Here is a 288,358-nt window from a genome sequence, read left to right as displayed (position 1 = left end):
ACCAGATGGCCCACCCGCTGCAGGAAACCTAGAGAAGAACCTCCCACTCTACAACCAGACTTACACTGGGAAGGAGAAAAAGCCCCCAGGAAAAAGCAGAAGATGACAGCTCTGAAGAGGAGCACAAGGGTCAGGCTGAACCTCTGGAGGCTTCATAGCTCAGTAGGCGGGAAGCCAGTCATGGGACATGAGGAAGGACACAAGTGGCAAGAATTCAGTCCTGAGCTGTAGGTAAGGAGCCATGAGTGCTGGTCGCGACTCTGTTCCTACCTCTGTGGGCAAGTCTCATCTCTCTAGGTCTGTTGTGATCAGTAAAGTAGGAGTTGGCTTCTTTACTAAGGAATTAGCCAGAGCAGTGGAGTACTATCATGGGGTGTGTGGGAATTGTCAGCCTTGGGTGCAGGAAATGACAGATGCATTGTCATTAGAGAACTTTAAAACAATAATAATACTGACCCAATCATTCTGCTTTTTATTATCATCATGCAAAGGCAATTGGAAGCCATGTCTGTACTAAAATGATCCTCCTTGCCAGCGTGTTTTACCACACACATACACACACACACACACCCTGTAGGCTGTGAGGCCAGAGAGCCCTTAGTTGACAGGAAGTCCATTGAAGATCTTTCCAGTGACACTCAATAATAACAATTAGTGCTATACTAACACTGAAATGCAATACTGCTGAAAGATTCAGACAGGTAGCGTAGTAGGCTGACCAGGGGCCCCAAAGATTCCAGGTCCTGATTCCTAGAACTGTTAATGTTACTTTACTTGGCAAGAACTTTGCACATGTGATTGTGTTAAGGATCTTGAGATGGGGAGATTATCCTGGATTATCTCAGTGGGCCCTAAATGCAATCACAAGCATCCTCCTAAGAGAGAGGCAAAGGGAGATTCGACATAGACAGAAAAGAAGGCTTCTAGCCGCCATCAGAAGCTATAAGAGGCAAGTGACAGATTCCCCTCTAAGCCTCTGGAGAGAACGCAGCCCTGCAGACACCCTGGTTGCAGCCCAGTGACACTGATTTCAGACTTCTGGCCCCCAGAGCAGTGGGAGAGTCAATTTCTGTTGTTCTAAGCGACCAAGTTTGTGGTAGTTTGTTACAGCAGCAGTGAGGGAGAGGTAAGTCCAATGAATAGAGAACATCTTCGAGGGGAATTGAGGTCTCTATAGAAAGGACTTCCAGCAGTTCCACGGCTCGTTTAACCTGCATCTTCTCCCTGGAGCCCAACATTCCAGATCATCAGAGGGCAGCAGGAGATACTAGTGATGAAGCCTTGTGAACACAAAGTTAGAAAAACAGCTTTGACAGTGCCAGTCTCCCCCGGTTGACCTCTGGCAAACTCTGCCCCAAAGAAGGTGGTGCTGACCACCACTGTCACTAGTGCCCTTGAGGCACTAAGTGTGAATTTGACACCAGACCAGAATTCCCACAGTCCAGAGATCCAGACATTCATACTCAAGTGACAACCTGGACAAGTCCTGGAAAGCCTTCCCGGGTGGCTGTGCCTCTCACCCTCTGTCTGGACTGTCCCTTTGGCAAATATCCTTTCTGTGCTGTTTGGATGGCAGATCATTTATCCATTGCATGAAGCATTTCATTAGTGACCTACTTTCTCACTCCACACATCACAGAAACCAAAATTCCCTGCCTAAAGTGAAAACAGAATAGAGCCAAGAGTTCGAATAAATGGGTTTTTTTAAGCCCCAATGGGCAGAAGGAAAACAACAGTCTCGCCGGGCTCGACTTCCCCCTGAAAAGAAGGAAACTCAAAAAGCAGTAAAATGCCGTGAGAAATAAGGATTAAAACTGGCTAATAAACTTACTGAAATTGGGAGCTGCCTCTGTAGCTCAGCCCAGTTGTGCTGCACGTTTACAGCAGGCGTGTTGCTGGAAAAAGCCCTATGGGTAGTGAATTTATGTGAATCAAAACACAGCTTAAATACACTGAGGAAGAGTTGCTCACTAAAGAAATCTCCCCGCCAGTCCTTTCATAATGTGAGGACTCCGTTTTTAATTTATTTTTGATGAAAATCTGGATTCTTCCCATCATATTTGCTTAAGGAGAGGCGCAGAATTACAAGTACAAATTCAAGTGAGTTCTGCTCCACTGCCAAGGTTAATTGCCGTCCTTCTTTCAAGGAAAGCTGGGATTCTAAGCCTCAACTGCGCCACTTTTGCAAGTATCAACTTGCCTGGGCCTGGAAGGGTTCCCCTAGCAATTTCCACATCTTATTCCCAGGGTGAGGAATCTTCTGGCCACTGAGTCAGAAGGTCATCGAGGGTCCCACAAGAGTAAAATGCACCTAATTTCAGAAGGAGGGGAAGTTTTTAGTAAGCAAATAACAAAAGGCAATATTGGCATTTTTAAACAAGAAAATGAACTCAAAATATTCTAATTCTGTTATATAATTAGTTAAGGAAATAAAAGAGAGGAGACGGAAAGGGCTTGGGAGAGAAAAATAAAAAGGAAGCAGGGAGGAAAGGAGATCAAAATAAAGGAACTAAGGGGGCTGGCCCCGTGGCCGAGTGGTTGAGTTCGCGCTCTCCACTGCAGGCAGCCCAGTGTTTCGTTGGTTCGAATCCTGGGCGCGGACACGGCACTGCTCATCAAACCACGCTGAGGCAGCGTCCCACATGCCACAACTAGAGGGACCCACAACGAAGAATATACAACTATGTACTGGGGGGCTTTGGGGAGAAAAAGGAAAAAAATAAAATCTTTTAAAAAAATAAAGGAACTAAGAAAGAGTAAGGAGGAAAATTAAATGTTGGGTAGAGAGAAAGAAGGCTGTGAGAAGAAAGAGGTACAGTGGGTTCCAAAAATTTAGAAAATCTCTTTTATCACTGGGCCTGTGAATAAAATGTTCCCCCTGAACTTGACTCCTTACATTTGTACAATGCTTTCCGCTGTCCAACAACCTCCCTTGTGATCCTCACATCATGGTGAGCGCTCCACTTTACATGAGTAGACAGAGGCTGTTTGCTTCCTGCCCAATATTCCACAGCTGATATTCCACAGCTAGAAGCGCAGCGCCCAGGCCTCCTGGTTCCCAGCACAGTATCTTTCCCATTACCCTCCTGAAACACAAGTAGGCACGCAGTGCCCCACAGAATCCTCACGTGCTTCTTGCATTGTGTGTAGGCAGATACCTTGAAATCACCCTCAATCCATTTGCACTAAATTATGTGGATAGCCTGTCTTAGTCTGCTCAGGATGCTATAACAAAATACCACAGATTGGGTGGCTTAACCAACAGATATTTATTTCTCACAGTTCCGGAGGCTGGAAAGGCCAAGATCAAGGAGCCGGTAAATTTGGTGCCTGGTGAGAGCCTACATCCTGGCTCGTGGATGCCGCCTTCTCCATGTGTGCTCACGTGGTCTCTCCTTGGTGCATGCTCCAGGAGAGAGCACTCCTGTCTCTTCCTCTTCTTATAAGGACATTAATCCCATCAGGGGGCTCCACCCTCATGACCTCATTTAAACCTAATTATCTGTCAAACGCCCCACCTCCAAATACCCGAATATCATCATGTTGGGGGTTAGGGTTTCAACATATGAATTTGGGCGGGACACAACCATTTGATCCATAACATAAGCTGAGACACAAATTCCAGGGTCTGTCAGAAGTTTCCCCTAGTAAGTAATGAGGCGTGGTATTGGTAATACCGCTAGGTGTTGGTAGACAGCCATCCTACGCTGACATAGGGAGGGTGAAGGAGGGGAGAGAAAACAAAAGAAAAGAGCTCTGGGAGGCCCCCTCCTCCCTCAACCTGCCCCAGGCAGACTGCAAAGTGTGGGGACTTGATCCTGGATCCTCCCACCCCTCTCCTGGAAGACTCCAATCCTTGGATAGCGTTCCTTCTCCTTCAAGGAAGCCCAGGGTCCCCAGTAGCCTACCCCACCTCTGCCTGCCCCCTGCTATGGACTGAATGTTTGTGTCCTCCCAAAATTCATACATTGAAACCCTAATCCCCAATATGACAATATTTGGGGATGGGGCCTTTGAGAGGTGATTAAGTCAGGATCCGTCATGATGGGATCAGTGCCCTCATAAGAAGAGTTACAGACAGCTTTCTTCCTCTCCTTCTCTCCCCACCACGTGAGGAAACCAGGAAGCTGGCTCTCTCCAGGACCCGACCATGGACTTCCCCACCTCCAGAACTGTGAGAACTAAATGTTTGTTCTTTAAGCCACTCAGTCTGTGGTGTTCTTGTTATAGCAGCCCAAACGGGCTGGGACACTTCCCCAACTGAAAAACAAACATCTTGCTTATCCAGTACACAGGTCCTTATACAACCACTACCCCCAACCCACACACACACACGCACACCAGAGTGGTGCTGGTAAATGTTCATCAATCCACTCTTTGAAAGAAAAAAAGCCCTGATGTGTAGGATTTGCCATTTCAGTGGTGTAAATACTACCACCATGGCTCATATCAAGTGACCAACATGACGTTGCCCAATGGAGCACTGGGAAGATAGCATGATAGCACATCATTATATAACATTATATAGCATTTCCACCAAACAGATACAGTAGACGTAAATAACCTCAAGGCATAGATTATTGTAAAACATAGTGAAATTTTTAGGAAATGATGACTTTTGAGTATTTATTACCTTTATTTCTAATATAACTTATTGAATTATATCTTTATATAATTTAATTCTTAACTAAGGATGCCTGTGTTTAATAACCAGCTCACAACTTTCCAGAAAATTTAACGATCAGCTGCCTCCAGCCTGTAGGGATAGCTGCAGCAAACCACTGCCCCACCCACTCCCCACCCAGGCCTTCCTTCTGGTTTGCTAAAGTGACCGCTAATTGGTGGCATTTATTGTGTGACCCAAAAGAGCAACCACAAAGGTTGAATTCCAGGTAACTTTGCAGGTCAGTGAAGGAGATGTTGCTTGGTCTCCTCTCAAATTATGTGTTTTTCTATAGAGCCTCTACCACCAGATAGATAATGGCCCCATGTGCTGTGCCATTCAGGGCTGCTGCCACCACAGTTCCTGTCAGTGGGAACACATCCCCACAAACTCAACATGGCCCCCAGACATCAGGATAAAAAGTGAAAAATACAGTCAACCACTTGTTTTTGCTAGACGATGACAAAAGACTGGTATAGCTAAAATGTTTTTCTCCTCTGAATTGACTGGGTATTTTGATGTTGTACAGACAAGGCCATATTCCTCAAAACAGCCACGCACGCACGCCTCTCAAGTTCTTTCTGAAGAAGCTCACACGGCCTTGAAACAGAGGGGAAGAAGCAGGATGCCTGCTCTGCTCCAATGCCCTTGACTAGAGGTTTAGCTCCCTCGCTCTTCTTCCCAAGCACACAATATTTGAAAAAAGGACAGCAGAGCCTGCAAATCCTCTCATCAAAGAGGCATTGACTTTTAATTTTACAAATGTGGCTCTTTTCCATAAGGAACAGAGAGAATTCATTAGTAATCCTACTCTGGAGACTTATTCCACCTGCATGTTTCTTTCTTCTGGCTATCGTATAATTACACCCCAGATTTCTGATTACAGAAACTTTTCCCCTTAACCTCTATACAATTGTAGAACCTCTCATTTTCCGGTCTCTCCTTTTCCAGTCAGCCTTAAAAAGGAGAGGAAACAGGAAATTGGCAAAGATAAGTATAGGAGTAGGTATCGTCCTTCCTAGATTAGGCTTCATCTGTAGATAAGAGCAATGGGTGCGATTGCTGTGTTAATGAGACCGTCACTAGAAAATAATTCCAATGTGTGTCCTTCTTGTGAGGGGGCAGAAGCAATCTGAACACTACTCTCGCATACGAATAAAAGGGGCATTGAAAAGACGCTCATTTAAAACATGAGACAATTCACAGACCTGTAAATTGCCACATATACCAGCAGCGTAGATAACTTCACATGTCATAACCTGTCCACGGCATTGTTTTACCATCCGCTGAAATGCACAGAGGAGGAAATTACTCGAATCAGCAGCCTTTACTACTTGCCTCACCTAAATCCTTCCTCTGCTCTCAGAGAAGCAAGGCCATTTCCAGAGCCACTCTCTGTACGAAATTGCCCCCAGCATGTGTGCTCCGGTGAGCGGTTGTACAGTGAGAGGCACGGGTGTGTGAAACACAGAAAGAGTTGGTAATTCAAGAAGGGGGCGGCCTCTGATGGGGCTCCTATTTGCTGTGGCAAAGGCATAGCTCTGCTAGCTGGAAGAACAACAGAACATGTGAGCTGTTGCAAGGTCTCTCCCCTACTCACACACTCACCATTTCTTCTTTTCAAAAAGAAAATTTCTCTTTAGCTTTGTGCTATTAGTCTCCAGTGATGAACAATAGGTTGGAAATTCTGAGAAAATAAACCGCTGAAATTATTATTCACTCCTTGCTCCAGATTGCTCTGTGAGCTACAGAATACATGTTCTGCATTCGGTGACTAAGGCCCCGTCCCATGTGTTTTCCCGGTTCAATCAACTGTGCTAAGAACTGTCACAATAGCCCTTGACGACAAGAAAATAAAATTTAGGGTAGAATGGAAAGCCTGACTTGCATCGTAATTCTTGGTCGCACCTGTTTCTCCTCCTCTTGCTTCGTTTTCCCCCCTTGTTGACAATGTTTACGAACCTTTTCATCCACCTTAATGACAAAGGAAAAGGAATGGGTTATTTTTCCAGTTTGGATAATTACTTCTGAAATGTTGTCACAATCTTCCAAATGACTATATTTCTTTCATGTCAGACCACTGTGATTTCCACGTCGCACAGGTTGTGGTTTTGTTAGGGTTCTGGCCTGCCAAGAGCCTTGGGAGTTTTGTTTTTTTGTTTTTTGTTTTTAAGAAAAAGACAAAGCAAAAACCAAATAAGTCAGCACGATAACTTATGACAGAAAAATCAACATCTGAATCGAATGATAATCGCAGGAGCCAGGCAGCCGGGAGAGGACGTGTCTTGTGCCAGAAAAAGAAAGGCACGGAAAGTTATTTAAAACTGATCGAAACCCACTAGGAGTCACAATCCCATCATGGTTTCCCTTTGGAAAAGCAGTTTTCAGAAGCCCCAATTAACCTTAATTGAATTCTGCCTTCGTAATATCTGGAATTTTAATTGACTGGGAAGGTGATCATAAATCTCCCTTCATAATGTGGCTTAGCCATTAGTAAATGCCCGGATGGCACACAGCCTTGTCATGTAGGGGACTTACTATTCTGCCGGGGAGGCTGGTTTTTAGATCATAAAACAAATATTCAAAAGAGAAAGCCCCTCACAGACAGAGCCCACAAGAAAGTGGCTTCAGTACAGAGGTTCAGAGAAGGGAAGGATTCCAGTGAACCAAAGGTTCACATTTGGGCTCTCAGGTCCATGGTTTCCTAAAACACGACTGAAGCCAGCCCCTGAAGCCCCAAGAAAGAAATTACCCTTCCAATCATTTAGGATAAGCATAGTATTGTTCATATTTTCTCTTTCAGAAAATCAACCATCACTTCACTCCTTTTTTATGAAAGCCATTGAGACCTGGGAACTATCTTAGACCTTTCAAATTGCCTGAGTGTGGCTATTTAACTCAAAGTCTCTCAATGAGTGTTGGGAGGCCTGTCAGAATGACGTCGGTGCCTTTTCAGAACCCCCAAAGCAAACTGACAGGAGAAGCTTGAGCATGCGTAGCTTGAAGAAAAAAGAAATATACCTGGTGGATTCTGATTTGGAGTTCCTTACTACCCTCCAAACTCACCTCAGGTTGAAAAACCATTGTTGTTAGTGCCATTGAGCCAATTCCGAGTCCTAGCGACCCTGTGCACAGCAGAGCTGAATCCTGCCCAGTCTTTTTGCACCATCCTCTCACCTCCCAGCACTATGTCAGACAATGCTCTGCTGCCCTTCACAGGGTTTTCAAGGCCAATTTTTTTGGAAGTAGGTGGCCAGGTCCTTCTTCCTAGTCTGTCTTAGTCTGGAAGCTCCGCTGAAACTTGTCCACCATTGGTGACTCTACTGGTATTTGAAATACCAGCGACATAGCTTTCAGTGCCACAGCAGCACGCAGCCAACACAGTGTGACAATGGACAGATGGGTGGTGTGGCTCCAAGGGCACCAGGTTATGGTGGTGAGAGCATCAAATCTTAACCAGTAGACGACCACTAGAAAAATCATGGCTGTGGTCAAATTGACAGAGCGCTCAATCAAACAATCAGATGGATTGATTTCTGTTTCACTAAATTGAAAGGATGATGAATTAACTAAGATCACCAGTTATTTGGAAATCGTCTAGAAGTAGTCTGAATATGATTTGACATTGTAGGAGAACCCATGGCTCCAATAGTTAAGTTACTCTCTTGCTCCTCTCTGTGTTCACTGACATATTTTGATCCCTCTACCATAGTCAAAGAAAAACCAGGGTGTTTCCCCTATGTAATGTATTCCTTACTTTTGTGTTTTTCATCCAAAACCTCTCTAACACTCCCAACAGAGGCCATTAAAACCTTAAAAAATCATCAGTGGAAGGAAAGAAAGTTCTATATTCTAGCTAGGTGGGGAAACAAGTGAAAAGGTGAATTTAAAGAGTCCTGGTTGAACATGAAGAAAATTAGTCACCCTTCTAAAACTTCCCAATTCTCTTCTCACTTCAACTACCACTATCCATTTCTTTCAAGGTCTATCCAGTTGTCCAGTAGTGAAAGTGGTCAGAAATGAACCATGGAAACTGACACTATGCAAATTCAGGCAAAGGACAGGATCATTTCTTCAAGTTCTAATTCACTTTCAAACTCATGAAGAATCCTGGAAGTAAAATGAACTAGATTGAAACAGCTAACTTCTTCTCCCTACCCTGCACGCATTTTCCTGAAACTTGAAAACTTGAAAGGAAAGGAAGTAATAGTTGTAAACATTACCCTTTAATAATTTTACAAATCCTCTTCTATCTTTCTCTTACCTTCTCTTTCTCTTACCTCCTACCTTTCTCTTACCTAGCTCTCTCTTTTACCTAGCTCTGTCTTCTATACACATTGTGAAGTCTTCTCATCCAAACCACACTTCTTAGGAATGACATTGAGAAAAAGGGAGACAGGAAAGTGTAGGGGAGGAAGACATATCCTCTACCCTCTCTGGGTTCGTCTGGCCAGAAAACAAATTAAATTCACATGAGACAGAATAGCGGGAGAAAATTAAACAAAGCTTTATAACATGTATACATGGGAGAGGTCAGGCGAGCTGACCAACTCACCAAAATGGCTGAAGCCCCCCCCCCCCCACCTTAAATATCATATCCAGCTAAAGCCAAAGGAAGATGTTGGGGGTGGGGGGAGTCAGTTACAGGAGGTTACCAGAAACAGGAATAAGATTATTATGCAGATTTAAGTCCTTGCCTTCCCCATTGATTAAGAGTTTCTAGAGATAAGGTCATCCCCTCTTCTTCCTGGTAGAGAGGGAGATAACTTTACAGATGGAGATTTCCTTTACAATGTAAATGTCTCTTACAAAGGGTAAGTAAATTCTACTTTTCAGTTGCTTTCCTGTCTGCAAAGTAATCAGCCACAAATAATCATCATGCCAAAGAGACATATCTTGGGGTGGCCAATTCCAGGCCCCTACAAGAGGAAGTTAAGCAAATCTAGACACCAATTAATTTTGCCCCCTGCTTGCTGTGTAACTTCTCAAGCCTCCTTGGTAAGTGGGAATAAGAATGTCAATGATTGATGAAAGTTAAAGAAGATGCTTGCAGAACTGGACCCCCGTTATATTAATTTCCCCAATATACCTCATTTAGAATAAAAAATATCAAAGAGAACAGAGCAAATTACATGAGTAAATCTGGCATCTATATGGCATAAGTATGGCAGATTGGCATTCTCGGCATACTGTTATTTGTTTACCAGTTGGTCTACTTCAGGAAATATTTTCAACTACCTATAATTAAGGGAAAATCACAGTGCAAGGCCAGAGAGGAGACATAGACTATTTCAGAGTCAATCTTTAATGTTTAGGCCAATATTTCCAAAGTGTGATCAGTGAAGTACCTGCATCATAACTATCCTGGGTCCTTATTTTCAATATAGATGCCCCAGCCCCACCGCAGAAGTACTGAATCACATTGCTGAGCATGAGGCCCAAGAATAAACATTTCACAAGCTCTTCAGGTTATACCTATGCTCATTAAAGATTGGAAATCACTAATGTAGACAACAATAATGATCATTTATGGGGAATTTTCATATCTAAATAAGTCAAGGTGGTCTAGCTGTTTAAAAATTGGACACAGGAGAAATTTTTTCCCAGGCCTAGCATTGAGCTGACAAAGTCAGACTTCTTATTTTGTTCTGTTTTTAAATTATGAAGAAAAGAACTTAAACCCTTGAGGATTGGCAGGTCTAGTGTTTGCAGTGGGGTGATACAATAACTCATCAAGTCCTTTGGGTCTATATAAGGCTGGGAAAGCCACAATTGATGATATTGGCCAGGGGCCCATCAAGACATGGTGAATCAGTTAGCATTTGCTACACAAGAAGTCAGTCTGAAATTTAGTATCTTGAAATAACAATCATTTATTTGCTCACAATTCTGAAGTTGAGTTGGGTGGTTTTTTGGTTTTGACCTGACTCAGGTGGAGCTAAGTGGTGTAGGATGGCCTCACTCACCCGTCTGGAGACTCAGCTGGCACTGGCTCATCTCTAGTCCCCGGGGTCTCCCTCAGCAGGTTAGCCTGGGCTTCCTTATATGGTGGCTACACCAGAGAGTGAAAGTGGAAGTGTGCCACACCTCTCAAGGAGCAGGCTTAGAACTCGCGCAACATCACCCTAACCAAATTAACTGTGGTCAAGGTTATCCCAAATTCAAAGGACCGGGAAATAGACTCTACCTCTTTATGGAAGGAAGGGCAAAGGATTTGTGACCATTTGCAACTACACTTCACAGGGTATAGAGGCAGAAACAAGGTAGAGTCTGGGGCATCGGTGGTGCTGAAAATAAGATCAAAGTGGATGCTGCATTTGTGCCCCTCGCACACTCAGCAAAGTTCTGGCAGCATGGCCGCCCTTCACCTAATAGCTCTCATTCTCCTCACATCCTTTTCAGCTGCTTCTCTCTCTCCTTCTTTGTTTCCACTCTCCTTTTCACAAACAATGAAGCCTCTTTATGATGCTAACATTATCAGGCCTGGTAAATGTGGTAATGGTAACAGTTTACCCCAAGCTGTCCAGCCTCAAAACTTGCGAGTCAACTTTGACTGGCCCCTCTCCCTTCCCCCTCACAATGGTCATTGCCTAGCCCTGTGGATGCTGTCTCTGCAGTACTCCTCTGTCCCCAGATCACGTACCCTGCTGAGGACTCATGCTGCCAGCCCCTTCTTCAGGCTCTCACTGCTTCTCCACCATTTCCTAGTTGTGAGAGCTTGGGCAACTTCCTTTAGGCTTCTATGCCTCTGTATCCTCATCTGTGAAATGGGAACAATAATGTACTTATCTGTCAGAGTTGTTAGGAGGATTAAATGAGATATTTCAAATGAGGCGTTTAGCTCAGAGCCCAGCATAGTTGCAAATGTTCATTGAACATAACTTGTTATACTCATCTTAGCACAGCTCATCCTTCTTATTTACCAGACTGTTTCTCCACTGCAAAACACACCAACGAGCCTCCCAAAGCCTTTGAAGATAAATTCCTCAAGCTGGCATTTCATATCTGAAGTTATACCTTTCCATCTTTCTCACTTTTCCCCTCAAAATTCCCCATTCTTTTGATGAAGGCCCTCACCCTTTTCCACCTAAGTCATAATCATCCTTCAAGACACTTACCGACAAACACTTATTGACCTCCTGCCTGCCCAGGCGCTATATTAGTGTCCTCAACGACTCAAACAGCACACAGTCGTGTCCTAGGAAGTTCGCTGTTCCCTCAAAAGACCCCGTCTTCTATTACACTTTTTCTCATTCTCCATTCTACAACCCTTGCCTCAAATGATCCTTTCTTCCTTTGAGCATCCAAAATAATGTATCTGTGCTTCTCTCGTGGCACTTGTACTTTTTTTTTTTTAAAGATTGGCACCTGAGCTAACAACTGTTGCCAATCTTCTTTTTTTTTCCCTGCTTTTTCTCCCCAAATCCCCCCAGAACATAGTTGTATATTTTAGTTGTGGGTCCCTCTAGTTGTGGCATGTGGGATGCTGCCTCAGCATGGCCTGATGAGCACTGCCCTGTCCACACCCAAGATCCAAACCAGAGAAACCCTGGGCCGCCAAAGCAGAACATGTGAACTTAACCGCTCAGCCCCAGGGCTGGCCCTTACTTTTCTTTTCTTTTCTTTTCTTTTTTTTTTTGAGGAAGATTGGCCCTGAGCTAACATCCGTGCCCATCTTCCTCTACTTTATATGTGGGACACCTGCTACAGCATGGCTTGATAAGCAGTGCATAGGTCCACACCTGGGATCCAAACCAGTGAACCCCATGCCGCCCAAGCAGAGCACATGAACTTAACTGCTACACCACAGGGCCAGCCCCAGAACTGTACTTCTAACTAATCTTACATGCTGGATTGCAAGCTCTTAGAACCATATCTGCCATCTAACTTTCACAATTATGTTTAATCTGGTGTTATGCACACAATAGAACCTCCATAACCATTTTCTGAATTAAGAGATGAGACTAACCCCAGCCTTATCAACACATTGGACCTATATCAGGCTGTCATTATGGGTTATATTTGAACCCATAATGCTGAGCTGATAGAACACACCGTAACTTTACTATGTTGTGTTGCCCTTGTATCAACCCACAAATGTGCACAATTCACTCCCTATATATTTTTGAAGAATTTGTGGGAGCAGTAGGTTCTCAAAACTCTCACTCGATTTTTTTGCCCCTTTTCATGGCAGCTGTGGGTGAACTATCATCTCTGATTGCATTTTAAATTTATCCAATGGTGTTTAAATTTATCTGATGCGGGCCACCCCATCGCCAAGTAGTCAAGTTCGCACTCGGATTCAGCAGCCCAGGGTTTTGCCTGATCAGATCCTGGGCGTGGACCTAGCACCGCTCATCAGGCCATGTTGAGGTGGCGTCCCACTTAGCAGAGCCAGAAGGACCGACAACTAGAATATACAGCTATGTACTGGGGGGCTTTGGGGAGAAAGAGAAAAAAAAAGATTGGCAACAGATGTTAGCACAGGTGCCAATCTTTAAAAATAAAATTTATCTGATGGCATTTTAAATTGATCTAACTTATTTAATCTAATTTAATTAAACATCATCTCCACCTGATGGTATTTAAATTAACCTGATGGTATTTTAAATTTATCATAGTTCAGTAGTTAATCAGAATCAATAAAATTGGTTTAAGGCAGTGGTTCTCAAAGTGTGGTCCCTGGACCAGCAACAGCATCAAGATCACTTGGGGACTTATTAGAAATGCAGATTCTCAGACCCCAGCTCAGACCTACTGCATCAGGAACTCAGTGGGTGAGTGTGTTCTAACAAACCTCCAGGATTCTGATGCATGCGAATGTTTGAGGAGCACTAGCGAAGAGATAAAGCGAAATAGTTTCTAGGCAAACAAACTGGTAAGGCAGACAGAAGATGGGAAACAAATTTTTTTATGAAAATCAACTATTCCTGGGTTACGGTTTGCATAGATTTTCAGGAGACCAGCAGAGATAGCAGATGAGTGCAGTGGCTGAGACCCAATTTCTGTGACTGGCCAAGGTCCAAGATATGCATCAGTTTACTCTGGAACCAAGGGGAGAGGGATTGTGTCATCATGTGACACTGTCAGCGCCCAGAGTTATTTTTAGAGCTGGGTTTTTGCTTCACACATGGAAGAAGAAAAGTCTGAAAGATTTAGAATGTGCTCCAAAGGATGCAGTATAAAAAATGTTTTAGAATTTGGGTTTTCCCTTCACAACGGGAGGTTCAGATATAAAAGGAAGGAGCAGAGTGATTGATGGCACCGTGCCTCACATGACAGTGGAGCCAGCCAGCCTACCTATTCAAGCATGCAAAGCGGTGGCTGGGTGGCTCGAGAGGCTCACCTGAGCTCCCTGAGATGGTGCTGGAGGTACACATGCTCTCACACACTCTCACCCGTAATAGGATGACCTTGTTAACCTCCACAACACCGGGGGGGGGGGGGGGGGGGGGGGGGGGCCAAGCAAATCAGATCACACTTTGCTGCATCGCTACTCCTTATCTTCGTGAAGTCCAGTGACAGCATTCCCACCAAGAGGAAAATACTCCTTAGCACATACTTGAGGACGCATTGCTAAGTCAAGTCAAGTGAAATCTGTGACTTTCTGAAAAATATATGGTATGGGCACATAAAAGTTTAAAATTCATTCTATATAGATTGCTGGTGGATAAGTTCCTTAATTGAAGGATTTTCTGTGATTTCTTAGAGAATCAAATTGGCTACTATCTATTTTAGAGATGTGCAGGAGAGGTGGAGAGAGAAAGAGTAAAACATAACAAGATGCAAAGAACTTCCATGGAGACAAGAATTTTGCACACGATACCTAAGGTTTTAAAAATCAGGGTGTAGGAGGCAGGCCGGCAGCATAGCAGTTAAGTTTGTGCTCCACTTCAGCCACCCAGGGTTTGCTGGTTTGAATCTTGTGTGCAGACCTGTGCACCGCTTATCAAGCCATGCTGTAGCAGGTGCTGCACATATAAAGTAGAGGGAGATGGGCACGGATGTTAGCTCAGGGCCAGTCTTCCTCAGCAAAAAGAGGAGGATTGGCGGCGGATATAGCTCAGGGCTAATCTTTCTCGAAAAAAAAGAAAAATTAGGGTGTAAGTGCTAAGAGCTAATAGAATACAGTTGGAAGGCACCATGGACCTAAAATCAAAGTAGCTACATAAAATCATGATTATAAAGCATTATAGAGAAAATAAATTACATTCTACATCCAGTGCAGGTTCTATCTGACTATTTAATGGCACCAGTCACTAGAGACAGTGACATTCATTGACAAACAGCTTGACATAACTTTGGGTCCTACAGTCCCAGTAATTTTTTTCAGCTTTATTGAGGTGTAATTGACAGATAAAATTGTAATATGTTGAAAATGTACAACGTGATGGTTAATACATGTATACAGCCCCAGTCACTTTAGAAGGAATTGACTTTATAACGTCCTCTCCTCTCCTCCTTCCCAGTCCCACCTCCATCAAAACCTAAAACGCAAGAATTTACTAATAAATACATTTCAAGGGGCCGGGCCGGTGGCGCAGCGGTTAAGTTTGCACGTTCCGCTTCAGCTGCCCAGGGTTCACCAGTTCGGATCCCAGGTGTGGACATGGCACCGTTTGGCAAGCCGTGCTGTGGCAGGCATCCCACGTATAGAGGAAGATGGGCACGGATGTTAGCTCAGGGCCAGTCTTCCTCAGCAAAAAGAGGAGGATTGGCAGCAGATGTTAGCTCAGGGCTGATCTTCCTCAAAAAAAAAAAAAATACATTTGAAGAAGGAGAAGAATCTCTTATCTTTTGACAAAGCTGCAGAAGAACTACCAGTACAGTTAGGAACAGTATGAAATTCTTCCTGAGATTCTCTGCCATCCCTTCTCGCCCTTCAGATTCAACGCCATTTATTCAGTACACAAATATTCATGGAGCTCCTAATAAATTCCAGTTGCTGTGATATAAACTGGGAATAAATTCAAGGAATTTGCAATCAAATGCAGCAGACTAAATTTTCATCGGCATCACCTGAGGTGCTTGCTAAAACACCGATTCCCAGGCTCTGCCCGAAACCTTAATCAGAATCTCTGAGGAGGGGCCGGCCCAGTGGCACAGCAGTTAAGTTCACACAATCCGCTTCAGCGGCCCAGGGTTTGCCGGTTCGGATCCAGGGTACGGACATGGCACAGCTTGTCAAGCCATGCTGTGGCAGGTGTCACACGTAAAGTAGAGGAAGATGGGCATGGATGTTAGCTCAGGGCCTGTCTTCCTCAAAAAAAAAAAATGAATCTCTGCAGATGGAAGCTTAGATCTGTGGGCCTCAGAAGCCACACCAAGTATGAAAGCCCACTGGTGTGTGTTAACAGGGAAAGTCTCTTCCTTTCTTGCAGATTAAGGTGGCTTTATGGAAGGAAGGCTGCATGCTTGGTGGCTTCAAGCAAATGTTCCCTCCACTCTGGCCTCACACAAAGACATTCAGATTTTGGCAAAGGCAAATGAGCCACTAGGGAAAGGTCTAGGCCGCTTGGCCTTCAGCTAAGGCTCCTGGACCACGAGGAAGGTCTCAGGAGAAGCGGTGCAGGCTGCTGCAATTGGAACTGCATTGTATTTGGCTTGTCTTCTGGGGTGGGGTGAAGGTTCCAGTGACTCAAGAGAATAAAAAATGGGAGGTGATGATTTTGGGGTGATGATTCTTTAACATAAGAATATTTGACTCAAGGGCAAAAGATACTTTTTTCTAATTTTACATCCTTTGGACTTTAAGATATCTAGACTTGGAATTTCAAGGATTTATATAACTTTGATTTCTCCCTGGGAATTTGATAATAGGAGTGACTATATATCCAACTTTGGAGTATTTCTATGCAGTTTGCATTTTATTATTAGATCTTGGCATCATTTAATCTCCCTATAGATTCTTCAAGATGCTATGCTGAACAACAGGGCTGGAGGGAAAAGGATGCTATTTCTTGGGTCCTCTGTGTCTTCAACAGCCTTATAGTATAATGAGTGTCTCAAAGCAGCAGAAACTTGCTGAGGGTCTGTCAGGTGCTTGTTGTAACTGGGTCCCCTGGAAATTAAATGTCTCTGGCTTAACTAGTGCTGAAAGATATTGAGGGAGGCTGGGAGTAGAAAATTGGTAATGCAGTGCTTCTGTGAAATCAAATAGACTTACACCTGTGTCCTAAATAGCAAGGCCCAGAAGCAACATATCTTGGGGTGGCCAATTCCAGCCCCCTACAGCCCCCTATCTAAATTCTTTTAGGCAGTTAAGGAGGAGGTAAAAAGCTCTTCTTGAGACTGCTGGGCCCCGATTGTCATTGTCTTGAAATAATCCACCTGCCGAAGTCGTACATTCTGGGGTGGCGTATTCTTCTTCCCCTCTGGGGATTCTGCTCCAGTTGGGAGGAGTTCACTCATGACCCCAGCCCCTGACTCCCAGCCTCCCTCTAGGATTCTAGGTGACTCTAAAAGCAGCCTCATTTTAGACTTCAGACATCATGGCTACCTTGTCCTTTGTTTTGAATGAAAGCACCTAGCTAGCCTTAGAGCAACAGGATTTCTGCCTTTTATATTTATTTCATAGTTTTTCTTTTTCTCCTTCTCTCTTTTTAGAGTTTGCAGTATATACTTTGTTAGACTCTGCATGAAAAAAAAAAAAAAATGAGTTGTTAATTGGAATGCCTGGGATCTCTCCATGCCTAGAAATTAAACGATACACTTGGGTCCCAAGAAGAAATGGGTATTGATTCCAGTTTAACTGTCAGGGATGTTCTCCGACTTCCAACACAGCCTCTGTTCCCTTCCCCCACAGCCAGAAAACAGCATATTTTAGATAATGTGGCCTGACTTACCTAATGTGAGGTATGAAGCCTTCGTTTAAAAAGCAAAAGCACTAATCTAACACCTTGAAATGAGGTCATTTCAATGTGTACTTGGAGCAAACTACGAAAAGCTTGGTATTTTCGCTGAACTTTCACCTCCAATGTCAGTTTAATCCACTCTGTGATTTTTATTCATGTATAAACCATTAAGGCCCTGTGGTTACTCTGATAGGCACTCCTCAGATACAAGACCAAAGAAGAGGAATTTTACTACTGAGTTTCCAAATGTAGAAGCATGGAGACTGCAAAGACACAAGATCTAAAAGTAGGGAAGGAAGGAGAGGAGCAAGGGCATGAGCTCTGTGTCTCTGTCAGCGTCCGTCTACCCATCTACATGCCTGAACAGAAGAATATTGCCAGCTCTCACTCATCTATAAGGCTGACGAGATTTTCACATATTGGGGTATAGCGGGTAGCTATTCTGGTTCAAAACTGCTTCGGCTTGAACTAAAAAAGCCTGACTTATGGCCTGTCAAACACACACTGTTCATCTGCTTTAACCAGTAAAGTAAATAACGCATTAAACATCATCTCAAAGAAAAAGAATACACTCTTTGTAGATAAGAATGTATACTTCCCCTCCTACGCCCGCCAGTATCGGTAATGCCCGCCCTATTGGTACTCTTGAAGATAGGTGCCTTTCTCAACATCAGGGTATGTTGACCTGCTAATATGCAACTGAATACCTCTTTGAAATTTTGATGAATATATATCCCGGGCATGTTTAATGTTTGTTCTTTGTCCTGAAAAGGTGTAAAACTGTACTGAAAACCATGTTTCTCTGAAACTCTTTCTTCCTTTGTAGAAACTGCCTTCCTGGATTACAGTCCTCCCCCGGCTCAAGTAAAACTCTCCTTCTCTCTCTTATCTACAGGATGGTTATCGGTTATTTTGCATCAACAGGACTCATGCCCAGGCAAAGTTTGGGATAACTGATAGGACAACAGCTCTCACAGAGGGAAAATCACCAACGTTATCCCACATAATTCCAAGGCATCATCATCTTAAATTATTTAATTTATAAATCCAAACAAGAAAGGTCCATGTTTTACCATCTTTGAGGGTCAGGTACTACCATACCACATACAAGTAGGCCTGGGATGTCACCTGGTTGTTCCCAGCCTCTGAACTGAGCCCCTCTCCTCACTTCTCACTTTGCTGCTCAGCGGAGGTCATCTTCCTGACTGTTCACCTTGATCTCAACTCGCATCTGAGAACCGATGTGCAGCATCCCCACCAGCACGAACACAGTCAAGGAAGAGCACGCAAAAGACTGCTGGAAAAATAGACTTAGAGCTGAAGATCATTTTTGTAAGAAACATAATTTAAATGATTGTATGTAGGGTGTATACATATATATACAGAGAGAGAGAAAGCCAGATATATAGATATATAAGCTTAAATATTAATTGAGTAGTGTTGTTTAGGTAATTTATGTATGCATGTATGATATATTCTTTCTTTCTTTCTTCGTCCTCTTTTTTTTTCTACTGAGGAAGATTGGCCCTGAGCTAACATCCACCACCAATCTTCCTCTTTTTGTATGTGAGCCACCACCACAGCATGGCCACTGACAGACGAGTGGTGTAGGTCTGCACCTGGGAACTGAACCCAGGCCACCAAAGTGGAGTGCACCAAACTTAACCACTAGGCCACTGGGGCTGGCTCTCTTTCTTCTTTCTTTCTTTCATCTATTTCAAGCCTGAATCTCCAGGACAATATCCATATTATCAAGGAGTGCTGTAAACTCCTAAAAAGGCTTGGACTCTGTTCCTATCTAAATTTTCTCAGAATTTTAGGACACCCAGGCTCTAAAACACCTCACAAAGCAGGACTTTTGATTCCAACTACAATCCCAAAAGTAATCTCAAACCTGCCTAAAATCCTGGAATATAGTCTGCAGATCCAAACAAGTCACAGACAGAGGCCCATTTACTGAAAATCCCCTGAGGGGTATTAACTGATGAAGAGAACAACTGGTGTCCTTCATAAATTAACATAATGGAGTTGACCCATTGCTAGTCAGGAAAGTATAGGACTGGCTTTAGAATCAAACAGACTCAAGTTAAACTCTTGGCTCTGTCACGCACCAGCTCTGTGACCTTTGGTTAAATAACCTCTCTTAGCCTCCATTTCCTCACCTGTGAAATGGGGAGAATTCCATCTACCTCATCAGGTTGTCATGAAGATTAATGAGATGAGGTTGCAAAGTGTTCAGCCAGTGTAGTGCCTGGTCATGTAGGTACTAAATCAACAGTACTGATCAATACTGAAGGCTACTGATAAGACCTGGGCTTTGAGCTATTTTTATGGTAAAGCACAACCCAAGCAATTAGCAACCCTCTTACAAAGGCCAGCTTTCTTTGTTGGGCACTAACAAAGATGAGGCTTCAGTTACCTCCTTGCTGAGCTCTCTACTGGGGATGTGGGGCAGGTCACCACTCACTTTGTGGCTGGTCCCTGTCTGGGACTCCTGGACACAGACTTCAGATGGATGCCGATGCTTTCTAAGGGAGCCAGCAGGGAGGGACATAGGCAGGCAGCACTTCCTTTTATTGTGTTGTCTCTTTATTCTCTGCATCACTCAACCTAAGGCCACATAAGGATGTGTATCAGATTTCCCTAAAAGGTTGGGGGAATTAAAGGAAATTACACACTGGAAGAGAATGTAAAACTCTATGTTAAGATGATGTTTCCCATAGCCTAGGGGAAAGGACTCAGACAGATAACTCCTCAATGACGGGCACATCCTACTTCCGACCCCTGCTCTCCCATCCTCAGGTCTGCCCTTCTCTGAAAAACATACCCTTCCTTTAAGCTCTGCAGCGAAGACAATGCTATGTGTTCCCACTCCTGTTTCACTTTCCTCTTCCTGGGCACCCAGGAACACTCCATTCTCAGCCTGCCTTGCAGTTAATGTTAGGGCATATAATTGGGTTCTGGACAATCGGATAGGATTGGAAGTGATGTTTGCCACTTCCAGACCTGATCATAAACTCCCTGCACGAGAATATCCACTCCCTCTCTTCTCCTGCTGTTCCAGATGGCATGACTACAAGATGGGGGAGCTGCCCACGCTCCATGAGACTGAGAGTGTGGTGTGAGCAAGGAGGAAACCCTTACCGTGTAAAGCCACTGAGAATGCAGGGCTTATACATTAATTACCCATACAGCATAGCATTAATTACCCATACAAATGCGCCTTAGACTAAGACTCTCCATCTACCCTCCAAGAAACCCTACCCTCGGGTGTTGTTCTTATTCCAAAATCTACCTCCTTCCTCTCAGCTGTACATTCTACCAAATCTGAATTATTGATCTCAAATTATGCCCCAAAGAAAGAAATGAGACTTCAGTAGAATAGTTGGTGATGACTTTAGCACTTCAAGCTCCAGAGAAGAGTCCAGCAAGATTTTCTCAGACCACAAGTCACAGACTCAAATGTCTAGAGTGGTCACACAGGTAACGCCAATGAGTGAAGTCGACTGGGTACAAAACTTTGGCAAACTAGGTAAGGCACGCCTCGTCCGAAGGAAGCATCTTCCACCCGTCTCCCCAGCTGTTACCACGCAGACTGTGGGCCAGGGTAGCCAGATCGTCCAATTGCTTAAAAGAAGATAGAAATCTGGGTTTCTATATAAAATCTCCAAAGTCTTATAATTTGGCAATTACTTCAAATTAAAAACAAACACTTTGCATGCCAAACAAAACTGAGCTGCCTGCCGCATCTGGCTGTGCTGTGTCACATTACGTTTTGCAGCCTCTCTTCCAAAACGGTATAATTTCATTCTTGCCCCATGGTTTGCAAGGCTGCCTCTCTCATGGTGAAGTTAACATCCTACCTAATTATGCAGAGCAATACCTTTCATCACCACTCCTCCCCCATCCCCAAATTCAAATTGAGTCCCTATGGCCAGCTGGAAATAAAAACCCAACCCATTGATAAGTCAAATATATGTACATATATATGTGAATATATATACATATACATGTCTGGACTAGCTCTCTTACCTACACCTAGGCCTGCCTCAAGCTTTAAAATTATCCTTTGCAAGGACTCCATTAAATTTGTAGCCAGGGACTGCCCTTGTTTCATTCTCTCTGGGGAAAGAGGGAGGAGGACCATTAGTGATTATGGCCTCACACTGACGCACCTCCCTCACCCAAATATTCCTGTGAGCAACCAGCTACAACTGTGAAATAATAGTCAGGAATTAGAACTAGTTTTTTGTCTGCCTGTACTACAATTTTTCTGAGGACAAGGCTAGCTAGCTTTTAGAAGGATCAAATAGAATTTGAAAATCACCCTACTTTATGTGGCAAGAGCTGTAAGAATATCAAATATTTCTTGCCAAAGAAAAGCATTTGCAAGCAAATGGGTCAGAAGATTTTTCCACGATTATCTCTTCCAGAATAGAGCAGTTTGAAACCAGAGAAAATAGGTGTTGCCAGAGTAAAAAAAAAAAAAAAGTGAAAAACAAAAGAAACCACAGCTTTAAGAGTACAAGAAAGCTGGTCCCTGAGAATCTCAAAAATAGAGGTAGGTTCACTTTATCCTACTGCACAAGTGAGCTCCAAGCACAAGAGAGGCTGCATTTCAAGCAGAAAGCTCGTTTCAAAGCACAAATATTGGGAAAACAGACCAAGACACCAGCGCATTCTAAACACAGCTGTGTTTGTCCACACCTACTCCCTGCCAGGCTGTGTTCGATTTGACCTGGCAACCCAGGGGTGAAAGGCTCCCACATCCAATTGTTAGTCTCTGAGACTCCTCTTCTCCCAACTTCATTACGGCGAACGTTGGCAGATATAGTAAATCGACCTCTTATTAAATGTTGCTGCCAACAGAGAAGTTTTAATCATCTTTGGAGTTTCATATTAAATGTGTGTTTAGAGGGCTGTGATTTGTATTCATTCCAGGAAGGAAAAGGTCCCGCCACCTGTTCTGAGTGTCATGGGCTGCTCCTGCTGGCATGAGCTTTACCACCCGGTTCCAGCCCAACATAATGCATCTGAATCACAACCGTCTCCAGGAGAATGTATTTATTTGTATTGGAAAAAAGAAGAGAAAACGGAATGTCGGATTTGCCAATCGGTTGGGCTGGGCAAGTTACAGAATTCTGCAGATGATTTGGAGAGTTCTGTGTCACCTGAGAGTGAGGAGACCACGGAAGTTGTCAGGGAAGTTTAAAGCCCCAGGTTGTCATCAGAATAATGAGCTGGCCTGGCTGTACTGGTTATCTCCAGCCTACATCAGGAGGCCGGAGAGGTTTACAAGAGAGTGCTGAGGATGCAGTGTCAGCATGTCCCTAGTTAGGGCCTGAGGGTACAACCGACTGAGCATCAGCATCCAATAGATAACAACAAAAGCCATTATCTCTCTCCCGGCTGGGCTGCCAAGTGCAGGGGCCAGGATTGCCTGGTGTTTGCAGTTTCCATAGCAGCGCTGTTTTGTTCTAGCTGGCAAAGTCCACAGAAAGGACCAGATAAACATTACAGAAAATGACACGAACAACCTAAGGACTGAGCCTGGGATCTCATAGCAGGCTTTGCCCTTTGTGAGTCAGCGGCCGAGGTGAGGAAGGATGCTTTTCAAGAGATTCCTGGAAACTAACAGCTCCTTCAAGCACAGCGTCTGGCCGAGCACGGCCTTCCAGCAGAGGCTAGAGCTCTGGGCCTCTCTGCTTCATTTCCCAGAGTGTTGGAAAAGCATAGAGGGCACTCAGGATGCTATTAAGGGGTTGAGAAAGCCCCTGCGCAAGCAGAGTGGGGGATGCGAGTGAGGCACTGCTATCCTCTTATGCCCAGAATCCTTTAAAGCCTCAGTTCCTCTCCCACCTCAGTACCCCACCCACTCAGCCATGAGCTCGGCCGCCCACACGGCCACGGAGGCAGGACCGCAAAGAGGCGTCTGAAGTCCTAGTCACTGATTCAGAGCATCGCCCTCCACACCTGTATGTCAGAGGCTGCAAGGGGGCCAACACCTCCACGTCTTGCACTGGATTTCCCTGGGGAGGGTGCAGAGGCACATGATATATTGTTCGGTTCCATTATTTGCTGCTTGTACAGCTACTATTTGCTACAAAGGAAGGAAAGAGGAAAGAAGACCTGGTCCCTGCCTTATGTGGGAACCACACAGTATGTAACAAGGGTAATTCTCTTACATTTCAGTTTTCATCTATCAGACAAAGAGTGAACTAGCTGTCTCAGACAAGGAAGTAGCATTGTCTCCGGCACTAAGGAAATTCAGTAACTTCTTGGTATTACAACATCAATGCAGTCAGCAGTATTTTTAGTGTTAAATAAATTCCTGTAACTTAAAGATTCTTAATTATTTTTGCGCCATCCCCTCACCATCAGCATCGTCTCAATCTGACAAATGGGAAAAATCAGAGGTCCCGTCAAGTTTTATGTTTGTAAAAGGTCACAGATGTCAGATGAAGGGTGAGAGGTCACAAGCTCTGAATCCTAGTCACAAACTCATCTCACTAGCCTGGTGACGTCCTTGTTCCCCACCCCACGTGTACACAGAGGGTTGAAGGGAGATACAAATTGGCTGCCTGCATCCTCCCTATTCTGCTATAATGTGACTTCTCTAATGTTACTTCTCTTGTGCATGGATCCACTAGAGACATCCTTGCGTCACCTAGAGTCCATCCCTGTCTGAATATCTGTGCATTTGGACCCTCGGGAGAATGGTCTTAAATGTTTTTCATTTAGGTGAGCCAGAAAATAGTATAGTCTTGGCTAAATCTAAAAGGTCAAAGTTAAAAGGGACAGGAGGATGGACCCGAGGTGGAAGGAGTCAGGGAAAAGCCACGTATTTAAACCCGCACAGTAAACAGAGGACAACTGTCCTAGGAATTGGGTTTAGCAGTGATCAAAAATCAGATCTCATTTGTCTCTGTTTCTCCGGATCATAACCAGTTGCCAGGCACGTGGTCAGTGGTCATAATTATCTGTTGGACTAATGATCTTCCCCAGGCTCCAGCATCAGCGTGAAAAGAAGCGTCTGTGGAGTCTGTACACGCCCCTGAGGCTCACCTGCTTCACCTCCGACCTGTTCCACCCGAGTCCTGTGGGGAGCGCAGCCCATGGGGGCCCCGAGTGCACGGGTCACTGGCCTCTTGCTCCTGACTGAGGCTGGAAATGAAGTAGGTCATGTCTTGAGGGGGAAAAGAGGCAGCCAGCTCTGCCCTTGTGTTCCAGCACTAGGCAAGGACTTATTCTCCCTAATGAGTTAAAAACAAGAATACTTCCCTCCCTACAATCCCTCAGGAAACAAGCGTGTCACCATCATTGTGTGTTCATGCAATCTCTGTTGGAGTTTGCACAAAGCACTCTCAAGACTGATTTGGTGGGAGAAAATAACAAAACAGGACAACACAAAACAAAAAGCCTCTGACATCCAGGAGCTTTGAGCTTAATATTAACCATCATGGAAGGAGTCGTTAGTAACTGCCATGTGTTGTGCTGAGCGTGTTACTAACATCTGATTTACCATTCACTCATGTAAAATAAAGTGCATCTTCATTTTCCAAGTGAAGGAACAGAGCTCAGAGAGGTGAAGTAGTTTGCCCATGATCACACAGCTAGTGAAAGACAGAGCCAAAATTGGAATCCAGGTTTGACTGATCCCAAATTGCAGGCATGCTCTTTACCATTACATTAAGATGTTCCCTCCTGCCTAGAGGCAGTACATATGCTATATAAATGATAAATGAGTCTACAGAACTATTCTAACCACCGCTCCCCAGACAGGCAAGAAGGAAAAGCATTAGAAATACTCAGAATTCTTTTCAATTTTTTTGAATAGGAAAACATTTACAGGTCTCAGAAATCAAACAGTCTTCAGAGGTACAGACTGAAACATCTTTATTCCCATGCTGTCCTTAGTTGGCTCTCTAAAAAGGTAACCATTTCATTGGATTTCGAGGATATCCTTCAGAGTTCCTTTAAGCAAATGCAAACACATGTGAATAGATATTTTTCCCTCCTTGTTTTTCACAAAAGGTAATGGACTCTGCATCCTGTCCTGCACCTTGTTTGTTGTTGTTGTTGTTGTTTTTTGGTGAGGAAGATTGGCCCTGAGCTAACAGCTGTGCCAATGCTCCTCGATTTTTTGTATGTGGGTCTCCGCCACAGCATGGCTTGATGAGCAGCATATAGATCCATGCCTGGGATCCGAACCTGTGAACCCAGAACCACCAAAGCAGAACACACAAACTTAACCACTATACCACTGTGCCAGCCCCGCACCTTGTTTTGGGGTGTTTTTCCCCCATTTAACCAAAGACTTGTCAGTGTTTCCATACCAATACATAGAGACCTTCCTCTTCTCTTATGCTGCAGTATAGAATTGCTTAGCAATCTGTTGTATTGACACCATAATTAATTGAACCTGTCCCATATTGATGGAAAATTGGGCTGTTTCCAATCTTTTGCCATTAAAAAAAAATGCTACCATGAATAACTTTGAGCATATGCCATTTCATATATGTGCCAGTATATCTGTATGATAAATTCCCAAAAGTGGATTGCTGGATCAAAAGATATATGCATTTGCAATTTAGATAGATATTGGCAACTTGCCCTCCATAGGAGATATACTAATGGGTACTAGCAGTACGTGAGAGGGCCTGTTTCCCCATCAGCCTTGGCAAGAGAGGGTATTGTCAAAGCTTTGAGTTCATCCAATCTGATGGGTGAAAAATACAATATCTCCATGTATCTTTAATTTTCCTTTCTCTTATTATGAGTAAGACTCAAGATCTTTTCACGTATTTAAGGGACTTTTATATTTCCTTTTGGGGAACTCTCTTTTCACATGCTTTGTCCATCTTTTTCTATTATTTCTATTTTCTCCATTTTCCAAATAAGAACACTGAGGCTTAGAGGACACGAAGCCCGTTGCAGGAAAAAGTAAAGAAGCAGTGAGGCCTGAACTTGAACCCAAATCCGTCCAGAACCTGAGAGTTTAACCACCAACCCATACCGTCTCATATTATTTCAAAAAGGAATTATTAATGGAGTCGTTTGTTCAAAAAGGGTACAAAAATGAGATTTCAGTTGTCTCAATGTGTTTTAATAAGTTTGACATAAAAGATCAAAGATGATATTTGAGCTCCATCAGATTCATTTTCATAGTAAAAATTTTAAAGCAATGAGGGGAATAACTGGCAGAAGTTTGTGAGGCTGGTCTGCAAGGCCTCAGTCCAATTAACCTGCATCCGTTGGTTACGATGTTTTAAGGGAGAATATTCTAGTAGCTCTATGTAATCTTTGCTTCCAAAAGTCATGTACTCTAATTAGGAAAGGCCTGCAATCCACACATGAAATATGGGTCAAAATTGGAAACCAACATCCTAACTTTACTCATGAATTGGCTCAAATTAGGAACAATGTTAACTTGCCAAAACCATTCCTTATTCGTTCATTCATTCAATGTTCTTCTTAAATTTTTATTTCCAAGGTAGATAAACAAGCATGGGCTAGTGTAAATAAAGGTTGAGTGGACACCAGCTTCTCTTTGGGAATTCACGTGCTTCCAGGGGAGCCAGTTCCCTCCCAGAGCCGCAGTTGGAGTCCACCAGTCAGCACTCTCCATTCCCCTGATCAAAATGGCAGGCTCAGTGGTGAGCATCGCAGGCTTAGCATGTCCATCAGAGTGATGCTCAGGGCCTTGCTTGGAACTTTAGGTTAAAGGTATTTCTCTGCCTCTGAAAGGTGTGAAACAAAGTCTTTTTTTACCACAAGGAAAGCCAGAGGGAAGCAGAACTTTTAAAAAGTTTTTTAAAGACACAGCTAGTGTCCTGATGATCTTGTGATGATGATGATACCTTTGGATCAGCCCAGTTTACCTACAGACAACTCAGTGACATGAGCCAATGACATTTCTTTATTATTTAAGAGAATTTGAGGAAATGTCTTTGGATTGAAATCAAGTACTTACATGGAAGATATCAGGAGGGTGCTAGTGTTTGATTGAGTCTGAAGGACACCCAGGACTTGGATGGTGTGGTAGGTGGTGAGAATATTCCAGGAAACACGACTGATCTGAGCAAAGGCAGGAGTGCCCCTTAGTGCTTACCCCTCTTTGGTAGAATTTGCCTTCAAGGCGTCACAGTGCTCAGAGAGCGTCCTGCTCCACTACCCATGACTTGGCTTGCTGACTTGCCTACCACTAAGTCATCTCTTTCTCACATTGTCTTACCTAATTGGAACTACCTACCATTTCTCTCTTTTTTCTCCTCCATCTTTATGGGTTCTCATCATTGCTATTCTCTCTCCAGCAAATACTGCACTACTGAATTTCCCTCAGGTATCAATCAAGACTCTCAACTTCAAAATGCGTCAGTCTTAACGTGTAAACTTAACATGAATGTCATACTTGACATGAAGCAAACTCTCAAAAAGAGGCCAAGTCTCCATTCTTCCTATTCTCCACTTTTGCCTGTTCTGTGGGAACCTCTTCCTTCATCTAACCAAATAATCATAATCTAATTTATAACCAGACCCAATCCTAAAACTGATTACGATTAGCTACGTAAGTTCAATTTCATTGCAATTTATTTTCACTTTGCACCTAACTTTTGAATTTATTCTAAATAGGAAGCAAGTCCTATTCCAGAAGTTTTGGCAAATTTTCCTATAAGACCTAAGGTGATATGGATTAAGCAGAAAAATTCGTTCAGCTCACTATAGAAGTAGTTCAGTTTTTGACAGGATGATAGGACAGAGAGGGAAGAAAAAGAGAACATAGTTTCAAGTGTTGTCTAATCCTGTTTAACAATATTACCACAACTTAGTAGCTTTGAAAAACAAAAAGTGTACAATTGTTATCTCACAATTTCTGTGGGTCAGGAGTCTGAGCACAGCTGGGCTGGGTCTTCTGCTTAGGGTCTCACAAGACTACAGTCAAGGTGCTGACTGGGGCTGTGGTCTCTGAGACTCATCTGGGGAAGAATCTGCTTTTCATCTCACTCTGCTTGTTGCAAAGTGCAGCTCCTTGTGGTTGCAGAACTGTGGGCTTTAGTTTTTTTGATGGATTTCAGACGGAGGGGGTCCTCAGCTTCTTCAGGCCATTCTGCATTTCCTTACCACCTGGGGGTCTGCTCCATGGCTTCTTGCTTCTTCAAAGCCAGCAGCGGAGAAAGAGAGACTCCAGCAAGATGGGAGCTGCAATCTTATGTAACAGGATCATGTAATCACGTACATGTAATCTCATACATCCCATCACCTTTGCCATATTCTTTTTTTTTTGAATTTTTTTCTTTAAAGATTGGCACCTGGGCTAACACCTGTTGCCAATCTTCCTTTTTTTTTTTTCGTTCTGCTTTATCTCCCCAAATCCCCCCTGTACACAGCTGTATATCTTAGTTGCACGTCCTTCTAGTTGTGGGATGTGGGACGCTGCCTCAACGTGGCCTGACAAGCAGTACCTTTGCCATATTCTGTTGGTTAGAAACAAATCACAGGTCCTGCCACCCTCAGTGGTAGAGAGTCATAAGGGTGTGAACACTAGGAGGCGGGAGATGTGGGGGCATCACCTTGAAAGTTTGTCTGCCACACAGTGAGAGAAGACTTCATCTAAAATTAAAACAAAAAAGTCCCTTTTACTATTCTAGCTTACTTAGTCTCCTGAACTGAGATATCCACTCTCTCATCAAGCTTCTAGTTGAAATCAATCTAAGAATACCAATGTCAGTTCAATAATGACCCACCGTCACCAGATGCATCCATGTCTACCTCACCACTCCGCCTGCTTCCGTCAACATCTTAGCGCTCAGGACGGGTAGTGGGTAGAGATAGGGGTTGTTGGTAGGCATATGGAGACAGTGTTTGTTTGTTTGTTTTCTGAGCACATTCATAGGTCCGCATTCGTGTGTGTCTGTGTGTGGTACTAAGCTCCGAGGCCTTGTAACAGAGATGACGGATCCCCACTGAAGAAAAATGACAGTCAGAATAGGAAGACGAAGCCAATTTGTCACTTAATGCAAAGCCTGATTGTGCTGTAACAACAGCCTGGCGCTGGGATTGATTACAAACGAGACGACACTTCCCTGTGGGCTGCCTCGCGCGTTATTACAAATAAATACCATTCGTTTCAGTATCTGCATTACTGCACAGGACAGATTACACCTCGGCGCCTTAGGTATACAGTAAATATCCCAGGGAGTACAATGGCCCTCCGCAGCCTACAACAGTTTTGCCTCAAAACACCGTTTCATAAATAAAATAAGGCTGTAGCACAGCGCCATGAGAACAGAAAACGAACACGGAGTTTGACTGATATTAGGGATTCATTTCCATGCAGGGCAGACTTTAAAGTGTGCTAGGTTTTTGTTCCAAACGGCCTGGGGCCCCTCAGCAGCTGTGCGGCATCTCTGATTGCTCACTGGCAGCGAAGCCCAAGAGAACCACTTGATTCCTGAGAGTATTTCCTGAAAATCAGAGCTCGGCTTTCAAGATGGAAATAAATCTGTTGGATTTTTGAAATATCTCCTTGCCCTTGCCCTGACTGTTCCCAATCTGTCATCCTACCGTTTTCAAATAAATACGTTATTTTAACCAAGGAATAGAGAACGACTGGTTTTTTAATTTATTTCCTTATGCCTTGCCTCAGTACAGGGTTGAATTTGATCTACCTGTGAAAAATATCTTTTTCCATTTCCGTGCCTATCCACTTGTTTTCTATTTTCCTCTCTACCTCTTCTCAACACTTTCCTATCTTTTCCATCTTCCTCTCCTTCACAAACACGGAGAGGCACTGGAAGGTTCCAGTCCGGCCGTGTCTTAGATGTAACACGAGCTCCCTCTGCTGTCCAGAATGTGAACAGCTCCGCAGCCAGGCTGCTTCAGAGCAGGCGAGCAGGTTGGAAGAAAACCTGAAGACGGTCTCCCTTCTCTGGGCAAACACTGGAAGTATTGTTAAGATGAATAATTTATTAACCCGCGATTGTTTATTGACTGCCCTTTCTTTATTTACTTCTCAGTTATTAAACACACTCGGCGGAGTGCCTGGGTGTCAGCCCTCAGCCGACTTGCAGCTTCTTTCTGAGCCAATGGATGTTCCCAGCCCCCTCGCTTCTCTCCGCAGGAGACATTTTCGATCTCCTTTGTCAGGTCAGGGTCAAACTACAGCTGTTCTGTGATGACTTTATCAATTCTCAGTTGATAGACTCTAAATGAAAAAATGCCTACTGCTGCCTCGTCGCTGCTTAAGAAGGAGAGTTATTTGTGTAATGTTCTGTCAGCCTGGCAGGGTCTGTGACAGATGCAAGGAGTCGAGTGAAGTAAGGAAAAAGATGTTTTTAACGCCTTGTGTTAGTCTCCCTTCCTTACATCAAGGAGCAGATGACATCCATCCCAGGCTGTCCTTCCAACCCACACAGGCAAGGGAGGAAACGGCCCCCACCCCGTTCAGAAGGTAATAAGCCAGACCTGCGTTAAGTAAGTATACTAATTATCGTCCTTCACCTTGAGGTGATTCAAAGTCAAAAGCGCTGGGCGCAGGTGGGAGAGGGCCCTTTCTCCATGACGAAACTTCTCCAGCTCCAGATTTGAAGGGAAGCATCAGTCTGCACCCAGAGGGACTTCTGCTTTTAGAGGGCAAGGATTTCCACCATCCAGAATTTCAGGAATATATGCTGTAACCCCTAAATAAATGAATGAATGATAAATAAGGCTCAAGGCAAAGAAGCAGCAGAAATTCCCAAAAATGAACAGATTTTATTCCCCAACGTTTAAAAATATTTTATACTGACACTACATACAAGCATAAGAAAGCTTTCACACCGCCTTCTCCCTTTCTCTCCTGACTTCCCCACCACCTGCATCTCTCTCTCTGTCTTCCTGAAATAAGCCAATAGTTTCATTTCCAAATAACTCATTAGGCATTTATGTTTGACTGCAAATGGACCTATTACCAGATATTGCCCCCAAAAATTCTAACAGTAAATAAAATTAGAAATTTCCTCTGACAAATAGAAACGGCAAGAAATAGGATATATTGGAGTATATGAGGAAGCCATTTGGTGTAAACCTAATTCCATCCTATTTTTTTTCCAAAAGGGCCTGACATGGCCGCGGAGCATGCATTGTATATCCGCTCCAAGCATTTGCTATGGCAAGAACAAATGGCCTTAAGATAAAGGTGCAACTTCCCCCTACATTGGCATTTCTTTAAGGGTAAGCATCTTTCCTGAGGTTAGGAACTGATTGCTGTGCTCACCTGAGACCACCCAGCTCGAGATAACAGACCTACCACCCTGCTGTGCCCACCAAGACAGCAGACCTACTACCTGCTGTGTCCATCAATTGCTGTGCTGACAGAGCAGTCTCGTGACTATTGTAAAAGGGACATTTCAATCACATGTGAAACATCCTCTTTGAGGGTGTATAGCCACTCTGTACACCCCACTTCTTTGGTGCCCTTCCTTCCCTGAGGAAGGAAGGCCCCAGGCTATGGTCCTCACATTTTGGCTCAGAATAAACTCACCCAAATTTTCATTTATAGATTGGTTATGGATTATTTGCATCAATACATCAAATTATACCTTTCCTCAAACTAATGGCATTCAAGGAAGACTCACATCTTGATATTTTCTCTCCCAACACTAATATTTGCACACTCAGCATCCTGAAGAGGGGGAAGACACCCAAGGGTAGTGGTGGCAGTGATTGGGGAGGGACCTTACCAGCAGATTTGCATAAACCAAAGCATTGGGACAGTTAGTCTGTAAGATATAGTACATTTTAATGGTTAAGAGCACTAAATTTGAAGTGAATCTGACCTTCTGACCTGGGTTCCAGTGGTGGCTTTGCCAGGTAATCAGCTGTGTGACTTGAATGTATTTCATAAACTCACTAAGCTGCAGTTTCCATGTTTGTACAATGATGCTTCTTCTTTCATGAAATCAACTAGGAGAGTTCATACATGTCATGTCCGTAAAGTACTTAGCGCAATTAGAGGTACAATAAATACACAATATGTATAGGGGACCCTTAGCTTTCTATTTTCTTTCCCTTCTTTCTTGACCATAGTCAAGAAAAGGATTGTCCCTTTTTTTTTTTAAAGATTTATTTTTTCCTTTTTCTCCCCAAAGCCCCCCGGTACATAGCTGTACATTCTTCGCTGTGGGTCCTTCTAGTTGTGGCATGTGGGACTCTGCCTCAGTGTGGTTTGATGAGCAGCGCCATGTCCGCCCAGGATTCAAACCAACGAAACACTGGGCTGCCTGCAGCGGAGCATGCGAACTTAACCACTCGGCCACGGGGCCAGCCCCTGGATTGTCCCATTTTTAATCTTCCTAAATCCTGCCTGTCTTCATTTATTTATCCAGCAAACGTTTATTGAATCCTTCTATGTCCCAGGCTCTAGCTACTCAAATATGAAAAACAGAGTCCTCACCCTCTAGGAAGAGAACACACAAATTAATAATCTATATAATGAAATTTAGTCTCTATTTGTCTCTTTGTTACTGGCACTAAAATAGTTGGTGTCATATATGGCTATGCGGCATGGATGAAATCCACTTTGGGAGAGGGTGTTTAGGGTAGGAAGGAACAATTATTTTTCTTTGCATACAAAGTAATATAGCACATCGTTTCATTCAGTGCAACACAGTATGCTAAAAGTTTAAATTTATAAATCTATGTGTTTTGAATGTTGCCGGAACTTTATGGATGGTAAAGAAGACTCAAAATGTTCATGAATTTTTTTGCAGTTGTCCATTTTAACTTTCTTATTTTTTCCCTAGTGCAGTCACATAAAAAATCATGCCAGGAAAAAAAAACAGCCATCTTGGAGATAAATCTTAGCTCCTCATCAGCAAGAGCTATGAAAACTTGAGAATTTTGAGAGTCCAAAATGTTGAGTCTTTTCCTCCATTGTGTCCCCAATTCCTAATCCAAAATCTGGCATAGAGTAGGTGCCCAGTAGATCTTTTTTGTCAGAAAGAACTAACGACGTGAGGGCTGATCAGCAGAGACAGGCTCTCTCAGGCAGTACCCTCTCAGAGCCACACGGGGCTCCCATTTAGGAGAGGCAAGAGAACCAAGTGAACTTCTGAGCGCCCAGAGATGGGTGGCATCCTCCCAGAAGCTGAAATGCAGTGCGAGGAGACACCCAAGGAGGAACCCAAGGAGTGGTGGAACCTAAAGAGAGATGCCACTGGGAGAAAATACAAATAGAATTTCAAATGCGCCCCAAATTGATTATTCTGAATTTAATATTTGTTCAACACCTGAAATTCATCTCAATCGTCAAGCCCTAAAATAGAAAGGAAAGTGTAAAGAATAGGCTGTTCCAATGATGAAGTCAGGACCAATTCTGATCTTATCGTCCAGAATCAAGAGGACTTAAAAAATAGCAACAGAGCCTAACATAGCACATTTTTAAAGGGTGTAGACAAGAGAAATCAGTAATTAGTCCCAGTGAGTCCCCCAAATTACCCCCATTTGCTTCCCGATGTCTGTAGTGAGCAGGTGGACTCAGATTTGCACTCGCCGATTTTTTATCAAATTGCTTCCCACAGGGGGATCCCCCACCAATATTGATTTCTATGTGTTTCCAGCTAATAGAATGAAAACTGTAGTATAAAAAGAAGCTGTATTACTAAGTTGGAAATTATTTTAAGTCTGAATTAATTATTATAATTTTAGAAAATCACTACAATTGAAATATTTATTTTTAGTCCTTCCGTTAAACTTTGTTTAATAAGGATTAATAATTGCCCTGGTGACACCAGGTAATACAGCCAATTACCAAAAAGAAAAAAAAAATGGCAAGTGCAATGATTGAGCTACGTGCAAGGTATTATAGAAGCAGCAAGGAGACTACTCAACCCGGTTTGAGGAGTGGAGAGAGGCGAAGGGAAAAGGCAGGCTTCCTGGAAGACACAAGTGAGCCTTAAATCTTCCTCTCACCCAACTCCAGCTCCACTCTCCTTTCCACTTGTATCTGGACACAAATATGGATGACCATTTTGAAATGAATGTGAAAATCTGGAGACTGAATATGTCCAAACCCAACAAAGGGAGTTTGGCTTTGAGACCTTCCAAACGCTTCAGAGACTGCTGTGTTGTCACGTCGACGCAAACTGAATGATGGAATAATCAATTTTTAAAATATTTTTATTTATTCAAAGCTAAAACAAGAAAAAAGGAGGAGGAGGGAGAGAAAAGGGAGGGAAAGAAGGAGATTGAACAAGTCCCCCAGAAGAAAGGAGCTGGAAATGTTCCTTTGTGCAGAGAATCTTTCATCCATAAAAGTATCTGTCCACCCTGATCAGAATTTACAGAGCCTATCACCATAAACCCAAGCACTTTTCATTATTTTTATGAGAGAAACGGAGGATGCTTCCACTGGTAAGTGCTTCAAAGTTTCCTGAGCAATGATGCTAAGTGCAAGAAGGTGTTATTACGTCCTCCGCCTTCTTCCCTCATCCATACGGCGCTCTCAGAAGAGTCCTGAATGTTGGGAATGGATTACAATGATGTGAGGTCAAGGAAAATGGTAGCCAAATGTTGGTAAAGAGATCTACAAACGGCACCCGTATCATCCTTTCAAAAATACATTTCACTCAAGCAGCAGGGAAAGAATTTGATGCAGGATGAACTTAGAGAGAGTGAAGTAATATGACTGTCTGACAATAGCCTGAGCTTTCTTCCACACCCTCTGTAGGGATCTATTAAAGAAACAGGAAATGGAAAGAGAAGCTCAGTGTGTGATGAATGTCAGTTACTATTACTTTTTATGAAGCTCTTCTGGAAAGGCCTTGGGTATAGACTGGTATGTAACAAGGTAAATACATAAATAAACAATCACCTGCATTCCAGGGTTACTTGCCTCAGCCCTTTTTGTGAACTTGTTGAGACATGGTGAGGTTACAAGAGAGATTCTAGACAGAGTGTAATAAGAACTTGTCACTGTGCAATATGCTGAACAAAACAAAAAAGATTTGTGGCTTCTGTCTGGGAGAGCTGATGGATTAGGGTATTAGATTCTTCCCTTGTTGGTGGGGGAAAAAAGAATACTCAAATCCCCCTTGCGTCAGTGTTTGCTTCTTAGCACTTTTATGGATGGTTTTGTTCTGATTTGGAAAGTCGGTAAGACTAGGACCCTCAACAGGCAAGTGATGGGAATATGAGGAGCCTTGCTTATAATAAGCCGTGCTGATCTATATGTCTCCGGGGAGAATGTTTGGTAGCAAAACACAGACTTTCAAACAAGTGATAATAGTGCTTTATGGCTGCATGGTGTCTTTTTTCCTGGACGCATCTTCAAGCATTTTACAAACATGTGGAAAGGGTCCCTCACCAGTCATTGGGATGCAGTTGTATCCAGGGCAGAATAAAGACAGCCGCTCTGCCAGAAAGCAAGTATGTTTTCAGGAAGAAAGGTTATTTTGCAAGTGTGCTTATGAAATTCTCTAATATTTCCCTTTTTTCAGGGCATTTCTGTGTGAGAGTGGACATGGGCTAGTGGGTACAGGGTTTAATCCCATAGGATTAAGCTAGGGCACTTGATCTGCTGCCCACACCCTTCACCCTCCCTATGGACAGGGCTCAAATGAGCCAAAATGCATTGAGCTAGACGTCCCAGCCAGTCAGAAGTGTGTGTGCCTGTGTGAGCGAAGAGTTGGTTGCCGAGGGGGCAAGGTTCTTTGAAGGTATGAGACTGTCATGGGTTAAATATAAGGGTCTCAGGTCGTTTTTACCACCAGCCGGCAGAGTCAGAGTCCCTTTCTTCTCCTCAGCAGTCTGGATCCCTAAACCATCCCCAGGCCCAGCCACCAGAGGGAATTAGTATGGGTCCAGAAGGACCAGCTTCACGGACAGAAACCTGTGCGGTCACACAGGGCCTCCCACTCAGAAGAGCCTTGCTCTTGACTTCATGCTCCATTGTAGCCATCTGAAAATTCCTAAGAATGTTATCTTTGAACTTGTGTTTTATAAGCAAAGTCCATTGGGACAATGGAGCATGAGCATGTGCAGAGGAGATATATGTGTGCATACGGGGTTACCCTACTCCACCATTCACCTATACCGTTGCAATGCCCCATGCATAGAATGCCAGGGTTCCCATGATGCATGGGAGTCAAGCATGACTCTGTCACATCATGATTGAATAAGTGGTGCCCTGACAGCTACCCCCAACAAAAGAGGCCACAACTTTCCCTTCAAACCTGTTTGGCCTGAAAGAAGGCAACAAGAACAACCAAGGAACCTTATCATAGCCTTTCCTACGCATGTTACATCCCTGTATTAGCCAAAATGATGACACAGAAGGAAAAGGAAAGACAGGGCCACCCACGGTTCTTTCTCCTTCCTGTCTTTCCTTACTCAGTAAGCAGAAGCGAGTGTTCATAGAGTGTGTCATATCAAGTCAGACTTTTACATGGTGAAAGTTGGTTTGAGTTCCTAATTATATTTTTTTTTTCCAAAGATTTTATTTTTTTTCCTTTTTCTCCCCAAAGCCCCCTGGTACATAGTTGTATATTCTTCATCGTGGGTCCTTCTAGTTGTGGCATGTGGGATGCTGCCTCAGTGTGGTTTGATGAGCAGTGCCATATCTGCACCCAGGATTTGAACCAATGAAACACTGGGCCACCTGCAGCGGAGCACACAAACTTAACCACTCAGCCATGGGGCCAGCCGCTATACGATATTTTTTAAACTTTCGCATGTTTTATTAAGAGCACCCAAAAATATAAAGGCGGTTGACAAACTGATTGAAAAATACTTACAATATATATGACAGAAAAATAACATATTTCCTCAATGTTTTAAAACCAATTACAAAACAAGAGAAAGATAAACATCCCAATAAAAAATGAGATTAGGACACAAGCAAGCACATCACAAAGGAACTTCACGTGACCAAAAGTAAGCATTGTAAAACATCTTAAAATTCACTAACAGAGTCAGCCTTGATGGCCAAATGGTTAAAGTTCAACACACTCCACTTCGGCGGCCCAGGTCCAGTTCCTGGGTGCAGAACCATACCACTCATCTGTCAGTAGCCATGTTATAGCAGTGGCTCACATAGAAGAACTAGAAGCACCTTCAACTAGAATGTACAACTATGTACTGGGGCTTTGGGGAGAAGGAAAAAAAGAGGAAGATTGGCAACATACATTAGCTCAGGGTAAATCTTTCCCAGCAAAAAAAAAAAAAAAGCACTAAAAGAAAAATTCACTAAGACAAGAAATGCAAATGAAAACAAGTAGGGGCCAACCCAGTGGCATAGTGGTTAAATTTGCGTGCTCCACTTTGGCAACCCAGGGTTTGCTGGTTTGGATCCCAGGTGCAGACCTATGCACCACTTATCAAGCCATGCCGTGGCAGGCGTCCCACGTACAAAATAGAGGAAGACGGGCACTGATGTTAGCTCGGGGCCACTCTGCCTCAGAAAAAGGAGGAGGATTGGTGGTGTACGTTAGCTCAGAGCTAGTCTTCCTCAAAAAAACAAACAACAACAATGACATATAAGTTTCCACTCAGAAGGTTAGGAAATATTAAAATAAAAACATCAGCAGCTTGTACAGGCCTGAAATGGAATGTAACTGGAAGACAGTTAACTACAGAGAGCAAAATATTTGAAAAGAATGGCTTTTGATTCAGCAATAACATTGCAAGGAATCTACTAAAGAGATAATAGGACATTTATAAAGAGGAATAAGCAAGATGGCAGCATTGTTTGGAGTATCTAAAAATTAAAATAACCTAAAGATCCATCTATAGGATATAGGTTTAATCACTTATGGTAAATCCGTACTCCATAGGCAGCTGTTAAAAAAGGATTGGGTAATTTTATATGTATCCATCTTGAAAATGTACTCAGTAAATTGTGAAATTTTTTAAAAAGCAAACTACAGAATATAAAATGATAACATTTAGGGGAAACAAATGTGTGTTTAAGAGTTTATCTATTGTTATAAATTTTTCTGGAGGAGATCATATTTTAGGATTACCTTTGGAAGGTGACATTAATTGTAGAATAGAAGAAATATATGACACATCATTTACTTTATTCACTTCTACAATGTTTAGGAAAAAAATTTCAGAATCATATATCTTTCTTATAATTTTTTAAAATTCAAATGTTAAGATAAGTTAAAGTAATTTACACCATTTACTATATATCTCTACCACAGAGTATTAAGTAGCCATTAAAAATGATGCTGTAGGGGCTGGCCCTGTGACCTAGTGGTTAAGTTAGGTGTGCTCCACATCAGAGATCCTGGCCTGGTTCCTGGGCGCACACCTACACCACTTGTTGGTGGCCATGCTGTGGCGGGGACCCACATACAAAATAGAGGAAGACTGGCACAGATGTTAGCCCAGGATGAATCTTCCTCAGCAAAAAAAATGATGCCTCAGATCTATATGTATTGACCTCAAAATATGGTCACAAGATATATTTCTCTAAAAAGAAAAGCAGGGACCAGCCCTGTGGCCAAGTGGTTAAGTTCACACACTCTGCTTCAGCAGCCCAGGGTTCACCAGTTTGGATCCTGGGCACAGAGCTAGCACCGCTCATCAAGCCATGCCAAGGCAGCATCCCACACAGAGGAACTAGAAGAGCCTATAACTAAGGCATACAACTGTGTCTGGGGGGCTTTGCAGGGAGAAAAAAAAGAGGAAGATTGGTATCAGATGTTAGCCCAGGACCAATCTTCCTCAAAAAAAAAAGTAAGTTAAGTTCAAAAAAAATAAAAAGAAAAGCAGGTTGTTGAACAATATATGTAGCACAATCACATATGTATAAAATTGTTTATCTGTTGAGAGAAGAGAGTCAGCTGGCTGAAAAGATGTTCATTAAATATTAAAAGTAGTAATCTTTGGGTAGTGGTACATTTAATGATTTTTACTTTCTTTATGCTTTTCTATGTGTTTTTTAAAATGAGTGTGCATCCTTTTTGTAAATCAGAAAAAAAAAAGACTCTCTCCATTTTGAATTCTAAATTCAAACACTCATTTTAAAAATGAGCTAGGAGGAAGTGGAAGAAAGTTCTACAAAATGAATAAAAAAGGAATTTCTTCCTGATTCACAGTAGTACCCCCAAAGTCAGCACAAATAAAGATTATAACCTAGAACCTGAATATTTTCTGACTTGAATATTTTTGCCCCAATTTTGCCAACTTTGCTAAGAATAGTATGTCAAAGCCCCCCCATACACAAATTCATCCCTAGTCTATCTATTTAGCAATACATTTTCAAATGTAACCACGTACTAAAATTGTTTTTTTCCTAAAGTAACTTATTCTGAACTTTTTCATTTATCCCTTAAGCACTATGTTTAATGTTTAAGATAAAAAAATTTGAAAAGCACTTACTGACCTAATATTAGTGCTACATGAATGCGCAGGCGGATTTTTCCAATTTTGTCCTAATGGCAATAATTGTTTCAGAATCTTGCGAAGTCTCACTTCCTTATCAGTCTTTCCAATAATTCTCACTAGGAAAAATGGCAGTTTTATCCTTCTAGTCAGCAGAGATTTAGAGGCCAAGAACTATACTGAATTCTCACCTGGCGAAGAGTTTATTGCATTTTCAAGATATGCTGCAAGACGTTTATTAGTAGACCATGTAGTATTTATCACCAGTAATTAAAACTAATCTGTTCCTATTGTAATAATCGCACAGAGTCAAAGATGCAATACTGTGACTTTTGTTTATTTGTTCTTGCTTTAATCTACTATAAAATTTCCTTTACTAAAGGCATTCATCTTAAGGCTGATATTAAACAAACCTGTTTGGTTTTTACTAAGAAGACTAGGGAAAAGCATTGGAAGTCACTATAAAAACATTTCTAAGGCAACAGTGCAAAGATCCAGGAATGTTTGTGTACTGCTGACAGAAATAAACATAAATTGACTTTTAAAAGATAAGAAAGGGGGCCAGCCCTGTGTCCCAGTGGTTAAGTTCGCGCGCTTGGCTTCGGCGGCCCAGGGTTTCGCCGGTTCGGATCCTGGGCACAGACTTGGCACTGCTCATCAGGCCATGCTGAGGCAGCATCCCACATGCCACAACTAGAAGGACCCACAACTAAAAATACACAACTATGTACTGGACGGCTTTGAGGAGACAAAGGAAAAATAAAATCTTTAAAAAAAAAGATAAGAAGGTAATCTGCAACATGGAGGAGCCTTAAAACTATACAAGCCCTTGACCTTAAAAATTCCACTGACAGTTTTTATCCTAAAGGATTAATCATGAATGTACATGACGTGATACCTCTGAGACTGTCCAAACACTGGGGCTTGGTTTTAAAAACTGTCCAAATAATAAAACACTTTTATGCTATCAAAAATTATATTGTAGGTAAATATTTAATTCCAAGGAAAAAATGGGGGAGAAGTAGTTTACAAAATAGTATGCACAACATGATCACGATAGATAGATGATAGATAGATAGATAGATAGATAGAAAGCGTTGAGAAAGAGGAAATCCTCTTTCTACCCTTCTTGTCTTATGGCTGGACTAATAATAAAATTAACACAAGACCAGATTAACAGGAGAAAAACCGAGTTTAATATGTACATATTGGAAATCAGAGAGACACGGTGCTTGGAGAATGAACAAAGCAGACAGTATATATATTTCACACAAAGAAACAATAAATTTGTGTGGAACCATAGGACAAAGAAACTAGGTTTGAGGTACGTAATTAGTGAGGAATGTAAGCAGAGTTTAGACTTGCTGTCGTAAATTAGCAAAGTTTGTTTATACGGACTTCTTGGCCCAGAATCCCCTCGATCTGGTGATAAGGACGCAGGGAGAGCATCTTTCACATGGGAGACTTATTTCCTGCTTTCCAGGGACCAGAGCCAGGAGGGTCAGAAAGCCCTTTTTGCTTCTTAAGCAACTTTAATTTAAAATAATCAATATACTGTTGTGGGATATTTCGAGTCAGCCTGCCCTGGACCCCAGCAAGGGATATATGACAGAGAGATAGATAGATAGATAGATAGAGGTCAAAACTGGGACTATATCAACCCAAATACTAATAAATCACCAAAATATGAATGTTGAAATCTCTGGATGGTAGCATTATGGATGAGGTGTATATCCTCCTGTGTGCCTATCTGTATTTTCCAAATTCCTACAATGTACATATACTTCTTCTATAATGAGAAAAGGTTCTCTATTAAAAGATGGTAATTACTCTCTAAATACTTGTGGAATGAATGAATTCAACTTATTTTCTCATGTATTTCTCCTCCTACTTTGAGGATTCTCCATATGTGTAAAGTATAATTGGAGAAAGAGAAGCTTTAGGTGTAATTCAAATCCAGTCTCCTGAACTGAGTTTGAATTACACCTACTTCCTTGAGGCATGAACAATGAATTAAGACCGGAACAAGAGACCAAGAACAAGCACACCATTGAGACCTGAACGAGAACCCCAAGAATTGTCTCAAAACGACATCACACAGAGATATGTACACATGAGAATTGAGCACGTCACATTCTAATATCAGCCAAATGAGGTCAAATTATAGTTGAGGAATAATGGTTTGGGGATAGCCACAATGGGGCCCAGTCTCACCAAAGACTGAGAGCTATATGAGTATTCTGTTAAATTCAAGCACATAAACATCTAAAATTTAATAGGCACAATTTTTTGTAAAATCTCACAATTTTTTGTGTGCATGTGTGTGTGCACACACATGTACAGTGCAAAGCAGGACCTAAAGGTCCTGGCAAAGTGGCAGCATGTCATGCAGACATGCAGCAAATTTTTGCTAGATGAGTGCTGGTTACGGGCACAGCTGGCCCCCAGATTTCTAGAACGTAGAGAGCAAGTCAGTTCACGTGTGAAATTTCAGGCCTATACTTTAAACCATCACCTTTATTTTTATCATTTTGGGGCTATTGTTATTTTAGGAATGCTGAGGATGAGAATTGCATTAATTAATATCTAAAGAGTTTAAATCACTTAAAATGAAAAGCAGGTCTGGAACCCCTGGCCAATTCATATGCCCAGAGTTCACTACAGCTATATAGAGCGGTATCGCCAGCAATCCACCGAGATGCTCCCTATTTCCCTTTAAAGTTTTGAAATTGTAAAGAAGTTTTGCAATTTAAGGGACATCTGTGGTGTAAAAATCATGACAGAATTTAAACAACATAATACCATACTGACTTGCCTTGTTCTCCGGGTCTGAGGCAACTGCTCTTTAGTTAACCTTCTGGAATAAAAGGGGACACAGCAATCATCCATGAAACACTGCTTCTTGTTTCAGCCTAAACAACCTGAAAATAAAGAACTTCCTTCACGCATTGTTAATTGTTTAGGTTCCTTCACATCGGCCATCCAATTAAAAAGTTCACACATACATTTCATGATGGAAAATGCCAGTTAAATCAGGAAAATGAAATTAAGTCAATGATGCTTTCTTCACACGCAGAGGATCCTTTCTGAGGTGGTGTGGAGAGGGCTTGGTATGGGAATTCCCCGCATCTCGAGGAACAGGTTCAAATGCCAACATCCCTCTACAGCTCCGTCCTTTGCTGAGGAAATAATTTCAGAGGCAAGCTCGTATTTCAATCCAGCCACACACCTGTCTAAACCCCCGTGACACAGGGCTGGAGAGAGAAAAGACTGTCATTGACTTTACTCCTCTTTCCTTTAATGAGTTTTGAAGGGTTTCTTTTTACCAAAGAAATAATGAATGCTTCTTGCAAACTGTGGGAGAAAATGTCCTGTTTGAAAGTAATTGAAAATATGTTTTGCAGCCACTTACAAACTCTTTTCCAAATAGCTTTCTTTCCTAATTAAGTCACCACAATGTTTAGCTCTGAAATTCACTGGGTAGAGAGTGACATCTAGTGTGTAATAAAAGAATTTGAAATACATAAATTTGGAGAAGGGCCTAAGACCTAGGTTTATAAGCATGACTTTTACATGCTACCATTCTAATATAATAATAATGGCTAGATGGAAATGCAAGGCTGATATCATAGACGTTTCAAGAAGATTTGAAAATATGAGAATGTTTTCTCTTTAGAAATCTAGAAAATTTTGGATGTTTTAAGGTGCGTTTTGTCTAAAAAAACATGCTGGTCCTAAAAGCAATTTGTATGGGGACAAGGTAAGGTCATAACACCTTAGAGATGAAATATGGCTTTTCCCTGAGGTCAGAAAAGTAATTTTCACTTTAAAGTTAAAGTGGACGGGATCGCTGATGATCAGCGGCCCCTGAACTCTAGCCTCTTGTCATCATGGGAAATTTCCAGGCCATGCAGGTGGACAGTTCAAACCTAATGCAGGAGAAAGCAGTCTGCCAATTTCAGTGACGTGTGCAGATACCTAACGTGGGCAATGTCTGTGCTGCAGCGACGACAGGTGGGGCAAGGCAAGGCGAAGGCCTTAATTGAAACATAAATTAAGTGCTAATGTAGGGACTCAAAAGAGGAGGCAATCCTACAGAAGGAACAGAAACTATTTGGTTGAGATGATCAAATTATGAATAAAATTTCTGACGTGCAAATGGAAAGAAGGGGCATTCCAGGTCAAGGAATGCCCATGAGCAAAATCACAAATCATAAAAAGATCTGAGCGCCACTCTGCTTTGTTGAGCAGCAAGTAGTACACACTAACTCAAATGCAGGGTAGATATGGAGTAGAGACAGAAGATAATGTCGACTGGTATCATCTTGACAGACTCTCACTTGCCAGTGGAGGAATTTCTACAGGGTCCTTGGTGCCTTGCATCGCTGTTCTTCATCAAGGTGGCATGCCTGTGTTCTCTGATCCACAACCCACAAAGGGAGCATGAAGCAAAACCGCAAAGCTGGTGTACAGTCACCTATGGCAATTAAAAGAGGTGAGGCCAGCTCTATTCCTGTCAAGGTCGTTGCAGAGCCCAGGCATCCCCTGTTAACATCCGTCACTGAGAGTGAGCAATATGCAGGGGAGTTTCTCCCCCATGCCCACTCCCCACCTCCAGATTTAAAGAAAAAGATATTAGCTATTCCACAGGAGCAACTTGAGCATTTCTTCAGAGGGGAGATTCCCATCTTTGACCTTACCTGCTCCACCGAGGAGGCAAAAATCTCTCTAAGTAGATACACATCAATAGCCAGACCACTCCTGCTTGCTGAAGTTGAGATTACATCATTAAAAATAGTTTCCTGGGGCTGGCCCCGTGGCCGAGCGGTTAAGTTCGCGCGCTCCGCTGCAGGCGGCCCAGTGTTTCGTTGGTTCGAATCCTGGGCGCGGACATGACACTGCTCATCAAACCACGCTGAGGCAGCGTCCCACATGCCACAACTAGAAGGACCCACATCGAAGAATATACAACTATGTACCGGGGGGCTTTGGGGAGAAAAAGGAAAAAATAAAATCTTTAAAAAAAAAAAAAAAATAGTTTCCTGTTCTGAGTAAGTCATCTCTGGATACAACAAGGGAGCCGAGAATTATTGGCCAACTGAAAAATGGCTGGGCCGCGTCAAATCTACTTGACCTGTATTTTCCAGTTTCAAAGGACAGAAAGTCCTTTCTTCTTTGAGGCAGTGGAATAGGACATTTGAAAGCCAGCATCCAAGCACAAAATAAGGGTATTTGGGAGCATCCTTGGAATTCTTGGAATTTGCTAATCCAATAATTTGTGGTATCGATTACTCTCAAGCAGCTCCAAAGATTCACATTATGTAACACTTCGTCATTTTACTGAGATACAAATTTTAAGTAAGCATAGTGTCACGTCCAACCTTGTGGCTTTCTATATGTCATCATACTCTGGAACCCTAGAAATCTAATTTCTTGTTCTTGGAAGGAAAAAGGCATCAGATAAGAGAAAAAGTATTGGTGAAAGTTGAAAACCAAGTTTTGAAAACATGATGATCCTACAGTTTGGGGTCCTCTATAAGAAAAAGAATTTATGGGGCCGGCCCGGTGGCACAGTGGTTAAGTTCACACATTCTGCTTTGGCGGCCCGGGGTTCGCCAGTTCGGATCCCGGGTGCGGACATGGCACAGCTTGGCAAGCCATGCTGTGGTAGAAGTCCTATATATAAAGTAGAGGAAGATGGGCATGGATGTTAGCTCAAGGCCAGTCTTCCTCAGCAAAAAAAGGAGGATTGGCAGCAGGTGTTAGCTCAGGGCTAATCTTCCTCAAAAAATAAATAAATAAATAATAAAAAAGGTAAAGAAAAAGAATTTTAAAACCAGGTAAATATCTACTTAAAACCTGTTGGGGCCCAGGCCAGGCCACCCCAAAATATCCCATAATAGCACATTGACTATTTTGAATTAAAGTTACTTGAGTAGCAAAAAAGGCTTTCTGACCCTCTGTTTCCTCTGAAAGCAGGAAATAAATCTCCCATGTGAAAAGGGCTCTCCCTGCATCCTCATCACCAGAGCTGGGGAATTCAGGGCCGAGAAGCCTGCATAAACAAACTTTGCTAATTTACAACCTAAAGTCTAAACTTTGCTTAAATTCCTCACTAATTACATACCTCAAATCTAAGTTTCTTTGTCCCATCATTCCTCATGAATTTATAGTTTCTTTGTGTAAAAAATATATATACTTCCTGCTTTGTTCATTCTCCAAGCATCATTTCTTTATGATTTCCAATACATACGTATTAAACTGAGTTTTTCTCCTGTTAAACTGGTCTCTTGTCAGTTTTATTATTAGTCCTGATGAGGATTATTTTAGGCTGGTTACTTTTAAAACTGCAGATGAGAAGGGGGCTCTGAGGACTGGAATTTGCTTGCTCTTTGATAGAGACATTTGTATTTGTGAAGGAAGTCTCCATCTGTGGGGGGTGTCTCCCTCTCTGCACCAGGAGGAAGGCGGGATGGCCCTATCTCTAGAAACTCTTAAGTTGTTTACTGTCTGGCAACCTCATGTAACTGACCCCCCCTCCCCCACCAACATCCTCCTTTGTCTTTAGCTGAAGGTAATATTTAAGCGGTGGCTTCTGCCATTTACTTAATCTGGTTTGATTCTTATCTAAAAGTTATAGGACCACCCAATAACCAGACCCTACCGGCACTGATACCATTTTCACAACTCTTTTTACATATTCTTTCCTTTGTCTTGTAAAGAGATAACTCACATACCTATGCCTTAAATTTAGCCTTACTCTCCACCCATGTTTGCAGCAGCAGCTCCTCCTGCCCTTGGGTCCTGTCCCCACGCAGCAGCTCTGACTGCCCATGGGTCCTGTCCCCACGTTATTCCATACTATTCTCTAAATAAAAGAGCACTACTGCCAGACCTTGAGAGTCCAAGAAATCTTTCTTTCGACTCCTCGGCTCACTGACCCCGCATCAGTCCAGCCATAAGACCACAAGAAGGGTAGAAAGGGGATTTTCCCCCATCCCAACAAACTGAAAAACAAATCTCAACAAATTATAAATTTTTTAAACCTGTCAGACACCATAATCACCAAAATTAGAAAAATAACTTGATATTTTTACTAATTAACTATCTGACACACTTCTGTAATACATTTTTTATTACATTTTTTGGCTGCATATCTTTTGCCTCTTCATATCATGAGACTTTATAAAATCACTTTTTATAGAAAGAATAAAAAGATAATTCAGTCCTTCCTCCACAGGACTGATCAAAATGTGTTTCCATTATTGATAGTTTAGAAAGGCTTTTTTTAGCTTCACAACTCATTATGGAAGCCATGTAACATGTTTAGAATTATTGCCAAATTTGAAAATACCTCTAACAAGTTTCTTTCATACATGAGATGTAAAATTTCAGGGCATTTCAGGTTTTCTCCAGCAATGGCTAATCTTAACTACTAATTGACATTTCGTTAAATAGTTTGTCATCAATATCCTTGATGCAGTGACATATTATGAATTTTATATTGTCTTCATCAATATCAGTATTTTATCAAATAAGCAAGAAATGTAAATCTTTTCCTAACATGTTTACATGATTCAATTATCTTCATCAGTTGTATTATCAAACAATCTAAGACCATATTCATTATTTCTGTTCGAATTTAGTTCTTCCTCTCAATGGATTACCATCTTAAGCATGATCTGAAAAATTTATTACAATTCACTTCTTTTTTTTTTTTTAAGATTTTATTTTTCCTTTTTCTCTCCCCAAAGCTCCCCGGTACATAGTTGCGTATTTTCAGTTGTGAGTCCTTCTAGTTGTGGCATGTGGGACGCCACTTCAACATGGCCTGATGAGCAGTGACATGTCCATGTCCAGGATTACAAACTGGCGGAACTCTGGGCCACCGGAGTAGAGCGCACGAACTTAACCCCTCGGCCACTGGGCCGGCCTCATTCACTTCTTGATATCAGAAAAATTTCTATGACTTTTGTCACTCCTCTTAATCAGTTTTGTTTCACACTTGACAAATAAAAATAGCAAGTAATAGGATATATTGGAGAATATGAGGAAGCCATTTTGTGTAAACCTAATTCGGCCTGACCTTGTCTTTCCAAAAGGGCCTGACCGAGGCCATTGAGCATGCATTGTATATCTGCTTTAGATATTCCCCATGGCAAGAACAAAGGCCCTTGAGATAAAGGTGCAACTTCCCTCCCCCTCCCAACGTTGGCATTTCTTTAAGGATTAAGCATCTTTCCTTAGGCTAGAAACTGATTGCTGCGCTCACCTGTGACCACCCAGCTCAAGACAATAGACTTGCCTCCTGCTACGCCCTCAGAGAGAGCAGACCCACTACCTGCTGTGTCCATCAAGCGCTGTGCTGACAGGGCAATCTTGTGATTATTGTGGCAGGGACATTTCAATCATATGTGAAACACCCTGTTTGGGGGTATATAACCACTCTGTATACCTCACTTCTTTGGTGCCCTTTCTTCCTTCAGGAAGAAAGGCCCTAGGCCATGGTCCTCAGATTTCAGCTCAGAATAAACTCACCCAAATTTTCATTTAGAGATTGGTTATGGATTATTTTCGTCGACACATTCTATTTATTTTTTCTCATATTTTCTCCTTTTTTTAATAAAAATTTTAAAGATGACTAAAGAAGAAATCCTTCATGTAGGTCAAAATCAAGTCTATAATTTCTCAAAAGTATGCAAATGTTGCAAAATCTCTTCCCAAATTCACTTTCTACGGTATCTTACTATTACAAACTTTATGAAAAACAGATGTCCATGTGAACACATTGCTAAGACTCTCCCAGAGCCTTGAAGGGTCCATATGAAAGGCTGTCCCTGAAGCTTTAAGCCTCATTTGTCTCATAGTAAATCCATCTCTGTTGACATGACAATTATTTTGGGGTTTTGAGGATGATGAAAGAGAACCCTCCGATTCTTGTAAAATATGTCATTCAGGAGAAAAGTTGGAGCTTCTTCAAACACGATCATATTAAAAACTTTGGGAATTTTGAAAAGTCCTTAAATGTTTCCTGGAGGAAATCCAGAGTCGACTTAAACTCAAGAAACAACAAGGACTTTAACACCTTGCAGACCAGCCTATATCATTAAGTGTGTCAATGAAAATAATCCATAACCAATCTATAAACAAAAATTTGGGTGAGTTTATTCTGAGCTTAAATCTGAGGATTATAACCTGGGAGAGTCTTTCCACAAAGGAACAGAGCACTCCAAAGAAGTGGGGGTATACAGGGTGGTTATATACCCTCAAAGAGTATGTTTCAAATATGACTGAAATGTCCCTTTTACAATAGTCAAGAGGCTGCTCTGTCAGCACAGAGACTGATGGAAACAGCAGATAGGTCTACTGTCTCAGTGAACGCCATGGGGTGGCAGGTGTGTTGCCTCGGGCTGGGCGGTCACAGATGAGCACTGCAATCAGTTCCCAGCCTAAAGAAAGATGCTTAATCTTTAAGGAGACGCCAACATTGGGAGGGGGAGAGAAGTTGAACTTCTATTTCAAGGGCCTTTGCTCTTGCCATAGGGAATCTCTAAAGCGGATGTACAATGCATGCTCAACGGCCTCGGCCAGGCCCTTTTGGAAAGACAAGGTCAGGCCGAATTGGGTTTACACAAAATGGCTTCCTCATATACTCCAATATATCCTATTACTTGCCATTTTTATTTGTCAAGTGCAACAAACTGTATTAGCCAGAGTTCTCCCAGAGGAAAGAAGAGAGAGGAATGTATTGCTAGAACTTGGCTTACACAGTTGTGGGACTGGCTAGGCAAGTCAGAAATCGTAGAGCAGGCCAGCAGGCTGGCACTCACGACAGTCCTCATGGAAGCTTCAGTTTTGCTCTTTGGGCCTTTCATTTGATTGGATTAGGCCCACCCAGATATCAGAGATATTCTCCTTTACTTAAAGTCAACTGGTGGGAGATGTTAATCACATCTACAAAATACCTTCCCAGCAACACTAGATTACTGTTTGATTGAATAACTGGTACTATAGCCTAGCCAAGTTATCACATAAAACTAACCATCACACATTTATTGACATCTACTAAAACGTTAGACAGTGTGCAAACAAACAGGCTACAAAGACAGAAAACAGCTAGTTTTGACCCAGTTTGGGTTCATGAAAGTACAGAAAAGGAAATTAATTCTGCTGCAGGGGCATGGTCAGGCTTGGGGAAACTTCATGTGATGTATTGGTCAAGAGCTCAACTCTGGAGTCAACCTCCTGGGTTCAAATTCTGGCTCTGACACTCACTTCCTAGGAGGTGTCCTTGTGCCCTAGCTGCTTCAATGGTAAAATGAGGATAACAATAGTACCTATCTCTTATATGCTGTGAAAATTCAAAGAGATAAACCACGTACTTAGAACAGTGCCAGGCATTCAACAGTGCTTAATTATTAGCTGTCATCATTATTATTACTTGTTGTGAGACTTAAAAGATAAATAAGATTAATCCAGGATAGGAAGAGCATTCCAGGCATATGCAACAGTAAGAGTAAATGCACAGAGTCATGAAAATACCTGTCACATGGAAGGAGAGGAATTAATGCAAGGTAGTCAGAGCATGGAGGGTGGAGAAGAAAGATTGGATGAGAAAGGTAGGTTCGACTCAGCTCGAGAGGAGCCTTGATTATGTAAAAGAGTTTGTATTTTATCCTGGAGGCAAGAAGAGACAATGAGGTTTTTCTTATGCAAAAAGACAATAATAATAATAATCAAACCTATGAATACCTGGAATGCCCATGCTAAGATTATATATAAGGCCTAAGATTATATATGAGGCCACATTTGAATAATTACCCCAAATCTTAATACTCTGAGTATTCATCGCTTGAGTAACAGGAAGTACAGTCTTTTCCCAGAGTTCCTCCTCCTATGTATTTCCAAAAGTCTTCCTGAGTTGTTTACATAAGTTTTTCAATCAATCCTGATGGCAACTTACTGCCATCATGACTGGTGGTGCAGGACCCCATGCATATCCCTCAGGGGAGGACTGCACCACTACTGAGAAGGATCTGCTGTAACCACCACCAACTCAGTCCCGGATGCTAGAACCAAGAGGTCTCTGTTAAAGAGAGAGAAAGCTTGATGCAAGATTGTCCCATGTCAAGATTATCTAGATCTCAAAGCACTATAATCATACATATTCACATATACTCAATCTATCAGAGAGTTGCCCCCCAAAAGATTCTTTCTATCTGCCGTAATAATAGAGCTATAGCGGGCATGTAGCCACCTAGCTAGGGATTACATTTCCCAGCCCTCTTTGCAGGTAGATGAGGCCATATGACTTCTCACCAATGGAACACAGACACAAATGATATATGCCACTTCCGGGCCCAGGCCTTAGAATATCACACGTGTATTTCTCCACATACTTTCAGCCGCCCTCAAACTAAAATACTGACTGATTGTGACTCAGTTTCAACCATGTAATTGGAACCTAGGATTTAGGAAATAGTAGAGAAAAGTGAGTAATTGGGCACCCCAATGACTTCATGGAGTGCAGCTCACCTTGGACTGTGACTAACAAAGAAATAAACTTCCGTCTTCTTTAAGCCACTTAATTACTATGAGTGTCTTTATTACAATGGTCTAGTTTTACCCTAAATAATACACTCAGCTCTTTCCCCAAGACTCATACATGTAGCCGGGTAAAACTTGCAGGTAGAACCATCAACTCCATGAAATGCTTAGATCTTGACCTCAGGTTGGCTCATTGTGCCAGACTTCCTATCATGAATTCTAATTCATACTGTGCGTGTGTGTGCATGAGTGTATGCTGTTGATGTAAATAATCCATAACCAACCTATAAATCAAAATTGGGGTGAGTTTATTACGAGCCAGAGTGAGGATTATAACCAGGGAAGGACTTAGAAGTTCTTCTGGAGAAGCATGGGTTTCAGTACAGTCTTACATCTTCTTAGAACAAAGAACATACATTAAACACACCCATAATACATTTACTTCAAAATTTCAGAGAGGTGTTCAGTTGCAAATTAGCAGGTCAACCTGACGGTGATGTCAAGAAAGGGACTGATCCAGGCATTACCAATGGGCGCCACCAATTGGGCATAGGAGGGGAAGAAGACATTCTTACTTTAAGAGAGTGCATTCTCTAATGGTTAAGCAGATGTACAATGCACGTTTGATAGGCCATAAGTCAGGCTTTTTATTTCAAACCGAATCAGTTTCAAACTCGAACAGTTACCCCATATACCTCAATATGTGAAAATCTCTTCAGTGCATGTACATCCTTATCTCTCCTACAATCTGGCTTATGTCAGAACCTCCTGACAAGGCTGAGGTCAAGGCTTTTTTTTTTCTTGTGGGAATTTTTCCCGCCCTTAAGCAATGCAATAAATATAAACGAATACCTGGGTAGGGAAAATGTCTAATACCTCTTCCCAGAAGCACCTGTGTGCTCACTCTGCTCTGCCAAGACTCCCAAGATCCAAGGTTCCTAAGATGCCTAAGAGACCTCTGATCACTATAGAGAGAGTAAGTTGAGAAGGCAAGGACAAGGCTAGACAGAGGGAGAATGTCGCCATTATTCAAATGAGAGACGGCGAGATCCCACCCAGGATAATGCCACTGAGAATGGGAAGAATTAAATTCAAGAGACATGTCAGAAATAGGAACAGTAAGACTTGATGACAGACATTTACCACAGTAATCACTTACACACTTAAATACTTTCGGTGATAATACTGATGCAGATAATGGTGGCGATAATAGTGACATTGTAGAATTACTTGATTTACGTACATCTGCTTGGTCCTGGGCCACACTGTGGGAAAACAGTTAAAACAACAACAACAAAACACACACACAATGCTGCATAACAATGTATCTTGTAAAAGTTTCTTTGATGATTGAAAAAGGGAGGAGGGGAGGAAATTCAGTTATAATAAAGTAGTAGAAGGTGAGCGACAGAGAAATACTTAGGCCATTCTGGAAGTGAACGAGTAATACGGGTTTTTAAGAAATTGTCAGGCATTGCAAAATATTCCATATTCTCTGCTGGAAAGCCCTGATTCATACAACGTTTTTTTTTAGAAAACCAGGTAGAATTTTAAAAAGGAAAAAAGTGACCTAGGACTCAGTTACTTTAATTCCATCCATCTTATCTTAAGTTCCTCTTTTGTTTTCATTCCATATGGTTCGGGGTCTCAGTTGCAAACAATATGATCTACTTTACTTGATTCAAGCAGTGTTATGGACTGAAGGTTTGTGTCCCCTCAAAACTCATATGTTGAAGCCCTAACTCCCTGAATGTGGCTGTATTTGAAGATGGGAGCTCTAAGGAAGTAATTAAGGTTAAATGAGGTCATAAGGGTAGGGCCATGATCCAACAGAAGAGGCACCAGAGAGTGCTCAGCCTCCCTCTCTCTCTCTCTCTCTCTCTCTCTGTTTCTCACACACTCACACACACACATACTCCCTCCCCCTTCCTCTGACTCATTGCTCTCATGGAAGAAAGACCATGTGAGGGCACAGCGAGAAGGCAGCTGTCTGCAAGCCAGGAAGAAAGCTCTCACCAGAAACCAAATTGGCTGAAGCCTTGACCTTGGATTTCCAGCCTCCACAACTGTGAGAAAATAAACTCCTGTTACTTAAGCCGCCCAATCTATGGTATTTTGTTATGGCGGCCCAAGCATACTAAGACAAGTGGTAAGGTGTTTATTACTGTTTTTCTTTAAAGCTAAAATGCCACCATTTGTAAGGCACACCATTGTTTTATAAACCACTGAGAAAGATATAACATTGCTAATTCAACTATAATATGTCATTGATTGTAAGAAGCATCCCAATTTGAAAGATCAAAAAAGTGGGAATGCGTACATTTTAGAATTGATGAAATAGATAAAATGTACCATGAACTTTATAGACTTTGTAGACTTCTCAATAAGACCAGGGAAATAGGTTTACATCCTAAACAGCCAGAAACGAAGCACCCTGGGAAAATGCCCAACCACTCCATGGGGCTAATCCAGCAGAAACAGCATTACCACCACTGTCTGTCACTCAATACCTATAAACGGCCACAACTGCCTGAGAACTAATGCCTCCAACCAGGGACCTCCCCAGCCAATCACCAGCAACAACTTCAAGTCACCTTGATGACCATGAGAGTGAAGGGGGCACTTTTCATAATTGTGCAATGAAAACAGACATAAACTCACTGCCCCAGGAAAACCAGACTATGGTTGTCTTTGGTGGAAACTAGAACCCTAGGTGCAAGGGAGTCTGGGAAATATTTTTAGCTTTCCTGCCTCTGTAGTAAAGGAAGACAGGCTAGAAGGGGGTTGCAGTGAGTGTCGAGCAAATATTAGAGAGTTCATGGATAAATATATTCCAAAAAGATTATCAAACAAGTATTCTAATAATTTTGTTATAAGCAAACAAACAGCCTCTGTGCAAACTGAGGATTGTTTTGAGCTGGCTTCGTTGTCGGTGCTTGTCTGCGTCCATACTATATGGTACCCCCAGCAGGAGAAGAGAACCCTTATGAAGACAACATTTCCTCAAGGGTGATTCTCATCCATTTTCACCACTCTGAGCTTCAGAATTCTGATGTTAAAGTTGCCTTGTCTGGGCAGCTTTATATTACAATACCTGAATGTTTTCTTTAAGTTGGAATTTTACGAGGATGACAAATGGATTTGCTCTATAATGAGAACAGTAAATATACAATGATCTGTAAAGGTTACACAGAAGTTTCTGGACTCAATCTCCAGTTCCTCCTCAGGGAGGGGTTGGTTATACCCTTGAGCTCTATAGCAAGGAGACTCATTCTGCTTCATCCTGTATCTCACTTTTCAGGATTTTACATTCTTCTGGCCCCAAACTCCTGTCCTCTAGGAGATGTCTAGTTCCTGCTCCAGAGCTCTTTTTCAATGATCACAGAGTTCGAGGCCTTTGTTTTATAAGGAGGTAATGTTTTGCAAATGGTCTACCTCTGCACGTAATTTCCCTCTTTAAATTTTACCTTCTAGAAGCCTCCCACTCGCAGGAGACGTCACCAGACCTGGGGCCCCAGAGCAGGAGAGAGGAGGAATTTGGCCTCTTTAGCAAGACTCTGAGCTTAAAAAACAAGGTTAGGCAATCCTGCTGGGGTGCTCAATAGGTCACCACTGGCATTTTAAGTAGGACAATTATCCCCTGTGAGAACTGTCACGGGCATTTCCCCACCTCCCTAAACGCTGCAGTTAAGTGCAATAAAAAAGCTCCCAATCTTTTCCAAATACCCCTGAGGGAACTGGAACTCCCCCAGCTGAGACCTACTGACTGAGCCGAAGAGAAGATTTCCTCCAGGTCTTTAGCACAGCACAAACCCAAGCCCGACTCGACTCCCACCACAGCGTTCCCTCAATGTACTGCGTGTGGAATAGAAGCCCATAGGCTTAAGAAAGCCAGGCCCAGGGTGACCACCTCATCCCAGTCTGCCCGGGACTGTTCTGGTTTTAGCAGCGAACCCCTTAGTCCCCAGCAAACTAGGAACCTTGATCACCCTGACTCAGCCATGGGGCTTATTGTCCTGGTGGAAAGGATGAGACAGAAATGCTCGTTTCTTCCAGGCTGGAGGAACTCTGGGAAAAGGAAAGGGGACAGAAGGGATGGAGAGAAAATAGTTCACCCAGCGTTCTTCCTTTATCTCCTACCACAGACACACTCCAAACCCTTCCTTGGAGCCTAGAAGGCCTAAGAAACATCCAGATTGGTGTGAGGCACCTGTGGGCAGGGTCTTCTACCCCGCTTCCTCATTAGGAAGTAGCCGCCAACCCCAGCCCAGCCCCGGGCAGTCCTGTCTGGCATGCTTACCCTCCTGTAAAATGAGGGAGGTTGGGGAGACTTCCTCTGGGGGCCCTATTGACTCTCACATTAAATATCCCCTAAAGTTCTGTCCATTTAACTTCTCAGAACTTTTTTTCAAACTCTGGGGAACTAACAACTTAAATTTTTCAAATGAAGGGTCACGACCATCAGGATGGTTTAAGTAAAGGAGCCGTAGAGGGTGGACGCTGATTCCGTGATGAGTAGAGCAGCGTCATCCCTCTCCTCTGAGGCTCTCTGCAGAGTGACAGAAAACCCACCGTGTTAGTTTGCTAGGGCTGCCACAATGAGTCTCAGAGGCTGGAGGCTGGAAGTTCAAGATCAGGGTGATACTTTCTCCTGAGGACTCTCTCCTTGGCTTGTGGATGGTCATCTTTCTCCCTGTGTCTTCACTTCCTCTTATCTTGGCACCTGTCTGTGTCTAAATTTCCTCTTCTTATAAGGACACCAGTTATATTAGTTTAGGGCCCACACTAATGACTTCATCTTAATTTAATCATCTCTGTGATCTCCTAAATCACCTAGCTTCCAGATGGGTGAAATGGGTCAAAAGGTACAAACTTCCAGTTATAAAATAAATAAGTTGTGAGGACATAATATACAGCATGGTGACTACAGTTAATAAGGCTGCACTGTATATTTGAAAGTTGCAAAGAGTGTAAATCTTAAAAGTTCTTATCACATGACAAGAAAAAGAAATTTTGTAACTATGTATGGTGATGGATGTTAACTAGACTTATTGTGGTGATCATTTCACATTATATACACATATCTAATCATTATGTTGTACACTGGGAACTAATACAATGTTACATTTCAATTATACTTCAATAAAAACATACATATATATAGGTATTGCCAAAACAAAACCTAGGGAAAAAAAAAAATTCACCTATCTCCCAAATAAGGTCACACTTTGAAGTTCTCAGGGTTAGAACTCAAAATATGCATTTGGCAGGGACTCAATTCAGCCCATGACACCCCCCTCCCTGGACTTGGCATTCTTTCTTCTGCCCTCAGGTCCTTGGGTCCACCTTCCCGGAAGATTACAGAGCCCAAAGACAGTCTTTAGGTAGAACCACTCACAACCCATTGATGCAACAACTATCTCCAGCTGCTGCTCTCAGCTGTTGGGGGGAGTCAGTGTGGTGAAGACAACCTCTCTTTAAGGAAAATCTAGAAGAGCAGTTCTCAAAGTTTTTGGAAAAGTTAAGTAATATGTTAGTATTATTATGAAAATAATTTTGACCTGACCAACTCTCTGAAAGGGTCTCAGGGAATCCTAGGTATCCCTGGGCATACATTAAGAACAATTGCCTTACAAAAAAACCCTTTCTGGATGCCTTCACTTTCAGATTGTTCTTGACTGCTACTCCTCACTGGCCAGTACTGGCCTTCCCCTTGAAGCTGGAGAAACTTCCTGCCCTACTCCAATCTCAACCCAATACAGACACACAGCAAGGCCCACATTTTAAGAGCTGTGCTTGCAGGTAGGTCCAGACGACCCGGGTCCCAGGAGACAGCACAATGCAGGAACAGACATGATATTCAGTAAAGCAAGCCAGGATGTCTCCTGGCTCTATCCCCTGCAATGAGATCACTTTGTCCTAGTTTTCCCACGTAAGTCAACAATTCCCCATATTAGGTAAGTCATAGTGAACAAGCCTGTATCCATTAGGATTAGTTTAGCTGACTATAAGAATAAAAAAAAATTTTTTTTACATTGGCTTAAATAAGATAGAAACATATCGTTCCTTCATAGAAAAGAAATCTGGGGTTAGGCAGCACAAGACCAGTTTGGTGCCTCCACAAAATTCTCAGAGATTGGCCTACTTTCCAGCTCACAGTCAGCTATCTCTAAGTTGTGGTGCTCATCCTTGAGGTCCAAGGTGGCTGCTGAGCTCCAGCCATGGTAATCATATTCCACCCAGGAGAAATGGAAAAACAATACTTCCTAAGAGTTATGTATATTTCTGTTTACTTCTCACTGACCAAAACTAAGTCATATATTTACAAAGGAAATCAGGAATGTTCTCTTTTAGTTGGGCAACAATATGTCTAACCAATAGAATGTACATTGGTTAGAAGGGGAGACTGCGTTTTGGGAGGCACCAAGCAGTGCTGACCACAAACTGTCAATTAGCTGCTCTTCCCCTGTAGAGAACAGCAAAGCCAAGTTGAGATGCAGACAGTGGGCACCACAATGTGACTCACCAACCAGTTGACTCATTCCTACCCACCAGCTTGTCAGCAAAATTGTGTTTCTACCTGCCATGGACCTTCCAGATTGCTAAAAATATTCACAACTCTGAATGTTAAATTCTTGAATGCAAAGAGTCTACAGTTTAGCATATTCTCTAGATTTCCAAATTGCATATTTCTATATAAAAATGACCATATCAAACGTTGAAGGAAAAAACACTTAAACATTGACCTAAAATTATTACAGGACATTTTTCTTTGCTTTTTTTTTCATTCTTTTCTGTAGATAGAAATGTTCTTCCAACGTACATACATTCCTTCTATAGTTAGATAAAACAGTAATTTCTTTCCAAGAGCCCAGACTTCTAGCCCTGTCATTCTCTAGTTGAGGGATTTATTGCTCTACAACCCCCACTAGCTGAGACCAGAAGATAATTTAGAAAACCTGACTCTTGAAGTAGTGCTTTCCCCTGATCCACTCTATTTCATTTCATGCCATGTTTCTTGGGTTAAATATAAAAATTACATCATAACCTTTCTTATTATTTCAAAATAAGAATTTCTCATTATTTATGTCTTACGGTTTAAACAGAATCTAAAAATAAGTGTAACCCACAAACGACATTTTCAAAGAACAGCCATCAAGTTCTGCTCTGCTGTTACGATTAAACCTGAGTCAGAGGAAGGGGAAAGCTGTACAGTTCAGACTTAGTAAGGAAAAAAGAATGCTTTTTTTTCCCCAGAAACTCTTCCGGAGGGATTCCCCTTCCGCATTTTAGACTTGGTCATTTTCCAGAGAACTCTTTGGAACTAAAAGTGATTCCAGCAAATCTGGGAACAGCTGACTCCCAAGGTTGATCTGTGCTGACCGTCACCGTGCCGCGCAGGGGCTGCTGCAAGGATGGTGGGCGGCGCTGGTCCAGGCAGCTGCAGCCCCCACGGAGGCACAGGACAAGTTCTGGGCTTCCAGAGGGAGCCTGTTAATAACCCACACCCGCTCCACTCTGCTTTTTCTCCAAAAAAGGCATTAACTGAAAAACTGAAAGACAATTCTTCTTGGTTTTTCTGTTTGTGCATGTCCCTACCCTAGAGCCAAAAGACTGACGACGATCAACCAATTTAAACACAGCAACCTTGCTGGAAAAACACCCAAAGGCACATGTAGAAAAGCATTAACTTCACCCGCAAAGAATGCCCCAGCTGTATTTGCTGAGATCTTATACAGAGTGTTGGACTACAGAGATAAAACGGGTCTGCACCAGACAGGAGGGCTTGATTACTTGTCTCAGGAAATTAAAGAGGAAGCTGTTTATTGTATTGACTTGAATCTAATCGATACCTAGCCGTTAATGAGCACAGGAAAAGTGGTGGATCCTACAATCCACATTGTACCACGACATACAGTAAAACCTGCCCAGCACAGGCACACCTGCCATATGTGCAGGGCACACAGGAGCATCAGAAAAAACATGAAACTTTTATGATCAGCAGAAGCCGATTCTCCTTCAAGCTAAGGAAGCTTAAGCTTCAGGACCCCTCCCTCACACAGTCCCTTCCCATTCTCATTCTAAGTAAATATCTGCTTTCTTCGCTTATTGTCCCTTTGTAATGTTTTCCTATAAAAGGAGTCCCTAAGTTTTATAAGCTTCAGGCTCCACGAAACCTGGATTTTCTAGAGCAAGTAAAACATTGGGTCAAGCGCTCTTACATTTTTTTATCTTTTTGATTTTTAATGGTGGTAATAAACACATACCATGAAATTTACCAACCTAACCATTTGTCAGTGTCCATTTCAGTGGTACTAAGTGCATTCACATTGTGGTACACCCATCTCCAGAACTTGTTCATCTGGCAAAACTGAACTCTGTAGCTGTTAAACAATTAACTCCGCATCTCTGCCGGCCCCCAGCCCCCAGCAACCACCCTTCTTTCTGTCTCTGCTAATTTGCCTGCTCTAGGTATCTCGTATACGCAGAATCATACTGTATCTGTCCTTTTGGTGAAAAGCTTATTTTACTTTGCACAGTGTCCTCGAGCTTCATCCACACTGTAGCACAAGGCAGGATTCCTTACTTTTTAAGGCTGATTAACTCTTCATTGCATGTAAATACCACATTTTCCTTCTTTATTTATCCATCCATGGACACTTGTGCTTTCTTTATTTTAAGGTAAATATGAGTAACCCTTTGGAAAGCCATGCTCTTGCTTTAGAATTGGTTCGGTCTGTAGAATGTGCAGTGGTGGTCCCTTGTCAGTCACTCCTCTGTGAGGATTCAGTGACTTTCTTTTTCTGATTTCAATGGGGAATCATAAAGGCACAATTGTCTTTTCCTTGCCAACTTGTGAATGACTCCCTAACAAACAATACAGTCTGCGTTTCCCCACCTGGACATCCCACGCTTCTTTCTGTATCTCTTATCTATTCCGGGATTCTTTTTTTTTTTTACCTACCACCTACCATGCTTCTATATTCTAGTATCCTTTAATCAACAGACACATATGTATTGAGAGAGATTATTTCATTTTATTTTCAACTATTATTTAGCATCTTCAATGTTCTGGGTGCAATACTCCACTTTGTAAGGCAAACAGGAAAAAATAAAATAAAGTAAGAGTAAGCCTGAATAAGTTCACATTCCAGAGGAGGGAACAGACCCACAAACTCCAATGAAGTGTAACCAGTTCAGTAATAAAGGCATGTACAAGGTGCTAAGGGAGTACATTAAGGGAAGGATTAGATCAGCGTAAATGAGTCAAGCAAGACTACCCAGAGAGGGTAGTATTTAAGCTGGGCATTGAAAAAGATATTTGCTTGGTGATGAAAGTTGCAAACGGTGTTCCTTGCAGAAGAAACAGAGTAAGCCAGAGGCTTAAAAGTATTTGTTGTTATGTTCTAGGAAAAAGCAAATACTCTGGTGTCTAGAGGGGAGAATGCATTAGTAAGGGTAGCAAGGGAGATTGGGGCTAGACCCTGAGGGTCTCATGAGGTGCTAAGGAATTAGGACTTTCTCTGGTGGGAGCCACTGAAGGTCTCAAAGCTGGGAGAGGTGCCCAGGGGCAGGGAGCATCATGATGAAATCTGTGTTTCGTAAAGACCTTCCTTTCACCACTTCTTGCCTATTGCACCTATCCTGCCTGCCGTGTGCAGGATAGGGTATCATGAAGAGAAACTGGAAGGATGAGAGCAAGGGCAGGAGAAAAGCATGAGGAGGTCTTTAAATTTGAGTAAATATTTAACCAAAAGATAATGTTTTTCCTCCATCAGCAGAAATGAGAGCTGAGGAGCAGGTTGAATTCAATCATGAAAAAAATTACATTTCTGTTCATCTGAGCTTTTAAAACTGCTACATATGTGTATATGGCTGTGTATACAATGTTACACAAGAAAATGCTAATGTTGGCTACCTTCGGGTGGGGAATTAAGAGCAATTTTTATTTTCTTCTCTATGCCCTCCTCAGTTTCCCAAATATTCTATATTCAAATGTATTTCTTTTAACAATAAGACAACAATATTTTTAAAAGACCATTTAGTTTCTTGTCATCCCCAGCTCTTTAATGTATTGGAAGCTATCATTTGACTTGAGGTGGGTTGAGAAGGAATGCGATAGTATCAGGGGTCCTTCAAAACCCAGTTCCACTTATCCCTCATCCCCAAAATAAATGCATGTGAGTAGTGGGGAAGGGGAAAGGAATATACAAGAAAATATGTGACACTTTTATGTTCACACAGACAATGTATATATTGTATAAAGCAAATGAGGCAGACAATGAAGAAGATGGGAGTTGGAGAAAGAAACCCTCGAGATGATTTGGATGCTCATAGAAGATGGTGGGATTTGTCCTAGTTTATCTCTGACGGACAGAAAAGTGAAGGCTAGGAGGATGGTATTCAAGCTGCCAGAATGGTGGGAGCAAATAGGAAAGCATGGGAGGGTCTGGCAGAAGGTGATGAGACCAGGCAACTTGGAACAAATGATTCATGAGAGACATGAGGTTGGAAAGGTGGGTCTGAGACCAAGAATCCTTCAGGTAGTGGGGAATCAGTGATAGTTCTGATGCAAGAAACACAGGACTTTATGAAGATCAGTTGGAGGCGGGGAGGCAGGAGACGTTGCCAGGAAGGAAAGGCAGTTGAGGTGCGGCTTCCCGATTGCCTCACAGATCTAGACATCTGTTGTCAATGCTGTATTTTCACTGGTTCCTCCTAAACCTGCTGTTTCTTTCTTCCAAAATAAAAACTACTTTGTTAGGATATAATTCACGTAATACACAATTTACCCATTTAAAGTACAGACTTAAATTGTTTTTGAGTATATTCACATGGTTGTACAAACACCACTACGATTTAATTTTAGAACATTTTCATAAAAGAAACCTCATACCCCTTCTCCAATCTCCCCTAATCCTCTGGCCTTAATCAACCAGTAAGCTACTTTCTGTCTCTATGGATTTGCCTATTCTGGACATTTCACATAAATGGAATCATATAATATTGACCTTTTGTGTCTGGCTACTTTCACTTAACACAATGTTTCAAGGTTCATTCACGTTGTAGCATGTATCAGTACTTCATTCCTTTTTATTGCTAAATAATATTCCATGCTATGTGTATACCACATTTTGCTTATCCATTCATCAGTTGATGGACATTTGGGTTTTTTTCCACTTTGGGGGTTATTATAAATAATGCTGCCATGAACATCCGTGTACAAAGTTTTTGTGTGGATACAGGTTTTCATTTCTCATGGTCATCTCCTAGGTGTAGAAGTTGCTGGATCATACAGTGACTAGATTCTCTGTTTCTGACCTATTCCTTTGCATGCTCTCTGGTGAATCTTAACTTTGTTCGTTTTTTTTTTTTTAAAGATTGGCACCTGAGCTAACATCTGTTGCCAATCTTCTTTTCTTTTTTCCCTTCTTCTTCTCCTCAAAGCTCCCCAGTACATAGTTGTATATTCTAGTTGTGAGTGCCTCTGGTTGTGCTATGTGGGACGCTGCCTCAGCATGGCCTGCTGAGCGGTGCTGTGTCCCCGCCCAGGATCTGAACCGACAAAACCCTGATACGCCAAAGCAGAGCATGCAAACTCAACCACTCAGCCACAGAGCCAGCCCTCTAACTTCGTTTTTGAAACTGGATTATGTCTCACCCAGTATAACTGAATTCTACCCAACAAGTGAAGTATCTACCTTAACTTAACTCAGCCTCATTTGTGATTTTCCAAGCCAAGAAGGAAATGGATTGTGTGTCAGAATCTTCTGCCTGCTCAAGAAAGCAGATCTGATCACAGAGCAAGTCATAGAGGCCCACATTCAGGGTGCCCTTGTGCCTCCTACACTTTCAAAGTAAAGGAAACCAAATGTCAATCTCTCTTCTCTCTCAAGTCTGGGTAAATCAGAAGCATCCTTACGGAAGCAAGAGATTTCAGCCCAATTTTGGATCTTCTGCTAGAACTGCCTTCCCTCTTGACTAAGATAAGGATTCCGTAAGGAGGAATCTCACGATCTCAAAACTGGTAACAGTCACAGAAAAGTGAGAGCCCAGTGCTTTAGAAATGTGTGTAAAATTAGAAATATCAAGAGGCTTTTGGTTTTCTAGGGTTTTAAGCAAGAATATCTGAGAAATGAATAACAATCAGCATGAAGGAGAAAAAAATATAACACTTTGGAGCCCTAGAAGTCAAGGTGATATCATGTGAAATAGAACAAATTTTTTAAAAATGCAACCACAGGTAAGTTAAGAAAGAATTTTGAATAAGCACCTGTGTCTTCAGATTCCAGAACACCTCCTCCCCTAGGAATCAATGTAACAGTAACCAAAGTCACATACAGTACTAAAACTGCTGTGTTGGCCAAAACCAGCTAATTGACCTGTGATCAATACCAAAAGCCATCAATGTGCGGTTAAGCAATAGCAAATGATTGACCTGTACTGAAGACTTGACAACGGAGGGAGCAAGATTTATACCTCAATATTGCTCTAACAATATTTCAGCATCCCTGCCAGCCCTGTGGGATTATAAATAGATTCTGCTAAGAGTAATAAGCTTACTCCCAGAATCCTCTCTGTATGGGAAATGAGGTGCCAGGGGAGCAGACACACTGAGACAGAGGTGTTATAAAGCTCAAGTTAGGAAAGAGATTAATGTTAGACAGCTATAGAACAAAACATTCCGAGGAACACAAGATGATGGCCTGTCTCCCTGTTATTGGGAGCTTGTAACCTACAAAGAAACATGGGAGGTAACAAGTAATTCAATGTTGGCAAAAGTGAACCACTTGCCTTAAGAAAGTAAAGATTTCGTTCTCGTGGTGCAAAAAGTATTGCATAAACTCACTTGCTAAAAATCAAGAAAGTGTTCTGTTCAATTGGAAGAGACATATCCTCTTTCTCTAGTTTCTGAACTCTCTAACTCTGATTAACCAAAACGTCTTCTGGAGAAATAATTTGAAATGTCTCTTTTGAAATATTCTCAGAAAAGAGTCTTTCTGGGGAATTATACAAGTGTGGGGTTTCTGCAACTCCCCTGGTTTCAGATATCATTTTCCTCAGTCTCCTGTTGCCATGTGCTGGCTCCACTTCCCTGCCCCACTCTGAAGCTTAGCATCTGATCAGCGGGACACTCCCAGTGGGCTCTTCCTTAGCCAGGCATTTTCCCTGTCCCTACTCCCAGATTCTTCCCCTTACCTCCTGGATGGCTTCCTCGAGATTGACTGAGGTTACTGCAGTGCACTTAAAGGTCCTTAGAAAGTCAAGGATATGCAGGACGCTGTGAGACTGGCCTCTGACCTTGTACACGTGGATGTCATTGCGTCACTTCAACTTCCCTGATCTCCTTTTTTCCTGACCTGCCCAAGACCAAAGGAGGAAGCAAGGGAGGGAGGGAGGGAGGAAGGGAGGGAAGGAGGGAAGGAAGGAAGGAAGGAAGGGACAGAAGAAGGAAAAGAAGGAAAGATGGTAGGAAGGAAGGAATCAACCTCCGGTGTTTGAAAGTTCACAATAATGCATCATACTCAACAGACTTCCACCAACTGACAATGCCTTAAAAAGTTTTCCTTTTAATACTAAATTGCCAATAAGAAAAACCTTGCATTTAACTGAGTTCTGCTTATACTCTAATTTCCCTTTCAGCAGCCAGGTTGAAGGCCCAGCAGGCAGCTTTTCCAAGGTAAAAAGTAGAAAATTCTGTTAATTGGCATTTAAAGAAAATAAATATTTTATGAATAAAGTTGATAATGATGATAGTGTTCATGAACAATGAGAACTACCGGCCATAAGAAGCATTACGCAAATCAATGTGCTACCATACAGGTACATAAGGTCATTTCAATCATCTTTGTATTCTCACTAGTGATGTATGAATTGTTTTGAAATATCCTCAACGACCTCTCAACCTGAACTTAGTTCTTGTTTTCACTCAGTAGAATCACATCAAGGTTTTTTTCTGTCAAGTATTCAAATAACATTAACTGATCTATTTGGTTCTGTCAATAATCGATGATGAAACTTCTATATTTCCTGAAAATGTATCTTAATAACTTGTATGAACATACAATTTATGAATCAGATATAATTTTATAGGCCCAATTATTTGTGAAAACTTTTGGTAACATTTCAATAAGTATAAATCAAAAGGAATGATCTCTTATAAAGACCTTTTCTATAAGCCAATTGGAAGTTAAAAGAATGATAACATTAGAATGATATTAAAGAAATGAAATAAGAATATTACATTTTTTAAAAGTAATTTCATTTCCCTGGTACATCCTTAACTTCCTAGTTTTTTAACAAGTGTTAGAATGGTGAGCGGAGTAAAAAGGAAGACTTCTCATCTTTTCAAACCAGTATACACTAGTTTTTCAAAAGCAGACGCTACAGGAAACAGACAATATGCAATGCTGAGCTATGCATTCTTTGAGAAAACAGAATTTGTTGAACAGAATTGTAGAAAAAAATAATTGAGGAATCATTGCTATTATATCCAGGGGACTTGCAATGATTTTGAAATTTTTACTGAATATATACTTTTCAGAACTTTTTAAACTAAGGATAATTTTGTCTAGAAAAGTAAAAAGAATATTTGCTTACAATGCAAAATCAAGTTTCAGCTGGGGAAAAAAAGCCTATTAAAAACAACAGCAGCAAGAACAAAAGAAAAAATTCCAAATACTTCTTCGGCAATTCTAATAAAAGGGTGCATTTGTTTTTTGAAATATTTTTCTGGTGTTTTCTTTCTCTAAAGCGGGAGACAATTAGAAAGACTCAGATATCTGAATGAAGTGTTAGTGGGTTACAAAGAAATTATAATCAGAGACAACAGTAAGAGGAATAAGGATTTCTCTTTTCTACTTCTCTTTTCAAATTACTTTTTTCCATGATTATCTTTTCCAGTTGGCAAGTGATAGACAAGCACTGGCATAGGTAAGTTCAAAATGGCAGATTCCTTTAGTTTCCAAATGATTACCTGCCTTTAAAATACATGCTTTTTTTGTTTTGAATTGGTTCTTCAAAAACTAGGAAAAGTTCATGCTCTTTGAAAAAATTTTTAATACAAGTGCATGTATAGTAAAATGTGAATGTCCTCCTTACCTCCTCGTTCATTTCCATTCCCAGTTCTCAGGGCTTACCCTGTGTAACGGTTTTTGTACGGATCCTTCCAGATCCTTTTCTGAGCAGATGCAAATACGGTTTTTCATATGAATATAAATATATGACTGTTTTACATGTTGTTCTACCACTTTTTTCTTTTATCTTTTTTTTTTTTTGAGGAAGATTAGCCCTAAGCTAACATCTGCTGCCAATCCTCCTCTTTTTGTTGAGGAAGACTGGCCCTGAGCTCACATCCATGCCCATCATCCTCTACTTCATATGTGGGATGCCCGCCACAGCATGTCTTGACAGGCAGTGCCTAGGTCTGCACCCAGGATCCGAACCATTGAACCCGGGGCTGCCAAAGCGGAAGTGAGAACTCACTGCTGCGCCACTGGGCCAGCCCCCCACTTTTTTTTTTTCAATATGCCAAGTTCACACAGTCAGGAAGACCTGAGACTGAGACATGACTCCTGGTCTGTCTGACTGTAAAACTTACTTTGTTTCCAATGCATGATCACCAAAAACACAGCACCAGTTTGGGGAGACTGTCTGGCGATATTGTATAGTTATATGACATCAGTTGACTTCTTGATTCAATCAAGACATTCTTGATCAGAAACTGATAAATATCCAACAAGCATGAAATAAATTGTGGCACATCAACTGGATCATATATCAATTGTGAGAACCATGAAAACTAGGTTCCAACATTGAAAAGTGATTGTGGTGAAATCTTAAAAGAAAAATAGTCTCTTCTGGCGATTTTTCCCAAAAAAGAGAATTTTGCACCAAACCTAAACTGATATTTCACCTCCCATAACAAAACCACCACCTACATTTAATGGGAATTTCTCCCTATACAAAAAAACGTAAAGTCCTGTCTCCCTGGGCAGAGACAATAAAAGCCTAGAAACTCTAAAGTCACTAGACAACTATTGATTATTATTTTCCTACAGATGATGGGAAAATCGTTATGGGTTGAATTGTGTCCTCCAAAAAGATATGTTGACACCCTAACCTTGATGCCTGTCAATGTGACCTTATTTGGAAATAGGGTCTTTGCAGACATAATCAAGTTAAGATGAGGTCATTAGGATGGACCCTAATCCAATATGATGGCTGTCCTTACAAGAAGAGGGAAATTTGGACACAGAATATCATGTGAAGACACAGACACAGAGGGAAGACTGTGATGAGATAGAGTTATGTTGCCACCAGCCAAGGAACATCTGAGGTCACCAGAAGCTGGAAGGAGCGTCCCCTGGAAGCTTCAGAGGGAGCGTGGCCCTGCCAACACCTTGATTTTGGACTCCTGGCCTCCAGAACTGTGAGAATAAATGTCTGTTCTGTTAAGCCACCCAATTTGTGGTACTTTGTTACGGCAGTCCTAGGACACTGACACAGGAATCATTAAGGATTTTTAAGAGGAAGGAAGCAAAGACTAACCATTATTGAGAACCTATGATGTTATTCCAGGCTCCGGGCTAGATGCTTTACCTATTTTATTTCATTCTAACAGCTACGTGAAGAAGGCATTTTACAGAGGAGGAAGTCGTAGCTCAGAAGCTGAGCAATATGCTGAAGTTCACTCAGCTGGAAAGGGCTGAGGCTCAGCCTCTGCTGGCTAAGTCCACAGTGTTTCCAATGCACCCCTGCCAAGGACACAGCGTTCATTTGTCTGAGAAGACTGATTCAGCAGGATTTCGTACACTGGTGTGACCATGTACATCAGTTACCACGCAACCTTTACCCAGGTAAACCAGACCTTCATGGCCTCCCTGGAAGATATGTCAACATCTCTTGACAGCCAAACGTTGTTGCATATAGCACTGAAGCTTCGCAGTCTGCCAACTAGTAGTCAAACCCTGTATTTTTAACCAAAAGTTAACTAAGGCTGAGTTTGTGAATAAACAGATCCATCTATTTACTCACAGACCTTCATATTGAATGGGAGAAGTAAAACATGGTGTGGTGTATGAGGGTGAACCATGCTTTCTCCAGTAAATGCCAAATCACAAGACGATATCCTAGTATCTAACTTAATTTTTGCTTCAACTTTCATAATCTCCCAAGGCTTCAGTGACTGCTGGCTAGTAAATGATAAAGCTGGTTTCCAGGATATGAAAGCCTAGTACACTATTAGTTTACAAAGTCCATACAGTGTGTAGTTAAGAATTCAGACTCTGGAGCCAGAATGGCTGGGTTCTCATGTGCACAAAGGCACATGCTGGGTAGGTGGGCAGTGGGCTGGATTTCAGGCCCCGCTTAGCTAGCATCTTTGTGCAGGGCACAACCTGCCCAACCTTTCATGGGCAACTCTGCAGGTAGGTTTCCACCTCCCCTGACTATGGGTAGTTGTGCTCTCTGTGTCACACTCAACTCCCAAAATACCATCCAAGTAAAAAGGAAGCAAAACCATCTGTGAGTTCAAAACCATTCAGTATATTTGATACTCATGATACTGCTAATGAAATCATCTATCTCCCCCCAGAAAAGAAAAGTAGAAACTGTAGGTATTACTATACCATAGTTTTTCCTGAGTGGGACCACTTTGGGAGAAAAGAAAGGATTGCAGCACTGTGGTATCGGGACTTTGTCAGCATAGCGCCCCCCCTTCCTACCCTCCATATAATTCTGCTCAGCAAGCAGTAGTCAGAACATGACACTCCGGATGTGGTTCGGGATCTGTGTCTCCAGGAGGACTAATTAGCAGCTCATGGAGAAAAAGCCATTCTCTGGTGCCCCATTAATTACAGCGCTCCTGGCAACTCAGGTGGGCCCACACGAATGCCTCCTGCACAAAAAGGTCACATCCTGGTGTTGCTAGTCGGATCTGTGCAAGATCTTATTGTTGTTCATGGTTATTTCCCTGATAATCGCTCCCCAGAGGTCAGTCCGGCTACAACCTAGAATATTTGAGTGCAGTAATTTGCAAGATTTATGGAAAACAATTTTTCAGAAATGTGCTCTCAATTTTCATTGGGCCAATTCCTCTTTCTCTGGTAAGTGCTGGGGCATATGGAGCAGGTAAATGTTTTAATGGACAGCATAAAAGTAACATTTTTCTTCTGAAGTTGAAGATTTGCACTTAGGGCTTCCAATCCCATTTTTTTACTATGGCAAGTGTTCAGCGCAAATTAAAGGGAGAGAGAAAAACTGCCATCTTTCAACCTTGCTATGGCCACAGTTCAGTAATGACGGCAGCATCTCACAGATCCATATCTCCCCACTCTGGGGCTCCCACTCTGGGGAAGAAACTTTCATTGAATTTTTCTACCCCAGGTTTTAGTCTCCTACCTGTCTCTTGTGTTAGATGCGTTGAACTCAACAATCTCTAAGATTTAACACAATAAGATGAAAATGGCCAAGGGCAGTCTTTCCAGTCTCTGGGAGGAAAGATTAATGGTAAAAACAATCACCTAATGAAAAGTTAGGAAAAAAAATGTAGTGCAGGTAAACATTACCCATGTGGATGTGTATAGCACCTGGGTACTCTTTACAAATCACAACAGTTGCAACTATTAAATTTTTTTCATTTATAACATGATAGAGCAATAATGGGGGTTTTGGAAGCAGCCATCCAACCATTTGAAGTTAACAGAACAGCAGCACAATTCCTTCATTTGTTCAGCCACATCCATCTATGAAGCATCCGCTATGTTTTACACACTTATTTTTTTTTCCTTTTCTTTCTCCCTGAAGCCACCCAGTACATAGCTGCATATTCTAGTTGTAGGTCCTTCTAATTCTGCCATATGGGACGCCACCTCAGCATGGCCTGATGAGCAGTACCATGTCTGCGCCCAGGATCCGAACCAGGGAAACCCTGGGCCACCAAAGTGGAGCGCGTGAACGTAACCACTCGGCCAGGGGCCGGCCTCACACACCTATTTTTTTAATATCTCTGAGTGTAACCAACTACATGCATTAGGTGGCCTTCCTCTGTTCTCCTTTAATGCCTCCTATATACCTCTAGCGATGCATTTATCACTTTATCTTGCAATTACCTGATAATATGATTGTCCTCTAAGTTGATAGTGGTGTAGGGGTATTTGGTGGGGGCAATGACACCCCTATTCTCCTTTGAATACTCAGCATCTGGACCAGGTGTTAAGTAATGTATGACAACATGCGTTCAATAAAATAATGAGACTTCACATGATAGCAAAATAAACTCTGCTCTCCTAACGCCTACTCTGAGAGTCAACAGGAAAGATTGGATACTTCTAAGGAATTATGAAGTTAAAAGAACAAGCTTTTTCTCTAAAAGTGAAATATCAGAGGGCTCTTTTAAAAGCTGCTATTAGATTCTTTTTAAGCACCAGAAGGGATTGTAGAGATCATCTGGCCAACTCTACTCCTTTCTCTGCCCTCCTCTACATGTAGAAAAATGGAGGTTATAAAATCTGCTTAAAATCACACAACTTGGGGGCTGGCCCAGTGGTGCAGCAGTTAAGTTCACACATTCGAATTCAGCAGCCCAGGGTTAGTGGGTCGGATCCAGGGTGCAGACCTGTGCACCACTTGTCAAGCCATGCTGTGGCAGGCATCCCACATATAAAGTAGAGGAAGATGGGCATGGATGTTAGCTCAGGGCCAGTCTTCCTCAGCAAAAAGAGGAGGACTGGCAGCAGATGTTAGCTCAGGGCTAATCTTTCACACACACACACACACAAAATTTTTTTTTAATCACGCAACTTGTTAGTGACTGCAGCGTAAGTGCAGTCCAGCTTATTGGAGGCTCCTTGTCCACAAGCTAGAAAAGGCAAAGCTGGCCAATTGCACAAGACAGACCCTTCTGACACTAACTTCTGCTTTCAGGAATGTAACTCTGTTTTAAATGCAAATCAAAGAAGAAACAGCCCATGAATCTTGTTCTGCTGCCCCTCTCACAGTTTGTAATTTATTTAACCTGTTCACATCTGCCTCAGGATCTTTGCACTACCACCCCCACCCCCTACAATGCGAACATCACAACCCCAGGGAAACTTTTCCTTATAATTCTATCACCGGCAGGCCAGATCAGATTCCCCTTTATACACCAGCAGGGCACCTGTACTTCTCCTTCATGGGACTTATCACAGTTTGAAGTTACATGGTCACAAGTCTCTAGGGATAAAAGGCATTCTGAAAGCACATCCTCACCCATCTTTTCTTCGTCATTCCAACCTGGGAGTAGAAAAAGGATCAGTGTAATAGTACCAAAATTATGTCTTTGAATCTACCGCACTTGCTGATGTGAGTTCTTCAAATTCAAGACGCGCCCCCCCCCCCCCCCACACACACACACACACGCCCTCCAGGGTTCTAGGAGTCTGAAGGTATGTCTCTCATGTGCTCACACTTGAGTCCTCTCAGCTCCCCCTGGACATCTCACAGCTTCTCTCTGGTGGGTGCTGGCTCCTTGTGGCAAGGTGCTGCTGAGGCACAAAGCCTCAAACCTGCCTTTGTGTTGTTATACATGATCTGTGGGTCCCAATCACAGAGATTTAGTCAAACCATTCTGTCCATTTTTACTCCCAGTGCCTGCTCCCTAGGGCCCAAGACTGGAGTCCTTCAGGGTTGGCAAAGAAGACAACAGCTCTCCCCTCTGATGTGGAAGTAAAGGCTTAAATCACGCTCATGTGACATGACTCTAAGCTTGGGATAAATTCTTCACCGGAAGCCTCCTTGGCAGCTTATATAAATAGACCCCTGTGTGGCCTACCACAGGGCCTTCCAGTTACCCAGGCCTGTGTGCATTTAAGGGGAACAGAATTAAGTCTCAAGGTTGGACCCTGCCAAATTCAGAGAAAGCAGCAGAATGTCAGTGCTCGTGGAGGAAAGGAACAGCAAGCTGAGCCTTCATCCCAGCTCAGACCGGGGAGAACTTCCCCCTGCACTCACTCATTCAACAGCTGTACTTGGAACAAGGTTTTCCAGGAATGGCCCACGCACAGGCACTGAAAATTCCAGCCGAGGACTTCATGACTTGCAAATCTTGGCGGAGGCCTGAGGAATATGACCGCGCGACTCTTGGAACAGAGGCAGGCATGGACGGGAAGCCATCCGCTGAGGACTCTGACACAGCCAGTTTGAGTCTTGGCGCGGACATCTGCCAGATGTGTGAGCTTGGGCAAGTTTCTTAGCTTCCGTAAACCACAGTTTCGTATCCATACAGCAGAACAATCTCTATCTCTCAGGAATGTTATGAAAATTAAACAAAATCGAGTTGGTAAATCATGCAGCCCAGTGCTTGGGACATAAGAAATACTCAATAAATGGTCATTCTCTTTCCTGTTACTTTTTCATCTATTCTGATTTTTGCAGTCATTCTTGCTCCACTGGCTTTGGTTAAAATTTTTTCCACAAAAATGTTAAAAGTACAGCCAGTCCCAGTGGCCTAGGGGTTAAGTTCGGCACACTCTGCTTCAGCAGCCCAGGTTTGGTTCCTGGGTGTGGACCTGCACCACTCATCTGTCACAGCCATACTGTGGCAGCAGCTCACATAGAAATAAAAGAGGAAGATTGGCAGTGGATGTTAGCTCAGGGCGAATCTTCCTCAGGAAAAAACTAAAAGGTTAAAGGTATCTATTTCATTAGGTACTTGGTAAAAATTCTACTGTGCTCCTAGAGTTTATTATTGCATCATTAAATCCAAGAGACTAACATTCATTATTAATTAGCTATTTCCTGGATTCATTCCTTCTGATGTGGGAGACACTATTTTCCCTCACTTTGAAAATGGCTTCCAGCTCAACAAACCTGTCTTCGGCAAAAGGATGGAAAAGAAATATTTATTTATTATCTACTATGTGCCAAGGGGGAGTAAAGCTTGGCAGCTAATTGCTTGGGCTGTGGAACCACAAGGCCTAGGTTTAAATCCAGACTCTACCCCTTAACTAGCTGTGTAACCTTGAGGAGGTAATATAAATTCTTGGTGCCTAAGTTTGTAATCCGTAAAGTGGTGGCGATTGTACCTACCTCATAGGATGCTTGTGACAATTAAATGAGTCAATTAGAATAATGTATGCCCCACAATAATGCTCAATAAATATTAGCTCTTATTACTTTCCTGTGTTGTATATAGCTTGGTCCTCAGAACAGCCCAGCAAGAGCTGTATTCTCCTCTCTAATCCTCCCTGAACGAGCAGCTGTGACTGGGAAACCCACCCCAGAGCCCATGGCTAGCATACAGCACCCTAACATTCCTGCCCAAAGTTTTATAAGCCCGAAGCCCTGACTTTTCCTATACAGCTTGATGCTTTCCAGGAGGCTGCGACTGTTTCTCTTCAAGCAGTAAAACAATAAACAAAGCATTAATCATGAGACGGATATCACGTGTTCTAAAGCACAGTCGACATAAAACTTGTTCCCCTACATTTGTCTAACCGGGTTAGACAAATGAATTTGAGAGCTACTTTTGTTCCAGATTAAATCATGGCCACATTCATGGTGACTGAGGCCTGCAGCCACCAGGCAGCCAGAAGACAGCATTTCACACCAGAAGCTACACAGCTCCTTCAATAAACAAAAGGGGAAAAGGAACTCGTATTTATTGAGTGCCGATATGTTGTGCTAAGCATTTTACATGTGTTATTTAATTCTCTTGGCAAAGTAGGGACTATTTCCCCCATTTTCTAGATGAGGAAATTAAAGCTCAGACAGGTTATGCGACTTTTTCAAAGGTCAGCCAGCCAGTAAGGGTCAGAGGCAGCATAACAACACAGGTAGACACCTGGCTGCAATGTCTTAGAAATAAGTCATCTCCATAAATATGTGGCATCTCTTCAGGACATCCTCACAAACCCCTTGCTTAAATACTAGCTAAAGCTTGTCAAGCGTTTACCACGCACCAGGCTCTATTCTAAGCACTTACACGCAATATTTCATTTAATTCTTACCACAGTCCTAGGAGTTGGTACTCTTGTTATTCCAGTTCACGAAAGAGGAAACTGGCCTTGAGGAGTTAATAGCTTGTTTCGTGTCACATATCCTGGAGCCAGGTGATTTCGGGGTGTGTGATCTTAAACACTAGGCTAGGCTTTCTCCCACATTAAGAAGTATGAGCATGGAAAGTAGACCCAATATTCTTTCTACAGCAACCTCCTAGAGTAGAAACAGCACTGGACCATAGACAACTGATCTGCGTTCTAGTCCTGACTCTTTCACTTTGCAATGTTGAGCAAGTTAATCATTCCAGGGCTCAGTTTCCTTATCTATAAACTAGAGAGGTTGAACCAGGGTTTACTCCACTGCTACACTTCTGTGATCTACAGCGTATCAATACAAGTGACAGAAGCAAATCTGTAGAGGAATTTCATTTGGCCAAAGATGCTCTTCCTCATCAAAGAGAGCACTTAAGACTCTAAAGCAGTTTATTAACGTTTCCCTGAGCTAGAAATTTGCTTTAAAACTCATATTTTGCTACCCTAGAGAATGCACTGAATACATTAATTTAGAATTAACGTGCCATCCACGTGAAAGTGACAGTTTAGCATATATAACACATAGATTTTAACTGTCTGGGATAGACATACGGATGGTTGGATAGATAGATAGATAGACAGACAGATAGATGAATAGGTAGAGCGAGCATTGGAGGCAAGTAGAGCCGTGTTGTTATGCTGCCTCTGACACTTACTGGCTGGCTGACCTTTGAAGAAGTCACATAACCTGTCTGAGTTTTGATTTCCTCATCTGGAAAATGAGGAAAATGGTACCTACCCTGCTGAGAGAATTAAGTAAAAAATGTAAAATGCTTAGCACAACATATTGGCATTCAATAAGCAAAAGTTCCTTGTCCTCTTTCGCTTCTTATAACAGATAAATAGATAATAATCCTCATTTTTAAAAATTCAAGAACTGGGGCCGGCCCGGTGGTGCAGCCGTTAAGTGCGCATGTTCCGCTTTGGCGGCCTGGGGTTCGCTGGTTCGGATGCCGGGTTGCGGACATGGCACCGCTTGGCAAGCCATGCCGTGGTAGGTGTCCCACATATAAAGTAGAGGAAAATGGGCACGGATATTAGCTCAGGGCCAGTCTTTCTCAGCAAAAAAGAGGAGGATTGGTGGCAGATGTTAGCTCAGGGCTCGATCTTCCTCAAAAAAATAAAATTAAATAAATAAAAATTCAAGAACTGATAGAAATGAGAAAAAGACAAGGACTACAAAGAAATAATCTAAGAGTGAATTGAAAATATGGATTTCTTAAAGGCATCTCTCTAAATTCGAAGGTATCCTCCAGTGGGGGCAGGAGCAAGGAAAAGGATGAAGAAGTCACAACAAGGTTGCCAAATGCTGCAAGTCCACTTAGAGTTGTTTACTGACTTCTTCCCTACTCGCTTCCTCCTAAGCTTGAAGGAACATAACAGAGAGCTCTAAACTCTAATTTTTTTTTTATTGTGGACTCTCCCATGGGAATCCATGTTGTAATTCACTAACATCCGTGTTGCCAACTTTAACCACTTAAAATCACGGAAATCTGCTATGGAAATGTTTGCACTATTTCCCTTACATGCTAAAAATAACAGGCCCCTTTGACATATTTAGAAGAGTCATCAGAAACACTTTCTGATGAACTGACACAATTCCTGGGGCACAGGAAGAGAGTAAGAACAAGGCCTCCCTAACAGGTTAAGGCAAATGCCAAGAAAGGGAGCCAGAGAACAGAGCAAGCAGGTTTTATTCTTCTGTTTTTTTTAATTAAACTTTTTAATTTGAGATAATTTTAAACTAACGTGCAGTTGAAAGAAATAATACAGAGAGATCCTGTGTAGCCTTTACCCAGTTTCCCCCAGAGATAACATCTTGCAAAACTACAGTATAATATCGCAACCAGGATATTGACAATGATACAGTCAAGATACAGAACAACTCCATCATCACGAGGATCCCTCATAGTGGCCTTTTATAGCTACATCTGCTTCCTTCCCTCCTTAACCCCTGGCAACCATTAATCTGTTCTCCATTTCTACAAGTTTGTCACTACAGAATGTTATATAAATGGAATCATACAGTGTATAACCGTTTGGTATTTAATTCTCTAGAGATTCACCCATGTTGCTCTGTGTATCATAATTCTCTCTTTTTATTGCTAAGTAGTACTCTGTGGTATGGATGTATCACTTTTTTGTTTAACCATTTACCTGTTGGAGGACATCCGGGTCATTTCCAGGTTTTGCCTCTTACAAATAAAGCTGCTATCAACATTCATGTACAGGCTTTTGTACAGAAGTCTTCATTTCTCTGGGATAAATACCCAGGAGTGCAATTGCTGGGCTGTATGATAGTTGCACGTTTAGTTTTGTAAGAAACTGCCAAACTATTTTCCAGAGTGGACGTAACATTTTAAATTTCCACCAGCGATATATGAGTGATCCAGTTTCTCCCCATCCTTGCTAACATTTGGCGTTGCCAAATATTTTATATTTTAACCCTTCTGATAGACATGTAATGATATCTCATTGTGATTTTAATTTGCATTTCCCTAACAGCTAGTGTTGTTGGGCATCCTTTCACACGCTTATCTTCTTTTTTTTTTTTTTTTTTTTAAAGATTTTATTTTTTCCTTTTTCTCCCCAAAGCCCCCCGGTACATAGTTGTGTATTCTTCGTTGTGGGTTCCTCTAGTTGTGGCATGTGGGACGCTGCCTCAGCGTGGTCTGACGAGCAGTGCCATGTCCGCGCCCAGGATTCGAACCGACGAAACACTGGGCCGCCTGCAGCGGAGCGCGCGAACTTAACCACTCGGCCACGGGGCCAGCCCCACACACGCTTATCTTCTTTAGTGAAGTGTCTCTTCATATCTTTTGCTTATGTCCTCATGGGATTGTTTGCTTTATAAAAACTACCGAATTTTGAGAGTTCTTTACATATTCTACATACTAGTCCTTTGTAGGAGATATGGTTTGCAAATATTTTCTCGCACTCTGCGCTTGTCTTTTATCCCTAACAGAGTCTTTTGCAGAACGAAAGTTTTAACTTGAATGAAATCCAATTTACCAATTTTTCCTCTCCAAGATTGTGCTTTTAGTGTCAGGTCTAAGAATTCTTTGCCGAGCCCTAGATCCGGAAGAATTTCTCCTATTTTTTTCCAAAAATGTTATAATTGATATTTTACGCTTATGTCTGGGATCTATTTTGAGTTGATTTTTATATAAGGTGTAAGTCTTAAGTCAAGTTTCATTTTTTTCCCCTATGGATATCCATTTCCTCCATCATCATTTGTCGAAAAGGCTACCTTTCCTTCGCTGAGTTGCATTTGCATCTTTGTCAAAAATCAGTTCAGCACATTCATGTGAGTCTTATTTCTGGATCCTTTATTCTGTTACATTAATCCATTGACGTCTTTCCACCAGTACTGCACAGTCGTGATTACTATAGCTACATAATGTCTTAAAATTGGGTAGAATAATTCCTCCTACATTACTTTTTCAAAAATATTTTAGCTATTCTAGTTCCTTTGCCCTTTCTCATAAATTTTAGAATAATCTTGTCTGTATCTACAAAGAATTTCACTGAGATTTTGATAGGAATTTCATTATACCTATATATCAATTTGGGGATATTTGTCACCTTTGCTATGCTGAGTCTTCCATTCATGAGCATGGTATGCCTCTTCATTTATTTCGAAATGGATTATTTACAAATCAAACTTTGATTTGTGATGCTCTGCTTTGATTTCTTTCATCAGCTTTGTGTAGTTGTTAGCGTACAAATCCTGTACATCCTGTTTTGTTAGATTTACACCTAAGTATTTCCGTTTTCTTTTTTTTTTAGCAACTATAAACAGTATTTTGTTTTTTGCTTTTTTTGTGAGGAAGATTGGGCCTGAGCTAACATCTATTGCCAATCTTCCTCTTTTTGCTTAAGGAAGATTGCTGCTGAGCTAACAGCTGTGCCCATCTTCCTCTACTTTATGTGGGATGCCTCTACAGCATGGCTTGACATGTAGTGCCAGATCCACGCCCAGGATCCGAACCTGCAAACCCTGGGGCCACTGAAGTGGAGTGCAGGAACTTAACCACTCTGCCACTGGGCCCACCCCACTATAGTATTTTTAATTTCAGTGTTTACATGTTCATTGCCGATATCCAGAAATACAATTGATTTTTGTATGTTTTTTTGGTCTGTTTATTTTTTTTATCTTGTATCCTGTGACCTTGCTGAGCTCACATATTAGTTCTAGGAGGTATTTTTTGTAGATTCCTCGGAATTTTCTACCAAGAAATCATGTGACCTGTAAATAGGGAAAATTTTATTTCTTCTTTTACATCTATATGCCTTTTACTTCCTTTTCTTGCCTTATTGCCCTGGCTGGAACTTCTAGCACTATAACTGAGTAAGAGTGGTAAAAGTAGGTACCTTCACCTTGTTCCCAGCCTTAGGAGGTATTATAGACTGAAATTGTGTGTCTCCCCCATCCTCAAAATTTATATGTTGAAGTTCTAACCTCCATTACCTCAGAATGTAACTATATTCGGAGGAGGGGTCTTTAAAGATGTAAGTAAGTTAAAGTGAGGTCATGATGGCAGGCCCTAATCCAACGTGACTGGTGTCCTTATGAGAAAAGATTAGAACACAGAATCACAAAGTGAAGACCACGTGATGACTCCAGAAGAAGACAGCCATCTGCAAGCGAAGGAGAGAGGCCTCACAAGAAACCAAACCACCTTTGCCAACACCTGGATCTTGCACTTCCAGCCTCCAGAATCGTGAGAAAATACACTGCTGCTGTTTAAGCCACCAAGTCCGTGATGCTTTGTTATGGCAGTCCTACCCAACTAAGACAGGGGTGTAGCATGCAGTTTTTCACCATTAAGTACAGTAGTTACCCCTTATCCGCAGGGGTCCAAGATCCCCATTGGACGCCTGGAACCGCAGATAGTACTAACCCCTATATATACCACGTTTTTTCCTATGCATACATACTTATCATGAAGTTTAATTTATAAATTAGGGACAGTAAAAGATTAGCAAGAATAACTTCTCCAGCCAGCCCCATAGTGCAGCAGTCAAGTTAGCACGTTCCACTTCTCGACGGCCCGGGGTTCACCCGTTTGGATCCCGGGTGCAGACATGGCACCTCTTAGCAAAAGCCATGCTGTGGTGGGTGTCCCACGTATAAAGTAGAGGAAGATGGGTGTGGATGTTAGCTCAGGGCCAGTCTTCCTCAGCAAAAAGAGGAAGATTGGCAGGAGACGTTAGCTCAGGACTAATCTTCCTCAAAATAAATAAATAAAATAGAAAGTCTTGTCATGAATAAATTGGATAGGAAGAAAAGGGCATGTTAGAGAAACATGAAAAAACTATATCCTCATCCTAAAGACTTTGCTTATATTGCCACAAATTCCCTTCAGAGAAGAAAGTTATTTTACATTTAAGTTCATTTATGTATCAAACTATGTCTGAGAAAATAAAATAATCTACCTAGTCTTCTGGGATGACTGGGCTTTTTAAGTTCCCTTTATGCTTCTTTTCTAGCTCAAAAGGCTTAGAGGGCCTCTTCCTGTTACTTGATTCCTTTTTTTTGTAATTTCATCAGTATTTTGCTCATATTTCATTATTCACTGTCATTTCCATTACCATGAACTAATATTTCTCCAGTTCCGGTTGGAGAGTATATGACTTGGTGACACAGATCCTGTGGCCGCATCATTGAGTCATTAGCCATGCAACTAGAGCTCGCCGCGATGCAGGGGCCCTGAAGCCTGTTTTCCTGTCACTCCTCTGCTCTCTTCACACACACACAGCGCTTTTCCACAGTGCTGGGATCCAGGAGGAAAAGACTCCCATGGTTACGGAGAGTGGGATTGAAGGGGGGAAGTCTCCTGCTCCTGCTGTTTGTCTGGAACCCTCGGTCTTCAGCTAGGAGGTCACTGGGAGACGGCAGAGTCTGATTCCCTTCTTACTACACCGCCTCCAACCCCCTCACCACCCAGCAGCCAAATGTCTTACATTTTATATTTTATGTTTTTAAATGTCCTTTATGTTTAAGAACATAAATCAGATGTTTTTGCTTACCCTCCAATGGCTTTCCATTGCTCTTAGAATAAAGTCCAAACTCTTCAGATGACAGTTGTGATCTGGTTCCTGTCACATTGGCTCCTCCTGTCCCTCAAAGTCTTCAGATAATTTTCCCATCTCAAGGCCAATACCCTGGCAGTTCCCTACCCCAGCCCATCCCACAACAGGGCTCAGTCTCATCCTTCAGTCTCACTTCAAGTGTTACTCACTCTCTATCACGTCCTCCTATTTACTTCCTTCATAGCATTGACCACACTGTAATTATCCTGTTTATTTTCCCAGCTTATTATCTGTGTCTCCTCCCTCAACTAGAATGTAAGATCCACAAGGGTACCTTTGTCTGTCTTGTCCACTGCTGTATGACCAGCACCTAGCACTGTGCCTGGAACATGGTGGGTTCTCAATATAAGTGTTTGTGGAACACACAAATGAATGAGCACTCAAAGATCCTGTGGGGGACAAAGAAATTTTCCTCTACACTTCTAGGTTCTTCTGGCTGATCTAAGCATTAAATTGAGAAAGATTAATAGGAGAAAATCAAATTTAATTAATTTCGTATGTACGGGCACACCACATACATGAGAGGTTCAGAGACAAAAGGGTAACATGAGGTATATATGCCATCTTGAGCTGAGGAATGGGAGAGGGGCCTGAAGCTTCAGGGGGAACAAGGGTAACTCACAGACAGTAAGAGGAGCAGGGCTGACCTGGTGGCCTAGTGGTTAAGTTTGCACTCTCCACTTCAGCAGCCTGGGTTCACAGGTTCAGATGTCATGCACGGACCTACACCACTCATCAGCCATGCTGCGGCAGTGACCCACATATAAAATAGAGGAAGATTGGCACAGATGTTAGCTCAGAGTCACTCTTCCTCAAGCAAAAAGAGGTAGATTGGCAACAAGTGTTAGCTCAGGGCCAATATTCCTCACCAAAAAAATAAAGAGGAGCAGATGATCAGTAATTAGATGTCTGCCCTGCCATATAGATGGGTCACAAAAAGTTATTTCTGGTAATAGCTCTTATTATAGGCAAGGCCCCCAATTTAAATTCTCTAAGGGAGAGGTCAAAGTTTTTCTTGAGCTTGCAGGATCTTGATTGCATTTAGCTCAAAATATTTCACATGCCAAAGTGGCGCATCTTGGGGAGGCCTGTCCTGAACCCCTTCAATCCTTCTACCCTCTGCCCCAAGTCAGAGTTAGTGGCCGTGAATCTGAGCTCCCCAATGCACACCACCTTGTGGGAAAACAAGTATCCTGCAATCCAAGAATCTATAGTCTAAAGTTTGTTCTTAAAGAAAAAAGCAAGAATTCCATGTGATAAGAATCCTCAGAATAGATAAAATCAGGATGAATTTACCATTTGAAAACAGAACATACAATGGCTGGTTCCCCACATTTCAAGTGTTGTGGAAAAGACCAGACGTTTGCTAAATCTCCCTCCGGGGTATATCCTCAGCAAGACAAGACTAGAATGCAGAGATGTTAAGAAACTTAAACCTCCTTTGAGTTGTAGCCAGAGGGCTATGGTTTGAATAGAGCCTAGAAAAATAAGCACCAGAAGGAAGACTCCACCTAGGTTTCTCAAACACTGTATAATCTAGAGGAAAGAATATTTGTTTCTAAATAATCAGGGCTTCTTAAACCTAATGATTCACCCAAAGCAGAAAAGCAACCCTTTGATAGCTAGCAAGCCCAGGGGCAATTGAGAACGAGGCCGTGGCCTCACTGTTCCCCTCTCAGGCTCCCCCTCTGCTTTCTGCTCTGCTGTTCCCGTCACCACAGCTGGAGCTCCTCCCAGGTGCCTCAGGCAGGTCCTGCCAAGGAAACTGTTAGTAATTTACTTGAGGGGGAAGAGGAGCTGAAAGTGAGGCTGCTCTTCTGTGGTTTGAATGATTTAACATCTTAACGTAAGACCGTATTCATGTATTACTTATAAAAAAAAGAAAATAATTTTACTTGAAAAACAAACCTCCAGCTTATCTTCTCAGAATGAGGCCTTCTGTCTTCCTAGGCAACAGTCACTTGAAAAACAATTTGGCAGTTTTTTATGAAAGTACATTTACCATACAATCCAACAATTGCACTCCTAGGCATTTATCCAAGGGAAATGAAAATGAATGTCCATAGCACATGAATGTCCATAGCACTCTATTCTTAAAAGCCAAAGCAGGACACAATCCAAATATCTAACAACAGACAATGGATAAACAAATTTTAGAACAGTAAACCCCCCTTATCCACAGGGGATATATTCCAACACCGTGAGTAGATGCCTGAAACCATGATAGTACTGAACCCTATATATACTATGTTTTCGCTGAACCCAAGTTCATTTTTTTCCTCTCGCCCAGAAAGCCAAATGCAAGACGATGAGATTGCAGCAGAGAGAGAGTTTAAAACTCTTAAATCACAAGGCAGCCAAATGAGGAAGTGAGTGAATGAGTCTCAAATCCGCTTCATCAAAAATAGGGACTCAGGGATATTTATGGGGTAGGGGGGTAGAGGTGGTCTGAAACATGGAGATAGGTGATTGCAGGTGAGGAAAGGTGAGGTAATTGATGATCTGTGAAGCATAGTCAAAATTCATGGTCCTCCATAGGACTCACGTTCACAAAATGGCAGCATTAGTATGATCTGAGAGTGGAGTCTTTAGCCTCTTGACATCAAAAGGTCACTTTTTGGACATCTGTGCGGGACCAGTTGATGGGTTGGTGGTCTCAACTGGCCTGGAGTGGACAAAGGGGTTCTAATTCCTGAAAACAGCTCAAACACCCATTACCATGATGACCCAGGCTCCAGGAAGATATTATCTATAGGAAGCTAGTGTGAGTCAGACAGCATATTGCCTAAACAGCACAGTTAACAATGGGTGGATAAACAGCTAAAAGCTATAATCAGTAATTGCAAAAGGAAAAAAACTTTAGTTCCTAGCTACTTAATCATCAATGGCTGTTTGTCAGTTTCAATTCCTCCTATTCATGGGCCATTCCTCATTCTTGAGGGATTTGGGGTGACAACCAATCCAGCTACTTCCTGCTGAATTGGGGTATAGAGCTGGGTTAGAGGAATGAAACTGTTTAGCATTCCTCTGGAAACATTCTCTTGTTCCTGGCTTCAGGTTGACATTTTGCATTATTAGAATTTTTGTACCTTGCTCAACAGTTTTGGAACAACATCTACAGTCACATTTTATAATCAAATATCTGATAAGAAGGATAAGAAGTATAGATAACCCAAATTTTAACAGTCCCTGAAAAATAGACCTAATCCCAGTGAGGCCTCCATCTGACCTCCATGTGGAGGCAGACATCTGGCCTTAGTTTGATAGTCTTTTGTTTTACTGGCTATGCATCAGAGACCAGAGCCACACCCTATACCCTGATCTTTCAAGTTGTCCTTGATGATGGCTATCAGCATAGATTCTCTGCCTGGGGGTCATCGAATTCCTAAGGAACTCAAAAGAACAAAATTATCAACTTACAGCAACTGGGAGGGGCCATAAAATCTACAGAGCATGTCTGGGTTAGGTAATGAGAGGTCATTCAAAGTTACAATATGGTTTCTTTTCCACAATATGGCTTCCCTTATGTCAACCTTGTGCTGAGCTGGTATCACACATACATATCTATGATAAAGTTTAACTTATAAATTAGGCACAGTAAGACTTAACAACAATAAGTAATAATAAAATAGAACAATTATAACAATACACTGTAATAAACGTGACAAGAGAATTTCACACACTGAGGTATATGGGGTAGCTATTCTGGTTTAAAATTGCTTCAACTTGAACTAAAGAAGTCTAATTTATGGCCTGTCAAACATACATTGTACATCTGCTTTAACCATTAAAGAATGGAAGTATGCATTCTTATTTTAAGAGTAAGAACACATACCTAGATAAGAATGCATGCTAAAGATAAGAAGACACACTTCCCCTCCTACAATGCCATCAATAATGCCCTATCAGTAACACCAATATTAGTATTCTTGAAGATAAATTCCCTTTCCCAACATCAGGGTCACGTAGACCTGCTAACTTGCAACTATCTCTTTGAAACTTTGATGGATATGTTTCCTGGGTGTGTTTAATGTATCTTCCTTGTTCTAAAAAGGTACAAGACTGCACTGAAAATTGTGCTTCTCTGGAATACTTTCTTCTCTTGTGGAGAATGCCTTCCCAAATTATAGTCCTCACCCTGTCTCAACTAAAGCTCACCTTATCTCTCTTATCTAAAGAATGGTTATTGGTTATGTTGCATCAACAAAGGTTACTGTAGGTCTTAGCAACCCCAGCATATAATTTTTTTCCTTTTCTTAGTAAGTTGAGAACTTTCACCTTTTCATTTAAAGGAAGCACTGTACGGCTTCTCTTTCGCATATCCGTATCTCTTTGGCATATCTTTTGGCATTTTCCAGCATCACTACTCTTGCACTTTGGGGCCATTATTAAGTAAAATAAGGGTTACCTGAACACAAGCACGGCAACACAGAGAGAGTTGATCTGATAACCAAAACTGCTACTAAGTAGATAAAAGGCTGGGTAGCGTATACAGTGTAGATATGCTGGACAAAGAGATGATTCACGTTCCAGGCAGGATGGAGTGGGAGACCATGATATTTCATCACACTACTCAGAATGATGTGCAATTTAAAATTTATGAATTGTTCATGTCTAGAATTTTCCATTTAATATTTTCAAATCCCTGTGGGCCACAGGTAACTGAAACCACAAAAAGCTAAACCACAGACAAGGGGGGACCACTGTATATATAGAATACTACCTAGTAATAACATGGAGGGAACTAATGAGACACACAAAAACACAGACGAATCTAAAAAGCATTATGCTGACGTGTACATATTGTATACTCCATTTATATAAAACTCTAGAAAAAACAAATCTAATCTATAACAATAGATAGGAGATCAGTGTTTGCCTGAGGCCAGGATTTGGGGATGAGATTTATTATGTAGGAGCACAAGCGAACTTTTTGGGGGTGTTGGAAATGTTCTCATTGTTATTGTGGCAGTGATTACATGAGTGTGTACATTTATCAAAACTTGTGGAATTGTACACTTACAAGGGAGGCAAATTTTGAAGTCACTGGATTATAAGAGGCTTAAGGAGTCTGGACTAAACTGAAGCCATCAAGAAAATCTAAAAGGAATTTTTAGGTAAATAGAAAGGCAGAGAAACCATTTAGGAAGTACTGAAATGTTCCAAGTATAAGCTGATAGGTGCCTGAACCAGTGAAACACAGTGGAGGAAGGACAGTGCTGTGCGGGTAAATGTTTAACAAACAGCTCTCCAGGAGGGGATGGGAAGCCCTGACTTTGCAGCATCTGCCAATTTCCCTGGTGTAAATGTTCCCACCAAAGTGGGAACCAAGCTACCAAAGTGAGGTTAACTCAACAGGGGTCAAAAAGCGAGACACACAATTGGCTCTCAAGAGCCAGTCAAGCCAGCCCCAGCACACCACAGGGTAGAAGGCATTGTTAGATTTGAGAACAATCATTAAAACGTGTGTATTAGTTAGGGTCAGGCAAACAGCATTAACAAATGGGTTTTAAAACGTAGTGACTTAAAGACAGGTGTCTTTCTTTTTCAAATAACAATTAGAGGCTGGGATTCCGAGACACTGAGGGCTCGGTTCACATAGACATTCAGGGACCCTGGCTGATGAGCCTCCACCATATGTAATACATTGCGTCCCAAGTCACTCTGGCCATCATTGTAAAGGCCAATTCAGCCCATGAGAGGAGGGAAGAAAGAACATAAAGGGAAGCACATGGGATAGTTTAGGGCCCAGGCTTGGAAGTAACACACACCACTCCTGCTCATGTTCCATTAAAGAAATCAGTCAACTGGCTCGACCTCCAATGGAGACTGAGAAATCCTGGGAAGCTGGGAAGCCAAAAGCAGAAAGAAAGAGAGCATTCCGGAGCCCAGGTAGCAGTGTGTGCTACTTCTGGAGATTCTGAGGAGGTAGGGCTGCCAGAAAAGTTAAATCTGAATTTCAGATGAAAAAAATGAACACTTTTGTGATAGGAGTGTTCCTAAATATTACATGAGACATACTTATACTAAAAAATTATTTTTAGTTTATCTGAAATTCAGATTTAACTGAGCACCTGCATTTTTATTTCCTAAATCTGGTAAGGGTAATTAGCAGGTTTCAGACTTGGGTGAAATGGTAATTGGTAACGTTATTATCTGGAGGGAAAGATGACAAGTTCAAAGTAATCAAATACACAAGAGATCCACTTATAAGACAGAATGCCAGTTCATTAATTTAAAATGGGACATGTGGGGCTGGCTCCATGGCCGAGTTGTTAAAGTTCCGTGTTCTGCTTTGGCGGCCTGGGGTCTGCCATGCTGTAGACGCATGCCATGTACAAAGCCAAGGAAGACTGGCACAGATGTCAGCTCAGGGATATTCTTCCTCAAGCAAAAAAAAAACGAGGAGAATTGGCAATGGCTCACAAAATAAATAAATAAATAAAATAAATTCTTCCTCACAAAAAATAAATAAAATAAAGTGGGACATGTACTTGGTTGTATTAAGCAATACTTGCCATCAATATAGGTCACTCTGGGTACTTTTAGAACAGTCCAGTCAAGAAACAATAATTATAGATCAAGAAAGTAGGATGGAAACAACAGCATTAGGACAAAATATGGAAAGACCTCCAAGATACACTAAGTAAAAAAAGCAAGGTGCAGAGTAATGTGTACAATAAGTGTGTGTGTGTGTGTATGCGCGTGTGTGTGTTCACTTGTATATGTATGGTGTATCTGGAGGGAAACACAAGAAACTGGTAATAGAGATCATCTCTAGGGAAGGGAACAGCATACGTGAGGGAGAGAACAATGGAGAGAGAGAGGCTAATTTTTCACTGTATACACTTTCATGATCTTTTTAATTTTTTTGTCATATGAATGTATTAGTCATTCAAAAAATAAATCTTTAAAAATAAATAATACCATTGCCCACTAAAAAGAACCAACCTTCTTAAAGAAATAGCTACTCTTAGGGTTGAGACAGGGAACGTACAAGATGAACCTGGAACATCTTGCTGTGCCAGAAAATAAAGATGAGTCTCCCCCAAAATGGTGGGAACATGTCACAAGGATACAAGACCTAGCTTGAAGGGGCTACCACTGGTCAAATATGCTACAGTTCAATCATGAAAATAAATAATAATAGTAATGGATTTTACCCTATTAAAATAGGAACCCGTGATTCTGCTCTCCTATGTATAAACATATATAGTCACATACATACATTCATAAGTAAAAGAGAAGGGAAAGATCCTCCTTAAATTAAAACATCAGTTAATAAATGTGGACAGAATGATGGAGTCAGAAATTCACTATTTTGTAACAATTATAGTAATAGTTGATTTAGGCCCAAATCATCAAAGGATGCTACTTTCCAGAAGCCATTTATTGAGTTTCAGATCCTGCCCGGACTAGATAATTTATCTCCTTTGATTAATATTTTATATGTAATGTACTAACATTATATATCTGTAATATTTAGATTAATGTCATATAAAATGCATATTACATATATAATATATACATAAATATATATAAAATATCTGTTAGGACTAGGTTCCACTGGATATAAAAGAACTCTTTCTCCCTCTCACTGTGGTCTTTTGAAAAATTGAAGCTTATTTTCTCTCATGTAGAAGATGACCTGACGTGGGCAGTTCTGGGTGGTATGCCAGCTCCATAAACGAGCCAGGCTCGTTTCAGTCCTGTTTCACCATCGATAAAGTGTTACCCTCATTCTCATGGTTAAAAATGGCTTCCAGAGTTCCAGTCATCACACCCACATTCCAGGAAACATTATGGAGAATTCTCAGACGTACCTTCCTTTTACACTTTGTTAACCCAAGTTTAGTCATACGACCCCACCCTTGTGTGAAGAAGGCTAGAAAATGTAGTCTTTTAACGGGGGATACTGTGCCCTGCTAAAACTTAGGGTGCTGTTGCTCAATAAGAAGGGGAAATGCACAGCGATTCTAAAATAGGCATTATTAAACCATTTTACAGTTGAGGAAACTGAAGCTCAGAATAGTTAAATAACTTGTCCAAGTTCATACAGCTTCTACATGTTACAGCTGGAATTTCACCTCAGCTCTCTCTCATTCCAAAGCCAGTGTACTTTCCCGGCTCACTCTCAGCATGAGTTTGGTCCTAGGGCTGGCACAGTGGCGTAGTGGTTAAGTCCACACACTCCGCTTCCGCGACCCGGCATTCACAGGTTCAGATCCTGGGTGTGGACCTACACGCCGCTCATCAAGCCACGCTGTGGTGGAAGATTGGCCCACATAGAAAATAGAGGAAGATTGGCACAGAGGTTAGCTCAGCGACAATCTTCCTCAAGCAAAAAAAGGAATATTGGCAACAGATGTTAGCTCAGGGCCAGTCTTCCTCACCAAAATAAAAAGTTTTGTCCTCGGCAACATGCCAGGAGATTCTCTGAAGCCACGCAATAAATATAGTACATCTTGCATGCAATAAACGTTTTACTCCAGGATTTAGGAATAAAACGTTTATTTAAAATAAACATAGATATATTATGGTGTAGAAGGCCAAATTTGCATTGATGTTTGCAATGAAGCAAGAGACTTGAAAGAAATTATATGATATGTCAGTCTTTGTGGGCTAGTTAAGCCCCTCACGGCCCTGCACTGTCTCAGCTACACTCTTCTGCTCATTGTTACATGTTGACTCTACTCACTTCTGTTTTCCGGCCCTTATCATCAATTGCAGAGTTTACCCTACTTGGAACCCAGAGCTTTCTAGACCCCAGCGGTGCTCACATCTTAACATAGTATCAATTTCACAGGCTGCCAATTGATTTTCTTAAAAAAATAGTCTGATTTTTAATAGAAATGTTCTTTAACATTTTAAAAGTTTGAAAATGCTTGGTGATTCTATTTGGCTAGAGTCCCCATGTAATAATATTGGTATTACTGCTACAAAATAGAATTTCCCAGTCAGTTGACACAGGTTTAAGACTATCTGCTGATTTGCAAGGAAGGGCTTCAACTCTGATGTCACTAATTCTGTGTGGCCCCGCAGGCACACAGCCTTAATTCATGATTACATTTACAGCCTAGCAGTTGCTTTGATGCCAAGTTTCCAGACAAAGCTTCCTGCCGATGGATCTTTCAAGGGTGGAACTGTTAATCGTGGAGCTTCATGTGCCTGATGAAAGTCTATTACGGTGTCTGCTGGAAGGTTGCGGTTCAATTTTAAATAAAGCTTTAGCAGAATTACTACCACGTTTGGTGTTTGCTCCCTACAATTATTTTACCAGCTAATGAAAAGTTTAAGAATACAATTTGGAGGACTATCAAATTGGTTCCAGACATCTGATGGCTAGGTATGCAAATGAGCAGAAGATTTAGATACTCATGAAAAACGTTTCCTTTTTTTTTTTTTTTAAAGATTTTATTATTTTCCTTTTTCTCCCCAAAGCCCCCTGGTACATAGTTGTATATTCTTTGTTGTGGGTCCTTCTAGTTGTGGCATGTGGGACGCTGCCTCAGCGTGGTTTGATGAGCAGTGCCATGTCCCCGCCCAGGATTCAAACCAACGAAACACTGGGCCGCCTGCAGTGGAGCGCGGGAACTTAACCACTCAGCCACGGGGCCAGCCCCACATGTTTCCTTTTTTTAAGGTAAGATACCAGAAGGCCATATCAAAGTATACGAAAGTTTGATTATAATGAGATAAATTGGTTATTATTCATACAGACAAGTAGCTTAGAGACTGACTCCCTAATGTCAACAAAAATCAGGTTGGTTAGTTTGCCTTAGCGCTAACACACAGTTTTGCTGGGTGACTAGATGGAGGAAGCGAGAAGAGGGGATCTGAAATTTTAGACACGGGGAATTTCATTTTCTAGTAGTTTAGTCTCTCATAAACAGATGATATTTAAGCAAAAAAAAAAAAAGTAAGAGCAGGGCCATTGCATTTGCTATATTGGAGGACAGAGTATTTAGACATTGGGGAAAAAATGTCTAAGAACATCCTGAAAGTCCAAGAACTTGTGTCTTTCGGGACCCAGGCCTTAGGTTCCATGATGACCCTGTGACTGATACAGCTCAGGCTGGTGGAGCCTAACGCACCCAGGCAGGATTTGGCAGAGCGCAGGGAAATCATGAACCTCCTAGGCAGCGTTGGGTGAAGAAAAGCAGATCTCAAAAAAGGGTTAGAAAACGACTGGTGATAATTTATACCTCTGATGAGTATAAATATTGAATTTCATTGAATTTAAGAGACCATCTCAAATCCCAAGGTGTTAAAATGTAAAGGAAAAAAAGTAAAACATGTATCTTAGAACTGATGACACACAGCTTGTTAGATGAGGAGGGACCAAGGAACACATTTCCTTAACTGGCAGAGAAGCGGAAGAGAAATGTATGGAAAAACACAGTGACAATTGTTTTAGGTTGGCAAAAACGTTGTTGAGACAAGATTCGAAACTGGGTATGTGCTCAGGACAAACCACAGGCCAGGTTAATTGGGAACTCCGAATGGGGGGACTGTTAGTTAGATGAGTCCATTAGGAAAGGATCTGCGTCAATATCTAGGCCCTGTGAAGTCACTCATTCGCACAGAAACACTCACACCTCCTTCTAAGCCCACTGCATTAGTCTTAGAGAGATATCTAAGGAGAAACTTTTCAACTGGTTTCTTATTCCCAAAAAACACCTGCAAGGAAGTGTGGAACCCACATGGTCATTAAACCAACTGATATGTCATAGGTTTTTTTGATTCTGTGTTCCACAAATGGACACTGGGGATTTAAAGACATTTTTTGGTTGCTGTGGTAGGCTTCAGAGTCTGTCAGCTGGAGACTGACAACTCTAGTCAAAAGGATTCTATCCTGTCATGTTCATATTCATAATTACAGTGTAATATTTTCTCTGCTTATTTACTTACATTTTGAATGACTGGCTTTGGACTATTGGTTTTAACACTCTACATGTCCAATATGTCGATGGTCTGTATAACCAAGACAGTCTATATTTTGCTACTTCACTATCAACAAAGAGGAGTTCTGCTTAATAACAGAGGCATGTAACCTGAAGCCTGGAAGAAAGAATGTTCTTGATTGTACAGCTGCCTGCATTGTCCAAACCTGGCTTGTTGGGCACATATTGTGGGGCTGGAGGAACAGATATCTGTGTCAGAAAGCCCAAGATGGCACCCCAAGTCTCTTTGCCTTGCTACACAACATAGAGTCTCTGGTCCAAATCCTACAGAGAGAAGACTACCCCGAAGAGAATGCTGACTGGATAGTGGGAGACCTTGAACGTTAGAGAAGTTTGGACTCTATAGAGAAAGTAGCAGAATAAAATTGTGGACTATTTGACATAGTATAATACAATTGGAAACAGTATTTTAGAAAATTGGTCCGGCTCCCACAATGCAGAAAATGGACAAGAGTAGATAGGGAACTTACAGTTTAAAAACAGGTCCACATAAAACAAAAGAGTGACATAGATCAATCAGGAAGTATACCATGACGGGGCCAGCCTGGTGGCACAGTGGTTAAGTTCACACATTCCGCTTCGGCGGCCCAGGGCTCTCTGGTTCAGATCCCAGGTATGGACCTACACACCACTTGTCAAGCCATGCTGTGGCAGGTGTCCCACATATAAAGTAGAGGAAGACGGGCATGGATGTTAGCTCAGGGCCAGTCTTCCTCAGCAAAAAGAGGAGGATTGGCAGCAGATGTTAGCTCAGGGCTAATCTTCTTCAAAAGAAAAAAAAAAAAGAACGTATACCATGAGATGAGGTAATGCCATGAGGAATTTTCCAAAACGAAGTAAGATTGTTGAACACCTACTATGTACTAGACTCTATTGCTAAGGGTATTTCCATTATCTCATCCAATCTTAACAATTGTAGACAACTGTAGAACAGGTACGGCAGCTCCCATAGTACAGGTGAGAAAGTAGTTTGATGAAATTATGTAACTTTCCCAATCTCACTCAGTTTCTGAGTAGTAAAATTGGGATTAAACCCAGACCTGACTGATCCCAAAGCCATTGCTCTTTCCACAAAACCATATAGTCCTTATACTCGAAAAACTACAAAATAGTGTTGAAAGAAATCAAAGAATACCTCGATAAATGGAAAGATATCCCAAGTTCATGGATCAGAAGACTTAATATTGTTAAAATGGCAACACTACCCAAATCGATCTACAGATTCTTCACATCAAAATTCTTTGATAGGATTCTTCCTATCAAAACCCTAACCTGCTTTTTTACAGAAATTAGTAAGTGGATCCTAAAATTCAAATAGAAATTCAAGGGCCCCAGGATAGACAATTTAAACTTGAAAAAGAAGAACAAAGTTGAAGGGTTCATACTTTCCAATTTCAAAACTGACCACAAAGCTACAGTAATCAAGACAGTCTGCTACTGGTATAGGATACACATGTAAATCAGTGGAATAGACTTGAGAGTCCAGAAATAAACCGTTATACTCATGGTCAAATGACTTTCTTTCTTTCTTTCTTTCTTTTATTTATTTTTTGGTGAAGAAGATTGGCCCTGTGCTAACGTCTGTTGCCAATCTTCTTCTTCTTGCTTGAGGAAGATTGTTGCTGAGCTAACATTCTGTGCCAATCTTCCTCTATTTTGTATGTGGGACACTGTCACATCATGGCTTGATGAATGGTGTGTAGGTCCATGCCCAGGATATGAACCCACAGACCCTGGGCCGCTGAAGCGGAGAAACAATTCAATGTTAGATCCTTACCTAACACCACATACAAAAGCTAACTCAAAATGGATCATAGATCCAAATGTAAAAGTTAAAACTATAAAGCTCTGTGAAGAAAATATAGGAGTAAATCTTTGTGACTTTGGGTTAGGCAATGGTTTATTAGATATGATGCCACTAGCACAAGTGATACAAAAATAAATACATTTGACTTCATCAAAATTTAAAACTTTTGTGCTTTAAGTCACACCATCAAGAAACTGAGGGGTCAGCCCCATGGCCTACTGGTTAAGTTTGGTGTGCTCTGCTTCAGCAGCCAAGGTTCAGTTCCCAGGCACAGACCTACACCACTCGTTGGCGGTCACGCTGTCGTGGTGACCCACATACAAAATAGAGAAAGATTGGCACAGATGTTAGCTCAGGGTGAATCTTCCTTGGAAAAAGAAAGAAAGAAACTAAAAAGACAACCCACAGAATAGGAGGAAATACATGTAAATCATATATCTGATAAGGACCTTCTATCTAGAATATAAAAATAATTCTTACAACTCAATAATAAAATGACAGATAATCCAATTTCTTTAATGGACCAAAAATCTGAATAGACATTTCTCCAAACATCATTAATCATTAGGGAAATGCAAATCAAACACACAATGAGACACCACTTGGCACCTACTTGCTAGGATAGCTGTAAATGAATAGATGACAAGTGCTGGCGAGGATGGGGAGAAATGAGAACCCTCCTCCCTTGTTGGTGGGAATGTACAATGCTGCAGTTGCTTTGGAAAACAGTCTGACAGTCCCTCAAAACGCTAAATATAGAGTTACCCTATAACCACGAAATTCCACTCTTATGTATATATCCAAGAGAAATGAAAGCATACGTTCACACAAAAACTTGTACACAAATGTTCACAGCAGCATTATTCATGATTGCAAAAAATGGAAACAACTAAAATATAACAACTGGTTAATGAATAAACAACATGTGGTACATCCATCCAATAGACTATTATTTGGCGGTGAAAAGTGGTGAAGTACAGCTTCACATGAATGAATCCTGAAAACATGCTAAGTGAAAGAAGCTGGCCACAAAAGACCATATATTGCACGACTCCACTTACATGAAATGTCCATAACAGGCAAGTCGACAGAGATGAAAAGTCCCTTCATGGTTGCCCAGGGATAGGGGTTTGTGGAGAAATGGAGAGTGACTGCTAATATCTATGGGGTTTCTTTTTAGGGTATCAAAATTTTATTTTATTTTTTTGGAAGATTAGCCCTGAGCTAACATCTGCTGCCAATCCATCCTCTTTTTGCTGAGGAAGACCGGCCCTGAGCTAACATCCATGCCCATCTTCCTCTATTTTATACATGGGACGCCTGCCACAGCATGGCATGCCACACAGTGCCATGTCCAGACCCGGGATCCAAACAGGTGAACCCTGGGCCACTGAAGCAGAAGATGCGAACTTAACTGCTGCACCACCGGGCTTGCCCCTCAAAATGTTTTAAAATTGATTGTTGTGATGGTTGCACAATTCTGCTAATATATTAAAAAAACATTGAATTGTATACTATAAATGGGTGAATTGTATGGTATATGAATTACGTCTCAATAAAGCTGTTAAAAAGAAAACCCTATATAGTCTCTATGTTTATATTTCCAAGCAGATGTTGTCCGCATATCAAGTTGACAACTTTTTACTTTGTTTTCTGTTATCGTCAATGTACTCAAATAACTTTTTTTTTAATTAGAGCCAGTGCTGTGGAATTGAATCACGAGACTCTGGTTTGATCCTAGAGGCTCGGTTTCCTAGAAACTCAGAAAATCTAACTTCCAATCCCTACCTAGCTATTAACAGCCTAACTTTGACAAGAGACTTTCACATATTGAGGTAGATGAGGTAACTGTCTGGGTTCAAAACTAATTCCACTTGAAGTAATGAAACCTGACTTATGGCCTATCAAACATACATTGTACACCTGCTTTAACCATTAAAGAATGGGTCCTCTTAAGATAAGAACGCATGCTTCCCCTCCTAAGCCCTATTGGTATTAGTCCCTTTCCTGACATCACGGCTATGTTGATCTGCTAATTTACTTTGATGAATATGTATCCTGGGTGTGTTTAACCTATGTTCTTTGTTCCAAAAAGGTATAAAACTGTACTGAAAACCATGCATCTCTGGAATGCTTTCTTCCTTACTGGAAAAGGCCTTCCCAGGTTACAATCCTTACCCGGGGTCAAGTAAAACTCACTTATCTACAGAACAGTTATTGGTTATTTTGCGTCACCCTATTGTTATCACATCAGCTTTGTTTTTGCCTGCCCACCTAGAAAGCCAAACACTAAGATGACGAGGTTGCAACAGAGAGAGAGTTTAATCACAAGGCAGCCAAGTGAGGAAACAGGAGCATGAGACTCAATCCACTTCCCTGAAAATAGGGACTCAGGGATTTTTATGGGGTAGGGGGGCAAGGTGGTCTGAAATGTGGAGATAGGTGATTGGAGGTGAGGAGAGGTGAGGTAACTGATGACTTGCGCAAGTGTAGTCAGACTTCATGGCGCTTCACAGGATGCATGCTCACAAAATGGTGACATTTTCTATAGGAACCTAGTGGGAGTCAGACAGCATATTGCCTAAACAGCACAGTTAACAATGGGTGGGTTAAATGGCTATAAGCTATAATCAGTAATTGCAAAAAGGAAAAAAAACTTTAGCTTCTAGCTACTTAATCATCAATGGCTAACTGTTTGCCACTTTCACTATGGGTCACAGTTTTCTTCTTTTTTTTTTTAGCCCTTTTTTTTTTTTTTTTTAAAGATTGGCACCTGGGCTAACAACTGTGGCCAATCTTTTTTTTTTTCCTGTTTTATCTCCCCAAACCATGGCCCCACCGCCCCCCCCCCCGTACACAGCTGTATATCTTAGTTGCAGGTCCTTCTAGTTGTGGGATGTGGGACGCCGCCTCAACATGGCCTGATGAGCGGTGCCATGTCCGCACCCAGGATCCAAACCCTGGGCAGCCGCAACAGAGCGTGCGAACTTAACCACTCGGCCGCAGGGCCGGCCCCAGTTTTCTCCTTTGTAGACAAAAAAGATTGTGCAGATGATCTCTACAAGTCCTTCCTTATGATTCTAAAAGAGCTTTAATTCCACCAGTGGAAGCAGTGTGATTTTCTTCTCCTCTTCAAAACCCAGCAGTCAAAATCTGACGTGATTTCAATTAACTTAGATGGTTATTAGGACAAATTGTGAAAAACTTCTATCAGATCTTTGTATATAAGTAAAGACAACAGATGCATAACAATATGAGTTTAGCATTTGTGGAGGTCGATTACCTAGCACTCACACTGACACCAGCTTGACACAGGGTTTACCTAAGGGAAGCCATATTGTAGAAAAGAAACCATATTGTAACTTTGAATGAACTCTACCTAACCCAGACACGCTCTATACATTTTACAGCCTCTCCCAACTGCTCTAAGTTGATAACTTTGTTCTTTTGAGTTCCTTAGGAATGTGATAACCTCCAGGCAGAGAATCTATGCTGATAGCCATCATCAAAGACAACTGAAAGATCAGGGCATAGGGTGTGGCTCTGGTCTCTGATGCATAGGCAGTAAAACTAAAGACTATCGGAAACTAAGACCAGATGTCTGCCCCCACCTGGAGATAGATGGAGGCCCCCCTGGGACTAGGTCTATTTTTGCGGGACTGTTAAAATTTAGGTTGTCTATACTTTTTATGCTTCTGCTCGGATACTTGATTATAAAGTGTGCCTTTAGATGTTGTTCCAAAACTGTTGAGCGAGGTACAAAAATTCTAATAATACAAAATGTCAACCTGAAGCCAGGAACAAGAGAATGTTTCCAAATGAGCACAAAACAGTTTCATTCCTCTAACCCAGATCTACACCCCAATTCAGCAGGAAGTAGCTGGATTGGTCGTTGCCCTGAATCCCTCAAGAATGAGAAATGACCAAAGAATAGCAAGGATTGAAACTGGCAAACAGTTAGCCGTTGATGATTAAGTAACTTGTAACTAAAGTGTTTTTTCCTTTTTGCAATTACTGATTATAGCTTTTAGCTGTTTAACTCACCCATCATTAACTGTGCTGTTTAGGCAATATGCTGTCTGACTCCCACTAGGTTCCTATAGATATCATCTCCCTGGAGCCTGGGTCACCATGGTAATGGGTGTGTGAGCTGTTTTCAGGAATTAGAAGCCCTCATCCACTTTAGGCTGATTGAGACCATCAGCTCATCAACTGGGCCTGCACAGGTGTCTGATAAGCGACATTTTGACATTAAGAGGCTAAAAACTCCACCCTCAGATCATGCTAATGCCACCATTTTGTGAGCATGCATCCTGTGAAGAGCCATGAAGTCTGACTACGCTTGCGCAGATCACCAATTACCTCACCTCTTCTCACCTCCAATCACCTATCTCCACATTTCAGACCACTTTGCCCCCCTACCCCATAAATATCCCTGAGTCTTCATTTTTGGGGAAGCAGATTTGAGACTCATTCTCTTACTTCCTCGCATGGCTGCCTTGTGATTAAAACCCTCTCTCTGCTGCCATCTCGTCGTCTCAGTGTCTGGCTTTCCGGGCAGTTGGCAAAAATGAACCTGGTATGGTAACAACACTAGGACAGTAAATCAAGTCTCCAATGGTTGTGTTAAGTTATTATTTTTAACTAGTTTATACATGATCAATCAAGAAAATTAGAAGAATGTATCCAAGTGGGGGGGGGGAAAGCCCAACCTTCAACAATAATCATTATTAATATTTTGGCATATTTTCTTCCAATAGTTTTACATCATAGTATGTTCTTCACTCAACACTATATTACAAGCATTTCCCCATGTCATTTTGCAGTTTTTTTGGTGAGGAAGATTGGCCCTGAGCTAACATCTGTACCAATCTTCCTCTATTTTGTATGTGGGAAGCTGCCACAGCATGGCTTGATAGCGGTGTGTAGGTCCCCACCCAGGATCCAAACCCATGAATGCCAGGTAGCCAAAGTGGAGTGCATGAACCTACCCACTATGCCACTGGGCTGTGTGACAGTGTTTATAAATGTCATGTAATGTCAATGGAGGTATCAAGGTTTACTTAACTCTTACCCTATCACTGGACAGATAGACTGCTTCCAGTTTTCCCCTATCTTAAGTAAGGAGAAAAAGGATTAGCATCCTGATAAAAAAAGCTTTTTGGTATTTAGGATTATTTCCTTGGATAGATTCTGATTCCCAAGAAGTAAAATTAATGAATCAAAGGATATGACCATTGTAGGGGATCAGAATTGGCCACCCCAAAATGTGTCTCTTTGGCTTTATTATTTTTAAGGACAAAGACTCTAAAGGAAACTTTGATCTTCCCTTTAACTGCCTAAAAGAATTTAAGATAGAAGGCCTGTCCCCAGGACAGGCCATCACCATAGATAACACTGGGTATGGTAGACTGGGAAGATCCTTGCTAAGCCTATTTTTATCAAAGTTCTCTCTCTCTCTCGTCATGTGGTCTATAGATGGTCCAAATAGCATTTGTTTATCAAACATTTGCTTTTCCATCTCCACGTAAATTGCTTTCCTCCCCTTTGAAGTCCCAAACCACTACCCCCAACATCCTCCTTTGTCCTTAGCTAAAAATGGCATTTAAGGTGGAGGCTTCAGCCATTTTGGTGAGTTACTCAGTTTTCCTGGGTTTTTTCCATGTATACATGTTATTAAACTTTGTTTGATTTTCTGCTGTTATTCTGTCTCACGTCAATTTAATTCTTAGACCAGTCAGAAGGACCTAGAGGGCAGAGGAATAGTTTTTCCTCCCCTACACTGTTTCATAGCATTTTTCCAACAGTTATACCAATTTATATTTATATTGAGAAGTGATAAAATTAATTCATATATCAGGATCCACAAAATGGAGGCTGCCCGGTCGTCTAGGCCATGTCACAAATCTAAACCTAAATCAGCCTGCACTTAAGGGAAACACCTATCAAGGATCCCTAACATACACCAATCACAACCTTCCAACTCAGCTTTAGCTAGCTTACCTGACCCTTGAAAATAAGACCTGCCAGCCTCATAGGGAAATCCCCAACCTCCTGGCCAATCACGCCCTCTTTCTGTGTTGCCACTTCTGATGAAACTCGCTCTTGGCCCAAATTCCTTAGAAAGAGCCTTCCACTGCTAGTGAGGTACTATCTTCCCCCAATCTGTGGATTGTTTTTTCTTGAATAAAGGATATCGAACTCTTTACAAAATTGTTTTAGTTTTGTCATTTGACAGAGATAGTTAAGATAGATTCAGTGTGCTATAAAGGTGATTTAAGACTTGAAATTTATAAGTTATGTCTTCAACATTGAAATATTTACTTATTTATTGTTCACTGTCTATATACCTCTGCTAGAATATAAGCTCCTGACAAGGGCAGGAATCTTGGTTTGCTGATACATCTCACGCATCTAGAACAGTGGCCTGGCATATAAGAGACATTCAAATATACATGTTTCAAGAATAAATGAAATAGGGACAAATTTGTGTTTTAATCATTATTATTGTCAGTTCCAACACTGAACTGACAAGATTCAATAGCAAGTTGCAACAGGATGGGCAAGTGAATATGTTCCTATATCCATCCTATTCTCTGGTATTATTTATCATGACACAATTTAAGTTTGCGTCATTTATCACATGCTTACTTAAGACAAAAAAGTTGCATTCCTTAGTTCTTATATGTAGCAGAAACTGCTAGTTGCCCATTTAATTTCAGGCTCTCTTGCTTTCTTTAAAGCAATGTACTCATCTAGAAGACCACACATCTAATCTCCCTTGCAGGCAAGTGTGGCCAGATGACTACTGAGATATATATGGAAAGTATTGGAAGTCCTTCTAGGAAAGCTCTTTGAAATGGGAACCAATAGCTGGTGTGGTCCCTTGTTGTCCTTCTTCCTTTTGCTTCCTGCCTAGAACATTGACAGGACAGTTCCAACAATTGTATCTTGTACAATGAGGTAAACTTCAGGATGGCAACTCTGCTCAGTGGATCATAGAGTAGAAAGGTACAAGGAGTCAGAATCTCTGGTGATGGGCAGACATCACACCAACACTGCCTGCCTCTAAGCTATTTTACATAAGAAAAAAATAAAACTCTATTGTTTTAAGCTGCTGTTATTTCAGGTTTCTTCTCAGCTAAACACAACTTTTAACTGATAAATTATACTAATTGTCACCTTTCTTAACTCTTTAGACTCCTGGCCTCATATTCCTTGCCTTGCTGTTTCTGCCAATCCTAGATTACTGTCATGTCACAATTCATACCTAATCCCCTCACTGATAGATCTACCTTAAACCAAACTGTCAAAAGCTCAATACAGGGGGCCAGCCCTGTGGCCAAGTGGTTAAGTTCGCGCACTCTGCTTTGGTGGCCCAGGGTTTCACTGGTTCGGATCCTGGGCGCAGACATGGCACCACTCCTCAGGTCACAGTGAGGTGGCGTCCCGCATAGCACAACCAGAGGCACTCACAACTAGAATATACAACTATGTACCGGGGGACTTGAAGGAGGAGAAGGAGGAGGAGGAGGAGGAGAAGGAGAAGAAGAAGAAAAGACTGGCGACAGATGTTAGCACAGGTGCCAATCTTTAAAAAAAAAAAAGAGTTAACAGGATGTGTTCCATCCTTTACCAAAGGAAAAAATAAAACAAAACCACAACTCAATATAATCAGACCTCACCTTAGGCATGCTCTGCTTCGGTGGCCCAGGTTCAGTTCCCAGGTGTGTGAACCTACGCCACTCATGGGCAGCCTCTACATACAAAGTAGAGAAAGAGTGGCACAGATGTTAACTCAGGGCAAATCTTCCTCAGCAAAAAAAAACAAGATAGCAGAAGAGAATTACCATAAGGTTTTTGAATGAATATCTTTATCAACTATAAAAATCTAGTCAAAGAAACTGGGATTTTTCTGCATTTTTAAATATGTTAAAGACATGATCACTTCATTTATTAAAAACTGAAGCATAATTTATAGTGATGGAATTAGAGAGTCCTCATTACTTTTTGTTTTGTTTGACTGCTCATCAACTGATATATTTCCAGTCTTTGACAGTGCTATGGACTGAATTGTGTCTCCCCCAAACTCATATGTTGAAATCTTTACCCACGACGTGGCTGTATTTGGAGACTGGGCCTTTACGAAGGTAATTAAGGTTAAATGAGGTCCTAAGATTGGGGGCCTTATAAGAAGTGTTAGAGAGGGAGAGATTGCCCTTCCCCTCGAGCCCATAAGTGTGTTATTTCACTTCAGACAGCTGAAATTAGACGTTAAGAGATGAAAGAACTAGTGGAACTGCTGGGCAGACAGCAGTGCTAAGCAGAAAGCCTCAACGGCAGAGAAACTACAACTTCTATTTTATTGGCTCCTTCTCCTCAACTTACATTTTGAGGTTGCTCCAATCTTACGAGAAGAAAACTCACCTGGTTCTTTATCTCATTCTTCTTTCATCCATGTCTTGCCTTCCAGCCCCGTTAACCACCGCAACCTGGTTTCCACCATCACCACGCCTACCTGCGACTACTGACACCGAGGTAAAGAGCGGCCTTCTAATTGTTGAACCCAAAGAATTCAGTCCCCACCTTGACCTCTGGGGAGCATTCATCACTGTTACGCCTTTCTAGAAACTTTCTTGTTCCCTTACTGCTAAGATAGCAATCGCTCCTTGTTCTCCTTCTCTGGCCAGGCCTCAAGTCTCTTTCCCTTCCAGCAATCTTTAAAGGTACATGTTTCACAGGAATTTCACCCTTAATGTTTTTCTTGTCTCACTTTAAAGATTTTTTGTGGGTGAGCTTATTAGCTACGGCTTCAACTACTGAACTCTCACAAGTGTTTGGCCTTGACCCTGCTATGAACTCCAAGTCCATAGTTTTATTTGCCTACAAAGTGACTCCACCTGGGTGTTCCATGGGCCCATAACAATTATATGTTCTGATCTTAGGCACATCTCCACCTGTTTTCCTCATTTGGTACCATTATCCACCAGTCACCCAAGTCGTCCCTAGACCCTGTCCTTTCCTCCCTTGTCCCTTAGATTTAATCTGTCACTCAACCCTGTGGTTTCTGTCTCCTTCATAGTTCTTAAGCCCATCTCTTTTCTACCCTCACTGCCTCCAATTTATTTGTCTGGGATGTGGCAGTGAGGGAGGAAGAGGGATGTGCATCAGAATCACCAGCATGGGGTTTTTTTGTTTTTGTTTGTTTGGTTTTTTTGTTTGCTGTTGTTGAGGAAGATTTGCCCTGAGCTAACATCTGCTGCCAATCTTCCTCTTTTTGTGTGTGAGCCACTGCCACAGCATGGCCACCAACAGATGAGTGGTGTAGGTCTGCACCCGGGAACCGAACCCAGGCCACCGAAGCAGAGCACGCTGAACTTAACCACTAGGCCACTCAGGCTGGCCCTGGTTTCCTTTCTAAAAAAGCACACACACCCTACCCGTCCTCAGAGATTCTGAACAAGTGCGTACTCTTTCTCACCTGCACTGTTCTTATTCCCCAGTCTCCAATCCATCTTCTACACTGCTGACAGAATAATCTTTCAAAAACGCAACCCTGATAGCGCAACCCATCTGCTCAGTCTTTCAAAGGTCCCCAGTACCTTCAGGATAAAGTCCAGACTCCTCTGAAAACCCTTCATGCTTTGGTTTTTGCCCACAGCTTCCACCTCACCTCCTGCCACTCCCTTACAGGCACCCTGCACTCAAGCCTTATCAGAGTGTGGTACTTGCTGTTCTGGGACATCCCTCCTTTCCTCGCTTGCTGTTCTGTTTCTGGTGGATATCCTCCCTCATTCCTTTCTGCTTGGAGGTCACCTTAGTCAAAAAGCCTCTCCAGGCAATTAGGTCTTTCCCCTTCTATGTCTCCACAGTACTTTGTTCATATCATGATTCTATATTTATTATAATAATTATAAGTATTTGCATTTATATAATGTCTCATCCACTAAACTGTGAACAGACTTGGTTCAGTTCATTTTTGTATGCCCTAATGTAGAGCCTGGCACATAACATGTACTCAAATGCTTACTCAATGAATTTTTAAAGTGAATAAGTTTTGTGGGTTTTTTTTTGAGGAAGATTAGCCCTGAGCTAACTACTGCCAATCCTCCTCTTTTTGCTGGGGAAGACTGGCCCTGAGCTAACATCCATGCCCATCTTCCTCTATTTTATACGTGGGACGCCTACCACAGCATGGTTTTTGCCAACCGGTGCCATGTCTGCATTCGAGATCTGAACCGGTGAACCCCGGCCCACTGAGAAGCAGAATGTGCAAACTTAACCGCTGGGCCACCGGGCCAGCCCCTAAAGTGAGTAAATTTTTTTTTTTTTTAAAGATTTTATTTTTTCCTTTTTCTCCCCAAAGCCCCCCGGTACATAGTTGTGTATTCTTCGTTGTGGGTTCCTCTAGTTGTGGCATGTGGGAAGCTGCCTCAGCGTGGTCTGACGAGCAGTGCCATGTCCGCGCCCAGGATAAAGTGAGTAAATTTTAATTTATATTTTTATGATTGCTGTATATGGTATTTAATATATTAAAAAAACAATAATACTGACCAACTTTCAGGATAACATGCTCTTTGAATCCCTTTTGATAATGACATTTTATATTTGAACAGTACCTTTAATTTTTCAAAGCATTTTTTTCCCAACACTTCATTATGAATATTCCCAAACATACGGAAAAAAAAAGAAGTGAACACCCATATACCCATCATCTAGCTTCTATTTCACCATTTTGCTTTATTTGCAAAACACCTTTTATTTCACCTAAGGACTCAGGTGTGATTCTATTGTTTTATAGATAAGGAAACTAGAGACTAAGAGGGTTTAATGACTTGCCAATGGGCTGTCTCACAGAAGTTGTGATCAACTTGTGTCAGCTGACTCATCCACACCCTCCAGGTGTTAGATATACAACCCACATCTGAAAAATATTTTTAATATACTTGATAATGAAAAGCTTCCAATCCCATAAGATAGGAGAATCAGCAAAATCATGGGGAAACCAACAAGGAAACATTTCTAGCTCACTCGGAGTCACTCAGAAAGGAATCCATTCATGAGTGTCCGTCCCCCTCACCCCGATTCCATTCCTGGTTAGTCATCGTTTCCTGCCCGATCTATCTATTTCTTCATCCATTCTTTTCCAGTACCAGATCCAGGTCTGGAATATCTTCTCTCAGCTGGTCTACTCTCTCCTGCCTTTTCATGTGCCAGAGATACATAACCTTCAATTTAAGCACGGCCCTAATCATATCCTTACCCAGCTCACATCAACAGCTCACCGTTTCCTATCAAATTAAGTTTAGTATAATCTCTGCCTGCCACAGTATAACCTATCTAAGCATCTGTCTTCCTACTCCTTAGCTTCCATCCAACATAACTGAGAGGAGTTGTTTACTTAAATACACCCAGGGTTTTCTTCTTATTTCTTTTCTTCATGTGTAAATCACCACCACTCACCTCCCAAATTCCACATATGTAAATTCTAGACCCCAGTGTCATGACCCAACTCAAATGCCAATTCTTCTAATAAACCTTCTAGAAACCCCCGGGCCTGTTAAAGCCTGCCGCCAAACTTGTCGCACTGATCTTAATCTGCCTTGTAGGGCTTTCTGGTCTGATTTCTTTTGCCACCTTCTGCCCCCTTTGCCTGTAGCATCGTTAAGGAAAAAGGACGTTGTCATATTCCACATTGCCCTCGCCCGCAGTCGGCGCTTTATCGTGCCTAATTTCGTTTATCGCAACATATCCCGGAGAAAGGGTCCGGGGCGGACACCCTTCGCCGTATTCACACACACACACGGATGCTGCCTTCCACTCGGACACACACGTGTCCCCAGGGCCACAGCCCTGGAACTGTCTCGGGACTCCCCGCCTGTGGGCGTTTCCATTCCAGCCAGCGGAAGGGGAGGGTCATTTCTTTAAAACCGCTCCAATGGATACTTGTTACTTTAGACCTCCAACAGCCTCCACCCTACAAACAACTTAAGATGTCCTTCCTTTCAAAGTAGGATTACCCCGGGTCTAGGGACCCCAGCCTGGTCGCGCCGGCATCCGGTCCCCCGGGACCCCCCTCCAGGATCCACTTGGTAGCGCCCGCTTTGTCAGCGCGCTGCGCTGGCCTGTTACCCTCCAGCTCCCACCAGCCCGCGGCAGACGGTGCTGCTGCCGCCGCCGCTCCTGCTCCTCGCTCTCGGGCTCTCCTGCCCAGGACTTCCCCGGACCTGCGCCGGGCGAGAAGGAGCCTGGGAGCCTCGCTCGGACGGCCCCGAGAGCCCGCTGCCCTCGCCCCTCTCGGCCTCGCCCGCGGCCGGCTTCCGTCCTCGGCGCGCGGGGCCGCGGCGGTTGTGGCGGCGGCGCCCGGCATGTATCAGAGCCCGCGGCGGCTCTGCTCCGCGCTGCTGCAGAGGGACGCGCCCCGCCTGCGCCGCCTGCCCGCGCGCGGGCTGCGCCTCCTGTCACCGCCGCCGGCGGCCGCCCCCCGGCCCGCGTCCCCCCGGCTCCTGGCGGCGGCCTCCGCGGTCTCGGGCGCCGCGAGGTCGTGCTCCCGGACAGGTGAGTGAGCGGCGGGGCCGCCACCTGGAGCCCGCGCGGAATGAATGGGCGGCCGGGCGGCGGGGTCTGTCTCCCTTTTCCTCTCTCCCTTGCCCTCCCTCGCCTGGGGCTTGCATCACGGCTGCTCAGAACTAGAACGCTGTGTTCAGGTTCCCGTTGGATCCTAGGATGCCGTGCTGTTCAGTCTTCCTCGGTCTTGACCTACGTTAAATTTCCCCCTTCCGAGGCCGCAGATTGTGTTGGTTTTTCTTCTTATTACGCTAATTATGGAAATTTTTATGCCGAAAAGTCATATACAGCGACTCTTATTTGATCATATAGTTTGCACGGCCTAGATGTTCTGAATTTTTTAAAAAGTGTTAACAGTGTATAAGACACACATTGACTCATTTTACATTTATTTGGGGTTTTTTCGGAGCCTTCCGCTCTTAATGCTTATGTCATTCTGTATCCTGTATACCTAGGTTAAGATCTTGTAAAGATGATGCCTTCCGTTTGCCAAGAGCCAATTATATACATCACATACCCTGGACTTTCCCTTTTTTGCCACCTCCGTTTCTGCTTGAGGATACATTATCGTGGCCACACGTTGCATACAAATTAATCGTGCGTTTTAAAATGAGAAAGTTTCTCTTTCAAAACTGGCAATTACTTCATCACACTAAAAAGTGTATTTTGGCTGTGTTCATTAAGCTATTGCTGTTTAAGACATTTGTATAACCATCCTAGATTATAAACCACAATTTTTTGCTCTGAAAATTTTGGATTAATTTAAGGACAAATTGAGCAGCAGAAAGAATATTTTTAATGTGGCTTTCTTTAATTAATGAAAGCCATAATCCAAAATGGGATTGTAGCCAAGACTTTAAACTCTGTTCAGATTATTGGTGGGTGTTTAGGCTGAGACATACTTTTAAAATTAGGATGCTAAACTGGTTCTTGAAGACCCTAAACTCTTTAGAGTTCTTTAGAAAGGGTGAACTTGACAGTCGTAATCAGATTTCTTTCCAGTTGTATAGGAGTTGGGCACATTGTGAAATGGCTGTTAGAATGGGTACCACCTAATAACTGTTAGTGTTTTTTCTTCCAGGAAGTTTTCAAGAGGAACGTTGTTAAGTTTGAAGTGGGAGAAGTTAGAGTCTCCTGTATCTGCTCATATCTTAAATTCCCTCACAGTCCCTCAGAGGCAGTTAGTCAGTAGGAAGGTCTTGGGAATACAGATGGCTTGTGTAATACAGCTAGAGATGCTGTGCTATTAGCTGAGGGAAAAAATGGTCAGGTCAGAGGCTGGCCCAGTGGTGCAGTGGTTAAGTTCACATGCTCCACTTCAGAGGCCTGGGGTTCGCAGGTTTGGATCCCGGGCACCTGCTCTTCAAGCCACGCTGTGGAGGCATCCCACTTAAAACAGAGGAAGATTGGCACAGATGTTAGCTCAGCGACAGTCTTCCTCAAACCAAAAAAAGGGAGATTGGCAACAGAGGTTAGCTCATGGCCAATCTTCCTCACCGAAAAAAAAAAAAAAAAAAAGAGGTCGGTTCAGCTAGAGTGTTTGCGGTTTTAGGCTTCTAATACAGAACAGTGTTGAATGAACTTTCTCAAACCCCCTAGTTTTACAAATAAATTGAAAGACTTTATCATAGTTAACTATTGTAAACAGTTACTACAAAATCTTATGCAATTTTCCGGTTTCCTGCAGTTTTAGCTTCAGCTCCTTGTTAGAAGAAACTCTTGAATGCATTCATTCCCTCACTGCTCGAGCTTTCATTCATTCAAGTCTTTCCAGAATGTCTCACACACTGTAGGTGCTTTATTACAAGAGGTAACAGAATGTGAGCCTTAATCAGCCTTTGAGGAGCTTACTGCCAGTAAGAGAGATGAGATTTGCGCAAAGATGAGATTTGTTTAATGAAATGAAGCATCTTTTATTCTCTTAAAGGTTTGCAAATGGCACTAGAGTGCTGGAGAGTGGGAAGTCGTTTCAGCAATGGTGATCTTTTTAGGCTTCAAGAAGTGGTTGGCATTTGAGCTGGGATTTGAGGCATGGTTACAGTTCAAAGAGACTAAAACATTTTGTTTGAGAAAAGCTAGGAACGAAGAGGGGAAGGCATGAGGCATGGATGTGGCAGGGTGAGAGAAGAGGCACTTTGCAAAATGTGCCTCAGAACCAGCATTAGGAGCTTTTAAAAAAAATGCAGATACGAGGTCTGGGCTGGGGATGGAGGGGAGTCACACTTGACCCCATTTGATAGTCACTTCCTTCCTGACTTATGCCCCTTGGCAGTCAGAAGTCCCTGGGAAGATGTTTGGAGTCATCAGATGCTAGGTTATTAGAATTTAACGGGGATCTTGGAGATGATCTCAGTGTTTCGCCATCTTTTCCAACAGCAGCCCCCATAAAGCAGCAGCAGTTGTCACAGTTACTGTACTGGATGGACTACAGTCACGAGTCGTCTGTGGGTTTCTAAGTGCTGTCTTCCAGGTCCCTCCTCCTTAGATGATGAAGAGTTGGCTGAATTACTGTTCTCCACCACTGGAACACGTTGCCTTTTCCTTGGTACAGTTTTAAAATCAAATACCAGCTCATTTGAGGAGGTGGCTTTATTTAGTATGTTCCTTAACTATGTGAATAAGCCGCTTATGAGAAGAAATGGGAAGGCTTATAATTATCAAGCTTCTGCAGAAAGGAACTGCTTTCCTTGTGGGAGAACTAAGGGATTATTTTCGTGTAGCGTTCAACAGTAAGAGTTTAAACACAGTGAACTCTTCGGGGCTTTTGAGTTAATAACTATGGCTCCAGAATCACATTCAGCACACTCTTATGAACATTTTAAATTATTTAACCTTGCTTGTTCTTAACACTGGACTTTCCCTGAAAAAATAAAGAAGATAAATGGATATCAATTGATCCACAAGTTTTATGGAACACAATACACTTAAAAGGCCAAATATTATACATTGTGTCTCAGGACTAATTGCAGCCGGAATTGGGAAGAAAGAGAAATCATGGTGGCTGGATTTGTTGGTAAAACTTTGCTTTGAGGAGGTGAAAGGAGGGTGCCGGGCAGCGGGAGACCACATGCCTGGAAGAAGTGGAGGGTACGGGAGCGGTGAAGAACTCTGGCAGAAAAGAGGTTGCTTCCAGAATCACCCGGGACGCTTGGTAACGTACGGATTTCTGTCTTTCACTTACCTACTTGAATCAATTTTTCCAGAGGAGATTCTTGGTTAAGTTGTGTATTTGACAAGTGCCCCAGGTGATTCTTTCTGGAAAGCTTGGGGAGTGTTTTATAAGCTCCACTCCTCCTAGTTTGAGAAATGCTGGAGAGGATTCTGGAAGAGTGTTCTAATCTTTGAGTTTGGGGCGTCAGGCGCTTCAGGAGACCCCCGAGTGAGAACGTTTACTTAAACTAAAGTGGGCTTTAAGAAAGGGAAGGAATTGGTGTATTTGTGAAAGTCCAGTGAGAAAAAACTTGAGACTGACGTTGTCCTGGAAGTGCGATGGAGTAGCTGTCTGACTTACAGAGTGGGTAGGTGGATAAATACAATACCATGTAGGTTTCTGTGATGCCTTCCAAAAGAAGTGAGGCAGTTGTGTTCTGGTTTCATGGAAGGAGGAGGAGGAAGGGAGACGCACAGCATCTGTGTTAGGAGTCACTCTATTCAGAATTTATAGGACCTCGATAACCACTTGAATGGTTATCACACTTGAATAAACACTTAGAAACTCGAAGCATGATGTGCATGAGTATTTGGCTCCATGGTAAACCCGCTTGTACTTTCCTGACAAGCAGCTAAAATGTTTTGGATTTGTTGTTCTTCTTAGAATGGGGGGAAATCAGCCTTCCCAAAGGAAGAAGTAAGACCTCAAGTGGAAATCTTAGCTAGCTGTCCTCTTGTCTCTTTGTGGTCTCAAAGCAACACGTGAAACATACCGGTTCCCCAGTGTCAGGGGTGTGGGCAGGAGTGTCCAGGGGAAAGGGGGCCGAAGAAAATTATTCCCTTTAGATTGGAACGTCTCCCCAAAATACTTTTTTCTACCTCCACTATCAGAAAAATGCCTGGGCCCTACTCAGATCTGAATTTTAATATCTGCAAGTGGAGTCTGAGTATCTGCGGGTTCTGACGTAGAGCCCCGGCAGACAGCCACTTACCGACAGCCCAGGTGGACAGCCAGAGGAGACTTGCTTTACTAAAGGCTTAGAAGCCTGCTAGATGTTTCTGACGAATGCCTCCAAAAGAGACTGCTGTTGTGCAGAAAGGAAAAGTTAAAAACTATTTTTATTCCATCTTCAGAATTGGAGTAGTATGAGCAGTCCATGAAAATAAGTGCCTAAAAGTTACATGCAGCCAAAATGCAAGTAGAGAATTGTTGCAGTAGGATGTCTGGGAAGTCCCTTAGTCTTGTCGCGTCCTCCCCCGCCACCTTCCGCCGCCGCCTTCCTCTCCCTTTTCTATCGTTCCCCCAACGCTGAGCTTCCAGTACGTGGGCCGGTCCATTTGCCAGTCTGCAGAGATGCTTATGACTCTCAATACCTCATCCAGTACAGAGTACAAAGTAAATTACTTTACAGATTCTAATGACACCTTGGATATAATCGCTTTCTATTTCCTTATGCTTTGCTTGCGTGGATGTTAACTGTCCTTGAGGGACTGCTGAAGGACGATGTTCATCTGTCAAATCTTGGAGGTCACACAGATTTGCTGAGGTGTATTCTAAAATAAATTTCTCTTTGACGTGGTTCATTATTCTGAATTTTATTTGGAAAAATCTCATCATGATTTTTTTATTTTTTAATTTTTTGAGGAAGATTAGCCCTGAGCTAACTGCTGCCAATCCTCCTCTTTTTGCTGAGGAAGACCGGCCCTGAGCTAACACCCATGCCCATCTTCCTCTACTTTATACATGGGACGCCTACCACAGCATGGTGTGCCACACGCTGCCATGTCCGCACCTGGGATCCAAACAGGCGAACCCTGGGCCGCTGAAGCGGAACACGTGCACTTCAGCGCTGTGCCACCGGGCCGGCCCCGTCATGATGATTTTTTTGAATAAAAGTTTTTTTTAAATTACAGAAGTAACACATGCCCATTAATAAAAATTTTTCCTCAGAGTTTTAAATGTCTTTGTATTATCTCTAGAAGCTTATAGGATTTCTTATCTTTGGTGTTCAGAGTTCCATCAAGATCCATGTCTCCACGTCAGGTGAGCCCATTCTATCTAAGGACGTACCCTTCTTTAGCACAGGAAAAATTTCTATTTCTTGGATTGTTTTATCCGCTCTTTCGTCTCTGGGTTCTCCTGTTCTTAAACTCCCGTTAGACAGATTGTTGGCCATATGGATCCATCCTCTGTGTCTCTTCTGATTTGTTAATGTCTTTATCTCTTCTTTATTTCATGAGAGTCCCTGAACATTTCTTTTGCAGTGATTTTAAATTTCTAGCCATTTTCTAGTTCTCTGATTGCTCCTTTTTTGTAGCAGCCTATTGTTTTGTGTCCATAATATTGTTCCTTTAGTTTTAAATATATGGAAATAACGTATGCCTGTTTCTCCCTCAGGCCTGTGTCCTGAAGGGGAGAGCCATTTGCTTGCCGTGTCAGTAGGAAAATTGTGTGGAGGGTAGACAGCCAGGCTTCCTGTAGAACGCCTGAGAGAGAGTGGGCTGCAGGCCTCCGCCTTTGCCAAGCCAAGGAAGGCTTCTTTCTGTGTTCTGGAATCTGGCTCCTCACCCTTCTTTTAAAAGATGTCTGAGGTCCACAGTTAGCTCCTGATCTGGTCTGCTGCTCTTTCAGGTCCATCACCCCTGGGAGCCCTTCCAAGGCAGGCCGCCCACTTTCTTTGAAGTGTTTTCTAGTTCTGTCTCCAGCAGGCAGAAGCCACCCTTGCCAGCTTCTGTCTGGCTGAGAGAGGGGAAGCGGTGTGACTAGTGTGCAGCTGTTTCAAATGCCGTTCCTGAATGAATTACCCCGACAATTGTCCCTCAGCTTCTCCTGCCCTTTGTCTCTGTTGACTCAGCTTGGTGTTTGTTCACAGCTCCCTTGAGAAGAACCGTATTTACCTTTGGTAGCTTGTACTGCATTTGCCTCCACTCTTGTTTCTCTGTTAATTCAGATCTGGTTTTGTCTTCCTGGAATTCTCCCAAGTTTTTGACTCATTGATGGCATTCTTTCTTGTTTTACCATATTATTGTTTCATGCTTTTAAAAAAACTTGAATACCTGTACTTTATTCCTGAAAGCTCTTAGGAAGAAGTGACAGTAAACATATGTTCCACTTCATGACGGAAGACCTACTGATTGTATGCAAATATCAGTTCCTGTTTTAAAAATGAGTCGTAGGAATAGAGGTTTTAAAACCATTGACAGTTTCTTTGCCAATTTTTAAAGATGATTCTTTTCCTACCTGTACCTTAATTATTCAAGAAAGTCTGTGGAAATTTATATACAAAAATTGTTTTCCCCTATTTTAAGTGACTGAAGATCTTTCATTGGTTTTGTGAAATATATGTAAACTGACTATACAATTTTATTTCAATATAATCTAGACTAGGGGTCTGCAGACTTTTTTGAAAGAACCAGCTGGTATTTTAGGCTTTGTGAGGTGTATATCTCTGTTAAGCTACTGAACTCTGCTGTTGTGACATGGAAGCAGCCATTGACAATATATAAACTATTTATGGACACTGAAATTTGAATTTCATAATTTGCACATCATGAAATATTCTGGTTTTTTTTTTTGATGAAGATTAGCCCTGAACTAATATCCGTGCCCATCTTCCTCCACTTTATATGTGGGACATCTACCACAGCATGGCTTGACAAGCAGTGCCATGTCCGCACCTGGGATCCGAATCGGCCAACCCTGGGCCGCCGAAGCAGAAGATGCAAACTTAAGCGCTGTACCACCAGGCTGGCCCCTGAAATATTATTCTTAGGATTTTTTCCCATCCACTAAAAAATGTAGAAGATCACAGGCAGCACACAAACAGGATGCTGGCCAGATTTGGCTCACGGGCCGAAGTTTGTGGACCCTTGATACCAAGGGAGGAATCTGTACTCTCAGCAAAATTCTCCTTTTAGCTTTCATGTTGCCATTCATAACTGTGACAATGGACCGTTTTCTTGGGCATCATGAAGTAACACAGACCTGACGTCTTAGTGGAGAACAGTTGTCCCACCAGATTCTCTTAGTTTCTACCTTTTGACGTTTCACTTCAGAGCGTGCTGCTAGAAAAGCCCAGCATGTGGCAGTGATTGGCCAGCCAGCTAACAAGTGAGCACCAATTAAATGTGTTAACCTACGCTTTTATTGTGGGGGGATTTCTTTTTCCTTAGTGATATTTTCTGGATGAATCTGGCATGACTGAAGGCATGGCTCAGCCTTGTCTGGAAAATACTTTAGTGTTCCTGTCTAGTCTTTGCTGCCTAGCAAAGAAAGGTCGTTTGGATTGTCACACTGTCTAGGTGCTTGTATTTTTAGACACGTTAGGTTGAGAGTCGTGACCGTCACTTGATATGTCTGGTCATGCCGTGCAGGTCACTGCACTGCTTTGTACACTTTGTGTGGTGCCAGAGTGTATGCCGTGATGGCAGTGACGTCGACAGACGGTGGCGCTGGAATTCGACCTCTGTTTATTCCTTTGTGTGGCCCGGCCCATGCAGTTGTCCTGACTCACTCAGTATCAGTCCTGTCAGAGATGCTGATGCACAGCAGTCCAAGGTGCAGGGACCGTTCTCGAGGGCCAGACCCCTTCCTGGTTGTGCAATCTTGAGAAAATGTGTAATCTCTTAACCTCAGCCTCTGGGTCTGTAAAACAGCGAATACCATACCTACTTTGCTGGACTGCTGGAAAGAGTGAAGAAGATACATGGAAGTAGTGCGGCACGTGCTGGGCTCTCAAATGTTGATAGCATTCTCTTTGAACCCAGCACGTGAGCTTCACAAGTGTAACAGAATAGCTAACATTTAGCTGACTACTGAGGGTGTGCTAGGTATATCTAATTTAACTCGCTTAATCCTTGCAGTAACCCAGTAAAGTAGGTTACCAGTGATCCCCACATGAAAAAAACAGGCATAGAGAGGTAAATAATTTGTTCAGGATCCTGTTAGTAAGAGGAGGAGCCAGGATTTGAAACCAGGCAGCCTAACTGGAGTCCATATGTTTATGACTGTTTGGCCCCTGCTTAACTGTAGCCTCATCTTACTGGGGAGAAAGTTGAAGCTTTAGCTGGAAGGCTGTCACGTACTAACATACTCTGTTGCTAATTGCCCGGGGCATGCCTGCCACCTTCAGTCATGGGTGCTCATAACAGAAATTGGAAGACTGGTCACTAACTAAAATGTTTGACCCTCACCAGAAAATAGTATCTGCCTAAATTGGCACGTGGAAACCAGTCTCTAGGACCCAGGAGTTGATACAAGCGCACACCCACGTGCAGAATTTGAGACGGTCACGTTCGTTTACCCCATGGAGCTGCAGGGGACCTGTTGCACTGTGTTGAGTTTTGGTTTCCCAGCTGATGGGTGCATACCAGCACAGAGGCATGGAGTTCATGTGATAGTGACTCAGGACCAGGCAGACTTCTAGCCTCAGTGTCCTCAACTATAAAATAGCCAAGGAGTTCTGGAGAGGGCAACAGGTATCGGCAGGTGAAAGAGCTTAGCATCCCATAGGTGCTCCACCAGTGTGAGGCAATTCCTCCGGCAGTGTTTGCTGTCACTTTCCTGTCACTTGTCATCCCTTCTTTTATCAGCGTTTTTTAAGGCACTGGGCTGGGTCCTGCGGGAAGTGGGAAACAAGGTAGACCCAAGTCCTGCCCTTGAGCTTACTGTCTGGTGAGTAAAGGACAGGGATTGTAGTTCAACTGTCAGGGCAACTTAAGAGAAGCAGCCCAGGTGTAGGAAAAAGGAAGCCTGGGGGGCTTGATTCATAAAGCTGTGCAGGCATGGAGGCTGTGAATCTTTATTTATTGATTTCTTCGGTAAATATGAAACATACCACGTATTCAACATCCCAGCTGTTTTATGTCAATGTCGATGGTTATCTTGTAAGTGTTATCACTCACTTGTCGTAAGGTGGCCACATTTATTGGAACTTCCTCTAAGAAGCCTACTGAAAATTAGCAACTGAATTAGCTGTCTAAACTCTCTGAGGTGGTTCAACACAGGGCCAGCAGATGGCAGCAAAGGCTTATCTCAGTGATGCCTTCCTGTGACGTCTGTCCTTTACAGTTTTGTGTACTTATTCGTCGAGGTATCTTGGGCCCAAGGTTGGTCAGCTCCAGCAGCTTCCCAGCTGTGTACCCAGGTAATCCTGGCTTTCCTTTCCTTTTTGGTTTTTAATCAGCGTTTTTGCCGAGTCACCATTTCAAGAGACTAAACTCACACTAATTGTCAGGGAAATTATTCACAAACTGAATGGTTTGGGCAAGCTCCAGAATAAGCCCTTGCTGGGTAACTGGAGAAGCGTCATGTGGAGAGGTGTCTGCCTTGATTTCTAAGTGCTGTTAGGACTGCCTGGGAGGGGTGGCGCAGGCAGTCTGGGTCTCGGCTGTCAGCTTCTCATCCAGCATTCTAATTACGGATATGAGGGGGTTTCGTTAAACCTGGTCCTTGCCCTCTGCTGGTCGGCACCCTGGAACCCACAGTGTGGTCTGCCTGTTGCTTTAGAAGTGTGTAGTAATTGGTAGTATAAAGGGTAAACATATATTCTGTATTTTAGTGGTTGGCCCACTTCTCTTTTGCTTTGTTTTTTAGGAAAGGGATGGCTAAAAGATGCGGGAAGTTTACATACTACTGGATTTCAGGAATCTAAATAATCTGAATTCTCTGGCACATCTTTAAAGGCTATTATAAGGGTGAGAAGAATTATTTAATCCTATGAAATAAAATAGCAGTAAAGTATTAATAATGCAAGAAATGAAGGCACCCAGTGTTATAAGTGCAAAAGTAGTATGTGAAGTCTTTATAGTGTTCACTTTTAGTTATTAATTCCCTGGTCTGGGGTTTTGCACTTGCTTTGAAATGATGTCTATGTGTCACCAGAAAGTTTTGGAGAATAGAGCCTTGAGAAGTAAATGAGTAAACTCATATGTTCTCGGGACCATATGTTCTCGGGACTGGAAGCAGGGAGAAAAACCGAACATAGGAAGAAGTGACCCGGGACTTCTCCATCCCTTCTGATTTGATTCAGTAATATGCCTTTATGAGAAGAATAGATATTTTTTTAAATATGCTCTTTTTTTTTGTTTTTTTAAAGATTGGAACCTGAGCTAACAACTGTTGCCAACCTTCTTTTTTTTTTTCTGCTTTTTCTCCCCAAATCCCCCCAGCACATAGTTACATATTTTAGTTGTGGGTCCTTCTAGTTGTGGCATGTGGGACGCCGCCTCAGCATGGCCTGACGAGTGGTGCCATGTCCGCGCCCAGGATCCGAACCGGCGAAACCCTGGGCCACCGAAGCGGAGCCCGGGAACTTAACCACTCGGCCACGGGGCCGGCCCCGAGAAGACTGATTTTGAAGTATAGAAAATCTAGGTTGAATATGAGAAATATAAGGACAGAATTAAAGGAAGATTCTCCCTGATTTAGAGATAGTTTTAGTCTCTGGAGCAGGAGGGAGACAGCTTTCCAGCAGCGAGCTCCCAGCTGTTGCCATCATATGCTCTCAGTTTAGAACAAATTTCGATGTGTGCTCTGTGTTTTTATGAATCAATCTATTGTTTTATTTCATCTTTGTTAGATAAAAAAATAAAGTTCTCATTTTCTTCCCAGAGGATCGCCTTGTTTGTGTCCCTCCTTGACTTAGGTGATGATTGATCTGGAATAGAAACTCTCACTTTTTGTTCTCTGGATCCCTTTATATTCCTAAACAATATCGAGGGCCCCAAAGAACTTTTGTTTGTGTGGGTTATATATTGATATCCATCATGTTAGGAGGACATAAAATTTGCAAAAATTTTTAAATGTTTATCAAGTCACTTAATATAATAAAATCACTGTTACCATGAATAACATTTTTATGGGAAAATAACTATATTTTCCAAAACAAAAAGGAATTAGTGAAAAGAGTGGCCTTGTTTTACGTTTTTGGAAATTTCTTCGAGTCTCACTTAACAGGGGACAGCTGGATCTCTTATCTGCTTCCACGTTCAGTCTGCTCTTCTGATAGATTGTTTTGGTTGAAGTATATGAAGAAAATCTATTCTCTCACAGATATGTAGTTGGAAAAAACTATTTTAGCAGCCTTTTTAGATAATTGTGGATATTCTTCTTTGTGTTAGTTTCTATGTTAATAGTTATTTGCAATGTGGAATCTGATACCATATCAATGAGCTTTTTATACTGTTATGTTAAAATCCATTGATTTGTCTGGTACTTTGAATGGATCTTTTACCCCCACATGGTTTCGTATTGGTTATTTGGGGAATGTTGATTAACTGGGTTATGCATATCTTCCAAGTGTTAGACAATAACAAAAAAATAACATTAGTTAATATCACCACCGATATTGCCAGGAAAGTCTTAAATTGTTGGGAACGTGTCAAGCTGAGTTACTGAGATCACAGCTCCTTTTTTCCTGAACCCCCTCTGTGAGATGGTCATACGTTTGTAATACAGTTTGATTCGTTTGTCGAAGTCTGCATTCCCTCTTGAGATCCCTCCACTTCCTGGTTGCTATTTTAAATTTGCATGCATTAAAGTTTATTCTTTGTGATGGATAGGTCTGTAGATTTTGATGAATGCATAGAGTCATGCATCCCCCACCCTAGTACTGTACACAACGGATCCATCACCCTAAAAATCCCCGTAATCAGCCACAGCTCCCTCCCCCACCCCCTGGCAACCTGCGAGCTTTATAGTTTTGCCTTTTCCAGAATGTCATATGAACGAAATCATACAATATGTACTTTTTAGGATCTGACTTCTTTCACATAGAGAATGCATTTGAGATTCATCCATGTTGTATGGATGAGTCTTGCAAATCAGCAGCTTGTTCCTTCACTGGATGCTATTTCATCCTTTGGATGGATGTACCACAGTTTGTCCATTTGCACAGGGAAGGGAGTTCTGGGCTGTATGGTAAGTCTGTGTTTAATTTATTTAAAAAACCTGCCAAACTGTCTTCCAGAGTGGCTATACATGGAAAGCAATAAATGGGGTTTTGTGAATGATTGGTATTATTTCTTATTGAAATATTTGATAGATTAACCAGTGAAGCCATCAGGGCCTGGGCTTTTCTTTGTGAGATTTTAGATTAATAATTCAATATCTTTGCTGCCCTAGTTGAACTGCTCTCATAGAGCTGAAGGGGAGGGGCAGGAATGTGACAGACCAGCAGTGTTCTTACCTGAAGTTTGATATATTTGTTTTATGCCCTTGGTGTCCATACAGAGCACTGAAATGCTTGGTTTTGACAGATTTGTGCGAGTTTATAGTTGCTTTTTGGGGAGAGGATTTGTCGGCTTCTTCATGCCATCATGCCAGAAGTCCCCTGCTTCATCATTTTTTCCTCTCTACTGTGTCGCCACTACTCCCTCTCTCTCCTCTTTGGGGGCAAAATTTCCTCAAAATACTTCTCTACTCTATACTATTTCCTCTTCTTCTCATAAGTCCACTGAAAATCAGAAATCACTATTGTTAAAGTCACCAAAGTGTTCCGTGTTGCTAAATCCGGCTCCGTTCTCACAGCCTTGGTTTTCCTTGAACTATCGGTAGCATTTGACACAGGAGATTACCACCTCATGGATGAAACTCATTCTTTACCTTCTTTCCAGGAAGATCATACTCTTCTCATTTTTCTCCGACTTCTCTGGCCTTGTGATGTTTGCAGATTTTCACCACATCTTCCCTGGTCTGCCCCAGAGCTCGGTCCTGTGACCTGTTTTCTCTCTAATCTCACTTGAGTCTCCTCTGTCCGCGAACATCTCCCACCTGTTTATTTCCACGTTGCCCCTCTCTCCTGAACATGAGTCGTATCTCAGTGCCACACTCCTGTTTTCTGCAGACCCCACCAAATCGTCCTGACTGTATTGGGATTGGCAACTTCATCCTTCTAGTTGTTGAGCCGGCGACCTTGCAGACCTTTTTGACTACTCTCTCTCCCAAACCACATCCAAGTCATCAGACAAACTTGTTGGCTTCAATTTTAGGTTGTCAGAATCCAACCACTTCAACTGCTACCACGAGTCCAAGCTACCACTGTATTTTGCCTTGATTATTGTAGTTTAGTGTATTTTAATACATCAGCCAGTGAGGTATTGTTTTTTAACGTAAATCGGATTCTCACTCTAGCTTAGAATTCTGCAGTGCCTTCCCATCTCAAATAAAGGCTGAAGTCCTTAGAGTGGCCTGCAAGGCCCTACACCATCCACTCCCCTGTCCTCACTGCCTCATGGCCCTCATCTTCTGTTCCTTCTGTAAATCACTCTAATCCCCTTGCTGTTCACCAGCCTTGCCCAGCATGTTCCTTTCTCAGGGCTTTTGCATTTGCCGTTCCCTCTGTCCGGAGTGTTCTTCCATTGGCTCTCCATAAGACTTAACTGATTTCCTCGCCACCTTCCAGTCTCTGCTCAAATTCCTTCCTGGAGCCTCCTATATGAAGTAGCGCCTCCTTGCTCACTGGCGCTCTCTGCCTCCTTGATCCACAGCACATTTCACTATATGGCCAACTATTCATTGTCTTGTTTGTTTCTCCCGCTACAACAGAAGCTCCACGCGGACAGATTTCATTCTGTTTGCTGCTGTATCTCCCGTGGGCTAGAGTAGTGTCTGGTGTCGAGTGTGTCGGTGTGTTTGAGAGAGTGTGGCGGGGTTATGGGGCTGCCTATGATGGACCACATAAGTGGTAGTCAGGATTCAGAGCTGCATGTCTGAAGTCCCATTTCTGTGAAGTCTTTCTGATTACTCTTATCCATCCTGATTGTTTTAACCCTTATTACACCCAAGCCCATTCTACATAGTAAACACTCAGTTTTTCTCTCGTTAGTTCATGCATATTAATCTTTTTCCGAACACTTATTAACCTCATGAAGGGAAAGATCACACGTATTTTTATTGGCATGAAGCGCCCATCCTGAAAGTCAGAGAATAGGGAAATGAGAATGTACAATTAACATACTGCAGACAGATTGTCCCTGAGGACTGTGAGATTAGATTAGGAAGAGTTTTGCCAGTGACCACCGCCCGAGAGGACACTGCAGAGTGCACAGTGAGGACAGAGCCTGGCACATCGGAGGCCCTCATTGTCTGGGAGGGTGGACTAGTGGACATGTCTTTCAGGACCATCTGCGTCTCTCTCCTGATTTCATGCTTACTGTACAACAGGCTGATTGATAAATCAGCTTCTCAGGTACATCAGTATTAGAAGGCATGGCCTGGGTCACTCTGTTGCTGAATAATCTGGTGTTCAGGTTCGCATCAGTCCATCATGGGGACCACCTTCAGTTTCCTGTAAGATCTCAGGAGCAGAGACAGGCCTAGAGTAAATATTCCCTAACAGTTCCCCTCTACCTAGTCTCTTATTCAAACTTTAGCCTAATGACATCTTTCTTGGGTGAATGAATCTACAGTGAAATAAGAGCAGAAGTCTGTGCCAGTAAAACTTTTTGTAAAAGGAAATTTTCGGCACATTCCATACCTGAGTAGTATTATCACACCTAACAGATTTGTCCATTCTTGTCTCAAATATAAGAGGAATGGAAGTTATTCTGAATGATACCTGCAAGGTTTTCTTAATTGAGAGAAATATATGTGTCTCTAGTGCAAATAATAGAGATGTTCTTTTGAAGTTGCTGGCTGTTCTAACCTGGGTGCATTTTCCAAAAAATCTTTTTTGCTGAAGAAGACTCGCCCTGAGCTAACATCTGTGCCAGTCTTCCTCTATTTTGTACGTGGGCCGCAGATGAGTGGTGTAGGTCCACACCGGGGAACTGAACCTGGGCTGCAAAGCGGAGCACGCCGAACTTAACCACTAGGCCACGGGGTTAGCCCCCTTCCAAAAAATCTTAAAGAAATTATGATCACTTAACAAGCTCTCATTTTCAAGATATGTAAGCAGGTCTGGAGAATTGGAGCACAGCTAAAGAGTGATAGCTGTGGGACTAGAAGTGGTCTTTTGCTGCCCATCCCATTCAAGGCCTTAGTACTTAGCCATGCTGCAGCTTGTTTGCTGCAAAGCTTTGTCTGCTGAGGGAAGATTTCATTTTTGAAAGCCACCAAAAGTCTTTCAGAGGCCGAGTCACCAATGAGGTGGGTGATCAGATCTCATTATCTGCTGTTGGTCCAAAATGAGCTGGCTTTAACAAGAATGTTTTCCTTTAGTGTTGTAGCTAATAGCCTATAAGTGCATTTCCAAAACTAAACCAAAAAAAGGACGACAGGAAATGATGGAATTAGACTATCCAATTTGCTTCACCTTAAGCCACACAGCAGTCTCAGAATAATAGTACTGTCGTTACTAATTATGATCATTGGAAACTTTAAAATTCTTTAATTGAATATGCTTTCCTCATTCTGGCCCCCGCTGTCTCCCCCGCTTTTTTTGGTGGTACTAAACCTTCATATGTTTGTTGTTGGGTCACATAGGCACTATATACTGTACTCTGTCTTTGAGCCTCATTTAGACTTGATTTTCTAAGTGCTTGTATGTTTGATGCTCACCACGAGTTCTTACATCACCGTCTCGCTGGTCATTTTGGTCTGAAGCTTGTTCTCTAGTTCCAGAGATGCCACAATTGTTTTGAAAAGAGCTGGATAGTAAACATTTAGGCTTTGAGGGCCTAAAATGATCCTGTCACATATTTGTGTGTGTGTGTGTGTGTGTGTGTAACAACCCTTTAAAACCATTCTTAGCTCGAGGACTGTACAAAAATACCTCTGGCTGCAGTTTGCCGACCTCTGCTCTTGTAGTTTCCTCAGGAAGAGCTCTTGGGGGATATAAAATCCTTGGCTCACATGTGGATGAGCCCCATAGATGAAGTTTGACTTGTATATTTCAAATATGTAACTGCATTTACTTCTGGCATAAAACATTGCAGTTGAAGTCTGGTGATGCACTAATTTTATTTTCCTTGTAAGTTACTTGCTGGTTTTCCTAGATGCCCAAGGGATATTCTTCTTTTTCTTTACAGTCAATTGGTGTTGGTCATTCTGGGTTGGTATTCTCAGGTATGTGATGTGTTTTTCAATATGTAGTTTCAAGTATTGTATTGGGCTTTTTTTCTTTTGAGTGTTTTTTTTCCTTTTTTCTTTTTTTAGAGTAACAAAGGCAGACCTTTATGTATTGATGTTTGAATATATCCACAATACATGTTTTTTTAACCTCATAATTATTTTTCTTTTAAACCATTTTATTTTTATCCAGCTTTATTGAGGTATAATTAACAAAAATTGTGTATATTTAAAGCGTACTATGCCTTGTTTTGATATACATATACATTGTGAAATGATTACCTCAATCAAGCTAATTAACATATCTGTCACCTCACATAGTTAAGTTTTGTGTGTGTGTGTGTGTGTGGTGAGATCACTTAAGGTCTCCTCTCTCAGAAGGTCTCACGTGTACAATACAGTGTCGTTAACTATAGTCATTATGCTGACACTGTACATTAGCTCCCCAGAACTTAATTTGTCTTGCATGATTGAAACTTTGTGGTCTTAAAAGTTTTTTTGATCTATGGTTTTTAGTATTTGTTTCATTTCTTGCATTGGTTTAACTACAAGAACTCCTGTTAACCATATGTTGGATCTTCTTTGCTTAAAATAAGCACACAACATTTGCCAGTGTCTCTCAAATGTTTATCTCCTAGTTTCCTTTTTGTTACTAATTCCTTTTGTTGCCTCATTTCTGAGTTTTCTGATTTAAGCTATTCTGTCATCTTCTTAATGACCATTAGCTCATTTTACAATAGGATACAGTTTTGATGTGGTTTTTGGGCATGTCTTTCTGGCATGCTTTCATTGTCTGAAGGGATGTTATACTGTTCCTTATTCTCCTTATGTGAAGGTTTTCTAAATTTTTAGAAGAAAGTGTGGTCCAGGATAGGTTTTCTGGTTTCACATAACTCCTCAAACCTTGGACTCCTATTGGACACTATTCCCTTTTTCACATTCATTTTCACATGGTATTGCTTTATATCACAGTAACCACCCCGAAACTCAGCTTGGCAAAGATATGTCATCAAAAGGATGTGGGGCCTTCCTCTTAAAACTGAACTACATCAAGCTAGTAGTTTGCCTAGAGCCTGACAGATGTCAAATATTGCTGTTTGTTTCCAATCGAAATGCCCCAGGGTGCCCCTGTGAGTTTGCTCTGGTGCCCTGTGACACTTTGGTCCACAGTTCAGGTGAGGCTGATGCTACTGATCTGGAAACCATGCTTGAGAAACCTGTAGGAACTTGAACTGCTTTTTTTTAAACTAGAAGTTCAGAAGCAAGATTTTCAAAGTTGTACTTCCAGCCAAGAAGAAAATTTCTTTCAGATTAGTTAAAAAGAATTTAATATATTCACATCAAACATTTCGGAAACAGGAGTGTGCGTGCATTTGTGCATGTGCATGTGTCAGAAAGAACAAGCTTGCAGATGCACGTAACATTTAAATGTACGTTGGGGGAAAGTAGTTTGTGTTTCTTTGCCTTAATCTAATTTTCTTTCTGGGGAATAAAAGTTACTTCAAGTTGATGAAAGGAAATAATAGAGAGCATGCTTGCATGCTTACTGACTTCAATGCTTAAGGACTTTTGGTGGTAAATATTTGAATTTGCTTTTGTGACCAGCCACAGTGAATTTGATTGATTGCTAGTTTCAGTCAGATGCAATTAGCCTGACAATGTATTTTATAAAGAAAACTTTGTATCTTTCAAGGCAAGGATATGGATATGGGAAGGAAGTCCAGATTCTTCCATACCAAGATTCGTCATGTACAGAATCTTGGAAGTTGTTCCAAGTAAAACTTGCCCCTAATTTATTCTATAATGAAGACAAAACATGGTTGATCTCTAAAAGAGCAGTCAAGTGCTTACAAGTGAGATGACAAGTACAACTTTCCTCATGCTAATGAGTTGAAGATTGTGCCCTGATCTTAGTGGATTATAATCTATTAGGGTAAAACATGGAGCACTAGAAAGTGCACTGAAGCCAGTGTGCCTCCTGCACCTCTCCTCACCCTTTCTCCTTCCAGGATCCCAGGAAATGGGGGCAACTGCCGCTTCTCCCTCCGAACCCCTTTTCTTGTTTTTAAAAAATCTGACAATTGATATTAGACTATATTGCTCACTGATGTTCAGAGTTCTATAGAAAGCCAGAGCCCTGATTTACAGTTAAGATCTAAGAGAATTGGGTTATGGATTGAATCCAGCCATTTCAACACAAAGGGATCTGTATGGATGACATGGCTGGAGCAGCAGCCTGCAACAACCTAATCTCTTCTCCAGGATTAACAGGCTTTCTAACATCTGGCTCTTTACAAACTGGTATTCAAGTTCTTATTAAAATATATAGAAAAGGAATGTAGATTTTGTCTAGCCATGTTTTCATAAGACTGAGTTTATAAAGACAAATCCTAGGTTAGAAGAGGTCATAAACATCAAGGTGTTTCTCCCCTAAAAGAAATAATTATCTTAGTTAATCAGAGACCAATTTTAAGAGTAGTATTTCAATTACCTGTCCTAGGAGACAGTTAAAACCTGGAAACTCCTTTAATCCACCTCTGCAGAATGGCTTTTTATGTGAACGTGGCAACATTGCTGTAAATTGAGCTCTTGGCTTCGATGGACAGAAAATGCTTTATCTTCTGGAAGAAAGGCAGGAAAAGGAGCTGAGTGTGTAACTGTGCTTTCCTTTCCCGTAGCGTGTTCCATGGGAAACGGTACGAGCAGACTCTATAGTGCTCTCGCCAAGACACTGAACAGCAGCGCTGCCTCCCAGCACCCAGAGTACTTGGTGTCACCTGACCCAGAACAGCTGGAGCCCATTGACCCTAAAGAGCTCCTTGAGGAATGCAGGGCTGTCCTGCACACTCGACCTCCCCGGTTCCAGAGGGACTTTGTGGATCTGAGGACAGATTGCCCCAGTAGCCACCCACCTATTAGGGTCATGCAGTGGAACATCCTCGCCCAAGGTATGCCCGATGCTTTTGTGCCTGAGCAGTTGAGTTCTGGTGACTGCCTTTCTGCCTCTGCACATGCTCAATGCACTGATGTCTCATGTGGAGGGAAGAGGTGTGGGCAGATGGAGGCGTCGGATGGGTGACTAGGGCAACATGAGGAGCTCCCAGAAGGGGAGGTTAGGAAAGGGAGTCATCTGGTTTTCAATAATAAATCTGGCAACTCAAGATTTATTTCTTACCTTCCGTGTTTGTAGGCTGTCCAAGTGCAATGAAAGTCTGTCTGCTTCCCAGCACATCTAAATTTAAAGGACCCTGTCTTTTATCAGCCTCAAACTTTGTTGTCTGCAGCTCTCAGTCCACAGCAGTAAGATAGCATTTGCAAGGGAGAAACTGAGTCTACTGAATGGGCAACATAGAACTTTCGGCAGGGAATGGGAGCTGGGTGACAGTACTGGTTAGTCTGGGTATTCTTGGGGCCAGACACATCTGAGTAAATTGAGGCCAAAGAGACGTTGCTTCAGTTCTCTATTACTTTGTTATGGTAGAAAGGACTCCTTTCCAGGGTCTACTGAATTAAAACACAGATGTGCCACTCAACTTTATCTAGTATTGCCTCTCATGTAGCAATTAAAATTTTAAGAAACTAGGGCCACTTTTTTTCCCCTAGAAAAGAAGGGCGTACTCCTTGACTTTCCAATCTTTGATTCATTAATTTTTTCCAGGTGTTCATCCATAAGTAGGAAAAGCTACCCACTTAAAATAGGTCCCATTCATTTTGAGTGGTGTCTCTGTCAGTTCTTACGGCTCTTATGGTCAGTGGTGAAAGCAGTATTATAGAGTTAAATATATGTATTTCATCTGACATAGTTTAGATCCCAGGACTGCAAAGAACACTGTTTAAGGCTAAAATCTAAGACCTTATGTCCTAGAATACAGTTACATGAAATAGTTTTACTATGAAAGAAAATAAGTTGCTTGCTTCATCTGGATGGTAAGAAGTTAAGCGAATGCAGTTTAGACAGAGAAGAATCACCCGGAGCATCTAAAGCAGAGGAAGCATTCTGAGGGGCTTGAGTAGTGTCAAACATAAGGAGACTCCCAGGTACTTAGCAGTCATGGTTCTGCATTAGCTGACAACTGCCTGGCTTTTTTATTTCAGCTCTTGGAGAAGGCAAAGACAACTTTGTACAGTGCCCTGTTGAAGCGCTCAAGTGGGAAGAAAGGAAATGTCTCATCCTAGAAGAAATCCTAGCCTACCAGCCCGATATATTGTGCCTCCAAGAGGTGGACCACTATTTTGACACCTTCCAACCACTCCTCAGTAGACTGGGCTATCAAGGCACGTTCTTCCCCAAGCCCTGGTCACCTTGTCTAGATGTAGAGCACAACAATGGACCAGATGGTTGTGCCTTGTTCTTTCTCCAAAACCGATTCAAGCTAGTCAATAGTGCCAATATTAGGCTGACAGCCATGACACTGAAAACCAATCAGGTGGCCATTGCACAGACCCTAGAGTGCAAGGAGTCCAGTAGACAGTTTTGCATTGCTGTCACCCACTTAAAAGCACGTACTGGCTGGGAGCGATTTCGATCAGCTCAAGGCTGTGACCTTCTCCAGAACCTGCAGAACATCACTCAAGGAGCCAAGATTCCCCTTATTGTTTGTGGGGACTTCAATGCAGAGCCAACAGAGGAGGTCTACAAACACTTTGCCTCCTCCAGCCTCAATCTGAACAGCGCCTACAAGCTGCTGAGTGCTGATGGGCAGTCGGAACCTCCATACACTACCTGGAAGATCCGGACCTCAGGGGAGTGCCGGCACACCCTGGATTATATCTGGTATTCCAAACACGCTCTAAGTGTGAGGTCAGCTCTTGATTTGCTCACGGAAGAACAGATTGGACCCAACCGGCTACCATCCTTCAATTATCCTTCAGACCACCTGTCTCTAGTCTGTGACTTCAGCTTTAATGAGGAACCTGATGGACTTTTATAAACACTTGTCTGTGTCTTTTTAGTCGCAAGAGTCTTAACCAGGGCTGTTTCAGGAAACTGAAATAGGATAAGAAGTTGCCTGAGGAAGGATTCTCAGTTTCTCTCACTTTACTTTCCTCGTTTCCAGCATGCCCTTGGGAAGGAAATCCCCTTAGTTAGTTCACAAACCTTTTCCATTAAGACCTACAGCGAGAAAGGTGTTTGCACTCCAGTATTGGCTTGTGTTTTCTTTCCCTTCTTAGCATTACATTTTGATCATTTAAGGGCATTAAATTAGGCTTGTTCTGAAGCTTTTTCAGTCTGAGGATGCTATATAAAAATAGATTTGCTTGAGTCCTCCATAATTAACAATAAGTATGCAGGAGCAATTTCTTTAGACAGCATTTCAAGTTATTTATTTGTGGGTTTTTTAAATGTCAACAAGACATGCATGGCAATATTTATTTTTTATATCTTCATGTAAAATTAATATAGCATTATGAACGTTTTAAAACCATGCAAAACATAAGTTATAGAGTAATTTATAGTAATTTTCTTAAAGCTTTAAGATGTTTTTATTTGGGGTCTAACAAAATAGTAGTGTGCGAAGGAACTATTTAGGCTGGAAGCGTTTTAGTTTGTTGTTTAAGTGGAAATAATATCAGGTCTCCTTGATACATTCTTCATAAATAATCCTTGCTGTGCCTCCATGTTCCCCATTGTGTTTCTTGAAGAGATTCCATGACCGATCGGTTTTCATTATTTAATCACTGTTACACATTTATAGTTTTCCATTGGAATGCTATTGGTATATATTTGAGGTCACTCAATGTCATTGTTATTTGTAGTAGAATGTGCTTTTCACAATAGGTTATTTAGGAGCTGTTACGTGGCAGTGGCTAAGGAAGTTAGTGGGACCTTTTTTTCAGAGGTGGGAAACTAGAAAGTCTGTTAATGAGGCTGTCATTGAAATTTCAGCCAGGTGACTGATAGAAAGAAGAATATAAAAAGTTAGAAAGCAACCTGGAATTCTCTTCCATCAGAAATAAACAAGGTAAAGATAACAGGTGAAGCCCTTTGCAAACAAAATCCCAGCAAATAACCTATTGGTAATTAATAAATATTTTAATCCTTGAGTTGTAAATATTTAAGATTAATAAATGGTCTTTTAAAGCTACCACTTTTATTATCTTGTCTTTTTAGTCTAAAAAGAACCTGGGAGTAGACTGGATCTTTTAATACTGTTAATGTGGCAGCCTGCACTATCCATTTACACACACACCTTCATTTCTAAGGTGGACAAAGGGGGATCCATAGCCGCGCACTGAAGGCACCTATGCTCTGCTTGTGTGGTATCTCTCAGCGCCAAGGCTGGAGTTCCCCAAAATGGTTCACCCAGATATTCTGCATTGGAACCACTTTTCAAAACAAATGAGCTTTTCAACACATTGTGTACCCCAACTCACAGGGCTACCTGGAAGGAATAGCAAGCAGGAAGAACATCTGTACCAAGTGCCATTTCATTCAAATCTTAGCATGATTAGTGGTAATCATCTGTTGTTGAGAAGCAGAATACTGATTAGAATACTTATTTGAACAGGTATTAAAGATTGTTTACCTACCCCAAAGTACATGAACCTGAAGAGAAATTATGACAGCCTTAATTAAGCAAGCAAATCTAGATGAGAATCAAAGCCAAAATAATGTTTGAATTTTAAATGTTGCTCACCAGCATATCAAATAACAGGCTATGGGTTGTGGGTGGGGCTAGAGGTGGGCGGGAACGCCACTGAGCAGAAAGGCCTCTGGAAGTATGAACATGTGATTGAAACGTGCCTGTAAATTACTGAGGTGGGGGAAACCCACATGGAACTCTGCTTAGGAGCTATCCTTCAGCGTTACCACAGCAGCAGTAAGCTAAGCACTTACTTCAATGTGCTTTTGTCATCTGGTGCTTTTGTGTTTGTCTTCATTTAAAATGTAATTATGCGAGCATTCTATGTAAACAGTGAGAGTTTTTTAGGAGTACATAAACCTTGTTGGATTGCACTTCATGTTTTATTTTTACTTCCCCTGAAGTCTGTCTTTGTAGACAGCATTGCCTCATGGACTGTCAGAGTAACCTGAGGCATAATGGTAAATAACAAGTCTGTATTGTACATTTTTAAGTATGTTCCATTACTGAGTTTCTCTTACTCCATCCCTATGTACCTTTTGGTTCAGCTTTTCCCTTTATATCCCATATTTTTATTGTGCTTATAGTAAGAGTCTAAGAAGGTAAATTGTGCAGATTTGGAGAGTGAGTGATCGATCATGGATTTTCTTCCTCCAATCCATGTTTCAGTAGGTCCCACTCTATAAGGTGGTAGGAATGACCACCTCATTTGTTTAAACAAATAATGGTGTATACATACGAAGAAAGTAACATTTGAATTCCTTACCTTTGGTTCTAAGAGCTTTACATGTGGTCTTACAACAACTCCTAATTTAAAATGGGGCTCAAAAGGTCAAACAATTTGACCAAAGTGACAGATAATAGTAGCGGAGCCAGGATTCAGGTCTGTGTTGACTCCAAAGTGGTCACCTCTTTCCCCACTAACCATGTTCCTGTGGCCTTGAGTGAGTACAAATGGGGAGAAAAGTATATTGTGGAGGAAGAAGAGATCTGTTAAATGAAAAATGGCCAAACACATAAGTCACATACCTTTGTAGTACACATACAATATAGAACAGAAGCGAGATATAGTGGCTGACAGAGTGGATTTCAGTTATTCTGACGCGAAAGTAGTTCTGCCAAAAGAACATCTGCTTCTGTTTGCATACTTTTGATTGTACCTTTTTTTAAAGGAAGCAATACAAACAACTATTCTAGTAGTGTTTCAAACTAAAGGAAGAAACTGATGCAAATATTCTGTATTCGAACCATTTTTTTAAAACATCCAAGAGTTTATAATAATGAAGGGAATGTTGCAAATAATTAGATGTCTTAGACTTGAGGAAAGATTTCTAAGATTTAAATTCTGAGAGAAAATAAAAACACGCTCATAATCATAATTGATCTCAATTTTTAAAAAGGAAAGTCATCCAAAAAACGAATGTACTTGCATAAGAAGCTCTGATGAATTCTTTTTTTAATCACATGTATAAAAATATCGCACAGGCGTTTATCTAGAGTGGATGGGTACCAGAATGGCAGAGGCCTGGAGCTTGGGCTTATAAAACAAGGGGAGAAAAAAAGCAATACGTGGACATTCACAGGCTCTAAGTGAAGAAACTCATCTGTGACCGTGTGGCCCTGAACGAGTCACTCCATCTAGGGCCTCGGTTTTCTCATCCACGGAGTATAGCATCATAGCTGCCCGGTCAACCACATAGATTTGTGAGACGTTTCTAAAACAATACTGTAAACTCCATTTACAGAGAATATATCTCTGACATTTGATTTTGGTTCCCATAGACTGGTAAACCTGAAGAGAACACACAGCAAAATTCTGCAGCATTTTAAAATTTAGTTTGTGAGAAAGCAAGGATCATTACATGATGAGATAGGCTCATTCAGAAACTAACCTTGCTGCACCCTCCCCCAAGCCCATTTTTTTGGATGGCAGGAAATGGAGGTTGAACCTAAAACTAAAGTGGGAGCCAGAGCAGTAGTTCTGTTTCTAGGTCTGCCACTGACCAGCTCAACTAAACGGATGAGTCAAAGTTTTTCTGACCCTTAGTTTATTTATTTATAATACAGGGAATAGACCAGAAAATCTCTAAGGTTTCTTAAAGCATTAAATCTCTGATTTGCACTTCAAAACAAATCTGAGTTACTGCTGCCACTGCTCAAAAATATTTTGAAACTTTTTGGAACAGCTTCCATATCCAGTTCTATGAAGGCCTCAAAACCAGCGTGAACTTTATAGCCACATCTCAATTTGAACCAAACATGGCATTACCTAGTTTGATTCACATCAATTTATTAACCTCCAGTGACTTGGCTATTTCTAAAACTAAAATCTTCCTCAGCAGGAAACTCGTCTCTATTAAATAGTTTAAAATTTTAGATTCTGCTCTAAGAAGCAATCCAAAAGTATTTTGAACAAGGTAGCATTGCTGGCATTAGTATATAGCTTTCCAAAATAATGTCTTGTAAGGGACAAGGCACATTAACATGGTGTACAGTTTCATAAGACTCTAAACACTCATCCTAATTAAAGAGATGTTGAATGTGAGAAAAAGGCTTTAGAATCAATGAAATTTTGTACAGTATGTAAGTTTTTTAGAAGCCATTTGTAATAATAGATATATTTCAAACTACCTTTTTCCTTTGGACATTTTAGAAGAGCTTAGGTTAAGACACAAATCCCTAAATCTAATGCTTTCCTTATTTTATCTCTACAATATATCTATCTATACATTGGGCAGTGGTTCTCAAACCTGGCTACACAGCGAAATCATACCTAGAGATATTTAAAACCTACTGATGTCTGGCTTCCCCTCCCATACATTATAATTTAATTGGGATGAAGTGTGGCCTGGGCAACAGGATTTTTAAATCTTTCCAGGTGATTCTAATGTGCGGCAAAGGTAACACTATTACAGTGAATTAATGTCCTACAACTCAGAATTAATTGGCAGATTATGTAAAATGGCTTAGTATTTCACCTTTTATGACAGTGACAGCATCAGTTCATTAAAGAAAGTCTTCTGAAATAGACATTTTCTCAAAGTTATATTACAATGGGATGAGAGGAAACTTCTTGGGAGAACATAACTGTTAGTTTACAGCCTATTCACAGTTTTCTTTTTGATATGGAGTATTTTGCATTAAACAATCATGTTTTGTTTGAAAGTTCTCACTTTGGAAGTTGTAATCTATTAAGTCCTCAAGTCACAGCATTACTGCTGAGTTGCAGTGTTCAAAAATATCAATAGTTATGGGTGCTTAAAAAGCAAAGTGGATACACATCAAATAAATCTCCTTGCTGCCCCTGAGTTTTTTAAAGGTTTAGAGGTGTGATGCAGAGAAGGCAAATCAGTGTTCCTGCGAAGGGTGAACAGTACCTTCTCATTCTCGTTAAGACTGGCATCACTGTGCACTGAGTTCCTACAGAATGTAACAGGTTTTAATTATGGAGGACGAGTATAACAAAGGCGCTGAGGAACAGATGAATCACAACCACAGAGGATTTGTACTGTCAATGGTCAAAAGCTATAATAAAGGGAAAAGTTGTGATGACAGTGAAACTAAAAGCAGGCCTACTTCTGCCTCCCAAAAATAATGTGCACTGTAGTGCCCTCATAAAGTAGGCCAGGAGACTTAAAGGATCATAAGTTGCTTGATAAATAACCCCAAAGCCAAAATTTTATCTTTGGGAAAAAATTTCTCTATTTATAATTAAATATGACTTGCTTATATAGTGATCAAGATGTACTCTCCTGAGTAAAGTATGCAGGGTGTCAGAAGCAAGCCGTGGGTAGCGTACCATCTCTTACATTCCGGCTTCACAGCCAGCCCCCAGTGGAACTGCCCTTTTATTGTCACTATCAGCAATCTCAGAGGCTTCTTCTTTGGCCTTATTTACTTGGCCCTTCCTGCTGCACTTGATATACTGTTGCCCACCATATCTTAAAATGTTACCTCATCTGTCCTGTTAATTCTCCATGAATAGTCCTTATTTCCATTGCTGATTCCTTTTCCTCTCCCCTTACCCTTGCCTTTATATACTGTATACTTTTCAGACTTTACACTCCCAGTTCACCCACAGTAGACCACTCCTCACCCTGAGTGGTTTTCAAGCCTATTTCAGGAATTTTTCTTTTGCTGTCTGTCACCTCTAATTCAGTAAATAAAAGTGAACTCAAATCTAGGTGAAGAAAGAGAGTGGTCCAGAGAGAAACCATCAATGGAATGGCTCAATGAGGTGTGGGTGCCTGGAATCTGAGAAAATGAGATATGTCAATATGTCTGTAGCCCAGAGATGCATAAAAGAGGAGTGGCAACAGAATAAGGCTTGGGACATAGGCAGAGGACTTTCAATGTTATGCTGTGGACTCATCTTTTTAGCAAGAGATGCCACTGAAGAATTTAAAGCAATCGCAAGGGAGTGATGAAATTTGCATTTTAGAAAGCTCTCAGCTGGCAGCACAGAAAAGAGACTAGAGGGAAGCTTGATAAGACAAAGCAGTAAGGAGGGTAGGGAGGATGGGAAAGGAAGCTATTTAGAAGGTATCATCAATAGGACTTGGTGAATGACTTGATGTAGGAAGTAAGGTGTCTAGAATGGCCCTCAGGTTTCTTCTGGCATAAGTAATGGGTTGCTGGTAATGTCATTTATTGAACTAAGAGGAACAGATTTTAGGCAGAAGAGAGTTCAACTGGACATTCAGGAGGAAACAGCCAGTAGGCAGTTAGATAAACCCATCTAAAACTTAAAGTCTAGGCTAGAACAATAGATTTGCTAGGAAAAACCATATGCACAGAAGAGATCATCAAACAATTAGGTTGAAGTGAAATCATAATAGTAAACATTTAATAGACTGCTTGCCATATGCCAGGCACTAGTTCTAAATCCTGAACGTATTAACTCATTTAATTCTTAGAACTACTCTATGAGGAAAAGAGCCCCAGAGAATCTTGGTAAGTACTAATATTAAATGGGAAAGCAAAGTAGGCTAAAAAAGAAGAGTTGGTCTGGCAAAAAGTAAATCAGAAGAGGGGTGTCATGGAAGACCAAAGGAGAATTTTAAGAAGTAGGGTGAGGCACAAGAGCACATGAAAAAATGAAGTGTCTGTCTGATTTGACACTTATTGGAGACTTCAGTGAGAACTGTTTCTAAGCAGAATTCAAACTGCAAGCTATGGAAGAAAGAGATAGAATGATGGGCTATTAACTGTTGGAACAAGGAAACCAAGGAGGTGTGAAAAGGGAGAAGATGCTGAGTACAGGAGGAAGGCGTATACCTGCCTCCTTACTGAGACAGGTAGTGAAGTAGATGCTGGAATAAGTAGATGCTGTTATAGCAAGGGGTCCAGAAATGGAGGGAGTTCACACTTATAACCTCCATGTTCTCTGTAAGAGGTATACTGGTCATTTGGTAAGCAGAGTGGTGAAGGCTGGAATTGTTGCTGGAAGGTGACCTAAGGAACAAATGGACAGATCATGTTCAAAAGTCTGATGAGGCTCAAAAATGTAGTGCATCAAGCCATTGTAATGTAGTTCTTTCTCCAATATGCTGGACACAAAAAGCAAATATAAGTTATAATGATTTACAGTTTATAAGGGTTGAGATTAAAAGCTGTATCACTGATAATTTCAATCAGCAGAAACACTGATCAGTATATGCAGTGAACATGTATGTTTCCAAATCTAGACCTGAGGCATACTTATTCTGAAAGACACAGAAAAATGTTCTGGTAGAGTGGTGGAGGTAAGCTAGGTAGCCTTGGCTTAACCTAATTAGAATTAATTAATAATATAGCATAGGGGGAAAGAACTACTCACTTAAAATTTTGTTTCTTTAGCTCTCCTCTATAGCAAGTGACTTAGATTCTTAGCAAAGATGTTACCAAAATCAATAAATGTCTGAGTGTCTAATACGCTCAGCACTTGGGGAAGGGTGTAGTTATGGTATAAGCTATCATCTTTGCCCTAAGAGTATTAGAGGACTCAACAAATGAAACTGCGGTTTAAAAAGGACAATACAATTAAGCGCCAAAGAATACAGTACAGATTTTGAAAGCTGAAATATTTAGGAAATGTTTTAAAAGGTAGAATTTGAGTTTAACTCCCAAATGGGATATAAGTCAAGTGAGGTTTGTTTTGAACTTTTATTAAAAAGTACCATCAGGTATGTTTACGGAAAAGATAAAAGATTATAAAGGGAGCTGTTATAAAAATCTGTTGACCTAAGTAGTATCTGATTAAATGCACAATTAAAGGCCACAAAATATTAAGTATCAGTTTATTTAAATTTCTAAAAGATGTAAAAATAGACAACTCTTCTTTGTAGTAGAAAGAGCATTAAGATGTGGAGTCACAGGACCTAGCTAGTTTGGTGTGAAATTCATGTAATCCCTCTGAGACCTCCACTTCCTAATTCGTAAAAGGACTTTTCTTCTTAACCTTCAAAAAGTTTGAGAAACAAATGGTCTGATTTGAAATATAAATTCTTTAAGTGTGGCCAACATTAAAATGGTAAATTCACTATGCTACGTAGAACATTATAGTTCATGATAGTAATTAGAAAGGAAGTGGTAACATGCAGATATTCACCAACTATTAATGTAATGGAACAAAGTAAGTAGAATTTCTTCAGGCAGCAGTAGGGAAGGAGAAATAGAACTTCTATTACTTCTTAACTAAAACAGTGTCTCCATACTAGCTTTTGAATATTGTTATAAATATCACCAGAGACCAAAACACAAGATAAATTTCATTTCTATATTTCAGAAAACCTACTTGAATACACTTTGAAACAAGAGTACAACAAAATAGAATATACTTCAAATGTTGAATATACAAACTATTATAGTTCAAATCTGAACACTGGTACTTTCCCTCTTAAACTTTAACTAAAAAAAAAAAAAAGAAAGAAAGAAAGAAAACTCCAGGTATTAGAGCTACCTGACAAAAATTCATGCTGAGCCTTAACTTCCAAGTGACAGAAGAACTGAAACTGATATGTCTGCACAGATGCCAGGGCTAAGTGAGTGACACAGGCATGTTACAGCAAAAGGCCAGGGCCAACTGTTAATTTGTCCACAATTAAGAAACTGACAGACTTAAACTACCATATAAAATGTTACATGTAAATTCTATAACAATACTGTGCTAGGTACAAGATTTTTAAAATTTTTCTTTTAATAAAAAAGCTTTACACAAACAAGCCATTAGCTTATTTCAATAAAGAAAACCAAAAATTAGTCTAAGGCCTTTGTTTTAAATCAGCTTAAGCTATATGATATAAAAAAAAATTCGCACTAGATCTTTTTTGCTATCCTCTTTCTGAAGTTTTTGGATCCGTTCTTCAATTCACATTCTAAAATACCTATATTAGCAGAGTCTTCACATAGCACCAGTTAAGTGAGTTCTGTGTGAACACAGTAATAATTGCTGGTATGCATATAAAATGCATCAAAAATTGCTATATGTAACAATGAGATCACCCATCCCAACCCCTCCCCACTGAAAACTATATAACCTCTTACAGAATGTTAGTGTTCCAAGTCTTAGTGTAACTTGATATTGTAGTGAGTTGCTTGGTCCCTTTCAATCCTTTCTCTTATTGACGGGTTCAGTTGTTTCCTACTGTAAGAGGCAGTTTTCTGTCAGCATCTCAATATGTAGTTCACTTCCCACTGAAACATGGGATAGGTAATTTATTTCCAGTAAGTTTGATTGTTTTCTTATATGCCTTAAAAATGTTTTAAAGTCTTCTTTTGACTTTTCTTGATGACATCCCTTGCAAATATTTATGTTAGTACTATCACTAACAGTCTAAAGTCCACGGTAGAGCTGCTGTTTTATTTCTCGCACGTCACTAGTCCTTCCGTTTTCATAGTCACAGGAAGGGCAATAGCTGAAGGCGCACTGACAACCACCACGTGGGTCACTGTCTTATTTCCATCTGCTGGTTTTTCTTCTTGTACCAGCTGCAAAGTTTTCACATCATGTTCCTGCTTTTTTGCCACTGCTTCTGATTTAACCTCTGGCCCTTTTATGACCGCACTGATAACTCGGGGAGGAGTCTGGCCAGATGCTTGTTGAGTAGGCACTGATAGTCTCATTACAGGTGTACCATGGGCTATTGAAACAGGGGTAAGTGCTCTCACAGCCAGTGGAGTTCCAACAATGTTAATGCTTCCTGATCCAGTCAGATTTGACTTTGTCTGCAGTTGACACTGTGCAAGCTGTGTTGCTGGGATGGTAATAATTTTGGCAGGCTGCATGGTGATTTTGTCTCCATTTTCAGTAGAGGCTGGCATCACAGTAGGGATTGTCTGAATAACTACCTTTGGAGAGGTTGCTGTTGTTGGACTAGTGCTGGTTATTAATGGTGCACCTGCGTTAACCGACTGAACTGCCACAGTTGAAATTTTCTGACCCAACGATGTCATTACAACAGGTACTTGCATTGCCACGCGAACTGTCCTATTAGATTAAAAAAAAGAAGTTGGTTATATTTAATGCGAAATTAGAAAATAGGTCTCTTAAGCAAGAAGATAAATGCAAATCTGAAATATACAAAACTAGTGCTCCCAAATTTTACAGATGTACTGACAATCCCTGAAGTTTAGAATATGAAATACCATGAAGTAAATATATTTAAAAAAATAAAGCCCATATTAAGTTGCATCTCTAAAACCGTAAAAACCAATCTAGGTTAGATGAGACATCTACTTTAACAACAACAAAATACATTTAAAATATCAAGCACTTCTCAAAGTCCTGACACCTGTGGGTTCTTAGAATGCTAATATTAAGAAAGGAACATCATTTTTGCCAAGGAGCTCTCTAAAAAAGTAAATACATTACAACTAACAGTTTCCCTCACTTACCTGGGAGCTGCTGTTGCTGATACAGATGCGGTAGTAGTAGGAGACCTGGATGAAGCATCATGACCAGGGGAAGTGATGTTCACAACTCTAGCTACACCCTTCTCTGCTCTGGAGCAGTTTAGAGGAGATGAGTTTTTCCCACCACGAACAGAAGTTGCTGCTTTCAGGAGACTTTCTGTAGACAGTGACACTCGTTCTAATGATTTTTCATCAGCAGCTGCTGCTAAATCTTCATTACAGGTTTCACTTTTGTCATCATCTATGACCACTATGTTTTTGGGCATATCCTTGAACTGATATACAAGCCTCTGTCCTTCAACCTTTGCAAGAATACCCCTTTGGTAATAATATCTGTAAAGGAAAAAGTACTAAATGAATCAAACGTATTACATTTTTTCCCCCCAAAAAACCAAAAACACCATTTAAAATGGATACTAACAGAAACATTGACTTACTCCCACAAGAGATAAGAAAAAGGAGCTCTTACTGCCTGGATTGTTCAAAAGGCTAAGAATTTGGAGTAGGAATGAACTTGGAACCTGGTGCCAAAGGTCCTATGGCCTCGAGATCTATAAAGTTGCTAAAAGTTCATTCTCTTTCTTAAAGGAACTAATTTAACCTAAATACAGGATATTTTACTGTATTTTATGGACACTAGTAAAAATTCAACTCTGATTTACATAGGTTATAAAAACAATCTGATGTTATGACTAAGCTATGCCTAGTAGAGATGAATCTGTAGGATATGTGAATACTGTCACATAAACTATGTATCATTTATAAACATCCTTAATTAGAATAAACCACGTACATTACAAAGTTTTGTGGGTTTCTCAAAGTGACAAACCTTAAAGAGAAATTTTCTTATCAAGATAAATCCATTATAACAAATTCGCAGGAGTAAAAAGCAAATTAACAATTCGGAAACTGTATTTCATTTGGGTTTAATTTTCATAAAGGTCTACAACTTAAATTTCTATTAAGGAATAGTCCTAAGTGAAAAAGCACATTTTCTGCAAAAATGGGTTTTCCCATGATATTGAAATTTCAGACCTAACTCCTCTCTCCCCATCTACCTCCAAATCCAAGAAGTTCCTCAAGAATATCCCTCAAAATTAAAAGTTCTAATTAAGGGATTTTTAGAGCTACTCTTTAAACAGCTAATACACAATATAAAGAGACATCTAAGTTTTGTTTGAAAATTCGTTCTTTTGTGTTCTTACCTCAAAGCTCGTCCCATAGTCTCATAGTTCATGTCTGGCTTGTTCTTATGCTTTCCCCAAAGCTTAGACACAGCCTTTGAATCCACGAGCTTGAATATGCCTTTTTCTCTCTGAGTCCACTTAATATACCGGGGACAAGTATTTTTATCTTGAAGCAGATCTAAAAGAAACTCCCACAAATAGGTTGTGTTCCCTTTGAAAACAATGATAGACATTGATCAAAAATTCATCAACATAATGAAAAACAAGTATCTACTTATGCTGGGTAAAAATCAATTCATTTACTACTGGTGAAACACAAATGTACTAAGAGTCTGTCATTAGGTACTTGACCACATCAGCAACGATCTGCAGCGTCAAATTGTGTTGTCTAGTAAAATATAAAGTATCTTTCACTATAACAAAAATCCTAAATACACTTGCTTGCTGGGTTTTAAAAATAATATCCTATATGTTATCCAGTTATGATACTAACATAACAGAGGTTTTGTATTTTGACTATCATATATCACCCCATCCTAGATTTTGAGTTCAGTAAAGGGAGAGGCATAATGCATAGCACAAAGTGAACCTAAATTAAATAGAATCAAATGTATTAATTTACAGATTTAAACTCTGAAGAAATTTATTTGCACCTGTATATTTATTATATGATAAGCCCAAATCCCATGATCAAAATTCATCAAAAGGCACCTATTAATTTTTTTAAAAGGTAAGCAGTATGTAATGGAACCTACATAACTTTCAGGCATCAGTCCTAGGGTCTTTTTGTAAGAAACACACTTTTCTTTGATTCACCTATAGGCATGAAATCTGAGGTACATGTCTTACAAAGTGCTAACTACCCATGACCCTTTAAACATCCTCTTTCATTATCCTCTGGACTACTAGTCAATTTAGATTTGTTATCAATGAAAGCTACTACTTCCAAAACCAGATTTTTTAACATTGCTAAACTGATCATAGCCAGTACAGTGAAGATAAGTAATATATCAGAAAGATTTCATTATATATGAAGAACTCAGTTATTAAACACATTTGTGCTTCAGTCTTAAAATATGAACTCCTTAAATAGAAACACTAAACACTGATGTGCCAATTTCTTAAACTAGTTAAGTATTCATCAAATGTTAACTATATACAACATCTGATCATGCTATTAGCAAGATCTGAAAATGAGATATTAAAATATTTCTGCAGAATGAAATAACTTATTCATCACATACTATATGCTTTAGTGTAGTAGAGAATACAGAGAAGCTTTTAAAACCTGTCCCTGCCTCAAGAAATTTAGTTGGGAAGGAAAAAAAATAGACAACAATACAAGAAATAAACAACAGTGTGAAACAATATAAGACATATCACAAGGCAATGCATAATTATATTCCAAATGAATGATAGAAAATAATGTCTGGGATTTCATGAGTGAAAATAAAGTGGATGGGTAAAACATCATGAAGTCTTGGAAGATGGGTAAGATTTGCATATAAGAAAAGGAGGGAATCTGGGTAGGTAAGATAAGGAATTTAATCCCACAAGAAGAAAGCGTCACTTTTTTTCCCTTTGGAAGTGGGGAAGAGTAGTGGGCGGTGGTTATGAGAAGACTAGGTTTTTCAAGGTGCTGTTTTTCTTTCATTTCCTTAATAAGCCTCTAGGTACAGAAGTTCTTAACTTGGTGAAAGAACAAAAAAGAATCCTGAGAAGAACATTAGAATACATGTGCCACCACTGAGTCACCAGGTCATCTCTAGCCTCCTACTCACTATCCCTTTACTCTCCTCAAATCCAGATCCAAGTTACAGTCTACGTGAGAAGAACCCCTAAGGGTAAGAAGCTTCCAAACCGAGCCATTGCTAATCAATAGAAACATCCTCCTCCTCCAGCATTTCATTTTCATTCTGGATGTCCCTGAAAATTCAGTAAATCTATTAACCCACAGCTGAGCCCAGTGTGCATCTCTTGACCTAAAAAGATTAACCTACAACTGAACTATGTTACGCTTGTATCTCTGAAGCCCTATTACAGCAGCATCAATACCTAAAAACTCTTACTATTAAACCATGTATAACTTTCAAGTGCACCAAGATATATAGCTGGGGCATTTTTAGTTTGTTTATGACCAGGAGATTATGAAGCCCTATGAGTGGATATAGTAAAAATAAGCAGAGAACTTATTCTGGAAGAAATTTTTGTACAACATAGACAATGCCTTGTACATAGTAGGGATCTTAATGCTTCCATGTCTGTTGAATTAATTAGACTCATCAATATTCCTCTGGTTATCTTTAAATGCTCCGCCTCAGTTCCCATCCCCAATTCAAAATTAACAATTCTATTTCTGGTTTTAAGGAAAACAGAATTCAGAAAGGGAAGTCTTCTTTATCAGACAAGGTAGTTCATTAAGCTTATGCAGACATTATCCTACTTTTGCAGAAAAGCAAACACTGGCTGGATTTTTAATCCAGGTGTGACTGTAATAACTTTAATCTTCACATTACAACAGGTTGCCTCAAGTTTAATATAAGACTGAAATTTTAATGATAGATGATTTTTGATTGGTAAAAATAGGTCATCACAAAGTTTTTCTCCAATGTTAAGCATAAGGTCTTTGAGTACAAGAGATACCACTGATGATGATAAGTATTTTAAAAAAACCATAATAATTGGATATTTACAATTTAGCTTTCTAATATTTACTATTATGTTAGTTTTAAAGTTTTCAATATAAATTGAAAGATAAAACCTAAGATGTAAGAAATGTAAAATGACCAAAGACAGACAAGGAAATAAAAGTATCCTAAATCAGTCCCAAATTGAATTATCAGTTCCTAAATAAATAAGAGTTCACTGTAACTGGATTTTTTGTCTAACCTAAATTTCTTGGAGGGTTACTACAGACTTAATTTTTTTTAATACAGACTTAATTTTTACTTTAATTATTTAGAATTAGATGTGTCGGACCATCTGTTGAGGATGAAATAAATTTGAATATATTAATCCAAAATGTATCCAACTATTGAATATTGGTCTGAAAACATTTATTCATGGAAGTGATAAATTTTTGGTTATCAGATTTTCAGAACATCTAAAACCATTATTAAAATATTACTTGAAATCAATTTATCCAACAAATTAAGAGAGCTCAGAATGTAGGCGGCTTATTGCTATTTTTGCTTTTAATGAGAATATACAAATTCTAAAGCAAAAACATGTTAAAATTTTTGTTCTGACTCCTGACTGACATGACTAAAATTTGTTGACTGGGAAATTAAATTCAGCTTGCCTTGAATTACTGCATTGCTTCTATCAGTTAAGAAAGTAATGTATCAGAAATAAGTCTTAGCTGTAAACCCCTTTCAATTCTAAGTGGCTCTGTGTGAGGAGGAGTGCTGTTATACATACACACATGCCCTAGAACAATGGCTCTTAAGAAAGGTGTGTATCAGGGGCTGGCCCCATGGCCGAGCGGTTAAGTTTGCGCGCTCCGCGGCAGGTGGCCCAGTGTTTCATTGGTTCGAATCCTGGGCGCAGACATGGCACTGCTCATCAAACCACGCTGAGGCAGCATCCCACATGCCACAACTAGAAGGACCCACAACGAAGAATATACAACTATGTACTGGAGGGCTTTGGGGAGAAAAAGGAAAAAAAAATAAATAAAATCTTTAAAAAAAAAAAAAAGAAAGGTGTGTATCAGACTGCACTTACAACCTTTTCCAAATACAAACGCCTGCCCCCTTCCACTCTCCCATCATATATCCACTGCTACAGAATCTCAGTGGGGTAGGGACCAGGTACAGATAGGCTGGAAAAGCTTCCTAGGCGATGCTAATACATCCCTGATTAAGAACTTCTACCAAAAACAGTACTCCCACTTGTGCATGTACTAGAAATAACTTTCTTACCAATGCAAAAATGTCACCTGACTGAAAAACAAATCATCTCACCTCCAAAACAGCCCCCCTCCCCCCCCAAATTACCTTTTCCTTCTCTGGGCTTCTTCTTTATACCTAATTCAGGAGACCCATTGGAAATTGGTGATTGCTGGGTCTTTGGTTTACGGCCAACTGAAAAAATAAGATATTGAAACCATACATTGAAAACAGGAAAAATAATAGAAGCATGATTAGCAGACTCTTTGCTAACACATTATTTGTGAAACTGGACACTAATTTGTGGATTAATATACTCCATGTATATAAAAAGTTCCTTTTAAAAGGAGCATTAAAAGCACTTCTGCAATTCTAGATTACAGCAGTTAGTTGGTAGTAATCTCAATGGACATGGCAAGTCAGGTACTACTATCCTATTATTTACATGGTCAGAGCCTCAATTTGCTAACCTTTTCCAATAATGTAGCAATGGGAACAAACTGTAGTACAAACTCTTTTGCTTTCTGTTCTACAGGATTGTTAGAAAAAGCTTTACCTACCTATTGCAGAAGATCTGATAATCTGCGAAGCCCTTTGAGCTCAAATGAGGAAAAGTAAAAAATATTATTTTAAATACTCTCTTCTGCTCTGAGCCAATCAATTCACCAGAATTCAAGCATAAGTGTTCAAATTTCCCCACCTAAATATGGAGGTACATTATAAGGGTTTAAAAAAAGTTCCAAGTAATTATTTCCTACATCTAATAAATGTTTGTACTCTTCCTTTTGTTTCTCCTCACTTCTGCCATAAGGCTCTCTAGCATCCACAATGAACAGAAAAGCAAGAGCTATACTTCTCTACACTAAAGAAGGCCAAAGTCTGAGACGTGTTGTATGCAATCCTCACCTCTGATGGATGAATGCTGGCAGGTGAGGGGAAGCCTCAAGAAAGAGGTTGGGAATATTCAAGTATACTATATTTTCAGATTAAATATATTAATACTGATTTGGTGATTGTCATACATCTGGGATTTCTGATGTCACTCTACTCTTCATTAGCAAGGATTATTTAGAGCTAAATAAAGAGCTAAATTAAAGTGTCTTAATTTATATTTCAAAATGCACAGCTATTCTAGGATTTCATTAAAGTAATTCTAATGAATAAGAAGTGTGCTTTGGCAAAAAATTAAAATGGAAAATTCACTGTTCTCTCCTTGTTAAAACAGAGCTTAATTTCTTAATTTAAATAATATCTATATATACATATCAGTCAATAATAAGACTAACATCTTTACCATCTCCTAAATTCAAGCACAAAAGCCCAACTTCCTTAATGGAAACGTTAGCACAAAAAGACAATTTATTTTCTTAGAAAGCAGCATCTCCCAAATCATATCCCTTGATAAATAGGTTATTCATCTGTAGGAAAAAGGGTTCTCCAGTCAAAAAAACTTATAGAACACTGTATGCTATCTTCTCTTGGAGATTCACAATGCATATTAGTATACTAAAAGCTTTGGAAATAAAAAGAAGGCTCTACTATTAAAAAAGAACTTAACTTTGTATGTCCCAAGTGTTCTTAACCACAAATAAATAAATAAGAGTGTTATATGTCATTTTTAAATGGTCGTTCATTAAGACCATCTATTTTCAAATATGTAAAATTAGCTAATTGTTTCCTGGTTTATATCATAATACACAGGCAGAGCAACCTGTTTATCTAGGTCTTGGTTCCCTATGTGATCCCAGCTTTTCATGGTCTTTTCCATCTTCTTTTAAATCTAAAAATTTCTTAAGCAGTTGTAATAGCTCCCACTAGATACAACCAGTCAAAGGCTACCATAGGCAGTGGGTAAACAGGGCTATATAGATGTATGCCTTTTGTTTTTAAACATTTACAGCAAGAAGTAATTCTTCCTTCTACATTCTCTCATTCATACCGCTCTCTCAAGATACATTTAATCTATATGTATTATTTAAGGGAAGGCACTCCATCGTATTCTCCATTGTATTCCTCATAGCAGTAAGCACAAACCCGTGAACATCACAACAATTTAACTCATCTGTCTAATAAGTGAAAGAAAATACCATTATTTCTAACCCAAGTTTTCCCTTATTTTTGCCTGTGATTCCTTTTTCCACTCTAAAATGTGAAGAAAGAGGGTAGAAAGTGGAATTAGATGAGTACATATTTACATAGGATTTCATTCCTTTCAAGTTTAACCTTTGATTCAAACAGGAAAAGAACCTACTTGTCCATCTCCTCGGGATGTTGGAAATGTGCTGGAGCCTTGTGCCCCACCCACTGGGATCAGGTAAGCAGAAGGGTCAGCAAGAGTCAAATACTAAGTGAAAATGCTCTTTACCCACTGGTGAATTTACTCCACTTAGAAGTCCCTATTGGCAAATTTGTTTTAAAGCAGAAGGAAAAAAAATTGGGCCTTTTATTTTTCGCCCTCAAAAGAGTAGGAAGGTAAGATTATGAAAAATAGAGAAAATAAAGAATAAAATGGGGGTCCAGCCCCGTGGCCGAGCAGTTAAGTTCCCTTGCTCCTCTTCAGTGGCCCAGGGTTTCACGGGTTCAGATCCTGGACGCGGACCTGGCAGCGCTCGTCAGGCCACGTTGAGGGGGCGTCCCACATGCCACAACTAGAAGGACCCACAACTATAATATACAAGTATGCAGTGGGGGGATTTGGGGAGATAAAAGCAGAGGAAAAAAAAAAAAGATTGGCAACAGTTGTTAGCTCAGGTGCCAATCTTAAAAAAAAAAAAAAAAGAATAAAATGTATGTTTGTTTTTTAAAAGTAACCAAGCACCTAAAAGGAACAGAAAGTAGACAAATGTACAGTGAATCTCTGCTCTTCCTTCTGTGTGTCCAACATCTGTTATAATCTCATATTAAGAGAAGTATTTATAGGACTCGAATACTAACTCCTTTTCAACAGTATGAACATGTTAAAACACAAATTAAAATCTCAATTTGTTGATTCTTTGAGAATATCTAGTTAAGATAACATCAATCATAAAGCTACAGCATTTTCTTATGTCCCTTGATGGGGAAAAAGATACCAAAAAAATTCCACTCACTTTTCCAGAAATTTATAAATATACTCTACCTTTTTTCTTTTTCATTGGCTCATGGCTATCTGGTGATGTAGGAATAGGAGAGGTATCCATTGGTTCAGATTCTTCAGTTGACACCTCCACTACAGTTTCTGTAATGACGTCTGGCCTCATAGCAGCATGGATAAATTCTGGAGTTGATACACAAGGAGGGACAAACACTTCCACTATAAAAAAAAGTTGAACAATTAAAATTTCCCACCCCCATTAATGCTTCTTAATGCGGACAATTCAGTATTTAGTAGAGGTAAGGTTTATTAAGAATTCATCAAAGAAGGATAAGAACTTGAAGTTAATTTGCTGAATACGCAATATGATCTAAAGTATGTAAAAAAAAAAAATGCAAAGAAAATTGACTTGCAGGAAATGTTAATCCTCCAGGCAAAGAGGGGATCATGAGTAGTCAGTCACCCTCCTGTTCTTCACACTTTTAGATACTTTCAAGCTCACTGGAGAAGACTGAATTATTTTGACAGTTGGGAAAACATTTGAAAATAAAATAATAGTATAAGAGTGAGTTCTTTAGTAATTAGTTTCCTTCCACGTACCAATCATGATTCTCTAACTAGGTAATACATGCACACGGTATAAAATTTAAAATATTTAATAAACGTGTATTCAGTGAAAAGTAAGCACTTACAGTTCATTTTAAAATATGAAGGAAAGGAAAATCTGCTCATTACAGCCCCATGAATATCATCTTTCAATATTTAAAATTTTATTATGTGGAAAAGTCCTGATGTTTTGGGTCACTAAAACAGTCCATACAGATTGCTATCTGGTATTCTATTACATACAATAATGTTGCTCCAACTTCCTTCCAAAGTGCATGAATAATCAGGATATGACATTTCTATTTCAATTAACAGACAGTTAATACATCTATCATGGATTAAGACACTGACCAATATGCCCTAATTTTCTTTTCATATCCCTGAATAATACTTGGGATTCTTATTCTAACTAAAAAGTATGGTTGCTCTTAGTCTTTATTGTACATCCCTGTAAGAAGGGCCAATCTTACTATGTGACGTCAAATTAACATGTGGACATTAAAATTAGGACAAAATGACTCTCAAAGGCAGTCTTAAGGGAAAAAAAGGACCAAAAGACAAGGAAAACCTGCAGCCCCAAAGAGAGAGAGGAAAGGGTGGAGTTACCTCCTCTCTCCACCATGGACGGTTCCCTGGAGCTCCTGCCTATTTATCACTGAATACTCAAAGTGGTCACAGAAGGCAACTGCCCCCATATGCCATGCGCTTAAGGACTACGAAGGTTTGCAATTCACCCAGAGTTAAGGAAATAAGACATGATAGTATAAAGAGCAATTTAATAAACATTGTTCTATTTCTAATTGCTCTAATAAGCATTTTCTGTATCATTTATTATGAAAATTAAGTATTTGAAGTATTTAAAGCATTTAAGACTTGGGAACCTTGACAAGATCAATTATTGCTGTCACAGGTATTCGTGCATAACAGACCTTGAGAACACCATCAATCCCCCTTGTATTTAAAAAAAAAAAACCCTTTCATTCTATATATGAAGTGATGTGACATGTTTAAGATAAAAAAGAACAGTTCACATACCAGGACTTCTTGAATCCCTCAAGCAGGTAGGAGATTCCATATGAAGCAGGGCTTCAGCAGCTTCGATGGTCTTATCTGTACAGTGTGCATTACTGCTATGAACCGATGCTTCCACTAGGGGAAAATAAATCATACTCAATTAAAAATGCACTGAGCACATTACTAAATGAAAACACATCACGGTATAAAAAATAAATATGAATTAACTCTCATTTGAAAAACTAAGTAAGTCACTGATACACATTAGTCTATATAAATTATTTACAGAAATAATTTAAAAACCAAAACAATCTAGTATCTAATGGATCTACTTTGTAAAATGAATGTTGATTATAAAGCAACTATAGAGATTGATTAGAAATAGAAATTACTGAGAAATTTCTGAATCTTATCCAAAGGAAAACAAAGACAGACCCTTGAAATTTGAACCCTCTATCAATTTTAGGCCAAAACTAACTCAAGGGGGAAAAGGATGGTTGTAATATTAACAATACTGTGAGGAATTCTTACAGACCCTCATGGGTGAGTGCATTAGTTTTAGCACCAGAGCACTTGGGAATTTTCTTCACAATAACCTTGCTCTCCTTCTTTAGGACCTCACCAGACTTTGCTGGGTTTTACTCAAGAATTTTTTTTTTTTGAGGAGGAGGAAGATTCACCCTGAGTTAACATCTGTTGCCAATCCTCCACTTTTTTTTTTTCTTCACTTGAGGAAGATTAGCCCTGAGCTAACATCTGTGCCAATCTTCCTCTACTTTTGGTATATGGGATGCCTCCACAGCATGGCTGATGAGTGGAGTAGGTCTGCACCTGGGATCCGAACCCTCGAACCCAGGCGGCCAAAGTGAAGAGCGCTGAACTTGAACCACTCGGCAACAGGGCCGGCCCCGCAAGAAATCTTTTTTAAGAGAGTTTCTCCACCCGCCCCCATGAAGCCTTTTGTAATTCTACCACCTTTTGTAACTCTCTTCTAGCTCTTTATGCCTTGTTGATTAAATTATTTGTGAAGCAGTAAAATGTACAGCAGTGGTTTGGGCTTCCAGGTCCAACAGCTTGAGTTCTAGTCTCTGCCTCTTATAGTTTCTGGTACCCTAGGCCAGGAATTTAATATGTTTTAAGGCTCAGTTTCCTCTTTCACAAAATGGGAGTATTACTCACCTCATTTAGTTGTGAGAATTAAGCGAGGTGATTCCCATAAAAAACATGCACAATGCTTGGCATATAGATAAGAATTGATGATAATTTCTTATCACTCCTGTAAGATTATAAACTCCTTGAGATCAGGGGGCGCTATCTCAATTCATCTTTGTATCTGTTATAGTTCCTAACATAGACTTTTCACATAGCAGGCATGCAAGTATTTCTTTTGTGTAATGAAGTGAAGGACAACCCACTGACCTTACAGGAAAATTGGCCACTCAAGCACCAACTTATTATCTTAATGATATATCAATTTCATATCCTGACTTAAAATATTGAATATTCTACTCGGTAAGATGAAACATGAATATATAACAGTTTCTAATTTGATACATTTTTCTTAAGATGTCCTCTAAAGGAACTAAAAGGAAATATTTATACAAATTTCATAAAATCATATTACAAATTCACAAGTTCTACACACTAAAGATACGAATCTTTTTAAACTGTTTCCAGGAAACTAATTGGAAAAGAAAAATTCACTTAGTCTCAAAATTCACCAAATGCTAACGCCTCAGCCGTAAACACCAGTCATTTGGAGAGCATTTATAAAAATCCAGTGACTGTTTGACCACCTGTTGCACATCATCCACACTCTCAACCAAGGTACTGGGTCTCTCCAGTTGCTCTTTCCATTTATGGAAATCTGCTCAAAGCTAACCGGTTCCAGAGAGGCAGCCAAACCTCTAAGTAAATCTATCTTTAGGTGACCCAGCTTACTCTTATCTGCAGCCTCACTGAAGCAATGGATTCAATCAGTCCTTCTAGCTCAACTTTAAGAAACTTAGTAAGTATAAAATATATTACCATTCTCAAGTATTTTTTTCAAAGTACCTCCCCACAATACTCACATACACTAAAGAACCTTGGAAAGCAAATTCTCAGGTTTTTAAAATTTATTCTAGGAACTTCATTTTCTTTAAAGTCTGCTTGTGTTGCAATTTAGCTGTTGTCTTAAGGTGCTATTAATATAAAAACATCCTGGGTAAACTAATTCTTTATGTAATTGTATTAAGACACACTCTAAAAATCCTACTGTATTAAAATCATAGCTTTGAGTATTTGATTACAATACAGCAATAGAATTTTACCAGATATTTAAATGTAATTTAATGAAACAAAATGAAATTTGCCTAACAGTTATATATTATGCTGCCTTGAGTTCTTATGTAGTTTGAGGAACATTTTCAAAACCATGATTTGATGTTAGTTATGTTACTAGAACTTCTTAAAAGTATATTTTCTTGCTCATATTTCTGACATCAACCTCCTCTTTTCCCCCAAATTCAACATATTATTTCCCAGAAATATTTTATATTTACACAGCGAGACAAATAAAATACATACAAACTGAAGAAGAAAACTTACCTGTTCATACTTAAATTTAGGATGAGAATATCAAAACTGCGTAAATTTTCCACGAATTATCAATCAGAAGATCTAATACTCTGGAGAGTCAACAAGTGTTTGTCGAGCATTTACCATGTGCCAGACCCTGTGCTATAACCTGAGATACAAGTGTGAACAGATCTCTGGCCTTGTGAAGCTTATACTAATAGTTCGGAGAATATCAAAAACATAAATGGAAGTAAACTATTTCAAAATTAAATAAAGGTGCAAAATAATTTAAAGTTACTCTGTAAGCTAACAGCTTGTGAAGCAGAGCACTGATTTCTTTCTTTTTTGATGCTTATGAATTTTACTTTTTGTCACTTTTATTTACTAAAATAACTCTAAGCACATTTTTTAAAAAAATGAACACCTAAGAGCTCACACTTTGATAAATTTACAATAATGTGCCCATGACAGTTTCCAAGAATACTTCACTCATTTTGTACAAGTGAGCACTATCCCTTTTGATTTTTGTTGACATAAGTCAAGTAGTTTTTCATAACAGAAATTTAAGAAATATTTCTCCTATTCAAGTTTCTGTAATTTTTGAAAACTTCTTAATACTATTTTGTCCAGATAATAATTCAAATACAATTTAAGCTAAAATTTTTCGCAATTCTTAATGATAAACATGAATTTAACAGTGTTGTGCAATTAAAGTAAGCAAGCTACAAGCAAGGACTGAAAATTCCTTATCTCTTACTTAAACTTGATTTACTGCTGTCTTTCTAAACCTGTGTATGAAATTTATGGGAGGAAAAACATAAGTAACTCATTTCAAAAATAGAAAAAAATGAAGCTAAAGGTAAACTGACAGCTATCATTTTCTAGTTACCACCAGTAGTTGGTGTTGCTGGTCAATATTCCTCAAAGACATAAATGTACCAAATTTCAAAACTATTTGAATTTTAGTCATTGTGCCAAAAATTAAATTTACTTAGCCCCTCCTTTATTATTGGTACAAGTCTTCTGGTTCCATTTCTAGCTTTCTAATCAACTGGTATTTGTATGGTAGACTATTCCAGACTCACTCAACAGCTGTTACTAAATACCAAACTTGGTAATTAAGTCTGACAAGAGACATACCTCTCAGCTTTGCAGAAGAGAATGCTGGCAATGGATCTAGTTCATAACAATGTTCTTAAAGTCAAAAATAAAAATTAATAGCAATTTAATTTGAGAGCAATGGAAAAAAATTAGGAAACACTTCATTAGGTGATAGTGGTATTCCCCTACAAGCAAGACCATAAACTAATATTACAAGGCCATCACTCAGCTACACACCTGACTTAGCACAGCTTATCCTAATGCCCCAAGGGTGTAACAGTAACAGATGAGTGAAGAATACAAATGAATGCAATGAAAAGGGGGAAATGGTAAAGGTCTGGGACACGCCATCTTTACCTGATCCCCTTAGACTTTCTAATCAATATAGTTGCATTATGAGGTTTAAAAGAAAAAAGAGAATAAAATTATTTTCTAAAGTAGAGCTGTCTGATAAAAATATAACATGAGCCACATATAATTTTAAATTTTCAGTAGCCACATTAAAAAAAGCAAGTGAAATTAATACCTTTCATTTAATCCAGTATTATCCAAAATATTGTCATTTTAACATGTAATCACTGTAAAAAAGTTTTCCACTGCTTCAGTTCTTACATTTAAATTAATTAAAATTTTAAAAAATGTAAAATTCAGTTTCTCAGCCACATTTCAAGTACTCAATAGCCACAAGTGTCTAGTTGCTACGGTATTCAAAAGTATAGACTAAATGAAACTGTAATTCAGCTATTCTCAAACTTTTTTGGTCAGAGTACCTTTTCAGAATCAAATTATTCACTACTGCAAAGAGATTTTGTTTATATAAGTCTTATGTACAGACATTTATCCTATTTGAAATTAAAACTAAGAAAACTTTAAAATATTTATTAATTCATTTAAAATAATAAACCCAATACTTTTAAACATAAGTGATATTTTTATAAAAAATAACTTCTAAAACAGAAAAATTAGTGAGTAGCTTTGTTTCACATTTTTGCAAATCTTGTTAATACATGGTAGAAAACAGCTGAATTCTCATATTTGCTTCTTTATTCAATCTGTTGTAATATCAAGTCATGTAACATCTAAAAAACTCCTCTAAACACTTGTGAAAGTGAAAAGGCAAATAATGCCTTAGTATTGTTATGAAAACAATTTTGACTTCACAGACCTCCTGAAAGAGTCTTGGGAATCCCAGAATCCCAAGATCAGAGATTTTAGTTTTTAAGAACTGCAGCTGTAATTTATTATCAAATGTAATTAATAACACCCAAATTCTATCCTCATGTTTCTGTAAGTTTTAGCTTCTAATCATAAACATTAGTGTGTAGATGAAAAATTATGATTCCATTTCCCTAAGTATAACATTTTGTCCACATGAAAGATTTTTTAAAAAGCTTTTCATAAATATTTCTTTGCATGTGTTTGAACATTTAAGCTACAGGTAACACATGGAATTTAAATAATTATCAAGAACACTCTCCTGGGGCCGACCCCGTGGCCGAGTGGTTAGGTTTGTGTGCTTGGCTTAGGCTGCCCAGGGTTTCACCAGTTCCGATCCTGGGCACGGACATGGCACCGCACGTCAGGCCACGCTGAGGCGGCGTCCCACATAGCACAACTACAAGGACCCACAACTAAAAATACACAACTAGGTAGTGGGGGGCTTTGGGAGAAAAAGGAAAGAATAAAATCTTTAAAAAAAAAAACAAAAAACACTCTCCTGCCTGCCCCTCTCTACCAACCAAATGTTTCTAAAACAAAATTGTTTCATGTTGAATTATCCTAACCGACTACACAATGATGTTACTGTTTAACTCAGTTTTTATAAGATTTTAGTATAATGCTACAATGAATTCTAAAAAGTAATTTCTTAAACACATTTTCATATAAATTTTTTTAAAAATTAAAGCCATTCTTCCAGTTGTATTTCAACACATGCTTCATTTTTTCATTCTGCTAAATGTTTTTCAAATTGATCTTTTCAAGATTGATACTAGATATTCCAATTTATAGTAAATTAGAAATAACATTTTCAAATTCAAATTTCATGATGAACTTTGACAAACTAGACAGATTTATTCTTTCAGTTAAAATACTCAAGCGAAATTTCCAAAAAAATTTCCCCCTTCCATTTAATAACTGCATTAAAGTAGAAGAAAATTCTGGCAACCCTACTTCTCAATTCTCAAATTCTCCAATTTCTTAAAAGAAGAAATAAAAAAGTCAAGGAAAATATATCTGAGAATAAGACAATATTTTAAATTGAAAATCTTCCAGAAAATTCAGACCATACGTACACAATACTTTCGCATAAATATTTAGTAACATTCGCTTTTCCTAGAGACTAGACATTCATTTTTTTCTATAATAAGCTATATATATATATATATACACACACACACAGTAGAAATTAGCCTAAATCATTAAATAAACTATATCATAGTCTTATTCAACATATAGTTATAGCCTCAAGTTCCAATTTGGCACAAAGACTGGCTGAAAGAAATTACCCTCACAATTACATAACAACCTTACAGACATATTCACTCACATGCTGTAATGTAAAGAAATCTAAGAAAAAGAGAAGTCCTCACTTTCCATTAGCTATTTCTGAACCATTTATAATTTTAGAGCTTGAGAAGTTCTTGGAGATCACCTAGTCAATCCTGTTCTCTTACAGAAATGAACCCTGAAAGAAGTTATTAAGGCGCTAGGACAGAGCTAGTTCAGTGACAGCCAGATGCAGACCCTCATCTCCTGACTGCAGGGTCAAGACTTGCTCACACATCATGTTACCAATGAAAGTTTAAAAAGTATGTCAAGTCTTTACCACAAACATATTCTGTATGTTAAAATGAAAGTGATTTTTAATAAATAAGCTTATTTATTTCATTCTTTACCCAAATGTTGATAACTGAAGCTGAAGCCGATAGCTAAAGTCGACAGTTAAACCTCCGAAGGAGAAAAATAAAAGCAAAAATATAACCTCTAGTATCTTAACATATAACAATGGTAGTGGTACTATTAAGTGCTTTATAGTTACTTAGAAACAACAGCTATGCTAACAATATTCAACTATCTCTTCTAGATGTGTTTCTTAATATCATTCTACACTAATCATCAATCCATTATAGCAATCACTGTAGTGAGACTAACATTTATATACCATATAGACTTTCATCCATCTCTTCAATTAGACTGTAAACTCTTTGTGAGGAAGAATTATATCTAACACTTGATGACTTCCCTCAAGGGAATATAAATCTACCACTCTGTCCATTTTGCAAATACAACTTTACAAACATTACTCTCCACGCTACTGGAAACCGTCAGCAATAAAAGTTTAGATCCATGATTCTTAATGTTCTGGGCCACCTTTCCTCCTCAACTCTTAACTCACTGAATAAACCTTGGGTAAATCTGAAAACCTGTCTCAAGTTTCCTTCTAACATACGGCTTGTAAAGGAGCTTCAAATTACAAGAACAAGACTGAAGAAATAGTTTGAAAACAGTTATACGTAAAATGTATTCTTTACAGAACATTATAATCACAAAGGAAACTTCAATTGCAAAGTTTGTGTATACTAAAGCAATGCAGTAGGGCTGGAAAATAACATTTAAACTTTTTTTTTTTTAAAAAAAACCTTATCAAAGGCTGATAAAACTTTGTATTTTCAAACTTTAGACTGTATGTATCTGCTCCAAGCAAAATATCTAGAAGTCACATTCAGTATTGGCTGATAGTTCCAAAAGTTTATGAGAAATATCTTCCACTGGCAAAATTAAGCCTTCCTACCTTAACAGTATTTTTCAAAATTCTAAGTGCAGGGGCTATTCTAAGGTTCTCTCGGTATGTTCACAACCAGTGGAAACGTTTCTTGAAATGTTCAGCACTCACAGAAATATCACTGACCCAAACAATTATAAGTACTGTTAGTAGCAATAATATAAGGCCAAAAAGTTCACCCCTTAATTCATACTATGTTATTAATGGACTGAACATACATAAAGGAACAACTCATACTCTGCTTCTTATTCACTAATACTTAAGTTCTTACTCTGATCAGAAAAAAACTGTCAAATGTGTTTTAATCACTACTCAGTAAACTGTGATTTTTCTTTGGGACCTTTGAAACGCGTCATGTTACATTTTATAGAATAAAAGGCTGGTCACTCATTATGTGTTATACAACACATACGGTTATATTCCAGACTTCATTTGCACTTAAAGTTCTCGGGTTAAATTTGTAGATACACATGTGTTCGTGATTTCCCCCATCGAACTGAATCACAGTTTCACCAACCAAACTACTCATTTCACGCTCCCTACCTAAAAACAATGGATAGAAAACAGAGGCTAAGATCTTTTACAGCATTACTCTTTGGTGAATATTTCCCATCTTCCAATTCCCATCGATGGCAATATGAAATATGACACGGAGAAAGGAACATGTATGCTCATTACTACAGCGAGTAAACACTACTCAAGCACTGCTACATCGATTCAGGGCCCTCACCGCGCCGTGTGCTATTAAGCTGCTTTTTCTATGTAACTTAAGTCCGTGCCCTTCCGCTGCAGCAGTGGCGCTGCACATCCCCCACCCCCGCGGCCACTTCCGTGTTTACACTCCTCTTCCCTCCAATTCCATGCGTACATTGTCAGCTTCACTCCCGCCCAATCTTCATTGGCCCAGCGCGGGCCCAGAGTCCCGCCCCCAGAAATCAACGTTCTTATTTGGAACATCTCAGAGAGCAGATTGGAACCAGAGGCCTGTCAATCCCGTCCGTTCTGTCCTCTCCGAAGCGCTTCCGCTATGGTGGGAGGTTTGGGGGGGAGGGGAAAAGGGGGCAATTCCGTGCCGAGACTTCCCTAGGGCCAAGAGTCCCTCCTGCCCGCCCCACTCCTTCTCACTCACCCGCTGTTTACAAAAACGAACGTTCTTCTCTGACGCCCCAACGCTCCAGGTCAGGGGGACAAAACATAATCTGTGTCCTTCCCATTCTCCCCCCTAAAAAAAACAACCCACGAGGGAAGGGGCATAAGGGTACTTCTTCGCAGCCACCCATTAAACGAGGGAGGGGAGGCGGGCCCCTGAGAGAAACACCATTCCGGGCTCCTCCGCATTAAGTGACCCTTTACAGAACCGTTACTCCGGAGCCCGCACAAGGTGGGGATGCGAAGAAGAGGGTCAGAGCATTTTTTTGGCGGGTATCGGTCTACCGGACATGGCCCGGGACTGCCTCGTCCATGCGGAAGTCATGGATTCGTGGACCCAGCCGGAAAGGAGACAGGGGCGGGGGTGGCGAGCGTCCACGGAGAAGCCCGCCGCCCCCGACCGCGGGCAGCAGCGGCCTCTCCGGCCAGACAGCGTGGCAGGCGCAGCCGGGAGACAACAGCCTCACTCACTTCCTGGTTCCTCGGCAACTGGAGTGAAGCGCACAACTCGTCCGCCCCCGAGTCCCCAACTTCACTGCGGCTCGGCTCCCAGGCGCCCGCTGCCAGCACTCCGCCCGGCAGCTGCCGCCGCTGCTCGCCAAACCCACCCTGAAGCGACAGCGCCGGATTCGAGGCAGGTTACTCTCCAAGGTGATCACTTCCTGATTCGTCGCCTCCATTACTTCATTCACTACCCCCCTCTCCCCCGGCCGCCCCAGTGACTGAGGTGGACACGGTGCCCCCTGCACTGACCGCTACAGGGGAGTCACCCCGCCTTCCGTGCACCCCCTCTCCTGCTGCACCGATGCACGGGAGAAAAGTTCCTCCGTCCTTACCAGCCCGGATGAGCAGATCCAGCTGGTTCGTGGGTCCCTCATGCAGAGACGTCGCCATGTTTATCCCGGGGCTGGAGCTGCTGCTTCACATTGACTTACACCGTGAGCAGCGGCGGCAGGGGAGGAGGCGGAACCCGCGGCCGGAGACACACGCCGTGCGACCGACACACACTCACGCACTCGTACACACTCAGACGCCCGGATCCTTGCGCGTCCTCCGACAGGAAGCCGAGGCCGGCCCGCCTCCCGCCGCCGGGCTGAGAAACCCCACCACCTAACGGCAGGGGCGGCGGCGGCGGCGGCGGCGGCGGCCTCGGATGGCAACGCGATCCTTCCGCCCCGCGCCCAGACAGGAAGTCCCGGACGCCCGCCCCGGAGAGCGGCCGCAGCCGCGGCGAGGGAGACACCTGAGGCTGGAAACCGCCGGGAGCCGCGGCCAGGACGAGGCCCCGCGGCAGGAAGAGGCACATTTCACGCTCTGCGGAAGAAAAGTCTGCAGTTGTCCCCTCTCTGGAAAAGAGCCATTAATCAAATCTTCTTCCTGGAAGAGATCTAATATCTAGTCCCGCAGCTGTAAATAAAGGTGGCTATTTAACTTGTTTTGGCCGTTTCAAAGCTTACGCAACATGTAACCCGTTCTCTTGAAAGAGCTGCACTTTAAAACAGGAATACCAACAAAAAAAGTCACACCTACAAAATAGTCTAAAAGCTTTACTTGGAAAGTAAGGAGCTTCCAGCTACTTTCAGAGACCGACTTCGTCCTTTTCCCTCTACAAAAGTGTTAAAGAGCACACTGAACAGGTACTTGCTAGTAAACAACATGCTTATCCTTCCCCAATTTGCTAGACGTGGAATTCATATACCCTTTCATTTCTGTCTGGTTCATTTGGAAACAAATAAGCGTATTCATTTATATCATCATCTACTTTTAGAAAACTTTTTGATAGAAATTAACCTTATTAAAAATAAAGTACATATTAAAATATGAGAGAGAAATTGCCGTTCAGTGACTATAAATTTATTGACAACACAAGAGATCAATCCAATAAAATGACTCAGGTGAGGCTTCATTAAAACAAAAAAATGCTTCCTTGGTTTCAAAATTACATAATGCAAAAAAAGGTTTGAAACAAAATGTTGCCTTAAAGTTGTTTCTACACAAAATTTACCTAAAACAATGCCGCCTACAGAGTAAGTGCTCAGTAAGTATTTGCTAAATAAACACAAAAAAGACTTGGCAGTTACAAATTTAAATAACAGAATAATTTTTATGATCTGAATTAAATGAACTGTGCTGATAATCTAGAGAAAAAAAATTTCTCCAGCAGTATTAATGCAATATCATTTTACAACAGTTTGCCCAACTTATGAGTGGAACTTCAGAATAGATTTACATAGCCTATGACTACTTTTTTTATTTCTTCTAAATACTTATTTTCCTGGTCCTTTCCCTTAGCCCTACCACCATGATCCCCACCCTCCCGAAAAAGAACCTATTACCATTTCCAAAGTACAACTCTATTAAACCAAATAAGGATCTTTTTCTTGCATTAGGTAAACTTACCACCTATTGGACAAAAAGAACGCTATGACTGGTAACTTTTATTTTCTACTTCTAGTCAGTTTAATATAAAGATCATCCACTGATTGGCAGCATCTTAAACTGAGACGGTTCCAGGTGGAGGATGATAAGGAACACTAAGAGGTAATTGCTGGCTTTAGGCAGATTATTGAAATTGATAACAAATCTGAATTTCCACTCTATCAATCAGAAGTTTTTCATGTAATCTATTTAGAAGGGAAGAGAGTTATGTAAAGCAAAGGTTTATTTTTTCTGGAGCTGAGAGGTTAACTTGGCTCAAAAAGGAGCACTCTTCTCAATGTGGGAGTGAGTTTGAAGCCTGATACATAACTTTTACCTTACTATTTGCTTCTTGAAATATATCTGAATAAGAGAATAGTATGCATGTGTGTATTTTACTCTCTGTACATCTTAATTATATGTATCCATGTCAGCCTTTATAGTTTAAATTCCAAGAGAACAGAAGCTGTATCTATTCCTGCATAATACTTCACAGTTATTATATTATGTGTATATAATGTGTGTATAATAATAACAAAATATGGAAGAAAAACTGGGAAATATTCCTATATATTTACAGCTCTTATAAAAACAATTTCCTAATCTACACAGAATTTGAAATATATTATGATGTACATCTGAAAGCTATATAATGTTATAATCCAATGTTACTGCAATAAAAATAAATAAATAAAAACAATTTCCTGGGCTTTAATGTGATTCTGCCTTGCTGCTATAACTAGGCTTTCAAAAGCCACCAATATTTAGAGACTAATAATACTATACTGGGAATACTAAGTAAGGATAGGTTGCTACTGGAAATATAAATCAATACAAACTTTCAGGAAAGCAATGTGGCATTACATATCAAGAGTTTAAAAGAGGTTCATATATTCTAACCTAGGAATTTCATTTCCAGGGCTTAGCCTAAGAAAGGAAATAAGACAGTCAATGGATTGTTCTATTAAAAACGTGTTTGAAGAATTTTTAACAACATGGTAAAATATTAAAAATAGAAATGTGGCAGGATTTAAATATATATGTATTTCTTCCACACAGTAGAACTCAAACCATGTAGTATATGTGAAGATATGTATATATAATTGTATATTTTATTGAACTGAATATATATATAAACGTATATGCACACACATACAAAACACCTACATTTCTCAAGACTTCAAGATTAAGCAAGTATTAATAAGCAGAATAAAAAACTGAGTAAGAATAGGTAGGTTAGCATGGTAGACACTTCAGAACAAATTCATATTCTGCTAATAACATTACAGAAAGACATCCCCTATATCTAAGTTATTGCTATGTCCCAACAGGGAAAAAAATGGTAAATAAAGGCTAATGCTTATTGAAATAAAAACCATGATGCTAAAGGCTTAACCTTCACTTTTTTCACTTAGTCCTCTCGACATTCCTATGAAGTAGATATTACTACTGTGCTCATTTTGTAGATGAGGAATCTAAGGTTCCTTGGCCAAGGTCATAGAGTTAATAGGAGGCACGGCCAGGATCTGAACCCAAGCACTCTGGCTCTAGAGCTCTGACTCTCAAACGTGCCCTAAGCACCAAAGTAATAAAGCCTGTTTATCTGTTATGATGCATTTAGTACCTATGGGTTTTCTTGTCTGAGAATTCTTTTATATTCCTCCCTTGAAGAGGTGGAGCATAATTCCCCTCTCCCTTTGAGTGTGGGCTGGACTTAATGACCCACTTCTAACAAATAGAATAAAGCTGAAGTGATGGAGTGCAACTTCAGAAACTGTCTGCTTGATCTCTTCCTTTTGGGTCATTCTCTCGGAGGAAGCCAACAGCAGTGTCATGAGTATACTCAAGTAACTCTGTGGAAGGCCCATTAGGCAAGGAACATGACATCCCGCCAGTAGTCATGTGACTGAGCTCTCTAGGACACAGAGCCTTCAGCGCTAATCAAGCCTTCAGATGACTTCATGAAAGCTTCATGAAAGACCCTGAGCTACAACCATGCAGGTAAGCCACTCCCCAATCCTTAACCTTGAAAACTGTACAGTATAATAAATGTTTGCTGTTTTAAGATGCTAAATTTGGGGTAATTTGTTAGTCAGCAAAAGATAATTAATACAGAGGCCTGCCCAGTGGCACAGTGGTTAAGGGTGCATGTTCCGCTTCTCGGGGGCCCGGGGTTCGCCAGGATCCAGGGTGTGGACATGGCACTGCTTGGCACACCATGCTGTGGTAGGCGTCCCACATATAAAGTGGAGGAAGATGGGCATGGATGTTAGCTCAGGGCCAGTCTTCCTCAGCGAAAAGAGGAGGCTTGGCAGTAGTTAGCTCAGGGCTAATCTTCCTCAAAAAAAAGAAAAAAGATAATACAGAAGGAAGGAGCAATTTAAACTCCCAATTTGTCACATTTCACAGCTTAAAGAAAGAAAATGGCAAAGTTTGTAAATGAACTCTAACTTTCAGCTACAGAGTCCTGAGCAGTTCTTTCCATTTCTTAATTCTTTATAGTCTAGGTATCAACTCTTTTTCTTTTTTTTTTTGGTGAGGAAGAGCAGCCCTGAGCTAACATCTGTGTCAATCTTCCTCTATATTGTATGTGAGACACCATCACAGCATGGCTTGATGAGCAGTGTGTAGGTCTGCACCCAGGAACTGAACCTGTGAACCCCAGGCTGCCAAAGCAGAGCGTGCAAACTTAACCATTACGCCACCAGGCTGGGCATCAACTCTTTCATCCTCCAACATCTACATTTTAAAAATAAGTCTTCATAATATAATCATTGGCTATTTGAATGATTTTATGGTCCTGCAGGAACCAAGATGGAAAAAATTCTTGAGAGATGTAAATACACAATTGTTCGCTATCCCATATAGGTTTTATATGTTTTTATTTTTAGCTTACCCTCGTGATTTCACTTGTATTTTCCCTTTATTGAGTACACAGAATCATAAAATGTTATGGTTGGAAAGGAGCCTAGAGACCACATCACCAAGAGGTTTTCAAAAACTAAAAAACCTGAACATCATGATCTCTTTTCCTGACTACCATAAATTAGATGTATTACACTTCAAAAACCAAATAAACGGGGCCAGGGCAGTGGTACAGTGGGTAAGTTCACACATTCTGCTTTGGCAGCCTGGGGTTTGCTGGTTCAGATCCCAAGTGCAGACCTACACACTGCTTGTCAAGCTATGCTGTGGCAGGCGTCCCAGATATTAAAAAAATACAGGAAGATGGGCACACATGTTACCTCAGGGCTAGTCTTCCTCAAAAAAAAAAACAAAACCCAAATATATAATTATGTGCTCTATCAGATACTAGTACAAACAAAGGGCAACAGGTTTTAAAGTTTAAAAAAAAGATTAAGGGTAGGAATCAAAGGAAGGAGACATTCTATCGAGTTAACTGTCATCTCCTTATAAACTGGGAGAAGGGTGCCAATTTCCTATTTTAATAATAAGAGCTCTTTAACCACCACTGGTAGAGTTATTTGAGAATCACTGATTAGTCCAATATCATCAGGAAACTGAGGCCCCAAGAAGTTAAATAATTTGACCAAAATCACAGATTATCTTATGATTTCAAGGTCAAAAATTCTACAAAACAATCTTCTATAAAACTTAGAAGTTATAAAATGGATGGAAAATTAAATCCATTTTACTATTATATTTATGAATAGTAAATTGCAAAATGTTTGATGTTTTGCTTTTTAATGTCAAAAGCTAAAGCAATGGTTTAGTGTCTTTCTGAAAACTTAAGAAAAAAAAAATGGGAAAAATTTTTGAGCAGTTAATGCTGGAAGAACATAAGAGAAGGCCAAACAGTTTAAGCTTTTCTGATACAACGAAACTAACAATGAAATTCTAAGCTGGGGTGTGGTGTGTTTGGATGTGTTTAGGAGAAAAAGGGGGTAAGGAAAACTACGCTATATGAAAAATATGTCTATCAAGGACAACAAGCTGGAATCAAGTGATTTAGGACCATTAAGTAAAACTTGATTCATCAACATTGGAAGATAGACAATAGATATAGGAGTAAAGTCTACAGATTCACACAGAGAAAAGAGGAATTATTTCATATGTTTTATACTACTGTTTAATTCTCTATTTGCAATTTTTTATACTACTGATTTGCTTTAATAGTCGTTTTATAAAAATATTATGTTTTACACTGTTTAATTCTCTATTTGCAATTTTTTATACTACTGATTTGCTTTATTTAATAGTCAAGTTTTATAAAAAAATATTGTTAAAATGAAGATGTTTGAACCAATATCACATATTCATTCATTTATTCAACAAGTAATTATCCAGCAGTCACTTTGAGCAAGTTTCTGTTGTCAGCACCTATTACTACACCTGGTAGCACTAAGTTATGTAACAAAAGAAAAAAAATTAAGCCTTCTCAATTCACATAGAACCCCACTAAGGGTGAAATTCTTAGAGACAGTATGATATACAAAATTGCTTGTACGTGAAATTAGAGAATAATGCGTATATGCTAACATTTTGAACTACTACCCAGGAAAGTTAAATTATTTTATATGTATAAAAGCCTTCCTAAGGCATGGATTTTATGAGGTTCACAAAGGCAAAATGTTGTTAGCGAAATGTGCATTTTTCTGAAGAGAAGTGCCACAGCTATTTTTAGATTCTCAAAGAGGTCTATGACTCCCAAAAGTTATTTTATCATAAGTTATCTTGCCATATGCATTTATGGATCATGAAAACCATATGATGAATAAAGATCCAGTATGTACCAGTTCTTAGACTGATGATTTGGCTTAGGTTCATGTTTTCTGCCATTTATTTGTTATCCCTGGGTCAGACTCTCCTTGAGCTTGTTGATTCTTCCCTTTATGGTTTATACTAGGCAAAACACTGCTCCCAATGCTCAGCAGCCTATTTGTTTCTTTTCAGTTGATTTCGCCCACCCCTACACAACCCTTAAATGTGACTATTCTTGCAAAGTGTGATCCTTAGCCACCTTCTCTCTTCATTCTCCACTCTCTCAAGAATGGTATTTAGCATCCATTCACCACCAGGGCTTTCAATATAATTTCTGTACTGACTCAAAAATCAGCAGCTCCAGGTTTGACTTAATTTTTTTTTTAGGTATATATTCTAATTTCCAATTGTATGGTAAACATTTGGATAATCCACTAGTACCTAAAGGTCTTTTACCTACAGATCTCCTTTGTTTCCTCTATAAATAACATCACCATCACCCCAGGCTAGAATCGGAGACATTTGTGTTCCTAGTTTAGGAACTCATCTCTCTACAATTTTTGAGGAGGATTTAAAACATAAATGAAATTACGAAAAATTTTGTGACAAATAGTCATGTTCCCACCACCTAGAACCAACAACTGTTATCATTTTGTTATTTATACTCAAACTGTTTTTCCGGCTAAGAAGTAAAACATTACAGGTGAAGATAACATCTCTGAATACTACTCCTAGTCCTCATTCACCATTCCATCTCTCCAAAGAAATGACTGTCTTGAGTTTTGTGTATATCCTTCCAATTTATTTTTTTACATTTTTATGTTTGTGTGTGTGTGTATATATTTTATATGTGTGTGTGTATCCCAGAATGATATACAGTATTATTTTGCATGTTTGGGTACACAAATGACATTATACTATATATGCCACTCTAAAAGTTACTTTTTTCATTCAAGGATTTACATTCTATCCTTGTTGGTATAAGTAAATATAGCTATGCTTTTAGATACTACAAATTATTCCAGTGCATGAATTTACCCTATTTTATTCATCACATTATCTATTGGTAGGCCAATAAATTTGTTTCCATTTTTCACTTTTATACAAATGCTGCAAAAAATTCTTAGCTATGTTTTCTTAAGCATGTATGCTAGAATCTCTCCCCAATATGTACCTACAAATAGAATTTTTAGGTCATAGAATAAGTGCATTTCTCATTTTATATGTTACTTTCTCCAAAGTAGTTGTGCAAATCTAAAATCCCACCAGTGATGCGTTGAGTTCCCATTTTTCTCACATTCTTGTCAATACAAGATATAATCTCACATTCCCATTTTTCTCACATTGTCAATACAAGAATAATTTTAAAATTTTGCCATCTGTTGGGTGACAAGAAATTTTTCATTGTTATATTAATTTGCATATATTTAATAAGTACTGAGAATAAACATTTTTTCATATACTTATTGGCCATTAACATTTCCCCTATGAACTGCCTATTCATACCCTCTGTCATTTTTCTATGACACTTTTTGTCTTATTGATCTGTACCTGTAGAGTGTTAACATATTCTTGATAATAATTCAGATATGTGTTACAAATATCTTCGCCTAGCCTGCAGTTTGACTTTATATTTGGTTGGTCTATGGTATCCTTTGTCGTACAAAAATTTTAAGTTTTGATGTAGTCAAATTAATACATGTTTTTTCTGTAGTGTATGTTAAATAGTTCTTGGAATAAAAAGGAAATCATAAAGGAATTAAGAAATATTTGAAATGAATTACAATAAAAATAGGACATGTCAAACTATGAGGTCAGGAAATGAAAAGGTTTAAAAATAAACAAGCTAAGCATTCAATTCATACAGATGGAAAATCAACAGAACAAACCCAAAGAAACAAGAAGGAAGGAAATAATAAAGAGCAGGAAAAATGAAATAGAGAACAATAATTTTTAAAAATAGAGAAGATTCACAAAACCAAAAGATGATTTTGAAAAAATTAATAAAATAGATACACTTTGGCAAGACTTATCAAGAAAGGAAGGTGCAAATATAATATAGAACAAAAGGGGAGAAATAACCACAGACACAATAGATATACAAAATAATAAACCAGTATTATGAACAATTATATACTAATAAAGTTGAAATCTGGATGAATTGTATAAAGAAACTGTGTAACTTGTATAAAGAAAAAAATTGAATAGTAAGTAGTAAAGAAATTAAAATATAGTCCAAAACCTCCTCTCCACAAAAAAAAAATCCCAGACTTAAATGTCCTTTTAGGCAAATTCTAAAATTAATTCTTATCTCATAGAAATTGATGCAGAAAATAGAAGAGAAAAATAATGAAAGCAATCTGGATTATTTTATGAGCCTAATGTAATCTTGATTCCAAAACCAGATAAGGACAATACAAGAAAAGAAAATTATAGTTCCATATTACTTATGAAGGGTCTTTAACTTAAAACAAAACAAAGCAAAATGATGAGCAACATGTATCCTCAAACCCAAGGAGAGTCCAACATCTGAGAATCCATCAATTACCGGCCACATTAACAGATTAAATGAGAAAAATCATGACTCACCAAAGAATGTTGAAAAAGCATTTGATAGGACTCCAAACTTATGTAAAACTAAGACAAAAACAAAACCAAAGGAATAGATGGGAATTTCTTAACTTGGTACATATGATATACTAAAACCTACAACAAACATTAAACTTCAAGTTGAAACTTAAATACACTCCCTTCAAGATTAGGAACAAAACAGGGATGTCAATTAGTATCACTACTCTTTAACATACTGGAGTTCTTGACAAACATCATAAGAAATGAAAAAAATTACATGACTGGAAAGAAGAAAGAAGGGCTGAGTTGTCCCAGCTGAGGCCCTCCCAAGACCAGTAAACTCCCAGCTAATCCAGAGATGAGCACTAACAGGAGAGTAAGCCCTGCCCATCTCAGCAGAACCACATAGCTAAGCCGTAGGGTCAGGAGAAACAATATGTGGTTCTTGTTTCAAGCCAATAAATTTTGGGGTGGTTTGTTATGTAGCAACAGCTGATACAAGTAAGAAGTGAAGGGTGAGCAGAAAGGTAAAATGTGGTGGGTGTCTATCATGAAGTATTGTGCAGCAGTTAGAAGCAACAGATTAAACAGATACACACAAAGCAACATGCATGGAGATTAAAAACAGTACGTACTAAAAAAAAAAGTAGGAAACAGAGTAAGATACATAACACCATTTATATAAATTTAAATATATACAAGATATACACACTCAATACACTAAAAAATAATCAAATTAAATTTGATGCTTATGAAAGAAGGAGATGGGACTGTTGTATAAATAACGAGGATAAAGAGGAATAAATAAATCAATTGAAAAAATAAATAAAACAAGAAGGTATGAAGTAAGGATCTAATTTCACTTTTCTCTCTATAAAAAGTCAACTATCCTAATATAATTTATTGAATTTCTCACATTTATAAATCCACGTCTATTATATACCAGGTATAAATACATGCTTACTCTGTTTCTGGGCTCTCTATTCTATCCTACTAAACTATTTGCCTCTGGGCCAATCACACATTTTAAATTTTTCTATAGCTTTAGAATCATTCTTTACGGATAGGAGAGCAAGTACCCCACACTTTGTTCTTTTGCAGAATTGTCTAGACCATTTTTGGATCTTTATCTAGGAGTTTGTCAAATTCCACCAAAAACAAGTCCTCTTGGGATTTTGACTGGAATTGTACTGAATTTAATAGATTAATTGGGAAGAAGTAACAACTTTACCATGTCTGGTTTCCATGTGTGTTTGTGGGTTAAAGAATAATGGAATCAAGTGATTTTGATCTGTTTAGGTTTTCTATTTCCTCTTAAGTAAACTGTATATTTTTTCATTTATTTATATCCCTCAATAAGGTTAAATTCTTATTTTCATAAAGGTATTGCATATTATTGTCAGATTTATTCCAAGATACCTAATTAAGTTTTTTACTTTTATGAATGGGATCTTTTTTTTGTTTCATTTTCTGATTATTGCTCTTGTATACAGCAACCCTAATGAACCTGCTGAGTTTAAAAATCTATATACTCTCTTAAATTTTGTATTAATTACACCATCTGCAAATAACAATTTTGTATCTTCCCTTCTGATCTTTACGCCTTTTATTTCTTTTTCTTGTCTTATTTGTATTTGCTAGGATCCCCAGTAATAATGCTAATTGGTAAAGGTGATAGCTGGCATCTTGTTTCCATTTGCTATAGATTTTTTTTTTCTTCTAAAGATTGGCACCTGAGCTAACAACTTGCCAATCTCTCTCTCTCTTTTTTTTTTTTTGCTTTTTCTCCCCAAATTCCCCCAGTAAATAGTTGTATACTTTTTAGTTGTGGGTCGTTCTAGTTGTGGAACTATAGATTTTTTAATATATACCCATTATCAAGTCTCAATACAGATTAAGAGTCTTTATCCTCAGAAAATGATGAATTTTAACAAATTCTTTTTGGATCTCTTGAGATGATTATATGGGTTTTCTCCTTTAATTTATTCATGTGGTGAATTGTATTAAAGATTTTCTAATATTTAGCCTTCCCTGCCTTCCTAGTATGCATTTAGTCATTAAGTATTTTTTAATCAGTTCCAGATTTGATTTGCTATTCTTTATTTAGAATATTTGTAACTATGATCATACATAAATTTGGCAAGAAATGTTCTTTTTTTATACTGGATCAGTTTTAAGGTTAAGGTTATACTAGCTTCATAAAATGAATTGGAAAGCTTTCCCTATTTACTGTTGTCTATGGCAGTTTGTATATGATAGGGATTATATATCCCTTGAAATTTTATTAACAGACCTGGGTCTGATGGATTTTATTTGAATGAGGGGATGCATATGTAAAATTAAAGAACTTAAATGGTTATTGATTTGTTTAGGTTTTCTATTTCTTCTTGAATCAGCTGTAATTTATATATATTTTTAACTTTCCACTTCATAGGTTTTCAAATTCTTTGGCATTTGGTTGTTTACAGTATTCTCTTATGATTTTTTTTTTGAGGAAGTTTAGCCCTGAGCTAACTGCTGCCAATTCTCCTCTTTTTGCTGAGGAAGACTGGCCCTGAGCTCACATCCATGCCCATCTTCCTCCACTTTATGTGAGGGACGCCTACCACAGCATGGCCTGCCAAGCGGTGCCATGTCAGCATGCGGGATCCAAACTGGTGAACCCAGGCCACCGAAGCGGAATGTGCGCACTTAACTGCTGCAGCCAGCCCCTGACTTTTTTTTTTTCAAGATTTTATTTTTCCTTTTTCTTCCCAAAGCCCCCCAAGTACATAGTTGTATATATTTTAGTTGTGGGTCCTTCTATTTGTGGTACTTGGGATGCCACCTCAGCATGGCCCGATAAGCGATGCCATGTCCAGGCCCAGGATTCGAACCGGTGAAACCCTGGGCTGCCAAAGCAGAGCACAAAAACTTAACCACTCGGCCACAGGGCCAGCCGCCCTCATGATTTTTAAACTCTCTATTCTGTTGGTCATATTTTTTGTTCTTCATAGTGCTCATTTTTCCTTAACCTGTCCTTACAGAGGTTTATCCACTTTTATTAATTTTATGGTTTAATAATCCATTGTTTTATTTTGCATTTCACTAATATTGACTTTTATCTTTATTATTTCCTTTCTTCTACTTAATTTGGATTTATTGTGTTGGTCCTTTATTAATTTATCTAGAGTTGAACATATGCTCATTATGTCAATCTTTCTTATTTTCCTGTAAATATATTTAAAGTTATTAAATTTCCCAATGAGTTCTGCTTAAGTCACATCTCAAATTTTTATATGCAATGCTTTTATTGTTATTTAGCTGCAAATATATGATAATTTTCATTTCCTCTTTCATCTAAATTAATCAGTGAGTTTTTGGTTGCCAATATTATGAAGTATTTTGATTGTCTTTTCATTGTTGATTTCTAATTCTATGGCATGATAAAATAATATATTTTGAATGATACTGATTTTCTGGACATTGTTGAGATTCCTCTATGGCCTAGTACACAGTTAAAAACTGACTATATAGAACTGAAAAAATATGTACAAGGTTGTATTTTATTAGGTTAGGTACAATGTTCTATATTATCTGCAGTTTATGAAACCTGTCAATCCTGTGGTTCAATTCTTTGAAGACATTTTTAATTTTGTGTCTGCGTGACTTTTTAATTTTGACAGAGGTGTGCTAAAGTCTTACTGTTCTGTAGACATGTCCATGTCTCCTTGCAGTTATGAAAGTTTTTGCTTTAATTGGTATATCAAGGCTATGTTGATAGACACATATACATTTAGGATGATTATACTTTCTGGACTGTTTCTTTAGCAGTTTGAAGAGTCTCTGTTTGTCCCAATTAAAGATTTCTACCCTAAATTCTATTTTATTACACCAGCTTCCTTTAGTTAGTATTTTTCTGACGAATATACTTTTCCATTCTTTTTTTTTACTTTTGTTTTGTCTATCTCTTAAAAATAGCACAGACTCATGTTAAGATCACCACAGGTGATTTTAATATAATTCCTGATGTTTTGGACTTATTTCTACTATCCTGATTTATAATTTGTATTTCCATAGTTTTTTTCTCCTTTGTTGCCTTTTGTTAGATTGGTCAGGTTTAGTTTATTCCCTAACCTACCCTCCAACTTAGTATTTTGGAAGCTATGCCTTCTGTTTCTATTATTTTAGTGTGCTCTAGTTGCTTAAAATAAACGTCCTTCTTTTCACTTCTCATCTTCTCTAGATCATGTTTCACACAGTTCCTAACTATTTTATTCAAGGGCCAACACAATCTGGTTCCACTCTATCTTTCTAGCCTTCTCTCTCTCAACCATATGCCTCTACAAAGCCTAATCTCTAGCCAAACTACATTACTTGTCAGTCTCTACATAAAATACAAAATTCCTGGCCTTCTGTTCTGGTTCTTGATGTCTTCTTACTCACTCACTCATTCAACAAATCCTTTATTGAAAAGCTACTTGGGGGACCTGCCCAGTGGGGTAGCAGTTAAGTTCATGCGCTCTGCTTCAGTGGCCCAGGGTTCACCAGTTCAGATCCCAGGCACGGACCTACACACTGCTGGCAAGCCATGCTGTGGCAGGCATCCCACATATAAAGTAGAGGAAGACGGGCACGGATGTAACGCTCAGGGCCAGTCTTCCTCAGCAAAAAGAGGAGGATTGGTGGTGGACATTAGCTCAGGGCTAATCTTCCTCAAAAAAAGAAAAGCTACTTGGTGCTTGGCTCTGAGCAATACTAGTAAACACAACGGATATGGTCTCTGGCTTTATGAAGCATTGTGTGGAAACATTAAACAAATAAACGCAAATATAATAGAGTAAAACTTCATGGATGCACGAATGCACATAATTTAACTGGTAATTGGCTCCCATCTTCCACTCTACCCTCAAAAGCAGTCGCTGAAGTACAAAACTACCACCAGGTGGCACCAAACCACAGCCGGATCTTAGACTGATTTGGTTAACCTCTGTCTGAATCCTGGAACCCATTCCACACACACTTTCTCCTCCACACAGACTGATTTGGGACATTTTATTAAACTCACAATAATGCCATATGTTATGTGATTTGAACTCTTTGTAACTACTTACTACCTTATTGTGGGAGTTTTTATTCTATCACAAGTTGTAAGTGCTAACGGGGGAAAAAAAAAAAAAAGGGGGAGCCAATAACAAAAAGAACAGTCCTGGGGCCGGCCCCGTGGTTAAGCAGTTAAGTGCTCCACTTGGGGGCCCAGGGTTTCACTGGTTTGGATCCTGGGAGCGGACATGGCACTGCTCGTCGGGCCACGCTGAGGTGGTGTCCCACATAGCACAACCAGAGGCGCTCACAACTAGGATATACAACTATGTACTGGGGAGCTTTGGGGAGAAGAAAGAAAAAAAGAAAAAAGAAGACCGGCAACAGATGTTAGCTCAGGTGCCAATCTTTAAAAAAACAAACAGTCCTAATTGAGATAGAAGAGTATCAGCTAAAGCCTCTCTTCTCTCTCTCTCTGAGAAAGTGACATTCAAACTGAAATATAAAGGATGACCCAAAGTTAGAAGCTGAAAAATAGAAAGCAATATGTTCCAGAAAGTAAACAGCATATGTGAGCACCCGTGAAGGTAAAGTTCAGATTAATGGAAAGGGGAAAAGACAACAGCGTGTGTGTATGTTGGGGCAGGGATGTATGCTCTAATTCTTCAGTGTGTGTTTAAGAGCCTGCGCTCTGGAGCCCTGCTTACTATTGGAGTTTAAATCCTCGCTCTACCACTTAAAGCTGTCTAGCCTTGGAAAAGTTATTCAGCCTACGGTTGTTGAGAGTATTGAATGTGTTAATATATAAAGCCCTAGAACTATTCCTGGCAATATAATAAAGAAATTTTAAATGTTAGCATTTTATTTTTTGTTGCTATTACTGTTGTTATTGTTTCTAGATGGATAAGAGGAGTCAAATTATTAATTGTCTTGAAGGCCATGTTAAAAATTCTGAATATTATCCTAACTGCAATTAGAACCCGCTGAAAGATTTTAGGGAAAGGAGTATCATCATTCAATTTATAAAATACATTTTAAATCACTTTGGCTACTGCTTGCTACGGGGTACTACTGAAAAACAAGATAACAAAATTAAACGTAGGATTATGTGATTTGCCAGTGGTGGTCGCTAATCTATAGTTCCTGACTCCCTTTGTGAGATGGTAAACTGAACGCACTGGCTTCTGCCCTTGACTTTTATTCCCAAGGAGAAGGTTCACCGAAAGTTCTTCCTTTTTTGTGAAGGCCCCTCTTCCCAGGACATAGACCTGCAGATGAAGCCTAGACATAATAATTAGCGTCCTTTTGTCTCAAGTAGATAACTGGCATTTTGAGGGCCTCCTAAACAGGCATGTAATGGTAGTAAAGGAATTAAAAACAAATGCGACTCTGCCAACCTTGGTTACTTTCCAAACCAAATGGTTATAAAGTTTAATGTTGTAAACCCAAATAGATGCTAACTGCAGACCAATGTCTCTAGAGAAGAAAAAGGAAGAAAAGTATGTTAAAGTTTATTCAAGAATGCAAGCGTCTCAAAAAGAAATCAGCACTTTTTTATTTCTTTCTCTTCTCGAACCAAATCCTGTTTCCTCTTCAAAAGAATTTTTTGATTCTAATTTATTATTCTAAATCTTTATTTTCTGAGAATTAAGTTGCAAAAAAAAGGTGATATAAACAAAAGGATTCCGATTTTCCTAAAAGTCTTGGCAAACACCATGCATAACAAGAAGTACCTTTATGCTAACTAGATTAGAGATAATGCTTTTCTTTTTGATGTAGAACTTTCTAGAGTGATCTTTTGCAAGCTCATCTAGTGATAAGAAAATCTCTACCAAATTCTGGCTAACAGATCATTCATTTTGTTCAAACATATTAAGTCCTGGAGGATAACTACATATTATCACCACCCAGTCTAATATAAAACATATGAAAAGTATTTTTAGTTAAATTAAAAAATTTAATTGTTCACTCCTTTTAAGTAGTATATGTATTTTGGCTGTTTTACAAAGTGAAAAGAAATCAAACATCTAGTTATGACCAAACACTGACCTTCACCTTGGAGAATATGGGCTATCTACTATAAAAACTGGTCTTCGATGATAAAGTCTAATGGAAAGAGAGGAAATGGGCTACATTTTCTTCCCTTGATATACTTAATGAAAAAAAAATGACAGAAATGTAAAAAATTTAAAAAAAAATTATTCCCACCCTCATCTCCTAATCCCATTCCCAAATTGTACCTAACCACTGCAAACAGGTTGAGGTCTTAGTACTGTCCCCTGATTTTTTGCGAATGGGAAAAAGAAGCCACTCATGTTTCTAATAGTACTATTTCCACACAAAAAAATTAAAATGGTGAGATCTAGGAGTGCTTAATTCCATTTGACTTGCTCCTCTGCCCCTAAACCCAGAGGCCTTAACTGTCAACTATACATTTATGATGAAATTTAAATATGAGCCACCATAATAGCAATAATGCATTCTAGAACCTTTAGATTCGATCCCATTCTTGGCAATTCTTTGTCTTTCCTCACATTTCCCCTACTCTGTCCCTCCATACTATTATTTCCTTGAGTGTTTGTTTTTCTAAACCTAGCTGGTAAGCTTCTTTGAGGCCAGGCACCATGTCTTATTCAATACTGAATCACTTACTCCCTAGGAGCTATGACAGTACTTGTATATAACAGGTACTTCGTCCATGACAAATATTGTTAGTTTACTAGTATCTCAATTGTACTTAACAATTGTCATATGAAGGAGGAGGGAGAATTTATCTGCCGCTGTAACTGCTTGAAAAGGAATGATTCATGAGTTTATTATTTTAGTTTAATTGCAAATACTAACTCTAAAGAACAATTTCAGGAGTTGTTAATTGATGTAATCTAATTTGTGACAAAGCAGTTTTATAGTATGGTGAACTTACATGTTTTCTCCACTAGATTCTAAGCACCACGAATGTAGAGACATTAACTGTCTTGTCTACCGCTCTAGCCCCATGCCTTAAATAGTGCCTGGCATATAGCAGATGCTCAATGAATGTTTACTGATGAATTAATTAATAGTAATAATGCATTACATCATCTCTTATAAACCTGAAAGAACTTTAGTATCTCTTTTTACCTCCAATAACAATCTTTTGTGATGGGTATACTATAGCATAGTAAGAAATTACAGTATTAATTAGGTTTTCACAATGGCAGAAGCTCCCTTTTGGTGCTATCGTTCCCAACAGTCAAGGTAATGGTTCTCAAAGTATGATCCCTGGGTCAATAACATCAGCATCACTGGAGACTTGTTAAAAATGTAAATTCTCGAGTCCCGCCCCAGGCCCACTGAATCAGAAATTCTGGAGGTGGGGCCTAGTAATCTGTATTTTAACAATCACTCCAGATGATTCTGATGTTTCCTCAAGTTTGAGAACCACCGGCCACAGGAATTTTTGTCATAGAAATAGAAGGGATCTCAAACGAATGACGAGGCCATAAGATATTAAATGAGCCTTTAAAGAAATATACTACATTTTAAAACATGAGAAGGTTTTAGAATAAGTTAAATTAAGTCAATCAGTTAAGAGACATGAAAAATTACCAACTACATAGTTGAAAGGCTTTTTTTTCCTTAGCAGGGATCATAAAACTGTATTCAATAAGTGACACATTTAAAATGGTTTCCAGACCATCAGTTCTTAGGGAAAAGAGAACAGAAGTAGGGCAGAATATGGAGGAGGAAAAGATGAGGAAAAGGTGGTTGACAGCTAAAACAGAACATGGATGAGACCTGGGAAAATCGTGGTTTAGATTCTAACTGAAATTTAGCACTTTAATTTTAAATAAAAGTACAAACAACAGTAGTTTTGGCAGTATCTGTGACTTTATGACCAATAGAAATCATAAATTATTTTCATATCATACAATAGTTCTTACAGATATCTCAAAATATTATTTATGGTCATCACTACTTTGAAATTACAGTAGTAAATCAGATCTGCCACTAGATCTCATTACTCAATGCATTATTAAAGATGCATATGCATTAATATATCACAATCAAAAATTAGTCTGAAAGCTACATTTCAATGTATTTCGTTCCTTTGTAATACCAGATATTTTATTTTTTAAAAAGATTGTTCTGAGAGAAGGTCCACAGGCTTCACCATCTAGTGAAAGAGGCCCATGGCATAAAAAGATTAAAAAACCATATAAAAGTTAACAATTAATAGCTGTGTTAAAATGTTGACCTCCTCTAAGAAATGGAATTCAGGAATCTGAGAAAACTTGTAGACTCTTTTCCCAGTTAACAAATGGGCATGGACGATGCATAAGAGACAATGATTCCTCCTCCTTCTGAAACAGCATTGTACCAAAGCACTCAACTTTTAATTCCAAACAGAAAGCTAGCTCTGTAACTACCTTAATCTCTATAACTCACAGCTTACTATGGGCAATGAGCATACCTATAGCCCAAATCTGTAGAGGGAGACAATTTAGTGGAAAGTGAATAAGAATAGTTGACTAGCTATTAGGGAGCTGTATATGTGGAGGCTAAGGAGTTCAGACTTTATTTTAGGTAATTCTTTGACTGTCTTATTTTACTTTTCATTTACAGTAACTCACTATTTTGGAAACAACTAAATTTGTATTAAAAACATACTTTGTTTAAAACTCTTAAAAGGCTTCCCATTGCATCAAAGACTTAAAGGTAAGACCTGAAACCATAAGACTTCTAGAAGAAAATTAGGCAGTACACTCTTTGACATCAGTCTTAAAAGGATCTTTTTGGACACCATGTCTTCTCAGACAAGGCAAACAACAGAAAGAACAAACAAATGGGACTTCATCAGACTAAAGAGCTTCTACAGGGAAAACAGGATTGAAACAAAAATACAACCCACCAACTGGGAAAAAATGTTTGCAAATCATACATCCGACAAAGAGTTAATCTCCATAATATATAAAGAACTCACACAACTCAACAACGAAAAGTCAAACAACCTGGTCAAAAAATGGGCAGGGGATATGAACAGACATTTCTCCAAAGAAGAAATGCGGATGGCCAACAGGCATACGAAAAGATGTTCATCATCACTGATCATCAAGGAAATGCAAATCAAAACTACATTCAGATTCCACCTTACACCCATTAGAATGGCTAAAATAACCAAAACAAAAAATAACAAATGTTGGAGAGGTTGTGGAGAAAAAGGAACTCTCATACACTGCTGGTGGGAATACAAATTGATGCAGCCTCTATGGAAAACAGTATGGAGATCTCTCAAAAAATTAAAAATAGAAATACCATATGACCCAGCCATCCCACTACTGGGTATCTATCCAAAGAACTTAATCAGCAATTCAAAGAGACCCATGCACCCCTATGTTCATTGCAGCATTATTCACAATAGCCAAGACATGGAAGCAACCTAAGTGCCCATCGACTGATGACTGGATAAAGAAGATATGGTATATCTATACAATGGAATACTACTCAGCCATAAAAAAGGATAAAATCGTCCCATTCACAACAACATGGATGGACCTTGAGGGTATTATGTTAAGCGAAATAAGCCAGATAGCGAAAGACAATCTCTGTATGACTCCACTCATACGTCAAAGATAAACAAACATGTGGACAAAGAGAACAGACTAGTGGTTACCAGGGGAAAGGGGAGGTGGGGGGTGGGCACAAAGGGTGAAGTGGTGCACCTATAATATCACTGACAATAATAATGTACAACTGAAATTTCACAAGGTTGTAAACTATCATAATCTCAATAAAAAAGAATTTTAAAAAAAAAGGATTCCCATTGCCCTTTAGATAAGGTCCAACAAACAGATACAAAGCTTACAAAGTCCTCAATAGTAATTTTTTTTTTTTACCTCTTTAGCCTAATTTTAATCCCCTTTCCATCTCATAATCCATATTCTAGCCATATTGAATTCTTTTCCACAACTCAAATAGGCCATGTTCTCCTTCCTCCAGACCTTCAACCATGCTATTCTCTACTTGGCTGATTACTTCAACCCCTTTCAATCTGTTTAAATGTCACTTCCTCAGGGAGGCATTCTCTGACCTCCTAGGCATTCCCCTAGTGTATCCTCCCTAAATCTTTCATTAATCCTATGATAACACTCATCACATTTAATTTAATAACGTGTTTAATTGTTCATCTTCTCCACAAAGCTGAAAGCCTAGTGAGGGCAAAGACAGGGTCTTGTTTACAAGATATCCGACTCTGAGCCCGGCAAGCTGCAGGTCCTCAGGAAGAGCTGGCAGAGGCTGAACGCATGTATGGATTTGCCTAGAGATGTGCTTTAAGCACTCCTATTTGTACCTCTAAGAACCTTGAGCTATCCCTACTTGGCAACATTTCTAACACTGTGGCTACTCACTTAAAATTCTATATAATCCTATTTAGCCCTCTCCTCAGACTGAATTAATAAAACTGTATTACTTAGACACATTGTTATATGGTAAAATTAAAAGTTAGCTAGTGTTTTTTTTTTTAAAAAGTCTGAGTGGAAAGGAATGAATGCTACTTGTTTCCAAAACCAAACATTCTTCCATGATCTATTTTCTAGATATCTTTCCTTTTACATAAAATAGATGTTTATTGAAAAGTATACAAATTCCATTTAAGATCATTCCTTTTCATTTCTGCTTTATTAATTGACAGGGTAGTTCTTTGCTTTTGCCCACTATTTTTTCCTTCACATAATTAATAATCTGTAAACATATATTCAAGTACACTAAAAATCAGTGCCTATTTTAAAGAGTCCTTAAAGGATCTTGTTTTAAAATGATAGTTTAGAAAACAGAAGCTGCATTTCATTTTCTTTTTAGATCACAAAATCCAATTAAAAAGTGACAATTATGAGAAAACTCTATTTACTGGTTTAAGTAAATATTAAAATAATTTTCATCTTCTATACTTTCCATAATGTAACACCTTATGGTTATTTTGTATACATTTAAACAAAATTAAAAACCCTCTCTTTAAAGTAAAGAATTTAGAGATCTTACTCAACACATACAGGGACTTTCACAATTACAACTCACCTCCATTTTTCATAAACCTGATATTTTAATGTCCAATTCCCAGTAAACAGGAATTTCAAGAAGATTCATAATTGCATGATACCATATTTCATTAATTCTAAGAGGCATATTTTTTCACATTTTGCCATCTCTGAAATCAGGATGTCTCTTACAATTGAGGGTATCCTAAAATTTATCACTGGCAGCATTTTTTCTTTTCGTGGTCTAAGAATAATGTTTATTACAATTCATGGCATCTTAGGCTAAATGAAATACAGTTATTAAAACATTAACTTTTCTCTAATAATGCTTTGTAACTTATCTAAATCACAGTACATTTATAAGTCAAACAATTCCAGAATCAAAACTAAATGAACTTAAGATTCACATTTTACTTAGACTAACGACTAGGCTAAACTCAAGAAAATAGACAAGTGGAAGAAAAAATCTCTTAAAAAAAATTTCAGAAGTCTAGATTAGAAGCAGAAATAACAGAAATGCAAAAAAAAAACTTGAAGATGTTCAGTCAGTAGTAGCTTCTAAGAAAGTGGAGGCATGAAATAGCCTTAGAGCTTATCTATAAGAAGAAACAAACATTAGGAACATGGCAGGGATAACTCCGATAGCAAATTGTTTAGGAGGAAAAATACTATTGTTTTATTTCTCCCTCCTTAAGGAGGAATCATTGTCACCCTTAAAACAAAAATATGGTATAGGTAGTTGAAATAATTGTAATTAAACGTAAAATTGTACAAATTCTTAATAAATTAAAAACCAACCTACCAGCATTGTCTTCCTTCTGGCTCAATCTGTTTCACCTTCAGGTAATCCTAGGATAGGGGCTCCTTTTCAGATCCCCAGTTTTTCATGTCGATCTTCTACCTCCCTGTGGCAACAATATTTTCTAATTAAAAGAGTCCTTTTGTGCCACAGGGAGGATTTCTGATAGTATAACAAATACAAAGTTATCACAGCTCATCATGAAGTCAACTTAGTCTTGAGATTCTTCAAGAAAGAAATTTGGCTCTTTATCTTATTTTTCAAGAGAGAAATCTGGTTTTCTTTTTTTTAAATGCATTTTAAAAACCTACACTTTCATTTATTTAAAAAAAAGCACTTCTTTTCGTTGAATTATATAAAAATTTTTATCTATCTTTTCAACAAATCTCTGAACACAATTTTGTTGATCATAAAAAAAGTTGTTTAAGTTTTCTTAATAATTAACTAAGACCAACTTTTTATGTTTTGCTACTTGGTTAAAAACTAAAATCTTGTACCCAATGATCAGAAGAGGTAGGAAGTTCCCAGATCCCTGTCAGCCAATGTTTGTTAATAAAGATTAGTAAGTCTACTTGTATTACATTACACGATGTTAATTATGCTTAAAATGTACATTAAAAAAAGACCAGCAGGAAATGTAAAAAAGCAGAAATTACTGTCCCCTTATTGGTAAGATGATAGGTGATTTTCACTGTTTGTTTATTCTTTACAATACTTTCCAATTTTTCCAATGAGCATGTATTGCTTTTATTATAAGAGAAAAATCAAATTTAGATGTAAGCAAGAATGATTAAAACGTACTGTGATTTTAAGATGAAGTTAATCTAAGTATGACACTACGGCTTTGATATATTTTGGATGACTACATTTATGTTTTTTGGATGACTTTTTTTTATACTTTAAATAACCTTAAGGTATTCAATATTTACCATATAAACAAAAAAGAAAATATATTTAAGATCTCACATAAACGGTTCTTGATTATACTACAAGTCAAAACTCAATTTGTTTCAGTATGTATTTCCTAACATCTATGTGTTAAACACTGTATTATATACACTACATTCGAAAAAATTAAAAAATATGGTCTCTGTCTTCAAAGGACTTATAAGCTCACTTTGAAAACAAAAGGGGTATACACACAAAGGACTGTACAAGAAAGTAAATGGTCAAGTGCCTACATGCAGATGGTCGAACAGAAGACCAGGGAAGGAGGGGGTGTTTAATGTAGGCCACAATCACTGTGGCAAGTTTCATGAGGCTAGGCCTTAAAGAATAGATAATACCTGAACAGATTCTTGATAGAAAACTGTATTTGAGCAAAAGCTCAGAAGCATAAATAGCATAGTCCATGCAAGAGGCAGTAAGGAAAAGAGCTAGAATACAGTGTTTCAGTAGCTAAGAAAGCCAGAATGGATCTGCTTCTGGATGATTCCGTGAGTCACTAAATTTGGCAGAGGAGTGGACTTTGAAATCTGATAAATAAAGAGCAGCTGGAGAATGAGAAATGGAGATGCCAAAGCACAGTAAGTTAAGGAAGGAATAATAAGGAAAAAGTACGGACTGAACGTATAAAGCATTTGTTTTGTTAAAAAGTGGAAGTGAAACAAAAGAGAAAAACTCCACAGAGAAGTAAACAACTGTTCTGTTTTAATGTATGAAAGACCTTCTCCATATTTGAAAGCACAAGGAAAGGTCCTAATAAAGTTAATGGAACACTTACGGAGCACCCACAACCTCACAAGCACTGTGCTTTAATATATTTATTTTATGAATTCCTATTTTATGACAGTGAAACAGACTCTGAAAAGGTTAAATACTGCCAAGTAAGTGATAAGGCAGAAATGTGAAACCAGGACTAACTAACCTAATCAACATTCTTCCTTTCCCTACAAAGAGCGCTACTTTAAAAGGCTAAAAAGAAAAAAAACGATTAAGCTCGGGAATAGTCACCCAGGATTTTCTATCATATTTGACTACTCTCTGGCTCTCATTTTTCCTCAAAATGCAAACATTCCCTAAGGTTAATTCCTTAAGTCTGTGCCATTTCTTTAGATCACAGAGAGACAAATACACAATTTAAATATCTTACCCCTTAGGGAAATCTCTCAAATACCTTTCTCCTTGGAGGTTTCATTTATTTCCAAGGCTTCAGTGAGGATGATTCCCAAATCAGTCTCTCCTCGGCCGTTCTTTACTAAGCTTCAGGTGTACTCGATATCGTCTATTTGCCCCTCCAGATCTATTCTCCACCCTTCCTCTGCTCTGTGTCAGGAGGCTGACTTCATCAACAGGGCTCCCACGGCTTCAGACTGGGTTTGGTCAATGGAGTGCCATGGCAGGGGAATAGAGGGAGAAAGGAGAATAAAATCAGAGTACTTATTTCTGCCCTCAAGCCAGCTGTGTCCTTTGACCAAAGGTCCCAGATTCTCCCAAAGTGACCTTCTCTCCAGGGCTCTCTTCTGGGTTCCGATAACCCTTCCCTCCTTCTGGTCCTTGGGCCAAAGGAAAGAGACAGCTCTGCTATTGCTAGCTCTGGAATACCACCCTCTCTTTTATGGTCATCCAATGCCTGCCCACATATTTTTAAGTAGCCATTTATTAAAACATTCCTTAAATTATCCTAATTTGAGTATGCCATCTCCTTGGTGATGCGATCCTGACTATACATTTGTGCATCTTTAAATACCTATTTCCCCTTAGATGCTCTGCTTCAATTCAAAATCAACACGCCTATTACCAAACTTATCTGCTTCCCGAAACAGTCTTGCCTTCCTCAACTCCCTATATGATACTATGGCTATCACTTAGGGTCCAAAAACTACGGGTAATATCTTACCTAACTATGCCTCTCCCCCTAATCTGTCATGTCAAGTCTTGTTAGATCTTCCCTTCTATAAGCCCCATCTGAAGTTCCTATTGCTTCCACCTTGTTTTCGTATTTCTCAAGTCATCCCTTGACTCATAGTACAACAGCTAGTCTTCCTGCCTCATCTTTTCCCCTATAATTCATCCTGTAGCTCCTGAGATGCTAATTAGTACTTTCTACTCAAAACCTTCCAAATCTTTCTGCTTCTTATATGCCTAATTACTAACTCGGGTTCAAAGCACAATTTAGTCACAACTCGTAATGGAAGCTCCTGCCAGTCTCATTTACTCAATATCTTACACATGCCTTGAATTTCAATATTCCATCCATTTATTAATTATATTTCCCTCAGTCTACAGTGCTTTTCACCTACCTCCTATCTGCCCATCCAAATCTGTCCATCTGTGCTTCTTCTTTACTTTCTCTAAAACGTTGCCTAATCCTGTAAATTGAACTTTCCTCTTCTGAGAATTTCTTTGAATTTGTAAATAGCACTAAATTAATTCTATGCTGCTTTATATTTTGACTATAATATATATATTTTATCTCCATAATTATTAACCCCTTGAGGGAAAGAAACGTGTTGAAAACACTGCTCTTGTACATAACAAATGCAAAGTATTTGTTGATGTATTCTTATAAATTAATGTGGAAGGTTAAGAGGATAAATATAATAAGTTAAGGTACAAGAAGAAGAAGCAGATCCTAAACATTTGCTTAGTCTTCTCAGGCAAGTGTTAAAAGATGTCTATCAAAACTTATCTATTATTGACTGCATTGGTATAAATTTGCTACTTTTTAAATGGTAATCTGTAATAACCTTTTAACATTTATATACATAATTTTTTTAAGAGTGAACATAAAAACTGCATTTTCAAATCTCAGTAGGGAATCCATGAGATTTGCTTCCACCCCCAACTCACCACATCAGTCTACCCAGCAAGCCTCCAGAACTGGTGGAGTCTGCAGCCAGTGGCAAAGGTATTTCCTGCCTGCCAGAGTCAAGATCACCGTTCATCCATACTTCACTACTATTCCTCAAAAGCTCTTTATGATTACTAATCTTCAATTATCATCAAAAAGCAATTTATAGGTTTAGATGAATATGCCTATTTTTAACGTTTCAAAACACATGCGGTTTTTCCTATAAAATTTAAGAGAGAATTACTACTACACACAAGCTCCATGAGGGAAATATAGACTTTAAGTCTATAAAAAGGTGAAGCAAAATAGACTATAATTACTACTAAGAAAACGAGAAATCACTTTATACACAAAATAATGAAGATGGCTAAATGTACATCATTACATGATTTTTGTACTCCTGCCTGGATGACATCATGAGCAGTTTCGGATACAGACATATACACGTCGGTATATAGGAATAAAAGAAGAAAAACCTCAATGTAAACACACAGAGAACTGATATAACAAGTCACTAAATACAATTTCAAACATTTCTTAGACTAACATAATCTAAGTTATTAATGTATAATATAATGTACAATGTGCAAAAACAAATTTTATTCTATACTGGATCTGATTTCCACCAATTCACCAAATAAAAAATGCTATAGCCATATTATAAACATGACTTTTCTTTTCTTCCCAGTCAGCTTCTTCTGCAAAACCTATACATATCTGGAATTTAAGTTAAAAATTTATATCACCACAAGAAACGAACCTGATCCTAATCCACTGCCTAGAAGGAAACATGCATTACAGTAAGTCATAACAACCTTTATTCATCTGTTCTAGATGTCAGAAGAATGAAAACTTATTTAGATTTTAACTTGTTTAAAAATGTATTTTATCCTTTAAATGAAAACAAAGTTAAGCTCGGATTAGCTGATTCTAAACTAATCTATATATATTAACAATCCTTATAGTTACTTTAAAAATCCATGAGCCATCATATTTTAAAATAACTTAGTATATTGTAGTCTCCAAGTTCTGCATGCCTTATGATGGACAAATGCAAATGTTTAAATTGTTCTGATTATAGATATATGAGACAGCAGTTTTCAGTCTGAATTTGGCATTGCCTTTCAAACAGTTGTATCTGAATTCTAAGTTTTACAGTGTTGTTCTGTAAAGAGAGAAAAGAATAGCTATACTATTCTTTATTTTTAGAAGTATTAAAGCAAGCATAGATTAAAAAAAAAAGCCAGAATGGAATTAAAAATGTAAGCTGAACTTCTCAGGTACTTTTAGACTATTCTAGAATAATGTAAGTTATTTACTAACATTTCTTTTCAGTGTTGAAGAAAAATAAATATATTAAGTATTCAAAAACCACTTTTAAAATATCACAAAAGTAACTGTTCTTTAACCCAGACTTTGTATATCCTCTTTTTCAATATCACAATCACTCATACCTTGGCCCTGCAAAAGATACCATCACCCTCAGAGTTCAAAAAGACTAGGAAAATAAAATCCCTTAAGAGGATTATATTTGTTGCTATTTGGAATTGTTATACCTGAATAATTTAAATTAATGAAACACTGACCATCAATTATACAACCAGTAAGATCTGGCCAACCTGCTCTGGTATTTTAATGTGATAAATATCGTAATTTTCTACTGATGCAAATTTGGCACTGTGGTTTTCATTTTTACAAAGTTTCCAATTTGCTACCAAAATCATAGTCTTCCTTACTTTTTTTGATCAAGACATTTTCCAGAAATTTCAAACAGGTTATATATTTTTTTCATTCAACTTAAGCTATCATACTTTTTTTCTCATGCTATTAGTTTTCTACTTAGTTATGCTCTTATAATAAAATTAGTACAATATCTACTTCAAAATATCATGCTGCATAATACTTTCAACTGCTCTTCCTATTCTTTTCCTCAAGAAGAAAATTCATCTCTGCCACTGCACTAGTTTCAGACTGGAAAACTCCCCAAACTCAAAAAATCACATGTATCTTCCTGCCACTTGCGTTATCTACTGTAAATCAAGAACCACTCCAGACTACAGTCACAAAGCCTATATGAAGTGTTTAGCTACCTGTTTTGATAAAATGAGTTGATTACCACTTCACATGGGGTTTGCTGGCACTGTTGTCCTTATTGCTCTGAAGAGCAATGTAACTTCCAATCCCTCAGCTCAGTAAGAAATAAAACTGGAGGAAAAACAGCTTTAAGCTGGAAGAAGCCACAAGTCCTAGGGAGTGCTACTGGGCCTCAACAAGCAGAAAGACATGAAATACTCAAAATTTTTAATCAGGAGACTTTGCCACATTTACGGAACTTGATTTAAATACTTAAGAATTTTTATTAGTATTATAAACCAAGTAATAGGATTCTTTTTCTCCATTAATTGCTAAAGATGAATTTTAATGTTTATTCTTATAAAATAGTCACTACAATCCTGCTTGTAAAATACTCTATTTTCTTTATGGTCAATGGCAAAAATGAAAAAGTTTCTCCAAGAATTATACATACTAATCCCCAATTAAACATACAGTTATCTCACCACAGACAGACTGAAATACCAAAATTTCTAAGAAGACAAAAAGGGAAAAGGAATTTGACAGACTACTACAAAGATGCTTCTGACCTCAGAAAAAAGGAACCATACTGCTCTATGATATTTATTCAAAGAAACTGTTAATCTGTTATAGAATGAGCATATTATATTTATTTTTTGAATTAAAAAAAAGTTAGCCTCATATACTAGCCTACTAACTTCTCTAAGTAAATAACAACTAGTCAATATTCACACTCCCAGAAAAAAATGAAAAAAATAATTTTATTATTATGATCCTGTAATTTGTCCTTAAGGTCCATGATTATGAGACTCATACTTCAAAAAATTATAATGTAGAACTTCTTATATCTATATACCTTCCCTTAAACAAGAGACGTTTCACTGGTTTCCAAGCTATACTAATAGCATTATAAAGAGGTTCTTTGGTATATTATTCATCCGGCAATAATAATGTTGACACTTTACGAAATGAGAGAGTTATAAATAATAAACATTTTATGAGACGTCTACCTGTTTCCACATTCTCGGTCTCAACTTCTTGTTCTTCTGCCACATCTTGCATCATATAAGTCTCATCATCATAAACCAGAACCTGGGCTGCATAGCCCTGCTCTAATCTGGCACTTGGAACTGGCTCCACAATCACTGCTGGGTATTCAGAAACCTTTTCACTTTCCTACAAGAGCAAATTTAAAAAACAATCAACCTTTTTATTCACAAATGCTGGATTCACTTATAAATCCTTGAGTTCATATAGTCTCAAGGAGTCCACACAATGAGTTTCATGTATTATAAATATGACTGTAAAAACCCAAACAAGAGATGAAAAGGGGTAACTTCAATAATCTTCTAACTCTCAAGAGGTGAGACATAGATTAAACATTTTAAATAATTAAGGCTTTGGGATTAAGATGGCAAATTAAAAATATGCATATAATTTTACTCTCTCAGGAAAGCCCACTGAAAGGTAGTAAAAGACTTTTAGACATATACCCATAAGGAGAAGAGATAAGACCAAGAAAATCTTGGGAAGATTGAAAGTGGATGGATGAGTATTATTATTAAGTGATTTAGCAGACCCACGAAAACTGAATATCATAGCCTGGCAGCAAAAAAGAAAGTTGGCAAACAAAACATCTTACACTGGAGAATCCACAGAAGGCAGTACCAATTACTTCTAGAAATGGAGGAGCAGCAGGTGGTACAGAAAGTGGGGGGGGGGGGGGGGGGGGGGTTAAAAACAAGAAGGATTACATTAAAGCTGTTTGAAAAGCACTAGACTGCTCCCTCCTCCATGACAACAAGCCCTCCCTCACCTCAACAGAAGATTGGAGAGTTACTTTCTGGAGAGGGAAAAACAAGAGCATCTTTGAGGTATATTAGGCATATCTGCTAGTATCCGTACTGTATCAAAAACCGAATTTCCAATCAGCTTTTTAGTTCTCCACTTTTAATCATGAGCAGGCAGCCAAAAGCCTCTAACATAGGATATATACATATACATACACACACACACATATATATTCATATTCTTCATAGAGATATGAGAAAACATTATATCCATGAAACAAGAACAGAATACAATTTACTAACATTAAAAAATAAAGAGTTCTTAGAAATTAAAAACGCAATAGCTGAAATAACAGAGGCTTGAAAGATAAAATTGAGGTAATCTTCCAGGAACCACAGAAAAAAGATAAAGCAATGGAAAATAGGAGGGAAAGGAGAGCAACATTAGAGAACCTCATCCAGGAGGTCCAATATCTGAATAACAGGAGTTCTAGAAAAAGAAAATGGAAAGGTGGGGGTGAGGAGGTGGGTGGGAAGGTTGGGAAGATATGAAAGAATTCCAGAAAATTTTCTAGAGCTGAAGGATATGAGCTGCCCATTTGAAAGGACGTACCAAGTGTTCAGTATAAAAAATTAAGGGAGACCTACACTGAGGCACACCATTGTGAAATATCACAACACTGGGGACAAAAAGAAGGTTCTACAAGCTTCTAGAAAGAAAATACAAGTCATATACAAAGCACTAAGACTCAGACTTCAGTCTTCTCAACAGTTACGCTGGAAGGAAGATGACAATGGAGCCATTTCTTCAGAATTATAAAGGAAAATTATTTCCAACCTAGATTTCTTCACCCAGTCAAACCATCTTATGAAAGTAAAATAAAGGTATTTTTTCAGACATGAAAGATCTCAAAATATTTACTCTCTATGCATTCTTTCTCAAGAAGCAACTGGAACATGTAAGTCCATCAAAAAAAGAGTAAATTTTTAATAAAGACAAGGACTTAGGATACAGAATGTAGGAGATCCAACATGGGACAGAGACAATTCTAATCTTCAAGGAGGACTGTGAAGAGAGATTCCAGGATGCCAGCTGTGCACTGGATTTAAAGGGTAACCAGTCCATACTGTAGCAATGTGACTCCTGATACAACGTGGTAAACTGTGATCACCAAGATAACCAAAGACATTGTTCGTAAGGATACAATGCCCAGGTAAGCCTATTCCAAATTTTTATTTATGTTTGGCTGCCTTGATGTACCTACTCACTCCACCTTGCCTTGCTACCTGGATCAGCTGAGAACACTCATTTTACCTCTCAGATGTGTTCCACTTTGATCTACTCCTAAGTGTTGGAAGAAGACCACGAAGAGCTTACTAACCAAAAATAAAGAACTGCACTCTTCTCATGTGACCATATACTTGCTGAACAAACCTGCAATACCAGGTCCATACTGTAGCACTGCCAGATACGTGACCAAGATGGCTTTATGTTTCCAAGAACTAACTCATGACATTGCTTACTGATTACCCGAGTAGCTTTTCAAACTCAGTGAACCTGATGCCTGATAGTCAGCCCTTTTCCTGGAAGCCTTCATCTAACTACAGCAATGCTGGCCTTCCCTAACTCAGTTAGCTTGGTACATTATTCATTTTTTCCAAAGTATACAATATGTTGTTTAAGAATATATCCACAGACAATAAAACTATAAAGAAAAGTAAAGGAATGATAACACATAAATCAGGATAATGGCACCTCTGAGGACAGCGATGGGGATATAAGAGAGGGGCACACTTAGTATTTTCAATACTACTAATCTCTATTTTTTAACCTGAGTGATAGGTAATATGTATTCTTTTTGTTATTCTTAACTGAAATATATATATTTTATACATTCTTCATTTTGTATGAAATATTTCACAAAAAAATTTAGATAAATTACAAAACAAAGATACAGTAAAATTTAAAAAAAGAAAGTACATGCTGAATATTAACATTGAATTTCCTACTATGTATAAGGCAAAAAATGTAAGACCAACTTTTTTAATGTTAAAAAAAGTCTTTCCCACAAATTGGATATATGAACAGTTGAATCTCCACGCTTCTTGCTCAGCTTTATAACCAAAGCCTCCAGGCAGCACCACGTAGCTATAAAATTGCTGTTAAGCAGAAGCATGGGACAGGTAAAGACTGATGAGGTCTCCACTCAACAGAAACTCAGAAAGAAACATCATAAGTAGCATCTGAACTAGTATTGACCTAGGCAGTAAATATTTATATATATATAATCCAAGGGACTTAAACTCCTTTCACTCCTCTGAAATCTAATGGTATTTTTTTTTTTTTTTAAGATTTTATTTTTTCCTTTTTCTCCCCAAAGCCCCCCGGTACATAGTTGTGTATTCTTCGTTGTGGGTTCCTCTAGTTGTGGCATGTGGGACGCTGCCTCAGCGTGGTCTGACGAGCAGTGCCATGTCCGCGCCCAGGATTCGAACCGACGAAACACTGGGCCGCCTGCAGCGGAGCGCGCGAACTTAACCACTCGGCCACGGGGCCAGCCCCTGAAATCTAATGGTATTTTTAATAGTAACATTAGTCTGAGATTATTTTATGTTATGAACTCCCCTCCCCCACCCTACCAGCAGGATATAAATCAAATTTTCTAAACTATGAAATACTTGAGGACTAGAATTCTGTACAAGGCCAATTCCTCTATCTATACTCTCTTCCCCACCCAGTAGAATTCTGGACCCACTCTCCTCTCTCTTATATCTTCGCTGGGTTTTGTTTTGTTTTACTATTTCAATGGTTCCTTCTCTTTAACCATACAAAAGCAAAAATATTTTTTACTCAAGAAAAAATTCAATTCTTTCTTTTAATTAAACTCCAGATCTTTGCTTCTTATACTTGTATACACCTCTCAAAAGGACAGTGTGACTCCTTGACTCATTATCTACATGTACTTTGTAATCTGGATTCCACTACCTCACTGAAACAATTCTCTCAAAAAGTCAACAGGGGCCAAATTCTTTCAGCTTTCACCCTCCTTTGCCTTTCCGTAGACTCTTATACGCTGACCATCACCTCGTCTTAAAAATTATTTCTTCCATCTTTTTGTTCTCTTTCTACCACTCTACTTTCAAGCATCTCCTCTGACTCTTCCATCTCCAGTGACTCAAATGTAGCCAACTTACTAAGGTTCTGCCCCAGCATCTCCCTTCTTTTTACTCTATACTACCTTCCCATGCAGGCCCACTCGTTCTTAAAGTTTCAAATAGAGCCTCTATGCTGATGATTACTAAATATATGTCTTCCTCTCTGACCCATCTCCTGAAATCCAGAAGGAAACTTTAAACTTCCAACTTAACATCACTCCAGGAATATTCAACCAATACTTCAGCTTCACATGTCAAAATGGAACAAACTCTCAACATCTCCCCCTCTTCCCCCACTGTGTTCTTCTCTAAACCTCAGTATCTTCATATTTAAAAAAGAGATTATTCATACCTCGCAAAGTCTCTTGAAAATTAAATATGCACAAAGTACTTTGTGTCTAGCAGAGAGTATGTACTCTGTTAGTGATAGCTATTATTATATTGTAACGATAGTAACAGTATTCAAGCCTACTACTTGCCCTCAACTTTGGAGTACATCTTTTCACATGACAATCAGAATTGTTTGTATTACTTCTTTGTACAAAAAGCTTTCATGACTCCCCATTTGTCTAAAAGGAAAGTTAAACATACTAAACAATGGTTTTCAATACTCTGAAATAAAACCTTCAACCCACCTGTTAAGAACTGAATTGTGTCCCCTTAAAAGATGTTGAAGTCCTAACCCCTAGAACTTGTGAACCTGCCTATTTGGCAATAGGGTCTTTGCAAATGATCCAGTTAAGATGAGCCCTAATCCAATATGACTGTGTCCTTATAAAACGGGGAAATTTGGACAGAGAGAGACATACAGAAAGAAGATGATGTGGAAGACACAGGGGAACAGCATCTACAAGCCAAGAAACGCCTGAAACTACCAAACGCTAGGAGGAGAGGCACAGAAGAGCTTCACCCTCACAGCCCTCAGAAGGAACCAACTGTGCCAACACCTTGATTTCAAACTTCTAGCCTCCAGAACTATGAGACAATAACTAACTACTGTTTAAGCCACCCAGTGGTACTTTGTTACAGCAGCCCCAAGAAACTAATACAACACCTTCACAGCCTTTCTCCCTACATTACTTCACATAGTTGTTTGATTATTTGCCTTGTTCTAATTGCCAAATGTGAAAGCTTCTATGACTTTTGCTCACATTCATTTTGTAGCCTGAAATTACCTTCCATATCTGTCTAAATCCTTTTCATCCACTCAGGGCTCAGTTCCAGGGAGTCTTCCAGAATCCCCCAATCTGCATCAATTTTTCCATCCCAGGTATTTCTAGAACAAGTTGTTTGCCTAATATTATCACTGTTCATCATCCTGTATTATAATTATCTGTTTATATATCCAACTCCTTGACGAGACAGTAAGATGTTTGAGAGCAAGAGTCCACATCTTAGTCAACTTTCATATCCTCCTCATCAACATGCACTTCATATAAACTGAAGTGGCATTTAATTATTTGTAGCTTCATTCAAAGAATTACAAAGCTCAACAAATTTTAATATTAACAGGTATTCATAGAGTCAACATCTGCTAATCTATAACAGCAAATAACTTCATGAGGTTTTTCTCTGCCAAATACTAGGGACTAGAGGACAGAGCATACAGATACACAGATAATTATTGCTTTGTACTGTGTAGAGGAGTGAGCTTACTGGGAAAGGAGGGTGGAAAAGGAAGGAATCAGGAGACTTTGTTTTATAATAATATAGTAAAAACTTACATTTCCACTAGGTTATTTTACTTACGATTACTATAATCTTGCTCAAGTCACAAAACATGCAATAATTAAAATGCATGAAATGGGGCCAGCCCTGTGGCCAAATGGTTAAGTTCACACTCTGTTTCGGTGACCCAGGGTTTCACTAGTTGAGATCCTGGGCATGGACCTAGTACCACTCATCAAGCCATGCTGAGGAGGCATCCCACAAAGCAAAACTAGAAGGACCTACAGCTAGAATATACAACTATGTACTGGAGGGCTTTAGGGAGAAGAAAAGAAGAAGATTGGCAACAGATGTTAGCTCAGGGTCAATCTTTAAAAAAATAAAAAAATAAAACAAAATAAAACACATGAAACGCAGATTCAGCAGGTCTTGGTACAACCTACCTAGTTCCCTATAAGCTAAGGTAGTCACCCTTAGCACATGAAAACATGGGATACCCAGTTAAATTTGAATTTCAGATAAACAACAAATATTAAGTATAAGAATGTTCCATGCAACATTTGGGATATCCCTAATGTAAAAAGTTATTTGTTGTTTACCTGAAGTTTAACTGGACAGCCTGTATTTTATATGGCAACCCTACAATAAGCACTAACAGTGATCTCAAAAACTTCAAGGAGAGAGATTCTTAGTTTAAATTAAAGGCAGGACTAGTGCAACACTGCAGTGTTCACCTAAAAAGTCCTTTTATAATGCATTCAAGTCATTGCTTTCCAGGTATCAGAAGTTTCCAAAGACAAATCCTATAAAATGGCTGAAGATAGTGGTACTGTAATCCTTTATCACTGTATGTTAAAAATATATTGAAAGACATGAAATTCGGGAGTATATTAAAAATACATGAATTTGTTTCCCACTTTTTTCTTTTGTGGAGACTAAGACCACTTTCAAAGCTTTATCAAAAATGAAACATACAACGTGACAGGCTCTGGGGGACTAATCTCCCTCCAACTGTTTACCCCCAGAAGTCATTCCAAATAAATATGTCACTAAAATAAAAAGTGTGCTTGCTATGTAAAGTTTTAAGACAAGTTCCCTAACCAAGATGTTCACAATATAGAAAAGAAAAACATAAACCCATCAGAAATGGACTAAATAACTATTGCATATCCATACAATGACTGACTATTCAGCATCAGTTAAAACTGGTTAAGGCAGACATCTTATGTATTGTCATGGAAAAAAATCCATGATACAAACAAGTGGGGGGGGCGGGGGAAGGGTAACAGAACAATACTACTGTATGAGACCATTTACATAAATATTTATCTTACATATCCATTAAAAAGTCTAGAAAAATATATCTCAAACTATTAATAACCCAGTAAGAGAGAGGTGAGCAGATAAAGGGATTTCCGTTTTCTCAGTATGTCGGAGTTGTTTTTTACAATCATCCTGTACAATTAAGAAGAAAAATCAAAATAATTCTATTTTTTTATTTAAAAATAATAAATGGAACAGTAACAAAAAAATCTTAAAGCCAATAGGACTAATTTGAAAACTTGAAAAACAAATACCATTTGCATAATATAAAACTTGCTAGAGAATCTATCTCAACAGATAAAACAAATAATTTTTAATTGACTTTACCTGGGTATATTTATATAAATAAAATGCACCTATTTTAAGTGTACAGTTCTATGGATTTTCAAAAATGTAGACATCCCTGTAACTACCATCACAATCAAGAAACAGAACATTTCCATCACCCCAAAAGGCTCCCTTGCACTCCCTATACCAGTCAAACCCTCACCACAACTACCACATACTCCCCTACCCGCCCACCCAAACGGGTCTAGGCAACCACCAATCTGAGTTTCTAACCCCATAAATTTGCCTTTTCTAAAATTTCTTATATATGGAATCAACAATTTGTGCTTTTTTATGTCCGAGTTCTTTAAATTCACATAATATTGAAATTCATACATGTTGCACATACAGGTATTCATTTCTTTTTATTGCTGAGAATTCCACTGTATGGATATATTAAATGTTTATCCATTCACTTGTCTTCTTAAGGTTGTAATGCTCCTATTAACGTCCCTGCTCTTCCTTTCCTTCCTTTCCGTTATATTCCATATTTACCTAGGAGTCAAATTACTAGAGCTTATGATAAACTGTACATTTTAAAAGGACTATCAAGTTATTTGCCAGAGTGGTTATATTATTTTACATTCCCACTAGCAGTGTGTCAGAGTTTCAGTTGCTCTACATCCTTTCCAACATGTGGTATCACTCTAATTTTCACCATTCTGTTTAAGTATTTAGTAGTATCTCCTTGTGGTTTTAATTTGCCTTTTTCTGGAAGTCTAATAATATTGGACATTTTTATATGTGTTTATGGCCATTTATAATTATCTATTCACAAATCTTTTTCCCATTTTAATGGATTATCTCCAACTTATTCTTTTATATATTCTGAATATGTCATTTGTCAGTATATATATTGCAAATATTTTTTTTCCAATCTTTGGTTTGCCTTCTCATTTTCTTAATGGAATTTTTTAAATAGTCAAAATTTTAAATTTAAATGAAGTTCAATTCATTTTTTTCTTTTAAAGTTCATGTTTTTTGTGTTTAATCTAAGAAATCATTACCTATTTCAAGGTCAAGAAAATTCTCTCCTGTGTTTTCTTCTTGAAGTTTTCATAGTTTAAACATTCAATTCTGTCATCAATTGAGTTATTCATTGTGCAAGATGTGAGAAAGCACTGTAGTTCATTTATTTGCATATGGATATACAATTGTTCCACTATCGTTTGTTAAAAAGACTATCTTTTCTCTACTGAATTACATTAGCACCATTATTGAAAATCAATCAGCCTTATGTGGATCTATATTGTGTTCCACTGATCTACAGGTCTGTTGGTTTACCAATACCACACGGTCTCAATTACTGGAGCTTCAGAATAAGTCCATAAATCAGGTGTATAAGCCCTCTAACTTTCTTCTTAACCATAAGTCTTCCAAACCATAAACACGGTTATGTCTTTCCATTTATTCAGGTCTTCAATTTCTCTCAATAATATTTTTTTAGTTTTCTGTGTACAGATCTTTCACTTATTAAACTTATCCCTATGCTATTTTGATGCTCTGTTAAATAATATTGCTTTTAAAATTTCATTTTCCAATTGTATTTTGCTAGTATATATAAATACAATTGATTTGTACAGTCACCTGTTCTAAATTTATTAGTTCCAACAGTTGGGCAGATTTCTTAGCAATTTCTATGTGCACAACTGCATTATTTAGAAAATACAGTTTCATTCATTCTTTTCCAATCTGTGGGTCTTATTTTTCTTGCCCTGTAGCAATGCTGCCAGTGCAATGTTGAATAGAAGTGGTTAGAGCAGACATCTGTGCCTTGCTATCAACCTTAACAGGAAAACATTCAGTCTTACACCATTAAGTATAGTGTTAGCTGTGGGTTTTTCACAGGTGCACACATCAGGCTGAGGAAGGTGCCCTTTATTACTAGTTTAGGGAATCTGTATAATAAACAGGTGTTGAATTTTGGCAAATATGTTTTCTGTGGCTACTGATATGATCACATGATTTTTTTCCTTTTTGTTAATATGATGAATTACATTGATTGATTAAACCTACCTCCCTGGATGAAACCCCATTTGGGACATATGATCCTTTTTATATGCTGCTGGATTTGACTGCTAGTATTTTATTAAGAATGTTTGTTTCAGCAACAAATGTTGGAGAGGTTGTGGAGAAAAAGGAACCCTCATACACTGCTGGTGGGAATGCAAACTGGTGCAGCCACTATGGAAAACAGTACGGAGATTCCTCAAAAAATTAAAAATAGAACTACCATACAATCCAGCCATCCCACTACTGGGTATTTATCCAAAGAGCTTGAAGTCAGCAATCCCAAAAGTCCTATGCACCCCAATGTTTATTGCAGCACTGTTTACAATAGCCAAGACGTGGAAGCAACCTAAGTGTCCAGCAACAGACGAATGGATAAAGAAGTTGTGATATATATATATACAATGGAATACTACTCAGCTGCAAAACAGAACAAAATCATTCCATTTGCAATAACATGGATGGACCTTGAGAGAATTATGTTAAGTGAAATAAGCCAGCGAGAGAAAGATAATCTGTGTATGACTCCACTCATACGAGGAATTTAAAATTATGGACTAAGAACAGTTTAGTGGATACCAGGGGAAAGGTGGGGTGGGGGGTGGGCACAAAGGGTGAAGTGGTGCACCTACAACATGACTGACAAACATTAATGTACAATTGAAATTTCACAAGATTGTAACCTATCAATAACCCCCCAAAAAAAAACTACAAAAAAAAAAAAAAAGAATGTTTGCTTCTATGTTTATGAAGGAAACTGGTTTGCAGTGTTCTTTTCCTACAATATCTATGTCTGGTCTTGGTATCGGTAATGCTGGCCTCATAAAATGAGTTAGGAAATGCTCCCTTGTCCTCTATTTCTGAAGTTGTGTAGGATTGGTATTATTTCTTCCCTAAATGCTTGGTAGATCATCAGTAAAGCCTTTTAACCCTGGATTTTTCTTCGCAAAAAAGATTTTGATTAGGAATTCAATTTATTTAAAAGATAGAGGGCTGTTCACACTTTCTATTTCTTTTGGAATAACTTTCAAGGAATTTGTCCATTTCATCTAAGTTGTCAACCTTATTCACATAAAGTTGTTCATAACATTTAATATATATAGTAATATCTCTTTCATTTCTGATATCGGCAATTTTTCCTTTTTGCTGGGAAAGATTTGCCCTGAGCTAACATCTGTTGCCAATCCTCCACCTTTTTGTTTTTTCTTCCTCCCCAAAACCCCAGTACACAGTTGTATATTCTAGTTGTAAGTCCTTCTAGTTCTTCTACGTGAGCCGCTGCCACAGCATGGCTACTGACAGACAAGTGGTGTGGTTCCATGCCCAGGAACCAAACCTGGGCCACCAAAGCAGACTGTGCCAAACTTTAACCACTAGACCATCAGGGCTGGCTCAGTAATTTTTGCCTTCTGTTTTTTATTTTCTTGTGCAGTCTACTTAGAGATTTATCAATTTTATTAATCTTTTCAAAGGACCAGCTTCTGGTTTAATTTCCCTGTTGTCCACTTTCTAGTTTACGGACTCTTTATTTTTATTATTTCCTCCCTTCTACTTAGTCTTTAATTTGCTTTTCATATTCTAGCTTGTTGAGGTGAAAGCTTAAATGATTGATTTTAGACTTTTCTCCTTTTCTAATACAGTCATGCATCACATAAGGTTTCAGTCAACAACAGACTGCATATACAACAGTGGCCCCATACGATTAGTAACACAGAGCCTAGGTGTTAGTAGGCTATACCATCTAGGTTTTTCTAAGTACACTCTATGGTGTTCAACAATAACAAAATCACTTAACAATGCATTTCTCAGAATGCATCTGTCATTAGGCGATGCATGACTGTATAAGTTTTGAACCTATAATTTTTCCTCTAAGTTATGCTTTAGCTGCACCCCTCAAATTCTGACATACTGTTTTCACTTTCATTCAGTTTGAATATTTTCTAATTTCTCTTGTGATTTATTCTTTAACCCAAGGGTTATATAAAGGCGAGCTGTTTAATATCCAAATATTTGTAGACTTTGCAAGTATCTTTTTGTTTTTAATTTCTGATATAATTCTGCCTTGGTCAGACATCTTTCTCTGTATGATTTCCATCCTTTTAAAATTGTTGAGGGGCCAGCCTGGTGGTACAGCGATTAAGTTTGCACATTCCACTTTGGTGGCATCAGGTTCACAGGTTCAGATCCTGGGTGTGGACCTATGCACCACTTGTCAAGCCATGCTGTGGCAGGCGTCCCATGTATAAAGTAGAGGAAGATGGGCACAGATGTTAGCTCAGGGCCAGTCTTCCTCAGCAAAAAGAGGAGGATTGGTGGCAGATGTTAGCTCAGGGCTAATCTTCCTCAAAAAAAAATAAATAAAATAAAATTGTTGAGACATATAGCCCTGCATATGATCTATCTTGGATCACTGTTCACATGCATTTGAAATGAATGCATATTCTGGTGCTGTTAGAGTGTTCCATAAATCTCCGTTAGGTGAAGCTGGTTGATAATGTTGTTCAAGGCTTCTATCTCCTCAATGATTTTCTGTCTAATTGTTCTACTAACTACTGAGAGAGGAATGCTGCAATCTCCAACTAGTACTGTGGATTTATCTATTTCTCCTTTCAGTTCTGTAAGTTTACACTTCACATGTTTTGAAGTTATAATATTGAGTATACACATTTAGGGCTGTTAAGTCTTCTTGACAAAACAGTCCTTTTGTCCTTTATGAAATGTCTATCTTCATCCCTGGTGATACTCTTGTCCTAAAACCACTTCAGCCTTTCTTTGACTAATGTTTGCATGGTATATCTACTTCCACACTTTTACTCTTAAACTATGTTGTTAAACTTAAAATGAATTTTTTGTATGAAACATAAAAAGGTTTGGCTTTTTTTAACACAATTTGATAATATCTGAATATTAATTAGACTGTTTCAAATATTTCCATTTAATATTATCAGTAAAACAGGGTTTAAATCTACTATCCTACTCTTTCTTCATTGTTTCATTTATTTATTTACTTGTGGGGTTTTGTTTTTGTTTTGTTTTTGTTTTTTTGCTGAGGAAGATTTGCCCTGAGCTAACATCTGTGCCCACCTTCCTCTATTTGTTTTTTAAGTATGTGGACCACCAGCACAGCATGGCCACTAACAGAGTGGTGTAGGTCCGCACCCAGGAACCGAACCCAGGCCACCAAAGTGGAGTGCACTGAACTTAACCACTAGGCCACTTGGGCCTGGCCCTTCTCTGTCTTCTTTTGAATTGACTACATTTTAATATTCATTTTAATTCAAATACTGGCTTATTATCTATACCTCTTTGCTTTGTTTTTTAGTGGTTCTCTAGATTTTACAATATGCTTTTTAACTTACCACAGTTTTCCTACAAACAGTATTACCTTATGTCTAAGGTAAAAAGCTTACAACAGCATTTTTCCAATTCCCTCCTCTCATCCTTTGCTCTATTATTGTCATACATTTACTTCTTCACATTGTAAACTCCACGATACATTATTATTTCTGTTTTAAACAATTATCTTTTTAAAAAGTTAAAAACTGATTTTTAGAAGTATTTTACACTTACCCATGCTTTTCATTCCTTTATGTAGATCTAAGTTTCCATTTGGTATCGCTTACCTTCTCCCTAAAGAATATCTTTTATTTTTAACATTTCCTTATAAGGCTGCTGGTGATAAATTCTCTCAGCTTTTATTGGTCTGAAAAAAAGCTTCATTTTGAAGGACACTTTCACTGGATATATAATTATAGGTTGTTTTAGTCTTTGAGCATTTTAAAGAACTCATTATCTTCTGACTTGCATAGTTTCAGTCAAAATGTCTGTAGATATTATCTTTGTTGTTCTGTATGTAATGAATTTTCTTCTCTGGATGCTTTTAAGATTTTCTTTCTGATATTGGCTTTCAGCAATTTTATTATGATGTGCCTCAGTGTCTATTTGCTCTCTGCTTTATCTTCCTTGGGGTTTAAGATTCTCTGATCAGAGCCAGCCTGGTGGCACAGTGTTAAATTTGCATGGTCTGCTTCAGCAGTCCAGGGTTCGCCAGTTCGGATCCCAGATGCGGACATGGCACCACTTGGCAAGCCATGCCATGGTAGGCGTCCCACACATAAAGTAGAGGAAGATGGACATGGATGTTAGCTCAGGGCCAGTCTTCCTCAGCAAAAAGAGGAGGATTGGCAGCAGATGTTAGCTCAGGGCTAATCTTCCTCAAAAAAAAAAAAGATTCTCTGATCTATGGGTTTATACTTTTCAGTAAACTTGAAAAATTTTATGGCCATTTCTTCATTTTTTTTTCTGTTCTCTCCTCCTCTCCTCCCATTTTGGGACTCAGATTACAAGTATGTTAGACAACTTGATATTGTCCCACAGGCAACCTAATCTTTTTTTTTTCCAGTTTTTTCCTGAGTGCTTCATAACGTAGTTTCTATTGCTCTCTTCAAATTCACTAGTTTTTTTTTTTTTTAAGATTTTATTTTTCCTTTTTTCTACCAAAGTCCCCCGGTACATAGTTGTGGGTCCTTCTAGTTGTGGCATGTGGGATGCTGCCTCAGCATGGCTTGAAGAGCTGTGCCATGTCTGCACCCAGGATTCGAACCGGTAAAACCCTGGGCCGCTGAAGCAGAGCGCGTGAACTTAACCACTCAGCCATGGGGCCGGCCCCCAAATTCACTGGTCTTTTCTTCTGTAGTACCTAATCTATTTTTAATCCTATCCAGTAAATTCTTCTTTTCAGACAGTATATATTCATTTCTGGAAGTTTCTTTTGGTTCTTTTATGTCAATTATGCCTCTCGTTTGAGGTTCGTGTTTTCTTTCAACTTCTTGAGCATACTTATAACAGCTGTTTTGAAGTCTTATCTGCTAATTTCATCATCTCTGTCGTTTGTGTTTGTTTTCATTGACAGTTTTTCCCTCCAAATTATAGGTTACATTATTGCTGCTTCTTTGCATTTAATATTGTTAGGTGCTGGATATGTAAAATTTTACATGGTTGGGTGGTGCAATGTGTTCTCTTATTTTAATAATGTTTACTACGACAGATAATTAAGTTACTTATGGATCAACTTTCAAGGCCTGTTTTTAAACCTTTTTAGGGCAAGTTTGGACTACCCTTTATTCTAGGGCTAGTTTAGCGCTACTGTAAAGCATGACCCTTCTGGAGTCTCTAACGGATGCCTGAACATTTAACAAGGACCCTCCAATCTAACTGGCTGGAACTCTAATCTCCCAGCCCTGAGTGAACTCTAAATTACTGAGTTTACACCTTTCTGATCATTCTTTGACTGGCTTCACGGAGTTGCATACCACACCTAAACAGCTCATTCAGCTAAAGACTAGGGGACCCTGAAGCAGAGTTCTAATAACCTTCCTCTGGGCAGCTTCTTCCTCTCAGATACTCTGCTCCTCAAATTAGTTGCATTAGCCTCTCCCAATTCCCAATTTTGTTTCCTCAATTCAGTGAGACTGTTACACTCTGCTTAGGTTCCTCCTTCTCACACTGTGGTCCAGAAAGTGGCTCAAAGCAATAAGCCAGTGCAATCATAGAGTTCTCTTCTCTCAGGAAGCATGATCCTGCGCTGCTTGTTGTCCACTTGTCTTTATCCATTCAGGTTGCTATAACAAAATACCACAAACTGGGTGGCTTATAAACAGCAGGAATTTATTGCTCACAGTTCTGGATGCTGGAAGTCCAAGATCAGAGTGCCAGCAGGACTTGGTGAGAGCCCTCTTCTGGGTCACAGACTTCTTGTTGTAGCCTCACATGGCAGAAGGGGCAAGAGATCTCTCTGGAGCCTTTATAAGAGCACTAATCCCATTCATAAAGGTTCCTCTCTCATGACCTAAGTGCAGCCCAAAGGCCCTACCACCTAATACTATCATCTTCGGGAGTTAGGGTTCAACATATGAATTTTGGAGGGACACAAACATTCAGACAGAGCACCAATGTTTCAAAACTGTGGTTTCCTATGTTTTGCTCATTTTCCTAATTGTTTATTGTAGGAATATAAGTCTGGTCTCAGTTATTCCATCACAATCTGAAGTGGAAGAACTCCCAATCTTGTTTGCCTGGAAGCAGATGCCCTCTAAAACTTGTACTCACTGTGTTTTTAAAAATATATTTAAATCCTTTTTTTATTTCTTCTGGATTAATTCTCCATTTCTATGAGACCTACCTGCTATGCATTTCCTTTTCAAAAATTGCTCTGGCTATTCATGAATATACAATCTTTAGGTTCATATAATCAATTTCTCCTAAACTTACTCTACTATTTGATAGAGATGGAATTAAATATATAGATTAACTGGGGAAAACTGACATCCTCCACAATACTGACTCTTCTCATCTCTGGAATCCAATTACAAACTATATATCTTTATTTACTACAGTCTTCCTTCACGTACATCAGTATCATTAATTTTCTTCTAACAAATCCCATATATCTTCTACATTTATTCCTCATTTTATTTTTTTTTGTTAATTTTCTGAAAGGGATCTTATTTTCCATAATCTCTTCTAACTAATTACAGTCCTTACAAAAGCTAGCTAGTTATTTTTTATGTCAATTTTGTACCCACCAAACTACCAAGCACTTTTATTAGTTCTAATGGGTTTTCAGCAGATTCCCTCTGGTTTTCCCAGGTGGAGAATCACATTATCTGCATAAAATAATTAGGTCTCCTTTATAATATTTATATATTTTTTCATTATCTTGCTTGATGGTAGGAAAATATTAAATAATAGTAACGATAGTGCCCACACTTGTCTTCTTTCCAATGTTAAAGGAAATACTCCAGTACTTCACCACTAAACAGAATTCTGGCTGTTCATTTGTAACAGTTATTTTTTTATAATGTTAAGGACCAAATATACATTTATATTTATATTATTAAGAGTTTTTATCAGGAATGGATATTGAATTTCATAGAATCCCATTTTATCAAGTATTTTATCACTTCTAACATATCATATGTCACATACATTAGTAGGAATATATATAATATTGATGGTTTTCTTCAAATTGAATTATCCTTGTATATCTAAATCCTATTTGGTAATTGGATTTTTTAAGATATGATTGCACTTTCTATATTTATTACTGTTTCTTTATGATTTTTGCATCTATACTCACTAGTAAGATTGTAGTTTACATTTTTGGTATCTTTGTCAGAAATACAATTATCCTAATTTTATGAAATATATTACTTTTATAAACAGGAATAAAGTTACAAAAAATAAACCCTGAAAATTATTAATAACTTTCCAAATGCCCACCACTTTTTAAACATTTATTTTTTCTTCAGATTCTGGAACTTTGATTATAAAATCTTGACAGGTCATTTTGTCACCCTACCCTCCTATCTATTTTAGAGTATAGATATTATTGTGTGTGTGTGTATACATATGTATACAAATATATATATGTATATATGCGTATGTGTGTGTATGAAACACATTCCTGCAAAATTTCTTGTAAGACAAAACTCTATCCTTCAAATACCACTTTCCCCAAAACTCTCTTGGTAAAATTAGAAGATATTTCAGATACAACGTTTCTATGGTCCAATCCTTCACTTTCTTTAGGTATAAACTAAAATGCCACCTCTTCAGAGAAGCCTTCTCTGACCACCCTAATTAAAATACCCCCTGCCACCTCTCCAGCCATCTCTAGCCCAATTTATTCTTCAACAGTCATTCTGAAATACTTTATCCTCAGTGCCCAAAAAAGTATCTGACACTAGGTAAATGGTTAATTTATATTTGTTGGTGGAACAAATGAATGAAAGTAAGTGGGCACCTACATAGTCTAATCTGAAGGAAAAATTCCCCAAGAATAGTTTCTCCAACTCTGGTGCCACGTTACCTAAAATGCCTGTGACCACCCTATAAGGGTACAACATAAATCATTAGTTAATAGTGCCTTGGTAAAATGATTTCATTTATCAGATTCTTTCTTCCATAATAATCAGTTCTCCAGGCCATGAACACCTGGAGTTCCACATAAAGGAAGAAAAATATAAGGAGTCTTCCAGAAACAAACTGTCTTACTCTTTTTCCCATATTAACAGTACCCAATCAGCACAAAGTAAATATATTCTGCGTATAGTTCTTGGCGGCTCCTCTCACAGGGTTAACACCAACAGAGTAAAACTATAGACTAAAGAGAAAGCACTTAACGTAGAAGCAATAATTGGTCTGGGTGATGCAGGAGGAGATGGAAGTCCCATGAGTCCCTGACCTCTTTGGTGAATCATACCTGGAAGCGATCACTCAGAAAGAGAATCTTCAAGGAAGAAGTAGAAATTGATTATGACAGTAAAGTATGCTCTGTAGCTGTGGCTTCTCTTAAAGGACTTTGAACCAGTTTTAGATTCAATTATGACAGGAACATTTGAGTTACCAAGTCCACTGAGAACAAAGGAAAAGGAGTACCTTCAACTTTATCCTCTTTCCACTGAATCTGTCCATAGCTATCCTGGAAGACTGAGCAGACACCAAGCAAGACAGAAAAAGAACACAGACTCCAGAACACATGGCCTGATGTTTTAACTTGTTTCTCAGTCATGTCTCCCACTATACCACTATAACAGCAGCATCTTTCACAGAATACAGAGAAAACAGATTTTTCAATACAGTAAACTCTCCATTTTCCCACCTTATCTCTGACCAAGTATCTGTCCCTTATTGTCAGAGCATTATTACATTTTAATTTAGATCCTTCCCAATATTCAGTCTTTACTGAATGGTGGGAACAGAAGCCAGGTCCTGGAAGTGTATATATTTCTGGTACTGTTATTTTTCTATATTCTCATCTCTTATTCTTTAAAATTATCAATAATAAGAAAATAACCAAATATGCTAATGATGCAAAATTCTACATGTATAAAATTTCAAAACATGAATTTGTTTTCTGATTTACAGATTATCTAAATTCTTAAGTGTATATATTGGGTTAAAATATGATGGATTTCCACACTAATTAGATATAACAGAATAACCAAAAAATAAAGATGACAACTAAAGGAGACACAAAATTCTAATTTAAGATGCATCTAATTTAGGTATTCAGGTACAGTATATACCTATATACTCTATAATCCAAAACAATGGATTTTATCAGGAATTTAAAACTCTCTCTCAACTAATACTACAGTTTCTTTCTTTCAATTTTTTACTCCCAATTCATTCTACGATATGCATGTTCCAACAACTGAGGTGAGCCTGGCAGGACTTTCCTCAACCTTCTATTACCTAAATTATATGAGGACACATGACATATACATGTACAATTTCGTGCATTGTACATTTCTACTCTCAACTACCTACTTTCCATTAATTTCAAAATCAGTTCATGCATTGATTTCTATAAACAAAACAGAAATGTAATACATTGGATGCCTAACCTCTTGATTTTCTACTCCATTGCTGGAAAGCTCCAAAAGAGAACCTCCACTGTCAACCACTGCTGATGCCATTGTTTATTCCCTGAGGAAGCTTCAAACTCTATTAATCAATGTAATTAAAAGTTCATGGATGACTGCCAGTATTACAGCTTTGCATTATCATTTTTAAAAGTCAATAGAGATGGAGTGGGGTAGATATCCAGAAATCCAGTCTTCTAAAGATGATTAACCAGAGAGCCTAAAAAGAGGAAGAATTTGAAAAGTTATTAAAAATATACAGGAAGGATATAAAGCACAACCTATTTTGCAATCTAATTTTTAACATTTTTGTAAATTAAGAGAAAGGAGACAGGCTTACACAGCCCTCTCAAATGAGGGCAGTAACCAGCATTCTACTTCTCAGAGTTGTCAACTTCTAGAATATATTGAAATAATGTCTTACCAAGCTACTGCACATAGGTAACATTATGATATTTACATTCTAAGACATAAAATGTTATAACTTTCTCCCTTTATGAAGATGTACTTTTATTCCTGCAATATTTTGGTAGAAATTTTTAAAATCTTTAATGCCCTGCATACATAAAATGTGCCGGACTGAGATAACTTCTAAAATTATTTGCCTATTTAACAAATTAAATGATTTATTGGTTTGTAAATATTTCATTCTTCTTCTTTGGCTCATTTGATTTGTTTACTTGAATAATATAATTAGAACTGTCTTTTGCTTATGGTAGCAATCTCATTTTGTGTTCACATTTTGAGTACTTTACAAGGAGTGTAAAACAGATTAATCTGAGTTGCTTATAATTTCAAATAGAGTGGTTTGAAAATAAGGTAATGAAATCACTTGGAATACCTTTAATATTACTTTATCATTCTCTTAATAATTCTTTTGCTATTGGTTCAAAATGCAATATAGCAAATGGCTTCAAGTAAACATAATTCAAGCTTTTTCTGCCCCTAGTAAAGATGAATGCCAGTACATGCATTATCTAGATTTATGCACTAGACTATTCCTAAAAAGTTACATTTTATTTGATTTTGTGTATTTAAATTTTTCATAGAGACATTAGAGATTTATTCTTAGAATATTTTTCATATAAAAATTAAAGAATGCAGAAAAACTGAGCATATTTAAAGAGAAAAGAATATAAATTTCAAATAAATCATTCCATTAATATTATGCCCTATATTGACTACCGGTACCACACAGCTATAGAAAAAAAATAATAACTTCCATAACCTTCTACAATAAAAAGAAATGCCTGAAAATAAGGAGAAACTTCACCTCACTACGTAAGACTAATTCAGTACTATTAGTCTCTGTTTTGATCTTATCGAGAGAAAATGGAATAGGAAATATTTGTATCTTAAAAATAAAAATTAAGAAAAATCCACAGTCCCATCACACTAAAGCTCCCTATTATCATATAAGCTAATGACTATTTTCAATTACTGTTTTCTAACCATATTGATAATAACAGCAGAAATAAATTTTACTTACAATTCGAATGTTAAGTAGTCTAAGCATCCTTCACTCTTTTCACAACTTGGCAAGAGCTAAAATATAAACCAGCAGTTCTTTGGAACTACTAGTGGGGGGGAGGGAAAGACAGTATTAATATAATTCTATTAAAAAATATTTTGCCCAAAATAGGTGTGATTCAGACAGTATGTACTTATTAAAACAAGCCATCTCCAAAGCCTAATGACACACACTATACAATGAACATAATAAAGAAATAATTTCTAGGCTATGGAAGAATCAAAAGTTTTTATCAAACAAAATTTTAAGTCACCACTAAATAACAATTATTGAGTAGGGGCAGATCCAACACACACAGCCTATGCCCCATAATATGAGCCGTATTTCAATCCACCAACAGGATTTTAACAAGTGCTTGCAGGTATAACCCCAGATCCCCAGGAGTATAAAATCAAGGTTTAAAAGATTAACCCAAAAAACTATAAAACAATGTTAACAATATAGTATTGCTTATTAAGTCATTTTCTTGCTCTCACGCTCAAACTTAGCATCCATACACATCCCAAGCCTCCTCAAATAGCCCTCCTCCTTTCAAAGGCTAATCTATTGATCTATGCACTGGATCTCAGGCCTCCCTCCATCAATTATTCCCTCTTCTTCCTTAACCTTCTCTTACTTAACATTGGGTCTCTTCCCTCAACATCTAAATATTTACAAGCCTCTCTCATCTTATACACGGGAAAGTCTTCCTCCATGACCCTGCATACCCCTCTAGCTACTGTTCTAGTTCCTTCCTTTCCCAGATAAGGTTCTAGAAAAACAATCTTCTATATTCTGTCTCCATTTCCTAATTTCTCAGGTATTCCTCCTTCTATGGAAGTTTGGCATCCGTCACCACCAATTGACATTTTTACTGAATTCTGGTTGTCAAATCCAATGGATACATTTCTGTCTTCATAGAACTTAATGTCTCTGAAGCACTTGACACTGTTGATCATTCCCTCCTTGAAACTCTATCTTGAATTTATCTTCTGCAACTCTGGCTACTCCTTTTCAGTTCCCTCTTGCAGGCCCACCCCTCTTTTCAAAGGGCTTGAGGCAAGAGTACAAATGGAAGCCCACATACTATAAGCCTAAATGTTTTAAAGTTATAAATGAAGCTAACAAGCTGTTAAATTATATTCTATCCCTCTATGTTGACACACACACTTTTATAACTACCTTAAAGGATGATTTCTGATTTGGGATTCTCAGACTCCTTTAAGTTTTATGGGGGTCTTGGAGGACCATGTCCTCTCCCCTGGCCTGCAGCCTGTCCCTTTTTCTCTTCCCACCTTTGGCTCCATGCCATACTACAAGGAGCCTCATACACATACATGTGGACATCCCAGCCCACACGTACCAGCTGTGGCCACATGCCTGCAAATAGCTGCTCCCTGGCCATCCCTTAGGCCTGGCCCATAAATGTAGTACAGTCAAGAGAGGAAAGAATCAGGGAAGAAGCCTGTGAGGGGCAACATGGGCAGAGAATTCTGGGGTTCAAATACTCAGTGCTTGATCTAGAAATAGGTACCAGATGGACTAATTCCCTTGGCTTCCCAAAATGCTCATCCTATCAAGAGGAGTGGAGGTGGAGGAAGGCCAGATGAGGACCTCTAAAGCACAAGGCCCAGAGCAGGGTTCCCACTTGGCAAAGTTTAAGGACAGTACTACTCTGTGGTCAACCTTACATGTAGGTGTTTCCAGGATCCCATCCCAGTCCTCTTCTGACTCTTTACACTCTCTCTAAACTATCTCATGTACTGCCATGGCTTCACTCAAATCTCTCTTCCAGTCTAAATCATTTTATGGGGTCCAGTTTGTCTACTAGACACTTCCTTGCCTCTACTTCTTTGTGAAATTAAATAGAGTACAAATAAATGGTAAGCATCTATTCCAGGGTATTCCAGGCACTCCATTATTAATTCAGTCATACAACAAATATTAACTGAGCACCTAGTATCTGCTAGCACAGTTTTCAGTGGCAGAGGTAAAGCAGTGAATAAAGCAAAAGTTCTTGTCCTTATAGATCTTAAATTCCAGTGAGGAAAGATGAAAATAGGCAAAATATGTATAGCACAAATCTAGCTGGTGATAAAAGCTAAGGAAACAAATGAATCAAAAGGAGAGAAGAATTTGTCAGGGAAGACGGCTGCAATTCCAAGTTGAATGGACAAAGACGACTCAGTGAAAAAGTGACATATTAGTAAAGACCTGAAAGTAGGAGTGAACTGTGTCAACAACTGGGGGAAGAGGGTTTAGCCAAAGGAAAGAGAAAATTCAAGACCTTCAAGAGGGAGTACACCTGACTAGTTCAAAGATCAGCAAAGAGGCCAATATGGCTGGAGTGAAGCAAGCAACAGGAAGAAAGAATAGAAAATGATGACAAAGAGGTAAGGGGAGGGAGCCATGTAGACCCTCTGTGAGGACTCTGACTTACTCGAGGGAAAAAGAGGGTTTATGCAGAAAGATGACCTGATTATTAAGGGGATCATTCAGATGCTGGTGTGAGAACAGACAAGGGGACAAGCACAGAAGCAGGGAGATCAGTTAAGAAGTTACTATAATGATTAGGTGAGAAATGATAGTGGCTAGGACCAGAGTGGTAGGTTCTGGTGAAAGTGAAAAATGGTCAACTTTTAGATATACTTTGAAGATAAAATGGACAAGATTTGCAGCAAATTGGATGTGGGGTGTGAGAGACACAGAAGAGTCAAGAATGAATCCAAAGATATCACTCAGAGCACCTGGAACAGCCATTAAATATGATAGTGAAAAATGTGGGAGAAGTCCAATATGTTTCAAGCTAAACTCATTTTTTTCTCTGCTGCCTCCCTAAAAGTATTACCTCTCCTATCGTGGTCAGCTCAGTAAGCTACCCAGCACCCACACAAGTTGCCTAAAGAAGAGATCCTGAAGTCATCGCGGCTCCTTTCCATCAACACCATCACACTCTCTAATCTCACATCCTCTGCCCTAGTTGGGTTTCCTTATTATCATTTTTCTATACTGTTGTAATAGCCTCAGAACTTGCCTCTTTGCCACTAATCTTCCCTCCCTTCCAGTCCATCTACTGCACTACCAGGGTGATCCAAGATTGAATAATGTCAGACCCCTCTCAAAATTCTTTAATACTTCCTCATCACCTGCAGGATGAAATCTCAACCTCTTTGCAAGCATCCTGATTTAGCAGGAACAAGCAAGGGGTCTAGGTCTATTTCTCAAAAGTGATGAAATGTTCAATCTGATATGCTCAGGTATGGGAATCACAAATCTAATCTATGTTCACTTGTCCAGCCTCATCTTCCTTTACTCCCTCCATCTAACTTTATACCACCGTTGTTTGTAGCTCTCTATATTCTTTATTATTTATTTTTTTTAAGACTGGCACCTGAGCTAACACCTGTTGCCAATCTTTTTTTTTTTTCCTTCTTCTCCCCAAAGTCCCCCAGTGTATATTCTAGTTGTAGGTCCTTCTAGTTCTGCTATGTGGGACGCCACCTTGGCATGGCTTGATGAGTGGTGCTAGGTCTGCGCCCAGGATCCAAACTGGTGAAACCTCGGGCTATTGGAGCGGAGCACGCAAACTTAACCACTCGGCCATGGGGCCAGCCCCTGTAGTTCTCTATATTCTTCTCTCTCTTGTCTTCAATATCCTTCACTTGCTTGCCCATTTGGCCAATTCCTAGCTGTCTTACAGGTCAATTATATACACACTCACGTTTTTTCAAACAGCTTTATTGAGATGCAATTAATATATCAAACAGCTCACCTACTTAAAGTATATAATTCAATGGTTTTCAGTATATGCACAAAGTTGTGCAATCATCACCACAATCTAATTCTAGAACATTTTCTGCACTCCTCCCAAAAATCCCATGTCCATTAGCAGTCACCTCTCATCCTTCCCCAACCCCTATTGCCTGGAACCAATAATCTGCTTTCTATCTCTAGAGATCTGTTTGTTCTGGCCATTTCATATAAACAGAACTATATAATTCTACAGTCTACATAGTGGACTTTTGTGACAGGCTTCTTTCACTTAGTATAATGTTTTCAATATTCATCTACATGTAACATGTATTAGTATTTCATTTCTTTTTATTGCTGAATAATACTTCATTGCATAGCTATATCACATTTTATTTATCCATTTATCAGTTATGCAAATTGTGGTTGTTTCCACTTTTTGACTATTGTGAATAATGCTATGAAAATTCACATTCAAGTTTTTGCATGGACATATGTTTTCATTTCTCTTGGGTATCTGTCTAGGAGTGGAATTGCTGAAACATACAGTAACTCTATGTTTAACATTTTGAGAAAACACCAAACTGTTTTCCAAAGTAGGTACATCATTTTACATTTGCATCACCAGTGTATAAATGTTCTAATTTCTCCACATCTCCACCAACAAATGTTGTAGGTAATCTGTATACAGCAATAGATAATTAATACATCATCTTGGTAGATGCAATAAAAAAGCAATTAATAAGATTTTTATAGTTTAAAAAAATGCAGCCAAGACTCAACGACAAAATATTTAAAACTTTCCCCCTGGTACTGGGAACAGAACAAATATACAAACCATTACCACTTCAATTCAACACCTCACTGGCAATCCTAATTAGCAGAGTTTAATAAGAAAAAATTAAAAGACATAAGAAATGGAAAAGAAGAAATGAGGCTATCATTGTTTGCAGATGATAAGACTATCTACATAGGAAATCCAAAAGAATCTTCAAATATTAGAATAAGAGGGTTTGCAAGGTGTGTGGGTACAGATTAATATGTAAAAATCAACTTTTTCTATATACCAGAGACAAACAGAAAATATAATTTTTTAAAAGGATATCATTTACAAATACCACAAAAGGAGCCGGCTCTGTGGCCGAGTGGTTAAGTTTGCGCGCTCCGCTGCAGCGGCCCAGGGTTCGGATCCTGGGCGTGGACATGGCACTGCTCGTCAGGCCACGTTGAGGCGGCGTCCCATGAGCCACAACTAGAAGGACCTGCAACTAGGATATGCAACTGTGTGCTGGGGTTCCGGGGGAGGGGAGTTGGGGAGATAAAGCAGAAAAAAAAAAAAAAAAACGATTGGCAACAGTTGTTAACTCAGGTGCCAATCTTTTAAAAAAAAAACACACAAAAACTATAAGCTACCTAAGACCCAATCTAACAAAAGACATACAAAGACCTCTATGGAGAAAATCATAAAACTGGCTGAAAGGAATTAAGGAAGTCTTATTTATATGGACATACCATTTTCATGGATAGGAAAGCTCAATATCTTAAAGATGTCAGTTCTCACCAAACTCATCTAACACATATATTTCCAGTGAAAAATTCCAAGAGGCTTTTACAAAAAATTTGACAAAGACAGTAAAAAATAGATGTATATAAAAGAGCAAAGGGCAAAAGTTAGCCAAGACCCTCCTGAAGAATTGCCCTACCTAGTCTATAATAATTAGGCCTAAATAATGGTATAGATATTGTCAAATACACCAATGGAACAGAATATAGAGGCCAGAAAAAGACCCATACATGTTGGAAACTTAATGTAGTCATGTGCCACATCACAACATTTCAGTCAACGACGGACTGCATATACAACAGTGGTCCCATAAGATTAGTACCACACATGGCGTAGGTATGTAGTAGGCTATACCATTTAGATTTGTGTAAGTGCACTCTATGATGTTCACATGACAAAACTGCCCAACAATATACTTCTCAGAATGTATCCCCATCATTAAACCACGCATGACTGTGTAGGACAGAGGCAGTTAAAAATCAATGAAAAAAAAGACTACTTAGTAAATGATGCTGGGACAAGATAAAAAATTAAATCACTACCTCTCACCATTCACAATAAATTACAGGTGTACTTTGTTATTATTAGTGATGTTGAGTTGATCCTAATGCCTAGCAACCCTGTTTGCAAAAGAGCGGAATGCTACCCAGTCTTTTTGCACCATCCTCTCATCTCCTAGCTCTGTATCAGCCAATGCTCCACTGCTATTCATAGGGTTTTCATGACCAATTTTTTCAGAAGTGAGTGGCCAGGCCCTTCTTCTTCGTCTGTCTTAATCTGGAAGCATTCTGTCCACCATGAATGATCCTGCTGGTACTTGAAATACCAGTAGCATAGCTTTCAGCATCACAGCAACACATTTTGTGAGAGCATAAATCTTAACCACTAGACCATGAGGGCTTACTACAAGTATACCAAAGACCTAAATATACAAAATGTTTTCTTAAATTAGTAGAATGTCTTCATGAATTCACACTTAAGGAAAAATTACCGGATAAGACTTGGAAAGCAAAAAACAGAGGATTATTAAACTTGACTACACCAAAATCTTTTTAAATTCATAACAACAGAAACCAAAAACAAAACTGAAAGACAAGAGACTAGGAAAAGTTATTCCCCTCCCTCCAAAAAAAGGGGGGGGGGCGGGGAGGAACTCTTACTAATTAATATACACAACCAAAATTCTATTAAAGATTTTAAAATAAATTATATTAAGGTATACCCGGGTAAATAGGATGTGAATTCTTATTAAGATTCTAGTTCTCATATTAAAGGACAGATTCATGTGTGTTTATTATATTACGAAAAATAAACAACAGCTAGGCTTGGGCTAATTATTTAAGTGTTTAATGAATCAAGGATTATGATTCATCTATTGTTTTACAACTGGGGTCCAAGGAATTGTATTGATTTTATTAGTTTTTCATCTAAAACGTGAAAACTGTTCACCTGAATTGGTCCTTTTTAAATGTCGTATAAATTAAATATATTTACTAATCCTCCGACAAACTCTTTTTTACAATTTTCCAATAGATCGTGTTCCTCTTTTCTCCTTTAATTGCTTCTTAATGCAATTCCTAATTTGTGAGAAAGCTGTATCAGCAGAGGGGTCAGTTATCTGGCATGCTATTGCAGCACCATCTCTAAACAACCTAACAGATCAGAAAGAGGAAGGGTGACTCCATTTACATGACATGCAAGAAAAGGTAAACCTGTAGGAACAGAAAACAGATCAGTGGGAAGAAGCTGACCTCAAAAGGCACAAGGAAACTTTCTGGAGTGACAGAAATGTTCTATACCTTGATTTATAATGATTAGACAATGGTATGAATTTGTCAAACTCAAGAAAATGTAAGGATGAATTTCACTGTATGTAAATTAAACCAATAAATTTTACTTTAAAAGAGGGGGAGGACAATGTTGACAATTAGAATGTAATCTATTAAAGAGACATTCTTATTCAACATTAACAATACTATCACAATACTAAGAAGAACTGTAGCTTGTAACCTAAATCTTTGTAAAGTTTAACTCCCAACTGGTTCCTGCCTGGATCAGTAAATTCTCCCTCTTAAAAACCTTATTACTCTTAGGCATTTTATTGGTAAAATTAAACCTTTTTAATATAGAACTCAATTCCTGAAATACTTCTGATTCCTATCTTCATTGTCCTATTTTTGGAAATTATCTACCAAGTCTGACAGGAATTACATATGTAGTTTATAATGCTAATATAATAGTCATCTCAATAATAATAATCTCAACCATGTATTTTTCTACTTATTGAACCATGCATTTTTATGCACTATCTCTTCATCCTTAAAATGGTCCTGTAAAATAGGTATAACTATCCCCCTTATTACATGAAAACTATTTTGACAATATGCTTTACATTTAAGAGTTAGTATGATTTAACAGTTAAGAGCCTATTGGCCACTGTATCCCCAGAACACAGCAGGTGCTCAATAAATACTTTCTGGCCTTACCTCTGAGAATGTAATCTTGGACCGTACTCATCCCTTTAAACTTCAATATCCTCATCTACAAAAAGATAGTGAGACAACGCTGGGAAGTAGGTGTATTTAGTTTTTTTCATTCTTTACATAAAGTGCCTAGCACACTGTAAGCAATGAATGAATGTCACTTAATTTATTATTATCTCTTTGATAGCATCAGTCAGAGCTGTTATCATATTTGTTAATGCTTCACAGAAGAATAAAGCAGAACAGATAATACCTAAAACCTAATTGTTCCTCATGCAAAATTGAGACATTCATTCTTATAATTTGTTAAAACAAAAACTAGTACATTTTAAAGAGATCAAAAGTAAATTAATGAATCTTTTAAAGACTGAAGAATTTCCTTGTAAAAATGGGAATGAGCTCATTTTGAGGGAACTAAGTCTAAGGAGTATACAGTTTAGAAACATTTGGGCCCTATCATAAGTCTGGACTGGAAATAATTTTGGCAGCAAGAATTCATGTCATGGGACTTAATTTAGGGCAAGGTGATTGAACCAGATAGTTAAAATTGGATGCTAGAAATTTACAGGGTAAGAAAAATTGCAGGAAAGTTCTTTTAATCTAGAAGAGATCTTAAATAAAGCTCATTTCACAGAAGAAACAGATTGGAGAGGATAATTGGAAAATCAAGTGAAATAATTTGCCAACCATAAAAACAATTTTGCATTGAAAGTCCCACACCATGGATAACAGTATCTTAAAATGCTCATTTACTCATCGCCCTGACATTGTTATCCAATTAAGATTAAGATGTACATTCTTAATCTTATATATTTTTATGGGTGATATACACATGAACGACACAGAGCTAAGTAGTGAATTTAGACAATTTGTGACTTCATCTAAATTCTATTTAAGACTTTTTTTTTGCTTTCTTTGCCAGGCATGTTTTGGCTGGTTTCCTCACCAAACAAAGAACTACAATGTCCAGGTTTCCAGGCATCATCTAATCAATGTTGAACCATTCAATCTACTTTATGATGGAGAAAATATAACAGTGAAGTAACATCTAAAAATACTCTGAATAATCAAACTTTACAGTTATTTAAAGAACTGATGAACAAAGAGACAGAAAGACAAAATCAACCTGACTCACCTGCCCACAGTCACCACTGGAGCCAAAAATGACATTGGTGCCTAGCTACACTCCTTTAACATTTTTATCCTCCTAATCTCTCTGTTACCATTTTACATATGCTCAATTCCCAGGGCAACAATAATAAGGGTCAGAAGAAGTATATGAAGGAAGTGATCACATTAAGCACATCTTAGAATTCAACCTATCTTGAGACTGAAGACAAGCAACAAAGAAAGGTCTGATTATTAATCAATAACCCTAAACTTATATGAATATCTATTCCTAGACTTACACCATGAACTATTTCTAATAAATATTAAATTGTGGAAATAAATGTGTTTAGCCATGTATATTCTGTGAACAAGCAAATTCTCAAGTCAAGTAAGAACCAGACAGAAGGACACATACCAGGAGGTTTGGTTAGGGAAAAAGTAACAAAGTCAAGGCTTCTGCCCTGATCATTCTTCAGATGACTGAAGCTCAAGTCTGGTGCCAATAGCTTCTTGGTATCTTCAGAAAGAGACACATAAAAGACTTGTTTCAACTGCCTTACTACAGTAGTCAAACAACTCGTTTATAAAAGGGTGGAGCTAGAGGTGATCCCAGGAAGACTCCTAGTCATTAAGAAGACCTAGAATCTAGTTTGGTTTATTCAACAAAGCAAATCGAGAGAATTTTTCATTTTTAAGGAGGCATAAATGACCACTTCAGCAATTGCCATCCTAAAGACCCTAGTGCACGCAATTTTAAAACCTTGGACAACTAGTTCACTTCCACGATTTAAAAAGGAAGCAAAAACTTGCCTTTTACAAGAATCTTCTTAATATTCTGGTTTCACAGAATAAGAATACATTAGGGGCCGGCCCCATGGCCGAGTGGTTAAGTTCACGCACTCCACTTCGGCGGCCTAGGGTTTTGCCAGTTCGAATCCCAGGTACGGACAAGGCACCGCTCATCAAGCCATGCTGGGGTGGCATACCACAACTAGAAGGACCCACAACTAAAAATACACAACTATGTACCAGGGGACTTTGGGGAGAAAAAGGAAAAATAAAATCTTTAAAAAAAAAAAAAGAATACATTAAAGTGAATTTATCCTAGAGGAAAGGCAATAACTAGCTTAGTTAAGAATATTTCTCCTCCTTCTTCCAAACAGTGAAGGAATAATAATAGCTAACATTTATAGAGTACTTACTCCATGCTAGGCATTACTCTAAACTCATTATTTATATTAATCTATTTAACCTACACAATCCTACAAAATAAGTATTAATATCCCATTTGACATTTAGGGAAACTGATGCATGGAGAAATGTAAGTAACTTGCCCAAGATCAAACAAGAGGTAAGTGACAGAGTCAGAATTTCAACCTAGGCAGCCTGGCTCCAAAGTCTATGCTCTTAATCTTAAAGTTTTTGTGCCTCATGATGATACAAGTGTTTTTTTTTTAATTAAAACTGTGACAGAGTGACATCAGTATCAAGGCAGAGTGAGCTCTCCCCTCAGACTCTCCTCCCTAAGATACAACAAAAAGGACATACATATATCAACAGAAGACATTCACACAACACAAAAGACATCTGAGGGACCCACTCAGCCATACGTCTGAAGGTGGAGGTGCTGGAACCCCTACACAAAGTGGAAAGAGCTAAAGGGAGCTCCTCTCCCTCCCCCAATGGCAGCAACCCTGAGCTCTGGACCACGCAGCTCAGGGTGGGGTGGGGGGCAGCCCTCTGCAGGAAGACTATCACTCTCTGAGTTCCCTCACAGCCCAGGGGAAAGCCCCAACAGAGGTGACTAAGCTATTGCCAGGGTGTCTCAATCAAGCCAGCACTCCAGGAGGGTAGACAGCAAGGGCAGAGCCCCCAGGATCAAGCAGGCAAAAGAAAGTTCCCCCCACCCCTACCCCTGCTGCCTTGTGCTCCAGCTCAGCTTGTCAGCCAGAGTGCTGCACAGACAGAAAAGCAGCCAGTGGCTGGAGCAAGCAAGCCACGGATCGCAGCAGGCTCAGAATACACAACTCTCGACCCCCACCCAGTGGCAGCTGTGACCAGATACTATCACTATGCAGAGGCACAAATCCACGCCATCAAACAATATGAAAAAGTATATTAATTCTCCAGACCAGAAGGAAAATGACAAGCATCCAGAAATCAATCCTGAAGGCACCGAAATTTATAATCTAAATGACAGAGAATTCAAAATAACTATCACAAAAAAACCCAATGAGTTACAACAAAATACAAATAGTTCAATGAAATCACAAAAGAGACTGAAACTATAAAGAACCAACCAGAAATGCTGGAGATGAAAAACACAATGGATGAGATAAAGAAGAATCTGGACTCCTTAAATTATAGAGCTGACTTATGGAGGAATGAATCAGCAGTCGAGGAAAGAAATAAAAAATGCTTCAGATGGAGGAGGAGAGAGAACTAAGATTACAAAGAAATGAAGAAATTTTCTGAGAAATACCCGACTCAATTAGGAAATGCAACATAAGGATTACGGGTATCCCAGAGGGAAAAGAGCAGGAGAATGGAGCAGAAAACTTATTCAAAGAAATAACAGCTGAGAACTTCCCAAACCTGGCGAAACAGCTGGAAATACAAACGAAAGAAGCTAACACAACTAACTGTATCAATGTAAAAACACCTTCTCCAAGACATATAGTAGTAAAGCTGGCAAAAGTCAATGACAAAGAAAAAATATTAAGGGCAGCAAGGCAGAAGAAAATAACCTACAAAGGAACCCCCATCAGGATTTCAGTGGATTTCTCAGCAGAAACGTTACAGGCTAGGAGAGAGTGGAATGATATATTCAAAATTCTGAAAGACAAAAACTTTCAGCCAAGAATACTCTATCCAGCAAAAATATCCTTCAGATATGATGAAGAAATAAGAACTTTCCCAGATAAACAAAAGCTAATGTAGTTCATTGCCACAAGAATTCCCCCTACAAAAATGCACAAGAAGGCCCTCATACATGGAGAAAAAAAAGGGGGGCTACAAAGCCTTGAGCAAGGAGATAAATAGGTAGAGAAAAATCAGAAAATTGCAGCTCTCAACCCTAACAGGTTAGCAAACACTTAATTATAACATAAAGTTACAGGGAAGGTAAAAAACAAAAACAAATATAATCTTGTAGTTTTAACCACAAACTCACAACACAAGATAGAATAAACTGTGACAATAATAACTTAGAAGGGGAAGACAAAAGGGATGGAATCAGCTTACTCTAAGGAAATAAGAGCCTATGAGAAAATGCACTATCTCTTTTATGAGATTTTTATATACAAACCTCATGGTAACAGCTAAAGAAATAATCAGAACAGAGACACAAATGATAAAGGGAAACCTAAGAAAATCATCATAGAAAACTTAACTGAATTGGCAGTACAAAATACACAAGATGAGAAACAAAGGAAATGCAGAAGAACTGCAAAACAAGCAATAAAATGGCAGCATTAAGCTCTCATATACCAATAATCACTCTAAATATAAACAGACTGATTCTCCAATCAAAAGACAGAGAGGCGGGATGGATTAAAAAACAAGACCCAACAATGTGCTGCCTCCAGGAAACACACCTCAGCTCCAAAGACAACAAGCTCAGAGAGAATGAATGGAAGACGATACTCCAAGCTAATGGCAAACAAAAGAAAACAGGTGTTGCCATACTTATATCAAACAAAGTAGACTTCAAGATAAAACAGGTAACGAGAGACAAAGAAGGGCAGTATATAATGATAAAAGGGATACTCCACCAAGAAGACATAACACTTATAAATATATATGCACCCAACACAGGAGCACCAACAAAGTACATAAAGCAACTATGAACAAACCTAAAAGGAGATATTAACAACAACACAGTAATAGTAGAGGACCTTAACACCCCACTTACATCAATGGATACATCATCCAGACAAAAAGTCAACAAGGAAATAGTGGACTTAAATGAAAAACCAGACCAGATGGACTTTATAGATATATATAGAACACTCCATCCAAAAACAGCAGAATACACATTCTTCTCAAGTGCACATGGAACATTCTCAAGGAAAGACCATATGTTGGGAAACAAGGCAAGCCTCAATAAATTTAAAAACGTTGAAATTATATCAAGCATCTTCTCTGACCATAATGCTATGAAACTAGAAATCAACTACAAGAAGAAAGCTGGGAAAAGGACAAATATGTGGAGACTAAACAACATGCTACTGAACAACCAATGGATCAAAGAAGAAATTAAAGGAGAAATCAAAAAATATCTGGAGATGTTTGTGAAATTTTATCTCATTTTTCTTTAAATTTGGCATCAAAGACTATTTATGAGATTGAGTCTCTTTTCATATAATGAGGATTTCCCTTTATGGAAAGTGCTTTCTTATACTTTTTGCCTGTCATTCTATAGTGTTTTTGTGCTGTTTTGGTCCAGCTGTATAATGAAGTTACACTATTTATGCTTGCCATGTATGTCTTTAACATATTATCTAATTTAAAAAAAAAATCTGGAGAAAAAAATGAAAATGAAAATACACTATACCAACTCATACGGGGTGCAGCAAAAGCAGTCCTAAGAGGGAAATGCATAGCAATACAGGCCCACCTTAACAAATAAGAAAAATCTCAATTAAGAAATCTTAAACTATACCTAACAGAATTAGAAAAAGAAGAACAAGGCCCAAAGTAAGCAGAAGGAGGGAAATAACAAAAATTAGACCGGGCTGGCCCCATGGCCGAGTGATTAAGTTCATGCACTACACTTTGGTGGCCCAGGTTTTCGCCGGTTTGGATCCTGGCATGGACATGGCACCACTCATCAAGCCATGCTGAGGCGGCATCCCACAGAGCACAATCAGAAGAACCTACAACTAGAATATAGAACTATGTATTGGGGGCCTTGGGGAGAAGAAGAAAGAAGATTAGCAACAGATGTTAGCTCAGGTGCCAATCTTAAAAAAAAAAAAAAACAATACTTTCTAATTTAAAAAAATTAGAGCTAAATGAAATCGCAACAAAAAAGACAGTAGAAAGGATCAATGTAACAAAGAGCTGGTCTTTGAGAAGATAAAACTGGCAAACCCTTAGAGAGACTACGAAAAAAAGAGAGAGAAGCCTCAAATAAATAAAATCGGAAATGAAAGAGGAGAAATTACAACAGACACCACAAAAATAAAAAGGATTATAAGAGAATACTATTAAAAACTATATGCCAACTAAGTGGACAATCTAGAAGAAATGGATAAATTCTTAGACTGATAAAGCCTCCCAAAACTGAATCAAGAAGATATAGACAATCTGAATACACCAATCACTAGTAAAGAGATTGAAACAGTAACCAAAAGCTTTGCAAAAAATAAAAGTCCAGGATTAGATGGCTTCTCTGGAGAATTTTATGAAACACCCAAAGAAGATTTAATACCTTCCTTCTCAGACTATTCCAAAAAATTGAGGAAGACAGAATACTTCCTAACACATTCTACAAGGTCAACATCACCCTGATCCCAAAGCCAGACAAGGACAATACAAAGAAGGAAAATTACAGGCCAATATTGCTAATGAACATAGATGCAAAAATCCTCAACAAAATATTGGCAAATCGAATATAGCAATATATTATAAAGATTATACACCACGATCAAGTGGGATTTATACCAGGGACACAGGGATGGTTCATCATCTGCAAATCAATCAACGTGATGCACCACAGTAACAAAATGAAGAAGAAAAAACACAAGATCATGTCAATAGATGCAAAGAATGAATTTGACCAGATCCAACATCCATTTACGATAAAAATCTCAATAAAATGTATATAGAAGCAAAGTACCTCAACATAATAAAGGCCATATATGACAAAGCCACAGCCAACATCATAGTTAATGGTGAAAAACTGAAAGCCATCCCTGTGAAAAGAGGAACAAGACAACGGTGCCCACTCTTATTCAACATAGTACTGGAGGTTTGGGCCAGAGTACTCAGGCAAGAAAAAGAAATAAAAGGGATCCAAATAGGCAATGAAGAAGTGAAACTCTTGCTGTTTGCAGACGACATGATTTTACATATAGAAAACTCTAAAGAATCCATCGGACAACTATTAGAAATAATCAACCACTACAGCAAAGTTGCAGGGTATAAAATCAACTTACAAAAATCAGTTGCATTTCTATACTATGAGAATGAACTAACAGAAAGAGAACTCAAGAATACAATCCCATTTACAATTGCAACAAAAGGAATAAAACATCTAGGAATAAATTTAACCAAGGAGGTGAAAGATCTATACAATGAAAACTGTAACACATTATTGAAAGAAATCAATGATGACATAAAGAAATGGGAAGATATTCCATGCACATGAATTGGAAGAATAAACATAGTAAAAATGTCCATACTACCTAAAGCAATCTACAGATTCAATGCAACCCCAATCAGAATCTCATGGAAATAGAACAAAGAATCCTAAAATTCATATGGGGCAACAAAGACTCCAAATAGCTAAAGCAATCCTGAGGAAAAAGAACAAAGCTGGAGGCATCACAATCCCTGACTTCAAAATGTACTACAAAGCTATAGTAATCAAAACAGCATGGTACTGGTACAAAAACAGGCACACAGATCAATGGCACAGAAATTAAAGTCCAGAAATAAAACTGCAAATCTATGGACAGCTAATCTTTGACAAAGGAGCTAAGAACAGACAATGGAGAAAGGAAAGTGTCCTCAATAAACGGTGTTCAGAAAACTGGACAGCAACATGCAAAAGAATGAAAGTAGACCATTATCTTTGGCCACACACAAAAATTAACTCAAAACGGAACAAAGACTTGAAGGTAAGACCTGAAACCATAAAACTCCTAAAGGAAAATATAGGCAGTACACTCTCTCACATCAGTCTTAGAAGGATCTTTTTGAATACCGTGTCTACTTGGACAAGGGAAACAAAAGAAACAATAAACAAATGAGACTTCATCAGACTAAAAAGCTTCTGCAAGCCAAAGGAAACCAGGATCAAAACGAAAAGACAACCCACCAACTGGGAGAAAATATTTGCAGATCATATATCTGACAAGAGGTTAATCTCCATAACATATAAAGAACTCACACAACTGAAGAACAAAAAAACAAACAACCTGATCAGGAAATGGTCAGAGAATATGAACTGACATTTTGCCAAAGAAGATATGCAGATGGCCAACAGGCACTGAAAAGATGTTCAACATCACCAATCATCAGGGAAATGTAAATCAAAACTACACTGAGATACCACCTTACACCTGTTAGAATGGCTATAATCACCAAGACAAAAAATAACAAATGTTGGAGAGGTTGTGGAGAAAAGGGAACCATCATACACTGCTGGTGGGAACGCAAACTGGTGCAGCCACTGTGGAAAACAGTATGGAGATTTCTCAAAAAATTAAAAACACGAATATGATATGACCCAGCTATCCGACTACTAGGTATCTATCCAAAGAACCTGAAATCAGCAATTCAAAGAGACCCATGCACCTCTATCTTCATAGCAGCATTATTCACTATAGCCAAGACATAGTAGCAACCCAAATGCCCATCAACTGATGATTGGATAAAGATGTGGTAACATACATAGAATGGAATACTACTCAGCCATAAAAAAAGACAAAATCGTCCCATTTGTGACAACGTGGAAGGACTTTGAGGGTATTATGTTTAGCCAAATAAGCCCAACAGAGAAAAGATAAACACTGTTATGATTTCACTCATATGTGGAAGATAAACACACAGACAAAGAGATCTGTTTAGTAGTTACCAGGGAGGGAGAAGGAGCTTCGGGAGTGGGCACAAGGGGTGAAGGGGTGCCTTTATATGGCGACTGACAAATAATAATGTACAACTGAAATTTCACAATGTTATAAACTATTACGACCTCAAAAAAAAAAAAAAACCTGCCAAAGAATCACATAAAACCTCTCCCACCCTACCCTGGGAGATTTTTCTACCTACTTCCTTATTGGCTCATAACATGGGCTGATTAGAAGATTTAAAATATGTTAAATGGAAATTACATATATCTTACCTACATAAGTATATAGATTTTTTTTCTTTTTCAAAAAAAAAAACAGGGATGTGGCAGGGCAAGGGGAGGGGCAGTGGCCATCAATTAATTTTTTAACTCACAAATTGTCTCAAATAAGTTCTGTAGGCTTTAAGGAAAAAGTGACAGAAATTCTTTCTCCCTTAATCTCTTCAGGGTTGAGCTTGTTTGTTTTTTAGAAAGAAAGGTTAGCCTGCAATTCTATATTAGCAAGAAATAAAGATTCTCAGATATAGGCCACCTATCCTAACTCAGGTTTACCCACGTTTCAAGTAAAAGAACTACCTGGAACCAAAATATAAACTTGTTCATAGGTGAAAATAAAAAGACCCTTTGCAGAAGCAACTGGGGGAAAAAGTACACCTAGTCTCCCATATTGAGGCCTAACCTATTTACAAGATTATCTCCCTTTACCTAATTAAGTCAAGGTTTTTAGCTTCCACCACAGGGCCTGGAACATGGACACTTAGGGGACTGCAGAATGTATATAAATGGATGAATGAAAGGAATGTATGCTTATTTTTATTTGAAGGACTAAAATATCATCTTCTCCATTGTACCCAAGACTCTAACCACCCGGTAAAGGGAAATAAACTTCTTCCTCAGACATTAAAACAAAATCTTCACCTTCAGCAGGGCAGAATCTCTTTCAGTCTCAAAGAGGTACGTCAGGGGTCTCAGAGAACTCAGCATACAGTTGTATTCACAGCTATAATAAGGATATACAGCAGGTCATAAAGGATAAAGACACGGATGGAATCTGGAGGAATCCATCTGCGAGCGTCCTTATGCTTTCTCCTCCGAAGGAGAAGTTAACACAGAGCTTACTTCTTCCAGCAAGAAGCAGGCACCAACATGTGTACAATGTTTCTGTCCAGGGAAGCCCATCAAAGACTCAGCACCCAAGTCTTTGGGGGCTGGTCACATGGTCACTCTCTGCTTTGTGTGTACCAAAACTCCAGAACCTCCAGAAGGAACGCAGGTGTTGAACATAAACCATATTATTTGCACAAACAGTCTAGGCACAGAGAATCACCCTTATTAGTTGCAGGGAACACTCTGAGAGCCAGTTCCCAGATGCCAGCCGAGGGCCAATCTAGCAAGCAGGCCTTTCCAAGGATCGCAGTCTCAGACCTGCAGCGTTAACATCCTTCCTGCACAGCAAGTTATTTAACTTCTCAAAATCTCACACTCATCTGTAAAAAGTGAAAAATGATAGAAACTACTTCACAACTATCATATTTATGATAGTGTTAGTAAGTCTCATGGTATTGTTATCTAGCCGGATGGCAAGACTTTGTAAAGATCAGTTGATCAAAGTGATGTGGAAGATAGAAAATCACAGATAACATAAAAAACTTCAACTTAAAACTTAAACTTCAACCCAGGAGCAACTTTTAGAGGAGGATAAAAACCTCTAAAAACTTTTAGAGGAGGATAAAAAGCATAATGATCTGAAATGAAGAAGACATGCACCCCATCTTTCCCCCATAAAATATACGGGATGTTTAAAATGCTTTATTATTTATTTCAGAGTGATATCATGATTGAGTTTAAATGCCTAGATATGACATAGTAAAAACAGCATCTCTACTTCCAAAAATTGAGTCAAAATTCATGAAGGCAGACTTCCTGGAACATTCTAAACGCATCCAGATTATGAAATAAAATATAAAAAATGAACTTGTTCTGAAACTTTATTTAAGCACACTATTAGAGAACAAAAACGTCAGAGAAAACAATTCACTAATTCTTTTCAAAATGAATGTATTTTCTAGTTCTTACTAATTATAATCTGAAATTAAGTTACTTATGAAATTTAAAGTTTAGAATGGTATATGTTTAACAGAGAATTGAGTTTTACAAGGAAAACCTAACTTTTTACCCACGTATCTTAACGGTACCCATTCCAAGGTCAAAATAAAATTACTCAAATTGGAAAGTTTATTCATGAAAATATTGGGATTCTGGCCTTCAAGTTGGCTAAGAAGCCAAAAGCTTCTGAGTTTTAATAGCAATTCTGCAATCACTATATTATTTGCTTGTAATACCCCCAATTCATGAATTTAACGTTTTTCCTACATCATTTATAAAGCTTAGCTCTGTAATCAATCTACCATAATGCATCTCTAAGTTTCCTCATTTTTATTGATTATGGCTAAGTAGAAGCCTACAGACCATATAAATCACCAAATTAGAGAAGTTTTGGGATTTTGTTCTTTAGCCAAATTTATAATCCAACAATGCAAATTAACATATGCTAGCCTGAGAACCAAAACAAATTAGTTTTACCCTATTTTAAATGAATCACATCCAGGACACTAAAGATATCAGGCAAAAGAATATTTTTTAACTATCTGGATGTTATCCTGCCCCAAACCAGCTTTTTGTCATTTCTCTGTAATGAAGTGCACAGTGAGGTTTTCATTTACATGCTTACTGCAAATCTTTCTTTCTACTCACTCCACCAACACAAAACACAATATAAGATCCATGAGAGCTGGGCCGTAGCTATTTTAATCACCATTGCATATACACCTCTCAGAACAGTGTCCAGCACAAACAATTTTTACCCAACTCAACTTTATCTTGTGCCTGGTTTCCTTCTTCTGTTTTAGTATCTCTAATGTACATGTGTCCTTTGTTAAGCCACTTTAAATCATTTGGGGAAGAAAGTAAGCACCTTTTAACAACCATCCATACAATACTGAATATAGTGAGAAAAAACGGCTACTACATATAGGGGCAAGAAACATATTCAGATACACATTATAAATCAGTACTAACCCAGAAATGGAGCAATTCAAAAATGCCTTCCAAATTAGGGTATATCTAGGTTGACTTGATATGACTAGTTTATTTGAAATATTTGATTTCCTTATAGGAAGCTATATTTTAAATATTAAAAACATATATGACATTACAAAGGGAAATACCGGAGGGTTAACATTCACTTTATAAAAACCATAGGTTGTTTTTGTTTAATAACCAATAGTGGTATTTTGAAAAGGTAGCTTTATCTTCAAAATTTTATTCACATAAAGCTTTCAAAGACTATATTCCACACTATCCAATCTGAGATTATTTGAAGTTACATCAATATTAGTTAGCCAAACAAAAATAACTGTGACTGTTTCTACTAGTGAAATAGTGAAAGAAAAAATGTTTATAGGCCAAATTATTTAGAAAGTCAGTCATTATATAACTACATGAAGCTATCTATATTTTAACCATAATTATAAAGTTGAAAGCATAATTTTATAATACCAACATAAACTGGTTAAAGTTATCACACGACTCTTTGCCATTACTATAACTGTACTACAAATTCCAAGTTTTATAGATATTAGTATTTTATTTTATTTTTAGAGAGTTAAACATCAAGGAAGAAACATGAGGAAAAAATTATTTTCCTGCTATTCTTTATAAAGCTAAAATCACTTATAGAAAACCCTACATATATTTACACTCAGAAACTGTTAATACAATTATATGTCAGAATGAAAGTCATTGCAATATTTTTCCAGTGGGTTCCCACCACACTTAGAAAAAAATCTACCCTCTTTAACACGGTCTTCAACCCAAGGATAGCCCACCTTACCTCTCTGACCTCATTCAGCCTCATCTCTCCTTCACTGGCTTGCTAAGCTCCAGCCATGCTGGCCCTATTCCTACAACACACCAAGCTTATTCTGCACCTCCTGTTCCCTGGGCTACAAAGCTCTTCCAGATCATCAATAGACCGAGTCCTCCTGACCCATCATGCAGATCCCACATCAAACAGCATCCCTTAGAAGAGACATTTCCCTCATGGCTCCCCTCCCCCAAATTGTATTCCATTTCCATGTAGCTCCCCCATCATTCTCTATTTGGTATCACATTACCCTATTTTATTCCTTCATTATATTTATCACCATCTAAAATGGTCTTATTTGTTTATATGTTTAATGTCTGTCTCCTCTACTAGAATGTAAGTTCCATGAGAACAGGTACTGCATTTATGTTATTTACCGAAATCTCTCAAGGACCTACATGAATGAATACTACACTATACTATTAAGTGCGCAGGCTGATATAAAGATGTTGATATTTTGTAATCATTCTAACACATATTGCTTTCACAGGCTTCTTCCATTTTTTTCTACCCATTAACACCTATCATGAGAGAACTGGTTAACAGGAAGAAATATGGACAAACAAGTAGACATTATTCTGTAAAATCAGTTCAGAGACTGACCTTAGGTTTCAGAATTAATGGCATGTGTTTCAAATTGTACACTGATCCTATGTTAATAAACATAACTAGTTACAAGTAAATTAATTATGTTTAAATAAAAACTATCAGATGAAACTTAGCATTTATGAATAATATACTTTCATGCATACCATGAAATATAGAAGAAAAATAGGGAATACAATTCAGAAGTAAAAGACACATCATTTTAGATTTTAATGCATAGTATAGATAAAATCTCCTAACTAAAATTTAATTTTACCTCCAAATAAAGAAACCATGTTTAAAGAATTAAACGAAAGTGAGACAACTATAACTCATAAAATAGGTAATCTCAGTAAAGATACAGATATTATTTAAAAAGAATAAACTGGAAATTCCACAGTTGAAAAATACAATGACCAAAATTAAAAATTCAGTTGAGCAGAGCTCAGTTACATATTTGAGATGACAGAAGAGTTAGTGAACTTGAAGACATATCAACAGAAATTACCAATTCTGAAGAACAGAAAAAAAGCAAAAATTTTAAAAATCAACAAAGCCTCAGAGACTTATGAGATACCACCAAGCATACCAACATACATGCAATGAGAATCCCAGAAGGAAAGGAGAGGGAGAAAAGAAGAGAAAAAATATTTGAAGAAATTATGGTCAAACTTAACAAATTATTGAAAAATATTAATCTATAGATTTAAGTTTAATGAACTGAAAGAAGGATAAACACAAAGAGATCCACACCTAGACAATCACAGTAAAAATGCTGAAAGCCAAAAACAGAGAAAATCGTGAAAGCAAAAAGAGAAAAACAACTCATCAGAATCAAGGGAGGCCAGAAAGCGGGAGATGACATATTCAAGTTGCTGAAAGAAAAAAAGTCTGTAACAAAAAACTCTATATCCAGCAAAACTATTCTTTAAAAAAGGCAAAACAGGTGCCAGCCCAGTGGTGCAGTGGTTAAGTGCGCACATTCCACTTTGGCAGCCCAGGGTTCACTGGTTCGGATCCTGGGTGCAGACATGGCACTGCTTGACAAGCCATGCTGTGGCAGGCGTCCCACACATAAAGTAGAGGAAGACAAGCACGGGTGTTAGCTCAAGGCCAGGCTTCCTCAGCACAAACAGGAGGATTGGTGGCAGATGTTAGCTCAGGGTTAATCTTCCTCAAAAACATAAAAAAGAAAAAAATAAAGGCAAAACAAAAACAATCCCAAAAAACAAAGATTGAGATCATTCATTGATAACAGACCTGCCTTACAAGAAATCCTAAAGGAAGTCCAACCAGACTGAAAGGAAATAACCAGCCCATAACTTAAATACACAAAAAGAAATAAAGAGCACCAGAAAAGGTAAATACATGTGTAGACATCAAAGATGTTTTTTTCTCGTAACTGTTTTAACGGACATACAATTTCATTAAAAAATTATAAACTGTATTATTGGGCTCCTAACATACAAAAATTTAATATACATGACAATACTAACAGACAGGAGGGGGGAGGAAATGCAGCAAAGTTTCTACATTTTACCATAAATAAACTAGTCAATTCAAAGTAGACTGTGATAAATTAACACATACATTGCAATCCCTAGAGCAACTTAACACAATTAACTCAAAAAATGTAGTTAAAAAACTAACAAAGGAATTCAATTAATACCCTGGAAAATATCCATTAACTCCAAAAGAGGCAGTAGAGGATGAGCAAAGAAATAAAAAAGAAATGAGACATATGGAAAATAGCAAAACTGCAGACATAAATCCGCCTACCAATTACTACATTAAATGTGAACAGATTAAACTCTCCAATCAAAAGGCAGAAATGGTCAGACTATTACCAAAACAAAAGCATTTTAACTACATGCTGTTTGTAAGACACACTTTAGATTCAAAAACCAAACAGACTGAAAGTAAAAGATGAAAGGATGGAAAAAGATATGCAATGGAAACAGCAAACAAAGAGAGCTGGAGTAGCTACACTAATAGCAGACAAATATTACTGGAGACAGAGAGATCTTTCATAATGCTAAGAAAGTCAATTTATCAGTAAGATAAAACAATTATATATGTATACCATACGTAAAACCAGTGCCCAAAAGCGAAACAAAAATCGACAGAACTGAAAGGAAAAACAGATACCTCAATAACCATATTTTAATAGTTCGCTCAATAACTGATAGAACATCTAGACAGAAAAATCAGCACAGACACAGAAGGCTTGAAAACTATCAACCAACTTGACCTGACACCTACAGAACATTCCTCCCAACAAGAGAATACATTTTCTTTTCTAGCACACACAGGACATTCTTCAGAATAGATTACATACTAGGCCATAAAACTGTCTCAATAAATTTAAAGTGAGAAAAATCATAGAAAAGCATGTTCTCCTACTACAGGGCAATTAAATTAAAAATCAACAACAATGAAATTTGGGGAATTTCCAACTAACTGGAAATTAAACAATACATTTCTAAATAACCCATGGGTCAAAGAAGAAATCACCAAGGAAATCAGAAAATATTTGGAATTGAATGAAAATTTTAAAAAGCAGAAAATATAAAATGGATGGGATGCAGCTAATACAGCATCTGTAGGGAAATTTATAGCTTTAAATGCTTATATCAGAAAAGAATTCAATAATCTAGGCTTCTATCTTAAGAAGCTAGAAAAAAGAAAGGCAAACTAAACCCAAAGCAAGCAGATGGAAAGAAATTATAAAGACTAAAATGGAAATCAGTGAAACAGAAAACAAAAAAACAACTGGAATAAAAATCAATTAAACCAAACTTCTTTCTTTGAAAAGAGCAACAAAACTGACAAACCTTTAGCTAGAATGACGAAGTGAAAAAGAGAGAAGACACATGCTACCAAAATGAGAAACAAAAGAGGGACATCACTACCTACCCTATCATAATTAAAAGCATATATAAGAACATTATGAAATGTATGCCAAAAATATTAAATAGCTTAGAGGAAACGGAAAACTCCCCAGAAACACAGTTACTGAAACTAACCCAAAAATTAGCAGAAAATCTGAATAGACCTGTAACAAGTAAGGAAAAGGAATCAGCAGTTTAAAAATTTCCCAAAGAGAAAAATCCAGGCCCAGATGCTTTCACTGGTGAATTCTATCAAACATATTCAAGGAAGTAATAATTCCAATCCTTCACAAACTCTGACAGAAAATGAAGAGGGAATACCACTCAACTCATTCTATGAGGCTAGTATCACTATGTTACAAAATCCAAAGACATCACCAGAAAACTACAGACCCATCCCTCATAAACATAGACACAAAAATGTTCAACTAAACATCAGCAAACCAAATCCAGCAACGCAGAACAAGAATTATATACCATGACCAAGAGGCGTTTATCCCAGAAATATAAGGCTGGTTTAATATCTAAAAATCAATTAATGGAATATACCATATTCATGGAATAAAGGACAGAAACCACATGATCATCTCAAACACTAAGGTGACCAACCACACTGGTTTGTCCAGGACTGAGAGTTTTCCCAAGATGTACAACTTTCAGGGTTAAAACCAGGACAGTCCAGGGCAAAGTGTGATAGTTACTGGTCATGCTAACAGATGCAGAAAAAGGAATATTTGACAAAACCCAATACAGAATCAGGATAAAAACTCTGAATAAACGAGGATTAAAAAGGAACCTGCAAACAAACCTAGAGATCTGCTATAAAACATTGTGCCTGTAGTTAACAATACTGTATTGTACACTTAAAAAGTTAAGAGTTTAGATATCACGTTAAGTGCTTTTACCACAATAATATAAATTTTTTTAAGAATTGTATACTGAAAATTACAAAACATCACTGAGAAAAATTAAAGATCAATAAATGAAAAGAAATTTTCATGTTCACGTTTTAGAAAACAGTATTTCAAGATGGCAATTCTCCCCAAACTGATCTACAAATTCAATGCATTCCTTATCAAAATTCCAAGACTTTTTTGCAGACAGTGACATGCCAATCCTAAAATTTTTATATGGATGACTCAGAATAGCCACTATTTTTAAAAACAAGAACAAAATTGGAGGGCTTATACTACTTGGTTTCATAAGTTACCATAAAGGACACTAATCAAGACAGGGTGGTACTGGCATAAGGACAGACATATAGATAATGGAACAGAACTGAGAGTCCAGGAATAAATCTTTATTTACAATCAACAGAGAAATGATGTCTTTTTGACAAATAGTGCTAAGACAATCCATATGCAACAGATGAATTTAGACTCTTATTTCATACCACACATAAAAATTAACTCAAAATAGATCATAAATCTAAATATGAGAGCAAAAACTAAAAATATCTAGAGGAAAACACAGGAGAAAATTCTCAAGACCTTGGATTAGGCAGAGAGTTCTTATGACAACAAAAGCATGATCTACAAAAGAAAAAATTGGGAAATCAGACTCCACCAAAATTAAAACTTTTGTGCTTCTGCTTGCTTCGGTTGCCCAGGGTTTCACCAGTTCGAATCCTGGGCACGGACATGGCACCACTCGTCAAGCCATGCTGAGGTGGCATCCCACATGCCACAACTAGAAGGACCCACAACTAAAAATATACAACTATGTACTGGGGGGCTTTGGGGAGAAAAAGGAAAAATTAATTAATTAATTAATTGAATAAAATAAAACTTTTGTGCTTCAAAAGGCTCCAATGAAAAAATGAAAAGGAAGCCCTGGGATAGGAGAAAAATATTTGCAAATCATGCACCTAATAAAGGACTTGCATTCAGAATATATAAAGAACTCTTACCACTCAATAATAAATAAGATAAACAAAAAATGGGCAAAAGATTTGAATAGGTATTTCACCAAAAAGGACATATGAATGGCTAATAATCATAGAAAAATGCTCAACACCTTGAGTCTTTAGGAAAACACAAATTAAAACCACAATGACCACCCACTTCATACCCACTAGAATAGTTATAATAACAAGCGTTGGCACAGATGTGAAGAAACAAAAATTCTCATACATTGCTGTTAGGAATGTAAAGGGACGGCCACTTTAGAAAACAGTTTGGCAGTTTCTTACAAAGTTAAACAGACGACCCAGCAGTCCTATCCCTAGGAATCTACCCAAGAGAATGAAATCATTTGTCCACATAAAGATCTGTACTCAGAGGTTCAAGGTGCAGTATTCTCAACAGTCAAAAACTGGAAACGATCCAAATCCCCATAAACTGGTCAACAGATAAACACAATGTGGTATACCCATGCAACGGAATACTATTCAGCAATAAAAAGGGAATGAAATACTGATACATGCTACAATATGGATGAATCCCCAAAACATCAAGCTAAGTGAAAGAAGCCAGATGCAAAAGACTACATACTGCATGACTCCAATTATATGAAATACCCAGAAAAGGCAAATCTATAGAGACAAAACACAAATCAGTGGTTGCCTGGGGTTGAGGGTGAGAATGAGGATTAACTGCAAGCAGGCTGGGGGAATTTTTGGAAGTGACAGAAATGTTCTAAAACTGGTTGTGGTGATAGTTTAACAAGTCTATGTATTTACTAAAAATTACTGAATTGTGCACTCAAAACAGATTAATTTTTGGTATTAAATAACTCAAAAAGCTAATTTTTTAAAAAGTGTACATATCCAAGAGAAATGAAAACACGTCCACACAAAAATTTGTACACAAATGTTCATAGCAGCATTATTCATAACAGCCAAAAAGAGAAAACTCATGTTCATCAACTAGTTAATGGGAAAATAACATGTGATGTATCCATACAATGAAATTTACTCAATAATTTTTAAAAAATGAAATACAGTCATCACCCAGTATCCACAAGAGGATTGGTTCTACGCCTCACGAGGATATTAAATCTGTGGATATTCAAGTCCCTTAGCTGGCCCTCCAGATCCGTGGGTCCCAGATTCAACCAATCCCAGATGGTAAACATAATACACAATAGGTTGGCTGAATCTACCAAGGCAGAACCTAAGGACAGGGAGGGCTGCCCAGAATGACACATGCTACAACGAGGATGAACTTTGAAAACACTATGCTAAGTGAAAGAAACCAGTCACAAAAAGCACATACTGCATGATTCCACTTACATAAAATCTTCAGAATAGGCAAATCTATAGAGGCAGAAAGCAGATCAGTGGTTGCCTAGGGCTGAGGGTATGGGGAAGAAACGGACAGTGAGGGCTAATGAGCATGAGTTTCCTTTTTGGGGTGATGAAAATGTTCTAAGATTAATTATGGTCATAGTTGCACAAGTCCGTGAATATATTAAAAACCACCAAACTGTCCACTTTAAATTGGTGAATGGTATTGAATTATATCTCAATAAAGCTGTTACTGAAAAAGAAAAGTGGTGTACAATCTGTGAGTATCAACACTGGTAAGCCCTACCACAGCCACAGTCACCAATCTATTTACTCAGGAGAGCAAAATCTCAAAGTTACAAATTCTTTTCAACCACACTCTGATTATTTTGTAAATGAGTATATATGTCTGAAATGAGATGCAATGATTAATCAAAGTAATTAGTGAAGTCACTGCTTAAAAAAATAAGCTGATAGTAAATATTCAAATTTCAAATGCCCAAGATATTCAAATTTTCTACTCCATGTGTTTACTAGAAGATATCTTAACAATATCCAAATGAATGCAATGTGTAAATTATATTGTAGTGTACATAAACTTTAATTATTGCTAAACTCCTTTAAATGTAATTCAATACTTTCCAGTTTTATATAAAGTCATTCCAACTTCTGAAAAAAGAAACTGAAACACAAATATCCAATCCTATCTTACGAAAGTGTACATTCTCCTGTGATTCTGGCACTGTTCTCTGATTACGGCACTAGAGAAAGTGCGTAATTTACCTCTCGAAAGAGACTAAGATAAAAAGAAAAGCAAATCTGATTACCAAACACAAGATTACTGTTCTATCATCACCGGATTAAAATTTAAACCACAGCTGAAGCAAATGTTCAACAACACAAGAAAGGGGGAAATTTTACAGTTTTACAATGAAGTTGTCCTCCTCTTACTCATTCAATGAAGTACTGAGAACTTAAAGAAAGGCCATTCTGCAGCGAATCTGGCCCCTAGAAGAAGAAAGCCAAAGATGCTGGCACATGAGAAACATTAGGAACTGCAATCTGGATTACTCTTGGCGTTATGAAATATTTTCTCTGTCCTTTATTGACACGGAATAAAAACGCCCAAGTGGAGCAAGAGAAGGGGCTCGGCTGCCCCGCTCGCAAAGCTGTTCAGGCAGCCAGCCCCAGCCCCAGCAGAGCCCTCACCGTCCTCCTCCCGCGCCCCCAAAACATCCAGCAGCACGGTCCCTGAGGGCCAGCTTCGCGAAGAGAGATCCTGAAGGCGGTCACTGGACGCGCGTGTTACAGAGCCCGTTTTTGTTTTGTTTAAGAAACAGATTCCTATCCGCCCTACCCCGGGGGAACAGAGGGAGATGGCAGCAGGGGGCCGGCGTTGAGAGAGAGAATAAAAGAACGACCGAGTACAACCTGCCGCGCGAGCCCGCAGCGCAGGGAAGGAAAGGTAAGAGGCGGCGAGAAGGCCCGACGGGGAAGGAAACTGCTCCCCAGCCCTCCACGCCACCCGGGCGGCCGGAGCCTCCCAGGTCCCGCCCCGAGCCCGCCGCCCTGCCCCGGCGCCGGCCGCGGCCGCCCGCCCTCCCGGACCCTCCCAGGACGCGCTTCCTCCGGAGCCGGACCCCCGCCCTGGCCTCCCCGCGGGATCAGGCGGGTCAGCGCAGTCCGCTTCTCGGCAGAGGTGACTCGCGCCGAGATGTAAACACGGCGAGCCAGCTGCGCTCAGCCCATCCCCCCCGCCGGGGTCCCTCACCTCGTCCCCCGGCCCGGCCCCGCGCCCCGCGCTCCCCGCGGGCAGGCGCGCAGCGCGCCGTTCCCTTTCTGCAAGTCCCGCTCCCTGACCGTTGCCCGGGGCGCTCAGCCCCCTGCCCCAGCTCCCGGCCGTTGTCACCGCCACAGCCTCCGGAAAACCCCTCCGCAAACCCCGGAGCAAACAACACAGGCGCGGGGCGGGGGCGCGGAGGGAGGCGGCGGCACTCGGGACAGCCAGGCTCTCTCGCCGCGCCCTCGGCGCTCCCTCCCACCAGCCGCGGCTGCCCGCGCTCTTACCTGCTCTCCGCGTCGCCAGGGAAGACCGCGGCGTTGCTCTCCCTCCCCGGCAGGGCCGCGGACTCGCAGCCGCCGCCGCCGCCGCCGCCGGCCGGGCGTCCGGAGGGAGCCGGGCCTCCCCGGCAGCCGGAGCCGCTCCACTGGGAGAGGAGGAGACAAAACAGCGGCGCGCCGCCCCGCGCAGCGCCCCCGCCCGCGCCGCCCCACAGACCCCCAACCGCCGAGGCGACGGCGGCGACACAGAGCCCGGCGCGGGGAGCAATGGTGGCCCCCGCCCTCGCCCCACTCCCGGACCCCGCCTTCCACCCCCCGCCTCGGCTCCTCCCCCTCGGCCTCCTGCCGCCGCCACCAGGACACTCGAGTCCGCCTCCCCCACCCCGCCCGCTCCGAGCGCTCCTCCCCTCCCCACGCGGCGGGGGGGAGGGGGGCGACACCGCCAGCCACCGCAGCGCCTGTCAAACCCCGGCCGGCTATTTATACCCCGCGGGGCCCCGCCGCCCTCGGCCCCCACCAGCCCGCCCAACCTGCCTCGGTGGCTCTCTCGAATCTCGCTCGCCCCTGATCCCCGAACTTCTCCCAAACCTGCCTGCTCAGGTAGACTGTCGCCACTTGTCCCGCTCCCTGCTTGGGGCTCCCCCATCCCGCTCCCTGCTTCGGCCCGAGACTGCTGCGGGGACTTCAGCGCGCGGGCAGGCGCGTGGGGGCGGCGGGGCCGCGCGTGCACCTGCAGCGCCGCCCGCTTCTCCCGGCCGGCCCGTACCGCGCTCACACCCTCGCCACTCTCTCAGGTCCCCCGCGGGCCCCGGCTGTCACCCCGTCCCCTGCTCTGGACACCCCCCCATCTCCTCAAGGGACAGCTCGGCACTCGGGCACTCTGACAGTTACTGGGGGCCGGGGGTTGGAAAAACTCCCGTCCGGTTCCCTCCCGTCTCCACTCCTCAGCCTCCACTAAGTACAAGGTGGGGGCGCGGGCGGGCTGGAGCGCTCCGCCGGCCCCGCCCTCGTGCCCGCCCCGGCCAGTGACGCTCGGGCGCCCCGCCCCGCCCGCCCTGCGCCCCTCGGCGCCGCCCGCTCCTCCTCGTCGCTGGCAGAAGCCAGGCCTCGTACGCCCGCGGACCCGCCCCATTCCCAGAAATTACCACCCGCCCAACGGCCGGGCCGCGCGGCGGTTGGTGCCCGCGTTTGCTGTCTGTCGGGCGGCGGGGCTCAGCGCGCAGCTGCGCAGCGGGGCGGGCGGCCCCTTGGCGCTGCCCCGGGAGCTGCGGGCGCCAGCATCGGGCCATTGTCGTTCCTCGTTCGGTCAGCAACGGAGAAGTAACTCAAGTCCCGAGTATTGTTGGTGCGAGAATGCGGGAGTGTACGGGTGCGGGAGCATTTCGGTCCGAGTGCCTACGAATTCGAAAATGAAAACCCAGCGGTTGCTGCACGCTTCTGGTTTCCCCACTTTCACACAAAGGGGAACCTCTGAGCAGGGCACTCACGCGCCTTCAAGTGCACAAAAGCCAATGACACGGTGCCCTGGGCTGTCCCGCGTTTGGAGCGCCTCATTAATGATCTTTCTTACGCACAGTTATGCATACAAACGCCTCATTCTATTCCCCCACCACCACACTTCGCCGCCGCCGCATTTTCTTGTATCTGTTTCTTTAACAAAGAACAGGGACTGTCCCGGTGCGCGTGGGGACTGATTCCGCTACCCTCTCGGGCTCCTGCAGCCGCACGCCGACGGCCCTGGCGCAGAATTCCCCAGGTTCATTTCTGGGCTCAAGCCTTAATCTTTTTGCGGCTCCACAACGAGTCCTGAACGAAGAAGAAACCCGGAGGAACATTAAGTGGTAGCTGTTCTTGAAAGTAACGTGGGAACCATGGAAATAACCCTAGACGAGGGCTCAAATGTCAGCGAACCACAGGAGGCCCCACTGATTTAAGTTTCTGAAAAGAATCTAAGAATTTAATGATCTCTTTCTTTTTTAAAACTATTAATGCCTCTTTATCTACTGGCGGGGTGGGGGGCATTCTCCCTTTCCTATCTTAAAAAGCAACTCCGGGGATTCCCTTTCTTAAAAGATTTAAACATAGGGGAATCCTGGATAGCAAATAGGGTTGGTCAAGGGGGTCCCCTTAACTCTGATGAAGTTTTATGGATTCCTGAGTTCTACAACATGGCGACTCTTGGCACCCTTTTGAACTAAAGAATTTATAAAGCTTTATGACATTCAAACCTTTAATACACAATAAACGGGATAATACAAACAGCACCCTTTCTAGAGCAGTATTTCTAATCCCCTATTTCCTGTAAAATAACCTATCATTTATGGGAACCACTGTCCCCTTTGATATGTGTAAAGAATTAATATCAATACTACTGCATCTCCATGGCAATAACATGGCATATTAAGGAGCATGCAAGGACAAAGCCTAATTTCTATAGTTAGGAGCCCATCTCACCTACTGGGTCAAATCATTCCTGTTTTTAGTTACCATGAGAAGAAATGTATGTCCCCTACTGCCAATTGGAAGTAAACTGGAAAGTCCCAGGTGGATAACAGTAGTAAATAACATTGCTCTCAATTCTTCACTGCTCCACGCATGCATGCCCTTCGAAATGTGGCTTTGTAGTTCCTCTCATTGGAGATAGAATGTTTCTGCACCCCACTGATGTAAGGATTAGTTCATTCCACTTGCTTTTGGCCAAAGGAATATGGGCAGAAGTGACAGTGTGACAGTTCTGAGCCTGACCTTAGGAGGTGTTGCATGTTTCTGCTTGCCTCGATCACATGCCTACCTTTCACAATGTGAAGAACATGCTTGGGTAGTCTGCTGGTGTAAAAAGAGAGACATGGAGCAGGTGTAGAGCCATCCCCAGCCTGGAGCCAGTGGCCTACACAAAGAAAGGACTGTTGTTTTAAGCACCGTGTTTTGGGGTGGTTGCAACCCAGAATTAGTGCTGCAATCATTGACTGGTACAATAGGAGACAGAGCAATCTGCTCTCTTGATATTGGCCTTGAAGGTGCCAAACTTGATGTCTCTGAGGCAGCTCTTTGATGGTGGGTCTTGGAAAGGACACATCCCTTGTGGAAGCTGGCCAAGTAAGAAACCCAAAAAGTTTGTAGCAAAGCTTGCCAAAGTCCTCAGGTTCAGCAGGAGAGGGCTGATGTGGCCTGTGGTTCTAGAAACAAGCTAATGATCATAAAATAGGAGATCTCTATGTTGCAACTAGGTTGCTTTTGCTTCTGTTCCTTAATATTACACAGTTTATTTTTTAATTATACAACTGGTTCATCAATAGTCTCATCATCAATTTTCAAATAATACTAAATTTTTTTTTCTTTTTTTGGTAAGGAAGATTCACCCTGAGCTAACATCTATTGCCAATCTTCCTCTTTTTTTGCTTGAGGAAGATTAGCCCTGAGCTAACATCTGTGCCAAGCCTCCTCTGTTTTGTATGTGGGACGCTGCCACAGCATGGCTGACAAGTGGTGTAGGTCCACAGCAGAGATCTGAACCCAGGAACCCAGGCCGCCAAAGCAAAGTGCATGCAGAACGCAACCACTACACCACAGGGCCGGCTCCCAAAATAAACTTTTTAAAAAGCCAGTCTCCTTTCCTTCTCTACTTCCCTTTCCATTCCTCACCCTCCACATGCCCAGCCATCATATACCCCTACCCTTCCACAGGTAACGTAAATGAGTTTAACATTTAAGCTTCCAGACTTTTTTATGGGCATTTATATACCTATACGTGCATTTATATAGATTAAATATAAATGAGATCATATATTTGTATTAGGTAGAATGTTTTTGTACTTTTCTCTGTTTATTTCTCCTTTGTTCTCTCTAATTATCTAGGAAAGTCGTTTTTAAATTTCAGCCTGTCTTCAGTAGACAGGCTAACCAAGCGAAGAGGTTTTCCCGCCTTTATATCAGAACATTAAATGGGAGAAGGACCCTTTATGGCCCAGTGTAGGGGTGGGAGTGAAAATCCCACCAACATGAGAAACACAGGAGACTAAATTCTCTGAGTGGTAGCCGGTAAATCATTTGCCCCTTCCAAACTGGAAATTCTCTTTCTTGGGCTAATCCTTAGGCGCTTTGAGTTATAGGTAATTAAATAAGACTATATTCCCTCATAATATTTATTTCAAAGTGAGTAGTCCACGACAATAAGGGGATGCTGTGCTACCTTTCCTTACCTAGCCTCAGGAGTCACACCCCACCACTTGTGATTTATTTTATTGGTCATGCAGATCAGTCCTAATTCATTGTGAGAAGGCATGACAAAAAGATATGAATCCCAGGAGATGAAGCTCACTGGGGGCCATGTTGGAAGCTGGCTCCCACAAGGGCATTCTGCAGCAGTGAATTTTGAGTGACTGACACAATCTGTCAACTTGTTGGATTCCCTCATTGCAGATGGGCACATGCCCAGGTTACCAACAACTAGTGAAACTTTGCAAGAACAACCAGAAAAATCTCATTTTGCCTCTCCTTAAAGAATAAGTGATTCTAGGCAACTGGCCAGTTGTATTCTGGTGTTAACCCACCTTATGTGTAAGCCATTCTGTCCATCCCTCCCACTGCCCCTTTCTGGGCTTCTGCAAAGATAATAATTTATAACCCTCCCATACTCTGGGTCTGCAAAGGAACTCAGTCCCCAAACTCACTTTTTGTGTTGCCTTATATGAATCGGAATCACTTAAACATTGTATATTAAGTAAGTTATATGAGGCCCACTTTAGAGAATGAGCAAAACAAAAATAATTTTGGGGGGACATGTGAAGTTTCCAGAATCCAGTTAAATAATTCTTGAGAATGGAATTTGTACCATCAAATGCAATCAGGTAAAATAAGCGGAAAGTATAAAGTTTTGAATATAGAAAGAAAGTTAAATCTTCGTGAGTTGCACATGTAATTTTACCATGTAATGTTTTCTAGCAAAATAAGTACGGAAAGTCATTTCATAATGTGAGTTCTTGATATATTTTAAAAGCAGACTTCTCTTTCACAGTAGTGCTTTAGTTGGAAGCATTTTATTAATTCTATCCACAAATTACTTTTAAAGGGCATTTTATTGCTTTATTGCAATATTTGAAGTGTTTAAGATGGATTACACTTTATTCTAGTTAGAATTTCTAGTATTTTCAATGTCAAAACCAGATTTTGCCTCCTTATCTTTATTATAAAATTAAAAGTCCAAACGAAATGTACATAAAGACATTTTATTAGTGATTTAAGATCATATTGATCTTTAAAGTTTCTGAATAAAATTGATTTCTTAATAAAATTCAGGATAAATGCTATAGCTGTTAATTGAAACACAAAGATAAATATCTTCCATGGGGAAAGATCTGAAATAAATTTCCATATTTGTGGGCTGATTAGTTTTTAAGGGCATTTAACTCTATTTCTTCCATGCTACTAAGTTAAAATGAATTAATAGAAATTTTTCTTTCCATTCATCTCCTGGATCACCCTAAAGATTGGAAAAGTGAAGCAAAAGCCTTGGTTTTCCCAATATTTATTCGTTTTTTTCCCCTGGCAGTTTTTCTTACAGACCAGCAAATCAGAGTGGGTAGCATTTTTGTAATAGTAAATAATAGCAATAACAAGAATAATCTTATGAGTTCCCTAAAACTATCTTCATCTTACAGTTCACCTTGAAGATAAGAGAAGTTAAGCCACTTGTTCAGCGTTACCCAGTCGACAGTGGAGTTTGAGATTGAATCCTTCTCTAAAGCCTGTGCTGTTAAGCACGAGTACTTCTAAAATGCAGCCTTCTTTCAACTATTCATGTTCAGACATCAAGGATGAAAAGTATTGCCCTCTGCTTCAGCCTTGACACCAGCCACATGTCCATTCCCCCAAATTCATAGGGCGCTGCTGCCACCTTGCAGCCCTACTCACCTCCGTTTGGCATCCCTTTTCTGCCTAACGTAGCAGGCACTACCGCAGATGGTTGAGTATTTCTGGCCATCTTCCCTATCTCACTCTCTCCAGACACTCCCTTCTCCACCCCTTGCCAAGAAACTCCCTCTCCTCCAGCCTGTGGCTCCTGTATCCTGTTCTTCCTGTCTGCTGCATTGTGTCTGAGCAGACTTTCCATATCTGCTGATGACACTGACTGCTAAGCAGAGAGAGAAATTTAAGGCCAGGATAAGAAGCCTATCAATATGGAGGATAAAAGAGTCACAGGAGGACGATAATTAAAATGTGAATACCAGACAGAAAAGAATGGAGTCAATGGGGAGAGGAGTTGAGAGTTTTAAAATATTGTGAATCTGCATGAAAGACTGGAAACTCCCATAATATAAAGGAGAGAGGGATATAAAAATAATTCTATGCTTAAAATTAATATTCAAGAGTCCATGAATAGGTGTAGTAATTGATTATATTTGTACTTATATGGTCAGAGTCCAAAATACCAACAAAACGCTTTTGAAATTTAGCATCATCTTAATAGTGTTGACTAAATGTGTACTTTCTTTTTATCTTTTCTTTTAATTCTCATAACAACCCAATCAGAAAGGTATTATTATCATTTTGTTCATCATGAAACTGAGGCGACTGAAGGAGTATAACAACTTTCCTAAGACCACCAACAAATGAGTAGTGGAGCTAGGCAGGAAAGCCAAGCAGGCTAGCCCCGAACTTCATGCTGCCAGCACTCTCTCAGCTTTCTCCTGTTCCTCCTCTGGTTGTAATCTCGAAGGTTGAAGGTATGGTCAGGCCAGCTTCTCCCTACAGTGTGCTCCCACCAATAGGCCTTCCCTTTAACTTGTGATCTGAGGGAGGTGAAGAAGCCCAGTTCACAATTCAACAAGCCTAAAAATGGCTTACATTCTATTAACAGAGAATTTCGGAGCCCACTTACAAAGGCTGCATTTTTATATGGTTACCTGAGTGGGGAAAGAAAATTAATATGTTAGCAGGTCCCTTTGTAACCAGTACAAACTAGAGAAGTAAGCTTCAACAGATGGAAGAGGCAAGGTTGGAAGCCTCCCGCTTGTAGTCTCTTAGATCTGTCAGGAATATTATATATATTTACTCTAACCAATCATCCTGCAGTTAAGGACACTGAGGCCTAAAAAAATTGTGACTTGCTTTTGCTAATACAGCAAAGCAGGGTTGGAATTTGAATCCAGGTTTTCTTATTTTTACAAGGTCCCTCTTTGACGTCACTGATGTGGAAGCTGGGGAAGAGGAAAGTCTTTGGAAATGTTGATGACCTTGAGCCTAGAGGAGGGAGTTTAGCAATAACCGGCTCCCTTTAATTGACTGGATAGGGCAGGGCAGGAGAGGGAGGGAGGGAAGGAGATGGTGGGGCGCAGGAAGCCAGGTATAGAATGACAGAGACAGGCTTGGATCTCCCGAGGCAGGGACAGAGGAGGGAAATTAGAAAGGTCATGAAAATCTCAGGAAAGAACTAAAATTGGTCAGGCAAATTGTGGATTCAAATGTAGACAATTATCTACTTTACAATTTTGTCGACAGCTAGCCATATCCATATGTTCAAAATTATTTTGCTTTTCAGTTTTTCCTCAGGATGTCCTATATATTTTTATAAGGTGGTTTACATCTATTATAAGCCAATTTTGGTATTTTTCCAACACTTTTATGAGGGAAAACTTAGTCATTCTTAGATTGTCTTATTAAAGTTTTCAGTCCTTAACATTTTTATTTGCCATTAGCCCCCTTTCAATCATTAACATAATACTTGTTAAATTAGGCAGAACTAGACGTTAGAGCAGAGCACTAAATCCTGCCTCTCAGGCCTAAAAGGACTGAACTTCTAGGTGACAGTTGCTGAGAAGAACAAGGGACAAATTTGTATTGAATAAGATGCACATCTGGTTATCAGACCAAGTGGGTAACACTGAATCTTTTTGAGTGTAAAATTTTCAAATGGCAACGGTAGATTTTTCTGTAAATGGTCTAGATAGCTTGAAAGGAGATCAATGAGTAGTTCACAGGAGTGTGGTGTATGTGATTGACTTTGTGGCACCCTCTCCCCAGAAAAATATCTTAGCGAGGATCCTGTCTTCCAAGTTTTTAGGGTGAGATAAATGAATGGGGTAAAGGAATGAAAAAGTAAGATAAGAAAGCAAGAGTCTTTTGTGTACTCCAAGTACACTGGCTGTTTCTATTCTCATAGGAAAAAGATTTCAAAGATCTGGTCTAGAAAAAAAGAGCAAACAAATTACAGTACATATACATATATTTACCAGGCCCAAGGTCATTCAGTATGCTAGGTAACAAACACTTTTTTTTTTAATTTTAGAACTTATAAAGTTAACATCAGTCTGAAATGATAATATTATGAAGGTAGCATATGAAAAATCTTCTTGAAGAGCTATAAAGGGGTAAAATCTTTCTTTAAAAATATCTTCACAGGGGCCGGACCAGTGGTGCAGCAGTTAAGTTTGCATGCTCCACTTCAGTGGTGCAGGGTTTATGAGTGGGGATCCTGGGCGTGCACCTACACACTGCTCATCAAGCCGTGCTGTGACAGCGTCCCATATACAAAATAGAGGAAGATTGGCACAGATGTTAGCTCAGAGCCAATCTTCCTCGCCAAAAAATACATATATAAGTCCTCACAAACAAATGAACTTTGAAATGTTGTAAAAGGAATATGGCCTCACTTAATCAAATGTAACTCAAAGCCTCCACGGATTAGTCCAAGAAAGTGAATTTCCAGATTGGGAGGAACAACTGATTTCCCTGCAACCAATCTGAGAATTTAGTCTTCCCCTGTGACCCTCACTTTGTCACTCCCACCCCCATAGTGAGCCAAAAGGGTGTTCCTCCCATTTAACATTCTTGTTTTACTCCCCACTCTAATCTCATCAGTTGTGAAACTCTCTAGCTTTTCCTTCCGTGCTCTTATACTTTCATTCCTACTCACAACCCCTCTAGTTCAACCTTGAGGGGCTGACTAGCTCAGGAGCCAGCTCCATGCTTTCACAAGCAGGCCCTGATCCTGCCCCCAGTAGCCATGCTTATTCCACGTAACTTTGCTCTCTTTGGCTATAAGTGACTGCTTGAACCAGCAAGGTGCACCTCATCTAAACTGCACCTGTCATATTTGTTCTTAGTCTCTTAATGTGTCTTGAACCTTGTATTTGTGTGTTTGTAGTTGTGGGAGAGCCACAGTCTGCCATACACAAACTGAGAGCAGGGAAAGCCCTTCCGCTGTGGCTCAGCCACAAAGAGAAGCAGACACAGAGAGCAAGAGAGAAGTGTGTGGGTTCCTGGCAGCCTTCTGGATCCAATCCATTCCAGTGGCTGGAGATGAATCCATCTTTTGTAGGGCCTGATGCTTATACAATCTGGCGGGGGGGGGGGGGGGGTCCTCTTTTAAACAAATGGAAAATGATGAATACAAAATTAGGTATGAATATGAATACTTATTTAGAAAGGGAAATAAATCACCAAAAAATGACAGATTTTTAAAAGCTGATCAATACTTCAAATATTATAAAACTCGGAAAAGTAAAATGTACTGTACTATTTTTTTTTAATTAATCTACTGCCTGACATGCCTCCAAAGTAATTTTCCTGCATTCGTAGGCTAAATACTCTCGTTGTTTCTTCATATGATGATTTTGCACTATTGTCTTCTATGGTGAGAATAGAAAGATAATTAAATTTTTCCTCTAGCTTAGAAGGTTAAAATTTTTTGCTACTGATAATTTAGAAAAGTTTCTTTCAGCCTCACATCCTGTTATTGGTAATGTCATATAGGTTTTTAGGATTGTTTTCAATTTAAAGGAACTTCTATCACATTTCTTTCGCATAGAAGATTTCAACACATTCCAGTTTTCTTATGCAGTGACTAATCTTGAATATTGTTTGAATTGAAAACACTCAACTAGTTTGCTATTTGATGCTCAGTGAGCAGTGATTATGAGTCTTATGTTATCTCTATGGATGTCGCTATTTAATATCAAATCAGCCATGGTTTTACATCTTTTGCCAATGTGTTCCTATAATTCACTCCTCTTTCTCAATTGTGGTATGAAATAACCCAGAGCTTACTCATTACTCATTTTCAAAATTTATCTTTTCCTTTGAATGATTGCTTTTGGCATAATCTGAAATTACAATCTTGAATTACTATTTTTAGTATGGCCATCATCTTTGTCACTTTTGTTTCATAGTCCTTTAACTTTTATCTAAAGAAAACATAAATATATTTGAAAATAAATAAATAAATTTTATAGATAAATTTTTAAAAGATAAAAGAAGACAACCTTCGTATCTATCCAAATCAGGAGTCTCGTCTTACTTGTTTTCTTAAAATGTTCCAAGATCTTTTTTCAAATTACAGTTAAAATGCACACTCAAGTTTTATCATCCTTTTGAATAAATATTTTACATGTTGTTTGTATATAAGTTTCTCTTCTGAATCTTCAAAAAAGTGTATTTTAGAATTCTCAACTTGTCATTGCACCATGCTGCAAGGCTTGAACAGTTTTACAGTGGAAAAACAGTCTTGGCACCAGCCCCGTGGAGTAGTGGTTAAGTTCAGCCCACTCTGCTTTGGTGGTCTGGGGTTCACAGGTTCTGAGTCTGGGTGTGGACCTAGACCACTCATCATGCCATGCTGTGGCAGTGACCCATATACAAAATAGAGGAAGATCGGCACAAGATGTTAGCTCAGGGCTAATCTTCCTCAAGCAAAAATAGAGGAAGATTGTGCAATGGATGTTAGCTCAGGGTGAATCTTCCTCAGCAAAAGAAAAGAAAAGAAAAACAATCTTGTTATATGTAGATCCCAAAGAGAAATCCAAGTTGGCGTGTGTGTTTAAATGCTCTGCCTAAGGGTTAGAACTGGTTTGTCTAAAGACATGAAACTAGAAAGGAAACATGTACCTGCTGCATATACTGAAGTAGTCCACAACTTCAGGTACTGAGGAGGCAGCTTTCCCCGCTTCCAACCCTCTCCCAAGAAAAAACATAGCCAGCAGTGGCTGGTGCACACTTGGGGAATGAGAGAGTGAAAGACAGTGATCTTAACCAACTATAGTTAAAATGTCTTACTTTTACAAATTTTACAAAAACACTTGGCCACATGAGTGTATCGCTGGGGCCCATCCCAGGTTCTCTATAGCAGTCAATCTAAGTAAGAGGCCCTGAACTTAAAGCTTATTAACCTGAGGCCCAGCTGCCCACCTGCCCCGGGATTCTCTGAATCACCTCAGTTCCCTTATAATATACTCTCCTTTTCAGCTTAGGCTACATCAACTTGGTTCCCATTTTTGGCAAACCAAAGTGTCTCATACAAGACATATTTTTCCAGATTACAGCTTTAGACTTGTAACTGGTATGCTTAATGCTGTTCCTGATTCCGGTTGGTTTCATACATCCCTGCCAGATTAATCCTCCTAAAGCAAAGCTCTGATGATGTCATTATTTGGAACCTCTGAGTACAAACTCCTCAATTTAGCATTGAAGGTGATGGGGTTCAGGACACACTGCCCCAAAATATGGCACCTTGACGTATTGAATATTTTAAGCTGAAGGAGTTTGATAAAACAGCGGAAGCAGGAAGGTCACTCTGACCTCCCCACCTTCCCCCCTTCTTCCCTGAAACAGGCCATAAAACCCACCTGTGAGAGGTGCCCTCTCTACATCCCGAGGAGAGGAGCATCCTTATCTCTGAAGACAGAAGGTTGCCAAGAAGAATCCTAACAAGCTTTGCTAAGTTTCCCCCAGTTTATTACAATTACTTCATACTCCTTAACCTATCATATTCCTCCATGACTGACCACTCGTCATCAAACCTAGCATAAAAGTATATAGGTCTGTTTCTTTGGATCTTCATTTCCTTATGAAGATTCCTATGTCAGATAAAATCTGTATTAAATAAATTTGTATGCTTTTCTCCAGGTAATCTTTATCAGTTTACTTTTCAGACCCAGCTAGGGACTCTAAGAGGGTTAAGGAAAACTTTTTCCTCCTTTACTATGGCCTCTGTAAAATGGCCCACTGCTTATCTTTCCAGGCTTCCTTCCCACCACTTTTCTTTTTTTTTTAACGTACTTATTTTATTGAGGGCATATTGGTTTATAACATTGTATAGTTTCAGATGACATTATTATATGTCAGTTTCTGCATAGACAGCATTGTGCTCACCCCCAATAGTCTTGTTCTTATCTGTCACCATACATATGTGTCCATTTACCCCTTTCACCCTTTCCCCCACCCCCTCCCCTCTGGTAACCACTAATCTGTTCTCCTTATCCATGTGTTTGTTTATCTTCCACATGTGAGTGAAATCTACGGTATTTGTCATTCTCTGTCTGGCTTATTTCACTTACCATAATACCCTCAAAGTCCATCCGTGTTGTTGCAAATGGCGTGATTTTGTCTTTTTTGTGGCTAAGTAGTATACACACTATATCTTCTTTATCCGTTCATCAGTTGATGGGCACTTGGGTTGCTTGCACATCTTGGCTTTGTTAAACAATGCTGCAATGAACATAGGAGTGCATAAATCTCTTTGAATCGTTGATTTCGTGTTCTTTGGATAAATACTCAGTAGTAGGATAGCTGGATTGTATGGTATTCCTATTTTTAATTTTTTGAGAGATCTCCATACTGTTTTCCATAGTGGCTGCACCAGTTTGCATTCCCACCAGCAGTGTATGAGGGTTCCCTTTTCTCCACATCCTCTCCAAAATTTGTTATTTTTTGTCTTGTTAATTATAGCCATTTTAATGGGTGTAAGGTGATACCTCATTGTAGTTTTGATTTACATTTCCCTAATAATTAGTCATGTTGAGCATCTTTTTATGTGCCTGTTGGCCATCCGTATATCTTCTCTGGAAACCCACCAATTTTCTTTTCTTTTTTCTTTTTTTTTTTTTTGAGGAAGATTAGCCCTGAGCTAACTACTGCCAATCTTCCTCTTTTTTTGCTGAAGAAGACTGGCCCTGAGCTAACATCCATGCCCATCTTCCTCTACTTTTATATGGGACGCCTACCACAGCAAGGCTTTTGCCAAGCAGTGCCATGTCCGCACCCGGGATCCGAACCGGCAAACCCGGGGCCGCTGAGAAGCAGAACGTGTGAACTTAACCGCTGCACCACCGGGCTGGCCCCCCACCACTTTTCTTGATGGAGTCTTGGCACCAGCCACAACTGGCTACCCACTGGTCATGTTCTGAGCTTCCCAACTCATGTACCTTTGCTCAAGTTCCTCCTCCTACACATAACTCCCTCCCTTGCTATGGCTGTCAGAGCTACACAGCCTTCATATCTCAAAGATCATTTCCTCCATGGAGCTTTTCATAATCTCCCAACGAACCTCCCAAACCCAAACTAAAAGTGAGATTTTTGCCCTCCTTTGACTCACGGTAGCTTTTGTTTCTTACTTTGCCATTGACACTATATTTTGCCTTAGTTTATAATCATTGTATACAGCAGCCTTACATCTGATACAGGGGTTAGGCACTAAAGTCAGTGAGCAAGAGAAAAAAATGTTATAATCCAAAAAGTTTCTGGAAATTTTTAAGAAGGTGCCAATTTAGAGAGCAACTTACTGCTCTCCCTAGGTCAACTCCAGCACTGAAAGACATCACTGTTGCACCCCAGATGAAATGAATTGGCCTGCATGGAAGGCCCCTATTGTTAGCACTACAATATCATCAAAGCTAAAATCCCCCACAACTTGGTGAAATGTCCACACTTTGACAGTCACAGGAACTGAGCAAGACAGTTCTTCATCTCCCATAACATGCTCCCTCCAAGGCATGTGGCAACTGAGTAGAATGAGAAGAGGAACTGCCCTGCCTGTTTGAATTCTTATCTCGGTCTCTCATTGCATGTGGTTGAATTCATGTAAATTAAATGCATATATACTGGGACTTTATAGTAGAGAAAGTCATTTAAGAGTGTTTGCGATACAGACTGTAGCAATGTTAATTGTCTGGGAAAGCAGGAGGTTACTCTGGAGTGGAAGGTGTTGCTGCCACCACCCTTTTTAGAGTGGAGCGTTTCTTTAAATAGTTCTCACAGTGAATTTGTTCTTGTGACAAATGGAAGAATATGGTGTGTCAAATTTCTTATTACTAAGCAATTTATTTTGAAAAGATCTAAGTATCTTATCCCCTATACTCATCTCTAACTTTGTGTTCTAGTGGAAGACCTTGGCAAAATCAAATGTCAGTGTGGGTGCATCTGTAATATTTTTTACTTGCTTTCGTATTAACCAGCAACCAGGAATTTTTTCAACCTCGAGCAAGTTTTCAAAATGTAAACACTTTCTCTCTTCACCAATCCTTGACCAGCTCTGATCTGGTTCACCAATAGGTTGGCCAGCATGTAATTAGGGTCATTCTGTCCTTTGTAGATCAAGATATACTGTATATCATGCCTTTAAGGACTGGACTTTTGGCTGTTTCCTAAGGAAAAATGTAGATAGGTGGCTATTATTTAGAGTTTATAACCCCATTATTAGCACCTTGTATTATGATGTCATTCTGCTGAAAATCACGAGACTTGGCGTAGATCCCTTGAGGACTAGATTGCCTTAGTGTGATTCTGTTTCCAGCTTGCAAAAAGTGGCTTATATTCAAAGGAAATTAAAATGTCAAAATCAAAATCCTAAGGAAAAAAAAAAAGATACAGACTGTGGCATTAGACTAAGTTTGTTTCATTCCTGGCTCCACCACTTACTGGATGTATACCTGTGGGCAAGTTATTTAATCACTAATTTTCTCTATACCTCCTTTGGCAAAAAGGAACAACAATAAGGCCTAATTTATAGACTTGCTGTAAGGATTAAATTAGTTAATCTCTAAAATAACATTACCTACTTTCTAGGCTTTAAATGAAAATTAAATAAGCTAATATACGTAAAGCACTTAGAATGGTGTCCTGGGGCTCAGCCCCGGTGTCCTAGTGGTTAAGTTCAGCAGTGTCCACTTCGGCAGTGCCTGGGTTCTGTTCCCAGCTGCAGACCTACACCACTCGTCTGTCAGTGGCCATGCTGTGGCAGTGGCTCACATAAAAAAGAGAGGAAGATTGGCAGTGGATGTTAGCTCAGGACAAATCTTCCTCAGCAAAAAAAAAAAGAAAGGAAAGAAAAGAAAAGAAAAGAAAGAATGATGTCCTGGCATACATGACTGCTCAATAAATGTTAGCTATTATTATTACTTGTTTTTTTGTCTCACTTTTCTCATATGCTTGTGAGGGATTAAATGAGAAGCACTTAGAACAGTACCTATCACAGAGTAAGTACTCTATAAGGGTTGGCTATTATTATTATCATTATTGCACTATTGTATCTTTCCTATTGCAAGTTTCTTGGGGACAGGGACATTATCTTACACAACTTTGTATCCTACAGTGACTCCTGGTACATATGAGTCACTTAAAAAATTATCATAAAGTCAGATAATGTTTTACCCCTATTGAATTATGATAGATTTTATTGAATCATAATTCAATACATATTAAATATTGAATTATGTTGATTTTAATTTTTAAAAGCTCATAAAGAAATAAAAGTATGCTCATGAATTCCTGAATGACTTTCCTACCCTCTTAAGCTGTCTTTACAATCTTCTGCAAAATACTTTGTTTCGAGAACTCCCCCAGGTGGCGCTGAATAACTTCCTGAATAAGGAGTTGTTCAAGTACCAGAGTTGGACTGTAAATGACTTGGGGATAAATGTTAACTTTGGCTTCTTTGAGTTTTACTGAGGACGTTTGTGTTATGGAAACTGATCTTTAAAGCTAGTAATTCATGATCTGTGCTTTGAAATCACCTTCGAAATGGTGCCAGGACACCAAGAAATACATAATCCTAGATTTGTAACCGATTACAAATCTTTTTGTATCTTAGGTTTTCTATCTTTTAAAGAAAGATAATAATACCATCTGACCTCAAAAATTTGGTGACGAATAATTAACACAATGCTTAGGAAGTCAATATGACTATAGTCTATTAGTTAAAAGACTCCATCATCAGAGATGACTTTTTTCCCATGCGTATACTTATTTAGGAAGGTTTTCCTCTTTCACAGTTCACAGCTTTCAAACAGACCACATGGAGAGACAGAGAAGACTCTCAGACAATGTCATCACCAAAACAACCTTTCCAATCAATGGGATGACAGAGGTGTCAGCCAGACAGAGCTGTGTTAACCCAGGTAGGCATCAAATACTCCTCTTTCTTGGTTTAATGAATGGGGAAATGCTATTCTCCTAGCAACTGGTGTGATCACTTTTCTTAGGTATGAGACCCACCCGTGTTGGGAAAATTCCATGTTTAGCCTGCTTGGAAGCTGAGACCAAGTATGAAGAACTGTCCAGCCTGGAATAAAGAGGAATTTGTTGATGGCACTGGAGAGGCAGGGGGTAGAGGTGGAGCCATTGAGATGATAGAAAGCTAGCTGTGCCCTATGAGAGGCATCTATCCAGCAGCCCCACAAGTCCTTGGCAAAGTTATTAACCTCACAAAGTGCTTGGCGGGTATGGAATTGCAGTACAAAACAGTGAGGAGAGTGCTTCTAACATCCATTGTAGCCCATGGCAGAAACACAGGGAGCCCCCAGTAAGCAGGCTTGGAGGGATGCACAAAAATCTCAAAGCGGTGTCCTGAGGCCGACCTGGTGGCACAGCAGTTAAGTTCGCACGTTCCGCTTCCATGCTCCGGGCCAGCTGGCCTGGATCCTGGGTGCGAACCTATGCACAGCTTGTCAAGCCATGCTCTGGTAGGCGTCCCACATATAAAGTGGAAGGAGATGAGCATGGATGTTAGCTCAGGGCCAGTCTTCCTCAGCAGAAAGAGGAAGATTGGCAGCAGATGTTAGCTCAGGGCTAATCTTCCTCAAAAAAAAAAAAGAAAAAAGAAAAAAAATCTCAAAGCAGTATCTGAACTCTGATAGTCCATAAAATAAATGGATGCTGGCACTCTTTTCCAAAATCTCTGAAGGGAGGTGAGGCCTCAGTCCCATCTGGTTTACATTAGTATTAGGATGAAGGTACCTTATTTTCAAAATTATGAATATTTAAACAAAATGGCAAAATAAGAAAAAAATTGTAAGTATTTTTAACTAAAACAGTAGAGCCTACAAACCAGGCAAAGGACTTTCACTATTAGAGCAGAAATAAATTATAAGAAGGAAACTTCCTTGCTGCGTTAACAATTTTGAGCAAAATTTGGGAAAGTACTTTAAAACAGATGGCTTTACTCTACTGTAGCACCTACCCGTATCCTACTAGAAATTAAGGGCCCTCAGACAGAAATACAAACCTTATTATTTCTTAACTGAAGATTTAACTTTTTTAGAATAAAGTTAGCCTTTTTTCTTAGTAAATGGTAACACATGGCCATTTTGGAAAAGTTTTAAAATACGAGAGAATAAATCCACGTCCTTTTAAGTTATAAAGTAAGTTGATCTCTCTCCCCCCTGAGACGCAAAGATCATTCTCAGTGGTAACCCTGGTATGAATAGCATGTGCTGAGAGTGACTTAGCGGTGCAGGTTCTAGAACTATCATAGTATTTTTGGAAAAAGATAAAAGAAGAAAGAACTTTGCACTTCACCCGTTAAATTATCAGGACTCTTGATGGCACATGACAAAAACTGATTTGAGCCAGTTTAGCCAAATATGGCAATAAACTTATTGGCTTACATATCCAAACCATGGGACAGGCAAGGACAATTGTAACAAAACCTCTAACTTTCAGGATGCTCCCTCTCCAGCTTTCTTCTCTGTTTCTCTTGGTATTTAAGTTTATTCTCTCAAGCCAGCTTGCTACATAAGAGATATTGTGGCCTTCAGGCTCGCATCCTCACAGTGTCCATGGACCTCACAGATAGAATGAGAGTGGACCAGTTCTTACTGAACACAGGGGTGCTATTTCTAGAAGACTAGAAAAATGTTGGGAGAAAAAAATTTTCAATCTAGTTCATTCTTTCACTGCTGCCTCCCCCACCACACACATTCATACAATACACTTTGTCCCATACACACAGTTCCAAAAATGTCCTTGATGCCTAGCCACTACACAGCTGCTCATATCCTTGTCCCAGCTCTGGGATCTTTAGGTCATGTTAATTCATGATCTGGATGGATGAGGCACCTCATTTCCTTACAACTTACAAACAACCAGTAAATCTGAATACCCTCAATGCATCTAAATATACAATGGTGGAGGAAAAAAATAAGATAATGGGGCCGGCCCAGTGGCACAGCGGTTAAGTTCGCACGTTCTGCTTCGGCGGCTCGGGGTTCGCCAGTTTGGATCCCGGGTGCGGACATGGCACCGCTTGGCACACCATACTGTGGTAGATGACCCACGTATAAAGTAGAGGAAGATGGGCACGGATGTTAGCTCAGGGCCAGTCTTCCTCAGCAAAAAGAGGAGGATTGGCGGCAGATGTTAGTTCAGGGCTGATCTTCCTCAAAACAAAACGAAACAAAACAAAAAAAAGAACAACATAAAAAAATAATAATAAGATAAACATTCTCTCAAAAGGAATGTTCAAAAGAAGGGAAATGGAGAAAGCAACACTCAGAGCATAGACTACTTCTTCCTGGAGAGGGATGGCAAGTCTTCTGTGGACTCAGAGCACTGAATCTTGGAGAGAGCTTTGTAGAGGGTACCACTAAGACTCTATATGTCTACAAACTAGCTGAATGGGCAGAATTATGAATTCATAGATAAAGTACAACCACTGCAGTTTCCTTGTGGTGGCTTTTTGCACCCAAAATTTTGCAGGGGCTTCTTGGACATTACTGAACCCAGTGGCATTTAAATTAAATGGAGATTAGAAAAGAAAGATGCAATATATACGTATATCGAATCACGTTGTGCATGTTAAACTTACACAATGTTGCATGTCAATTATATCTTAATAAAACTGGAAAAAAGAAAATAAAAATAAATTTTTTAAAAAAGGAAAAGGAAGAAAGGAAAGAAGGAAAGAAAGACCTAAAAAAAGGAAAGAAGCAGTTGCTTTCTTTTACAATAGGCATTTACACTATATTGTTATACCGTACGCAGGATTTTAGGTGTTTTTTTCTTTTACTAAGACGCACTTTATAATTGAAATTTGTAAGCATTCAATATGCAGGATTTTAGGCAGATCCCTCCTAAAGGGACACTCGGATATCCTTCTCTTTATCGAGGAGAATCTTTAGCCAGTGTTCTTTCTTTCTTTTTATGAAGTAGCGAATGGAAAACTTGTTGGTAAGTATGAACATTGACAAAGAAAGAAAATCCACGAGCTAAGCAGTGTCTAGAGAACATCTTGGGAAAAAAAGAGACATGTTAACATGGCAGCAAAGACGAGCAGAAGAACAAACAGTACAGTAAATTATTTGGTTCTAGACTGACCCTCTTGGTATTGAGATGGAAGTTCAGAGGGTTCATTTCAAGTCAGCTGAGGTAGTGCTGGATCGGATCTAACCCAGAGATCCCTGCTGTGGGGTAACTATAGGAGAAGAATCTGATGCTGGCCCTGACTTTTAGATGTGCCCAAACTAAAGGATTGGGGTGGGGAGGAGTGAGGACAGAGGTAACTACTAAAGCATCCTCAGTGAACAAACGTGTTCGATAATTTCCTATTTTACTTCAGAGTTCTGGGTTCAATGGATTCGTAAAAACATAGTCATCTGCTCAGAGCGTCATGAGGTGGCAAAACTTTTTTTATACAATTGAAAAATATAAAAGTTTTATGAAAGTTAAGTTCATACAACTCAGAAAATATGAAAGTTTAGTTTTTCAAATAAGGGTTAATACCACATCATTCACATACAATTCACTCAATTCTGAATATAAAATTGTAATTGGATGAAAAATAGAATTGAATTTACAAAAAAATCTGTGTTTACTGGATTATTTGAGTCAATTTTCTAAATTCTGAATATTCTAGTTCCATTTGTATTTATTTACTTAAGAGAAGAGTAGAGAAAACCACATCAGGTGAAATAAAATTTGCAGCATTATGTTGACCATTATGGAGAAATGTGAAATCCTTAATAACATAGTCCATATAACTAAAATTTAAATTCAATATTTACAAAATTAATGTAAATCACTTATAAATTGTTCCCTTAACTTCTGTTTTTGGGCTATAATGCAGCCAATGTTCCTCAAATGACAGTCTCTTAGACTTTTTTTTGAGTTTTGTGTCTATGACATTTTTAGAAATAGCAGAGAAATGACTCCCTAAATATATACTTCAAAAGTAGTTTAATAATTTTATTGAAAATGGGAAAAAAATTGCTTTCATATTGTAACTTTCCTTTCTTGTTCTTATATGCAAAGAAGAAAAAATATGTAAACATTCTGAGTGAAAAAGATATCCAGTATTTTAGTAACTGTTCAAGAAATTATTTTAAAAGGTAAGGTAGGCTATACACTTAAAAATGGTTAAGATAGGGGCCAGCCCGGTGGCATAGTGGTTAAGTTCACGCACTCTGTTTAGGAGGCCAGGGGTTTACAGGTTCAGATCTCCAGCATGGACCTAGCACCACCCCTGAAGCCACACTGTGGCAGCATCCCACATAAAATAGAGGAAGATTGGCACAGATGTTAGCTCAGTGACAGTGTTCCTCAAGCAAAAAGAGGAGGATTGGCAACAGATGCAAAAAAATGGTTAAGATGGTAAGTTTTTTGTTATGTGTATTTTACTACAATAAAAAAATTGAAAAAAGTTAAAGTAGAATTAGATTTGTAGATGGCAGTGCATCTTAGATACATTATTAAATTTGCCATTTAATTCAGTGGTTGCATATTTTTCCATGACCAAAAAATAATATGTTCCAGCCATGCACTGTCCAATATGGTAGCCATGAGCCACATGTGACTTTTGAGCATTTTCCTTGTGGCTTGTCCAATTGACATGTGCTGTAAGTATAAAAACTCAAATTTCAAAGACTTGGTACTAAAAAAAAGAATGTAAAATAGCTCACTAGCAATTTTTTTTATTGATGACATGTTGACTTAATATTTGGATATACTGAGTTAGATAAAATATATTAAGAAAATTAATTTCATCTGTTTCTTTTTTTACTTTATTTAATATGGCTAATAAAACACTGAAATTTTTTTTAAAGATTGGCACCTGAGCTAACATCTATTACCAATCTTCTCTTTTTTTCTTCTCCCCAGAACCCGGAGTCCATAGCTGTACATTCTAGTTGTAGGTCCTGTTGGTTGTGCTATGTGGGACTCTGCCTCAGCATGGCTTGATGAGTGGTGCCGTGTCCGTGTCTAGGATCCAAACCAGAGAAACCTTGGGCGAGTGCGAACTCAACCACTCAGCCACAGGGCGGCCCCAAAACATTGAAAATTATACACGTGGCTGGCACTAAATTTCCAGTGGACAGTGCTGCTCTGGATAGACTTTCTTTCAGCAGGAAGAGCTGAGCCCTTGTCTACAAATCCTGGGGAGAAGTAAATGGGGACAATGTGGGCAGTTCTCCCAGAAAAGGAAAACCTCAAACCTAAAAATCAAGAAATTACTCTTACAATGGGATACTGAAATATTTGTTTTCAACTGTATGATCCTAAAATCTATTCCAATGCTGTCATTTTGTGAAGTTTTACTTTTTAGGTTTAACCAGAAAAGCTAAATCTTCTGACACTTCTCCCAATAATTTACCCAACATATTTGAAAAGGAATTTTCCAATGTGGATAAAAACAGCAAACTATAGTAGTTTTCCTTCTAGAATAGAATTTTACAGAATTTACTAAAAGAATTTCATGTTAAAAAAAATTAAAATGTAACTAAGCAGCAGGAAAACCAAAACTATTTGTTTCATCATAATCTAGCCTTTGTCTGTATATTTAGAAAATGAACACACAGATAACATCTTATCAATTACTTGTGTCCTCTGTTTACACAATTTAGATTCCCAGCATGCAATCTACCTCTTTCAGTTCTCTCCTGTCAATCTCTTCTTCGGAGCATCAGTCACAAAATCTCAAACCCAATACCTTGCAAAACCTTGCAAATCCCACTTGCTTTCTAGCGTGAAACAGAAATCACATGAATTTTCACTTCTTCCTAATTTGCAGTTGCAATTGGGTTTGATTATGAATCCCCATCAATCAACTGTGCCTCTATCATTCTGCTTCCATTTCCCCCACTCCTTCCCCTTCCTGTGCGTCCCCCTTCTCTCTCTCTCTTTCTCTCTCTTTCACTTTCTCTTTCTCAGTCTCTTTCTCTCTCTCAGTCCCTCTCTATCTCTCTCTCCCTTTCTCACATCTCTGGGGAGCATGATGTTTGAAGCTCTCTGAGTTAGTGCCCTCTTCTGTTTAAAGCTTTCAGTGCGCATCCAGGCGATTTTCTGTGTTTCTCAGGAAGCGTGAAAGAGCTTGAAACTGTTAGGAGCAAACCTAGTAGGTTTGTATGCAGGACAAAACCATGTAAATGCAAGATGCTGAGAAACATGGAGAGAACAAAAGAGTTCAAAAGGACTTTGTTTTCATTACCTTGACAACAGTAGGTCTGAAAATTAGATTTGTCTCACTTTCCTTTTCCAAAACTGTGCCTAATACCTTTTAAATTCCCAATATTTCCGATTCAGTGAACATCAGCGCTCTTTCGTAGGTCAACACAACCAAGTATGCTTGCTTTCTCATTAGGCAGGGTATATGACCTGAATCATTACACTAATGCTGAAAATTTTTTAAGTGTTCTTCAGACAAAAGAGAGTGTTTAAGTTTGTGCCATGTCCTTCATGACAGTCCCATGGCCTTCTTCTTTACCTGCTGAAGGGGTGGGGTGAGACAACATTCTCCATTCTAGTCTGATTAGAGACACTGAGAGAACAGAGAATGGGAATACCATACACGCCACCCTGTGAATAGCCACTCAGGGTACCTTCCCCTGCCTGACCCTCGACGCCACTCCTGTCCCCTGGGATCCAGACTCAAATGGACGAAGCCTAGTCCCAGACTCCCAGAACCGACGTTCTGGGCTCTAAGAAGCAAAGGTAAATTAGCCATCACTTTACAAAGGTTTGAGTCTGTAAAATGTCCTTGACCTTGACCACAATTAAATTATGTTGCCACCAGCAGAATCAGGTGTCTTGGTTATATTTCACGGTCCAAAAAATGATAATTCCCATAGATAGGATTCTCATGATTAAGAGCTAAATTTGCTTCCTCATGAGATTGTGATTTTTACCAAAATATAAAATTTAAGATTGCTAAGATGAATGTTAACCAGTACATACTGTATGCCTTACTTTCATAGTACTAAAGCTCTCTCCTGGGCATTAGGGGATCCAGGTTTACTCAGGTTTTCTGCTAACTGGATGTGTGTCTCATGACAAGTCACATATCCTTTCTAAGCCTTAGTCTTCTCATCTGGGAAATGAAAATAATAATACTTATCTTATCTTCCCCGAGGTTTGTCGTTGCGAAAATCAAATGAGATAACATGCAAAAATGCATTTTAAACTGTAAAGCCAAAGGCGTTAGTAACCAAATATAAAATCAAACAATTCTTTTTGGATTTGAAGATGCAACCATTTGGGAACCCAATTGGATGTTTTGCATAGTAATAGGGTTCTGTTTGTTGTAAAAATTTAGCAGCAATGTAAGCAATGTAACTGTCCTCAGGGGTTTAGAGACACCTTATAAACCACCATGATCGAAATGTACAAGGAGGAAGTTTCAGCTACAGTGAATCAAATGGTCCTTGGATCTAAATAGTCTATGTCAGATTTTTTAAAAATAATTTTTAAATTTTTTAATTGTGGTAATAAATGCATAATATAAAATTTACCATCTTAACTATTTTTAAGTGTATAGTTCAGTAGTGTTAAGTATATTCACATTGTTGTGCACAGATCTCTGGAATTTTTTCAACTTGCAAAACAGAAACTCTCTACCCATTAAACAACTCCCTATTTTCCCTCCCCCAGGCCCTGACAACCACCACTTTACTTTCTGTCTCTATGAATTTGACTACTTTAGATAGCTCATGTAAGTGGAATCTTACAGTATTTTTCTTATTGTGTCTGGTTTATTTCACTTAGCATACTGTCCTTAAGGTGCATCCATGTTGTAGCATTTACAAAGTTTCCTTCCCTTTTAAGGCTGAATAATATTCCACTCTCTATATTTACTACATTTTGTTTATTCACCCATTGATGGACATTTGGGTTGCTTCTACCTGGTCTATGTAAGATTTTTGTTATAATAATATTATGTTCCAGGTGCCGGCCCCGTGGCCTTGTGGTTAGGTTCAGCGTGCTCTGCTTCAGTGGCCTAGGTTTGGTTCCTGGGTGTAGACCTACACCACTCATCACCCAGGGTGGCGACCCACATACAAAATAGAGGAAGATGGGCACAGATGTTAGCTCAGGGCGAATCTTCCTCAGCACACACACACAAGTTCTGAATTAGTTAGCTTGTTTAGGATTAAAGAAACACACACACTCACAGATCACCTTCCATGATAGGATGTGTTGCAGGGACACGTAGGAACTCAGGGTTGCAAGAAAGGAAGGTGGCTCTGGAAGTTGCCTCATCTAGCTGCTCATTCTTCAGAAGATTGTGTAAAAGGTACTACAGGAATCAGGACTCTTATTCATGGTAGCAATCTTACCTAAAATGACTCACCTTATTTTTGGTATATCTGGCATTTATATTTCCTGAAAGAGAGATTTTATTTGAGTTGATTTATCACCATTTATTGTGGAGCATCATCCTGGGGCAGAATGCTAGGCAGACGGCCTAGAGGCAGCGAGCCCACCTCCTGCCTTATGTGGTTGCCTTCAGCTTATGCTCCAGTCCTCCATCCAGTCCACGATGACTAGGAGGACAGACTCAGCTTCACCTGAAGTGCATACCGTAAGCCATAATGGTTCAGATTTAGTCTCTTCTTGCAGGATGGAGCTCTGAATGTGTAAGTCTAGGCCTTGTGGAACCTATATGTATATATCCGAACTTGACTTACATATCTCTTCCATTCGTTCCCCTAGCACCTTTCATTCATTCATTTATTCATTTATTCATTTACTGACTCATTTATTCATTCACTCATTTATCTGTACTGTCATTCAATGAAAATATGTTGAGTTCTCTGGTGTCTTTTTTTTTTTTCATTTTAACAGTTGACTTTTGCATTCTTTGCTTTTACAGTAAAACAATAAAAAACAAAATCTGCTGGTTGATACAGACCATCATAAATGTTTGTTCTAATTTGTGTTTTGAACAGATTAAAATGAATACAATACAATATTAAATAAAACATATGGCATAAACTCTTGGCCAACAAATAAATGTTGTTTTGAAGAACATTATTATATCAGTTTTGACTCAAAACAAACCTAGTAAATAGAGAAAACTACCTCCCAATCATATTTGAGTCAACGTAAATTAAAGGTATATTAATACCACCTGGAAGACTTTTTCAGACTGAAAACTATCTAGAACATAGATTTCAGAAAATTTTGAAGTCTTGTCTTTCACTGTAAATACTAAAAGGATATTATAAACATAATTATAACTGCTAATGCCATTGGCTTTTCATTAGAAACTAAACTATTATAGTCACTCATCTGACTTTGGTGAATAGAAATATCACCTTTTAGAAATCCAGGTAGAATAATTTAGCGTCTTTCATTTTGCTTATCTTTTAAAGAAGAATACTCTGAAACAGGTATAATTAGCATAAATGGCATGATCAACAGTGCCTTCATTTCCCCTCCCACCCACCTTCTCAGAGGCCCCGAGGGTGCCCAGTGTTCATGCCCTGGACCTGTGCAGGCTGCTTCTCCACACCAAGAATTGGTGGGAGGTTCAATGCTTCAGTCCTTCAGAGCTCTGCTGTCTTAATTAATTAACACATTAATTAATGTGACAAAATGGGTGTTAACTGGTGTTAAGTTGGTATGCTTTTCAGCTAAATTATTTGCTCTTAAAATAAGGCCCTTCTAAGGACAATGCTTTCTCCCAAAGGAGCGAAACTTGCTACATAATTTGTGGGGCCCAGTGCAAAGTGAAAATACAGGGCCCCCTATTCAAAAATTATTAAGAGTTTCAAGACAGCAACAACAGTAGAACATGAATCCAAGCACAGGTCCTTTCTAAGTGTGAGGACCAGTGCAACTGCCCAGGCTGCATACCCATGAGGCCAGCTCTGCAAAGCAGTAATGTCAAGTTGGAATTTGAAGCAACATGGCAGGTCAGTAAGGAAGATGGTTTGCTATCCTCCAAATTATACCACATAGGCAAGTCTGTGTTGAAACCACTTATAAAGCTATGTTTACAAAGATAGAGAAAAGAGTAAAGCTCTCTGGAGATCACTAAGATGTAGGAAGAAAGAAGAGTCAAATAATAACAGAAAAATAGAGAGGTTAAATAATGTGCCAGGGTAGTGTTTGAGCAAAGACTACAGGGGCCCTGTTCACTCTTCTCTACCCCTCTGCCTGCCTCCAGCACTACAGGGTCCACAAGGTTTGGAAACATAGGACAATAGTTTATTTATTTTAGTTTGTTCTTGTTGTCATTTGGACCCATTGCTTTAAATGTATCTGAAAAGGTGTCTGAAGATCGAAAACAACATATTGAACATGTTATTTGAAAATATAAGTAACAGCATTTAAAAATAAATTTTTCTTAATGAAGACGGTTGCACAACATTGTGAATGTACTTAAATGCCACTGCATTGTACACCTAAAAATGGCTAGAATGGTAAATTTTATGTTATGTGTATTTTAGAACATTTAAAAAAATAGAATAAATTTACCCTAGATTTCTCAACTTTTCAGACACCCAGAACGTGTATTGACATTGAAAGACATCCAATATATTATTGAGTGAAGAATCATATTACTCCAACCTATGGAAAGAATGTATCGTTTTTATATGTAAGAATGCAAAAATGGAAAGTAGAAAGGAGAAGGCCGTTTCTTTCTTTCTTTTTTTTTTTTTTTTGATGAGGGAGATTGGCTCTGAGCTAACATCTGTGCCAATCTTCTACTTTGCATGTGGGACGCCACTAAGAGCATGACTTGATGAGCGGTGTGTAGGTCTGCTCCCAGGATCTGAACCCACAACCCCAGGTCACTGAAGTGGAGCACATGGACTCAACCACTACACCACCAGGCCGGCCCCAGCAGTTTCTTTTTAGTTCATATGCTTCTGTATTATTTAAATTGTTTACAGTGAGCATATCTATTGCTTTAAAAATCATTTTTGAAAAGATATTTCTATTTGGGGGGAAAAAAAGAAGAAACAAATATATCAGAAACAGGCTTCATAGTCAGGAGTGGGAGAGAGCCTGAAGTTGGAGATCTCAGGCTACCTGACAGGCCGTTGTTGACCACTCTGAGATCTGTTACATTATTGTGAGTGAAGACCAATCTCCTGGGTTCAGAGGCATGCTCTAAGAATAATATCAACCCTTAGGTTTAGAATGGACCTGACCAGTTACCTGGCCTAATTTCCCATCAGATATACAACTTTGTACATCTACTTTGTCTCAACCCTGACCCAACAGCTTCCCATCCATCCTGTTGCTATAGACTAATAATTGTTAGAAAGTTCTTTCTTATATTTAAGGAAATCTGCCTCCCTGTAGCCAATAATTATTTATGCTAGTTCTGCTCTTAAGGGCATAATAGAAAAAAATTGATTCCATCTTCTATATGCAAGTCTGCTGTTTGCCAGCTGCCATGTCTATCCTTACTTTTCTCTTTTTCAAACTCAATAAACATCCTCAGTCAGTCTCCAACTATTTTAGTTGCTTTCCTACGGACCCAGTTTTTCTTTCTTTAGATGTGGCACTCTTCAGAGTAAGACTTTGGATGTGGTCTATACAAAGTTTAGTAAATTGTGCTTCTATTATGCAACGTAAGATTATATTAGCTTTTTTAGCCGCCACTTCATACTGTTGGCTTTTGATGAGTTCATAGTCACCTGAAACTCCCGGATTGCTATCCAAGTAGTTTGTTTCCCTTCTGTAAAAGTTAATTTTAAATCTAAATGCGAGCCTTATCTATTTTTTCAGCTTAATGTTTCAGTCTATCAGGCTCGTATTTGTAAGAATGTAACAAACTTTGTAGGCTTCTTTTTTTCTTTTAATTTCTTTCTTTCTTTCTTTCTTTTTGCTGAGGAAGATTCACCCTGAGTGTTATAACATCTGTGCCAATCTTCCTCTATTTCGTACGTGGGTCACCACGACAGCATGGCCTCCGATGAGTGATGTGGGTCCATGTCCAGGAACTAAACCTGGGCTATGGAAAAGGGGCGCACCAAATTTAACCACTAGGCCATGGGACCAGCCCCTGTAGGCTTCTTCCTTATTCCAAAAATTAATAAGACATTCATTGTGATTTTTTTGAAAACCTATATATGTAAATAAAAAGAAGAAACTAAAAATTTCCAGTTAATCCATCATCCTGACCTTATTCTTATTAATATTTTGGTATAAAAATAAATCCATCCCTACTTTTTTCTATGTATAACTATATTTTCCCCTAATAATTGGATATTATATACACTATTTTATAACTTTGTTTTTTTCACCTAATAATATGTTTCTGACTCCTTTTCCATGTTAGATGTCCCTCCCTAGCATATCAAAAGACTGTCTTCCCATCATTTATTGATTTATTTATTCAATCTACCTTAATTTATTTATTCAGTGACATGGTCCTGGATATTTATTTCTATTTTTTCCATATTATACATAGGACTGCAAAGACTATCCTTGAACTTACATTTTTGTTTATATTCATGATGTTTTCTTTGGAAATTATTCCTAGAAGTAGATTTGTGTGAAAGGGTAAGCATTTTTTACCTTCTAGTGCCCACATTAGTCTGCTCAGGCCACCATACAAAATACTACAGACTGAGTGGCTTAAAGAACAGAACATTCTGGAGATTAGAAATTCATAATCAAGGTGCTGACAGATTTGGTTTCTAGTGAGAGTTCTCTTCCTAGCTTGTAGGTAGCTGCCTTTCCCCTATGTCCTCATATGGCCTTTCCTTTGTGCACACTGTAGCCGCCCCTGACACAGGAAGGGTTAATAATCACTGGAAAAAGCTTGCCAACAAACTGTGACCCAGAGGTGAGAAGGCCGGTTAGCCAATGACGGGTAAGACCTCCAGGGGGAGGCAACCTAAGACAGGCATTGGCCGCCCGGGGGCACAGATGGAGACACGATATCGGGAGCAGGAGAGGCCGTTGCCTCGGAGGGCTTGCATGCTCCGAGAGAAAGTATATGAGCACAGAAATAACATGATAATATCAAAACAGAGGCCAAGGGAGGGCTCCTTGAGAAATCACTAAGAATTCTTGGCATTCGCTAATTACTTCATCCAGAACACCTGTGTATGTTTAACAGATGTAAGCTATGTATATATTGAAACTCTGGTTATAATAAACTCAGAGTGGCCATCAGCCCTCTCCGCATCTATCCTGATGTGTACATTGGATTGCGACACCGACACACACGTGGAGAGAGACAGAGTTCTGGGGTCTCTTCTTCTTCTTTTAAGGACACTCAGCTCTATTGGATTAGGGCCCTACCCTATGACCTCATCTAACCTTAATTACCTCCATAAAGGTCCTGTCTCCAAATACAGTCACATTGGGGGTTAGGGCTTCAACATATAAATTTAGGGGGACACAATCAGTCCATAGCAATACTTTTTGTCAAATTATCTTTTAGAAAGAATGTACAAGTTGATACTCCTATTCGCAGTGTTTAAGAGAGTGCCTACCCTACAGCCTCACCAGGAGTTCAATATTTACAGATCTAGATTATTTTGAAAACAGATTTTGTGGACCTCCAGAATGGGACAAATGTTCATAACTGTACGAGCAGGAGGCTCGACTAAGTGACTTAGGTCAAGATACACATTTCACTATTAAATGCTTCACCCTGTCTCAGATTCATTTCCTCACCTGTGGGTTCCATAACACCTGTAACCTTGATGGATCTTTGGGCCTAGGAGGCACCTGTACCTCATAACTCACAAAAAAGCTTACATGTGCACGTACATAGTTTGCTAAAACCCTGAGGGAGGAAGTGCCTTCATGCAAGGTTTAGAAAAGATGGGAAAGAATTGCTGAGAAGGAACTAAAAAGTATTCTGGCAGATGAATTAGGTGGAATATTGAAAGAATGTGCAGGGAGGGGTCATCGTGAGGACTGGGATTGAGAAGGATTCTTTGATATTGAGTTCCATAGCCCTAGGGCCTTTATTTGATCACAGCTGCTTTTCCTAACCCCTCGTGGCAGCTGAGTCTTAAAGGGCCATTTTTTCACTCAAATTGACCAGGGAAATGATGACCCTTTCTTTGCGCGGATCTCCTTGCCACACAGGAATAGGCTCTATATTCCTAATTTCCAGACAAGAATGCAATAGACTTTTGTGCGTATAGTGAAGTGCTGTTACAGACCGCAGAAGCTCAGCTCTTACAGGAGAGGAGAAAGTGCAGCCCTGCTCCATCTTTGCTGGCTTTCTCTTCCCTCCAGGGTACAGTGACTTCACCCTTCTCTGCTAATGGACAAAGCCCAGGTGGAAGTGGAAGAGCAAAAAGTACTTCAAATTTATTTTATTATTTACGTTTAAGAACAGCTTTATTGCTTTTACTTTTAAAAAATATTACATGCCCATTTTAACCAGTTCAAATACAGAAAAGTATAAAGTACGAAGTAAAAAATCATCTAAAGACTTATTACAGAGACACCCATTGCCATAATCATAGATATGTAAAAACAATTTTATGTAAATGAGCTCATACATGTATCTGTGATCTAACTTTACTCAACCATAAGCATGAAATCTTTTTGAGTTAGTAAATATAGAGGAGCATGATCATTATTAATGATTGCATAGTATTACTCTGAATATATATATATCATAATTCACTAAGCCTGTTCTCAGTGAGGTCGTTTCCAATTTGTGAAGGTACAATAATCAATATGAGATGAATGTCCTTGTGCATGTCTTTCACTACCTTTAGAAATATTTAAATAAGCATGTCTAATGTCTTTGGGACAGACAACATATTAAAGATTATGAAGTCATACTTAGAAAAAGCTAAAAATATGTACAGCTTCTCTATTCCCTATTTACATCTGTAGAAAGTAGTTATCTCTACCCTCCTGTAGACTACAAGGACCTTGAAATGCTTTAATTTTGATCACCCCCTCATCTTCTTCCTTGTCTCTCATGATACTGTGTCCAGAATTTTGAGTCTGTCCTTTTATTTTTTTTACTTTTACTTTTTTAATTTGAAAATTTTCAAGCACACAGAAAAGTGAAAAAATAGTTCAAAGAACACCTATTTACACCTCACCTAATTTATCAATTGTTAATATCTTCTCTCCCTGCCTTTCATCTCTCTCTTCTTCTTTCTCTTAGAGATATTTCTTACTTTTATGCAAGCTCAGCAAAGCATTTAAAAGAACATTTATTATATTTTATCCAAAATTTCTAGATATTACATGGTAAGAAGATTATCCAGGTTATCCAGTTGGCCATATTGCCAGAAATGGAAGTCCTATATTTATCAATTTGCATTCTGCTTTTTTCACAGAACAGTATATAATTTTTTCATGGTTCCACAGATATAATTGGATGCAAACTTGTTCTTTATAGTAATCTGAATTTTTTTTTTTTTTTTTTTTTACTGAGGAAGATTAGCCCTGAGCTAGCATCTGTTGCCAATCTTCCTCTTTTTTTGCTTGAGGAAGAGTAGCCCTGAGCTCATATCTGTACCAATCTTCCTCCATTTTATATGTGGGTCACCATCACAGCATGGCTGATAAGTGGTATAGGTCCACACCCAGGATCTGAACCCACAAGCCCAGGCTGCCAAAGCAAAACATGCCAAACTTAACCACTACACCACAGGGCCAGCTTATGAAAAATAATGTAAAACAATTAATAAATCATTTCTTCAAAAGCAATAATTACATTCAACTTTTTCTACATGTGACTTGCGTGGTAATATCATCCTTCAGGATTTTACATGTCTATTTATACTCTATATAGTTAATCTTATTTTCATAAAAATTCTGGCCTACATTTTGCTTAACTTTTTAAAAGAAATTTAGAATATGTTGAATAGGGAAAAAACAAACAAACACCAAATGGCATCATGCTGTATTTCTCAGACATAGAAAGGATGCAAGAAGCATCCCAGTTGGAGGGACTTGCATATACAAAAGGCCCGTGAGAGAAAGAAGCAAGGCACATTTTCTAGGACTAGAGAGAAGACCACTGAATTGGAGCACAGTGATAAGGGTACGAAATTAGGCTGAAGAGGTTGAGCCTCGGGATCTTGAAGATGATGTTAAGGATTAAAGTGTGTCTTTCGGAATAATGCTAAACCACTCAGTGTTTTGATTAGACTTGTATTTGAAAAGATGACTCTGACTGCAGTGGGAAGAACAATCTGGAAGGCACAAGAGTGGGTACGGAAAGACCAATAGAAATTACTGCGATGGTCCTAGCAAGAAATAATGGCTTGGAATGGGGTGTTGGCAGTAGTGATGGAAAGATGTAGGAGAGAAAGAGCATAGCTAGAAAATGATCTTGCTACAGTGATGAGCAAAATAATTTTGGGAGTTCACTTTGTCCTGTAATGGGATGGGAAGTCAGCTGACAGATAGAAAGTTCCCTGCTGTGGAAGCCAAGGAGGCTCCGTGTTTGGATCTCCTTTCAAGGAAAAACTTGCTGTTCAGCTGCAAGGAATTATTCCCCTTGGCTTTCAAGCTTAGGCCACACTTTACCTGGGCAGCCCCAGCCAATGACTCTGCACGGCAGGGCTGCTAGATCTGATCGCTTCTGCCCGAAGCTGGACTCTTCTAACATGCAATCTGCTCTGCATGGGTTGGCCAGACTTTATCAGATCTGCATTGGCCTGAGGCTCTCCCTGCCCCATGCGGCTTCCTCCTCCTTTTCCTTTTACAAGAATCAGGTCTGTATCATGGTCTGCTGGCTATCTCTACCCAATCCTGTTTCCTTCCCCTTTATCTTTCGTTGGCTTTATTCACCAATAAATCTCCTAACTCATTATCTGCTTTCCTTAGGACCTACTGATGCACCTGCCAAATAATGAGAGTAGGGATATCTGATGAAGGATATCTGATCAACTATGACATTATCTCCACAAAGGCCATAGCAGCTAGGCCATAATTCACTAATTGTCTGTTAAATTTTCTCAGCGTATTAGGTAACCAGACTCACCCATGCTTCTGAGGAGTGCTGCATGTTGTTTTGGAATAGCCTTTTGGACCTGCAGAATTTAGAGACAGAAGACTGCAGAAGAGATGTGCAGGCCTAATCTTCTCTTAGGCAGAAGGAAAGGCTGTGAAAAGAAGTAGCTAAGGCTTGATATAGCTCACTGTGAATTGTGTAATCGACTGCTTTACCACCCATGATATTATTTAACACTGTATAACTTTAGAAGACATACTTTTGAGCTAGACTACAAGAACCATAGGACCAGAATTCATGCCTATATATGGGAGTGAATTTTTCTCTGAAAGATAACTATGTCCCCACTGTCACTCACCTGGGGAAAACATTGGTTCCAGGACAGAAAGAAACTGAGGACTTAGAAAGGTGGGCTGTGGCTCAGAGGACAGAAGGTCTTCCTCCTCCCTCTAGGACTCAACAGAGGCTGGGGGTTCATGGGGTCTGGATTCTGAGGCAGAGGGACAGAGACTAGAGTGGTAAAGCAGGTTTGGGGGGGACAGAGAAAGTTGTTCCAGATCAGTTACAACAGTGTGGGAGCCAGGCGGGGAGGTAACTTAACCAGAGGCTCCAGGCCAGATCTGGGACTGAGCTGTAGTTATAAGTTATTCTCAGTGTTGCACTCCCTCCCTGAGCCTCCAGGAAAACCATGGCTCAAGTTACGTTATGGAGAATTAGTTCAAAGTTGTGCTCACATTTGGGCAAATCTATAAAAGAAGCCCAATGTCCAGACTGTATGCCTATGTGAACCTCATCCCCATGCTTGTCAGGATTTAGGGGGCCCAGTGAATGACATCCCTGTTTCCTGCCCAAATGTGGAACCCATTGAGAAAGAGATGGAAGAATAAGGCAACAGGAGGGCAAAAATATCACCTTTATTGCCATTAAAGGCAATTGAAGGATGTGGATTAGGTGTGTTAGCCAAGTGGGTTTCCTAATATTTCACCCCTGAATTGAACTTACCTACCTCCTCATAGGCAGTGCTGGACAGTCACATGGAAAAGCCAGCAGATTGTGTGCACCCTGCAGGCAGGCAAAACCCAAAGAGAAAAGAAGGAGGAAGAACTTGAACATGTTCAGCTTCTTCTCCCAAACTCTCCATTTAAATACCTCACTCCTCCCCTGGGGACCAGAAAGTGAAGGGGAGAGAGAAAGGCCAGGAGTGTTAGACATGGAGCCAGAGCAAAAGAGGTTTCTCCATTCCTCAAATAGTATGCAACAGTGAATATCAAGGCTAATCATCGAGAAAATCTCGATTATAAGAACATAACTGGTGATTTGCGAAATGAAGACCAGAGAAATAAATATATAAAAATGTATGAATTATGATTGCTTTTATTTTATACTCATCAATAGAACACCCAATAACATAATACAATGCTATATAATATAATATGTTACATAATATAATAAATAATCATTAAATTCATTCATCTTTACTATTTTGCCAATTTTTAGTCTTATTAGAAAACATAACTTTACACATATTTCAATTTTATTACTCTGAAGACATACTTCTCAAGGTTGGAGGATAGAATAGATTTTATAAGACAATTCATCCACATGATTTATAATTTATATATGTGTAGACATATGGTATGTGGGCCTCCATTTGAAGTTTTGCTCTACTTTCCTGACTTAGCCTCAGAAACTTACAGCCCTGTTGGGGCAAGGGATGGAGGGATGGAGCCTGTCCTTATTGGTTTATCATGTGGGAGTGCTTTTGGACTGACCAGGCTAAGAGAGGGAATGGACCCATTCCCTGCTTTTGTGGCAAAATAAACAAAATCCGCTCCATGGAACTTGACCAATTGACTATGTCAGAATCGAGGGGCATAAGCACCCTGCCCCCAGCAACGTCCGAGGAGTTCTAATCTGGCAAGTGCGGCACATCAGCAGGAACTTCCTGGTGGGGAGAATTATTCACAGTGAGGTAAATGGCAGCATTGGGTGGTCCATCTAGCCTCCAGCAGGACCCCAGATAAGCTATAGGGGATGGAGGCCCAGTCTAACCTCTTGGAAAGAAAGATGACAAGACCTAAGCACACTATGAGTATCCAAATCCAATAAGTTAGTAGTCAGGAAAGATTCCACTTCCAGCAGAGGATCCAGGTGTCTAAAGCAGACACTGCCCCAAAAGTTTAGGCACACACACTCTAGGCAAACATAGCAGGTGATTGGGAAGGGTACCCCTTACAGGGTAGGTACTACAGTCCCAGAGCTCAGGTCCTGGCAGAAGTATATGGCTAATAACAGTAGAATTGATCCCAGACACCATCTATGGGTGTAAATGGGTTCTAGATATATTGCTTGTCTTGGTCAGGACTGTCTCCAAAACTGGGAAGTCTGTGGTTATAGTGCTGGACCTGGAAAAGCAAGGACCATCAAGCATCAGTAGTTGGCTGCGAGGGAGCTATTTTTGACTAGAAAGTCTTTCAGCACCCATCACGTACAGCATTCAAATTACCCACTCCCACAAAACATTAGTTTTGAGCAGAAACAAATAAATTCTGGTTCATATTTTTAAATACTCAGATTGCTGAGGGACTGTATGCTGTAGGGGCAGAAGCACGATGACTATTGGAAGACTGCAGCAAGAGTCTCCCGGATGACTAGTACTTGCTGGTGTCTTGAACTAGACACCAGTACTAGACATCAGCACTAGAGAGGCAGTACTGATGGAAGGAAGTGAGATGGTCTGGTAGAGTAAAGCAGAGGAAATTACAATAGGAGAAAGATGAGAAAATTACCAAAGCAAAATCCTTGGGAAGAAGAGTGGGGATAACAGCAGAGCACAGGGAAGGGCTGGCTTGGGCATTTATTGTGGTTGGAATGAAGGCAGAAACGTGGAACAGAGGATACATAAGGTATACTCAACTCCCACCATATGCTAGGTCTGTTCTAAGGAGTTGCATGCATCTGAATTCATTCAGTCCTCACAACAACCCCCTAAGGCAGGCTTTATCATTATCCTCATTTTACAGAAGAAGAAACTCAGGCACTGAGTGGATAAGTTGCCTCCAGATCCCATACCTAGCAAGCGGCAGAGTTGAGATTTGAACTTGAGTAATTGGGCCCCACCCTTTGAGCTCGTAAAGCCATACTAAATCCCTCCACGTGGGGAGGCTGGCAGATTTGATAGTGGGAAGGATTGCAGAGAATGACAAATTATGCTTCCAAGGAAATTTGCTTTGTACTTGTTAATTGGCCTCCGATAAACAAAAAGGAAATATCTCTCATGTGAAATCCCCAAATATAATGCCTCTCATTTAGGAGAATTTGAAGACTCTTGAGATGCATTCGGACTAACACACACTGTATTCTTTTTTCATCCTGGCCACTAGGGGGAAGAGTGGAATGTCAAAAAAGTTAGATTGTCTTCCACGGGTTTTCAATGGCTGATAATTACTGTTAGTGTTTTCCCCTAACATTAGCAAGACATAAAACTTCTTTATATGTTTTACTTGTGAGAGATCATTTTCAAATAAAGCTCATTAAACATTCATAAACATTTTTCTCCACTTTCTAAAAATAATGTATTATGTTAAGTGAAAGAAAGTAGACACAAGAGACCACATATTGTATGATTCTGTTTATATGAAATGTCCAGAAAAGAAAAAGCTCTAAAGACAGAAAGTAGCTTAGTGTTGGCCCGGGGTAGGGGCTCAGGTGAACAGGGGTGACAGTCATTGTGCATGAGGGTCTTATTGAGTGATGAAAATGTTCCAAAACTCATATATGGTGATAGCTGCACATGTAAAATAGTAAAATAAATGTACTAAAAATCATTGAATTGTACACTTGAATGAATTATCTGACATGTAAAATATGCCTCAACAAAGTTGTTGAAAAAAAGAAATGTAACATTTTATACATCAAACCAAAAAAATTCTAGGTATTCAAAAAGATTGAAAATATGTTTATGGATGCATAGAAATGTCTAGGAGGATAGTCATTATTCATAGTGATTAACTCTCAGAAATGCTATTGTAGGGGGAAACTGGGAACTTTATGTCTTTCTGTATGATTTTTTGGGGCAATAATTAATGAAATAATTTAAAACATTTTTGAAAGATAAGAAGTTAAAATGTAAAAAATGCAATGGAATTATAAGTATCATTACCTTTGGATAGTGAAATATGGCTTATATTTTGTCTTTCTACATTTATTTTCTAATTTAAAAAATGATTATATATTACTCTTACAATAAAAATTAGAAAAAGCTTAATTTAAAATAAAAAGCCAAGAAATATTCAGATAGCTTTCTTAAAAGTCACCTTTAGCACAATATTTATTGTATTTCGTATGTAACAAGACAGTTTTTAGCTCAGCAAAGGCCTGGAGCTTAGACGCTTGGATTAAAAGAGGTAGCATCCACTGGCATTTGAGCTTGGATGCTGTCTAGTGAAGCTGGAATGTATTCTATTCTCACTTTTATTTGCATCTACAAATTTATATTGGGATGGGAGGAAAAAAAAAACCTTTGTGAGATTAGAAATTTGGATGTAGACTCTTCCTTTTAAGGTTTACATTTGTTAACACACGTATGATGGCAAAGATAGCTGCAGGGAGCCTGGTAAAAATCAGATAGTTAAAATGACAATAGGAGGGGCCTGGCCCTGTGGCATAGTGGTTAAGTTCACCTGCTCTGCTTCAGCCCAGGGTTCGCCAGTTGGGGTCCTGGGTGTGGACCTACCACTGCTTGTCAAGCCATGCTGAGGCAGTGTCCCACATAGAAGAACTAGAAGCATGTACAACTGGGATATACAACAATGTACTGGGGCTTTGGGGAGGGAAAAAAAACCCCAGAAGATTGGCATTAGATGTTAGCTCAGGGCCAATCTTTCTCACCCAAAAAAAAAAAAAATCCCCTCAAGGGAAATCCGCTTCTATAAATAAATAAATAAACAAATAAATAAATAAATAAAATGACAATAGGAGAGGAAAATCCTTGAGAGGAAATTTACTATAGGGGAGGAACAATCTGAATGGATGACCCAGACCTGTCTGTATGTCCTGAATCATTGGAGGCAGGTGTTGACTTGGGGCACGATGTATGGTTGAGGCAGGGATTTCTCCCTACCTAGATACTTGGAATACATTGAAGAAAATGTCTGCACGTGGTGAATCAGAAGAGCTGTATTGAGAAGGCCACTTCTAAGAGTGAGACTGGAGCAAAGTGCCTGGAAGAAACACTAAGCCCCAGCCACACTGGCAGAGACCGGTATTAGTAACCATGGAAATGGAGGACAGGGCACTAGGATGAACAGAAATGTTATCTTAGAATACAAGCCTCTTGAAGACTAGGATTTTTGTCTGTTACAGTGTCTGCTTAAAACAACACTTGACATGTAGTAGGCACTCCATAACTGCTTATGGAATGACGAATGACTGAAAGAATGAATGAATGAGTGGGAGCCCAGCCAGGCTCTCGGGCTACGATGCAGCCCCACAACAGGTGTCCTGGCAGGGAGGGAAAGGCCCTGGAGGTCTGAAGTCAGTGATCAACGAGTCAAGCATGATTTACACATAAAAGCAAAACTTTTCACTAGCTCGTTCTAGAAGGTCAAGAGTGAGGGTGCTCTGTCATCCCGCTGACGACCCGGAGTGATTGAACTGACCCTCTCTGCTCATGAGTGCCGCCTGCAGATGTGACTCTGCCTAAGAGAGCAACCTTGCAGCATACAGCACAGAGGGGGTTCCAGACAGCGTATGCCAAGTTTCAGAAACAGAAATGTGGTCCAGAAACGCAGTTATAATCTTGCTTAGAGATTTGGAAGTCTTTTGGAGTGGGGGGAGGTGGGAAGAATTTCAGGAAATATCCTTTAAAATGATGATATTTTTAAAAAGTCTCTCTTAAATGGGTCACATTTAGAATTTAATGGTTAGGCTGTAGATATTGGTATTATTCTTCCTGAAAAATGAAGCTCTAAATTCGAAACGTCTAATAAAATGCCTTGTTGTATATTCCTCTCTTCTGAACCAAGAAAATGCCCAAGAATGTCATAATTGTCATAATGTTTTACCTAAAAAAAGGGGGGAACTTTTCCTGATTGAAAAGTAGTACAATGCAATCTAAATGAGTTAGCTGAGACAAACAGTAGTCAATAAAATACTTGACTAATGGCAAGAAGAGTTGCCTCTAGGTACTGGTGTTCTGATTGCATAATATCTACATTAAAAAAAAGAATTAGTTCATGTGAAAGCATGGAAATGCTTTAGGCATGAAGAGAGCAGTAATTGTGTAAAAGGACCAGGAAGGCCATGGTCCTGTTCATACATGTCCCTAATCTGTGATTATTATGGATATATTCCAAGATGTTGGAGCTCCAGGTAGCACTGAAACTCATCCAGCGTATGCTGTGACATACACTCTAAGGTATAGCAGTGCCTACGGGAACCACCTGCAGACCCAAACATCCTAGACTCTGGACACTCATCCTGACTGCTCCCTTCACCTGGAATGCCCACTGACCCATGTCCCCACTTCTTCATCTGGCTGACCCTGCTCATCCTTCAAAACTCAGCTGAGCAATTATCTTCTCCAGGAAGCCCTCTATGACCATGATTCTCTTCCCCACTCCTCTTATAGGCTCCCATAGCTACTCTCACATTTCTCTGTCATAACACATTTTATAGCACATTCTGTTTGTCTCTCTCCCTGCCTAGAATGTTAGCTTCTTAGTCTATCAACACACCCAGTACAATGCCAGTACCATAGTAGGCAGTTCAATAAATGTTCATTAATAAATGTTGTTCACAGTCTTGAAAAGTACTGCATTGCTGTACCGAATAAAACCCATTGCTTAGAGAGCTCTATCAACAACAAACCTCAATAATGCAAAGTTTTCAGTGGTCATTAAAAGAGGAAAAAACTGAGAAGCACTGTTCCCTTTCCTTTCAGTTTCTTCTCTTAAAGAGGACTCTAAGAATTCACCATGGCTCAATTTTTATGCTCAGAAAAATCTAAGAACGGAGATAATCAACTTTCTTTCCATTTTCAGCAAAAGCTTTTGCTGTGTGGCAGGGAAACTGACTGGCAGGAAACCACCCTTTCCTAAGTGGTCCTTTTAAATTATAACCAGGTACTGCTCTGCACAATTATGGATCCTTTCTTTCTCTTCCAGGTTCAGGATGGCACATTCCCAATTCCCTCTTAACCACAAAAAATAAGAATCTAGCCTCAAATCTGGAACACCTCTGGCTAAGGAGAAAAATTGTTCTTCAGTTTCCATTTGACAGAGAAATATACATGGCTGAGCAGCAAAAGCACGACTCTTTGGGCACTCAGCAAATCACAGAAGCTCTAACAGATCCTGGAAGGGAATCAGGAAAATATTTGGTCCTATAGGCCAGGCAACCTCAAAATGGAGCTGAAAGCTTTTACCATTTTAATTATAAGGCAATCAGGTGACAGATTTTTATTTTTTAGCCAGTTCTTTTTTAAGGAATTGTAAAAGACGGCAAGCACGTACTTCTCTTGGGATACTTTAAATAGGGCCTTACATAAGTATTATTTGTCCTAAAGTCAGGTAGGTCTTTCTTTATCCCCACCCCACATTTTACATTTCTGAAAATAAAGCAGGAAATTACTTTGAGAAAATGCCTGGAAGAAAATCAAATATTTTCCAACCATGCAGAAGAAAAGAACTTTTTTAAAATTAAAACTTGCCAAAGGGGGAAAAAGCAAGTAATGTCTAATTCTGAAAATCCCAAAGAGAAAACAACCAACTTTATTATTGCGGTATCTACGCCATCATGTTTAGACACTCCTTCCGTTGCGTTATTTATCATTTGCGTCCGGGAACACACCAGGACCCTCTCGGACCTCCTGTGTCAGCGATCCAAAGGAGGGGGAAAGGCAGCTTCTTGTCTGCGTTTTCTGGCCCTGGAGAACACTTTGGCTGTCACCTACAGCTCTACTTCCAAGTCTGTAGTGACTGGGGAAGCGCCTAGCTGGTTTTATCTTTCCTGCGTGTGGAGGACGCAATAAGAAACCAGAAATGCGTTCCCAGAAATGCCTTCCTAAATATGCCGTTTATTTGTGTTTTCTGGGTCTCCTACAGACTTCTCTGGGACTCAATGTAGGGAGGCAGATAGGGACTCTATGATTTTTTTACTAAGTCCTAAGATTTCAAGATGCAGTAAGTAGGACTCATTCTCATCGTAACTGAATGAATTCTTATTATCTGCATTTCATTCTCATGTTAAAGAAATAGAATATTTGTGCACCTTTAAAACTAAAATTACAACTGAAATCAGTGTAGAGTGGTTAACTTTGAGTAGAAGATTTAAAGTACTAGAAGAATTTGTATTTAATAAAATTACTCATGAATCTATAATTATTGCTTCTTTCTACCTGTTTTTCATTTTCCTATATTTTCACAGAGTATGAATGTGATTTATTGAAAGTTACAGTAAATATCTTTTGTAGCACAGATAGGTAAATATTATAAGTAAGTAACAAATGTAAAATTACATTTCTTTAATCATCATTAACTAACCTTGACTGCATGTGTGTCCTAGCCCTATTCTGTATACTGTGGAGGAAGGCCGATGAGACATTTTCTGTCCCGTGTGGATTGTAACCCAAAGACTCGCGTAAGGAGTAATATCCTATTATACTATTTATCCACCTTCAGTCAGATGTTTTTCCAGTAGTACTCAAGAGTTTGTGCTGTACCAACCACCCTTTCTGAAGTAGCCCCTTCTTGACTCATGGCCTACATTCTCTTGAAGTCTTATAGTTGGGAGTTTGAGTTTTGTTCTTGAAGCAGAACAGAGATAACTAGAATACACGGGGTTCTAATTCACAAGCCCGGCCTTATTTCCATCACTCTCTACCTGCCAATTACATCTACACAAATATGTAGAAGGGAGCCACATGCAGAAGGAAACATGTTTCCCAATTTTAATTGTGACAGTTATGTATCAGCGTGTGACACTAAGCTCTAAAGAACTGACAAAGATCAAATCAACAAATACGTCATGCAATATATGATGATATATTATTTCTTTTGGGGATACTGGTGAAAGGTAGAACAGAAATAGATTTAAAGGAGAAAACAATTTAATTTCAAATATCCAGAATGTCCTCTGAAAAGGCCAAGAGACTGAAAGGAAACGGAAACTGTGGAAATGATTTTTCAAAAATAAGGAAACAAAAGTACCTGACAAAATCATAGACTGTGAATCAGCAAAGAAATGATGGATAATGAAGGCCATTAGGACAGAGCCCACTGGTGGAAAATGCTGGAGCCTGCTGTCAATACGTTTAACTTTTTTAGCAGGGTACTATAGAATTTTTGAGGCCTAAGAGACAATGGATGAGGCATTTGAGAGAAGGATTTTAAGATCAGTAAGAAAATAAATCACCTAGAATCAACTAGATTGATTGATAAGGGTAACAATGTTTATGGAAGAAGAGTTGTGAGATGTTTAGAGAAAGAAATAGTATAATTTATTAACTGTAGGGCAAGGGGCAGAAAATAAGAGTCAAAATTCCTCAGACATGAAGTCCATGACACACCGTACTCTTCAGTAGGACTCGTGGGCACTGCAGCGTTACAGAGATTTCAGATCGATGCAGTGTCTGCCTTTAAGACCGACATGGGTTTCCAGCCTCCTGGCTGCCATTTAGCTTCAGAATAGGTCCCTTATGACAGCAAGGATTCTTCCTTCCATCCATTCTCACAGGCACAGTGATAATCTCAACTCTTTAGAGTCAGAGGGAACTTAGAAGACATTCTAGTTCGATCTTCTCACTTAACAAGTTAGGAAACTGAGGTCCGGAGAGGATACATGATTTGTTCACGGTCACACAGTTAGTGTAGTGTGAAAGAAGAGGGAAACCCAGGCTTCCAAGTTTCAATGTGCTATATGCCGAATGCATCCTTTTGTCTGTCTCAGAAGCATGTTAGCTAACATGCTTCCTGATTTTGAGAAGAAGGATAAAGTACAATGTTAATCGTACTGTTTTATGTTAAACATTATACAGTGAGGTTTTCTCACTTTTATCTTAAGTTTCAAAATACTTCAAACATACAGAAAAGGATAGAGTAGTGAAATGAATACACATGTACCCGCCATCTTGCTTTGGAATAACATAACATTTTGCAATTTTTGCTTTACATTTTTTTCAAGAAATAAAGCAATAAAAATATAAAATCCCTTGTGTATCTTTCTTCTAGCTCATTCCTCTCCCACCCTCCTCAGAGCTAACCGCTAATCTGAACTTGTTTGCATCATCTCCATGCATATATTTATACTTTTATGATATGTATAGGTATCTACAAATAACAGAATATTTTTCTTGTTTTTAAGTGTATGGCATCATACATTACCTACAACTTGCATTTTCCACTCAATATTAGATTTTTGAGATTTATCTATGTTGGTACATGTAGTTCTATTTCTTTCATTTTCACTGCCTTATACTATTCCCATTCTTTTTTTCTCCACTGCTTTTATGCTTATACAAATAAAAATATATAACCCTCCAAGTTTTTAATTCATTATTTATTACAAGAAAAGTTGAAATAATAGGTCCTAAATTTCAATGGCATTTAATGAAAAATGTTAAGAAGCTGTTAAAACAAGAGATTTTGAGAACTTCGAGCACCAGATTAACAATTATCCTTTTAGGAAAAAAGGTAAGGATGAATATTCCATTTGCATACCAGTTACCAAAAATTTAAGTGAAATCTATATATTTTTCCTATCTTCTTAACAGAAAATTGCTATTCTGTTTACTAAAAATGGCCAAAAAATCCTTTTCCTATAATGTTTAAAGGTTTATTTTAATCGGTAAATACATTGGTTAAAATGTTTGCTGTAGTAAGCTGTTTACTTCATATTATAAATTATGTTTGTCAAAGGAGGTCGATTTTGCGCAACAGCTTTGCATATTTAACCACTGACTATCACCGACTGATAATGTAAAACAAACTTTTCTGCTTAATGTGGATATATAATTAATATGTAATGTATATATAATATGTAGAGGTTTTCTTCTTTATAAATAAGTTGTTTTCCTAGAAAAATAAATAAGGGACTCAGATTAACTTTAATATCCATTCAAAATCTCAAATTTTCAGAACATAACTGTATCAACAAACCATAAGTTATTTCTCCATTTTATATTGACCATCATTTAGTTATTTCCAATTTCTTCAACTATTACAAAAATTGTTTCTGTAACCATTCTGGTACTTATCATCTTGAACACATGTGAGAGTTTCCCTAGGATATATACCTAGAAATGGAATTGTTGGGTCAAAGGGTATGAGTATCTTCATCTTTACTAGGTCCTGTCAAATTCCTTACCAAATTGAATCTACCAATAAGCATTGAATATACAAACACATCACTATGAGATTTTTGAAAATTTTGCAAATCTCATGGGTATAATATTTTTGCATATTATTGTTTTGGTTGGTGTTTCATTGGTTACCAGTGAAGTTGAGGATCTTTTCATATATTTAGTAGCTATTCAGCTTTCTTCTTCTATGAATTCTTATCCTTTGTGAATTTCTACTTAGGGTGTCTCTTTTTCTTATTTATTGTTAGAAATTCTTCAAATACTCTGGGTTCTTATACTTTGTTGGTTTTATATCTTGCAAATATCTTCTATGTATGGTTTATCTTTTTACTTTCATCATGGTTAGTTTTATTGTACGGAAGTTTTTAATATTAATTTAATCAAAATTATCCTTATTTTTCTCCTATTTTGTAATTTTGTGTCTTGTGTTATCCTTCTCTTTTCTCAAGTCATAGAAATATTTTCTTCCAAAAAGTTTAGAATTTTTCTTCTCTTTTTAAAATTGTTAACCATTTGGAATTTTCTGTGTGTGTATTACGAAGCAAGGGGCTGACTTTATTTTATTTTTCATATGGATGCACAACAGTCCCTGCACCACTTACTAAGGGGTCATCATTGCCCCATGATTTCTAATCAGTCCCAATGCTCCTTTCCATGTATGTGCGGGCTTGTTTCTCAGCTCCCTACTCTTGTCCATTGGCTATTTGTTTATCTTCCACCTACACCAACTATCTTATTTTCTATAGCTTTATAAGTCTTTATTTTTAGCAGAGTAAGTTCACAGACACACATCCCTTCCTTCGCTTTTTAACCATATATTTTTAGCCATATGTTTATATTAGACTGCAGACTATGGGCACTTGACTAGACAAAACTCACGCACAAGAAGATATTCCACAGAGTCCAGATGGCGGCCAACTGCATGCACTGACAATGATATGGGAAACTCTGCTTGTGATTAATGCTGAGTTGTGAGGAAGCAGGAAATTGACTTTTAGGGAGAAGCAGGAAATATTACTCTAACCAAAATAGCCAGTAGGTAAAAAAGAGTTAAGATGGCCCCGAAAACCCTGCTTCACTACTCCTGTTTTCATGAAAAAAATCTGTTGAAGTGAGTTATCATCAGACAAGAAATGCCTTTGCAAGAACTTATTATATAAGCTCTCATATCAACTTTATTATATTGACTTGATTTTTGAATGAGTTTTAAGGAATAGTATGAAAATTTTGGGTGTTTCTCTTCAACTTTCAGCTTGGGAGAAAGCCAGTCACTGGTATGAAGAGTCATGTTTAAATACTTGGGAAACAATCTCTTCAGGAACAGTGAAGCTCAAATAATGTGAGATGGCACATGTAATTGCACTGGAATCTGCCTGCAGCTACAGTTCTCATGTAAATTGATTAATGTGGTGAGGCTTGTTCTAAAGCTGAAAAGGCTTCCCAGAGCACTGTTGAACCAAAACCTTATGTTTGCCCTCTTTAGATTATTAACAAAGATTTGAAAGGGAATGGTCCAGATAGAGTCCTGAACAGGATATCTATAAATGTAATGCTTTCTAAAACAAGTACAAATGGAAGGAAAATTCTATTCAGAATAACAAGTGGGCTTTGTACTAAGAGAAGAAAAATATAGACTGATTTCTTCATGGAAAAAAACCACATTTATATTTGGGAATTTCTTAAGTTGAGTTTCCATGTAATCTGAGAAAATTCTTGTTTACATTAGAAGTTATAATTATTTTAGTGAACTTAACAATCTGAACTTTTCTCAAGATTTACCTCTTGGAATATATTTAGGTTGAACCCCATGAAACTGCTGTTTTTGTAGGTCAAACATGGCCAAATATCAGAGTTTCATAGAGTTCAACTTTATAAAACAGGCTATGACTCCCTGTGTCTCATAATTTCATTCAATAAATATTTATTGAGGGTCCTAAAATGGTCTTTCTTCTCAGGAAACTCCTATTCTATTTGGAGATTCTAATATATAAACAAATAATTGAACAATAGAAGGATAAAGGCAATAATAGAGTAAGGTACAGAATGGCACAAAGGAGGGTGTGACAGATTCGGCTCAGTCAGTTGGGGAAGGCTTTGCAAAGCAGATAATGTTTGAGCTGAGGGAATAGAAAGGAGTTGAGCTGATTGAAGGATTGGGAGTGTCCAGGTGTAGTAAACTATATGTCTAAGATCTATGAGGCAGAAAACAGAATGGCAAGTTCAAGTAATGATGCTGTTAAGTTATTTAGGCTGTCTGGATCACGGGGGAGGGAAGATGGCTGGATGCCACAGGAAAATAGGAATAAGGACAGAAAATAAGATTGGAGAGAGACTGGCGAGGTACGGTTTGTGGAGAGCCTTGAATATCATCCTATAGAATAAGAATTTTGGCTGTAAAGCAACAACAAGTTTAAATGTCCTCATTCAAATACGGTGGGCTAGTGATGAGTTTTAAACTGGGAGGAACATGATCAGCGTACCATTTTAGAAGGATAACTGTGTGAATTGAATAGTTAGGGAGACTTGCTAAGATGTGAGAAATTGAACTAAGGTAACAGTTTGGAGATGGGGAGGACTGTGAGGTGGGAGAGATGGTGGGAAATTCATAAGTTCCAGAATATTTTGCTACTATTTGAGTTCTTTTAAAAAATGAAACAATTTCTTTATTGAAAGTTTATATGACTAAAATAACTGGGTTGTGGCTTTATAAAACCTATATTCTAAATATCTCAATAGAATAAAATCACTGCATGAATAATTCATTTATCATCTAATCTAAAGATGAATTTTAAAAATCAGCTTAGTTATTCTACTTGGTTTCTGCTTGAAATATAACAGACATAACCACAGTCTTTATACAATCTTCCACTCCAAAGGAAGATTCTTTTTCCTAGTTCTAAATGAAAGCATTTCTGCTATGTGAGGAGGAATTCTCATTATTAAAGGGGGAGTAGTAATGCCCACAATCTTCTCATCTTCATGTCACTTGATAAACAAAAAAGCTAATTTTCTCTTCAGTCTTCCCCACGCCAGAAATCACTATCCATAGGAAATAATTTCAAAAATAAAAGTTAAGGTTTTATATTAGTTTAATCATTAATTTGGGCAATGATTGCTTAAAATTATATATCCATGTGAAATAATAATATTTAACTTTCCAAATTCCCCCAACTGGTTCACTAAAAGCTTACCCCAAAAGTTAAATAAAATAAATAAATCTTCTTCTAGAAATTTCTTTAGAGGGACTTTTCACTAAGGAAAAATATTATATAACGTGCTTTATTATAATGGACAGCATTGCTTCTGGTCTACAGATGCTATCTGACAGGACAAATATTTGGCACAGAAATTACTAACACATTCAGAAACTAACCTTCCCTGAATCCAGCTTCAACTCTCAAAAGCTGGCTGTGGAATACACTGTACATTGCAACAGAAAATTCACATTAAAAAAAAATGGACAGAGTAGTTATCTCAGATCTATTGTTCAAAACTATGTCACACATTTCTTTCAATATTAAAGTAATATTTAAATTTCATGAGCATATCATTGATTAGAAGATTTGTTGCATTTTTCTAAACTTCATCTTTCTTTGATCCCTGTCTATATCAAAGAGAAGGAACCTAGATATCTGATGCTGCTGCCAATTTTTATCTTTTGCAATGGGTTTTACATTTTTTACCCATACTCTATTTATCCCACTTTGACTTTTCTAATGTACCTTTTTTTTTGAGGAAGATTAGCCCTAAGCTAACTTCAGTCAGTCCTCCTCTTTTTGGCTGAGGAAGACTGGCCCTGAGCTAACATCCGTGCCCATCTTCCTCTACTTTATACATGGGACGCCTTCCACAGCATGGCTTGCCAAGCGGTGCCATGTCTGCACCCAGGATCAGAACAGGAGAACCCCGGCCACCCAGAAGTGAAACATGTGAACTTAACCGCTGCGCCACCATACCGGCCCTCTAACGTACTTTTTAAACTTTATTAAAATCAGTCAATGGTGTGATAATAAAAATGCTGCTTATGGAATACTGTTGTTAAACTTTCCTTACATGGGTTGTTAAAGTCGAAAAATGTTTTAAAAAGATAGATTGCCTTTGGACTGGAGAGCTGCTGCTCCAAAAGTTTGTTGTAAATAAAGGTTGAATTTTAAAAGGAGAAGAAATCCCTCTGTATGTATGCAGTCACATTTGGCATCTAGTAGTTCTAGAAAAAACCTTCAGAAAAGGCAACAATTGGCCAGGAAGTTAAGCCAGAAAAATTCTGGATCTGCTGGGCACAGCTAGTTCTTTCTTCATCCCTGTTGAGGAATGTGAAATGCAACAACACTGGAGCTAGTCTGCACCAAATTCGAAGTTCAGTTTTCTTTCCTAACTATCTTAACTACATATTGTTGCTTACACTACTCCAACTTCATAGCTTAATATACTTATTTGCTCACAATTTTGTGGATCAGCAATTTGGTCTGTGTTCAGTTGCGTGTTTCTTTTCTAGTTTTGCCTGGGGTCACTCATATGCCTGTAGTCATCTGGCATCGAGGCTGGAGCTGGATGGTCTAGGATGGCTTCGCTCACATATCTGGGATTAGCGCTAGTGTAGGCGGGGCCTCTCTCCATATGGTCTCTCATTCTCATGGAGTCTAGCCCCAGGCTTCTTCACATGGCGGTCTCAGGATCCCAAAACGGTGAGAGCTCTCACAAAGTCACTTCCACAGCATTCTACCAGTCAAAGCAAAGTACAAAGCTAGCACAGGCGCCAGCCTGGTGGTGCAGCAGTTAAGTTGGCACGTTCCGCTTCTCAGCAACCTGGGGTTCACTGGTTCGGATCCCGGGTGTGGACATGGCACCGCTTGGCATAAGCCATGCTGTGGTAGGCATCCCACATATAAAGCAGAGAGAGATGGGCATGGATGTTAGCTCAGGGCCAGTCTTCCTCAGCAAAAAGAGGAGGATTGGCAGTAGTTAGCTCAGGGCTATCTTCCTCAATAAATAAATAAGTAAAATAAAATTTAAAAAGCTAGCCCATATTCAAGGAGATGGAAAAACAGTCTCCACCTATTGATGGGAAGAGATGTAAAGTCACTCTTCACAGGAGTGGGCATACAGAGGTGGGAAGAACTTCTGGCTATTTTCTTCCATCTACTACACTAACAATGGCTCACAATTTGGGAACAATACGGAAAAAGATCGATCAATTTTATTACATAAAAATAAAAAATCTTTTGCACTACAAAAACACCATAAATAATGTAAGAAGATAAATGATAAAACTGAAAAAATATTTGTAATTTATATCATAGACAACAGTTTACTATCTCTATTATATAAAGAGCTTCCAAAAAATAGAAAAGGAAAGGACTGACAACACTCTAAAAAACGTGCGAGAGAGATGAACAGTTTGCAGCAAAAGAAATATACATGGCCCTTAACTGTATGAAAAAAGGTTCAACCTCACTCTTAATAAAGGAAATGCAAATTAAAACTACACTGAGATATCATTTTTCATCTATCACCTGATCAAAAACCCAAACATTTGACAATATACTCTGACAGGAAACAAACACTCACATACATTGCCATTTGGGGAATGCAAATGGTAGACTCCCATGGAAGGCCTTTTGCAAGAGCTAGCAAAATTACATCTGTATTTGACTTAGCAATCCCTCTTTCAGAAATCTATGCCGATGATACACTGGCAAAAATGCAAAAAGACATATGCATGAAGCTATTCATTGCAGCACTATTTGTAATAGCAAATACTAGACACAACTCAAATGTCGATCAATAGGAGACTGATTGAGTAAACTATGGTACCCATACATGGAGTTCTATGCAACCGTGAAAATTAATGAGGAGTCTCTCTGTGTACTACCATAGAGTGATTTCCAGGTGCATAGTTAAATGAAAAAGCAAAGTGGAGAAATGCATGTCTAGTATACTACTGTTTATCTAAGAGGGAGAGGTAACAAACATATGTACAGCTTATATAAAAAATGGAAGAAAAAGCAAACAGTAAAATTTTATGGTTTTTTATGGGGAGATGGAAGGAACGAAGACAGAAGGTAGACTTCTCTGTATATGTCTTGTTTCATAGATTTGACTTCAGAATGATGTAAGTAGTTTATATCATTATTAAGAAATTTAAGATAGCTTAAAAAGGCAATCTCTCAAAAGCAATATGAAACTGTGATTTAAGTTGTGGCATAACTGCACAGAAAGGAAAGTTCCAAGTGACTTTAAATCACAGTAATTTAACTGTGTGTACACTATAGATAAAAAGTACCCCAAAAAACAATCCTGAAGTCTTTATAATAAGTCATTAATGGTAGAATTTCTTATTTTCGGACTGCTGTTTGTGTATCGTAGGATAGATCACTTGAGTAATGATGTTAGTATCTTTGAGATCCAAATTTTTGGGACGGAATAGGAGATCAATCAGGTTAAATAAAAATTCTGTGGTCCTAACTTTGAATTGGAATTATCAGTATGAATTCCTGATGTATCTTCTCTCTTTTAAAAAATGTACTTCTTAGTTCTGTCTACTAAAAGGCCTTAATACAATGACCAACCAAATAGCAATGGACACCCATAAACACCCAAATTGTACTTTAAATACTTAAATCCTTAGATAGTACTATAAACACATTAAAAAGAAGCAGGGGGGGCTGGCCCCGTGGCCGAGTGGTTAAGTTCGCGCGCTCCGCTGCAGACGGCCCAGTGTTTCGTTGCTTCGAATCCTGGGCGCGGACATGGCACTGCTCATCAGACCACGCTGAGGCAGCGTCTCACATGCCACAACTAGAAGGACCCACAACGAAGAATATACAACTATGTACTGGGGGGCTTTGGGGAGAAAAAGGAAAAAATAAAATCTTTAAAAAAAATAAATAAATAAATAAATAAATAAATAAAAAAAGAAGCAGGGGTCCTTAAAGAAAGCACTAATTCCATGTCTAGGATAGGATATTTACATCTTATCACACCAGAAGATAAGGAAGCTACCCAAAACCACTAGGGTTGCGTCAAAAGGACTCAGAAGTCCACTTGAAGAATCTCCCACTTCTCAGAGATGGGAAATTTGAGCATTAATAAGGATAAGAACTGTGATTGGATTGAAGCTTATAAATTATGTTTAAATCACTGAGTTCACAATGGTACAAAAAAATAATGCATTAGTCATCTATGGAGGGTGCTAGGGAGCCATCTCAATTGTTTTGAAAACTGGAAATAAAAAGAAAAATCCAAGTATTTATTCTGTCTTTCCTCCATGAACCGTACCTCAGTGCAAACAAATAGTTGGTGAAAGAGGTTCCTCTTTGTAGAAGTAGTCCAGGTAATAAATAAATAATGACAAAATTCCAATATCACCATTTTACAACTCCTAATGAAATAATGGATCGATGACTTCTGACATGACAAAGAGAAACAGTCAGACATTGTGTGCCCCCTGAAGGAAGTGTGAATACCACCTGTGAAATACTCCTGCCAAAATAATAAACCAAAATCTGTTCAAAACTCTAGATCTCAGTTGCAACTTATAGGCAGTACAGGGGAGAGGAACACGTTAAAATAAAAGTAAAATTTACATGTAGTTGCAATAAGCAAAACCCAGACTGTGAAAAATTCTACAGATCAAATGACCTGGTTTATTAAAAAAAAAAAATTGCAAAGAAAAACAGAAGACAGATGCAGGGGAAATCTATAGAAAAAGGACTTAAAGATATATCGACCAATTGCAATTTGTGGACTTTAACTGGATTCTGATTCAAAAAACTGACTAAAGGGGGAAAACCCTTTATGAGGCAGCTGAGGAAATTTGAGCAACAAGTAGATAATTAGTAATACTAAATAATACAGGGAGTGGTGGTGGTAGAAATTAAGTGGGTAGGGCTATGAATACAAGATTCGCCAAGAGTGGCTAACTGGCAAATCTAGGTGTGGGGCACATGAAGATTCCTTATATTGTTCTCTCTACTTTTGTTTGAAATTTTCCACAATAAAACGTTAAAAAAAGAAAAAAAGCATATTTTTTTTTAAGATCAGGAAATTCTTCTTTTTGAAAGACTTCTAGTGGACATTATTGTGGCTGAATAAAATACCTAGAATTGTGGTGATTCATCCTGTGATTATGAGGAAAGCCTGCCAAGAATAAAGTCAAAACATTCCTGATAGAAGAGCAGAATAATAGAAACAATCTGGTTCTTGACAATCCAGCCACAAAATAAACCAGCCCTGGAGCCACCCAACCTCTGGATATCTAGTTAGATAATAACTATCTCTGTTGTTTAATCCATTTTAGTTAGTTTCTGTTATTTGCAACCAAATAACAGAAACTGTTTTGCTAACCAAAACAATGGAGAAAAATGCATTTTTTGGAGTGTGTTAAGATCGTAAGAGTGGTACCATACATTTCTGCTCTGTTTTACAGAATGCTTAATAAAGCAGCCTCCCTTAATAGACTCCGTAATAGACCTATGAGTCTAATGCAGAGATGATGCTGAGACGAATTCAAAACAAATCCAAAGAACCATCCTGTACCGTCCAGTCCCCCCGCTCTGCAATGATTAAGTCCTTATAGTTACTGTTTTTCTGTCCTTTCAGATTCCAGAGGCATCAAGCCAGCTAGTATATCACCGTCCACCTACATCCCGTCCCCGTTTACCATGGGTGAAAATCTTAGCAATCACACTGCTACAGAAGGCCAGGGACTAGCAATCCTCCACTTACCACCAGTGATGGGTCCTCGTGGCCATCTAGCTGGAGAGGGATACAATTCCACAATCCAATTCTTACAGTCTTCTTCCTAGGACCACATTCAGTACCAATGATCTTACGTGGAGTTCCCTAGAAACAGAGCTTGAAACAGGAATTTGGG

At 39.4% G+C, this 288,358-nt stretch overlaps 2 protein-coding genes and 2 long non-coding RNA genes across 63 annotated transcripts; 2 read left to right on the top strand and 2 right to left on the bottom strand.

Moving 5' to 3' along the window:
- Positions 1–30,463: 30,463 nt before the first annotated feature.
- On the bottom strand, positions 30,464–44,739 carry LOC111770375 (uncharacterized). Of its 2 annotated transcripts, XR_011435328.1 has the most exons (6): positions 44,586–44,739; positions 44,226–44,362; positions 42,891–43,064; positions 42,701–42,806; positions 32,334–32,460; positions 30,464–31,196 (listed from the first exon to the last, which is right to left on the bottom strand). It is a non-coding gene; the product is annotated as an uncharacterized lncRNA (long non-coding RNA). The 2 variants fall into 2 exon arrangements; XR_002803617.2 differs by lacking the exon at positions 42,891–43,064 and having other exon boundaries at positions 44,586–44,711.
- Positions 44,740–105,322: 60,583 nt separating this feature from the next.
- On the top strand, positions 105,323–128,183 carry NOCT (nocturnin). 10 transcript variants are annotated; one of them, XM_070258997.1, is made up of 5 exons: positions 105,461–105,929; positions 115,684–115,784; positions 122,058–122,094; positions 124,776–125,045; positions 126,193–128,183. In XM_070258997.1, exons 4-5 carry the CDS (start codon positions 124,784–124,786, stop codon positions 127,026–127,028), a joined length of 1,098 nt encoding a protein of 365 aa, XP_070115098.1. In that variant the 5' UTR covers positions 105,461–105,929; positions 115,684–115,784; positions 122,058–122,094; positions 124,776–124,783; the 3' UTR covers positions 127,029–128,183. The 10 variants fall into 10 exon arrangements, with proteins under 10 accessions (XP_023492308.1, XP_070115098.1, XP_070115096.1 ...); XM_023636544.2 differs by lacking the exon at positions 105,461–105,929 and adding an exon at positions 115,143–115,234; XM_070258995.1 differs by lacking the exon at positions 115,684–115,784 and having other exon boundaries at positions 105,484–105,929.
- A 7,241-nt stretch (positions 128,184–135,424) lies between these two features.
- On the bottom strand, positions 135,425–235,717 carry ELF2 (E74 like ETS transcription factor 2). 50 transcript variants are annotated; one of them, XM_070258856.1, is made up of 13 exons: positions 234,962–235,101; positions 205,542–205,629; positions 204,035–204,272; positions 185,361–185,526; positions 180,601–180,796; positions 178,488–178,590; positions 147,365–147,478; positions 145,769–145,942; positions 143,211–143,249; positions 142,759–142,845; positions 138,779–138,971; positions 137,556–137,906; positions 135,425–137,148 (listed from the first exon to the last, which is right to left on the bottom strand). In XM_070258856.1, exons 7-13 carry the CDS (start codon positions 147,402–147,404, stop codon positions 136,521–136,523), a joined length of 1,512 nt encoding a protein of 503 aa, XP_070114957.1. In that variant the 5' UTR covers positions 147,405–147,478; positions 178,488–178,590; positions 180,601–180,796; positions 185,361–185,526; positions 204,035–204,272; positions 205,542–205,629; positions 234,962–235,101; the 3' UTR covers positions 135,425–136,520. The 50 variants fall into 50 exon arrangements, with proteins under 50 accessions (XP_070114957.1, XP_070114987.1, XP_070114946.1 ...); XM_070258886.1 differs by lacking the exons at positions 180,601–180,796; positions 234,962–235,101 and adding an exon at positions 235,548–235,636 and having other exon boundaries at positions 145,769–145,906; XM_070258845.1 differs by lacking the exon at positions 180,601–180,796 and having other exon boundaries at positions 234,962–235,176.
- LOC138922242 (uncharacterized) lies at positions 143,462–148,116 on the top strand. The gene is made up of 3 exons (XR_011435312.1): positions 143,462–143,579; positions 144,889–144,964; positions 147,958–148,116. It is a non-coding gene; the product is annotated as an uncharacterized lncRNA (long non-coding RNA).
- Positions 235,718–288,358: the final 52,641 nt, after the last annotated feature.

Source organism: Equus caballus, chromosome 2, assembly GCF_041296265.1.
Source record: "Equus caballus isolate H_3958 breed thoroughbred chromosome 2, TB-T2T, whole genome shotgun sequence".
NCBI lineage: Eukaryota > Metazoa > Chordata > Mammalia > Perissodactyla > Equidae > Equus > Equus caballus.
The sequence above is the reverse complement of the archived record's forward strand: the minus strand, read 5'-3'. Positions and strand labels throughout refer to the sequence as shown.

What these genes read in the sequence shown, in the direction of transcription:
- NOCT (XM_023636540.2), top strand. Translation starts at nt 105,740, where the DNA reads ATGTATCAGAGCCCGCGGCGGCTCTGCTCCGCGCTGCTGCAGAGGGAC. An exon ending in GAGGTCGTGCTCCCGGACAG is followed by an intron (nt 105,930 to 124,775) that starts GTGAGTGAGCGG and finishes CCTTTCCCGTAG; the next exon opens with CGTGTTCCATGGGAAACGGT. An exon ending in GTGGAACATCCTCGCCCAAG is followed by an intron (nt 125,046 to 126,192) that starts GTATGCCCGATG and finishes TTTTTATTTCAG; the next exon opens with CTCTTGGAGAAGGCAAAGAC.
- ELF2 (XM_023636529.2), bottom strand. Translation starts at nt 204,106, where the DNA reads ATGGCATCAGCAGTGGTTGACAGTGGAGGTTCTCTTTTGGAGCTTTCC. An exon ending in ATGGAGTAGAAAATCAAGAG is followed by an intron (nt 185,527 to 204,034) that starts GTTAGGCATCCA and finishes TTGCTCTTGTAG; the next exon opens with GAAAGTGAAAAGGTTTCTGA. An exon ending in GCCAATGAAAAAGAAAAAAG is followed by an intron (nt 143,250 to 145,768) that starts GTAGAGTATATT and finishes TCCTCATTTGAG; the next exon opens with CTCAAAGGGCTTCGCAGATT.